We start from the raw sequence: 247,210 nt of genomic DNA on the forward strand, positions 1-247,210 counted from the left end.
CAGATTCTTGGCGCAATATGAAGAAGACAGTTGAGTGGAGCATGCCATCTACTATGTGAGCAAAACCTTCATCGATTATGAGAAGAAATATTCTCAACTAGAGAAGACATGCCTAGATCTGGTTTGGATGTGTCAGAAATTGAAACATTACTTGTTAGCCTCATAAGTTAAGATTCTATCAAAGCTTAATCTTCTCAAGTATATTCTCGAACAACCCTTTCTCAATGGACGGATTGCCAAGTGACAAGTTGTTGATGCAGTATGACTTAGAGTATGTCTCTCAAAAGTCAATTAAAGGTCAGACCATCACCGACCAGGTAGCCGATTTTCCTTTGCCAGAGGATGTAAAAGCCGAGGATGATTTCCCTGATGAGCGCATCCATAATGTCCAGCAGTCTCCAGTTTGAAGTTCATTTTTTGATGGTTCCAAGAATATGGCTGGCATAAGAATCGAGATCTTATTGATCATGCCTGAGAAGAAGATGATTCCTTTTCCCCTCAAACTTGATTTTCAATGCACTCATAACATGACCGAGCATGAAGCTTTAATACAAGGTTTGAGAATTATGTAAGATTTCATTGTTAAGAGAGTGCACGCCTTTGGCGACTCACTGCTCATTATCAGCTATGTCAAAGCTGAATGGCAGGTGAAAGACCATAAGCTACTTTCTTATCATAAGATTGTTCTAGCTCTATTCGACAAATAACTGACGGTTTGGCCAGCCTAGGCTCTATTATGTCCTTCAAAGACAACGAATCATGTCATTCTTTTGAAATTGACAGACTCGATCAACCTGCCTTCATTCCAGTTATGCAAATCAACCAGGCAAAGCAAAAGATAAAGCCTTGGTACCAGATATCAAAAACTTCATTGAAACTGGTGAGCTTCCACTAGAATTGTCAAAGAGGGAGCAACGAACAATTTAACGCATGTCTGCTCGATATTTTCTTCTTGTCAATGTTCTTTACTGTCGTGGGTTCAATGTCGAGTATTCTAGATGCTTGAACGAAGAAAAAGCCAAGAAGGTTGTTCGAGAAGTGCACAAAGGCATTTGTGGTGGCCACATCGGTTATCAGACCCTTGTTAAGTAGATCATTCGAGCAGAGTACTATTGGAAAACTATGCAACAAGACTACTATCATTTTGTGAAGAAGTATGTCTAATTTCAGATACACGCACCTTTCATTCATGCACCAACCACATATTTAAAATCAATTGTATCTCCATGGCCTTTCACCATGTGGGCTTTCGATGTTGTAGGCCCAATTACTTTTTTTGCCTCCAATGGCCACAAATATTTTCTTGCCGCAATAGAGTACTTCACCAAATGGGTTGAGACTGTCACTTTGCATACAGTGGAAGGCCGACATATGGTCTCATTCATCCACAAGAATATCATCTGTCATTTTGGCATACCATATGATATCGTTTCAGATAATGACACTCATTTCAAGAATGAGAGAATGAAGATCTTTTGTTGGAAATTCAGGTTTCATCATCATTTTTCAGCTCTCTATTATCCTCAAGGGAACGGTCAGGCAAAAGCCACCAATAAAATCTTAATCCACATCTTGAAAAGGACCATGGAGACAGGTCGTGATTGGCACGAGAAAATCCATTATACGCTTTGGGCGTATCAACCCACTATTCACACCCCAACCAATGCTACTCCATCAGAGCTCATTTATGGAACCGAGGTGGTGCTACCTCTTTATGTTCAAAAGCTCACACTCAAGTTCGCATCACTTCTAGAGCTACCACTCAATCAGTATCAGCAATAGAGGTTGATACAGCTCGATCTACTCGACGAGAGAAGACTCAAGGCAGCATAGCACGCTCAATCTTATCGTCAGAGGATAGCCAGGCAATATGCCAAGTCAGTCATCGAAAAAAGATTTTGAGTTAATGATCTGGTCTTCAGATCATTAGCTCATCTTAAGCACCGCTCATATGGCAAATGATCACCGAATTGGGAGGGTCCCTACGTAGTAAAGGAAGCATTACCACGCAATTCATATCGTTTAATTAATGCAGATGGGGTAGAATTATCTGATCCTATCAATGCTCGACATTTGAAGAAATTCTATGCTTAGAATGCGGGTTCTATCTTTTGTACTCTTCAATGAATTTCCATCAATGATTAATTATTCTTTCCTTCAATATTCTCCTCCCAGACTACACTGGGGCATCTTTTGTTATGAAAACTTGTCTTTTATTTCAAATACTCTGTATGTAGGCAGGATCAAGTAAATCTTTTCATTATCAAGCAAAGTATTTTATCAAGCATTGTCATTTATTTACCTAATCGGCATGCATTCACATTGATCAACACTCGTTTGTATCGATCGACACCAATTTGTCTTGATCTGAATTCTTTCACATTGATCGACATTCATTTGTATCGATTTGCATCATTTTGCATCGATTCATTTCCCATTCAGGATAAGGGATAAATCCTGAGACCCCGACAATCATTTATGACAATTTCTCATGAAAACGAGTTAAAAAATTTCCCCTCACAACCTTCAAGCACCTTCAGAGCGTCGGTTTGCTTTTTTCAAAATTCAGTGTTTGTGCTGGTACTTTTTCACAATCTAGCGTTCATGATGGTACTTTTTCCAAAACTCAGTGTTCGTGATGGTACCTTTTCAAAATTCAATATTTATACTGGTATGTTATCAAAATCCAATGCTCGTACTGGTTTCTCTTTCAGATCCAATCCACATAATGATTTTGCATCAAGATCCAGGCTCAATGCCAATTTTCAGACCTTCGGGTCAATCATTTTGTCAGGCAGACCTCTGAGTCGCCCATATTTACCAATTACACCTCTAGGTTAATCAATTTTGTTAGGTAGACGTCTGGGTCAACCAATTTTATCAAGTAACCTTCGAGTTACCAATTTTATCAAAATCAATCATTTTCTGACCCACAGGTCATTTTCGCTAATCATGGTCTTCCAAGATCCGACCTTCGTGTCGAACTCGTCTGCCAATTGGTTCAATATCAAATATCAATCATTTTTCTTGCGAATGACCCTTTTTCCAGGGAGAGTTCGAGGGAGCTTATTCCTTTCACATGCAATTAATTTTTGTTCACTGAACGCCTTTTTAGGGAGAGTTTGAAGGGACTCGCGCTTCACGAACAGTTTATAAAACAAATTTTTATTGTCACACAAGGAACCCTTCTTCTAGGGAGAGCTTCGACGGAAGTTCATTCTCCTTGTGACCCCCCCAATATCTTTTGTTAGGCCACTCCATCATCGAGGACCCGCTTTTTCAGGGAGAGTATGATGAACTCGCTCCTCTATGGCAATTCATCGACCTTATCCAATCGGCCACCTTTCCATAAGAGAAGCCTAAAGTTAGGGAGTTTTGACAAAACTTAATTTTTCTTCAAAAGTTCATTTTGCAAACACCTCCTCTTCAGGGAAGAGATAATTATTTTTTATTATCCGTTCAGGTAAGATTCAAGTCTGAGTATCTTCTTTGGGGAAAGGAGAGGAGAATTTAGTCACGAATATGTCAATCAGATGTCAAGCGATTTCTTTTACCAAGGATTTCAAGAATATTTTGCCAATTTGTCATAAAAAAATAGTTGTTGATCACAAACTTTTATAGCACAAAGATTTACCTCAAATTACCTTCAGTATTCTCTTTAAAAGGACAAAACTCTAGCAAAGAAAGAATGAAATTTAAAGTTTTTCTGTTGGTCAACCAAAAGAATGAAAAAAGATCTTCGATATGATCCGTAAAGAAAAATTCAATGATGTTGAAAAGCCATAAGTGAATTGATATTGATCATAGCTATGATACATTTTTAAAGATCATTCTTCTGGTAATAAGGCAGTGGAATTATATCCCGTGCGATAAAAAGAATTCACTCAATTTCAATATTTCTTCAATCAATCGAGCTGCATTAACTATCTGCAAAAGGGATCTTTCAATCATTGTCAAGTTGAAGACTGATGGATGAGTTGGACCCCTAGAGCCAAAGAAGACTCAGATCATTTTCAAGTTGAAGGAGTATGTGACGTGTCCTCCCAAAGAAAGTTTAAACCATCGCCAAGTTGAAGGCTGATGCGATAAATCTCCCCACAACCCCTAAAAGATATTCAATTTATGTTATCATCAAGAGATTTTAATTCAAGAGACCATACTATTAATTCAATTCTTGGGACTAAAGAAGACTCAAATCATCTCCAAGTTAAAGAAGCATGTGACGTGTCCTTCCAGAGAAAATCAGAACACCACCGAGTTGAAGGTTGATGTGATGAAATTCTTGCCAAATCCCAAGAGAGCTCACTTTTCATGTCTTAAAAGAGTGTAAAAGATCATTAAGAGATTTCTCAATAAAAGAGACAATATTATCAATATAATTCCTGGGATCAAAGAAAGCTCCGATCATCTCTGAGTTGAAGGAGGATGTGATGTGTTCTTCTAGGGAAAATCATAACATAGTTGAGTTGAAGGCTGATGTGATGAAATTCTTGACAAACCCCGAGAAAGCTCAATCCCCATGTCTCAAAAGAGTGCAAAAAAATCATCATGGGAAGACCCCGGATATCAAACTGCCAAAACTGCTAAGAATTATCTTTATTCATGTAAAATTCTTTTATCAATATCCTTTCATAAATCGCTTTTACGATACAGAGAACAAGTTTTCTTTCTTTTCATATCAAGGAAATGGATAACTTTCTTGAAGAAACTCAACATCAACAATTTGATTTCGATTCTATATTCTATGAAGTTAGCCTAATTGGAGGTAATACTCTAGGTAGAAGAGAGAATAATTTTCGTACAAATGTGTTTATTTTCAATCATTTGCGAATCAACTATAATTTTTATCATATTGACAATCTTTTTAAGTTATCCCAACATAAAGTGAGAGCTTGATGCCCATTTTGATATATCCTAGCATTGTTGTTCTCCCTCTTTAGGACTTGATAACACAAGTTTTCAAGGTCCTTCCCTTATGTTTTTAATCTGAGCACCTGAGCTCTCAGATTCACACTTCCCTTGGTTCCCTACTGTCTCGCCATTGACAGTTCATTTTTGTTTTCGGTTTGAGGTCGAGCCAACATCTATTTTATTCAGCAAAAGGTCATTTCAAAAGCTATTTAGTCCCAACAATGAGACACCCAAGATCAATCCCTTTTCAAAGCTTTAGTGAACCCCGTTCTCTTCCTTTTGTAAACCCCTCTCAGATTTATTATGCGAAATTCGAAGGTTCCATCATAGTTTCTTCTTTCATGGATTCTGTTTTTTCGTTCAGGTTAAGAGTCAATCCTGAACCTCGTTCTTCCACGAGGTATTTTTCCCCTTTCAGGATAAGGGTTAAACCTGAAACATTTTCGTAAAAAAGTCATCTATCAAAAGCTATTTATTCTCAGTCATGAGGCACCCAAGATCAACTCCCTTTTCCAAAGCTTTTAGGGAATCCCATTTCATTGCCTTCTTTGCAACCCTTCATTGTATGAGGTATTTTTTGTGGTTTTCTCAATCTATTCTCTCGAAGACTCCATTCAAGCCTTCCCATTCAGGTATGGGTCAAGCCTGAGCCTCATTTTGATGAGGTGAATTTTCTTCTCCATTCTCCATTTCATATCTACCACTATCATCTGAATAAATTCTTTTCATACCCAGTCAGATTTTTCTAACTGAGGCATTTTTATAGCCCAAATTTGGTGTGTTTTTCTTTGCCACTAAGCTCGACTTTCAACTGACTTAGTAGCAAAGAGGGGCATCTGTAAATACCCCAAATTTTCCACCTTCGCTCACAAACCCTTTCCTCTTGCTACTGAGATCTGCTTTTTAAATCCTTAAGGGAACCGGTTGGTCGCCATCTGAGTTAGGGCTATTCAGAGCCCAGATTTTATCCCAAATTCAAATATTTTAAAATTCAATCTCCATTTCAGTTATCAATTTTCATCTCTGAGTAGGAATGTTCATATCTTTATTTCTCCCAGGGGCCCGAGACTTCAAATCCCTCATCCAGGGTTTGCATTTTGCCTTATTTCATACCATTTCATATCATTTTGTATCACTTCATTGTATTTCATGTCATTGCATGTCATTCTCGCGATTCAACACTCTTGTTTTTCAAAATCTTCAATCCAGATTTGAGTTTTAAAACCCTCTTTCGAAATCAAACTAAAAAACCTGAGTTTTAGATAGATATTTGTCATTTGTCAACCCCTAGGATCTTATATAACTTTATTTCAAAATATTTTCCTTAAAAACAATCTAGATTCATTTTAAACTCAAATTTTAACTAATCTCAATTCTCGGATGGGACCCATCTAGGTGGTGTCGCTTCTGGATCACTTTCTTCATTTCTCAAATTTTAGTTATCTTAGAGTTTTAGTTGATTTAGGACTCTATCTTTTTACTTTTTAAACCTTTTTCAAAGTTTTATTTTGGTTTTAAATTAGAGGTAACCTTACCTCTTCTCCATTTCTTTCATTTTGGCCAAAATTTTAGAGTTTTAGTCAGACTAGGACTCTATCACAGAGTTTCAGTCAGATTAGGACTTTATCTTTTATTTTTATTTTTACCTGTTTTCAAGAAAATCCTTTAAAATCTTTCAAAAGAAATCAAAATCCTAGAGTTTCAGTTGGACTAGGACTCTATTATAGAGTTTCAGTCAGATTAGGACTCTACCTTCCACTTTTATTTTTATCGGTTTTCAAGAAAATCTTTCGAAAGAAGTCAAAATTTTAGAATTTTAGTCGAATTAGGACTCTGTTTCAGAGTTTTAGTTGGATTAGGACTCTAACTCTGACTTCTTTTTTGAGAAAATCTTTCAAAAAACTTCTTTATTTATCTTTTAAAAAATCAAATTTCAAAATTTTAGGACTCTACCCCCGAGTTTAAGTCGGTTCAGAACTCTACTCTGATTTATTTTTTACTTTTATTTCACTTGTTTTTCAGAAATATACCCAATTCTCAGAGTTCCAGTTGATTTAGAACTTTATTTTAGAGTTTTAGTTAATTAGGACTCTAACCTTGATTTCATCTTTTTTTTTTTTTCGCCAATCTCTGAGAAGATCTTTTAAAAACTCTTTGTTTGTCTTTCAAAACCCAAATTTCAGAGTTTCAAAATTTTAGGACTCTAGTCAGGAGTTTCAGTTGGTTTAAAACTCTAATTTTCTCGATTTTATTCTTTGCTTTTATTTTCATCTGTTTAAAAAACTCTTTTTAACCTTTATTCTAATCTTTTCAAAAACTCAAATGTGGGGCTCATCAAAAACTCAAATGTGGGGCCCATACACCTAGCTCCACATTTGAGAGACTTTCAATTAATCTAGGACTCTAGTTGATTTAGAGATTTGATTTTTTATCTTTTGTTTCAAACTCCTTTTGAAAACCTTGTTTTTAACACGTTTTTTTTAATTTTTAAAATCATTTTTTAGAACTCAAATGGGGCCCACAGTAGGTGGCACCATATTTGAAAGAGTCTAGGTTAGTTCAAGTTTAGTTAGTGTCCTAATTGAAGTAAAAGTTCAAAACATTCATAATCGATTTGAAAACATAACCTTTATTTCCACCTTTTAAAACATTATTTTTAAAAATTAAAATTAGGGCTTTTAAAATCAAATGTGGGCCCACAGTAGGTGGCGCCATATTTGAACTTATTTTAGGCTAACTAGGATTCAATTAGGCTAATTAGGTAGTGTCTTGTTAGGTTAGAACTCCAAGAAAAATCGCCCCCTCCCCCCATGTGAGTCATCCTAATTAATTAAGCAGAGTTTCTAAAAAGCAAAACTCTTAAATAAGAGTTTCACAAAAACTATAAAAAGGGGCTGTAAGAGGGTCGACCTCCTCATCTCTCCTCTTCTTTTTCTTGCTCCATTGAAATAACCTAGATTATCATTTTCTATGTTTATGCCAAAAAAAAGATGAGATTCAATCTCTCTATGGATTGAATCCCTCTTTCAAAGGCCAAATCAAATTTCTAACCATGTTTTCCTTAATTTTTTTATTTTATTTTATCATATTCATGTTTTTTTTACTTATTCAAGTATCAAATCAAAATTTGTTATGTTATTTACAAGTTTTTTTATGATTTTTCATATTTAGATTAGGGTATTTCATGTATTTTATCGGTAATATACGTATCTTGATTCTGGCCACATAGAAAAAATATTATTTCATGTGTGTTTTTCTCTTAATAAAATCTGATTTTTTAAGGGTTGAATCATATATTTCTAAGTGAATTTCAATAAAAAATTTGGATTATTTTGAGTTCTGTAACTTTGCTAAAAAAATAAAAAACCAAACTCTGATTCTTATATCGTGAAAATGCTATATGGAATCAAGGATAGATTGCCAAGGTGATATCTCCCTCATCGAAGATCCAATCGATGATCCGTAAAAAGCAGTGTGTTTGTCAAAATGTCTAGTATATTTTGTGAAAGTTTCAGATTTTTATATGGTCATTTGATATTTTTACTTTGTCAGAAATTAGAATCTGTTTCTCAGAGATCGTTATGCATTGTTTAAGCCTTGGTTCAACTTACGAGGATCGTATCTCCCTAACTGAAGATCGTTTTCCCAATCTGTAAGAAGCCACGAATTTAGCAGAATGTCTAGTTTTATAAGTGTAATTTTTGTAAATTTTGAATTCTGCCTGCTATTTTTATTTCAACTAAAATTATAACTGCCTTTTCTAGATCCGTTACGCGTTCGCCAGAATCAAGCATATATTGCTGGAATGATATCTCCCTAACCAGAGACGATTTTTTTGATCTGTAAAATGTATTATTTTTGTTCAGATGTCTAATTTCTTTATGTAAAATTTTATAGTTTTTCATTACTATTTTGTGCCTAATTCGGGTCTGACACTGTGACAGGTACGTGCCCGCGGGTAAAATCATATGTTATTAATTTTTCATATCAAAATAATGACATATATATATATATATTTTATTTCATTTTAATTTTAGGGTTATTATAAGTATACATGTCAATTTTCATAGATTTTGGAATTTATTTGATGTATTATTTAGTTAAATCATGAACACAGAATACCCACAGAGTCCTGATTCAACCGAAACATGGACAAAATTTGTTTTTTTTATAATATTTCAATCTTTTTATGAAAAGTTTGATATTTTTAGGGTTTGAACATGTTCATAATCATATTAGGGTTCCCTTCACCAGATTTTGCATCGTTTTGAATTTGTTTGATCCCCGAATTAGACAAATTACCAAAATATTTTTTGAAAAACCATAATTTCAACACTGTTTTGCAATAAAGGTCAATTTTTAAGGGTATTTGGCCATTTTCCCCAAAATTCTGAATTTTATAGTATTTTATTTTTATTATTTATTCAATTCTGCATTATTTTTTATTATGTTTATTTCAGGAAAGCATAGAAAAATGCTTATAGCCAGATAAATCCCTCAATTCCAGATAATATTGGATAAATATAGAAGAGCTAACATTTGTCCACTAACAAGTTTGATAATTTTGTAGGAACACTCAATATTGTATTTTTTTATTTCTTTTTTCTCTTTTTTAATCTATTATTGATGTAAATTGTAAATTTGGAATAAGAAGTTACTTTTCTGCTTAGAATAGGGTTGCATTGCATATAGTTTATTTTTAATAATGTCAATGTGTGATGAATAATGATTCATGCATATTCAAATTCACAATGGTCTACACGAATGACACATGCACTTGCTTCTAAGGAGTTAATAAACTCACTTGAGTTCGTATTTGTGGCCATAGTCAGAATACGAATAATATCCAGACTTATCATCATCTTTTAAGCCACAAACACCTACACTCTTAGGCATTTTCAGAAATCATTGCATATTTTCAAAACGTTTCTAACTATTTTCTCTTTTTAGAACCAAATGAGATATATTCAATATGTATTCATGGTCATAGTGAGGAATATATAGCGAATTTATTTTATTTAACTACTATAATGTACAAAAATCCTTTTTATCAGTGATTTTCATTAAAGTTCTTCAAAAAATATTTTTCTCAAATTTCATTCATTCATTTAGGTTTAGACTGCATCATGAAAGGATTTCATAGGGCCACACTCCCATCTTTGTTGAGTTATTTTACAAATTCATCTCAGAAAAATCGATTCTTTCCAAGTTATCCTGATTTTTCTTAAAAATCGATTTTCTCAAAACCCTTGGTTTTTAAAAAAATTTCCAAAGCTCTTTTAAGTTTAGTTCACGATTTTCCAAGTTTGCTTTTCTTCAGAAATGTTTTCCAAGCTTCAATATTTCCCAAGTTCTCCTCAAAATCGATTTTCTCAAAACCTCAAGATTTCTTCAAAAATCAATTTTTCTTTTCTTCAAAAGTATTTTCCCATGTGATTTACGATTTTCAAAGTATCTTCCTTTTCCAAGTATTTCCCAATATTTGAAGCATATATTATGTTTTTCGTCAAAAATTTTGTAAGTCATAGCAAATGCCTAATTCTTTGTGCATTTAGGAATAAAACATTGATTTAGACAAGTTGAGCAAAGCAAAACATTAGATTGATCCTTGGTTCGATTACCTCGGGTTATGGTGTCAGAAACAGTTGAATCTCGTACCGACAGGAGAGTCTCATTCCTCATAATTTTCCCGCATTTTAAAACAGAGACGAGTTATTTTCAAAATCTTTTTCAAAGGTCAGTTTGACTTGCAAAAGTAAAATTTTGCGATAATAATAAATATGTAAGCCTTTTCTGTTTGGGCTTATGGGGGCCTGAATCGTGAAAAATGACTTATGTGCTTTTTGTTACGAGTTAGTTGTAGTGTGTTCTTTAATTTGCATGTTATTATGAATATTCTATTTAGGTCTGATATGATTTGAGAACTAAAAAGTCAAGATATAAATTGAGGGTGAGGTCGCTTTGCTCGGTAAGGGTTTATGGGAGCTCTTATTGGGAAAGTTGGGTTTATGGATTTAATTATGTTTTTATATTTTTTCTAAACTTTTCATAAATTTAATTTTGAATCATATTAGATCTGATATAAATGTTTATGATAGATATAAAGGTGAATTTGATTGCTATGATTATTATGTAGGAATGCCCTGTTTCTGAGGAAAAGACTCCTACATGTATTGTAATTGAGATTTGTGAATCTATTCAATTATGACAGTTTAATTAGGTCATTTTATGATAAACTAATTATGAGCATGTTTGTAAGTGAAAAGCATGTGAAAGATGAATATGAACATATTGATTTTATTGTATATTGGCCATATGTGCGGATTCAGAATGATATATATTTGTGATATTATTGCATGCTTATTCCTGTATATTGGAAATGTTATGATATTGCATGAATAAATTGCTAAATAGCATATTGACATGATTCTTAGTTATGAGAATGCATGTTATACTTTGAGATACAATATTTGTTAAAATGCATGCATGATTGAGAGAAATTCCACAGGGTTGCATGGGCACTTGGTGTGCTTGATAAATTAAGAAATTATGGTTCCAAAAGAAAGAACAATGAGATAACAATGCACTAGCCTATATAGTAGATGCATTTACCTATGACCTAATTAATAAGATAACCCTGAGTAGGATTTCAGGTATGCCTTTACTGAGGTATGCTGAACCAGAATGATCCTTAGTCTACCTTAAAGAGGGTAGGTGATATTAAACTCTCTGGGTCTTTCTTTTTTATTATGCTGTGAGTGACAATGCCTCGATGGTCTCTCAGCCCAAAGAATTTAGGGGTACCAGGACTGTTTTTTATATCCTAGGTAGGCATGTCTTTGGTACTTTTGCAGAAGTGAGTGATCATGATCATTATTGTGACACAAGTCATGCCCCCAAGTAGATTTCTCTCAGAGCAAGCCGCTACCTTTCATGGTCTGACTGCATTCTTGGAAAATACGACTCAGTAGCTACTTAGGAAAACTAAAATACATATCATAACAAACACCCGGATAGTCTAGGCTATTTTGTGTTGGTCTTACACATACCCGATAGGCATTTTATAATCAAGTGGAACATAAAATACTTGTTCACTTTACTTTATTGTACTTTTATTTATGTTCATGTGATTATGGGGATTCATGCATATTAATAGATCTTGATTTCATTTGGAATAATGTTATAGATGTTTGGAATTGTTATATCATATTTATGCATGTTTTTCTTTCTTGAATCATGAATCATGAATGCATGAAGATCTTATGAAATCACGTATCTGCCTTTTTGATAGTTAATGTCGTTCTTTAGTTATTTATGCATATTATGTATCGTATCTTGTATTAGTTGTGTGAATTTTACTGAGACTTTTAAAAGTCTTATGCTTTTGAAATAAAATATTTTCAGGTAATATGTGATCTGTGGAGCGAGTGCAGGATTTTGGAGGGGGATGTGAGGACTGATGATTTCGATGATCCCAAAGACTACTTGTCTTATTTTAATTTCAACAATTATTGATTGTTTCATTGACTATTTATTTGAATAATTACCTTAATGGTTCAATACTTAAATGAGACTATTTCATGTTCAATTGATTTCTCTTATTGGTATGAATTGGAAATGTTTTAAAATGTAATATGTCTGAGAGATTTAACAAAAAATCCAGTTTATTAAATTGATTTTCAAAATCAATATTTTTCATTGTATTTGCTCACACAAGTAATAACTTAAGGATTTTGTCATGTGTACACTTTATTCTCGAATTTTGTTCTACGAAAGTATTAAATGCCAATGCATACATAGATCGACTCCTTAACACTTATTTTGATTAAGGCAATGCCAATGATGAAAGACTTAGTTCTTTTATGTAATGATTCAATCAAATTTGTTGACGGTGGTTCTGTACTAAATCTAGTACTAGGAGGCTAAGACATGCTCGCGCTCAGGCGGGCCGTCTAGTACTTGGTACGGTTGAGACGTGTTCGTTGGTGAGACAATTACATTATTACATTTTGAAAAAGAAAAAGAGAAACATCAATTGGAGAAACACATATATACAAAACAAAATAGGGAGGGGGCTCGACCCCTCCCTGGCGAAAAAAGGCAAAAACAAAAAATAGGGGAGGGAGCCGAGCCCCTCCCGAGCATCCCGTAAGACAGGGAGGGAGCTCAGCCCCTCCCTGGCAGAAAAAAGGGGAGGGGTCCGAGCCCCTTCCGGGCATTCTGTAAGACAAGGAGGGGGCTCGACCCCTCCCTGGCAAAAAAAAGGCAAAAAAAGGGAGGGGGACGAGTCCCTCCCGCGACTCTCGTAAGTCAGGGAGGGGGCTCGACCCCTCCCTGACAAAAAAAAAGAAAAAAAAGGGAGGGGGCCGAGCCCCTTCCGCGACTCCTGTAACACAGGGAGGAGGCTCAACCCCTCCTTGACGAAAAAAACATAGGGAGGGGGCCGAGCCCCTCCCGCGACTCCCGTAACACAGGCAGGGGGGTCATCGACTCCTTTTCGGCAAAAAAATTAATGGTCAGTCTGAGCATCGGGCGTCGGTGAAGGGGGAGGTCAGTGGAAAAAGACAGGGGAGTCGGAGGTTACCTGAGCGTCGGGCATCGGCGAAGGGGGAGGTCAACAGAAAGAGTGGGGGAGGTCAGTGAAGGGGGAGCGTCGAGCGACGGTCAAGGGGCGATGGGTCGGAGGGAGACGAGCGACAGATTGAGGGGCCACAGGAGGCAGGCCAGAGGCGGGCCGGGGGCGACGGGAGGCGGGCCGAGGGGCGACAGAAGGCTGGTCGGGGGGTGACGGGAGGCGGGCCGGGGGGAAATGGGAGGCGGGTAGGGAAGCAACGGGAGGCGAGTTGGGGGTAGACGGGAGGCGGGTCAAGGGTAGATGGGAGGCAGGCCGGGGAAACGCGGCAGAGACAAAACAAAAAAGAGAAAGAAATGAGAAAAAGTAGGGATTTATGGGAAAATTAGCGACGGATTCGCGACGACCAAATTCCGTCGCTAAGTCGTCGCTATTTGGTGATGACTTAGCGTCACAATAGTTCTGCCGCTGATCCATCGCTAAATTACAACAGATATGGCGAAAGAATAAAATCCATCACTAATCCGTCGCAACGTAGCGATGGATTATCGACAAAATATTTTCTGTCGCTAAAATCACAAATAAATGATATTTTAGCGACAAATATCTTTCTCTCGCTACTCCGTTGCCAATTTGAGACGGATTTTGTCCATCGCAAATGTCCGTCGCTAATTAGCATTTTTCTTGTAGTGCAAGATGTTAAAAAAAATCCTGAAATTTTTGAGTTAAAATCTATCGGGCCGTTATAACAATCCCCAATCCTTGAAGTTGGTGCTTTTGCAAATCCCTCCATTTTTTACAAAGATGGGCATCAAGTCAGTCCAAAATAATGGGATAAGTTCAATGAAGTTTTCATGAGAACATCCCTGGGTGATAAACATAGAAAGGAATTTGTTAAAGAACTTCCCATGCATTGAAAAGCATGTGTGTCCCTTGTTTCAAAGCTAACTATTCTTGCAAGGACAACAAATAGTACAAATTTTTCTCTTTTTTTTTCAAGTAACATTTAACTTCAAATTATTTGCTTGAGATTTTTTTTTGCAATAATAATTTCATTTTTTTAATAGGTGAATGGTGGACACTTTATGGTCATGAGGTTCCATCAATGAGAAGAATTGCCATAAGAATATTAAGCCAACCTTGTTGTTCATTTGGACATGAAAGAAACTGAATTACTTTTGAGGTGATTCAAACAAAAAAAAAGTGCACAAAACTAAATATGGATTGACTTAATTGATTTAGTTTCTGTCGACGACATTGAAAATATTGTGGATATTGAAGAAAGAAATTTACTTGATGATTCGCTTATGAAGCTTGAAGAGTATGGAATTAAATTCTACCTGGTTTGATTTATTCCCATCTGAACCACATGGAATATATGATTTTGGTGGATTTTCTTGATTGAACACACAAGACTTGTTCGGATCATCGAATCATTAGTTTTTTTTTTTGAACTATTCAATGAATAAGTGAAGATTAATAGATTATTAGATCTTTGAATTGGTTTCCTTGTAATTTGTTATTTTAGTTCCAGCTTTTTTATTGTTAAATGTGAAGACAAATTTTTTTGCCGATTATTCACTATTTTTTTTTTGTTATGGCGATTAATCATGATTTGCCGGAGGTTGACTGATTTTTTTTTGCCGATGAAGGCAACTTCCCAAGGATGAGTTTGGCTACTATGGTGGCCATGCAATATTTCTTTGATTTTCCATACTTCAAAGAAGCAGCCCATCTCAATTAGAGTACCATGTCATTGCAAATGCCACATCCAATCACTTCTCAAGGAATTGAGGGTCACTCCTAATATTATGTATGCAGCAATCAATGGGTTCTAACATGGGCTTTTGTAATAACAATGAAAAATAAATATTGGTCAAGTTATTACTGCTTTGAATTTATAGATGAGGAGGAAAAATTCAACAACGTGAATAAAAACTTTTCACAAGTTTGTCGGCATCCCATTTTGATTAGTGGTCATCACCACCACTACCACCATATATCAAGTCTGTGCCCCCAACTACGTGGACAAAGACATTATTATCATCAGCAGTGTTGGGAACCTGATTTTACGTGGTTAGGCAAGAGTTGCCTACGCCCACGATCATACTGAAATTTCTTATTCAATTGATAACCACACATCTACAAGAGACAGGTTTGCCTTATTTAAACAGGAGTTTATAAGTGTTACAAGGAGTCTACGATAGTTGTAATTTGATTCTACAATGAGTTTAGGGTAAAATTACAAAATTACCTTCTAAACTTATCCAAAAAATTCACCCATGAGCTAACGTCTCTAAACCCCCACCTTAAAGGTAGGGGGCCGACCCTCCCTCCCGTAACTCCCATCAACTTACTGTGAAGTTGGATCCACGAAAATTAAGGATTTATATTCAGGTAGAAAACAAGCTCCATACTCCTCCAACAATCTCCTAGTTGGAGAATGATTTCCTTTTAATAACCACGTTTGTAACTTTTCTCCTCAAGTAGTTTAGAATCTCAGTGCGACACCTCCAATTATTATCTATGAAGGCCAAGATAAGCTTAGCATACCTTCAACTTCTCAATTATAACATCCTTGGTTAACATGACTGCAATTTTTTTGTTGGTATGGATTTTCTCAAAGATAAATCATCATTCTAGAAGAGAGCATATCAAATGATACCTTATGTTTATATGTTTTGTTTTGTAATGGAACGTTGAATTCTTTGCAAGATAAATTGCACTTTGACTATCACTATGCAATTTAATATCCGCTTGATGCTTACCCAATTCGAATATCAGGTTTCTAAGCCATATCATTTTCTTACATGCTTTTGCCACCGTAATATATGGAGCTTCTGTAGTGGACATGATAACTATCTTTTGAAGCTTTGAAGTACAACTAATTGTTGCACTATCTAAGGTCTATCAAGATCACTAGCAAATTTGAGTTTGCGTACCCTTGAAGCCTAATCTCTGAGCCTTCATACTAGAGTCTCATATTTGTTGTACCTCTCAAATATCTGAGAATCCATTTGACAGTTTCCACTGTGCCTTGCCTGGATTGTTCATAAATCGACTTGACGACTCCCATTGCATGCACAATATCCGACCTTGTACACACCATAGCATATATAAGACTTTCAACAACTGAAGCATATGGTACTTTCTTCATATAGACCTTCTCATCTGAAGTCTTTGCACACTGGTTTTTGTTGAACTTGAAGTGAGCAACCAACAAATTGCTAGAAGGTTTTGCCTTTTTCATGTTGAACCTCTGTAAGATTTCTCAATGTATTGGGCTTATGACCACTTCAGCTTCATGTTTGCTCTGTCCTTGCTTATTCTCATACAAAGAATTTGTTTGGCTAGACCCAAATCTTTCATTGCAAACTCCTTTGACAACTCTCTTTTAATGTTTTGTATTTATTTCATGCTTGATCCTGCAATAGACATATCATTTACATACAATAGTAGTATAATGAAAGAGTTATCAAATTTCTTAAAATATCAACTATGGTCAGCATTGCATCTACTATAACCATGCACAAACATAAATCTATCAAATTTAATATACCATTGTTTGGGAGCTTGCTTCAAACCATACCAATTCTTCTTAAGCCTATACACCAAGTTCTCATTTCTTGGGGCTGTAAAACCATGTGGCTGATGTACATAATTTTTTCCTCTAAATCTTCATGGAGGAATGCAATTTTTACATCTAGCTGCTCAAGATGTAAATCTTTCGAAGCCACCAAACTCAAGAAAAATCTATTTGTAGTTAGCTTGACAATAGGGAAAAAAATCTGAGTATAGTGTATACCTGCTTTTTGTTGAAAACCCTTTACCACCAATTTGACCTTATACCTCTTGGTGCCATCTTGTTCCTCTTTCAGCCTGTAGACTCAATTTGTGAAGAACTTTCTTTCCTTCAGGCACCTAGACCAAATCTCAGGTCTAATTTGATATCAAAGAGTTCATCTCCCTATCCAGGCACCTAGACCAATTTGTGGTGTTATCTACCTACAAAGCTTCTTCAAAACACTCTGGTTCACCATTGCCCGTCATCAGTAAAATGATGTAGGGATGAAGAATAATGACTAAGAGCTTCAATCATTCTAGAGGATCTCCTAGTAGCAATAGGTGTCTTTGGTTCTCTAGGTTCCGCCGTAATAGAGGCATTTGGTTCTGCAGGTGCCACATTAATTTATTTACCTTTTAAAACATTTTTTTCATTTATTTCTTCTAACTCTCTCTCTCTATATTTTTATTTTTTGTTGTTTTTCAAATTTGTATTTGTACATAATGTTTTCATTGAATATGACATCCTTGCTTCTAATGACTTTGTGATTCTCTTTATCCCAAAATCAATACCCAATAAATATACACTTCTTAGACTTAGACATTCAATTTCTTTCTATTTTCAGAATCAATATGAACATACGACATGCAACCAAAAGTCTTTAGGTATGATAGATTTACCTTATTTTCCATCCTATGTCTCCTCTAGCATTGCTCTATTTAGTGGAACTGAAAGCCTCCTATTTATCATTTATGCAACAATGTTTACCACATCTGTCCAAACCTATTTAGGCAACCCAGTGTGCTGCTTCATGTTCCTAGCACACTCTATATTGCAGTTCATGCTCTCGGCTACACGATTATGTTGTGGTGTCCTTGGAATCATCTTCTATTACCTGATTCTATGAGTAATATAGTATTCTTTGAACACTCTACTGCATTGCTCTCTTTCGTTGTTTGATCTCAGACACTTCAATTTCAAATATATTTTATTTTAAATCACAACTTTTCACTTTTTAAAGATATCAAACACATCTGATTTATTTTTCAAAAAATTTTTCCACAACTTTCATGTAACATCATCTATGAAGTTCACAAAGTAAGAAGAACCACCAAATGGGCATACCTAGGTTGGTCCAAAAACATCAGTATGGACCAACTCCAACCTATGTGAACATTGTGGGTCATCTCAACTTTGAGAAGCTTACTCTCTTCTGCTTTTCATAGATGCAGTCTTCACAAAACTCCAAATCCACTTGATTGAGCCCCGAGAGATTTCCCTTGGAATGCATGATCTTCATTCCCTTCTTGCTCATGTGTCCAAGTCTATAGTGCCATAAAGCTAAATCTGTAGCTGACTCTACAATTGAAATAGAACTCGTGGTGCCCTCATTCTGACTGTGGGCTAGTACCATAGCCCCTCTAGTGGTTTTTATGAATCACCTGCAAACACAATAACATAACCTACACTAGCAAGTTATCCCACATATGTGATACTTCTTTTTAGATTGGGCATATATCTCACATATGCAAGCTTCAGAATAAAACCATTGGATATATTTATCAAAACTTCTCATTTACCAACAATATTGTAAGGCTCTCTATCTCTAAGATAAAATGTCCAAAATTTTCTTAGACTTAATTCTTAAGAATGTCTTTCTGTGCAATAGCATGAAAAGAAGTGCCAAAGTCTACAACTCATGATTCAGAGAGTCCATTTAAAGACAAAATTAAGGCATTATTAGTAGAATCATCAGAAATATTTATCAAAGGGTTCACCTTCTGAGTGGTGCTCTTTGTCTAATTTTTATAAGCCCTGCAAAATTTCCTGATATGGCCCTTTTTGTCTCAATGCCGGCAACCATCTCCTTTGTCTTTGATAGATCTAGATTTGCTCCTTTTTTATTTTGATCTTTCATGAATTTTTGATATGTTCTGTGATCGACCCCTACTCTCCATATGTAGAGTTGTCTCTTATGCTTCTCGAGATGATTTTTTTCGGATATCCTCACTTAGCATAACACCTAATCATCATACTTAAGATTTGATGATCCTGAGAAGTTGCTCACGGTCATCACAATCCCGTTCCTGCTTTCTAATATGTAAGATAAGAACAATAATGCACGAATCTCATTATCACAGTTGATGCAGACCAAGTGATGGTATTGAACTCGTTAAGATGTTCGACAATACTTTACTTTGACCATATTCAAATTAAACAACTTTTTCATAAAAAACACCTTATTGGATGCCAACAACTTCTCATACATCTTGGCCAAAGTACTCATGAGACTTGTTGCCATCGTCTCCTTTGAAATAGTAAAGAAAATAGATGCCGTCAAAGAGAGGCATATCATTCTGAGGGCTTTTCGAACAAGGATCTCTCAGTCGTCATCGTTCATGTCATTGACTTTTCCTTCGAGCGACCGATAAAGATCCTTATGATAAAGGCAGTCCTTAATCTGCATCTTTCAGAGTTTGAAGTTCTTCTCGTTGAACTTCTCAATTCTCAGCTTTCTATCTTTCATCACTCTCACTTAAACCACAATCGAACTCTGATACCAGTTGTTGGAAATGACACACTGACAAATTGACAAACAAAAATTGAGAATCAAGAGAAGAAATCAAACAATACACTAGGAATAAAGATTTTACGTGGTTCGACAAGAGTTGCTTACGTCTATGATAGCACTGAATTTTTTTATTCAATTGAGATACCACACATATACAAGGGACTAATTTGCCTTCTTTAAATAGGAGCCTATGAGTATGACAAGGAGTATGCGAGAGTTGTATTTTGATTTTACAAGAAGTTTAGGGTAAAATTATAATACTACATTAATTTTATCCAAAATATTCGCTTCGGGGGTTAACACCCCCAAACCCTCACCTTACGGGCTAAGAGAGACCACCCTGCAACCCCCCCACCCCCACCCACCAACTTACCTTAAAGTTGGATCCATGAAAATTAGTGATTTATATCCAAGTAAGAAACAAGCTTCACACTCCTCCAACATGTAGTATTTCATGATCGAATATACAATAGAAAGCATATCAGAACGATGATATTAATTCAGTAATCTTGACAGTAATTATCCACCAATGGTCACAATAGTTCATGTAACACAACATCCACAGAGTTAAAAAGTATAGAAATATACAAACCACTTGTTATTTTCAAACCTCAAGCTTCTCCACACTCGCACTTCCTCTACCGTTGATCAAAGGGCAGCACATTCACCACTTGGTATCTTAGATCTAAAGAAAAATAAATAAATACCAAAGGATGAAAAACAAAGAAATCACACGATCATCTAAAAGGTTTTCTCCCAACTCCCACGGGCAAAGACATGGTTGAATCGATACTGAGAGCTCCTGGAGAGTGCATGCCCTTACTTGGCACAGACATCCTCCGGGAGTTTGGCTCCTTGATAGTGAAAATGGAACCCTTGTTCCAACTAAGTGAGCTAAATGGGCTCTTGGCTGAAGTGAACACGAGTCTCCGCTTGGTTGGCTCGAGGCCTCGGACCTTATCATTTGACTTGATTTGACCTCTCACCTTTGCCTTGGCCGAAATTGTAGGCACCATATAATTGGGACTAGAAAATGGTGGGCAGCTTGTCAAGCTCTCATCATCCCTCAATGGCGTGGTTGCAACAACTTTGTGATGCCTGTGCCAAGGTGAGACATTAACAGAGGATGGTTTAATTGGATTTCTTGTTTTAATGGCCAAGGGAGACCTTGAAGATCTTGGTGTGGACATATCCAAGATTGGCTCTAAAACGGCCGGCATACGCTTGGAGCTACTGCTTGTACTGGGTCGGACATCAATAGAGAATTTGGGTTTGCCAATGGTTGCTTGGTGTTCAGGTGCGGCTTGAGCCGAGAGCTGTCGCTCGATCCAGTTCCATCCCCATGGGAGCTTAGCTGATCTGAGTTCCATGATCAAGGCTTGAGCAGATTTTGGCATGCCTTTCCATACCTAACCAAAGTGAGGAAACAGTATAAACAACAAATTTTAAAGCCATGCAAATTACTGTAAAACGACCATGTCCTTGTTTGCATAACAAAGATGTGCCTATGGTATCCTTCCTTGGGGTGCGAATAGGTTATATATCTGGCGTGGATTAACATGGAGTCCTTACCAGGATTATAAGCCAACCTGCCCCAAGTGCCCATATATATATATATATATATATATATATATATATGAGTCCATACCCAGCTGAGCTGAATAGACCCAGATGCAGGACAAAGTATACCACACACCTTTCCTCTTTTTGCAATATTGAAGTTTGGCTTGACACAGTACCTGGTGAGAATACGCATAAGCAATGACTCTCTCTCTTTGGATGGTAGCTTCTACTTTGCGTTGCAGCCTTGCGTCAGTCTCCTCTTTTGTCAGAAGGCTATCATCCCAGTCTTCTTGGCCATTAGTTCCAGACTGAAACAGAAACTATTATTGACTCTCTTTTAATGAGTACATGCCGCTAAGGAACGTGTGAATAATGAAACTGTCAATAAAACTATGGCTTTAAATTTAATATATTTCAGTGCGTGTGTGTGTGTGTGTGTGTGAGAGAGAGAGAGAGAGAGAGAGAGAGAGAGAGAGAGAGAGAGAGAACAACTTTAGTTGTAAATTTGGATATGTTGAACTCAGAAAGTTGGGGTTCTCAAATGGTTGGACATGCCAATTGCCAAGCAAACCTGATAAGCATATGGTTTGGGATAAGAAAGCAACTTGAAGACCCCCCAACTGGGTCTAGTTGACCAGCATATATAGGAGATGCCTATCTTCTTGTTTCTTCCCCTTTCTTCCCTTTACGTGAAAAAAGTATTCCACAATGTATGCGTTTCATAAAACAAAATTCTCAAGTCTCTTGAGTTGGACATAATTTCTAAATTCCATGGACCAAACAAGCAGCCAAAAAATTGGGAGGCTCACCATCAGGAGGTCGTTGTCATTCTTTTGGAGTAGGGATTGGCGTTGGAGGAGGTTCTGGCTTTCGAGCATCTGCAATCGCCTGGCATTGATCTGGGTTTGAATCCTAACAAGTTGTTGCATATACCTCAGGGTGCTCGTCGTTTGGCGTTGCACATTTTGGCCCCTTAGCATGCTCTGCAGCCTTATGAGGCCCTTGATGGCACGGAAGCTTCTTCTTGCCTGTCACAATCAACACAGCCTTTAGGAACATGGTTGTACATAAAAATCTTCCAAGCTGGATCATGGTTGGACCTAGACATATCCAGACCTACAAAGCCAATAAAACAAGTGTCTTTTGTTTTCCATCAAATAGTTATGCAATGCTGGGGTCGCCATACTATTGTATTGCACAGAGAAAGCTAGTTATGGTATGATACCAGGTAGCCTCTCAAGGCTGTTTGGATCCTGACGGCCGCAGCATGTTCCCTTGAGGAGACGATATTGTAGTAAGAATTTGGTAGGAGCCGTGCACTCTCTTCAGCAACTATGTGGTGAAAATTTGGTTGGGGTTCCTGCTGCTCTTCAACATTTCTGACATAAGAATTTGGCTGGGGTGCCTTCTGCTCTTCAGCTATTTTGTAATTAACATTTGGTTGGGGTGCCTGAGCATGCTCTTCTATCTTGGCAGTGATGATAGTGGTACTTCTACGTCCTTCGCTGTCCGCTTCTTGCAGTATCTTCTCGATGGTGCTGGGTGCATGCCTTAGCCTTCCAAGCCTCCACCTCTTTTTGCCCTTTGTGCCTTTCTCAGGTGTGCCCTGCACAAACACCATTGATTCACTATGCATGCTCATATATACGAATTGCTAAACACATGCATTTGCACTAATTAAACTCATCAGTAAGGACCCAGCTAGTATAAACCTTTTCTTTGGATAATCCAAGGAAAATACCTTGGCTGGCCTCTGGTTAGTAAAACCCTTAAGGTCCCCCCTTGCCCACCGGAGAGTACACCCAACTTCGACCCGGTTTCGAACTTGTGACATCCTGTCAACTTTGGTGACATTCTCAAGTCGGCCTAGTATAAACTTAAAGGCTAGATCTCAGAAACTAGAAAAGACAAGTCGCGATTCATCAAAAGCTCGTTCGGGGTACTAAATTGCACACAGGAAGCCAAACCATATGTTTCTTGTGAAGGTCATGAGGGAGCACGAATTTAGGTGCTTGACTCAGCCTGACTCCAGTAATCGGACCGATTATACGTAATGATTTACATATATCTATTCCCCAAAAGCAAAATTTAACCTTAGGAACATGCTTAGGATGACCTGTTTACTATGTTTCATGTGCTACTAGAGTTTATTGATTATTCTACCATGATGTAATTGGCCTGTTTATCCTCATTTTCATTAATTGTGCCATCTTGAATATTGAATCTTATGACATGTTGGAGATGATTAAAGCTATAACATAGCAAATTAATGAAGTAAATGAATAATGTTAAACACAACTACACAATTAGGTATCCAACATTTGCTAGCTAGACCTATGCAAAGAAAGCGTACTACAACATCATATGGTTCCAAACCATAATAAATAGGGAAAATTCCATTTAGGGACAAATATTTTGCCCCTAATTCCAAATATGAACTTCACTTTTCTGAAATTTCAAATATGGGTATCACTTTTACTGACAATTGTCAAATAGTGACCATAGGTTGATCCATGATCTTTCAATTAAAACATCCTTTGAAATTGAAAATTTTTCATTGATGCCAATAAGCAAGAAAGGTCAAATATTTTAAACTTGTTGATTATGAAGGTTGTTGTTGTAATTTGACTTATGTTTTAACCTAGGTTAATGGACAATAATAAAGAGAGGCCCATGTTCAACAGTTTCCAGAAAACATAGGCCCATGTCAGGAAATTCAGAAATGTGAAGCTCATTTTTGGAATTAGGACAAAAGGTATGCCTCAAATAGAACCTTCCCTAAAAAATATTCCTTATATATATATATATATATATATATATATATATATATATATATATAGTGAGGCACAGCTAACAATGGAATGCCTGTGGCCATCCTAATGGACGGCCATAAAAAAAATGTGAAATGGGCAAAAAGGCGCTGTTTGAGTGTTTCCCCCTTTAGCAACAGTTTTTTACTGTCACTAAAGGTTCCAGCAAAACTGTGACCTTTAGTGGCGGTTAAACTAAAAATGCAAAAATGCACAAATAGTGTGTTGTAGCATTTTTTGTGATGTCCGTCCATCAAGCACCGATGGACAGCCAGCGCAATTGTGCTACCTGCACACCTAAAGGTTGCACAACTACCACTTTTCAATATATATATATATATATATATATATATATATATATATATATATATATATATATATGTGTGTGTGTGTGTGTGTGTGTTAGCATTGATTATATGTACAAAAATGTAACAAATTTTGTTTTTCATTGTTTTGCTTATTAGTAATTTTACCTCATGGATGTGATCTACATGCTCCATTTAGTGGGGATAATCAACATCTGAAATGCATGATTCTAATATCCTAAAAAGTTTTCTTTAATTAATGGACATAAATGCATCAAATTTTTTCAATTCAAACAAGCATGTTTTCCATTAACAAAACATGATCACACATTCTCTCTTTATATAAATATCACTTTTTAAGGGTATTTTAATCATTTTATTATGGTTGAATTTATCTAATGCTAAACACAACTAGTTTAATGTTAGATTCACCCTATATAAATATACATATATTAGTATCTTGAAAAAGAATTTGTCTTGTTAAAATCCTTCAAAGCCAATTTGAGCTCACACATAGTTAGCTTGTCATGAACTTGAGCTCAAGCTCGGTTTCAGCCTTATACATGAGGCAAACTTGAACAGGCCAGCTAAGCTCGGCTTGTTTACCAGCCCAATTTAAGGCTTCCAACGGATCACTGAGGGTTCAGATTTATTTGGTTGTGATCTATGTCATAGGGACTCGGCAAATTGGGTGTCGCACCCGTGTCGATTCGACGTGGCGCGGGTGCAGCACCCGGTGCGATCAACTTGACCCTGGGTGCGTTGACCGCACCCAGGGTCATTATGTCTAACTTTTGGAATATATATATATATATATATATATATATATATATATATATATATATATATATATATATATATATATATATATATATATATATATATATCCCAAGTTTTTTGAAAGTGCCGCATCCACACCCACACCCATGTGACATAGGTTGTGATTTGGTGGATGGAGCTCATAATTTTAGCTCTTAAACGCTATACAGTTGGTTTTCCACTGTATCCTAACATGAAAATACAGGATTCAAAACCATATTCACCATATATAGCTTCATGAATTAGATATTCTTGTATTCCTGTCTATCCGCATATTGAATCGGATTAGGGCCTAATTTCGAGGATCTCATGCACATGAACAAATTAGATCGTTATTAGCAAAGTAAAAGGAATTAGGGGCTGGCTATAGGTGAGACACACTTCCTTTCTTTTAATTTAAAGTCCAATATGCCTTTCCATTTTTTAGGCTTGGATTACTACTTAATTACAGAGCAGCAGTTTCCACCTAAGCCCCACATTTTTCTATTGCAAAACTAAAGGTGGCTGAAGGCTCGGTTAGATGTAGAAAAACGTACATTGAACACACTTTGAGTGGGAGGCTTCTCTCTGGAGCTAGGAATAAAGACCCTCTTTAACAGAGACAGCCAATTTCCTTTCTTCCCCATTTCTTAGCATCAGTTTTCTTCTCCTCCACCACAACCTGAGCAAGACCTGCAAAGGCAACAATCATCTATCAGTCCTTGGTTTTTGTATTGAGGTTAGATATTGTGGGCACATGTTTCTAATTAATTCAAGACCAGGCTTAACTAATTCTTGAATTCAATATGTATATAAGTGCGGTAACCAATTGTTTCTGCTCCTGAAAAGAGTAATGACCAAAGGTGAAAATTAATTAAGTAGGCGATGAATAGTGAATCTTTTCAAGGCGATTAATAAGTTTAGCTAATTCTTCTAATTCGCTAATGTACGTTTTGCTCATTACAAGAAGGGTTTCAGTTAATTCAGTTCAATTGGAATTAATTGTGCACTTTCAGATCTCAAAACAACTAATCAGGGACAAATTAAAAAGAGATGAGAAAAATGATTAAAATTTTAACTCACCTCAACTTCCAATCGTCGCATGAAATCGCAAACTGCCAAGAGCTTAGTAGCAGCCGACCAGTAACATCAATAAAAAAACACGCGACGAGAGAGAGAGAGAGAGAGAGAGAGAGAGAGAGAGAGAGAACTAACGAGTTTATATGCAACAAAAGTAGCTTCTTTTCTGTGTATGTGCGGGTGTAGAGAGAGAGAGAGAGAGAGAGAACTAACGAGTTTATATGCAACAAAAGTAGCTTCTTTCTGTGTATGTGCGGGTGTAGAGAGAGAGAGAGAGAGAGCACTAACGCGTTTATATTCGTTGTTTCTTCCTTTTCCTTGCTCGGGGCATTTGCATCTGGTTCTGCCTTGCGATGGGAGTCACAGCTTTCTCAGTCTTTTCATATTCTGTTGGGAGTGGTTTTTAACAGTGCTTTCACACAATGATGAGCGATTATGTGCCAACTTGCACTCCCCACGAGCCAACCAGCTTTACTTGCGTACAAAGACTTGTGACACGACGACCCCCTGTAATGCCTTTACAAGTCTATAGGCTGCTATAAACTATTAAATTCCTTGAAGTGGGTTTATTATATATGCAAAAGAGAGAGAGAGATGATGATGATTCATGGTAATTGAGCAGCGGGGTTGCTTTAACCCTAATCCAAATTCCTAAAGGAAAAGAGTAAGACAAGGGTCTTTCAATGGGAAGGAAGGTGAGTAGTTCCACCGTCTTTACCAACCAACTTATTTTTTTTATAGATTAGTTATAACAATGTCAAAGGCAGAGTCCCTATCAAATATATATATATATATATATATATGAAATGTTGAAGACTGAGTTAGCTTCTTGGCTAGTCCGAGCAAAGTCTGACATAATAGGGTTAGGAGGATCTATAGAAGCATCTGACACGTCAAGTATTTCCATTTCTCTTGTACTGTTTTCATTGATTGTTCTGGTGGGGATCTGCCTAACTCAGCTCGCCAATCTTAAAAAATAAAAATAAAAAGTGTGCAAGTCTGTGGGCACATGTGAACTTAATCTGCAAACCATTCCAGCCCAGCTCAAAACCATGAAATCTTTGACCACGTAACCTGACCTATCATTCGTCCATGAAAAAGCAGGTCCAGACGTCCAGTCAAGGGGCATAGAAGGCCTCTTTAGAGCACATGAAAACCAGATTGTTCATCGGCTTGTCTAGTCAAAAATCCAGACTTGGACTTGGATCTGCCTTGAGCCTCCTATCTTGTAGCTTTTCATATGTCAGGTTGAGGCAGGTTGTTGACAATCAAATGAAAAAACCACACGTTGGTGAAACCTATCAAAATTTTGACAAGCTTAGCACCCAGTATGGCTTGCAGTGCCAATGAATTATGGATGCATGGGCTACAATTAGGGGTGTCAACCGGTTAGGCTCGGTTCGGACTCAGATGAAACCAGACCCAGGCCTGATTTGAGATGATGATACTGGGTCTGGATTTGAGTCCAATCAGACCCATCATAAAAGAAGCCATACCCAGATCCTATAAAGATTACATAAACCAGATTTGATCCATACCTGGTAAAAACATATTTTTTATCTTTTTTACATTGAAAATTTGTGGATCTTATTCAGAACTGGGGTCGGGCCGAGTCTTGTATGAAATTTCACAAACCACACTTGGCTTCATAATCGGACCTTGTCTCATTTATTACAAAATCCTGACCCTATAGGGTTTTGTACGGGTCTAGGTGAAACCCGACCCTTTGACACCCCTAACCACAATAACGATATAGGTACCTGTTTTACTGTTTCATTTGAGAAAGATGAATGAACTCAACTACCCCCGTATAACTTCACGGGTTCATGTAGGTCAACCTAGTTAGTTGTATCTGAATAAGACCATCTTAACTGATTGGGATCGTTATACCCAAACCATTTTATATTCAACAGGTATGTCTAAAGCCAATCTGATTGAGACTCAATCTAATTGGATCCAAGTTTACTTGCTTATGATCACATTGATCCAATGAGACACCTCTCCAGCCAATTACGGATGTACAATGAACCGAGCCGGCTCGGGCTCATCTATTCCTTAAATGAGCCGAGCCTGAATAGTAGGCTAAAACTCGGATGAGCTAAGTCCTGAACGATCTGCCGAGCTCGATAAGGCTCAGCATGCCCGAGCTGGACCAGGTATTAGGACCGGACATGATCCGCTTTGCCCCCACTTCACTTACTATTTTTATTTTCGAAAGTGAAAATAGGGTTTCACTTTCGTTCCCTCCTTTCCCTTTTTCGATCTTCCCTTCCCCTCTCCTCCTACAGCCGCTTCCGTCTGAGCTTCGCCGATTGCAAGCTAAGAATTCAAGAGCTTTATCTGTAGTTAGCCGAAGAGCCAGGGTGACTATATCTGCTTCAAGGTGTCAGGTTTTGTAATTCGTGCTACATCCTAATTGTGTTTAGTAGACAATGTTTTAACTCTTAAGGGTCACCTAAGAACGTCTAAGATATTCCTAAGTTACTCACGAGGTGCACACCTCAACATTACCCTAAATCATGCTTCATAGTAGAGTTTCTCATCATGTTTTGTGTGGTCATCTTATACACAACTTTATCTTAATATTCACATCTTGAAGTCAATGCATTATACAATCATCAGTGTATGTGCACTAACCATTTTTTAAACACATGTCTGAACTGTTAAGCACGATAATCCACCATAGATTAATTCACGATACTTACAATGCCTCTCCCAAAGCATAAGCGTGACATTCTCCAAGGTAATACCTACCCTGAGACTCTAAAACTTTACCATCAATTCTCATATAATACGTAAATCTCTTACATGCAATCATGCCATGTCATATTTATATCATAAATCAAGAAATATGCATGATCAAGTTTAAACATCACACTTGAATTTTATAGATTTTTAAGCATGCAAAACAATATTTATTCACAATAAACAAAACTAGTATACTTAAAGCACTTGGAATCATATTGAAAGATGCCTAAAATAGCTAACACGTATTTTAATCAACTAAGGAAGAATTTATAAATATTCACTTACCTGGAATGCTTAAATTCAAATTCTCAATCTCACGCAACCTTTCATCTTAAATCAATGAATACCTTCTTATCATTATTTACAGTCTCATCTTAAAAAAATACCAAAATACCTTTGGATTCCAATACCAAACTTTGACTACATTCTTTCAGAGTTTATCTTTACATACCCTACTAATGAATTCTACTCAAGCAGTAGAATCTAAGGACTCAAGAATCACCTGAATCTTACTTCAGAGTACCAAGTTATGCCTTATTTACCAACTAGGTATACAAAGGGTAAAATAGTTTTTTTACTTTTTGACCAATTATAGCGACATCTATGTCCTCTTTACGCTATGTTACTTTCAGATCCACATTCCTACTAAATTTCAAAAAGAATCACTTAGGTTCTCAACTCAATTCTGATTTGGATTTTGGATCCGATATTTCTTATTCAAATCCGCTCACAATGGTTTGTCTCGATCCTGATTGAGTTGGTCTAATCGAGCCGATCCACGAGAATGATCCGACTTATTCTATTCTAACTGAGTCAACCTCAAACAAAACTTAACTCAATCCGGTAAGGTCAAGTCGGTTCATTGTTTTTCATCGACCCGACTTGGTCGAGTCGGTCTGTCCGCTAGACCTCAAACTCGACTCGGTTTATCTCGATCGAATCGTTCTTTTAAACTTAACTAAGCTTGACTCAGTTTGTTCGAAAAAGTACAGATCTGACTCAGTTTGTAAAACATCTACCTGACTCGGTCTGGTCTAGATCAAGTTGATATTGTTGTTTTTATCCCAGACCTGGCTCGACCTGTCCAGAATGAGCCGATCTATCAATTATAGCATAGACCGGGCTGAGTCTGTCTAGACCGAGCCGGTCTGTCATAACTATAGGCCTCAGATTGAGTCGATAGGTCAAAAATATACAAACCCTGACTCGGTCTGTCCAGATCGAGTCAGTCTGTTAATCATTTAGGCTTGACTTAGTCGTTCTTGACTGAGTCTATCTGCCAAACGATGCAGACCCGACTCAGTCCATCCAGACCGAGTTGGTTTGTGTGATCATATTGGCTTGACTTGGTCTGGGCATGTCCAGACCGAGCCCACCCGGTCTATTTTGACCCGACTCAGTTTGGGTTATCCAAACCGATGGCCGACTCGGTCTACAAAAAATGCAGACTCTGCGGACCGAGTCTGCCAACACCAAGTGTAGCAGTTCTGGCAACCCCTGTTGCTGGACTGCTACGTGGCTCTTCTAGTGGGGGGTGACCCTTTCCCGTTTTTCGGTGACAATAGCAGAAGAAATGCTCTCTGCTACCCCACATTCCAAACAATAACGGAAAGACAGGGTTCTCCTTGTCCCTGTTTCACTAAAACTCACCGACAACAGTGAAGTTGCTGACGATGGGAAGGTGTTACACATTCATCATAATCACAATTTTGATCTGCATTTTTCTTAATCAAATTGAATCCTCTGAATAGTTTTGTTGCTTGTGCATGTATGTTTTGCTTGAATCTTTTTCAGAAATTATAATTTCTCTCACAGATCCCAATTGAATGGGTTTATTGACCATAAAAATGATTTTTAGAGCTTATACATGAGCCAAGCTTGAGCCCTAGTAGCTCGGCCCGTTTTGCTCACGACGAGCTAAACAAGCCTAGCTCAACTTAGCTTGACACGAGCCGCGCATAAACACCATAGTCCAGGCTCACACCAAGCTCGAGTCGAGCCTGAACACCATCTCAAGTGAGCGACTACGGTTAATAACTTATGTTGATCATGAACACAATAATATGACTCAAACACGAACCTATTCAATTAGTTTTGTTTGGATCTAGAATATTTGTTGGTCACCTAACTTATTAGCTATCATGAAAGTTGCTTACCATTTTGATTATTATATTTAGATAACTGCTTTCATGCATGGCTTATGCCTCAAAACCATACTTGGTCCTTGAATCATTAAGTTCACCCTTCGTTACTCGAATAAGGTGACTAAAATGCCCATATTGCTGGTTTGTTTAAAGAGCATATATAAGATGAGATAAAAGTAAGTTGTTTTGTAAAGGGGAAAAATATAGTTTATATATCAAATATATATTGAAAATGTACTCAAATAAAGGAGTCTGTTGAAGGTAATAACCTAAAGGTTGGGATGCTTTTTGTGAATAACTGATAACTTAGACTGTTATTTTATAAATTATCAAACTTTTAATAGATGTAGAATCAGAGGTTGTTGCGGCCACTACCTGCAACCTTAAGATCTATGTTGCAATATGTCTTAATGGTTTGGGAGGTACAAGAAAAATATGGCCAAACGACTAAATCAGGTAAGTCAAAATTGAGATCGGTACGCAAATTGAGAAGGGATTCCAGTATAGATATGAAAGAACTTGGTCTAAGGCTTTTATAGAGACCTAGAGACGTGTGTTGCGGTATGATATATGTGCTAGAAGTCAGAGATGTTAGAGTCGTTGGAGAGGCTGATGAAGTCAAATAGGTAAAACTATACATTCTACCAAATTGACATGGTGAAGTTTTGGTATTTCGGGCTTCAAACGTAGGTGAGGTCTTAGCTAAAGATGTGAACATTTTCAGGGGTTGTGTAGCAGATCTAGGGAGGTCCTAAAGGGATCTACATGTTCAGGTGTGATCATGGTATGTGTAGGAGATTAAAAATGACAAAACAACCCTTAGAACGGGAATGCACTAATCCTTCGCGTGCATTCCTGGTCTAAATGACTTAGGCGACTTTAGGAAATATTAAAGGCTAGTAGTTATAGACACATAAATTTTGATCGAGTCATTTTTTTTGTCATGTGTCTTATACCAAAATCTAGTGCTTTGACCCATTTTAAAGTTGTGTCGGTTTCAACTTCATTTTTGGCCCCTAAAGCGATGTCCTTTTTTTCAAAACAGAAATTAAACTAAAGGATCTCAACTTTTCAATGAGCCAAAAATTAGGTCAATATGACATTAGAGTAGAAAGTTATGTCTAAAGCTAGGTGGTAAAAACCTTTTTTCAAGTAAGACTCACTTTGAGCACATTTTTGCTATCAAAATGATCAAATCTTTTTTTACAAATTAAAGTTGAGAATGTTAGCTTTTTAATGCATAAAAAATCATCTCAAACAGACATCTGAATAGGAAGTTATGATCGAAACAAGTTACTATGTCAAACCTATTTTACTCGATTTCGCTTGTCGTTAGAGTTTTTGTCCTAATTCAAATGCTGATGACAACTAAGTTGGTGTTAGAGTTTTTTTTCTAAGAATTATCGTTAAAGCACTTGTCGTTAGAGCTTTTTTTTTGTCCACAAATTGTTGTTAAAGCTTTTTTTGTGCACAAATTGTCATTAGAGCAAGTTGTTGTTAAAGCAACTTGTTGTCAACGTTTTGTTATCAACCATCATTTTTGTGTGCCTTTGAGATGAGTTTTGTCTTCTCAACCTTCCAAAATTGTATATGAAAAGCCACCCTCTCTCAAAATCCCCTTTGATAAAAACCTCACTCTAAGGTTGTTAACCATTGTCGAATCTCAACCGTTCATTCAAAACAACTCGTCTAGCAACTGTCCACCTAGATGGATCTCAGATACACAAGAAACATAGTCAAATCCGCCTAAAAAACTACAAATAGGGAGGCATCCCCCATTTCAGATCTAGTCTTTGTCTCTCCTAGCACTGTCACTTACCAGAATCCTAGCAGACCCAACCTAGCCTAGCTGACTAACTTAGCTCATTGGCCTAACCGACTAGCTTAGTCTAAACCTCTATTGAGACTTGTCTAGGACCCAAATCCCCAGTCTCACCCTTTTTGGAGCCCGTGCCTAGATGAAGTGTCACTCATGCTCCTCCACGATCGTCAATCACAGAAAGGTCTACCTAAGCCCAAGGTGAGATTTGGTTTTTCATTTTATTCATATTTTTTTATTCCATACATTTTTCCCACTATTGAACTCACCTTTTTTATAGGATTGTGTACGAGGTACGAGCTTTCGCAGCATCATCACTCCAAAAATGAAGATCGAAAATTCTTGGTTAGGTTTATCCTTGCTCAACGGAGGAGGAAAGGCACACTACCTTAAAAAACGACCTACACACTCTCTTAAATTCGAATCCAGTGTTTCAGACTCATTTCAAAACTTTTTTTAATTAAAACCCTTGTTTTTGTTTTAAAAAACAACAGGGATCCACAAAATGATGATTATGGTGGGACTATTTGATTAACTTGAAGATCTGAGTTTTTTTAGAAAATCAGCATTACGAGGTTGGTATTTTGGGTTTTTGTGATTTTCAGATTTTAGATCGACCTCCGATCCAAATCCTGTTTTTCTGTTCTGTCAGACCTTGTCACAATGACAGTCATATCTCTCTGGTTATAAGTCAATTTCTCACGTCTTAGGCTCGTTGGAAAGTAGACGAGTGTGACTATGTTTCACATGTTCAACTTGTCTTCAGATTTTGTGTCTATAGTCTTTGAAAATAGACTCGAACAATGAAGAATAATCATTTTAGTGATTGTTTATCATGGGAAATGCATGCTCTTTGATCTGTATCTCAGCATCTTAGTGTTGAAAATTCATGTTTTTTTGCTCGTTAAAAAACTAAGATTAAGATCTAAGTTTTTCTAGTTTTGAGCCAGAGCTGAAAGTCCCTCTGAGGTTGTTGTTTCTTCGATCCAAAAATTAGGTTATAGTGTTTTTCCTGTTTTGTGAAACAGTTAACAAGTCTATATTTTTGGAGGCTTATCTCTCCAACCGCTCATCAGATCATTGTGATTCTGGTGGCGTTGAAAAGATAAAATACTCCATTGTCTTTTTTATTTTACTATTTTTCCAAATTTTTGGCACTTGTAATAAAAAAATAGGTAGTATCAATTCGAACAGGGGCATCAATTCATGTTCAATACTTGTTTTAGGAGCATTCAAGGGGCCATATCTCGACAACCATTTGTTGATTTCTGGTGTTCCATATGTTGTTGAAAAGATCCTTTAGTTTGCCTTCTTTTCTTTGTTGGGAGTTTTCCGAAATTTTGTCATCTTTAGTGTAAAAAATCAGTAGCAACGTCTGCTGCTATTTTTGGATCTAGAAGATTTTTCAAGAAAAAACCCCTTGGTTGGATCAGAGACATTTTTCTTGGGTTTTGATGCCCCGGTTCCTAAAACCTGTGTTTGCATCCTGATCTTGTGTGTTGTTTGTGGCGTTTGGACTCAAATTTATCTTTCAGATAAGATCTATGTCCAGATCCAAGATCTGATTCACTTTCTTTTCTCACACGAAAAACTCATTTTGAATACAAAACCATGGTGCTTTCTTGTGTGATTTTCTTTCCTTTTCTATTTTTAGGAAGAAACTCTAGGTAGAATAACTTACAAATCCTTGTTAGGGAATCACATGCCACTTGTTTTTTTTTTAGAAAAAATTCAACCCCTGACAAGTTAAGAAATTCATTTTGATTGAGACATTGCTTGTTTCATGATTGTCCTTCCATATTTGTCCTCTCTCTTAGAATTTTGACTGTAGAGCTACTATTTCTTGTTTGGTTTTTCAAAACCCTATCTCGTCTCATATTTTGAATCTTTGGATCACCCGCTAGTACCATAAGCCATCAACTTGGCTATATTGATTATGGACCAAGGAGACCATGAACATGCTCACAATACTAAAAAACCTTAGTTCAGGTATATCACAAAAGGTTCGGTACAGAGAAAGCCCGTCACATTAAATCATATTTGGAGTTACCTCACATGTTCGTGGAGCTTTTGAGGAGATTCAAGAAACATGTTTTCTAAATCTTGATTTGTGTGTTGTTTGATTGATTTGAACTCTTGTTTATTCGTATATTCTAAGTCTTGATTCTACAAAATTATTCTACGAATTCGAACATGAACTCGAACACTAAAATAGGTTAGGGTTCTCGTAACCCTAACCAACCTGAGTTTATGGCCACGATTCCATCAAAAAATACTTGAAAACTGCATCGAGACTCTCAAGAATTACGTTCCTAGAGCTTAGTCAGGTTGGAGCAATGCCATCAATAAGGACTTGCATAAAAAAAATAACGTATTTTCTAGTTAAATTTTTGGGGTTTTTCTAGCAATGCCATCAATAAGGCAAGTTCTGTTTTTCTGACAGGTTTTGGTAAAAAATTCAGTACGCCCAAACGGAGTCACAGAAAAATCCCAAAATTTTAGGGATTAATCTAGACACCTAACACTAAGGGTTTTTGGAGGCAGACTATGTTTTGGTTCAGGGAGACTCAGATTAAAAAATCAGTTTCTCAGAATTGAGAAACCAGTAAATTACAATTTTTTGTGGGTTGAATATAGATATCCTAAGGTAGTCTGAGTCGAATTTTCAGACCTAGAGGTTCTACGGTTTGGGCTGAGCGGCGATGAGAAATTTGACAAAAAACTAGTTTTGTTAGAAAACTGGTTTTGGGCAAAATCAGTTTAGGTAAAGTTCCAGCTTGAAATAGTCTAAGAGAATGGTTTTAACGACTTACAGAGGTTGGGCTAAGTGGGTGAGGGTCTGCTAAAGTGATGGCTCAGCTGGGTAAGGCCAGGGTCAAACAGGTTGGGCTTGAGAGGGTCGAGACCGTCAAGGGTTTGTAGTTGACCGCACCGAACCAAGTAGAGACCAGGCAGCAACTTGGTCCAATGAGTGAAGCAAACCCACTAAGAAACTAAATACCCTGATGTGAGAAGGGACTGACTCTTAGAGAGAGAGACTAGTCAAGGGGTAGGGACTCACTAGAGAGAGAAATAGTGATTCTTGTGAAAGAGAGAAGGGAGAAGAGGGGGGCAAGATCTAGAGAGAGATTGAGAGGCAATGGGATTCAATTCCCTTCATTCATAACCCAATATAAAATGAGACCCTGTATATAAGGCTAAGGTGAGCTTCTTAAAAGCTGCATAACTTACAATAGCAATTTAATACAAAGAACCTAATTCTAGATAGGCCTAGACTAACCTTAGATAGACCTTCTTGGATTCAATATAGAGTCCACTTCTCCAAAATTAGGGCTAGCCCTTGACTTCCTCTTGACCACATTTAGAGAGGGCCTTCAAGAGGGCTACATGAGTTTCATAGAGGCTTAAAGGTTGGCTGGGGCGAGGTGGGTCCCACTTTAACTTCCTTCGCTGTTTTTGGAGGGGAGTCCTTCAGGTGGGTCCCACTTGAGTCAAAGTCTCCATTAAGATGAAGCGTGCATTTTTTTTAGGGTAGTTTTGTAATATTACCCTAAAGTCCTTGTTGTATCTTGCAAACACTAGTAGACCCATCTAAAACTGGTAGACTCCTGTTTAATGAGGTATCCTCATCTATATTAGATATTCAATAAAGAAGCAGGCTCAATGCGGTCGTGTGTGGCTATTTTTTTTTTGTTTTTTCGTGCTTGTTTCTTCGATCCATCGGTAGGTTGAAGCGTCGTTCCCTAACACCCTCCAGGTTTCGGGACGGACCAACTACCTCACACTGTCTAATTAATATCAATAACCAGATACAACTTGAGAAAAATCACAGTTTAGATTATAAATGGAAGAAACGGAAAACTATTCAACCACAAACATTTGGTATTTGGAGTATTAAAAATTTCTCCTGCCTTTTGAACTGTTCACTTAATCAATAAGAACCAGTTTGCACCAAAAGCTTTCAAAAGCACTCGTCTCTCCAATGTCATTGAGTGCTGGGATGGTTAAATCAGTTTCTATTCCTTAGCAGCAGCAATAAATGCAAGACCAGTCCCTGTATTTCCATTAGTTGGCTTCACCAGGATGCTCTGTGACAGTGAAGTGTCATTTCGGAGACAATCATTTTTATCCAATATGTCAGTCATGCTGTAATTATGGGCATACAGCCATTTTCATGAAGTTTCCAATATGACTAGGACACAAGGGAACACGATAGTCAGGCAAAAATGGAGTATCCATGTGACAATAGTAATCAGTTTGGCAGGATTCCTTAATGGAACTCATGCTCAATTTTTTGTCTTTTCATGGGAATGAAGAAATTGGAATGTATTTTTAAAATAACCAGTTGTTGAAAACAGATAATTGAAGTAGGAGCAAGAATACCCCAAAATTTGGAAGCACATTGTAAAAATGAAAATGAATTTCACTAAAATAATTGAACGATGATAATGTTCTATATAGACATTACAAACCCAACATCATGGCAGAGAAAAGACATTAATATCACAAGTTAAATATGCAGACATGTAACCACATGCAACAAAAAATCATTGACCTATCAAAATGAAAAAGAAAAAAAAAAAGAAATAATCAAATGTGGAAAGACAAAACTGAATTATCTTGTAAAGCTAAATCATAAGAACCACAACAACAAAGTGTAAGATGCAACTAAAATTGCTGCAGACATCATCTTTCCTTTTGTTAAATCTTTCTCCCCTTCGTTCAGCATCAGCTAGCTACCATGCTATAATCTATCTTGACAAGATAACAGTGCTGATGAAATATAAAGCATAAGAGACATGTCATTATTCTTCCGTCTGATATTAAGAAAAAATTCAACATAACATTTTATGACAAATTTCCTATCCTTCACATTGCAGCAGGTTCCATTATTTGAAGATTTGTGGCAATATTTGAAACAGATTCCTTGTCTTATATATGCATGCGCCTTCCCTATTTAACTGCTACAACACACTGTATAATGGAAGGCATGATTTTTTTTTCTTCTTTTCCATTTATTGCCACAACTCTCGTATCAAGTTTCATCCTAGGAGCAAGGTAATTATATCCCCTTGTGGATGGAGATAACTCCTAAAACAATTAAACAAGAAATTGTGATGCAAGTAGGCTGTAGATTCAAAACTTGTGTTTTCAGTCCTGTCCTTTAAATGCCATGCATTGTAAAGCTCAACTGTCAATTGATTCAGAAGCAGCTGAACGTTAGTTGCATACAGAGGTTTGTTTCATAGGCCAAAATTTATTGCCAATTTTCCAAGCAGATTGGAGATTTCTGAATTAGCTCAAGCCATGTGGAAACTAGAAATCTTCAGAGAATTCAGGAATATTATCTCGCTGGACTCAACAATTTAGAGCCCTCGCCATTCGACCTATTTTAGTATCAAAGATATGGGTCGATTTGCAAAATCGAAGTCCCATCAATCGGATCCATTAGGGATGTTATGCAAAACGTCTTGGAGTACCCATTGATATCTTTGATACTAAAATAGGTCGAGTGGTGAGGGCTCGAAAATTGTTGAGTCCAGCGAGATAATACTTATTCATTCCTGAATTCTCTGAAGGATTTATAGTTTCCACATGGGCTTGAAGCTAATTCAGAAATCCATTAGGAATGTTATGCAAAACGTACATGGACTTGGACTACCCATACAAACACAAACATCAATGCTCATGATTTTATACAGTTTGGACTCGGAAGACAATTCAATACTTGTAACCAGCTAGAATTGATGTCGCTTAAAGGTTTTAATCCGATCTGGTACACAAGATACTCTCTTTTGATACCCAAAACTCGAAAAAACCACAAAGAATGATGCCCAACTAAAAATATTAATCCCCAGTACTAGGAAGAAAAAAAAGCAAGAGAAGTTATGATTTACTCGTTCTCAATCAAAAGAATGGCCTCCAATGCACATTCGGGTGGGGGGAACGTCTTCAGCTACTCTGATCAGAACTCTATTTCCCCGTCTGGTGCTGCTTCTCTGTAACTAAAAATATTAATCCCCAATACTAGGTAAAAAAGAAGAAGCTCGTTCTCAATCAAAAGAATGGCCTCCAATGCACATTCGGGGTGTGTGTGTTGGGGGGGGGGGTCAGAACCCTCTATTTTCCCGTCAGGTGCTGCTTCTCTGTAACAGCCTTGGCGGCACTGTGAATCTGTGACCATGGCTCTGCTTTGGTCTCTTCGAATCAAAGGGTTTGGCTGAAAACAAGATTCGCCGGATTAAGTCGACATTTTCCCATGCTTCTTTTCTTGAATCAGTTGAATTAAACGGCCAAAGTGCACAGCCTATGCACTAAAATGTTTGGTTCGGGACTCCGTCATTGAGACACGGTATGTGAAGCCAATTTGAGCCCCACATTATGTCCTGCCCCTCGGCGTTCAACGTTAGATAGGTCATCCACATAGAGAGATACAACACACCTTATAATGCAAAAGAAAATAATAAAAACATATATTATTCATCGAATGGCAATATACACACGCACTCGTAGAAAAGAATGAAAGGAATATATGTTTATATATATATTTGTAACGCCTTGCTAGATATAGATCATGCAAAATTGCAAATTCATGCCGCAACCCACCCATGCCACACCAGTACCGCCACAGACCCACCCCTCTCTCAATTCAGTTCCAGCAGCCATAATCTGACTGACCCCAACTTGACATCAATAATCAATTGATACGACATATAGAACCACTCTCTCTCTCTCTCTCTCTTCAAAATCCATCATTTCCAAGCAAGCATACCTACAAAAAGAGTCAATTTTTTCTCACTAGACTTGGAAAGGCCAAGGCCAGTCGCTTATGGAATCCTGAACCTTGGCGCTCCTCCTCATGTCACTCTCCGAGACAGAACTCTGATCAACATAGGCGTGGTAGCGCATCACGAAGGCCAAGCCCAGCACCACCCACTCCATGCAAAATATGAGCACGCAGAGGCCCCCTGCCAGCTTCAGTATCACCTCCGCATCGTCTTCCCTGACGTACGACTTGAGAGCCTGCAGGAAGTCTCCTGTTTGGGTGAAGATGAGAACCGACACCGACCCTTCGAATATGGCCGTCAACACGGTGGACACCATGTGGAAGGTGTACCACCGCGTGTGTGAGGCAGCGGTGGTGGACGACGCGCAACTAAACGCGGCGGCCACGATGGTGCTCACGTGGAGGAGGATGAGGAAGAAGCCGTAGAGCGAAGGGAACAGGCGGAGAGAGAGGGTGAGGAAGACGCAGCTAGCGGCGGTCCCCAGTAGGATGTAGTTGGCTACTAGGAAGAATTTGTGGATCCTCAAAGAGGATTGTGATTGGGTAGTGATGGTGGTGGTGGTGATTGCCACTGATGACAGACCCATATTTTGGGGGTTCAAACTCGCCGGATTCTGGGGGGTTTGTAGGATTCCGATGTCCAAGAAGAAGGGAATTTTGGGCAATGCAACCTAGGAAAACGGAGCTATGAATGATCAAAGAAGTGCTTTTTCCGGCAATGGGAGGAAAATCTGTTTAACAACCTATTGAACAAGAGAGGAGGAAGGGGAATTTAAGGATGCGAGGAGTAACGGTCATATTTGAACTTGTCTCTTAGAGAATATGACCGTTGGAGGAGGCATTAGCTTTTCAAACGGCTAGATTTTTTTTTCTCTTTTGGGGACAGAATTTTCTATTGGGGGGGGTCCACTTCCAAATGAAATCGATTATCTGGAGGCTCTCAATTTTCTAACGTCTTCAGTTTTCTTTTTGTACAAGATTTGGGATTAAATAGTAATTTTTTCCCATCCTTTTTGGCATTGTTCTAATGCTTTACCTCTGCTCTTTGTAAAAGACAACGTCTTTTTTTTGACAAATAAAGACTGTGACTGTGTGAGATCGATCTTAGCTAAACAGAGATATTCCACCGCCTCTACAACCAAGCTTCCTCTTAAGAGGTAGTGAGGAGGATTTAAACGTTAAGAAGGTATTAATAAAAGGGTAGCAATTCCACCCACTTGCGCAAGGTTTAGACCTTAAATGGGTGCATGCTATCCGTTTAGACCTTAAATGGATGCATGTCACCCATTTGACCTTTATGAACTCTTGCAAACGATCCTCCAAACGGTTCTGCTAGGGTCTATATTAGTGGCGGGGCCACATGGGGGCAGGGTGGGGCCCACCCTGACCTTGGAAACTCTAAAGAGAGGCTCAGGTCAGGATGGGCACCACCTGGGCCCAACCCAACAGGGGTCACAAAGTGCCTCTCTCCCCCACCTGACTCTCTCTCTCTCTCTGGCTGTTTGAAGAGTATTTTCCTCCTGTCCATCAGCTATTCCAACGCAGGCGCAGCAGTTCCACCCATCTCTCTCTCTCCCTCTCAAGTCTCAAGCATGCAATCCCATTTTTCTTGTGTTTTTTTTTAGGGTTTAAGACTTTTGGGTTTTTTTTTAATTATTAATTAAGTTTTTTATTTTGTTTTTGCAAATAAAATGAATGCAACATTAATTTATGTGTTTTTTTTATTTTCAATTAACATTAAATATGATATGATTTCATATACTTGATTTTTGTTAGAAACTTAAATGAGTGCATGCTCCCGTTTGGACCTTAAATGGATGCATGCTACCCATTTGGCCTTTATGAATTCATGCAAACGATCCCCTAGACGGTTCTGGTAGGGTGTATATAAACCCTAACGGCCTCAGCTCATTCTATCAGTGAATGTCCTTCGTCTTCTCTTTTTCACTCTCTCTCTCTTTTCTATCATTTTTTCTAGAAGTTGTTGCGTTTGTGTCATTGGTGGTCAGCCTTCTTAGTGCTAGAAGTTGTTGGTATTGAAGTGAGGTTGTATTCAACTCTACTGCACCCAGGTCTCTATGGGGGCAACTGCCACTTTTAAGTGCCATTTGTAACAGCAGGAGCCCATTATAAAACAGCAGGAGCCCACTTTTAAGTGTCATTGCGTGCCTCCAGGCCTTTAATTCTCACTTGTGAAGAAAATTATAACAACAGGAGCCCATTATAAAACAGAAGATAGAGAAAATATGTTTTCAACGGATCTCTAGTCAACCAAATCAAAAGCCTCAACAAGCTGTGACTTTAGTATGACATTAATGGTGCTTAGTATCATAATCCTTGGTTAGCTGGTACTTTGCCTTTTGGGTTCAAAATCATATGGGAAAAGTCCATAGCAAATCTGGATTGAACTAGCTAATTGACTGTTTTTTTTGCATGTTAGATTAGAATATCTATCAGATTTAGATTGGGTTTGTAACACCCTCGATTTTTGAGCTTTATATTTCACACATTTTTTCTCATATTTTTTTTAGTTTTGTGTTTGGTTTTGACGTGTTGGGGTTCTTTGGATCCAGACCCGATCCAAAACCCATGCAAATTGGGCTTGTATGGGTATTTGGAACACATTTGGTTTGGGATTCATATTTGGATCCAAGTGGGTGAGGCATGGTTGTGACTTTGGGGATGGCTCAAGTGTAGTTTGTGTATGAAAGTGACAAAGGGAGGTATTATTTTTGTTAGAGGGGCATAAGGAAAAGTTTGCATGAAAAGATGACAAGGGGGCAACCCACCCCTTTTCTCTCCTTGCCACCTCCTCCTATGCCATCATGCCCCCCTTGCCCTTTTCTTTCACTTCATCTCTCTCTCCCTCATTTTCATACAAGTCTCTCTCTCCCCTTTCATTCCACGAGTAATATTCAAAAATTTTTAATGTTAAATAAATTTTGAAAAATTAAGCTTTTATGAATCCTGAATCAATTCAAATATGATTCTAAGTCTAAAAATCTTGATTTGAATAATTATTGGATCCAAACACTAATCTGAACTCGTATTCGAAATTTTGAGAGATCCAAATATTATCCAAAGGGATATTTTTCAGCAGATCTGAATATTTATCTATGTCCATATTTCAGAAATATATTAGTAAATAAATAAATTGTTAGGGATAAAATAATAATTTGCTACTATAATAGCATATTTAGGTAAATTCTCAAACTACAAAGGGGTAAAAAGATAAATTTTATATTAAAGGTATTTTTAAAAAATTAATACAATTATCAAGGTTAAAATAGTAATTTACCACCCTAGTGGCAAATTCAGGTAAATTCATAAACCACAAAGAGATAAAAAGGTAATTTTCATATCTAAGTGGCAGTGTAGTAGCATGAAATCAGACCGAAGCTATTTTGGCAAAAGAAAATTGAATTTATAGAATTAATAAAATAAATAAATAAATAACTAATAAAAAAAAACCATCGAATTTGATAGTTTTAGTTGATGGTTTTGGAGGTGGCTCCCACCTAAAAGAGGTGAGTCACTCACTCCTTTTCTGGTGGTAACACCTTGCCAGGGAAAGGGTGTCACCCCATCCTCTTCTGGTGGAGACACCTTGCCAGGGAAAGGGTGAGTTACCCTCTCCCGTCTCCCTATTGTGGGGGGGGGGGGGGTATGGGCCCCATGTGGGGGGCGACACCTCCTTTGGGGGATATAAATAATCCCTACTCCTTGTTTTTCTCACTACACCTCACCTCTCTTTCTAACTCCTCTTTTCCTTCTCTCTCTTATTCTCTCTTTTTTTCTCTAACCCTAGCCCATTCTTTCTAGATTTCTAACCCAAACCCTCATCCATTTTTTGGTTCGTTTTGATAGAAATCCCTGCACCCCTTGCCTCTATCGAACTACAATTTTTTATTTCTCGAAGGAGTGCTGACAATTTAGAAATGGCTTTTTGAGTTTGATTAGCGGAGGTTCTGCACAAATCCGATGGTAGTTTTGACATAAAAATGCGAAAGCGCTGCCTAAATTAATTGAAAATCATGATATATATTTTTAAATAGTTTAGAAATCATAGTGAAAATCATTTACAATAAAATTAGATAAAGATATTGGGCGAGTTATAAATCTATCACACCATTCACCATATTAAATTGAATTTAAGAATCACATAATTAATTGATTTCATTCTCATAAATTTGAAAATAAGATCAGAGTCATAAATATTCAAATGACAAATAAATGTTTAAATCCAGAACTCTGTAGAAAAGAAAAGACTTGGCTCTGGTTCCATCGCAATGTCTCACAATTGCAAGGTTTATCTACTGAGTACCTATATGATATATTGGGTCAGACTCAATGAGTCTCCCATAAGAGATACTATTCAATACAGGTAAATCAAAACCAGTATACATGAACATATTATGATAAATTCACATAATTATTCAAGAAATTATCTATTTCAAGTATCTATAACATCACACTGCATAATAAGAATTTTATCAATAAACATAGTTCCAATTTGGCAACCCCCAACTATTTGAATCTTGCTTTTCAAAACTATGCATTTTTGGAATGCTGGATTCTTGCAAGAAAACCTTTTTCTTTTAAAGTTTTTGCGCTTATGCATAAATCCGCGTCTTTTGAAAAGCTCAAGTTTGATACATGGTCAGATAGAATACGCACTTGCGTGTCTTATACGGATGTATCAATGTATGAGTAATATATATATATATATATATATTACATAATGCAAGCATGTTCACATTTCAGTGCGATGACAAAATATAAAGTAAGGCTCGATCTGCGAAACCACACATCGAGCTAAATAAATGCATAAGCAGTGCATGAGGTACAAAACTGTACCTCAGCTAAATAAATACATAAGCAGTGCATGAAGTACGAAACCATACTTCGGCTGAATATATGCATAAGCAATGCATGAAGTATGAAACTATACTCTCGCTAAATAAATGCGTAAGTAGCCTGTGCACGTGATAGCGCGGCGACAAAGTAAATGATATAAGCAATACTCGATATGTGAAACCACATATCGAACTAAATAAATACGTAAACAGAAGCCTATGCATGTAAAAGCACGATGACAAAGTAAATAACATAAAAGAAAGATGACAAAAATCGCAAAATTGCGTCATTGAATTAAATGCGTATATATATATATTTAATTGCATGTTTTAAGATTTGTTCATCCATTGTCCTTTGTGCAACTTTTTCCTACCTCAAAGAATGTCGGATATATTGACATTTTTGGGCATCGGTGATCAGTGGCTCATGCTTCAATGTGCTGGTAAAGTCCATTGTACCGATGGGATGCGCTAAAAGATTCAGTGTATTGCGTAAACGGTTCAAGGGCGATTCTTTATCAAAAAACAAAGAGTTGGCACATGTGAGGGGCTGAAATGAGAAAGAAGAGAGGCCAGGTTTGCGCCCTTGCCCATCGGCTCCAAAAGAAAAAGGAGGGCAGGGCCCATGCCCCTACTCGACAACAGAAAAAGAAAGAAGAGAGAGGGCAGGGGCTGTGCCCCTTTGGTCTGACAGAAAAGAGGAAGGGAGTAGGGGTGCAGCCCATGCTCGCCAGCCTGACAGAAGAAGAGGAAGGGGGTAGGGGCTGCACCCCTGCCCTTAGGCCGGAAAGGGAGGAAGTAGGGGGTGTCGCCCGCTGCCCGCTAGCCAGAAATAAAGAAGGCAGGGGGCGTTCCCCCTTGCCTGTTTGCTTGCCGAAAAAAGGGAGAGGAAACAGGGAGGGCAAGGTGTTGCCCCCGCCCTCTAGCCAGTAAAAGGGTGCAGGGAGGGGGCATTTCCCCTCCCTTGCTAAAAGCCGGCGATGCGCCCTCCTGCTGATGCCCCCATTAGAGAACAGAGAGAGAAGGAGAGGAGCAGGGAGGGAACAACCTTGTGTTTCTACAACTTTGGCTAGTAGCTTGGGTAGTGCACCATAATCTTTTAGGGAGAGTGATTCCTTGACTAAGGGTATCAGACTCTAGTGCCGGCTATTGGTGTCCAACCTGTTGTAAAATGAAAAGTGTATCTCAATGAACCCCCTTGTGAGGCCCAAGGTGTTTATAGTTAGCCATGAAGCTGATGCCCCTTGTGGTGAGTAAGTGCATATCATGTTAAGTAAAAGCAATTTAATGAAATTGTAATAAAACACTTTCCTGGATGGACTTGCAAGGTGGACGCTTGTGTGAGAAGGGTCGACCTTTGCGATGTGTATCATGAGCCTACTTTTGACAATTTGGTCCTTTGCTTCTTGTGTCCTTAGCCTTACGAGATTTTGTGGGTTGTCTTGTGTAGTTTTTGGCCTTTTGGGCTCGACTTACTGCAAGGAACCGTCTTTAGGGGGGCTTAGGTGGATCGACGAGGTGCACTGAGCTCGATGGATCAGAAGCTGCTTTGGGGTTTTTGGGTTTTTGTTTAATGATTCATATTTGTATATATCATTTTGTAAATGATGAACTTGTAAACTCTCTAAACATTTTTGAAATGATATTTAATGAATGAATCACATTTTGTTTAGTGATATGTAATGCTTGTCCCTTATGTCATTGTTAAAGACTTTTGCTGTATTTTACTAAAGAAAATGCAAATGTGTTTTATAAATTAAAAAGATATTTAAAAAAAAAAAACAGGGCCAAATTTTGGGTCACCGTGTCGCGGTCGTGACAGGGTTAGCCATCCAACCTAAATTTTATCGGTGGACACCCTCATAGCTATGTAAGTGTGATCTAATTTTGACTTATGTGGATGGATCCTTTTGGAATTAGATTTGGATTGGATTCATGACCTTCTCAGATGACTTTGGATCATGATAAAATTTAATTCATTCATGAATTTACATGTAAAATACATGATGTCTGCCTAGATCTGATAATGCATGCAAAATTTTGAGTCTGGATGCAATCACACTTCACTTTCTAGTTCTGATTTGGATCCCGATCAACCATGATCTGGATTGTGTTTAGTCAGTTTGCTCTCCTACTTGTGACTCAGCCAGTCCAAATTAATCCCGAATGAATCATACTTGGACCGACAAAGGTGGGACGAGAGAAAAAGATAACCGAGTCACATTCGTGGGACATCAAACATGGGACACTTCCCTGGTTTAACTATTTATAGATTAAGCCCAGCTTATTTTTACATGTATGTTTTTTACCGTAATTAAACGAGCTCCAGTTCTAACCTCTAACCGAGGTGTGGCTATTAAAAATAAGGATGGCAGTGGACACTGGACAGGAGCGGGAGTGCGGGAGACAAGGTTTTCACCCTTGCTCCATCTCATAATGACAAACGTTTTTATGGGCAATTTCTCGTTTTTCAAAAACTCACAAGAAATTTAAAAAAAATCATAAATCTCGCATGTTTTTTGGCAAAATCTTGGCAATGAAAAAAATTCAAAAATATAATTTTAATTTTTTATAAGAAAATATTAATCAAAATTATTTAAAAATAAAAACACATGATTTTTTGGTGATAAATAGCCATTTAAAACATAAATATTGCGTTTAAATCAAGGTATTTATGTTTTTTTCATAAATCTCGCTATATTTTGAAAATCTCGCAAGAAATTGCCGTTTTAAACTTTCAGGCAATTTCTCGTGATATTATCGCGAGATTTTCATAAATCTCGTGATATTTGTCACTATGCGCCATCTTAATTTTTTTTTCAACATCTCTGGCTTATTCTTGTTTCCCCATCCTCGCCCTGTTTTTGGTTTTTATCATGTGTTTCATCCTCATATCAAAATAACTTTATTCTTGAAAAAGAAAAAAAAAAGAAGAGGAACAGTTTAGAGTTAGAAAATATAAGAGTTAGAATATATATATATATATATAAAGATTTTATAATATATAAAAGTATATTAATAGTTGCATTCACCGAGCTCAAAAACGGGTACGGGGCGGGGCAAAAGTAAGTCCGCCTTCATCCCTGCTTTCATGTTTCATCCCGTATTTGATTTACACCTTCATCCTCAGTCCATTAACCATTATGTCTTCCATCCCCGATCCAAACGGGGCGGGTTCGAACGGGTCTTCGCTTTTCCTCAAGTCCACTGCCATCCTTGATTAAAAAGGTTAGGGTTTATGGGGTCCCTCCTCATAAACCCTGACGTTCCCGTCTTCAGCTTGGAGCAAAGGATGAGTTTTCCGGGAGAAGAGCGAATTGTGTCGGAGAGAATAAGAAGGAAACTCGATGAACTCAACCTGGAAGTCCAAAGACAACTCTCTGGGATCAAAGACCACGTCAATTTCACCCTTCAGGTTTGTGGGAGTTTCTTTCTTTCTCTTTACTCTTCTTGCCTTTCTCTCTGGACTGAAGTCCTCTTTTTTTCACTTCCAAATTGCCTTTTCCGAATTGGGTGTATTTCGTTTTCTGTTTCCCTCTTGAGACGCCATATCGTTTCATGTTCCGGACGTTCCGGCTACTTCTATGTAACATGAGTCGGGACCTTCTTTTTTTTTTCCCTATACCAACTATTTGAATTTCTTTATAATGACGTTGCTTTTATGTGGATCGGGTCACAATTTTTCTTCTTCTCTTTATTGGATTTCTTTCTCTAATCTTTAGTTTTTCTGTCTTCCACACTACAATTTGCTTTGGATGAAATGGTATTTGTTTTGTGCTTTCCTGTTCTTTTTGAAGTTCTTCAATTCCAATTTCTGTTCACAAATTGATTAATTTTTTCATCTTCATTATAATATAGTTTTGACGTTCAATCTTCCTCAAGTGCGGAATCCAGTTTTATGTCTATGGCATTCATAATTGTCCTAGGGTTTTCTCTGTTTCTACATCTTTATTTATTTAAATTTTCTTTCCTCTTCTCTGTAAACCTTGCTTAGATTCTGTTTCCTGATGTTGATTTCAGCAAGCATACTTCAAATGCGCCTATGAGTGCTTCGATAGGAGGAGGAGACAAGAAGATATGAACAACTGTGTTGAGAATTGCAGCGTTCCTGTTCTTAAGGCAAATGGCTTGGTTGAGGAAGAGATGGCCAAGTTTCAGGTAGAAATTTGTTTGGGATATGATTTTTACATTGATAGCATTTTATTCACCTTGCACCTTGATTAATTAGTGGTCCTATAAACAAGTTCTCCTTGATACTTAATTGTTTATTTTTGTTCTTTGAAATATTAAAGCTTAATTTTTGGAAGCTGGAACACTTAGAGGGCATGTTTGATGCGTGTAATAGTGAAGCAAAGCTTGTTCTCATGATAGGAGACTCTAGTTCTTCAATACAGTGCAGTAAATTGCAGAGAATGTCATTAACTGAAAGTGTTGAATGCCTGAATTGGAGACAATCTTGTGGCATGTTATGTGACAAATGGTTGTGTTCCTTAGCATGTGCAGAAAGCAAACATATGGAATAAAAGGGTGCAGCTCGATAGGGTCCAATTTATACTACAGTGGATCACACCAACTCCAGTCTCTACCTGATCACCTTACAGAGGCAACCCAACCAAGTCCAACCCAGTTAGGCTGTATTAATGATTCTCAATGGAGTATCAAGGGGCTTCTGGCTGATTGTTCAATCTGGTCTAATCTCAAACTGGAGGTGATCGTCATGACTCAAGCCTGACCAGACGTGGAGTGGACCAAAATCCAACATCATTTAAATTAACACAGGCAAAACAAGGTCCAGTCCAATCCTGTTGAGATTATATCCTCATGTGTCTCCTAATATGATAAAATGTACTCAAAATGATGCCTTCTGCTAGGGTTTCATCATGTTTAGGCTGGTTCTGAATTTAGACTTTGGTATATCAAACTCCAGATGAACCTTAGGTCTGCACACTTTAGTTTAATGGGGAACCCAATAGCAATGCAACATCAAACTCTGTGAAAATCACAAGAAATTCATATTGTAAGCTATGACATCTGAATGTCAATATCATCTGGTATATCAATGTCCAGATCATGGTTGCCGGTTGAGGAAGCGGGAGCGGGAAGCAAGGCACTTTTAAAATTTTAGGAAGCGGGAAGCGTGGGACGACTTAGAAGCGAATCACGAACCGTCTCGGAAGCGAACCGGAAGTGACCTAGGAAGCGAGGGGAAGCAAAAATAAAAAATAAAAAAATGAAAAAAGAAGGAAGCGAGGGGGAAGTGTGGAGGAAGCGTGGGGGAAGTGTGCTTCCCATAAAAGGGAAGTGCGTTTCCCATAAAAGGGAAGTGCGCTTCCCATATAAGGGAAACATGCTTCCTAAAAAAAAGGGACGCTTCCCCGCACATTTCGGAAGCGCGACGTTTCGCACTTCCGAAATGCGTATCGAGAAAGCGTGCTTCCCCTATTGTATAGGTGCTTCCAGTAACTCTGGTCCAGATATTATACTTATGGGAGATGTAAGGTTTGCTTGGATAAAGTAAAAACTGGGGAATATGGTTTCAGATGGTTAAGAAATTTCTGCATAATTTCGGTTCATCTTCAAGGAATTATGAAAGATGAAAACAGAGAAAAAAAGAAGGATTTGGCTGCAGTACAGTCTAAATGAATAGAAGTTAAGATTAGGGGTGCATTTTGGTAATAGGAAAATTGGTGGTGAAAAGAAGTCCTTAGTTATTAGTGAGGGATCCTAGAAATCTGGCATATGAGGATTGCATTGTAGTGGGGACCCACAAGTTCCATGCTATGTCACAAGTATACAGATGCAGGAGCGGGAGCTGATGTGGATTTGCTTGGTACAATTCAATAATTTTCAATAATTAGGACATGGGGACATGTATGTACACACACATAGATGTATCTGTGTGTGTGTGTGTGAAACAACAATTCTAAATCGCTATAATTAGGAACATCAAATAATGAAAGTAAATTGAAATTGAAATGTAATGTAATTGATCACAACTTAAAATAAAACAATTCAACTGAATATGAAATAAGTAAATAAGATCATAAAAGAAAATATATAAAGTTAATGACACAATGTTGACTGTGCCTATGAAGTGTCGTGTTGTGTCCATGAAGTGTCTGAGTGTCGTATTGTGTTGATACGGGATATTCATGCTAAATGAAGTGTCTATGTGACATAGGTTCCATGAAATCTCACTATTGAAAATCCTAAACTTGTCTAGTGCTTGAGCATTTGATGAAACCCTCCTATCATTCCACTCTGTCCCACATTTCATGCTAACATTTGATTTGAGACATGGGCCCCATGAGAATTCTCATTACTGAGAATTCACATATGCATTAGGCCAAGTAGGTGTTAGAATGATGCTGATCTAAGCACAATGTTCATCACTCAAATGAAGTCTAAGACTGACTGACAACCTGTTGTGCTATCAATCAAAAATGGCACGCGTGCTGGATAATGTAGAAGAAACTCAACCATTTAAATGATGTAAGACTTGCCGACTTCTGCAATTGCTAGAAGTTGGAGTATGTTGCTCTCCTATACATCCAACAAGTATATCATATCTTGTCCTACATGCCACACTTCACCTGAGCATCGATGATTCGTCAGTGATCTGCAGACGATGTTTCTGAGGTGGGGCATTTCTTGATATGCATGCACACTTGTTTGTTCGATGTATGCTATAAAACATGAGGCATTGAACGTTCTTTTCTTGGATTTATTCAACATGTAAATGCTTACTTTGAGGACTCTTTCTAAATTAGGAAACCCTTGCAGGACATTGAACATACTCCATGCATCTCCACACTGCCAGCTGTTTTTTTATGCCTAAATCATGTCCTATGTCGCACGGGTACTCCATTTTGGCCCCTTTATTGTGTCTCCTTACATAATAGTACTATTGAAAACTTCATAAAAATGACTGAATCCTCTATTGACAGCCGTATCCATGAGGTCATGGCACATGCATGGGCCACACACACACACACACACCAAAAAAAAAAAATCTTTGTAATTACTACCTAAGTGCAGCTGAGAATTGCTGTAACTTTAACCACTAAACCATGGTTAGATGGTCTCGTTATCTCCGAACGTATTCAATAGTAAATATTAATGAGCTGCAATTTCTTTCATCAAGGGTCAAGTGGAGTTTGAAACTGTTTCACCAATTGGACCAGCATTATGCTGTCAACTCAAAACTTGTCTCTTCTATTTTGATTGGTTTGGCATCTTTTCCTTTTGTTTGTTGTAAGACATTGTGCAGTGAAGTGGGAGCATGTCTGAGAAATGAGTGTGAAATCAATAATGAAACATGCCTGTTTTTTGATCTATGAAGGAATGCTGGGAGTAGGAGGATGATGTTTAAAGATCTTTACGGCTTGGATGCACTCAATACTAATAGACAGTAACATCTTTGTTGGTTCAAGTTTTCGTTACATGGTGAGCACAAGTTTCATCCTTCAACTTCAGAAGCACAACTGAGAGGCCCCGAGTCTAGAATGAAGCTGAACTTTTTTAGCTAAGGAGCTGTGCTAGTTGTATGCATCCTTGATGAAAAATTAGTTTAATGATTAAGCAATGATGATAATGACTTGAGTCATCTGGTTATGGAAGATATGCTAGAAAGAGATATTATATATATATTGTGTGTGTGTATGTGTGTCTTCCTTAATTTGTTTTTTTTTGGTAAGTAGTCTTCCTTTATTTGTGTGTGTAGGAAAAGGTGGTAGCATGATCATCTCTTTCTATAAAGGAGATCTCACTACAAATACTTTTTACATTTAACTTTGTCCTTATTAGACAACTTGATGTAGTGAATCAACAAGGGCATTCCTAAAACCTGCAGATTTGATACCTGAACGCGGAAACAACTAATTACCTAAAAATATCTAGAAAAGCAGGAAATTGAACAAAACAACAACAACAACAACAACAACTACGCCTTCATCCCAAAACAATTGGGGTCGGCGATATGAACCAACAAAGAAAATCATTCTGGGTCTTCCACATGAATCCTTCTCCATTCATTTCTATCCAATGCCATGTCCTTGGTGAGGTTCAAAGCATTCATATCCTTTCCTATCACCTTCATCCATGTCTTCCTAGGCCTACCCCGACCTCTTTTAACTAATATATTTTCCCATTTCTCCATCCTTCTAACTGGAGCATCATTAGGCCTTCGTCGAATATGTCCAAACCACCGTAAACGATTCTCTCTCATCTTATTTTCAATGGGTGCAACGCATACCTTCTTACGTATCTCCTCGTTCCGAATCTTATCTTTTATTGTATTTCCACACATTCATCTCAGCATATGCATCTCAGCTACACTCATTTTTTGAATATGATGTCTCTTGGCAGCCCAACATTCCGTACCATATAGTAAAGTGGGCCTAATAGTCGTCCTATAAAACTTTCCCTTCAACCGCAATGACATTCTACGATCGCACAACACTCCAGTTGCACTCTTCCATTTCATCCACCCAACCTTTATCCTATGATTTACATCTCCATCAATTTCTCCATACTTTTGAATGATAGATCCCAAATATTTGAAAGAATCATCCACCGGTATTTCTTTCTCACCAAGCTTCACTACACTCCCATCTCTATTTCGTTGCTTACTAAACCGATATTCCATATATTCTGTCTTACTCTTACTCAACTTAAAACCTCTTGCTTCTAATGTCTGTCTCCATAATTCTAACTTAGCATTAACCCCAGCTCTAGACTCATCAATCAAAACAATATCATCAGTAAACAACATACACCATGACACATTTTCTTGAATTGATCTCGTAAGCTCATCCATCACTATAGCAAATAGGAAAGGGCTTAAAGCAAATCCTTGATGTAACCCAACTGTTATAGGAAAATTGGTTGTCACCCCTCCATAAGTACAGACATTGGTTACTACTCCTTCGTACATATCTTTAATTATACTAATGTACTTGAGAGAAACACCTTTCTTCATCATTGTCCACCAGAGAACATCCTTGGGTACTCTATCGTATGCCTTCTCCAAATCAATAAAAACCATATGCAAATATTTGTTCATCTCTCTATATCTCTCAATAAGTTGTCTAAGAAGATGCATAGCTTCCATAGTAGATCTTCCAGGCATAAAACCAAATTGATTCTCCGATATCATGACAACCTTCCTCAACCTAGACTCAATCACCCTCTCCCAAAGTTTCATAGTATGACTCATGAGTTTTATACCACGATAGTTTGTGCAATCTTGTATATCACCCTTATTCTTATATAGAGGCACCAAAGTACTCTTCCTCCACTCATTAGGCATCTTATTTGTCCGCCAAATCTTGTTAAAAAGATTTGTCAACCATTCTAAACCTTTCTCTCCCAAGCATTTCCAAGCCTCGATAGGTATACCATCTGGGCCAACTGCCCTTCTTGATTTCATTTTCTTCAAAGCCTCTGCAATTTCTTTCTTTTGAATCTTGCGCATGAAGTCACGATTCATCTCATGAAAAGGAATGGAAAAGTCTCCAAGATCCTGAGCATGACTTTCATTAAATAGCTTATCAAAATAATCTTTCCATCTCTCCTTAATCTCCTCATCTTTTACTAAAACCCTTTGCGTTTCATCTTTGATACATCTAACCATACCCAGATCTCTCGATTTCCTATCTCTCATTTTTGCAATCCTATAAATATCCTTCTCACCCTCTTTGGTATCCAACTTGTCATAAACCTCCTTATATACCTTATCCCTCGCGTTTCGATCTACTTTTTTAGCTTCCTTCTTTGCTATCATATACTTCTCCAAATTCTCATTATCACGACTTTTACTTAGATTTCTATAACACTCTCTTTTAACCTTAATAGCTAATTTGACATTCTCGTTCCATCACGATATATCCTTACCTAGCGGTGCACCGCCTTTAGACTCACCCAATACCTCCTTAGCCACCTTTCTCATGCCACCCGCTATCTTATTCCACATAGATTCTGAATCCTCCTCGAGACACCAATCAACTTCCTTAACTACCCGCTCTACAAACATTCCTTGTTTAGCTCCTTTCAGTGCCCACCACTTAATTCTAGGATCTATCTTATGTCTATCCCTTTTGCGGCATTGTCTAATTCTAAGATCTAAAATTAAGACTCTATGTTGTGTAGCTACACTTTCTCCCGGTATAACCTTACAATCGATGCAACAACCCCTATCTTTCTTTCTAAGTAGGAAAAAATCTATCTGACTCGAATTAACCCCACTTTTAAATGTTACTAGGTGAGACTCCCTCTTCCTAAACCAAGTGTTTGCTAAGATCATATCATAGGACAAACCAAAATCTAAAATCCTTTCTCCACTATCGCTTCTTTCTCCTATACCATAGCCTCCATGAATACTCTCAAATCCATCCCTACTAATGCCTACATGCCCATTAAGGTCACTGCCGATGAAAAGCCTTTCTCCATAAGATATCCCTTGTACTACTTCATCTAAATCTTTCCAAAATTGACGCTTAGTGGAATCATCTAAACCTACTTGAGGTGCATAAACACTAATAATATTAATAATATCCGTACCTAATACTAATTTAATAAGTAAAATCCTATCACCCTTCCTACGAACCTCAACTACATTATCTATAAACTCACGACTCATAACAATCCCTACTCCATTCCTATTCCTATTTATTCCTGTATACCAAATCTTATATCCCCAAGGTTCTATCACTTTTGCTTTCTCACCTACCCATTTGGTCTCTTGTAGACATAAAATATCAATCTTTCTCCTACACATAACATCTACTAACTCTACCAACTTACCAGTTAAAGACCCTATGTTCCAAGTGGCTAACCTAATTTTATGGTCTTGGACTAACTTCTTTACCCCCACCCGTCTAACAAAGTGAGGGAACCCTTGCCTATTTGACACCACACCCGGGCGCCGGTGTGACGCGTCGCTTTCGGGCGACGACCTAGCAACCCTTGCCCATTTATCACTGCCTCTGGGCCTATAGAGTACATTGCGTCGCTCAGTAGGGAACACCCCAACAAAATTCTCATATTGGTTCATATTCATAGGGTATGACTAAGTTTTTATGCTGGCTGTCACAGGCCTACCGCAACCCTCCTCCTTTATCCGGGCTTGGGACCGGCAGTGTATAACTAAACAGTTATACACAGGCGGAGTTAAATTGAACAAAAAAATGCAAGAAATAACTGGAAATAACTGAAAATTCAATAAAACTAGAAATTATCTCAAATTCAACTCTGAATGACAACTAGATCTCTCATCCTTTTGAAGAGGAAGATTTTCCTAATTCTAATAAAAACAAACTGCCTATTAAGATAACCTTATAAAAAAATAAAATCTATCATAAAATTGTGGATCAGATACAAAATTTAAATACAAGAAGATCCAAAATAACAAACAAAAATCCAAAATGCAAATGGATTCTTATGGACCTAGGTTTTCTGTTCCGCTGCTGCATCATTCTTCTTAGGTTGAAGAAGACTTTTCCTGAAGTCTAGATCCTGCTTATGCTTTCTCCAATTTCGCTCTACCTTGTGGGTTATGGGCCCGCAATATGGAACTGGATAACTTTCTTGCTTCAGAATTTGCATGGATCATACGGAGCCTGCTTCAATATGTGCTTGAAAGCCTGTGATGTTTTTCCCAAACCATCCATAGTCCGTTGGATCTCTATACTGATTTGGATAAAATGAGTCAAACAGATCCTGTGTCGGTTTGATCAAGGGTGGAGAAGTCGATAAACCAATGATATGGATCTCTCGCTCTATCATCTCATGCTCCACATACTGCTGGTGACCCACTCCAAACAAGCTTAGGTTTTGGAATGAGTTCAGTTTAGGAAAGTCGGGTTTGGGTTTGAGCTTGAGAGTGGTTTTGGATCATGTGTGGGTCTTGGGTTAGTGTATGGTTTAGATAGGTAGAAGTTTTTTGGTCGTATTGGGTTGAGTTATATAGGTGTAGGAGAATTTCGGGCCCTTTGGGATCAAATTTAAAGAAATTTGGGAAGGATCCGGGTTATAATGGGTCGGTTCTAGCAAGTTGGATCTAAACTAGGTGTAAATGAGTTTGAACATGGAGAGAATTGGTTCTGAATCTCAGAACCAGTTTTCAGTGGTGGTTCAAGCTGACATGGGTGAGGAGAAAGGGTGAGTGACAATGATGCAAGAGCGGAGCAAAGCGAGCCAGGTCTAGGCAGATCTAATTGAAATCCATTTTTTTTATAGTTTGGATATTGTTCTTTGTTTTGGGTCTTGTAATGGGTATTGAATCTATCTAATGGATCCAAACCTAAATTTGGTAATTTATTAGATTAGATTGCTTTCTTAATTTGTGTTTATAGAAATAGGAAACCTAAGCTTATTAGGATTAGATTTTTTTCATCTATAAATAGGTGGAAGATCTATAGGGTTAGGCAGAGTTTTGAGAATTGAGAATTTTGTATTTAATTTTGAGTTTTAAGTCTCAAGTTAATTTCCAGTCATTTTTAATAATTTCTTTCATTTTCTTGTTATTTTACACAGTTTCCTAGAATTTCTTGTTTTTGTAGATAAATTGTAGTGTTGGTTACTCTTTTCCCATAAATTCGATCGCTGATTTACATCAGTTTGAGCCCACATTATTCTCTCTCGTCCTTTTGCTGTGACATGAAGTTTGAGGGAGGGAGGATCCTCTGAAAACCATGGCGGCACGTCTTGATCGTATTGAAGCCAATTTGGTTGATAACATAAAAAAACTTGATTTGATGATCGATGTGTTTTTAAGCTCAAATCAAAAGTTTGATACATGTATAGAGGAGATATTGAACTCCCAAAATCAACATGGAAGGTGCACATCAGAGGCAACGATTGGATCTCATATCTATAATGGTGTAACTGAAATGCATGGTTCCCAAGGGTTGACGAACAACTCGCAACTCGGGAAGTGACTCAAAGCTTGTCTGAAATGATTCTTCCAGAACTGTTTCACTCTTTATGGACCTGCACACTGCCAAAGATCTGCCACCAGCCACATATGACCAACATAATGTCCAACCATTGCCTGGAGTCATTATCGACACACGGATGGGGTGATCTCAAAAACCCTAGCTCTATTGTCCTCTCCATCGTCCCACCACCAAATTCTTCTCCTCTTTCTCCTCTCCACTACCACCATCAGAAGCGCCTGACAGGAAGCATCTTTGGCCGATGGAATGCTGTCTAGTGACTCACCGGCAGAAGCGCCTGACAGGAAGCATCTTTGGCCACCAGCTGGACGTCTTTCCTCATGCCGGAAGGACCTCCACTCAATATCCTTTCTCCCCATCTCCACTTTCCTCCTCTTCTTTTGTTCTTCCTACCGGAAGGCAATTTCCGGTGAAGGAGTCACTGCCGGCCATGTCTGTTCGGCGACGGAACCCTGCCACTGATTGACAGTCCTGCTATTTGGGCCCCAATGAAGTCGGTACTCGGTAGTGGCTGGTGGGCTGAACCCAAACTCTAACCCTTTCCCACCATCATCACCCCCTTCCATCATGAATTTGGGAAGGAGTGTGCAAACTGGTTCATATCTGAACAAATTCACTTTTAACCCCACCTTGGTGTTTTTACTCTAGAATCTTTTCCTCAACCCGATTCAAAACAAAAGAACTGGTTCCTTCCTTATTATCACTCTTTTACCTGGTTATGTATCCAACTTGAGTCCAAAATCCACCTTACTCAATCTAGTTTGACCCAAACACCCTATTAGACCCACTTAGACCTATCCAAACCTTATTTTCAAAACAAATCTTAGAACCAACCTATATTTGGGACTTATCTTACCCATTTGACCCTAGACCTACCATAATCTATTCGGATCCAGTTGACTCTAATTGGATCCAAGAGTATCTTAAGCTAGGTCTTCCTAGTTTGTTCCATGTTTCATATGAAAACCCATTTGCATACTGCACCAACTACCAAAAGATCAGATCGTCCTTCTACAGTTGCTTGGATCTTCTTTGGATTGGATCTCATCTGTGTTAGCGGATCTATATCTTTAAAAGGTTGCAAAAGTTTTTTATTTCCTACGGTTGGAGTGTAATTGAAAGAAGCTAAAGTGAGATCCTGATTTGATGACAAGTCTTGTCCAACCCGGGGAGAATGATGTAGGAGCAGAGCAAAGTGAACCGAGTCTAGCTAGATCCAATCGAATTTTTTATAATTTTGATATTGTCCTTTGTTTTGGGTATTGGATCTATGTAACAGATTCAAGCTTGAATTTGGTAATTTATTATATTAGGTTGCTTTCTTAATTTGTGTTTATCGAAATAGGAAACCTAAGCCTATTAGGATTAAAATTATTTTCATCTATAAATAGGTGGATGATCTACCGGGTTAGGTAGAGTTTTGAGAATTGAGAATTTTTTTCTCTAATTTTCAGTTTTAAGATTCAAGTTAATTTTCAGTTATTTCTAATAATTTCTTGCATTTTCTTATTATTTCTTGCAATTTCCTAGAATTTCTTGTTTTTAGATAAATTGTAGTGTTTGTTACTCTTTTCCCATAAATCTGATCCCAGATTCACCTCACAACCAGAGTGAAAATCCGTATGTATTGTTGTAAATGCTCTGAAAGTGTGCAGGTTCACATGAATTGTCTGTCGGCCTTATCCATATGTACAGTTGCTTTAGGCAAGTTCAGAGTTAGTTTGTGAAGTACTTGAATTGGAAGTCTGCCTTCTGTTGCAAATTGATTCATGTGGGCACGTCCTCATGAGAAATCTCAAGGCTTATTTGTTACATTGCATCTTATAGTCTTTACAATGTTTTACTAAATACATGTCAAGCTATAACTGAACGTCAGTTATAATTGTGAAAATTGATGGTACCTCATTTGACTAGCTTTTTCTATATATCAAGTAATGGTTGTGCTGTGGCAGCAGGGTTCTGACCAATGTGGGTTCTTTTGGTTCACCATTTACTTCATGCAGGATGCTTACATAAAAAGAAATAAACACAAAAAATTGAATGATTCAACATTTATGTAGAAAAGGATGCATGAAAAGACGTATAGTTGAAAATTAAGCACCTACAGCAATCATCTGTAACAGTGCTCTGATATCTAAAGGGGCGATTACTTTTTCAATGAGATCTTCCACCTTATAACTTGATTTTAAAAATGACAATGGTTTATTACATGCTACCTCTGTAGTTAACAAAATAAGTTAAAGCCTAAGCACGCGAGGTATTTAACCTTCCCTCTCTTGCATGCGCTACATCATCACGATCAACAAACCAAAAACAATTAAATAAGTTCTAAATATCACGTGAAATGAACGTTTACTTACCTTTTTTTTTTTTGAAAATTTGAAGAAAGATTTAGCTCACAAAGAGCACACAGCTTCAAAAACCAAAGAAATGTAAAAGCCTACCAAAAACAAGCAAACTCCTCATACTTAAGTTTTGAGAAGAATCACAACCACTTCTATCTATTCTTATCTTTTGTGTGTTACTAGGGGAAGAGAAAAGATGGTTCAGCTTGTCAGGTAAAATCTTTATTTTTTTTGGCCACAATGATCTTGTATAATTTTTATGCAAAATAGTGGTGTAAAATTACTGAGATATTTCATCATGTGCTTGATTGTAATGCCACCCATCCCTTTTTGTTGTGCATCAGTTCATTGACTGGCCGAGTGTTAGTTCATGTTGTCACATAACGTGTTCTCTTCAAGGTTTCACACCCAAGATACATTAAGTGCCTTATGAGACTCAAGAAGGCTTTCCACTCAAGATAGATTACAATACGACTGGTGAGGCACGTGATCCACACAGGCTGAGGGTATTTTAACCCTCGTTACACAAGCCAATAGTGACTTTTTTTTTGTCAGAGCTGAGGTCCCAATTTTAGTCAGATAAACAGAAGTATAAAGCAATGCCATGAACGTGTGTATACCAGGTATCTCTAGAACTAACTTTTGGGGCTTGAGTCTCATAAGGCTAACCACATTTGAATTGGTTGGCTTTGTCTACAATGAAACTTAGCACAAAGGACATCCAGAAGGTTCATCCTGCTTGTGTGCATAGCCAGTCAATGAACTGGTTGAATGTCTTTGGGAATGGAGGGCAAAGGATATGAAAGGCCATCAAGCTGAGACAACTTGGTTTTTGACTTTTGTATGATAGTATCTTTTTCTATAGAATGTCCATTTTGTATATCACGCCTCTCTACATTGAATAGTTTTTTCTGCTTTGTACTATTGGAATTTTGTCACATATTCTTCTCTTACAGGAACGTCTGAGTCGATCTTTAATGGTTTGTCAAGACCGTTTTGAAGCGGCCAAACTTCAGCAGCAGAAAGCTGGAGGTGTCAGTGAGCTTGAGTCATGTGTAGATAAAGCGATTGGAGATAGCATTCAGTTATTGCCACATGTTGTTGATAAATTAAATGCTGCTCTCTCCATTGATAAATGATTGCAGAAATTTATGCCAGTAGCTGTTTTATTGGCAAAATTTTTGTTTGGTGATGGTGCCTGATCTATCCTCATCAAATACTTATGATGTTTCTTTTTCCTGATTTTGTTTGCAATGAAAATTTCATGCACCTCAAGCCAAAATTTTAATTTTTTACAAGGGTGTATCATCATCACGTCTTATCCCATCTATATGGGTTTTTACAAGGATGTTATGAGGGATAGACTGTTTTATTAATATTCTTGTTGTTGTTCCATAAGGAGTAATACCTAGTAAGAATATCTATACTAATGCAAAGATGCTATCCGCTGCATAATTGATCCGTCATTTTTGTTTACACGTACTTACCATAAAGATGCTTCTTTCTTTCTTTCAATTTCATGAAAGCCAACCTACAAAATGTGAAAAAATGCTTTTGGCATCTTCTTGACCAAAACGCTTGGTGATTGCCCCTCTTCGTATAACAAAGCAGAAGAAAGTATAAACCTAGAAAATGGTATGCTATAGTTTGCAGGTTTGTAACCAACTATATCATTAGTTACTGAGGCTCTGTAATGCTTTTATTTATTGTCTGCAAAAAGGAAAACATGTTTTGTTAAGGAGAGTCTTGCCTTTATTGATAATTAAGTGAATGTATCACCAGCTATTTAAAATAGAATGAAGAAAAAAAGGCATATAAGTAATAAGAGATCAGTAATGGTGGTTGGTAATGATGGTAGTGGTGGCAGTTAAGTGGTGGTGGTGAAGAAGAAATGATGGGCGTGATGGCGATGGTGGTAAATAAGTTTTGGTGGTAGTGATAGTAGTGGTGATGGTGAGGGTGGTGGTGGTCCACGGTGGAATGAAAGTAGTATTAAAAAGGTCTTCGTTTTTTCAAAAAAGAGGTGCTTCTCTTTATCTTTATGATTTAAAAATAAAGATAAAAATAAAACAACCAAAGACAAAAATTTGCTATTTAAAATAAATATAAATAGCAGGAAAATATTTATAAAAATATCTAAACAGGGATTTAGTATTTCTCTTTGGGCACAAGTTTGTTCTAGTTTCTATTTTTACTCCAGCGTTATTCCTTTGATCCTGGATTTCCTTTAATGGAATTAGCATTATAGGTTTTTTGATGAAAAATCTGGTGTGTGGTTATGGCACCCTTCCCAAATAAAGCTGCATATGGTCTCCAGATTAGGGAATTAGATGATCAGCAACGGGTGCTTTGCGAGGTTGGTAAGAGCTGTCAGTGCACGTCTCCTTGTGGTGGGACCTTGCAGGTTCAAAACCCAGTGGTGCGTTGAATAACTGGTGGGGGTCTGCCTAACCCCAGCTTGCCTTTAAAAAAAAAAAAGTTACACCTGATCTCCACATTTCAACGGCTTATGTATCCAATGAATAAGCCAACGTGTTTTTTTTCCATATCCATTGCTTAAATCTCAAATCCACCGCTGCCTTATTCTTAATCTCAAATTGATCCTTTCTTTTTGCTCTGTCTAGTCAAACCCATCCTTCTGTCAAGTGTGCTGTTAGTTTAACCATGGTTAACAGATTGCCATAGTTACTTTATCAACGAAATATCTTGTTTAAAATGCACCGGCATGTAGGGGTGGCAATTTCTGACACGCCTCTTAGGCGGGTTCGGGTTGGGCTTAAGCCAATCCGTTTAATAAACGGGTCGACCCGCGTAACCCGTTTATTAAACAGGTCGGGTTCGGGTTCGGGTTGGGGGTATGCCAACCCGCCAACCCGTTTAATAAACGGGTTAGGCAGGTGGGTCAACCCGCCAACCCGTCTGCCCGACCCGCCAACCTGCCTACCTGCCAACCCGATCCGTCAACCCGCGAACCCGACCCGCCAACCTGACCTGCGAACCTGAAAACCCGTTTACCCGACCCAACCCATTTATTAAATGGGTTGGCGGGTCGTGTCGGGTTACCTGTTTATTAAACGGGTCGGGTTCGTGTTTGCCACAGCCAACCCGTTTAATAAACGGGTCAGGTTCGGGTTGAGGTATGCTGACCCGCCAACCCGACCCCCGATTGCCACCCCTACCGGCATGCGACCTACGTACCCTCTCTTTTGAAACCTGATAAACTCAATGACACCCTGATCCCTTGCTGTTGGAAGACAATGCCCTTTGCCAGAAGACCACACCTGATCTCTTGCTCCATTAGTTTTGACAAAAACAATGTGCATTAGGCATTCAAGGGACTTCATCAAGGTACTGCTGTACAAAAGTTCCAACTCCCACCCCCCCTGTTTGGTTTCCTCCTTGTTTGTCTTGGTGGGTAGTATAGCAAGAGAAGAATTTTCTGGAGAGGTCTTGAGCTTTCCGTGTCAATCTCATCTGGTTTGGTTGAGGGGAGTTTGGTGTGTGTGGGTGTCTGAAGGGGAAAGAGGATGGGGAAGATATGAGTTGAGTTGGGGGATCCCCATGGTTAGGTTCTTGCTTGGGATTCTGAGTGGGTGTGGGTCAGTGGCTGGCTGGTGGGGCCGGCTCTATGTTACTCGTTGCAGGTGTTTTAAACTGGGTTTTTTTTTGCCATTTTGGCTTCTTTTTGGCCCTCCTTAGCGACATGCTACTAATCACCTTAACAGGCAGATGTGGCATGTGTTGCAACAATTTCAGCGAATGATAAATATCAATGTGCACTTGAAATTTTGATGTCATGTTAAAAGTAAAAAAATAATTGTATTGTATGTCAAAAATGACACATTTCTTGAAATGCCTTTTACAAATTTTGAAATCTGCCCCCATGTCCAAATTCACAAAAGTCCATCTTCTTTAGGACCATTTTATCCTTCGCACGAGAACCTCCTGAAGTTCACGCGATATAGGCTATCACAAATTCTCACTAAAAGGTAGATTCATACATTTTTTTGCGGACCTTACGATGTTTGTATGACCAAATTTGTGAATGTTCTATAACAAAAACCTGACGAGACATCGCAAACGGCCTATTAAATTTGCATATATAGTATGATGTTTACATGACCAAATTTGTGAACTTCTTGTAATTAAAAACCTTTTGAAACTTTATAAATATTTTACTAAATTCACATATATAGTATGAAGTTCGTATAATCAAATCTGTGAACTTTTTGTTATTAAAACTTCGCAAAACAACTTCACATAACCAAATCTATAAACTTTTTGTAACTGAAACCAATCGAAACTTCACAAATGTTTCACTAAATTCTCATATATAATTTGAAGTTCGCATAGATCCGTGCATATCTCTTTTAAGTAATAGATCATCAAAGAGATCCACAAATATGAGGCCATCTATGCATATAATACATTGTGAAGTTTCATAAAGTTCACTCTCCGAAAAAACTATCACAAATAAGGTACCAACCTCACAAATAAGGTTATTACGAATATGCTCTTTATATGCAAATTTTTCTAATAAATTTGTTTGTCAGAACAAAAAGGGTACTTTACCGTATATTTTATATGTTGATGACATTATTTTGACAGTGAAGCGATTATCAACCCAGTTAGTAAAGAATTTGCTATGAATATCTGAAGTATGTAGATTCGATAAGGGTCAGAAAAGATATGCTCTTCAACTTGTTGACGGTGAACAAATGATTGGTGCACATCTAGTTTCCACTCCTATCATTAGCAATATTAGGGTGACAAAAGGAGAAAAAGAGTTTCATGATCCTACATTGTTTCTAAGTCTGGTAGGGAACTACAATATATGACGTTTACATGACTATATATATCCTCTAATGTAAACTATGTGAGCCAATTCATGCTGAATCCCTAATATTTTCACTTTCAAATGGTTAAAAGAATATTAGGATATCCTTGGATTTTGGCACTCAGATGTTACCGCATTTTTAGCTACAGTCGTATGCTTTTTCAGATGATGCTTGGACAAGATGTCCATTTACTCAGAGGTCTACACGGAGGTATTGCACTTTCCTAGGTGCAAATTGTATTTCGTAGAGTGCCAGAAAGCAAAGTAGAGTTTCTCGTTCCCATGCTGAAGCCTCTGCTGCAACTGAAAAATGTGGTTGACTTTTATATTAAGAGATATTAGGAAGTACCTTGAGAAGCCACCAGAACTATCATGTGCTAATCTTTCAGCTCTTCAAACTTCCATTAAACCAATGTTACAATCTCGCATGAAAACAATCTTTTTTTTATTCAAATAATCAAGTTGCAGATAGACATTACCTCGTGTTGAATTTGAATGGCTGGGGTGCAAGCTTGGACTGTGGATGCAATAGCGTGAATATTTATGAAGATTATAAGCCATTGATTTTAAAGCCTTAAAAAAAATCTAGTTTATACATCAAAATTGGATGGTTCAAGGGTGGGTTCTTATAAAACCAAGCATGTAGATCACATCCTTATAGTTAGATTCAAGAGAAAAAACAAAAAATCCATGAAAATCACGGTTCACACATTAGTTCTCATATTCTAGTGACTCATGTACACACATGCGCGAAAGGTAGCATTGTCGAATCCCCTTTCATCGGACACCAATCGGAAGTGTGCACAGCACGCAAGTGCAGTTGAAAAAACACTTTAGCGACCGTCTTTGACTGCCATTAAAGATCTTGTTTTCCTCAAAGTTCTTTAGCGATGGTCAAGACTTCCGTTAATGGGTTTTAATGCAAAAAAAAAAAAAAATTACGCTATTGATTGCGCGTGATCAGCAATGCAAATTCGTCCTTCTTGTGTTGGGACGATACTCCCTACTATACATATAAACAAATAATATAAGATATCCAAAATTTTGTTTGTGTCTTTTATTAATATTTTGCATTTTGATTCTTCATTTGTCAATGTGACCTGTTCGTAAGGACACATCATTTTCTAGTAATTACCCAAAATAACATTCACCACTCTTAGTCTATTCACGTACCCCATGCTTCAAACCTGAAGTTACAATATGTTTTTTTTTTGATAGGCAAATTGGGATTAGGTGGACCCATACTGGTTCATTAACTCAACAAAAAATGTATGCAATCCCATCAATAGAGGGCGCCAGTCTCGAGGGTGATCCATCAAAGATTTGCATGAACATTGAAAAATGATCGTTTTGCACAACAAAAATGAAACGCTTTCCAAAATAGCCTATACTTTTTGAAAATATGCAAGATGTCCAAATTCACAAATGTCTGAATTTAAAAGGACCATTTTAACTTTCACATGAGAGAATTTTCTAAAGTTTGTGTGATGGTGTGATTTTATTTTGAAATATATTTTTCAATAAAACTAACTGTAAACTATACACCAAATTTTAATAACCGGTTCATACACTAAAGTGGTGAAGTCGAATCCACAGGGAACAAAGTTAGACTATGTATTCTACTCAATTCACACCTCTTTATTATTTTAAAATAAAAAAATTACAAAAACAAATGAGCACAAAGCTTATTACAAATGTCGAGAAGAAATTAAAATTAATACAACCTGATTTAAAAATTGGCCTAAGGCCCTCCTTAACTAAATAAAAATAAAAATAATAAAAATAAAAGCAAATGAAATCAACCACGCGAGGTCCTTGTCATAGTGATGCACGCAAGATGGCCACCATCACCTGCAAGACACTGCAAATACAAAAAGACAAGAAACTTACTTGCACAGGCGTTAGTGCAATCGAACCTAATCTAACCCTTAAATGTAAAATGCAGACCTAAATGTAACCTAAAAACAGACCTAAATAACTCTAAGATGGCAGGACATGACTCTATATGTAGTTTAGACCAACCGGGTGACTAGACCGCACCTTCGGCTAGACTTGGGTCTAGCCGATTAGACCAATTTAGCAATCTGACCAAGTTTGATTTTTTGACGAAAATCAGCATATGATCTGCTGTAAAAAATGTGGTTAGACCTCCAGAATGTTGTTGGGGTCCACCTTACACCTATCCTTAAGTGAAAAGACAATTCTACCCTAAACTGAGCGGGTCGGGTAGACTAGACGCCTAAATGCATGCAAACAAACCAAAGCTAACCTAGTTGGATGCCTGACCAAATCCAACTTGTGTTAGGGAAGACTCTAAACAAACTAAAAGTAATACAAAACAGTAAAAAAATCTGAAAAAAAAAGCTAAAGCGAACTCGGGCCTGCTGACACCCGAGCCCACACATTGAACCTACTTAGAACTATGTTGTTCTGCGACATACCCAAAAAATCAGCCTGCTAAAATCTCTGCCACCGACTGCTCTAAATAGTGGTGACTGTGAAGTTTTAACAGTAGGTTGCTGTGTTTGTCAGCAAACTACAGTCCCAAACTAAGCTTGATTTGACCAAAAATTAAGCATAAAATGACATCAACAATGTCAGTCAGTTAGATTCCTAACAGGATCTCACAAATTGGTTTGTGAGGTCTAAAATTCCATGCTCTGATATAAAAAAAATTCCAAAAAAATCAGATTACAAAATAGACAAAAAGAAATTTAATACAGAAGAAAAAAATAAAAAAAACTCAAAAAATTAAAGGAAATATGCATTGCACAAGATTGACCTAGCAGATCTTGACTATGCCTGGCATCAGGGACGCTCCTCAACTTCCAGATTTTATAAGTCAAAATCCTGTGGTTGGATTCACGCCAAAATTTAGCACAGACCTGTTGGATATGTTATCTGAAACATATCCAAAAATCAGATCGATTGAAGATAGAAAACTGCCTGAATCTGGTCGTTTGCGATCAGATAGGCCTGTTACAGATCTAGAAACCTATTTTCATAATCGGGTGATTTCGACTTGATCCAAAATAGGATTCTTCTAAAAAAAATCATAAAATATTAAGGACAATCTTCTCTAATTAAAATTAATTTTTTAAGAATTTTTAGATTTAAAGAAGGTTGTCGAATTTATACTAGAATAGAGAAAGGGATATACGGTGACAATCCTACATCAATAGCAGGTTCTGTGTGCAACGTTAAAGGGATTAGGCCGACCAACTTCTTCAACTTCGCCTCTGAGGTAGAGAGGGTTAAAGAAGAAGATAAGACAGGGTAGGAAACACGAAGCTTGTTGAATGGATCTGGTACTCAGCCTGGGGCAAAAGAGGAAGAAGGCAGCTGCACAGGGAGGGGTGATTTCTGCATGTGGAAGGATAGGGCTTCTCTCTTTTTGAGAAGCTTTTATTCAGAAGGGGCTTATTTGGTGGATCTGGACCACCACTTTCCCTTCCAAATAAAACGTGAAAGTAGAAAGAGGAGGAAGCTAAGGGGGAAAGAGAGGGGGGGTGGGGACAAGAAAGTTTTGACTTTCTTGTTTTCCTTTTTTTTTTAAACTTTTCTTCTTTTTATTTTTTTTTCAAAATTTTCAAAAGTGGAGGGGACGATTTTGGGATTCACACCCCCTTCTTTCTTCTTTCCTTTCTTGTAATTGAAATGAGGAAGGAAAGGGTTTTGAAAAACTCCCCCTCCCTACACACACACCTTTTCCTTCTTATTTTTTATAAAATTTTGAAAATTGGCAAGTTCTGCTTGCCACCATAGCTCCCTGCAAAAAAAGGAAATCCAATAATTCAAATTTCAGGAAAGTGTGGACTTTATGGATCCCATATCTAATCCACAATGCACCATGGATCTAATCCAAATGGATATGGTTCTTGGGTCATGGGTTAGACCAATTGGATCCCCTGTTGAGATCTAAATCCAAAATTATGCTCCAAAACTCAAAATTATATTTTTGTCCTCAATTCTTTGTTATGTAATTTCCAGTTCTAAGCATGTACAATTATGTCAAAAATCTATACAAATACATGCATTTGAATGCAAAGATATAGCCCTTATCGTGCTTCATCACGCGATATATCGGTACACTTTGTGTATTTCAAACTCTTACTAAAATGTAGATTTATATATTTTTTTGAACTTTAAGAAGTTTTCATAACTAGATCTACAAATTTCTTTTAACTGAAACCAAGAAACTTCACAAATATTTCACTAAATTTGCATATATAGTACGAAATTCACATGACCATATCTGCGAACTTCTTGTAACTAAAACCTGTAGAAACTTCATAATTCACTAAATTTATATATATAATACAAAGTTTGCATAACCAAATCCGTGAACTTTTTGTAACTAAAACATGCTTAACTTCACAAATATTCTACTGATTTCGCATATATCGTATAAATTTCATATATAACTGATGTAACACCCTAATTTTTGAAAGAAAAAATGTTAAGATTTTTTTTTAAAAATTCCCTTTACATGATTTTTAAGAACACATCAAAAACTCTTTTTTTTTCGGTTCAAACCTTGGGCGGGTTACAGTTACCAACACACACTTAAAAGACTAGAATAATTGAATCAAATCATTAATTAAATTACAATAAATCAAATACTAATCTTTCAATATCAGAGTTTATAAGACTAAAGAAAAAAAATAAAGTAAATAAAATCATTCAGTCCCTCTAAAAAGCATAAAGAAATGTGACTCTTTTGATACCACCCTGAGCCTCTTGTCATCACCTTCTAGCTTATTCATTACCTGAAATATTAAAATGTAGGGGCGTTATCCATAACCCCAGTAGAAAAACACCTTACACATAGGCATGAAAAGAATACAAATTCATAAAACATACATATTTTCCAATGTAAATAAATCATAGCATATAAACCTAGCATAATTAATTATCATAACACTAATAATTTAATCATGTAGGATTACACAATAATTCAATCTTACCATCATGTGATGTACTTGCATAATAACATTAGTATTCAATATAATAATCAAACAGATCCATATATGCCAACATATACATGAACTGAAAATTATGCATGACATGCATAAAATTTTATGCCCATATTCAATGAATTATTTAACCATTGGTGAACCTAATCTAATGCATTGTTTTTATTTTCTTTCCTAAATGGTACACACTCAAGACCTAGTACTGACTCAATAATCAGATGAATGTTTATTATGCTATGTATTTTAATTAACCCATCGATTTGAACAACCAAGCCAAACATCCACTGAAATAGTCTTTAACCGAGAGAGAAACCTAACAGTGGTCGAGGAAATTGATTCCTACTCTATAGAGCTTGACTGTCTACCTATGATAAATTGACAGCCCTAGCTCCCTACACCAACGACTGAGGGCCCAAGATGTGTTAATGCCCTCAAAACGTGTCAGTCGATGAGTGTATCTCATACCCTCTCCAAGGTAGGTCACTGAAACAAATGAGCTATTAAGTGTTATTTATATTGGATCCCACTACAACACTGGATGCACTTAGCACCAGGCTCAACAACCCCAAACTCCACTATGGGCAGCTCAACAAACCACGACCTCACAAGGCACAAACCCGTACCTCCTACAGTCACTAAGGTGTCTTAACATAGCTCATTTGAATGCAACTCAAGATACATACTCAACTTAAGGAACATCTAAAAGTATCTCAAGGTACGTACTCACATTAAGGAGTATCCAAATTAAAGTATCTCAAGGTACATACTCAACTTAAAGAATATCCAAGAGTCCAATTAGAGTATGTGTATATGAGCATATTTAATAAAGTCAAACCAGGTATTCACAAGTATCCCATGGGTTTTACCGAACCTGACTCGCATTCGAGCCCCATGTATGCATGCTTCACATGACTTACAATATATCACATGCCACATATTACACTCCACGATGCATGAGACTCATTTCAATTTAGCATGAACCATAAATTTTATATAATAACACTTGCATGATCATGCATACCATTTGGTCTAATTATCATACTTAATCCTCATGTTTACTATGCAGTCTCATATGCCATCATACCCAAATAATTCAAATGCATACATACAATATATTCACAAAAAAATCTATATTAACATATGCATGATTAACATCTTATATCATAATCAAGCACATGATTTTAGAAACATAATTTCAGAAGTCAAGATATTATCTAAAATTAAGAAATGTATAATATCAAAATTTGTATGCCATTCACGGGTTTGACAGACCATCAAAATAAACAAATATAACTCTATAAAAATTCACCATCATGTCAAAGGATACTAACTTTCAAATCCAACTTAGATCTCAAAAAAATAATTTTGTTTGCCCATGAAAATTCATGGACCCGAAACTAATTTTTTGTTTTTGATAGAACATGCCATAATCATGCTTCCCAAAGAATAAGTCACCAGGCCTAATCCGAAAGGGATTTCGTCCTCCCAAAATTTTTAGTGAAAGGTATGCTTGTTAGATTTCAGAATCATTTAAGTTATAAAAAAACTCCATCATATGAATTTTCTAGGTTTTTTGGACCAAACCCTGCCTGAGACAGTTCTAGATCCGAGTTTTTTGCAAAATCTTAAATATTTTATGACTTATGTGAGCCTTCAAGATTTACAAAAAATGAAACATATTTTTATTTTTTTTCAGATCTATTCATATGATGTTACATGTCCAAAAATCAGCCATTAACTCAAAATCAATAATTTATTAGATTTTCTGCAAAATCGACTCTCAAGAATCATTCTGCACACAGGACAAAATTTCTGTCTTGGGTTGTAGAAGCCATAACCCTTACTTTCGTACCACCAATAAGGCCCAATATTTTTTTGAGACACCTCACAGATGTCTGAAAGGTCACCATAAAAGGGTTTAGCTATTGGTGATCCGATTTAAGAGGTATAATTATTTTACTATGATGGATCGGTCAAGAAAATCAAAGAAATATGAAAAATATAATATAAATCATGAGAAAAACAAGAAAACTCAAGCATCAATATGGAATAAAGATTTCTAACCATGCGTCAACTCATGGATAGTATTTAAACATCGTTTATACTTATAAAGAGGCATCATATTATAACATCTGTGATTTTGCTTTAGTTTAACTTTTAAATTTTGTTTAAAATAAGGTTAAATTCAAGCAATATTCGAGAGTTTACATTGACTTAACAATGTTTAGGACTCAAACCAGGGTCCATGAGAGGCTCTTAGGGGTCATGCTCAGCCCAGTGGGGTGCCTGGTATGATTAGGGTAACTCACAGGGGTTTAGGGGTGATACGTGGCTATTTTGGATCTTGGATGAGTTAGGTTTGGATCCAATATGGATTTGGATCTTATGTTTGGATATAAATCTTTAAATTGGTTTCGAATTTGGATCTTTTTGTTTGGTTCTTATATATGACCCAACTAGGTTTTTGGATCTGGATTATTATTGGATTTTGAACCAAGTGGAATCCACTCCAAACTTTAGAGAGTCTTTTAAAACCTTATAAGGCTCTAGAGAGGGTGGGACGCCCCTCCCTAGTAGATCCATGATTTATTAAATTAATTAGTAATTCAGTAAGATTAAAATATTAGTTAATTAAATAAATTACTTAATTAATTAAGAGATTATTTAATATATTTTTAATAGGACTCTTAGGGATCAACCCTAATTAGAATACCATTATGGTTAGAACTCTAAGGAGGAGGACGCCTCCCTCCGTGTTGGGTTTTCTAATATAACAACATAAAAAAGAAGAAGAGAGAGGTCTCTTTCTTATTCTTCTTCTTCTTTCCTATTCTTTCTTCTTCTTCCTCTTCTTTCTTTCTTTTTTCTTGAAGCCTTTTCAGCAGCCATTGAATTTCTTCTAAAGTTTCAAGATGGGAGACAAAGGCCGATCTACGTTCAAGAACCCGATTAAGGTAGGATTCAACCTACACATAGCATAGATCGAATGCAAACACATAAATCGTGCATCTTGCCAATTCTACGGGCTGATCCAGGGTGGATCATATCTAGAATAGGTTTGAAAAAAGTTTTGAAAGTGTTTTTAATTTATTACTATGCTTTAAAACAAATCCACAAAATCATTTTTGGTAAATCTATGCCCAGACGACTAAATTGGGAAATCGGGTAACCCAAAACACATAGTTTTGTATTCCTATATAATTTCAGATGGTTAAATCTTTGTTTCTAGCATAAATGAATATATATATTTACTTTCTTGCATGTGTTTACATTATGAATCATATCTCTGCAAATTTATTTTATGTGTTTCATGGTGTTTTCGCATGCTAGTATCTTAAACTAGTTGTTCTATTTAAAAATTATAATTTATTTTAATAGTTTTAATTCCAAGGTCTATATAATGATCATATGATGTCTCTTTATGATTGTAGATGATGTATCAACATGGAATATTGATTTTTAATCATGCATCAACTCATGGATAGTATCTAAACATCATCTACAGTCATAAAGAGGCGTCATATTGTAACATCTGCGATTTTGCTTTAGTTTAACTTTTAAATTTAGTTTCAAATAAGGTTAAATTCAGGCAATATTCGAGAGTTTATGTTGACCTAATAGTGTTTAAGACTCAAACCAGGGTCCATGAGAGGCTCTGAGGGGTCACGCCCAACCTAGTGTGGTGCCTGGTATGGTTAGGGTAGTTCACAAGGGTTCAAGGGTGACATATGACTATTTTGGTTCTTGGATGAGTTAGGTTTGGATCCAATATGGATTGGGAACTTATGTTTGGATATGAATCTTTAAATTGATTTTGAATTTAGATCTTTTTGTTTGGTTCTTAGATCCGACTTAACTAGGTTTTTGGATTTGGATTGGGTTTTAGATCTGGATTATTATTGGATTTGGACCCAAGTGAGATCCACTCCAGACTTTAGAGAGTCTTTTAAAACCCTAGAAGGCTCTAGAGAGGGTGGGATGCCCCTCCCTAGAAGATTCATGATTGATTAAATTAATTAGTAATTAAGTAAGATTAAAATATTAGTTAATTAAATAAGTTACTTAATTAATTAAAAGATTAGTTAGTATATTTTTAATAGGACTCTTAGGGATCAACTCTAATTAGAATACCATTATGGTTGGAACTCTAAGGAGGGGGACGCCCCCCTCCTTCTTGGGTTTTCTGATATAAAAACATAAAGAAGAAGAAGAGAGAGGTCTCTTCCTATTCTTCTTCTTCTTCTTTCCTATTCTTTCTTCTTCTTCATCTTCTTTCTTTCTTTCTTCTTGGAGCTTTTTTAGCAGCCATTGAAACTCCTCTAAGGTTTCAAAATGGGAGACAAAGGTTGATCTATTTTTAAGAATCTGATTAAGGTAGGATTCAACCTACACGTAGCATAGATCAAATGCAAACACATAAACCGTGCGTCTTGCCGATTCTACTGGCTGATACAGGGTGGATAAGATCTGAATTAGGTTTGAAAAAAAAATTAAAAGTGTTTTTAATTCATTGCCATGCTTTATAACAAATTTACTATAACGTTTTTGGTAAATCTGTGCCCGGATGGCTAAATCGGGTAACCCGAAATGCAAAATTTTGTGTTCCTACATAATTTTAGATGGTTAAATCTTTGTTTCCAGCATGAATGGATGTACATTTGCTTTCTTTCATGTGTTTACATTATGAATCATATCTCTGCAAATTTATTTTATGCGTTTCATGGTGTTTTCGTATGCTAGCATCTTAAACTAGTTATTTTGTGCAAAACTCATGATTTATTTTGATAGTTTTGATTCCAAGGTATGTATAATGATCATACGATGTCTCTTTATGACTGTATATGATATTTAGATACTGTCCATGGGTTGATACATGATTAAAAATTGTTACTCTATGATGATGCATGAGTTTTCTTGGTTTTCTTATGATTTATATTATATTTTTCGTATTTTTTATTGTTCTTGACCGATCCATCATACTAAAATAATTCTACCTCTCAAATTGGATCCTCAATGGCGAAACCCTTTCATGGAGACCTTTCAGACATTTGAGAGGTGTCTTAAAAATTTTTTTGGCTTTGTTGGTGGTACCAAAGTGAGGGTTATGACTGCTACAACCTAAGATAAAAATTTTGTCCTGTGTGGAGAGTGATTCTTGATAGTCGATTTTGCAAAAAATCTAATAAATCAATGATTTCGTGTTATTGGTTGATTTTTTAATGTCATTCACATCATATGAATAGATTTGGAAAAAATAACAAAAAATATGTTTCATTTTTGTAAATCTTGAAGGCTCACATAAATCATAAAAGATTCAAGATTTTGCAGAAAACCTGGATTTAAAACTGTCTCAGATAGGGTCTGGTCCAGAAAACCTAGAAAATTTATATAATGGAGTTTTTCAACAAACTTAGATGATTATAAAAGCTAATAAGCATACCTTTTACCAAAAAATTGGGGAGGACAAAATCCCTCTCTGATTGAGCCTGGTGATTGCTTCTTTGGGAAACAAGATTCTGAAAGGTTCTGTCAAGAACATAAAAACAGTTTCGGGTTCGTGAATTTTCATGGGCAAAAGAATTCATTTTTTTAGATCTACCTGCTCTCAATAAACTGGCCACAAAGTCTTCCAACAACTTCCATACTGCTCTCAATAAACTGGCTGAATGCCTCCTGACTTTCTACTAAGCGCATTCACCACTATGTTACCCTTTCCTGGATGATAAGAGATGTCGAAATTATAGTCCTTGATGAACTCCAACCATATTCGATGCCTCATGTTGAGCTCCTTCTACAAGAACAAACATTTCAGAGTCTTATGATCTGAGAATACCTCAAACTTCTCTCCGTATAAATAGTGGCGCCATATCTTTAGTGCGAAGACAACTGCCACCAACTCTAAATCGTGAATGAGATAATTTCTCTCGTGAATCTTAAGCTATCGAGATGCGTAAGAAATAACCTTGCCATGCTGCATAAAAACACATCCTAATCCAATGCTTGAGGCATTGATATAAACCACAAAACCTTCGCTGCCAGATGGTAAAGCCAAGACTGAGGTTGACGTAAGCTTCCTCTTTAGGGTTTGAAAGTTCTCCTCACACTTGGCATCCCACTCGAACTTGGTTCCCTTCCTTAGAAGTTTCGTCATCGGCATAGCTATCCATGAGAAGTCTTGGATAAAACATCTATAATAGCCCGCTAATCCAAGAAAACTTTGGATGTCACAAACATTCTTTGGCTGCTCCAAATCTAGGATGGCAATCACCTTCCACTTCATTCAAAAACCTTTTAGCGTAAAAATATAAATTTATGGGTATGTTACATTGAAACAACAGTAAAAAAAGACTTAATTACCTTAGCAGGATCTACGAGGCCACTATCGCCTCTCACCATTCTGCTTCTTGAAGCAGTCTCGTGCAAAATGGCTTTTTGTGCCATAATAATAACTTTCGGTAGTCTCATTAGGGCAATTAGGTCCACTGTGTATCCTCTAGCACTTTTGACACCTCAGTATATGCCTCTGCTGAGGCGGATGTTGTCAACCTCTCCCCACCTGTTGCCTCTGCCTCTTGGTTGGAGGAACAAATTTCCTCCCCCCTTGAGGAAATGGCCTACGATGATAGTCTGTCCTCTCAGGCTGTTGTTGCTTGGACGATTCCTTCTTTCCTCTTTCCCACTCTACTGACAAGGTCGTGGCTGCCTTGATCGCATTCACAAATGTTACTCGCATGCTGGTCATGACCCGAGGCTTGAGTCCATCCTTTAGTCCTCTAATAAACTTTGTTACCCTTGCCTCATCATATGTGAAAAGTGTAGGGCAGTACTTCTCCAGACTCCTGAATTTGGTAATATAGTCAACCAAACTCATGTTGCCCTACTCTAAATCTAGGAACTCCTGTTGCTTTCTGATTCTAGCATGCTAAGGGAAGTAAGTCTTTAAAAATGCTCTCCGAAAAGTCTCCCACGGGGTATCAATCATCTCTGCAAATCGTATAGTGTGAGTAGTGTCCCACGACTTTCTAGCATCGCTCTTCAAGTGGTAAGTACCAAAGTCGATCTATCTGTCTTCAAGATAGGCAAAACCCAGAAAGCATGTTCGATCTCTTCAAGCCAGTTCTCTGTAGCTTCGGGATCGGCTTTTCCTGCAAATGTCGGTGACTCCAGTTTCAAGAACTTCTTGTAGGTCACACGTCCTGGGTTTGGGTTCTGATGGACAATCAGTGTGGTTGGAACAGGACGGTTTTGATTTTTAGCTAGTGACTAAATGGCCTGACTGATATTCTGGAGGGTGTTCATAACAAAACCCCTCCGAGTTTGCCAATCGTCACTGGTGTCAGTCTCATTGGGAGCATTCCCATTGGAAGCATTCCCACGATGAGCCATCTACAATGTATATATTGAATACTGCTTAGCATACTATAATCTCAAACATCATTCATTTATATAATTCTCATAATAGTCATAATTGCAAAAAAAATCTCAAAGAAACAAAGTTATTACAGAAACATACTTACAACGATATGACAGATTGCTGAGTGGTTGTGAATTGATGATTTTTAGATCCCAAGCTCTGATAGAAATTGTAACGGCCCAACAAATTTTAACCCCAAAATACCAGATTATATATATTTTTCTAAAATGTAATAATGCAATGGTCTCCTCAACGGACTAGTTCAAACCATGCTAAGTACTAGACGACCTACCTGAGTACAAGGGCGAGTGTATCTTAGCCTTCTAGTACTAGATCTAGTATGAAACCATCGTCAACGAATCTGATTGAACCATTACATAACATGATAATGCATAAAATGCATAGCATATTATCATAAAGTCATGCAATTATATGTACTTTTATAGCTTAAATACCCTTGTTTATGTTGTTTTAGGTGTGAAGAAGCTACAGTTCGAATTTTATCAGAATCAGAGTTAAAATGAGGAAATTAGAGCATTTTTTGAGAAATCGGATCCGTACCGATTCAAAGTGGATCTAGATCTGATCCAAATCATACCAAATGGATATCAAATCTGGTCCAAACATCCTCCAGACCCAAATTCCAAGGTCCACACGTGAATAAATATCCAAAACCCCCTCTTTGAAACGGAATAGGTAGTTTTTAGCAATTTTAAGCAGTTTTAGGTACTAAATTATAAATTGTTCTAAAAAGCCCTTGATTTGGAATTTTGTAAAATATTTTTCTATATATGGGGAACATACAACACTGAGAAAAAAGTCTTATACCTAGGGTTTCATGCCCCTTTTTTAGATCCTCCTTTCCCCTTTCTTCCTCCCTGCCTCTCCCTTATTTCTGCTTCCCTTCTTTATGCTATTTTGCATCTTTGTACCATCCTGTTTTTCACTGTTCCTCCTTTTTCTTTGTTTGTTTTTCGTATTTTGTTGTAGGTACACATGGTTGGAAGCTTGTAAACTCATATTTGGTGCAAACCACCATCTATCTTCATGATCGGTCGACCAATAACTTCTCCCTTTGCAACCGATCAATCTGTTTCTTTCAACACTGATCTCCCACTTTGTTAACTCGGTTTTCAGCCGTGCTGCAAAAAAAGTAGAATCCCAACAATAAAAATACATATATGACGTGAGATCTGAAATGTAAGTCCATTCTTTCCTCTCCCTTTTTATTTTTCAGTTTTTATTTTTGATTTTTTTTAGAAAAAATAAATCTTGGCCATTTTTCTTTTTTATTTTATTTTGGGTTTTTGATATTAGGTATTATTTGTCATTTACAGTCACTCTATGGTGTCTGATCATTTTCTTTTTGGCATTTTGGTAGAGTCTTGAGTCGTCCGGTCAGAAGAACTTAACCGAAAAGGCCCGTCGGGTAAGTTCTGATTTGTAAAAATTGCCAGTATGAATTCATCACATAGTTTATTTTTATATTTGATTTGATTTGATTAATTTTAGGTTAGTTTTAGAGTATATTTGAGTTTTTTTAATTTAAAAATTAAGGTTTTATAAAAATAAATGAGGAAAAAATAGTTTTTATTGATTTTGTTGATTTTCAAGCATAATTTATTGTTTTTCTTCAAATCGTTAGGCATAGATTGATTTATTTTTAGTATTATCATGATTTTTATTAGTTTAGGTTCAGATCTAGGTTAGATTGATTCAGATTTGATCTTTTAATTTTTGGTATCAATTAGATTTAATTTATTTATATTTCTAAAATAGGCAATTTAGGGTTTTTTGGTAGATTTTTTATTCTTTTTATTTATTTTTTGGTAATTAGATCTGAATGTTTCTTGATTATTTTCATTAATAGATTAGTTTGTTATTGATTGAATCATGTTCTTGTTACTTTTCTTGCACGTTAATTAGTTTTTATTAATTCTAATTAGTTTTTATTTAATTACTAGCTTAAATTAGAAATCAGTAGTATAAATCTTTATTTATTTTAATTCTTTTAATGTAGCGGAATAGATTAGAGTTATTTATTATTCTTATTAGTTAGTTAAAATTAATATTTAGTTCCAAAATTTTAATTGTATCAAGTAGATTAGAAAATAGCTATTTTATTGTAATTATCATTTTTAATTAGGTTTAATAGTTTAGCCGAATTAGATAGTTAGTGTTTTTTTATTTTTAATTAGCTCTTTTAATTTCATGTTTATTCTTGTTTTCACGTTAAGTAGATCAAGGTTAATGCAGTTAGATTAATTGAAATTAGATTAGCTTAATTAGAATACTTAGACTAATTAATTCAAAATAAATTATTATAGTCGATTCTTTATTCTTGCATTTATTGTTTCATTAATTAGGTTAGTTTTCATTTAGTTTTCCAGTTTGTTATTTAGTTACATTGTATTTCCATACAACATGATTTATTTGTTAATTAGTTAGTATTTTCTTTATTTACTTAGTTATTCAAGTTGGTTTTAGTCAATTCTTGCTTAATCAGTTAGATAGTTTCTTGCTACTTGTTTCTAGTTTAGTTAGCTTAGTAAACTAGTTTGTTAGGTAGTTAGTATTCTTGTTATTTAGTTGTTAGTTTGTTTGATTCTTGAATACGGTTAGCATGTTTCTTGATTTTTTAAGTAGTTAGTCAAGTTAGTTATTTTTTGTCTGTTAGTTATGAAAATTTTAGTTAGTTCCTTTATTTATTGAATTCATGTTTTTGTCTATTTAGTTTAATTTAGTTAAGTTAGATTAATTATTTCTTAGCCAATAGTTAGTTTTTAATTAATTAGCATAATCGATTGTCTTTATTTGATAATTGTAGTTCATAATTTAGATAATTAGTTGATTAATCTTATTTGTCCCTTTTTAATTTAGTCCCTCTTTATTCTGTAGTTTAGTTAAAATAAATTGTATAGTTTCCTCAATTTTACGTCCCTTTATTTACTTAGTGATTGTATTTTTTTCTTTATTTAATAATTTTTTAGAATAGGATAGGTCCCTTTTTATTTTTATTTTTATTATTACAGGTCCCTACTATGCCAGCATAAGGAGAAGGGTAGGCGGCGGTGGATACAAAAAAAGAGGATTATACAACTCCTTGGATTTTATTTGAGGGCCCGAGTTTAGTTAGAATTTTTATTGTTTTTGTTCCTTTTTTATTTTCAATTAGCTTGTAATTAAAAAATAATTATTTTTTTCTTCTTCAGTTATTAATAAAGTGAATTCAGTGAATTATTTTGCCTAAGTTTTGTTCCCTCAGGAGACGATCTGACTTGCTACTCTACAATGAGTGCAATAGCTGATTTTAAATTATTATTTGGTGCACCGTTCTTGATTTAAAAATATTGTTTTTAAAATCGTCACTAAATTTTTAGCATCGTTGCCAGAGAATGGTGAAAGACAATAGTTCACTTCTTGCTTTATTAATATCTATGTAAGTTAGTTTATATATAGATAGTTAGTATAGGTTTGAACATAGTTAGTACATATAGGTTCACTTTCTTTTATTTAGCATAATTAGATTCTTATATTAGATTAGGTTCATTTGCATACCTGGCACAAGCACCAATATATGCAAGGGCGTAGGACTTTGAGTAACCCTTTGCATCATTTTGTCGAAGATCCTGAGAGAATTATTCATTCTCCTTGAGGTCAAAGAGAAATGGGTGACATGGAACCCGTTGCTCCCTCACGCCCTCTGAGGGACTACTTCATACCCATGGAGTACACTCAGGCGTCCTTCATCAGAAGACCTGTTGTAGGGGCACCACAATATGAGATTAAAGTCAGCGTGATACAGATGCTACCATCCTTTTACGACCTTAGTCACGAAGATCCCTATAAACCTCTAGACGAGTTACTCAAAATATGTTCCACTGTAAAAATCCAAATTTTTGGGGATGAAGCTTTAGAGTTTACCCTTTTTCCATTTTCATTTAAGGACAAGGCCAAGTATTGGTTAAAGTCCTTAAATTTCATAGAAATAGGGTCCTTGGATCAGATGCATAAGTTGTTTCTGAAAAAATACTTTCTCATAGGTTGAACCAACCAATTTAGGCGAGCCATCACTAGCTTCTCAAAGCTAGAGCGTGAGCAATTTTATGAGACCTGAGAGAGAATGATAGATCTCCTTCGAAAGTGTCCCCATCACCAGGTGCCAAGATGGCAATTGGTGTATACCCGGAAGGGCAAACACCGGGTTATCTTTAAATTAGGCCATATGTAACATATATGCAATTACCATTTAAGCTAGTGCATTGCCATCTCCTTGTTCTCTTATGGAACCATAAATTATTTTAATTTCCTCAAGCACACTAAGTGTCCATCAAACCCTGTGGGATTTTTATCATCATGCATATTCAAATACCACATATCAAAGTATAACATGCATTCTCACAATAAGGAATCATGTCAACATGCTACTTAGCCATTAATACATGCAGTATTGCATCATTTCAAATATTTAGATAAAGGCATGCAATAATAACACAAATACATCATTTTGCATCCACATATATGGTCAATATGCAACAACATTAACATGCTCATATTCATCTTTCACATGCTTTGCATTTACAACCATGCTCAAAATTAGTTAACATATAGTCGCATGATTAAACTGCCATAATTAAACAAATTCTCAATTTTAATTGCAATATATATATAGGAGTAATCAATCTCACCATTATCCCTATCAGAAATATTTATATCAGCTCTAACATAATTCAAAAACTGAGTTTATAAAAAGTTTAAAGAAAATGTCAAAACATAATTAAAGACATAGACCTGACTTTCCCGATAAGAGATCTCAAAAACCCTCACCGAGCAAATTGATATGTCTATAATTAATATCTTAACCTTTCAGTTCTCAAGTCATATCAGACCTAAATACAATATCTATGACAGTATGCACATTAAATATCTCATTACAACTGGCCCGTAACAAAAAACACATAAATCTTCTTCCTCGATTCGGGCCCCTATAAGCCCAAACCGATAGGGGCTCATATGTTTTTAATTGCATTCAATTGTACTCATGAATAAACAAGATGAATATACATAACTTAACACCATTCATGTTGTAAAAATATGTAAACAAGTTATATCTCATTTAAGTATGCCTTTAAAACCAATCAGGATAATTTATTTGCAAAGCAATGCTAATTGAGTCACAACTTACGCTTGCAATTTACATAAACTTTTATTTAGATCTTCTCACAAGTCAAATACATTATTTTTGATGCAATACGATTAATAAACACTAATAATGTATAATACATGTTAGAAATATATTAAACCCCTAGATCTCTAACATGTTACTAATCAAATACAAGTATAAGTTTTCAGGATAAATTCGGATCTCTTTTGACCCATTTTTATAAATTTTGTCAAGAATAATAGAGCTCATATAAATTTATGGTATTTTTACCGTGGTTACCTATAATAATACAACCCAATAAACATATCGCAAAAATAATACGTACAGAAATAATTAAAAATCTTTTATGGAACCCTATTCTGACAGAGTTTTGATCCATAATCTGTAATCTTCAATATTTTTATCAGATTAATAGATTTCTTAAAATTTATATACAATATTTTTTATAAAACCCTTTTTACACAGCCTGTTATTATGTGTTAGGATTCACCCAAAATTTTATAAAATATGTGGAGTCTTTTTTCAAAGGCATTTACATCTTTTATCACAGATGGGTCAAAATTATCCTGTAATCAGAGCCAGAAACTAAGGCTCTGTCAAAATGGGCATATCTTCATTAATACAGTTCTAAATGGATGAAACAAGATTCTAAATTCAAGATCAAGATGTGTAGATCATCGTGGTGATTTTGTATAGATTTGTCAGACTGATATTCATAAAGATATCAATTTATTTTCAAAACTGGTCAGGAATAAAATATCAGACAACACAGATCTTGGTTTCTCAGAAAATGTTTTTGTAAAAACCCTTATTTAAGATCATAAACCTTTAGAATCTCATTATTTTTTATTTGATTAGACTTAATATGAGTTAATACATGAATAACACCAAAAAAATCACATTTTGATTGAATCTAATACGTAAATACAATAAAACCCTAATTATGCCTATTTCTTAAAATCATTTTTAGGGAAAAATCACGATTTACCTTTTTCGAACCCAAAAAATATTTTCTTCAACCAAGAAAACATGTATGACAGGTCAAGAACATGATCATATGGTGCTGAAAACAAAATAATCTAATCATGCATGCTCTAAGTGCGTAAAAAGCATCAACTACGTAAATTATACTTGTCAAATGATAGATTTTAAAGGTATGATGAAGGAAACGAGTGATTCAACTCCTATTTCACAACCACCAATCAAATGAGTGCATGTTTAATGGTTGCACAAGAGCTCTCCCAGCCTCGTAGATGTTTTGGAGGAGAGAGAAAACCAAGGAAAACCAAAAAGGAAAAGAAGGAGAGAAAGTAGAAGAGAGAGAAGAAATTTTTTTCTCCAAACTTGTGAGGGGCGTGTGGGAGGGGGTGTTTATATCCCCTTCATAATTATCATTGCTAAATTTGGATCCTCCCTTTCCAAAATCATGTGGAGGGGGAGAGGGGTCTATTCTAGAAGGGCCTTGATCTTCTAGAGTTCTAATTCTTAACCATTTTGATAATTACATTTTTTTTCTTTTTAGAACTCTATTAAGTTTGGCTTTTCAACTTCTAATTCCAGCCATACTATTCATGTGGACTCTTCTAAATGTGTAGAATGTCCTCTACATTTAAAGCTTTAAAATATTTAATTTAAAAGTCTTAATTATCCCTTTTTTATTTTGTTCAATTATATTATGTATATATATTATTTATTTAAAACTAGATAGTAATTGAATCCATTTGGACTCTTAGTTCCAAATGGAGCTCCACATTGGATGTCCCCTGTGAGAGTCCAAAATATATCCCTTGGATCCAAACCAAACTATACCCCAAATCCAACTTGGATCCAAATAGTGATTTTGGATCCAGAACCGAAATTCAAGATCCAAACCATACACATGCATAAAATCTTCATAATTTATCTTTTTGGATTATTCTTGATATATTATTCATATCTTGAGACAGATTCAAAGAAAATCAAGAATTCAAGAATATCAAGAAAGCACTCTTATAGTCATGGTCATATCAATACTTCATCATATATTTATTTTAATTATCAAAAAATTCTCGGGTTTTACATATATGAGTCAGTGCGACATTGAAAGAAGGCAGTGTTTGTTGGATGAGTCCAAGAAGTTGGTTTGTCCCATGTATGCATATGTATGTAGCTGAAACGTGGTGAATCAAGCGTAGAAGTAAGTGGTTGGCAGAGATGGTACATGACATTTTGTCAATAGCAAGTAAAAGTATAAGGTTGTGGCTCAGTTGGCTAAAAGAACATGGGTAAGCTAATGTGCGACGGATTCCTACTAGCTTGTGTGTCAACTCGCAGGTGGAGCATGATGTTTGCTTTATGCATGATAAAGAGTGCACACCTATGTTTATTCGGATGGTGGATTTGTACCTTTGAGTAAGGGAGACTCTATGAGACTTGTATGTTCTCTCCCAAATGCCTGAGCAAGATGATGAATCCATTAAGCAAAAACAACTTCTAATAGGACTGATGAAGTTATGGGTTTGCTTAGTGCCCATCTTGAGTAGAATGCTCATTGATGTTGGTCCCTTATGATTTGGCAGTTGCTGTGGACTAAGAAGAAAACTATGAGACCAATGCTTTTGGAGGAGCAAACCTCTTGATGACATGTAGTGGTGGCCTCTTTCTGCCGATAGAGAGAACCACGTTAGGCTGGAATTGCCCCTTGGATAGGCTGAAAGTGCCTAGACAAGGCCAAAAGCACCCTTGGTTGGGGCAAACAAGGCACCCCAGGGTCATAAGTGCCCCATTATGTGAAGTGTGACAATGAGTTGTCGTGTGAGTGAGGATGACCTGCGGATGTTTGTCCTTTTAAAGTAGCAGAACTCTTTGTGGCATGCATTGGTGACCTCTTGTCTGTTGCAAGAGAGGATCACGAAGGGCTTGGAGTTACCCTTGATGGGGCTGAAAGTGCCCATCCATGAGCAAGATGATGGCAAGCTTGCCGTGTAGGCGAGGATGGTATGCTTCAGTTGGGATTACACTGAGGTTCCACGAGCGAAAAATGCTTGGTTATTTGAGGAAGTAAAGGATCGCTGTCTAAGTGACTTAAGGTGCATCAAGGTATGGGACTTGGCATATTGAAAGTTGCGGCGATGGCAGGTTGAGACCAATAAAGGATGTGCCATGAGTGGCACTGGATAGATCTTTTGGGGGCATGAGACACACCTTAGGCTTGGGGTACCTGGAATATTGAGGACAGTGCAAGGTGAAACTCGGTTGTTGCTCATGATGTTAGAGGGCAACGCGAGGTGAAGCTCAATTGTCACTCATTAAGTTGAGGGCAATGAAAGGTGAAGCTTGGTTGATGCTTACAATAAAGAGTGTTCCCGTGTAAAGTGGATTTTCTAAAGTGAGATACAAGTTAAGGATGAAGAAAAAAACTCAAAGATAAGTACGAAGGAAATCGACAATTTAAAGTGAAGACTTTGTTCTTACCTACACTAATATTGTCGAGGATGACAATGACCTGTGCGAATGTCCCAGACCAAGCTTATTGAAATGTCAGAGGCGCGGTGCTGAGCTCCATTGAGTGAAAAACACATTGGATGTAAGAATAAGCAGTATGCATTGGGTTAATCGATGACATGCAATGGTAGCATGGCATATGATGGGCAACAATATCGTCGTTGGTACATTGGTGTGTGACGACACAGACATAGAAAATTGTTCAGTTAAGCAGTATGCTAGTGGACCAGAGAATGTTTTCTTTAGAGATTTGGTTAAGGACCTCTCTACTTGGATGAGATGTCTCACACGTAGCGTTTGGTGCGCACGAAAGTGCATGTGGGTTAAGGCTAATTCTTTCAGGGGTCACGTTAGGTGATCTCAATCGAGTATGATGACTCGAGGCTAGGTGAGTGAATGCCTAGATGTCGATGAGCAATCTGGGTAGCATTGCTTACTAAGATGTACCAACTATCATCTGGTCGCAAGACTAGAAAATCATATGAATAACCTTCTCATGTCTATTGACATATCTGCAAGGTCTCCCTGTCTAACTCTTTCAAGAGGTCACGTTGCAGCCTGGGAGGTACAATATTGCTGTTGGATTAAGGTTGTGGTCCGGAGGAGTATGAGCATCGCCCCTTCTTGAGAACTTGGATGATGACTCTTTTGTGCATTCATTGATGCACGGTGGCTATGCGTAAAGCCAATGGTTTGGGCTAGGCAGTTATGCATGGGTTAATGCATGAGATCAGACTTCCGCTTAGTAGCTATGCACGGGGTGGTGTGCAGTAACAATGAACGATTCAACATATGAAAAAGAGTTTGTGTGAGGCTTTTGGCCGTTAGGCTGGGCAGTCTGCACGGGCTCGTAGAAAGTTTTATGCCTTGACAGCTCAAATGTTTGATTTTGATGTTATTAATGCAAGTAATGCTGTCCTGTTCAAAAAGCATGGTTAAAACACATCTATATGCCCACTAGAAAAACATAAATAAAATGCATGCTTCAAGGTCCTTCCTGTTTGTGGCAGATCTTGGGAATGAATTTCATTGGCCATCAAAGCATCTATTTTCCAAATTGGAATTGACATTGCTTTTGATATTTTCTTCTCGCTTTAGCAGTTAGCGAGAGTACGATAGCCCATCAGCCTCTAGATTTCAGTGCAAATTAAAGCACCCTTACTAAAAGCATATATTTTGAATACTTAACCGACTACCTTTCTCTTTGTCCAAACTACCTTTTTTCTTCCCATTACCTTTACAGTGACAGGGTAAGGCCATCTCTTTTCCTCTTTCTCAGGGAATCCGTTGAAAAGGATAAGGAAAAAGAGACAAGGACTTCAATTGATAGCTTTCCAAATTTCCATCCTGCCCTTTTACGCCCAAGCAACCAAATTCATGTAAATTTTGCCAATACACACATACACGTAGAGAGAGAGAAAGAGAGAGAGAGAGAGAGAGAGAGAGAGAGCAAAAGTTACTCGGTGAATAAACTTAACGGGTCTAATCCTCAACAGCCATGACCATCCTACTAAGAGGGCTAGGCCCAATCTTCTTCCTTCTCATGGAGTTTCTCTTCCTTATAAACTCAATCTGGTTCCTCCTCCTCTCTTGCATCATTGCCTCTTCGTCGATAACAAATCTTCTCATCATAGAATTGTCAGTCAGAGACTTCCCTCTAAAGATCCTTCTGCTGCTGCTCTGGTTGAAGCTCTCAATGGGAAATCTAGAAATAGGGCCTTGTTCATGTGCACTACCACCAACAGGCAATCTAGGGACAATTCCCTGTTCTTGAGCACCACCAGCGGGCAATCTAGATATGGTGCCCTGTTCATGTGCACCACCAAAGTTCTTAGACAAGGGGTAGCTATTGCTCCTCCTCGGTGGAACGTCTGCTTTGAAAACCTCCGCATATGAAGAGATGGGTGCGCATAGACAGACCCGAGTTAAGGTGGCCGTACTCCTTAATGAGGACGACTTCCTCAGCCTGGGTCTGTTTGGATCTCTCAAACCCTCGACTGTTTTCAATATTGTTTGCCATCGATTGGCAGCCTCCACTGCTCTCTGATACCAAGGCTTCCTACAAAGCATTTACGTCATGGTGCATTCATCATATTCACATCTATGGAATACGTGTGCTTATAAGGAACAGACTGTGGTATCAATCATTTGGTTCTAAGCTTGAAATACTTTCAACATCAGGGGATCAAAAAATGAACATACTGCAGAAATGTTGCATAACTTGTGCACATATTGTTTATGTGCGTGTCCTGCATGCGTTTGTGTACCACCATGTTCCATATTAACACTATGTAAACAAAACTACAGAGATATTTCCTCACCTTGTTTTGGGGTCCTTTGGCTCTTGCATCAATTGAAGGCTGGGAACACCCTTTCGGAGCTCTTGGGGTTGAAATCCTGGATTCTCATGATGGTAGTCTGTTGTTGTGCACCGGTGTTCTGGTTGGTTCATAAAGAGGAAAAGGCTGTATTTCTTTATTTACACCAACTTCAGCACTTCCTTTTCCTTTTGCTTGCTCGGATTCCTTGTGTGTGCCCGAGCGCGCGCGTGAGAGAGAGAGAGAGAGAGAGAGAGAGAGAGAGAGAGAGAGAGAGAGAGAGAGAGAGAGATTTGAATCGTTGAAATCCTGAAAAAGTGGATGCTTTTTTTTCCAGTTACCAAGATATCCCTAGAAAGCTACCTAAATGCTCATAATCATTCTACGGTGAGCGAAGTAACTAGAAAATGTATCTACATGCCATAAAGTGCATGAAACACTCGATTGCTTACTTAAAAGCCAATTTCCTACTGCTAGTCTGATCTGGATCTTCCCTGTCATAAAAGACAGGGATTAATGCTATAAAAAACCTAATATTTCCTGAATCTATGGTATCCTTGCTGGTAGTTGGACATTTGAAGTCCAGGAGATCTCATGATTTCTGCGTCTTAACTTGAAACTAATTAATTAAACAATTTGATGTTCTTATGTGATATTTTATAGGTAACCAGCCATGACATGAGCGTTAGTGGTTAATCATGCTATTCTACCCAGCTAAGGAGGATCGAACGAACCGCCCTGGTTCGACCTAATTCAGTGTCTGACACGATACTACAGTTCTGGGACTATTATTGACTGTGTCTGGACTAGGATTTAAAAAAACTGTTGAAATGTGGCAATTGGATGACGATCAAAGTTTGCGTCCGACAAGGCATTGACTAAGTCAGACTTTGAACTCTTGGCTCAAATCTCAGCTTTCCTTAAAATCCGTGCAAGTGCAACAGGGCTAGTTTCGGTACATAACCATTCTTAAAAAACAAGAAACACAAAAAAAGTAAGGCTGCAGCCAGAAGCAATGCGCGAATGGTGAAGGCTGAAGTGGGTATCCAAGAAATGCTTTCATTCATGAATCATAAAGAAAGATGAAGCAAATAAATGAAAATAGAAGGGTATAAGAAGCAACACAAAAAGCAATCAAAACATGGGTGTTTTTTTCTTCTTTTACTGCAACATTTAGTTTCTCATCCTATCTGTAAGTTCTGTCAAAGACGTAGATGGCACAGACTTTTGACACCATTTCATGTGTTGGCTGAAATCCAAAAAATATGACAAACATGGTCCATTCACAACTCAAAATATGACAAATCTAATAAATTTTTTTTTCCTTAATGGTTTTACTTGTTTTTCATCTGAAAAATTAGGTACCTTTGGACAATCCACTTGTTTAAGTTGTCTAAAAAAAATCAAACATTGTGTGAGTTGTCGCTTGAAATAATCAGGCATCATAAATTTTGACTAAACAAATGAGCAAAACTGTCAAGAAAGCAGTAAATTGATTGTGCTCGTGATATTTTTTTTGTTCGCAATCAGTTATGATATTGTGGTAGTGTTATCTACGTTCTGTCCGTATATTTTTTTAATCAAGAAAAGATAATTCTACACACACACATACTATATATAATTTCTCTAACATGAAAAAAGCACTTTCAATGTGGTTTCACTCATCTGATAAGGGTGACTTATGAGTAGGGTGGGCACTGCCCCGACCCGTTAAGAGAAGCCTGTGGCCTGGCCCATTGGCCCAACGTAAAGCTGCAGGCCGGGTCCGGCCCAGCCCGGCTCAACACATTTATTTTCTTTTATTTCCATAATACAACATGAAAACTTAATTCTTAATTAGTTCAACTAATTAGGTAAATAATAATATCTAACAAATAACAAGTTCCCATGCAACTAATTAGGTAAATAGTAATAGTTATCCAAGTTACTATATAATAGTTAATTTTTAAAAAATTTATATTATTAAAAAATTTAATAAATAACTCAGGCCCCATCGAGCCAGCCAAGGTATGTAATGAGCCAAGTTTCGGCCTGGTAACTAATAGGCCCGAGCCTAAAATCATGGCCCAAACCCGGCCCATGGCGGGCCGGGTCGGTTTAGCCCATCGGGCCACCTGGCCCTTCCCACCCTTATGAGTATTGTGAACGTGAGTGAAATCAGATCTAGATATGACTTCGGATCCAGTCCCAAATCAAGATCTGACAGCTACCAAGACTCCAAGGACCACCAACACAAGGAGTCCTACCTCCACAAGGAGTCCCACAACCTCCTCCATTGTGGATGTTCCAAATGAAGTCCAGATACATCAAATGGATAGAGAACATGTATTTGAGATTCTTAATGAAGTTGAGAAATCTATCAAGAAGGACTATGGTGCTACAAGACTCCTACAAACAAATGACACCAAGTAGAGCAGAAAAACTTCTCGAGATGTTCAACTTAAATGTAATCCTTATCTTAAGGAGATTCAATCTCCTATTCAAATGTAATTTCTAGCTTATTAGAGGAACCTCTCATCTTTGAAAATTGTTAGAGTTAGAGAGAAAATTGGTTCCTTTGTGGACGTAGACCAACACCAGGTCGTACCATGTTAACTCTACCTTATGGGTGTGTGAGCATGTTTTTACTTTAACATGGTATCAGAACCCCGGTGATCTCGTGATCAACTGAAGCTTCTTTCCTGGTTTGTGCATGTACCTCATTTGTGTTGATGTGCTCTTTTGAGAAAACATCATATATGGCTACAAAAAACAACAGTATTGCAAATATTGCAACAGGTATGAGTAACCTTTTTTCCTTCCATCTCCTACGAGTCAGTAACACTTTTTATCTTTTAAACTCTCTACAAACAACTTTCTTTTATGAGAATCTCAATTCATACCTGTGTTGAAAAGTTAAAATCTTATGGGGTTTGTTGATGGAACAAAACTTGGTCCTGATAAATATTTGAGTGTGTCTGGAAAAGAGATAAAAAAAAATCCTAAATACGTTAAGTGCCCACGTATGGATCAACTATTACTCAATTGGATCTTGTCCTCGCTATATGACACTATACATTGTCAGGTAGTTGAGGTCCCCAATGAGAAATCTATCAAGGACTCTGGTGCTACAAGACTTCTACAAGGAGATGACGCAAAATGGAGCAGAAAAACTTCTAGAGACATTCAGCTTAACTGTAATCCTTATCTTAAGGAGACTTAGTCTCCTAATCAAATGAAGTATCTAGCTTATTAAAAGAACCTCTCATCTCTGAAAAACGTTGAAGATTATATATATATATATATATATATATATATATATATATATATATATATATATATATATATATATATAGAGAGAGAGAGAGAGAGAGAGAGAGAGAGAGAGAGAGAGAGAGAGAGAGAGAGAGAGAGAGAGAGAGAGAATTTGTTTCTTTGTGGACGTAGACCAATACCTGATCGAATCATGTTAACCCTACCTCATGGTTCCTTCATGGACACAGACCAATACCTGGTCAAACCACGATAACCCTGCCTCATGCGTGTGTGTGTCATTTTTACTTTAACAAGTATCATTGAGCTAAAGGGATGCCATGAGTTCCTAAGGGTGACTTATGAGTATCATCGAGCTAAAAAATCACAAGTGTGCATCTCTTGTCTCGAGGTTGAAGATAGGTGCACTTCTTGATGGAAAGAAAGAGACCTGGGGTTTTTATTTTTACACTAATGAGCATGCAAGTGAGGTGGTTTTTCTTAATTATTAAAAAAAAAACATCGGGGTGGTAAAAAGGGGTAGTTGCTTGATGATTTGTTGGTGTTTTCTGTCATTAACTAAAGAATGCCAAGTGAACACATTTTTAAAATTAGAAAAGCAAAAAAGATCAAGGGCATGCCAAGTTGAGGCATAATTTATTCGAGTCGAGTCAGATTAAATAAACAAGAGCAACAGAAAATGAAAAGGTGGGGCCTACAAAATTACATAAGGTTTTAGGCATCGTGACCATGATTCCCTTTGGTGGCCATAAATTCCTTGCACGCTGAAAAGCTGGGAGGAAAAGGAGCAGGCCATGATGATTGTTACCTTAGATGATGCTCATGCCAAGATACCCTCCAAGCAAGGAACAGCATTGCACTTCATTGCGTGGTGTGTGGTTGTAACTAGAAAGCAATGAAGACCTGTAGAACCATAATAATGTGGCCGATGTGCCTTGACACGTGTGCACCCACACAAACGAAAAAACTTAAATTTTGAGAAAGAAATATGATTTTTTTTTATCGTTTATAAAATTTAGAAGGTGATTTCTTCTCTATATAATTCAGCTGCATGTATGGCATCATGAGAAACACGATAAAGTTCACGGCATCCAAGAATTAGACATTGGAGAACTCGTATGGTACCTTTGAAATTTCTGCAGAGCCCATAGTTGTGGACATTAATTTCTTTAACTTTGCATGTGTTTCATTTTTGACCAAGCATTACTCCTGCACATTAAATTCTGCGGTTGCCCTATCGACGATTCTAAACGCCCACCAATGATTCGGAAAAATATTTAAGATGTTCATGTTTGGGGCCGTAATTGCCAAAAGCCCATTGAAGACAAAATCAGTTGATCTAGTGTTCAGTGGCCAACTCAACTTTGAACAGTTCCCTCGCTCATCTCTTTAATTTCTGCAGAGGATGCTACAACGTTAAGGAAAGTGAAGAGTTTAACTGTCAAGGAGGGTCTGCAGATTTTTAGAATCGTTCCTATGCTATTTTTCCGAGCTGAGTGATGTTTGGATTCGTGCTCAGTTGATTACCTTGTGAGACGGTAATGACCAACTTATTTGGAGGGCCTCTGTCAACGTGCGAGAAGTTTTGAGAAGCGATATTTGGGAGAAATTCATGAGACAAGGGGATCATCAACATTGGGCAAGATTTGTGTGGGCCAAGCGGGTTCCTCCGAGAGCGTCATGGGTGGTTTATTTGGGTTGCCAATACAAGCTCCTAACTCAAGATCATCTCTAAGGTAAGGTTTTGGTAAGGATGGCAGTGGACCGGGGTGGGGGAGGGGGACAAGGTCTCTACCCCCGCCCGGTTTCAAAATCCAAATCCCCATCCCCGCACGGGGATGAATTTTAACCTCCACCCCGCCTCCATCCCTGTTTCATGTCCTTCATCCCCAGTCCAAACGGGGGCGAGGCGGGGCAGGGCTCCGTTTTCCCTTGGTCTATAGTCATCCCTTGAAGGATTGGAGATGGGGGCGGGGCGGGGAAAAGCAAAAGTCCATCCCGGGGATAGATTTTAACCTTCATTCCTGCCTCCATCCTCGTTTCATGCTCTTCATCCCCGGTCTAAACGGGGCGAGGCGGGGTGGGGCCCCATTGTCCCCCGGTCCACTGCCATCCCTAGGTTTTGGTGTCTCTCTTCCGAAAAGATGTTACCATGTGTTGTAAGTTTGAGAAAACACATTCCCATTCGTTATTTTCATTCAATCTGTCCCAAAAAGTTTGGAAATTTATTTGTTTTAAATTAGGAAAGAGAGAGTTTGTGCAAGAGCTTTAGTGGAGGATGGCTTGTGGGTTAAACAGTGCTGGGATATTGTGTTTCACGTCGCTTGTTAGTAGATATGGAGATCCAAAAATTGTGTGTACCATGAGGGAACGAACGATTCTTCCTGTGGATAGTGCTGCTGAGAAAATATGGAAGCCTTGCTCTGACGTTATGGCTGTTGTGGATTGGCCCGACTAGTGTTGTCAACCAGGTCCATCTATTTACTTTCGTTGGTATTATTTCTGACCCGTTCTGGATGGTTGATCAGACCCCTCTCACTTTCAGATATGCTTATATGGTCGTTAGAGGACTAAATCTGATAACTTTTGTTGTCTATGAACAGAATCATTTTCTCCTCATTGGTGGGCTGAAGAGACCTTATGGTAGGAATCATATAGAAGCTCATGGGAGGGTGGTGTGTGTTCTCCCCGAAACACAAATTGTGTGTTCTTGTGTGTACGGAGTTATATCTTGGGACCCACAATAATTCATATGTCAATGTTGCCCACGATGACTTTATAATAAAATAACATATAAAAAATGTAGATATGCTTTTGACGGAAATGTCCTCCGGTAAGATAGATATGCGTTGGATGAAAATGTACTCCCGCTCCTCGTAAATAGATTTGCATGTTTCGCCTTTGTTTTTAGCTTGTGTTACAACACATGACCGCCTTCTCGTTCCTGCCAGATGAGTTGTGGAGCCTGATTCATAGTTTTTTCCCTTACAACAGAAATTTTTTTTGGGCTTATGTTTGAGACTCGGTTTCTTATGGATCAGACCCAACTTGTTTAGGTTTAGGGTTGTCGCCCTTGCCTTGTATAATTTTTTTTTCTTTCTCTCTTGTAACTGTTGAAAAGAGCAATAAGATTTCTCTTTGAGCGGCCGTGTTTTTTTTTTTTTTCTGTTGAAAAGGGCGATTTATAGTAGAAATCATATAAGAGAGTACCGATTTACAGTAGAAATTAAATCAGAGAGTAGCGATTTACAGTAAAAATCATATCAGAGAGTAGCGATTTATAGTAGAAATCAGATCAGAGAGTAGCGATTTACAGTAGAAATCAGATCAGAGAGTAGCGATTTACAGTAGAAATCTGATTTGTACTGTTAAATCTAGTTAAAGTCATCCAAAGAGTTACCCTTATTATCTTCTACTTCATCTGTTTCCATATCTCAATCATTATCTGCCACCCAAAACTCTCACCCGATAACTTCCAAGGGCAGTACCTAAAGGGTTAAGCTCCCTAGTGCGTTCATCACATGACATGAACTTCCAAAAGCTTTAGACCAATCTAGCATGTGTTACTTCTTATTCTCGATCGATTCGGATATCTCGTATGCAAGTTGCGAGGTTGAAAAAAGTATCAATTTTTATGACTTAGAACTGCAGAAAAATGATGAAGTCATAGTGGAAAACGAGGATTTAAAAATTGATTTGAATCTCGATGAGGCATCTCAATGTGAAGTGGTTGACCCTGAGTTGAGCATCTTCATGAAAGAACCCCTAGAGGAGCCTTTTCGTGAAATCATTGAAGACCCAATATTCGATGAGGAGGATGAAGAGAAACCCTCACCTAAAATTGAGGACGTTCCTATGCGAGAGATCAATGATGAGACTTTACAGCGTTCAATTATCCTTTTTGTTCCTAAATATGAGTTGAATACATTAGATATTTTGCATGTAAAAGTCCCCAAAAAAATTTGGAGTCAACATAAGTTAGAAGTGCTAGAACCTATGAATTTTTGAATTTTCTAAAGCTTTATGTTGCAAAACTTAGGTAAGTCCCCCATCTTACCCGATCAAACTTTTTGAATATATATGGACATTCTTGTTTTGTATTGTCTGGAATTATTAATTTTAAACATACTCATTCTCCTACATATTTTATCTTGTTTGCATTGCATAGTTTATTTTTGTTTCTTGAGAACAAATTCTGCATTGATTTTATTTTAATTTTTTGCAGGGATTATGGAGTTTCGCATGAGAAAAACAAGACTTCAAAGATGAAGCCTTTCGACTCAAGAGGGAATGATGTAGAGCATCCAAATGATCAGAGCATCAAAGACGAGTTGGATGCGAATCCAACTCTCTAGGCTCGATCCGGGATACGGTTTCGAGATGATCCAATCCCATTCAAGACTTGTTAGGTCCAATTGGATCCTCGAAGTTATCTATTTCTATCAATTATTATATTTTATAATATTGATTCTATTTTGGCAAATTGGGAATCATAATTGATATTTCTTTTTATTTATTTATTTATTTATTTATTTTAATTTTAATTTTTAGGGTGCCAGATCCTACGGATCTGGATAGTTCTAGTACCATGTAGGATCTTTTTGTGGCACTAAAGGGTGTACGGGGTAATTAAGTAGTTTTATTTTTATTTTTTATAATTTTGATGTTGGATCCAAAGTAATATGTGTGTAAAGATCCAGTTTGAGTATTGGATCTTGTAACAAGATCTAATACCACTACTTGGATCCATATTGGTACCTTAGAACTGGACCAATATGGACTTGGGTCAATGATATTCAAGCTCCCCTTGACTAGCCACATCAGCCCATCCTCATTGGGTGTGATTGAGGTGTCGCTCAACTGGTCTAATTAATTTAAAAGGGTATTGTGCCATTGGGCCAACTTGAGGTGCAATGAGAGCTTAAACTTATTTGAATTAAGCTCTTTCATTGGCCTCAAGGGAGGCTGCCCTCATTGGTCTCAAGGGAGGTTGCCTCTCATGTGGCCAATGAGAGAACTTGCTCTCTTTGTGCCCCTCAAATTCATATGAGAACAAAAAAGTGAGAGAAGTAGTAGAAGTCACCTGATCTACATTGTGGGACCTTACCTGATACGGCATGTGAATGGCTTTGCATAGGTTCCACCTGTTATGCAACTCATAAGAATATACAAAAAATGCAATGCATACATAATCTGATATCTAACTCATGAAAGAAGAAAACTTTCTAAAAACTACTAAGACTACTAATAATACATCATAAATATAGGTTGCCCTCCATAAAGTGTTAAGTTTTACATCCTCAGCCAGACGAATCTTTGGTGACCCTTCATCATCCATGAGATCAATGGATGCAAAGTCATGCTCAATCGGGAGGTCTGTGGGAAATAGTTTCATCTATGACCTTGCCTACTATGTTTCTTCCAACTCTACCCCTATATACCTTAAGATGACTCTCTAGATTAGTAGGAAGAACGAGATTAGTCTTTACATTAAGGCTATTCTCAAAGGATGGAGAGTCATAAACAGAGCATCTATATGCATCCAACTGTGGATCAGAATGCTGCCCTCTGACGTCTGTCACCTAAAAGCATTCATCATGTCATGTCACTCTATTGGCAGGATCAAAGATATGTAAGCGCAAACACTTGTTGCCAAAAGAAACATCCATCTCTTCAGTATGACAATCGATACGAGCATGGGCAGTGACCAAGAATGGTTTTCCCATAATGATGGCGATCTGGCGAGCGACGTCAGTGCCCTCCATATCCAGAACAAGAAAATCAACAGAAAAGTAAAAGTCATCGACCTTGACTAACACATCTTCCAAGATTCCTCACAGACGCTTGGTAGACCTATCAGCCAACTGCAAGACAGTAGTTGTGGGCTTTAGATCTCCAATCCCAAAGGTGTCATAAAGGAAACTCAGAAATATGTTCACACTTGCCCCAAGATCGAGCAATGCACACTCTATAGTCATGTTCTCTATAACACATGAGATGATCGATATCACAAGATCCTTGAGCTTGGGTGGGGCTTGGTACTGAAATACGAAGCTCACCCTCTCTGTCAAGAAGATCATCTTGGGCAATGACCTCGATTTTCTCTTCTACGTGCAAAGTTCTTTAAAGAACTTCGCATAAGCAGACACTTGTTGGATGACATCAAGCATAAAGAGGTTGATGTGAACCTGCTTGAAAATGTCAAGCATCTTGTGCATGCACACCCCCTGCTTGCAAAAATTGATCAGTTTTTCTAAAGCCTAAGGAAAAGGGGCTCGAGGGATATACGAAGAAGGCACAGGCCGTGGGCTCTGCCTATTCTCCTTGGGCCTGGTGGAGGAGATCAACTGGTCAATAGGCGTGGCAGTGGGCTTGTCAGTCATCTCCTAAGTACGATGAAATGCCTTCCCACTCAGAAGGGTTATAACAGAATTAGCATGCTCTTGGTGGGACTCTGTGAAGTGGAGGTCGTGATACATGGGTTCCTTACCCTTCGGGTTGACAACAGATTGACTAAGGAGGCTTTCCTCGCTTTGCCTGCTCAAGGCCTCAGCCAACTATCACATCTGAGTCTCTAGTTTTGTTATCGATTGTGTGTGGGAACTGAGGTTGGCCTTAATGTCAGAGAAGACCTCAAGAAGTTTCTTCTGAAAAGATAGTTTTGATGTGGGCTCCTAGAGAAAATGCAAGCTAAGCTGGGGAGGGGCCTGTGGGAATGTGGATTGCGGGTAACCTTGTGGGGGGTTACCCGATCTGTATTGTATCTGAGAAGGCAGAAGTCGTGGCTCTTATGGATTGCTCCACGCAAAGTTGAGATGATTTCGTCATCTCGGGTTATAGGTGGGTGCATAAGGATCGTGCTCCGGTCTGGCGAAACCTTAGACAACATTCATTTGCTTCTAAACGAATTCTTGATAGAGTGGTGTTGTCAGACACTCATAAACCAAGTGTGTAGGGCTAGCATATAGCTTGCACACTTTTCCTACTGGATTTAGCGAGGCTGGGTTGGCCAGTAATTAATAAACTTTCTTGGTCAACTGGTTTACTTTGATTTGCAACTCATGTCCAGACCTAACTTTGAAAATCCCTCCCTTCTTAGGACCACTAGGAACAGGTGTAACCTTATCAAGTAGCAAGGGTAGGGCATGATGCATGATATTTTTCCTCAATGTATCAAATAAGGCCCATGCCTCATCCTCGCTCTTGAGCATGAACGTGCTCCCACACGAAGAATCAACCATTTGCCTATTCTTCTTGGTTAGGCCATCATAAAAGTACTACACCAGTTGCCAATGAGGCAGCTGGTGGTGCGAACACTTGCGGATAAGATCTTTTATCCTCTCCCAAGTCTCGTGAAACTGTTCTCCCTTAATCTGAGAAAAGCTGGTGATGACTTTTTTATACTGGTTTATCTTATCAATTGGAAAATACTTCTTGAGAAACTCATATTGCATGTGTTTCCAAGTGGTAATTTGAATTGTATCTAAGGCCTTCAACCAATGCTTGGCTTTGTTTTTGAGGGAGAACGGGAACAACGTCAACCTCAATGCATCATCGCCAAAATTATTGATCCGCACAGTGAAGTAGATCTCGAAGAACTCATCGAGATAACGGTAGGGGACTTCATTGCTCAGGCCATAAAAAGATGGAAGCATTTGGATTATATTGGCCTTTATCTCAAAATGTGAAGCTCCTACAATGGGTCTAGCGATGCAGAAGACAGGAGTATATTCATTAGGAATGAAATACTCCCTCAGAGGACGTGTCAACTATTGATCCTGAGTCATGGGGCCGGATTGATGGGCTCTTCTAATAAGGGACTCGAGGTCCTCAACTATCTCAACAAGCTCGGGGTCAAGCAAATGTCGCCCTTGTATGCATTTGAGGGTAGACCGGTGCAACAACCATCCTAAGTAAAAGGCTTTCTACCTACATAACGTGCAAGTGCGACCAAACCACAACAAACCATAAAGCAGGAAAGAGAAAAATAAAACTAGAAAGCAGAAAATAAACAAACACCACACACTTTCACCCAACAGATATTTTGTAAAAAGTAAGCTATGAGCATGGTACCAATCGTGCGCAGTCACCTCCTAAGAGAAGACTAATAGGTGGCTTATGCAAGAAAGGTAAGCTGGTATCTAGGGTTTGCAAACATCTGATTCTAGAACCTAAGTACTGAAAGAAACTAGCAATCCTAAGCAAAATGAGAACACACAATGTCAATAAAGTGAATACTTGAATTTTAATCATCGTTCTCCGGCAACGGTGCCAAAAATTTGATACAAATTTTTCAATAAAGTATTTTAAAACAATATCTTCAATAAAAATGTTTGTGCAAATTGTGCATCAAATAATAAAAACTGGTTCACACTAGTGGTGAAGTTCAGGTCGAACTCAGGAAACGAGATAAAATACTTTATATTTTACGAAAAACTAAGCTACTCTTTATTGCCTTGAAAACAAAAAGAATTAATTAAATAAATAAACTAAGAGTGTTGTCCCTGCAGAGAGCTTAAATAACCAATTAAATGGTTTTATTACAGACCCAAATGAATAAATAAATGAAATCCTAATCTAAAAATAAGAGAAAAGTCTTTAGTCTCCTTGAGGTTATGCGTGTTTTCTTGAACTTTTGCTCTCTGAGGGCTCTTTGAGGGGCCTGAAGGGCCTTTTGAGGGGACCTTTTAGGGGGCTCAGAGGGCTCTTCAGGGATACTTTCGAGGGCTCACCGCACGTCTAAACGCTTCCCTACAAAAATCAAAAGATAAAATATAAAACAAAACACAAAAACTCACAGAAATCTAATGTTAGTTTCAGCTAAAAATTACAAAAACATGAATTAAACTCTCATGAAATAAACCAACTACATGTAACTAACCACTACACTAAAAGACAAAATAACAAAATAAATTAACTAACTATCAAGAACTAAACTGTACAAACTAATGATTAACTAATTCAAGAAATCAATAAACTAATTAAACCTAAAGATCAAGAAGGCAAACAACTTAACATGGCTACCAAACTAGTTAATTAATCTATCATCAACAAGTTAATAAAAGTTTAACAAGAACTAAAGCAAGAAAATTAACTAATAAACAATGCTAATTGACTAACCATAATCAATTAAAACTAGTTATTAAACTAAATGCAAGAAGGAAAACTAACTAACAACCAAATGACACATAATGGAAGATGTTGTTCAGATTTTAAAACAAAAAAAAAACTAAACTAATCTAAACAATCAAGAACCGTTTAACTAATTTATACTAGCCGGATAACAATGAATAAAAACTAAAAATAGGATATCGACAACTAATTCTTTAACTACTCTAAACTATTTACCAGATTGAAATTAAATTTAACTAAAACTTACATGAATAAACTAAAAACTGAATCTAAACTAAATAATGAATTCTAGAAATAATAAAGAACTGAATTAAATTATCTAGTCTACTTATCAATGAATATAAATAAATACCATAATCGACTGCTATTATTTTGTAAAACCCATAATTTTTTGATACTTTACAAAAAATAATAGTAAATTAAGGCTAAAATATTATTCAAAATTAAGCTAAAAATTTAATTATAATTCAAGTATTAATTGATATTCAGAATAAATCTTGAGTTGAGAATTTATTCTGGATTAGGGTTTGGATTTTTATCGGATCATAATTTGAGTTTTAAATATTAGTCAGGATTCAAACTAAGTTTATATTTAATTTGAAGTCTTATTGAATTTCGATTTCAATTTCAGAAGTTTTATCAATCCGAATTCTGATTCAGAAATTCGAATTCAGATCGAATTTGTATTTAATAAGTATGACTGAGATTAACAATTGCTCCTTCGTTAGTTTTTTTTCCTGCATGATTTCAATTGCAATTCCTGTTGGTTTCTGGTAGAAAATGGTTAAAATTAAATGGCAAAAGTAAGGTTCTAGAAAGTGAAACTTAAATCTTGGGTTAAGTTTGAAGCAAGTTTCTTTTGTCTCATGGGAGTATTCTTAGATGATCATATCATGGGATAGTTGCCAGTTTATCTTGAGATCTTCGAAATATCGTAATATTGTTTTCTTATGTTTCTTTGCATATATGTTGTAATTAGACATATAGGCTTACAATTCCTATCTGTCATGAGATTATGGCTAACCTCTAGCCATTATCGTAGCACTATCTTTAGAAAGAATCAAAATAGAGATCAAACCTGAATTTCCTATAACGTGATTTGGCGGCTGTACTATTCATTCTATGGGTGAAGTAATGACCAAATTCTCTATGAAAATATTAGGGCAAAAACCTCTTCTTAAATATGGCTTGTTTTAGTCGGCCTGTCAAGTGATGAAGCATAGGCAAGATGTTGAGAATTTGGGACTAGTCCTTATGTGCACAACCTTGATTTATGGTAACAGTATTTTTTTTCAATTCTAGGGTAAGAAGCCTTGACCAACATGGTTAAAACATGTACCATGTGTACATTACCGCAATTACCAAATACATGGCCAGCACCATTGCTATATTAATTCTCAGTCTGTGTTTGTGCCATAACTCTTACTGAATCTGCCTCTTCTTCTCAATTTTGAACTGCACTTTCTGTCATGTCCACCTTGATTGGGAGTATTATTTATTAGTAGAAAATGTTGGTTGTTTAGTGCACTCTTTTTTCTCTTTTTGGTATAGGCGTACATGGTGACATGATAGGGGACATAGTTCAGTAGAGGTTGAGTTTTTAACTAAAGAGTCATTTGCCTTCACCTTGGATACTTTACGAGAGTGACAAAGTCCCTTCCACAGTTCAGTGGCACTAAATATTTCAATGACTTCATGCAACAGTCTTATCTAATAACATTGAGTTAATCCAACCTATGGCAACCTAATTTGCATATACAGAACAATTTACCATAAAAAGTATGAATGGAACCATCTTAAAGATTTTCTTCTTTAGGAATATTTTCAATAGGATACGGTGTTCTATCAAGGTGGTTCAGGTGCTTCATGTAACGAATTTAGGGAGCAATCATCCCCTTCCATACAAGAAAATTTTTCGATGTCAGTGTATAACTGAGACTTTATGAAATTCATATTGGATGGTGAAAGATCCAACAACCATGCAGGCAATCTGGAACTCTGCATGTGGTTGATATGAAATCAATGAGTGGCTAGGAGAAAGGAGACATAAAAGCAAAAAAAAAAGAACAACAAAGAAACTGACCTATGTAGACTTACAATGGATATTGCTTAAAGCGTGGGGATAGAGAAAGAGACCATAGATGGTACGAGATTAAATGTAATAGGAGATGATTCATTTGCATATAGTTTCCTCCTTATGAGTAAGCATACCTACTATAGAACTGATATGAATTGCAAGAGGTCAACATCATAAATTGAACAAAAAATGGAGGAGATCTTCTCCTTCAAAGTTCTTATGAGTGAGGGGGGGAACTCTTTTTCCACAAAACAAAAAAAATAGAGTTGGAGAGAGAGGGTGAGCATCAAAAACCGAAATTGAGGTTGCCTCCTTCTTGAGAACATTAAAATGAGTTGTGTCTCCTTCAAGGTCGAATTGAGTGAACTTCTTCAAACTCAATTTTGAGTGAGGCCCTTATTTCTTCAAAATCGAGTTTGGTGATTGATGCCTCCTTCAAAAATCATCCATGGGAGAGTGGCCTTCCTTCTTCACAAGAGGGGATGAGAGAGAGGGAGAGAGAGATTAAGGTTTTTTCCAAAGTGAGAGAACCCCAAATTCAAAAATTGGGAAGGCCTTGAAATGATAGATGATGAGATGTGAGATTGAGGGCTAAAAATAGCCCAAGTTAGTTAGGATTAGGTTTTTCAAAATGAGAAGCAAAGTAGGGGTCAACATTTTGGGAGAGAGAGAGAGAGTAGGCGTGGTGGCTAGGGTTGAGAGGGGTGTGAGAGGCTTCTCCACCTTTCTTCCTTTGGTTACCCTACTTGGGTGGTCCCCACCACACCTTTCCACTAGGAGAGGTCGATCTTGGGGGACAAAGAGGAGAGGAAGCTTCTCCAAGCTTCCCTCCTTTCCACATGTCACTCTCTTGTTGTCTATCCCAAAACCCAAGGGTCGACCCCCACATGGGTCCCCACTTGCATCCAACTCCTCATGATCCAATTAAGATCCAATTGAACATTTTTAAACCTAACCAATATTTTATTTTTTTAATATTAAATTAACTCTAATTACCTTTTAATTGAAATTTAAATATAATGAATAATTAAATTCTAATTAACAAGCAAATGTCAATGTTAATTTAACAATTAAATATTAATTAATTTAAAATCAATAATAATTTAGAAATGCTAATTAAATACAAACTTAATTTTAATTATCCTCTAATTTTTTAATTAATTTCCAAGTTAAATATAACTCCAACTAAATGTTGATTTAGTTAAAATTAGCAATTAAATGTCAAATAAATTTCAAAATCAACAATTGAGTGCCATAATAATACTGAAATAAAATTTAAATATAAATCAAAATTGCAAACCATATTTGAGATAAAATTTTACTTTAATTTATTCAATAACTATGAGAAAATCACAAAAAATTCTTGGATTTTACTAGAAGAATAAGAGAGGGCTGGGGTTTATACATGACCAGTCCAGTCCAACCACCCCCCCCCCCCCCCCCCCCCCCAATAAGGCTTATAAAGGCCTTAAAAGAGGTCCAAACGGCTAGTCTAAGGAGGGCAAAGAAAAAGGATAAAAAGGGTATGGTTTGGTTCTAAAATGGTCTTCCAACAGTCAAGACCATCCAAAAAATGAGTCAAAAGTCAGTGGTCAAAGCAAAGTATAGCTATAGACCATTTGAGCATTAATTGCCCATGCAAAGAGGTTGGTCAAGGTCTAAAAAGGATCCAAAGAAAATAAAATTTGGGTCAAAGTCCATTAATGGATTGGTCAAAGGTTGGTTTTAGTCTTGAGGGTAAAATTCGTCTCAAGTACTAAAAACTAAGGTCAAACAAAACTGAGCTAGGCCGAGATTGAAATATGAATTTAAATCCAAGGTTCAAGATCCAAGATCCAAACTTTATTGGATAAGCCATGGATCCAAGTCTCTTTAGGGCCTTGTCCTGTGAGGTAACACCCTCTATACAAGGACAAGAGTCACTAAACTTGTAGTAAATACAAAACACCCACTAGTAAATGTAAGAAAATGTTTTAAAAACTTAAGATAGTTTTGAACCAAACCCCAACACAGTCACATTGTTCACTCAGAGTTTGCCACTCCACCTGATTGCTCTCCGTCTATCAGCTGCAAAGCCCAACAAAAGATGGAGGGCAGTTTAGTTGCAGCAGTACACGTGTGCAATGTGATTGCACTTGATCTATGGCCCTTTCCGTGCGTGCAACCATAAGTCCCATATAGAGTTAGAAATATCGTGCTATTTTAAAATTTTCATGATTTTATGAATGACAATTTTAAAATCTAATGAAATCTCAAAAACTCAACAACAAATGACCTACTTGGCCATTAAATATCAAGCATTTCCAAAACTGACCACCCAATTTTGATCACTTCCCGCATAGCCAAGACTTTCAATCAGCGGGCCTTCTGTGGATATCTTACCCTTTCAACTGGGTGTACTCCCCGATAGGCAGGGGGGACCTCAAGGGTTTTACCAACTAGAGGCTAGCCAATAGGAGGTTGGGAAAAAAGGGGGTTCCCCTTGGATTATCCAAAAAAAAATCTTAACCTTTCACCCGATTAATAAGCTACCTATCATTAGCCTAAGTAATAGGCTGAGCTACTGTTATAATCGTCTAGTACATTCTAAAAGGAAAAGCAATTTTGTTTTTTATGGCATAAATACCCCTTTTACTTGGCATGCTTCTCTCTCTCTCATGGGCACCCTTACAAGTCAAGGCAACCTCTAAAACATCATGGGCACCGGTTGTTGACAAGGTCGGTCTTAAGCTCCAATCTTGGTGTGCCAGATATTTGTCTCTTACCGGCAGAATTACTTTGATCAGGCATGTTTTGTCAGCGATTCTGGAATTCTTCATGTCGATTTGTGTCATGCCAGTCAACGTTGAGCAACAACTTAAGCGCGTCCTGGCAAATTTTTTGTGGCGAGGTGTAAATGGATCTTATAAGAGGCACTTGGTGGGATGGGACTCCATTATTATGCCAAAGACTATGGTTGGCTTAGGAATTTTTGCTTTACGTAAAAGGAGTGTGGCATTGGCTGTGAAGCAGTGTTGGTTGGCTCATAATTCACATGATGCATGTGCAAACTTTCTTCGGCTGAAATATGGTCTAATCGATTCACTTGTTGTTCGTCAGAGGGCTCGTGGACCATACACATCGCATTTGAGAAAAATGTGGTTTAAGGCATTGTGTTTGTTTCTTGACAGAGATTTGGACGTGGGGGTAGACGGATCTTGGCTTCAATGGGCAGTCTCAATTGTAGGAGTTTTTCAAGTCCACAAGGTCTACCGTTCTCTTTTACCTATAGGTCCGGGCTGGATCCCCAAACATGCTTTATGGGCGAAGGGACTACCTTCGAGGGCCAAGGTATTGGCTTGGTTGATTCTTCATGACCGGATACAAACCCATAACAATATCAAGATGATGGGGTTTCAGTTTCTCAGTTGGTGTGTGCTTTGTCGACAGGTTGAAGAAACCACACATCTTTTTTGGTCGTGTGAAGTGTTTCAGAAATTATTTTCTAAAACTTGGAGGGCTCCATCAGTTGTTGTGCGGGAGGGCTGTTTTGCGTTAGATCTTATCCTCAGCCCTTCTATAATTAGACGCGAAAAGAAGTGGAGGACTATTTGGAGAGTCTGGTTATTTACAGTGTGGTGGTTCATATGGATGGCCAGAAACGATGCTACTTTTCAGGATGTCACGTTCAACCTTAATTGTTTGACTCATAGGGTCTTGGCGGATGTGTATGCTATCTTACGCATATATCTCAAAGACCTGCCTCTGCCTATAACCGATCCTCATCTAGATGTTTGTGGTCCTTGATGAGTTTTCTGTTTTGTGTTCGGGTTTTTCTGTTTTTGTGTAAATGGTGTTTTCATGTAGTGTTGTTGTATTTGTGCTTGTGGGACTCAACACTTTGTTGAGTTTCACTTTTAAGTAATGTTGATCTCTCTCTCTCTCTCTCTCTCTCTCTCTCTCTCTCTCTCTCTCTCTCTCTCTCTCTCCGTGTGTGTGTGTGTGTGATTGACAGGGAGCATGCACCAAATGGTTTTCATGACTATTTGTTTGTTTGTGCGTGTGTGGGGGTTGATCTTACTTTCAACCTTTCATACTAATAATATGACCACAACACCCTCAAAAGCAATTGGCAATTTTATAAAGATTTCATTTTTATTAAGTTAAAAAATAAATGATATTTTTTAAATTAAACTTATAACATATTATGTTACTTTTTGAACGTTGTATTTGATTTTTTCTTTTTATAAAACAAAAGATCTAACCTACCAGTGAAAGTAAGTGCATATTTTTAAAATACATTACTTTTGTAGCTGTTTTCATATTTGGATCGCTTGAATGCTGCTAACGTTATATAAAACATAGAATGTTAGATTAACTTGCTATATAATTGAGCAGAAGTTTTTTTCATATTTTTTAATCATGTTAGATTAACTTGCGATATAATTGAGCAGAAGTTTTTTTTTCATATTTTTAAATCTTTTTTAAATCAGATGCTACATATGTTTTATACGTGCTCTTTATAATGAGTCCAGTTGGGTTGAGTGCTTTGGGGTAGATCTAGAATAAAATTCGTAATGTAGTCGTCATTGGGTTCTGTTTGGAACTGATGTAATTGAATTCCGGTTCTGTGGATCGAGTTCTGCAGGTGGGGTCATGGATCTCATTAAGTCGACATCCAACTTATGAAGAGTTTGTTGAGATGACAAATGGAAGCCAAACATGATCTAGATCTATATTAACAACTAATTAAATTTTTTAACAAATCAAATTGAATTATGTTAATTTAACATAACACTCCAGGTAGAGCCTTATACATCTGGAAACCAAAAACTAAATCTTGTTAGAATAAGTTTCGAAAAATAAATCTAATTAGAAAACTTAAATAGACAACATTAATAATGAGTATAGTCAAATATTCCTTACCTTAAGGACCAAAAAACAATAATAGACAAAGGAAATTTATTAGAAAAATCTAGATCATTAAATAATTATTTTTTCCTTTCATGAGTAGGAAAACACAAATTTGATAATTCAAAAATTAATATACTCATGTATACATTTGATGGCATTAGTGAATACAGAAATCAAAAAATTGAAACGACAATATGATGCCAATAATGAAAAACAAATATAATATAAACTTTATTATAATGTATGAAATATGCACAAAAATATTGAAATAAATTAGATTCTCATGTAATGATACACATTCTGAAAGATGACTCCAAAATAAATAGGGTAAAGTTCTGTGAAAACTTATGGCAACTTGTTAAGCTATTTCAATAATGAAATATCAAGATTTAGATTTTTCACATAAAAGACTTAATAATGCTTGGAATCTTGTGAATCCAATGCAACAAATTTTAGCTAAATGCGAACGGCCTCCCAAAAACTGCGTCCCTTAATACAAGACAACAATGTCAGATTTGTCTTTATAGTATCACAATCCACTTTCTTTGATATTACTTCTAATTTAAAGTTGAACCTGTATTGGAGATTTAAAAAAAAAAGAGAAAAAAGCACACAAAGATGGCAGCTGAACAAGTTCGATCACGGATCGATTGAAAATGACCTTAGGAACAGGTTGATAGGAGTTGTATGTGCATGTCTCCTTATGGTGGGACGTTGCAGGTTCAAAACCCAATGGTACGATGAATAATAACTGGTGGGGGTCTGCCGAACCCCAGCTTGCCTTTCAAAAAAACAAAATGTAAGAGGAGATGCCAGGGGATAGGAAGGAAAAAACTTTTCCATATCTACAACACTCACATCTCTTCCTCTTTCTCCTTAATCTCTCTTTAGGTGAGACACACAATGAGTAAAATAAGGTATATACTCTTTACCAACGTAGGAGACCCTGTTTATATTTAAACACTCATTTCCAAATTAATTTAAGCCATTGATTTTTAAATCTTAGAAAATTAACTTAAAAAACAAAAGAATTACATGACATCACATTAATAACGGATAAAAAGAAAGAAAATGTGGATAAATTTAGATCCGATTAGTCTAAAACCCATATGCATGGGTTTGTTTTAGAAAATAAACAACCAATAAAATCAAATAAATTTTGAAAACAATTTTTATAAATAATTGGCATCATAAACTTAATGGCTAAATCCACAACTCTCATTCCAACCAGAACCATGAGTGGGTATGGATCTTGGATCAGCCAGTACCATGTCGTGATTAATTTAACCACGTTTGACATGGACCAAGGTTCACACTTGATCCGTCCATTCAAGTTGTACTAGAGATTATGAGTATTTCAAGTTATCTACTAGCTTCTTAAGGTCTTAATAAGACTTGAGCTCAAGGAAAAGTCGGTGGCAGGTCTCAAGGCATGAATGAGCCAATGTGCCACGGCTTCTTCAGCAGAAAACTAGTGCATGAGAGGTAACAAGCGGGTGATTAATGGTGCATGCTAAGTACATCAAGAAGGGCCTTTAGCGGTGGTCACGACCGCTACTAAAGAACTTGGTACTCATTGATTTGTGGTCTTAATGGAGATGAGAATATGTGAATGAGATGTAGCTCAATAATGATTGACAAAGCAAACACAGGCGAATAATATGTCAATGCATGCAAACATGCAGGACATTTTATGTAAACATATGGTGAAAGTTTATTCATACTACTCCCTTGTTTCTAGTTGCCGGATTACAGAGACACTTTATGCTATTGGCACATGACAGTGATAAAGGTACTAAGCCCCTAGCATGAATGGAGAAAAAGCCAATCAGAACTACACGATGAAGATGACAAAGAGGGGCTAGTGATCACTCCTGAGCAAGAAGAACCACCTGTTTTCCAACATTTTTCCCTTTGAACATCCCAACAAGAGCAGCAGGAGCATTTTCTAAGCCTTCAACCACGTCTTCTATGTAAACTATCTTCTGCTCTTTGATATATCCGAGTACAAATTCTAGGAAATGTGGGTACAAGTGCTTGTGATCTGGTTCAATAAAACCTTGCATCCGGATACGTTTTGATATGAGAGATAACAGGTTGTGTATGCCATCAGTCTTCTGCAGATTGTACTGGGATATCATTCCACATACAGATATCCGTCCATGGACTCGCATGTTCAACAACACCGAATCAAGCATGGGCCCACCCACATTCTCAAAATAGATGTCAATCCCCTCAGGAAAGTACCTGATTATGGATTACCATGAATCAGAATGCTGAAAACCTAAACAGTTGAGATATGCTAAAGATAATCATTTTCAGTGAAAAGAAAGGGAAAGCATTCTTCCATGTAAGCATGTTTTTGTAGTCACAAGTACACTCGGGGTGTGTTTGATACATGGGACTGAAATTAAATGAAAGTACACTATTACAATGCCAATGAGAGGCTACACAAGTGCACAAATATAAAATGGTCACTAATGGACCAACAACAATCTCACAAAGGAGATGACAAATATCACTTCCACAATAGAACAAAGGCACAAAACCTAAAATAAAAAGAATTTTATATTCTCACAAAAATGCTTCACTAGAGACTCACTTATGCTCAAAAGGAGTCAGTCCAATGACTAGTTGGACTGACAGCCCCCAACAGCTATACATATTTGAAAAAAACAAAAGAAAACAAAAAATAAAAATTACAAAAATTAACATTACATTTCAGTCCCTAATGGACTGTGCTAAAATATTATACATAAAATGACCATAATGCCCCTGATATACATATATTTATAAATATATGTATATCAATGATTACATACTATTTTAACACTCTCTCTCAAACGTACGGTGAGATCACCGAAAGTTTGATAAGAAAATACAAGAATCTTGGTAGAGGAATAGATTTTGTGAAAAAATTTGTAATCTGAAACTCAGACTGAACATAGGGCAAATTAATTGTCTCCTTCAAATATTCTTCACGGACGTAGTGACAATCCTGTTAGAAAATAATACATATGTGTATTTTTATTCTGTAATTTTTCTTTTTTATGTAATCTGTCATCAGCTGAACACTGTCAGCTAATGACAGACTGTGTGCAGCACAGTCTGTCAGCTAATGATAGACTGTGTGCACAGTCTCTGTCTACTAAAAAGACGTTGGGACTGTACACAACGGCTCTAATTAGAGTCGTTGGGTACAGCTCAATGACTCCCTCTCTTTCACCCCTCTATAAATAAGGGCCTCCCAGCCCATTGTAATATTATTCAATAAGGGTTTTTATTCCCTTGTGCTCGTTAATAAAATAGTGCATTTTATGCACTTTCTTGCTTTTGTGGTGTGTAGCATTTGAGTACTACTTTGTGCTAGCCTATGTTTTCTTTTGTTTGAAATATCAAGTTATTGTCTGTAAGGCTCTTTACAAATCCATCTCAATATGTTTTGTTCTTTCATGAAAGGTATGATTGTTGGCAATATATATGACACTTTTGTTGTCGCAGCATAGTTTTGAAGGTACTGAAATATCAACTCTCAAATCTGAAAGTAATGCTCACATCCACACAACTTTTATGGTTGTTGTAGTCATCGCCCTATACTCAGCTTCAGTGAAGGATAAAGACACTTTTTGTTGTTTCTTGCATCGCCAAAAGTCACCTAAAAAGACACAAAAACCATAAGTTGAATGACGGTTATTGGGATCTCCTCTCCAGTCAGAATCACTATAAGCAATAAGATTTAAAGGTGAGGAAGAGGATAAGAATAGCCCTTTAGAAATAGTTTTCTAGATGTATCAAACTATTCTCAACACTGCACTTATGTGAACTGATGTGGGCGCATGCTGAAACTGACTTGCATTGTGTAAAGCATGCACAATGTCGGGTCTAAAAATAAAAAAGTATATTAATGATCTAATAAGTTGCCTATAAGGAGTTGGATCATCTAATAGTACTCCGTCTTCAGCTCTCATTTTTGCATTTATTATCTCAGGCGCATCCGCACACTTTGTGTCAGTGATTCCCGAACGTACAACAATATCTGCTGAAAACTTGATTTGAAATAAGATGTATCCTCTTGGCGAATAAGCTACTTCAATTCTTAGAAAATATCTCAAAAAACCAGTCAGTCATATCAAAATATTTTTTAAGCATAATTTTAATTTTTTCAATTTTCTTTCGATCATTTTTAGTGATGATCATATCATCAACATACAAAATAAGAATAATAAGTGAGGTACTTGTAGATCTTACAAACAAAGCAGTGTCAATGTAACAGGATTTAAAATCAAAGTTCAATACAGTAGTACTAAACTGATTATACCATGCTTTAGGGGCTTGCTTAAGCCCATACAAAGCCTTTTGAAATCGAAGAACCATACCCTTTTCAATAGTCAAACCAGGAGGGGGATCCATATACACTTCTTCATTTAAATTTTCATTTAAGAATGCATTTTTAACATCTAATTAATATATAGGTCATTTTCTAATAGACGGTACTGCAATTAGAGTCCTAACTCTGGTCATACGGGCTACTGGGGCAAATGTCTCCTTATAATCTATTTCATATTCCTAAGATTATCCTTTTACAACTAATCGTGTTTTATATCTTTCTAGGGACCCATCACATTTTGTTTTTATTTTAAAGACCCATCTACACACTAAAGTCTTTTTTTCTTTGCGAAGAGGTTGAATTATCCAAGTATGGGCTTTATGCAGTGCATCTAATTCTCTTTTATGTTTTTAGCTTCATTGTAGTTAGATGGTTCATGATATGAATGGATAGCTAGAAGGCAAGCCCTATAATTTGGAGAGAAAGATTCATATAACACAAATCTAGTTGGAGTCCTATGGATTCGTTCAGATCTTCTAACACTAGTTTCCTCAATATTTGTTGATTGATTATATCTTTCAAAGGCACATGGATGCTCTCTATTATCTCGTCTAGAATATTGTAAAAGATTTTGGGATGGTTCGCTTTCTTCATTAGAGTCATTAATAGACTCGAAATTTCTAGTTTCATTATCAATTTCATTATTTGATTTAGGTAATAAATCAAATAAAAAGGCATACTCGGTTTCCTCCTTGGATTTTTCAAAATCAAATCCATTTTCTTTTTCAAGAAAAGTCACATTTCTAGAAACATAAATCTTGTCATTTGTTTAATCATAGCATTGATAGCATTTTTTTTTTCGGCATATCCAAGAAAATCACATTTTATAGCTTTGGGAGAGAGTTTGTTATATTTTTCAAGAAGCACAAAACACTTACATCCAAATACCCTTACCCTTAGTCTTTTCAAGTCAAGAGAAATTTTAAAAAGTCTTTCAATTGGAGATTTGTCTTTCAAAACTTGATAAGGTATTCTATTTATTAGGCATATTGTGGTGAGTGCAGCTTCGACCCAAAATTGTTTTGGAACATCCTTTGAAATAAGAAAGGTTCTAGCAGTTTTAATAATGTGACGATGCTTTCTTTCGGAAATACCATTTTGTTAAGGAGTCTTTAAACAAAATCGTTGGTGTATAATACCATGAGCTTTTAGATATGATTGAAATTCATTTGAAAGAAACTTTCCCCCTGAGTCGGAGCGGAAGACTTTAATATTTGTTTTAAATTGGTTTTTAACAAGGTTATAAAAAATTTTAAAATACGAAAAAACTCCTGATTTAAGCTTGAGGAAGAAAATCCAAGTATGTCTACTGAAATCATCTATGAATGTAACATAATATGAGCATCCTCCTTTTGACATGACAGAAGCAGGACTCCATACATCTGAATGCACTAATTCAAAATTTTCACTAGATGAAGAGGTTTTTGATCCAAAAGGAATCATTTGCATTTTTTCAAGTATACAGTCTTCACATACAAAATCTTTATCTTTATAAAAATTTTCCAAAAATGAAAAATGAGATAGTTTGGATATACTTGGGTATCCTAATCTTTTATGCCAAATATTTAAATCCATGTATTTGACATAATTACAAAAAGAGTTTTGGGGGTAGATATAAAAAATCCATATAGTAGAGATCTTCTCTTTTATGGCCTTGCCAAATCAGCTTTTCTTACTAGAGATCCTACACCCAATAAGCCTTAGATGAGAAGAAGATTTTCCACCTATTATCGAAAATTTGAGAAACTGAAAAAGGTTTAAAACTTTAAATCTAATTTTGGAATAACCCTTACATTTGGAACAAAAAAGTTTTTTGAAGTGTCTTTGAGATTTCCTATACTTTTAACTTTTAAAGAAGTTGTGAAAGTATCTTCAACAAGATACTATTATCAAGACCTTAATATTCTTGATGACAAGCACGGGCACACATGCACAATAAGCACTCTTAGAACACTTGTGCACAAAAGCACAACTCACTAAATCTCACAAATGCACGAAGGCATAAAAGAATAAAAGCTTTATTGAAGAACACATGGGCTTTGACACAAAGCCTTAAGAAATATAAAGGGGATAACCCCTATTTATAACAACACAAAAGGAGCCTTGGAGGGGCCCCACTCATAGACGTTGGAGCCCCTCCAACGGTCACAAATGTGACCGTTGGAGGGGCCCAACGTCTATTTGAGTGGCCCCCCCAAGGTACCTTTTAGGTACTAATTAAAAAGAAAAAGAAAAAATAGAAGAAAAGAAAGAATAAAAATAATTACAATCACATTCATAAAGTGAATGTGCGTAAAACAATGGAAATGACTAAACTACACATGTGACTAAAATAAGGAAATATATATTTTATATATATAAATGGATAATACACACATATATATATATATCATATATATATATATATATATATATATGTATTATCCTTTATATATGTAAAATATATAAGATTACAAGGTTTCGTAATACAATTTAACACCCCCCCCCCCCGCAAACTTAGGGTAGGATGACCGAAAGTTTGCTAAGGAGGAAATTGAACCGCGGAGCACACAAAGCTTTGGTGAAGAAATCTACTAATTGATATTCTGAAGTTACATAAGGAAGATCTATAACTCCTTTTAGATACGCTTCTCGAACATAGTGACAGTCCATCTCAATGTGTTTAGTCCGCTCATGAAAAGTATGATTTTTGGCAATGTATATTGCACTCTTGTTATCACAGCATAGCTTGGTGAGCCCTTCTATTGTGATCCCCATATCTTCTAATAGTTGATGAATCCATACAATTTTCATGGTAGTAGTTGTCATGGCACGATATTCAACTTCTGTTGAGGATAGAGACACTTTTTGTTGCTTCTTACATCTCCATGAGATCAGTGAGTCTTCTAAAAATACACAAAAACCAGTGGTGGAGTGACGATTATTTGGGTTACCTCCCCAATCAGAGTCAGTATAAGCAATTAACTTTAATTCAGAAGAAGAGGACAAGAATACTCCCTTATTTAGGGTGCCCTTTATGTATCTTACGACCCGCAAGATGGCACTCATGTGGACAAATGTTGGTGCATGTTGGAACTGACTTGCAGTATGAACTGCATGAAAGATATATGGTCTAGTAATACTCAAATACATTAATGATCCCACAAGTTGTCTGTAGGGAGTGGGATCGGATAGAAGAATACTATCATCAATCTTCATTTTGGCTCCTACTATAGCAGAAGTTTCACAAACCTTATCATCTGTAATACATGACCTGTCAATAATCTCAGAGGCAAGCTTAGTTTGAGATAAAAAATACCCTTTATGAGAGTAAGCAAATTCAAAACCCAAAAAATAAGTTAGAAATCCTAAATCAGACATTTCAAATTTATCCTTCAAAATTGTTTTTATGCCTTTAACTCCCTTAGAATAACTTACGGTTATAAGCATATCATCCACATATAAGAGCAGAATGACAATCTATGCATTAGTTTTTCTAACAAATAAGGCAGTGTCAGTGAAACAGGATGAAAAACCATTTTCTAACATTACGGAGTTAAATCTATCATACCAAGTCTTGGGGGCTTGTTTTAAACCATAAAGTGCTTTCTGAAGACGAAACACTTTTCCTTCGGGAGTCTTCATTCCTGGTGGAGCCTTCATATATACCTCTTCATTCATATCACCATTTAAGAAAGCATTTTTAACATCCATTTGATAAATGTTTCATTTGTTGATTGAGGCAACGGTGATGAGACATCGGACAGTGACCATTCGGGCCACAAGGGCAAAAGTTTCTTTATAGTCAATCTTGTATTCTTGACTATATCCCTTTGCTACTAATCGAGCCTTACATCTCTCAAGAGATCCATCGCTCTTAGTTTTAACCTTAAAACCCATCTACATCTTATTGCTTTCTTACCCTTAGGGAGATCTTGGAACTCCCAAGTCTTAGCCCTGTTGAGAGCTGAAAGCTCACATTCTATTGCTTTCAGCCATTCATGATTCTTTCTGGCTTCTTCAAAATTTCTGGGTTATATATAGGAATGAATGGCGCTAAGGCAGGCTCTATGTTTAGGGGTAAAAGAATTATATGAAATAAACCTAGAAGGCATCTTTCTGCTTCTCTCAGTCCTACATAGGTTTTCAGCATTTGTTGAATTGAAACTATTAGGTTCACTGCATTTTTCAATTGCACTCCTAAAATTGTTTCTATCTCTATGGGTATATGTTATGGGATCTCTCAATGATTCTTCGTTACTATGTTGGGAGATAGGGGGATGGGATGAACCATCTTCTTTATCAATGACTTCATTATGATCACTATCATCATCATGTGCTAACATTTCAAATAAAAATGAGTAATTCATATTTTCTTCAAAAGGTTCTCTCCTTTCAAAGCCATTAACATTTTCCAAAAAACTCACATTTTTTGAGACATATAGCTTATTATTCTTAATATCATAATAACGAAACCCTTTTTGGATTTCGAAATACCCGAGAAAAGCGCAGGCAATAGCTTTAGGTGAAAGTTTGTCGTTCTTGTCAGTAAGAACGAAACATTTACAGTCGAAAATTCTCAACCGACTATAGTCGGGTTCTTTGGTATATAATTTTTCAAAAGGCGAGATATTGTTTAAATTTTTAAAAGGTAGCCGATTTATCAGGTAGACAGATGCTAAAGTTGCCTCAGCCCAAAAACCTTTTGGGATGTTTTGAGAAACAAGTAAAGTTCGAGTTGTCTCTATTATATGTCTATGCTTCCTTTCGGCTAATCTATTTTGTTGTGGAGTTTTTGGACATGATCTTTGGTGAAGAATATCATGGCTTTCAAGATAATTTTTTAATTCACTTGAAAGGTATTCTCCACCAGAGTCGATCATAAAAAATTTTAGATTCTCATTAAATTGATTTTTAATCATCATATGATAGGTTTTAAAGGTCGAAAAAACTTCATATTTATGTTTAAGAAAATAAATCCAACAATATCTCGTGAACTCGTCAACAAAAATGACATAATATGCGAAGCCTCCTTTTGATAAAACGAGTGTCGGTCCCCATACATCCGAATAGACAATTTCAAAGGGTCTTGTTGTAAACATAGATCTTTGACAAAAAGGCAATTTTTTCATTTTCCCAAGTATACAGTCGTTACAAGTGAAATCACTTTTACATAGACTTTTAACAAAAGGTAAATGAAAAATGTTTACAATATTTGGGTGTCCAAGTCTCTTATGCCACACATATCCTTTTGTTGGACAACATTACAAAATGGGTGTTTTGGAATTTGAAGGGTATCAACATAGTATAGATCGCCCTTCCTAGAGCCTTCCTCAATCAATCTCCCAGACTGGCAATCCTGTATCCAACATTTGTTAGATGAAAACTTTATATCACACCCATAATCCTAGAGTTGAGAAACGAAAAGCAAATTTAAGTTTAATTTTGGTATAAATCTAATTTTTGGAATAAAGAACCCTTGTTTTTCAAATTTTTCTATTCTTTTAACTTCAAGGGATGTTCCATCCGCAGTTGAAACAAAGGAATGAGAGGAAGTTTTAGAATATTCGAAAAAAGAACTAAAACTTGGGGTCATGTGAAAAGAAGCACCCAAATCCAAAAGCCAAGAGGTCTTACCGGGAGGAGAAGAGTTTGACATGACGGCTCCAGAAATACCCCCTTTTAGAAGAGGTTGAAGTGCATCCACGATTTGTTGCAACGAGAGAGCTCCATTTGAAGATGATGATCACTCTTCATTTTGAGGTTGGGATGTGGTAGCCATGGCTAGTAACTTTTTCCACTTTGGGCAAATAGGCTTGATGTGCCCTGGTTCCTTAGAAAAGTGGCACAAAAGCTTGCTCTAATCCCTCTTCCCTCCTTGACCATGTGGGTTTTGATTCTTGAAGTGAGGAGGCTTGTAGGTCCTTAAGTTGCTCCCCGGTCTTGAGACGACATTAGCTCCCTCATTTTCTTTGTTGTTGGAAGGTGTAGCAAGAACACTTGGGTTGTTTTTGCTTATACCCATATGAGTTTCTTCCCCCCTTAGTTTAGTAATTACATCTTCAAGAGAGGAGGAAGTGAAGGCGGATAAAAGAGAAGACCGAATTTGTTCGAATTCGGGCCTAAGCCCATTCAAAAAATTAAAAAATCTATCTTCTTCCAATTGTTTATGACGGAGCACTATGGCTTATCCGCTCTACTTGGGTTCGAGCATAGCAAGCTCGTCCCAAATAGAAGAGAGTTTGGCAAAATACTCTCTTATCGTCATTTATCCTTGATGAAGAGTTAGCGCCCTCTTTTGGAGGTAATACTTATGAGAAAAGTCCCTAGAGGTGTAAATCTTAAGGTACTCCTATGCTTGAGAAGCCTTCTTAAACTTGATAATATTGGCGTTAATCCTTGTTCCTACGGATGAAAAAAATCATTAGAGGATTTTAAAATTTCTTATTTCCTATTCTTCATGCTTTTTGGTGTAGTCATCAAGAGCCTTGGCTCTTTCTTCGCCTTCAAGGATTTTTATTTTTCCTTCTTCCATCAAGGTTATCTTTAGCTCCGGTTCGGAAATCGAGCCTTGGACATAGCCCCAAAACCTTTTTCCTTTGATATGAGCCTCCATGTTTTCGGCCCAAACATGATAGTTGGATCCACTGAGTTTGAAGCCGAGAGAGAAATGGGAGTCTTTTTCAACCATTAGAGAGAAAAGTCGATGAAAAAGAATACGTACCACAAAGAATTTTTAGACCTTTCTTAATAGAGAAGTCTTCTAAAATATTGGATGAACAAGAGCATCCACTCCAATCTCTAAAAAATTGAGAGCATGCTTTTCGAGGCACCGAAAAGAGGGAGAATCCACACGATTTTTCTTTCTCCAACCGAGCTTTGATACCATGTGAAAGTATCTTCAACAAGATACTATTATCAAGACCTTAATATTCTTGATGACTAGCACGTGCACACTGAAAGAAAGGAGCCTTCAATCTCCACGCTTACCTGCAAGAGAGAAAGAGAGAGAGGGGAGAGAGAGAGAAGGGAGAGAGATTTCAGAAAGAGGTGTTCAGTCGTGTATTGGCTGACCCTTTCATTCTATTTAAAAGTATTAAGTAAAAATAAAACTAGGGTACAGAAATACCCTTTTTAACATGTTAATTTACATTTACACCAATTGGGTCTGGACCCGATCCAATATATAAATGGATCGGGTCAGACATATACACAGTGATGACTTCTTTTCAGCCTCCCTCAAGTTGTGCATGGTGCTGAACCATGTACAACTTGCTTTTCAGAAACCAAAATTTGTCCTTCGTCAACCCTTTAGTGAGAATGTCAGCAACTTGTTCTTCAGTTGGCACATACATAGGCTCAATCTCTTTATCTTCAACCTTTTTTCTAATAAAATGTTGATATATTTCAATGTGCTTTGCTCGACTATGATGGATGGGATTGAAGGACATGTTGATGGCACTTTGATTGTCACACAGCAACAGTGACTGAGCAATCGGTTCTCCCATTTCTGTCAGGAGATGTCTTATCCATGTAGCCTCGGCCGTGGCAGTGGCCATGGATCTGTATTCAGCCTCAGTGCTCGATCTAGCAACCGCCTTTTGTTTTCTACTGCTCCAGGATACCAAGTTTGGCCCAATAAAGCTGCAATAACCGAATACTGATCGTCGTTCGTCTGGATCACCCGCCCAATCAGCATTAACATAAGTGACGATCTCATGGCCCTCATGGCCCCCGCCTGGATCTAATTCCCTTTTCTTGTATACCAGCCCATCACCAATTGTACCCTTCAGGTAACGAAGTATACGTTTGACTGCCTCCATATGTGACATACGAGGTTCATGCATAAACTGGGATACCTGATTAACCGAATATACTATATCAGGTCTAGTAAAAGTCAGATATTGCAACATGCCAACTAAGCTGCGATACTTAGTGAGATCTTCATATATGTCCCCGTCTTTTGAACTCAGTTTCTGATGAATGACACTTGGAGTTGTCAACGGCTTACAATCTGTCATGCCTGCTCTGCTGAGAATGTCCAACGTGTATTTGTGCTGAGTAAGGGTGAGTGTATCATTTCTTTTATCAACTTCTACCCCAAGAAAATATCGCAGCTCTCCCAAATCTTTCATCTTAAATCTCTAATTTAATAACTCCTCCACCTGCTCAATGTGACTTTTACAGTTCCCTGTGATGATGATGTCATCTACATATATTAATAGGAAAGTAGTGACTCCTTGTTCATTGTGAATAAATAATGAGTGATCCAGAAGGGACCGAGAGAAGCCATGTCGTTGTATCTCTAGAGAAAAACTGTCGAACCAGGAACGAGAGGCTTGTTTCAAGCCATAGAGAGCTCTCTTTAACTTGCATACATATTCTTTGGCTTCTCGTTGTGCATATCCAGTGGGTTGTTTCATGTATACTTCCTCTTTTAAATCCCCGTGCAGAAAAGCATTTTTTACATCCAGTTGGCTCAATGACCAACTATATTTAATAGCTAGACCCAACACAATGTGAATGGTCCCCATTTTAACTACATGACTGAAAGTTTCATCAAAGTCTTGGCCTTCCTCTTGTGTAAATCCCTTGGCTACAAGTCTAGCCTTGTACCTTTCAATGCTCCCGTCTGGTTTATACTTTATCTTGTACACCCATTTTGACCCAACAACATTTCTGTTTAGTGGCCTGGGTACAATCTCCCATGTTCCACATTCATGAAGAGCTTCCATTTCTTCATTCATTGCTTCAACCCATCTTCTAGAGCTCGCAGCTTGATAGAACATGAAGGGCTCTTCCTCTTTACTTATGGATGTCAAGAACAACTGAAAATCCAATGAAAATTTTTTATAACTTATCCACCTGTCAAGTGGATGTCGAATCCTTGAGGATCTTCTGATATCCATTGTCTGTGAAGATGGGTCCGTACTCGTACAAGAGACAAATGAGGGCTCTTTTTCTCGCCGGGTGTACACAATACCTTTATACCTTGCTGGCTCCAAGACATGTGGAACAGTTTCTTCCATTTGAGTTTCATTTGCTGATTCCTCATGTGTCTCCTTCTGACTGCAATTTTCTGGACAGTCTACTCTATCATTGGAAAAAAGTTCTGAATTTAACCATGGATAGTATACCTCAATGCTGGGGCTTGAGTTATCAGCATGAAGGGTTGAATTAGCATCCTGAACATCAAAGCTCATCTCATCGAAAATTACATTCCTTGATATCTTGACACGCTTAGTCAGAGGATCATAGCACCTGTACCCTTTGTAGTCTTCTGCATATCCTATAAACCTGCATTTTAAGGCTTTATCTTGGAACTTGTGTCTGAGTGAGCTGTCAATGTGAACATAGCAAACAGACCCAAACACACGTAATGCATGGTAATCAGGTTGTATGCCAAAAAGAGACAAAATTTGGTGACTTATTTTCTAAGATACTCATGGGCAATCGATTTATCACATGGACTGTGGAGTGAAAGGCCTCAGTCCATAATGATACAGGAAGATTGCTCCCGTGCATCATACTCATTGCCGTCTCTATAATATGTCGATGCTTCCTTTCAGCAATCCCATTTTGTTGAGGTGTATGCGGGCAAGACACTCTTCTCTTTATCCCATTATGTTGAAGGAAACCAACAAAGTCATTCGAGGAGAATTCACCTCCTCCATCACACTGAAAATTAAGAATGTTGGTAGAGAAATGATTTTGAACAAAAGAATGAAATCTTTGGAACAATCCAAAAACTTATGATTTGTGCTTCATAAAAAATATCCAAGTATAACGTGAGTAACTATCAATGAAAATAAGATAGTATTTACTGTCAGAAAGAGAAATAATTGGGGCAGGACCCCAGACATCTGAACAAATGACCTCAAATGGCCTTGAAGCTCTTTTATTGATGGAAGCAAATGGTAGGACATGACTCTTACATAAAAGACAACTAGAACACTTTGTATCAACGACCTCTGAACTCAGATTGGACTTAGGAATAAAATTATTCAAGACAAGTTTTTCAATAAAATGACGACCACAATGGCCAAGACGACTATGCCAAAGTCTTGGCTTATTACATTCAGAAATATTGAATATAAAATCAAAATCAAAAAATTGACGCTGGTGAGACTTCAAGGATGAATAGTCAGAATGAACGGAGGAAGGATCTTCTTGAAAGATATACATGTTGCCCCCATCGTTTTCCTTCAGCGAATGTCTTCCTCGTGCAAAGATCCTTGACATAAACAGAAGAGGGAGTAAATTCAACTGAAGCATTGGCATTATCAACAAGTTTTGAGACAGAAACAATGTTCTTTTGAATATTAGGTGCATGGATGACACTTGGAAGTTTAAGAGAAGACTTTGACATTGGTATAATGGCATTTCCAGTATGTGAGATCGAGTGATGAGATCCATCTCCTGTGACTATGCTATTCTTACCAACATAAGGTGTAAGAGTCAAGAGTTTACCTGCATCACCTGTGACATGAGTAGCTGCTCCAGAATCGACATATTTGCTTCATATTCAATCCTGCCAAGGCTGCCAACAGCAACTCCTTTACTTCTTCATCCTTCCTAGCCTCTGCTTGTGGAGCTTTCCCTTTGTTTTGAGGATTAAACCAACAATTTGCTTTAATGTGTCCTTTCTTGTTGCATAGGAAACAAGTGGGAATGGGTCTTTGTCCTTGTATATTGGGTGTCAGAAGTATGCCACGACCTCCATAGGTGTTTCTCCTTGGGCCTCCTTTTCCTCGAAAAGAGCTTCCTCGTCCTCGGCCATAACTCATTCCCATAGCCAGCACATTTTGTGTTCCTGAATTCCCATAAGAATCTTCAGAAGATCCTTTCAGGGTCATCTCATATTGCAATAACTTCGCACGAAGATCTTCAAACTTTGGAAGTTCTGGTAAACATAATAAGGTAGTCGTCATAACATGATAGTCTGACCCCAATCCACTCAAGGTTTGTTGTACTTTATCCTTTTCACTGACAAGACACCCAACAACAGCCAGCTGGTCCGTGATGTCTTTCATTTTGTTCAAGTATTCCATAACAGACATGGAATCTTTCTTCAGCATTTGAAACTCTCGCTTAAGATACATAATTCTTGCCTCAGAAATTTGTGAATACGTCTGAAGTAACTCATCCCACAGTTCCTTGGTTGTACAATCATCAAGAAGAGCAATGAGGACTTCCTGTGAGAGAGTTGAAGTGATGTAGGCCACTAACGATTGATCCCTCCTCATCCAAGCAACATATTCTGGGTTCTTGCGAAGAACAACAGACTGTTCTCCTTTATCGTTCGCCTTTTCTTGTGAGAGGAATTCTGGAGGTGATGGAACAGATCCATCCAGATGACCAGAGAGGTCCTGACTCTTTATAAATGGAATGATCTGTCTTTTCCAGGTTAAGAAATTGAAGTTATTCAATTTTTCAGAGACTAGTTGACCGAGAAAGCTTGAGGACAAACATGACTGTCCATAAGAGGAATCCATTCACAGCAGAGGACTCGGCTAACAGGGTTTTAGGTATATCACAGCCAAGGTTTCGACTGACAGGGCACTCGGCTGTCACTTAGGTATAGATCAGCAGAAATGGGAATCACGCACAGCAGAAAAGAAAAAGAGATACAGCAGTTCCAATATAGAGCAGTTCCAGAACCCACGAAAACAACAGTTTTAGGATCGCGCACAGCAGTTCCAACATGGGAGATACAACAGTTCCAGAACCCACAAAAATAGCAGTTTTAGAATCACGCACAGCAGTTCCAGTCACCCACGAAAACAGTAATTTCAGAATCACGAACTCAGAAATATTTTCACACAGCCGAAATATTTCCAGAAAGGGTCGATTTCCACGAAACAGCAGTTTCGGAATCACGAACTCAGAAATACATTTTTCAGAATCACGAACTCACCGTGAATATTTCCAGAAAGGGTCGATTTAGATTTAGAATCACGAACTCACCGTGAAAAAATTTCAGAAAGAATCGACTGTCACCGTGAAACAGTCACCGTGAAAGGGATCTGTCTTTTACCGAGAAATCGAGCCACCGTGAAACAGTCACCGTGAAATCGAGTCACCGTGAAATCGAGCCACCGTGAATCAAAAGCAGCTCTTCACGCACAATCGTCACGTTGCTCTGATACCATGAAAGAAAGGAGCCTTCAATCTCCACGCTTACCTGCAAGAGAGAAAGAGAGAGAGGGGAGAGAGAGAGAGAGAAGGGAGAGAGATTTCAGAAAGAGGTGTTCAGTCGTGTATCGGCTGACCCTTTCATTCTATTTAAAAGTATTAAGTAAAAATAAAACTAGGGTACAGAAATACCCTTTTTAACATGTTAATTTACATTTACACCAATTGGGTCTGGACCCGATCCAATATATAAATGGATCGGGTCAGACATATACACAGTGATGACTTCTTTTCACAAACATGCACAATAAGCACTCTTAGAACACTTGTGCACAAAAGCACAACTCACTAAATCTCACAAATGCACGAAGGCATAAAAGAATAAAAGCTTTATTGAAGAACACATGGGCTTTGACACAAAGCCTTAAGAAATACAAAGGGGAGAACCCTTATTTATAACAACACAAAAGGAGCCTTGGAGGGGCTCCACTCATAGATGTTGGAGCCCCTCCAACGGTCACAAATGTGACCGTTGGAGGGGCCCAACGTCTATTTGAGTGGGGCCCCCAAGGTACCTTTTAGGTACTAATTAAAAAGAAAAAGAAAAAATAGAAGAAAAGAAAGAATAAAAATAATTACAATCACTCATAAAGTGAATGTGCGTAAAACAGTGGAAATGACTAAACTACCCCTATGACTAAAATAAGGAAATATATATTTTATATATATAAATGGATAATACACACACACACATATATATATATATGTATATATATATATGTATGTATCATATATATATATATATATATATATGTATGTATTATCCTTTATATACGTAAAAGATATAGGATTACAAGGTTTCGTAATACAATTTAACAGAAGTGTCATCGGCAGTTGACACACATGAAAAGTATGAATTGGTGCAATCGGATAGTAAGGATTCATTATATGTCATATGAAAAGAAACTCCTGAATCCAAAATCAAAGTAGACTTATCCGGAGAAGAAGAGGAGATGTCGGTGCCAGATGTAGAAGAAGTGGCTTTAAGAATATGTGAGACGGCCTCCGCTATTTGAGCAATTGTCAAATCATTGAAATTGTTTTCTTTCTTGACATCTTGAGATTCTTCACTTAAGGCGGCTACCTTTTTAAATTTGGGACAATCCGGTCTTATATGTTCAGGTTCCTTACAATGATGACAAATGATTTTGCCCTTGTATCCTCCTCCATTATGCCCTTCTTCATGGTTTTTCCTCTCAAAGTGAGGAGGTTTATATATTTTTACAAAGTTTTCGAGTCTTGCCATGACAAGGACCTCATCATTGGACTTATGCATGCCAAGTCTTATTTCATCTTGGCAAATTTGTGCAAGAGCATCACTTATAGAAGGAGTTGAGGTCCTATGAAGTAAAGAGAACCTAACTTGTTCAAATTCCGGCTGGAGGCCATAAAGGAAAGAGAAAAGATTTTCTATTACAATTTGAGATTTTCTTATTTCAATAGCCGAACCTTCTCATTTAGGTTCTAACATGGCTAATTCACCCCAAATAGGGGATAAAAGCCCATAGAAATCTCTTACGCTTTTGTCTCATTGTTTTGCATTACGTACCTTGTCTTGGAGATAATATAGCCTAACCATATCTTTTTGAATGACGGAATTTTAAGAAGATCAATGAATCGCATGCCTTCTTAAACTTGATGATATTGGTGGCAATCTTAAATTCCATAGTATTCAAAAACCAAGAGAGAATTTGAGCGTTACTCACTTTCAATCTTTCAATTTATCTTGGTATTCTTGTAAAAACATTTATTTTTCTTCTTCGGACAAAACTTTGACTTGATCTCCTTCTTTTCTAATCAATTTAAGTTGGGGTTCATTAGTGGAGCCACTAACAAAACCCATAGTAATTTTTCTTTGACGTGATTCTCCATTATCGTCGCCCACATCAAATAGTTGTTCTCATTTAGGGTGGAATCTCTTTCTCCCATAATGATTGCAAAAATTTGAGTAGGGGAATAAGGATGATGAATACGTTCGTAAAGAGCACCACCACAAGTAAGATCACCAAGAAAGCTTTTTCAAGAACCTTGCTCTGATACCATGAAATGAAACGAAACGAAAGTGCACTATTACAATGCCAAAGAGAGGCTACACAAGTATAAAATGGTCACTAATAGACCAACAACAATCTCACAAAGGAGAAGACAAATATCACTTCCACAATAGAACAAAGGCACAAAGCCTAAAATAAAAAGAGGAATTTTATATTCTCACAAAAATGCTTCTTAAAAGCATGCATTACAAGAGAGAGTGAGGCTCTATTTATAGACCCTCACTTATGCTCAAAAGGGGGCAGTGCAACAGTCGTTGGACTGCCTCTAACGGTCAGAATTATGATCGTTGGGGGCAGTCCAATGACTAGTTGGACTGACAACCCCCAACGGCTATACATATTTGAAAAAAACAAAAGAAACAAAAAATTTAAAATTACATTTCAGTCCATAATGAACTGTGCTAAAATACTATACATAAAATGGCCATAATGCCCCTGATATACGTATATTTATAAATATACGTATATCAGTGATTACATACTATTTTAACAAGGACACACACCGCTGCAGGGACAAAGTGACCCCTACAGCATGCATCCCATGTTTGATACGCTCCAGTCACACCCCTAGGGGTGCAACTGTTGAGTACAGGACAAATGCTGCACATTCGGCCTGGTGCTATGTGACATAGATACTCCATTTTGGCTCCCATTCCATATCCCCCTATATGCTAGTCATATTGAAAACTTCATAAAAATGGCTGTATCCCCATATCTGCAGCCGCATCCATGTGACATAGGTCCGGTGCAATGTTGTTCGGTGTATGAAACAGGCCCTCACGGAACAGTGAAATACCAATACAAGTTTCTCACTGTAAGCATTCTTTTGTGACTGATTTTTTTCCTGCAACTCGCAAGCTTCCTTGTGCTTTATAATTGGAAAGAATTTGTCTTAACTAGCATTCTTTAGTAGAAACTTTCAAATTTAGAGAACATAAATGTGTACATGTGTGCATGCATAGGGTGTTCATGAATGCTAAGGAAAATATGGATTGAGCTAATTTAGAATGAGTTTTGAGTTTAACACAGCAGCTGACTTTCAAATCGTTTCCATGCTTTAGGTACGTGAAGTTTGTCTCACCACTACCAATGTTTACACTTGCTCATCTCAATATCAAATCTAACTGATGTAGAAGTTTTTCACAAAAATACAGGAAAGCATATGAAACATTGATAAGCATGAGTAGTGTAATTACATGTAGCTGGTCACTCTTAAAATAGAAAAAAATTGCAAAGGTGCTTTCAATTTGAGTTTACCTTTTCAAAGCGGCATCCATGTCATGCTCTTCTTTATAGTTAAATCCCTCATTAAACCCAAGTTTATTCTTCAGTAGATCAACCTGAATTTAATTCATGTTTTTAACAAATAAGAAAACAATGATTAAAGAATTGTAGATATGGAAAATCAAGTTCATCTTCTCATAACATGATATACAGTACGTTGTAAATGAACAGAGTTACCTTTTCTTTGCTACCTGCACTTCCAACTACATAGCAATCTGACAACTTGGCAAATTGCCCAACAAGCTGCCCAACTGCCCCTGATGCTGCTGATACATATACATATTCTCCTTTCTTTGGGGAACAAATTTCATAAAGCCCAACATATGCTGTAAGTCCAGGCATACCTAAAATGGCATGCACCATAAATACTGACAATCTTATCATAGACAAGGGATATGTAAGGTCTGTAATCCCAAAAAATAGCAGCGGCAGCCAACTGTTTAGACAAACTCCACGGTCCTGGATCTAGGATGAAAACCATCATTTGGACAGTTAACCTTGGAAACTATCAGACACTTTCTATGGCAGGTCCCAGTACCTGGAGAAATTTGGAGCCACCATTTGTGGGCTCAAGCAATAAATGTATGTATTTACTCATGTGATTCCATGTCTGATATGGTCACACATAATATAAATAACAACAGAGATTACTGGCATTAGCGAAAACCTAGTCAAGTTATAATGGTTAATGTTGACTGTTTCATAATAAGATCAGCTACACCTTATTTGGCCAACCAAGGAGAAAAAATTGACCGTCACTAAGGAGAAATCATCTCAATATTTCATATATATATATATATATATATGAAAGGTTGAGATCAGGTGATATAACTCACCGCCTTCCAAGTTGTGCAAATGTTAGAAGTTGGTTCAATTGATTCAGTACGATGAACCTAGAGAAAAGTTTGGTTGGAATGAACATATAACAGGAATTTTTGGAATTCCTTGGGAATTCCTGATTGGTGCTGAACTCACTATATTACAAAATTGAATTTCTTGTAAACAATCAGCCTAAATTACATCAGGAACATAACAAGCAGCAAGGCTAGCATCCATTGTCAAAAGCAAAACAACATAAAAAATAAGGTTAGCACAAGCAACCAACCAAAAATTTGAATAGGAAATGAAAAAAAAATTAGGTATCATCTGAGAGAAAAAGATTAAAAAAAAAGAGGAAGTGATACCTAGAATGCCTGTGTAGTAGGAAAGTGGGACGCTAGTATCTGTGATTTTGATGAGAGTCTGAGGTGATGATATCAAGCTGTACTCTTCCCATCCAGTGATTCCCCAGACCAAGTCTCCCACCTTGAAATCAGGATGTCCTGAGTCCACTACTTTAGAGACACCATAGCCAGTTATGACCTTGAAAGAAGCAAAAGAGGTATTAGCAGAAGAGAAGCAAAGTAAGACATACGTATGGAAGAGGGGGAAGAAAGAAAACTCCAAATCACAGAACAGGGGGGAAGAAAGAAAGCTCCAAATCACTGTGTAAGGTTCTTGGATTCAATCTCATAGACACAACCACTGTCTCTGAACCGAAGGCTAGAGACATAAACTTAGCGGCCGGAGACAAGTTGTTCGTTTAAATGTCGTGATTGACTCAAGTTGATCTGACGACCACCACAAGCTAAACTATGAGCTTCCCTTATTGATGACAGGGAAAAAAAAGAGAAATGTCACCAATGAAGGTTATAGTGGAATAAAGAAAAGAAGAAAAAGTATCTCTAACTTAGAGGAGGAATGAGTTGAATCAACTCATGCAATCAGAAGAATTCACTGGGTTTTCCCAATCCAAACTGAAAAATCTGCAAACTGGGCATTCCATAATCCCAATTGAATTAGCCAACTATAAATTGATTTTTTAAAGCATATCAAAGAGCCACGAGTAATTTACAAACCGCATATGTAACATTCCTCAAAAATCCAACATTTTTAAAACTTTTCCAAACCCAAATTTTGTGAAAATTTTGAAACCTTTTATTCATTACAAAATTTTACATGATTCCCAAAAGTAATATGTCAACAAGTTCATTTATGGCCACATTTCAACCGTTCCAAATACTAGACGGCCCACCTGAGCGCAAACGCAAGTGTATATTAGCCTTCTAGTATCAGATCCAATATAGAATCATCTATAAATACAACTTAATTGAGGTTATTACTTTAAGAATCCTCACACGTAGAAAAATACGAAAGACGAAATTTATTTAAGGTTTAAAACAATTAAGGAGTTACGTAAAAAATTAAATTTTCAAAGTATAAGCATAACCATTGTATAAGTGAAAGGACAAAATTCAAAAATATTTTCATTCCAAAATATTACAATTATTCAAAACGTAAAGATCCAGACATAAAAAGGTTAAATTGTTACAAGTTTATAACCATAAAAAATTATCTAGGTCCTTAAGGGATTGTAATAGGTAAGAGTGAAGCCTTCAGCCGCGCAACAACCCACACTTCGCTTCAGTCCTCCACAAAGTTATCTATAATGTTGTAAGGCATCAACCACTTGCCCGTAGAAAACCTAAAACTAAACTTGGAGAATACAAATCAAGTTTGTAATGGTACAATCAAAGTGTGATTCCCATCATTAAAAAAATGAGAGTCAAGGGAATCCACATCAAAACATTCAATCACATTTATCATCATTCATTCCATGGCATTCATAATTGTGTAAGTTGTATTCATAAAACTCAAACTCACATTCATTTTTATTCATGGCATTAAACATTACATTCATTCATATTCATGACATGTGTTCACATAAATGAATGAGAATTCATAATTCATAGCATGTTGTAATGTAAAATAAAACACAACAATCTATAAAAATGTAAACTTTCACTTTCTTTATCCTCAAAAAGAGCATACTCATGACTATGATATGCAGTATTTAAATTATTAATTCTCATGTCCATTCTCAGAATATTTATGCACCTTTACATTCAAATATATATAATAGGTCATGCTTTGACCTTTTCTTTGTGTCTCACACATACAAGCACCTCATGTGCAACAAACAAGCTCGAGACTTATATTAACAGGTCAATCACATAACCATAAACATGTCTTTTTCATTCACATATAAAATTCATATGCAATGAATTATACAAACATTAACAGTCTCTACATATTCACATCCATATGTTTATGTATATGATAGCAGTGATTTTAAAAATCTAATTCATTGTTTCTCTTGTTTATTTAAACTCATCTGATACAAAAGATGGTATAGACATCCCGAAACAATCATAGAAGTATTTATTATTTTCTGTATTTTATTTGTCCTCTTATGGCTTAACTGTTTTTTTTAGCGATTCAACCCTGCAATGCAGCAGTTGAAAGAACAGACCCAAAGTCCTAAGTCTTGGCATACACTAAAACAAAATCGCTAGCAAAAAATCGGGCATGCATCCCTAACTCTGCAGAGCTGTGGTACTACCACCTAGGACTCATTGGTAGACCTATCCCTTAATCTCCATGGGACGGCGACAAGAGGCGCCGTCAGCCCTCAAAAACTCAAGATATCCCACGAGGCTTATATCGCTCTTTTCTCTCTCGCAAGGATAAGAGATCGAGACAGACCCAGCCATCTCAGAGAGTCCGACTTCACCGGCACCTCAAATGGACGTATGGTCAGGGTTATCTTTATTATTAAGTCTTAGGTCACAGTCAAGTATCATTATCTCACAGAATAACCCTCTCATGCCCGCATGCATGATATCAATAGTTCATGCCCTCTCACACGACTAAAATAGTTTATGCCATATGCATGACTTAATCTTACATGCTCTCGTGCATGTACATGACATAATTATAATTACTTTCATGCATGATCTTATCATGTCATGATTTATGCTACACATGCTCTCATGTATGATTCATTTCTGACATGCTTTCATGTATGATATCAATTATAACATACCTTACGCATGATTCTTCCACATGTATTTCTTTGCATGAACATGTCATAAATGATTTAAAATTTTTTTCATGCTTAATATATATCGCATCATAATTCAACACACAAACATTATACATGTTAGAACGTATTTATATTCTCAATATGATTCATTTATTTCAAGACATCCATTCAAAATTCATGTTTTATATACGTAACATGCTTTACCAAATTATCATATCATACAAACATTCACGGTAAACATATCAATTACAATTAATCATGCAATACTCATTTCACACAATGCATGGTCAAACATGTACCTACAGCAAATACATTTCATATTCTGCTATCTAAAATCATGACAAGTATGATCTCCGAACTACAACAAGAAAATCACTTTTATTTGCATACATTCAAATCATGCTAAGCATGATCTCCGAACTACAGTCATAACAGTCCTAGATATGCACAACTAGGTGGCTTGTGTGAGCAAAAAGATGTTGCATACAATAAAAATAAATTCGTTGTGCGAGGCATTTGCACCACATACCTGTGAAGATGTCTACGAAGAGACAATACGCATATAAGCATAAATACTTAAAAAGGAAGTGCACGAAGGCACTCTCATAACACTTGAACACAATATGCAAAAAGCGTATAAATAATAAACATGCAATAATGCATGTATTTCATAAAAAGGAAGCAAGTGCTTGAGACTCTCAAGCTTATTTTACAACAAGGGGGAACACCCCTATTTATACAAGAAAGAAGAGGTGCAAGAGGGGGCTCCCCAAAGGAGTCGTTGGGGAGCTCCCAACGGTCACAATTGTGACCGTTGGGGGCTCCCCAACGACTCTATTGGGGAGACCCCCAATGCACCTTTTAGAATATGCAAAAAGGAAAAAATAAAATAAAAAGAATTACAAAAATAAAAGGAAAAAAATACAGCATATTCCAAATGGAATATGCGCAAAATGTAAAAAGACTGAAATACCCTTTTCGGGTAAAAAGAGAAAAATGTATAAATATATATACTTATATATAGAGATACGTATACATATAACATATGTATATGTATCTCTATGTATATAAGTATATATATTTATACTTACAATAATGTTTTTGAGTATACATTTTAACAATACCTACCATAGGTAAACACCCGATTTGCAATTTGCATTAATTTCAATGCGCATGACTTTTTTAACCGCAAACGATACTTAGCAATAAGTATCATTTATTTTCTCATTTTCGTACCTGCAAATCAATTAGCATAGTGCAATATATAAATCTCTAAGCATTTTTTTGACATTACAACTAAACTATTAATTTCATCTAAGCACATTCCATTTGCGAACATAAACTATACATGTGTACGTGCAAAGACCGCATTCGCGATGTGCGTGTTAACATGGTTAACTACGCACATTCAACACATGTGCATGTTTATTATGCAAACTATGAAATTAAAAGCTTATCTATAATATATATAAAACTAATTTCAAAACAAAGTTTCAAACATGCATATCTAGACTTTGAAAACCCTTTTTAAAACCTTATTCGCAAACCACATTCAAAAACAAGGATTCGATCTCATATAGGCATTTCACCGAACACTTGGCGTGCGGCGAAATTCTCAAGGCATACTCAACTTCGAAATTATACATGGTTAACAATGTTAATACACTAAACTAATCATGATAATAACAAAATAAACGAAATTGCCAATTTAATTCTTGCAAAACCATCTAATTAGGCATTTCTAAACTTGATTTGCTAAATTTGCATTACGCTATGATTCTTACGCAACCTAGTACTAAAATACACTAAATTAATACCAAACAACAAGAATTTACATTCTACAAATTTAGTTTAGGAATCCTACCATTGTGATACGAAGAAAAAGTAGCAGGAGTCAAAAACCAAGAAGTTCCATGAGAACTACAATTGATTTGCCACGTAGGCAAAACACTGAATACTTGGTGTGCGACACACAACAACAAGCAAAAACACCTGAACAGGGTCAACTAGGCGTCCTCTCATAGTGGGAGAGTGCTACAATGTTGCACACATAATGAGAAACTTATCGAAATATGTTTTCGCATACAAGCAAAAAAATTTATAATGTAAATCGGTAACTCGATTGGTGAAAACCATGAAACAACATACTAAAAAGTCCAAAACAAGATTGGACAACTGTGTGGAGAAAACAGGAAAAGCACGAAAAAAATATTGGCTAAGAGAAAGATACACTTACTCTCATGGCTGACAAAGTGTTGACAGCAGCCCGGCACGATTCCCAATGCTGGGAATCGGGCATGCAAAATGAGAAAATCTGAAATCACTGAAATCGACAATTAAAGGCTTCGATACGAAAAATAAAACATCATTTGGATCATCGCCAGGAGCATGAAGAATTGATATGCAAACCCGTCCATCAGGATAAACATTTGGATGTTGCATTTCCGATGCAAACCTGACAGATGGAGGACTGTTCGCATAACTAAGTGGGAAGCTCAGTATTGCGTAGAAATGGCCTCCATTACTGGAACCCCCACCCACCCCCCCACCCCCCATCAAGACCGATTGATGAGCATGAACAAATAAACAAGCACCCAAGCAAAAAATCAAACAAGGAACAACTCTTCCTTGCACATCACGAACTCCGATAGCCTATGTCACACGAACTCTTCTAACAGGACACCGCACCCACGTCGCACCCGCACCCAGGCGGGTGTGACACTTGGACATAGCTTCCTTTATGTTAGGTGAAGTCAATCACACCGAGGTTCATTTCTATCCAAAAGTAGATTCAGTTAACCCTAATCAAGTCCATTTTTATCTATATTATTTATATATATATATATAAATATATATATATAAATACATAAATGCACACAAATACACAGTGTTAACTTAAAACTGTTAATATATATATATATATATATATATATATATATATATATCCTTCCCGCACCCCCGCATCCAAGCTTTTTTAAAGTGCCGCATCCGCATCCGCACTGGCACCCGCACCTATGTGACATAGCCGATAGCAAGGTACGCAATATCATCGCAAACAATTTAGAGGGTGGATGAAGAACTTCCAAACTTATTAAGGGAAGCAACCAATTTAACTAAACAAACACTTTGACAATCAAAATTCCCCACCCCAACGGCGATATTCGAGCCGACCCACAGGCGATGTTCACCTAATTTGGCACTTGCAAGGCCATTTGGGTGGCAACTTCCAGCAGACAAGGGTGGCCCGACAGAGGTCGGGTGCCTATGTCGACAAAAGAGGGGGCAGCGAACAGGGTTGGTGTAGGCAAACCCAAAAGAGAAAGATGGAGAGTGACCCGACAGTCGTGGTCAATGGATGGGGTGTCCGATTGGTGGCTGGTGAAAGTGGCTCTTGTTGGTGGTGTCGTCGTGACAGAGTAGCAACACGAGAGAGTGGGGAAAATCGGCGAGAAAAGGGGTTGGCAGTGGTGGTGGATTGTGATTCGACAGAAGGGGAGGACGGGCGATGGTCGGTTGGTGGGAACGTGGCCAGCGCCGGTAGGGAGTGGCAAGAAGCAACTGAAGGAAGGGAGAGGGTTTCGTTGGAGGAGAAGGGGAAAATAGGAATTATAAGAGAGAAGGGGTGTAAAGGTGAGGGCTTTGGAGTGAAAAAGGAAAAGAAGAGTGGGGAGGGTCAGCTGCGTGAAAGAGGTTTCTTCACTAGCAGCAACAATGCCCTAAGCCCAAAGATAAAAAAACAATCCAAACTCGGTTTCAATTTGGGTCCGGTTTGGTCTGGTATTATCCCACTCTAAAAGTCAATAAAAAAATTTAATACGGACCTAAACCTAATTAACGAATACAAATTATTATTATTATTATTATATATTTTAAACAAATATTTGTTTTAAAACAGAATCATAATTAAAAATATAATATAATATTTGTTTAATTGCATGACACCCTTAAAATTAAATGTTTGGATCTAATCTGTACAGAATTCAGGTCTATTTTAAAATCCCCTAATTTTTTTTCAAATTAGTTTCTTACGTTTTATTCGCATTAATTACTCATCTAAATTTAAATAGTTCAAGGTTTTGGTATTTTCTAAAATAGTAATTTATTGATTAGAGCATTTCTCATAAATTATTTTATGACCAAAATACCCTTTTTAAGCAATTTTTCTGAAAATCATTAAAATGTGTCCTCGAGAATACCTAGATGAGTTGTGACTCACTAAAATAATGAATTTTAATAATAATTTAAATGTTTTAAACAATATTTTGTCTGAAATAATACTTGAAATTACTATTTTACCTTTATTAGCCAAAACTAGGTAATTTGGCGTGTATAATACCAATACCTGCAAATAAAAAAAATAAGAATACATCTCTAATTCATCGATAAAGCTGAGTTCTTTATTTATTTATAATCTAAAAAATCTACAAGTTTTACAGCCTATCATCATGAAAAATCTGCAATCGGGCCAATCCACAATCCCACTTCAATTAGCCAACATAACTGATTCTTTAAACCAAACAATAGAGCCACGAGTAATGCACAAATTGCTTTATCATCCATCGACCTTTTAAGCAAAGGCATGCGCCTCATAGATATTACTTAAACGGTCAACCACTATGAAAAAGTAAACCGTTTTCTACGACATCTATTCTCTTCCTGCCCTATCTTTATATAGTAAAAATGTTATTAGGAAAGTAACAAACTTTCAAACCAAATGCATGTAAGAATGAAATACCTTCCCAATAATCATGCAATGGATGTCTTCAAAAGGATCACGATTAATCAACATATTACATAGTTCTCGGTTATGCGGCTCCCTGCAAAAACTTGTTTAAAGATTCTGCTATAATTGAACATCGTGGCATAAGATAGAACACCATCAATTTCATGAAATCCAGTGTTTCCAATACCAACTTGCTCATGTTTGAGCAAGAATTGGTCGCTTTTCACACGGTACCTAAAGCATTCGTTGCCGCTTCATGGTTTAATGAAGAAAAGGTATCAAACTAGCAAGTGGTAGGAGTAGGACCGACCACCTCAACCATCTTTGAGGCACTCGCAGTGGTCATGAAACCCCAACAAACCAGTCACAGCCAATCACCCAATTACATCATCTCATCTGTTAATTATTAAGACCCCATGACCATGAGTACTCTAGTCTACACCGATGCCATTGAGTGGACAAAAGTGCCCAAAAATAAAGCATCTCACACCACCATGAGAAAATTGGCACATTTGAATTACACTGAAGTCGTTCTAAATTCAAACCGCTTATATATTAAAAAAGAAAAAGAAGAGAGAGAGAGAGAGAGAGAGAGAGATTCTCAACCCTATTGAGGAAACCCACAAACAAAAGGGAGGATAACAAAGGCAAAGAAGAAATGGAAGGTTACACCGATTTGGGTGGTGATCAGACTTACGGATCCAGGGGTGAAGGAGAGGGTGTATCCACCGGGTCCTGGAGGGGACATCTTCCCCCGCATGTAGGGATCACAGGATAAGTAGAGGTTCTTGAGCAGGACGGCCTGTGATCCATGGGGAAGCTTGGTCTTGATGGTGGTGCAAGCCAAGACCATGTCCTTCTCTTCAGGGAAACCCCTCACATAGTCCCTGAACAGCACCTGCTTGTTCTTCACCTCTTCCTCCACCATTCTCTCTCTCTCTCTCTCTCTCTCTCTCTCTCTCTCTCTCTCTATATATATATATATATATATATATATATATATATATATATATATATATATATATATATATATATATATATATATATATATATATATCCCTCTCTCCCTCTCCGGCAAAGCCAGCCTCCAAGCTTATAAGTACGTAAATATCTACAATGGTAGGACCAAGCCTTTTTACGTTCGCTAAAATATGCCTACTATCCAGAAAAATAAAAACAAGCGGCCTGGTTTAAGGTGACTTCAATAAGTGAACCATGGGACCCACATGTAGGGATGCACACTGGCCGAGTTCGAACCGAGCGTAGCATGTTCAAGCTCGGCTCGCCCAAGTAAACAAATGTGCAGGCTCGGCTCATGCTGAGTTTCGAGCCGATTCGGCCTCAACAGGCATAGAGAGAGATTGTCTAACAGATTTTGCAAAAAAAATCATCAAGATCGCTGGAGGACTAGCAAGAGGACGAATGAGAAGAATAGAGAGGAAAGGGAAGAAGGTGCAAATCATCTATCATTGGCTCCTATCGCTTTGTCGCGTCTCCTCCTCCCACCTCGAACAGTTCCCTTTCATCCACAAATTGTTCTCCCTAGATTCCCTTCAGACGGCTCCCTTGTCGGTTATAGAACCTTCACGAAGTAATCAGGGCACATAGGAGACGAAGACGGTGACTCTTAGGATCAGAGGTGGAGGGATTTCAACACCGGAAAGGGCAATAGTGACGATGGTGACACTAGTGGTTGAAATAAAATCCCCTCTTGTCTACCAGACTAACGAAGGAGGATTTTGACGGCAACACTGTTGGCTGCCCGGGGATGCCTCATTCTCGTTTGTGATTGTAAAACCCACAAATTTTTGATATTTTACAAAAAAATAACATTGAATTAAAACTAAAATATTAATTGAAATTAAGATGAGAATTAATTTATAACTCAAACATTTATAAAGATTCAGAACAATTTTTTAGTAGAGAATTTATTCTAAATCTAGATTTTGATTTTTAATCAGATTTAATGCGGGTTTAAACTGAACTTAACTAAAATTTTGATTTTAATTTCAATTTCTAAAGTTTTATCAGTTTGGATTTGAACTCAAATTTTAGTAAATATGTTTGAATATTATAATTAGATTTGAGTTTGATTGAAATCTAAATATGACTTAATTTAATGTTAATTGAAGTTTGAAATATACAATATTTTGTGAAGATTGAATTTGAAACCTTTTCTTTTGAATCTAGAAATAATACATGTGATTCTTTAGAATATTTCTAGTAAATCAAATAATAAATTTTACGAGAATAAAATGTAAAATTATAAATTAGTTTAAAATAAAATATAAGAAACATCCTATGAGAAATTAAAGTTAATTTCAGTCAATTTAAGTAAAATTCACATTCAGAATCAAAGTTTTGAAAAAGATAAATTTTAATAAAATAACTAATAAATTTTATCAAAATAAAGTCGAATGGGATTTCATATGAATTTAGGATAACTTGATATGATGCAATATGAATTCAATAAATTTGAATTTAATTTAAAATCTAAGGTACAAAACCATAATAAAATCAAATATTCAAAATGACAATAGGTCCTGCCAACCCTTGTAGAAATCATTTTTGAAATGCATTTTTTAGAAAACGATATTTTTAGAAGAGAAACTTCATAATGATAATTTGACTTAAGTATTGTGCTAGAGGGTTTGCATGATTTAGAAAAAATATTTTAAAATGAGAAAATAACCCCTGCATGCCCAAGGGTTTCATTGACTTTATAAAATTCAAATTTGTTAGAAATTATTTCTGAGAAATTTGAAATAACCCTTAAAGGATAATTGAAAAAATAATAATTTAAATCTATGAGAATTTGAAAATTTATGAATAGAATTTAATTATGTGTAGGCTTAACTTAAATTTTATTTCATGTGAATTTATATTTTTAATTTATAAAAAAATTTATTTGAATTTAATTTGAATTAAATTAGAATTTTATTTTATGGAATAGAATTCAAATAATTAACTAAATTTAATAAAATGGTAGGAGTCCATAGGTAAGTCGTTTCATCTCATGTGGCATCCTAATTTAAACTTTAAATTATAATAAAGAAAAATAAACTTTAAAAACAAGTGAAATTAAAACTTATAAAAAAAATTAAAAGAGGCAAAAAAGTCAAAAAGTTTCCTTTTTCAAAATTGAGCCCCATAATGAAGGGTGCCAACCCTAGAGGAGTCTAGAAAGGTTCACGCAAGGGTTGGACCAATGAAAGAAAAAGGAAAGAAAGAAGAGAGGGAAAAAAAGAAATATCTAGTCAACTTGCTTGCCAAGCAAGCAAGTTAAAAATTATTTCAAAAAGGAAAGGGAGGCCAACCCATGGGGGGTGGACCTATCCCCTTTCTTATGTATATAACTACAACATAATAAATATACTAAGTAATGTATATAGTATATACATCATATACTATGTTTGAAAAAATAATAATAAATAAGAAAAGAGAATTAAAAAAAAAAGAAAAATAAAATGAATTTTGATTTGAAAACTTAGCATAGAGCAGATCAAAGGCTAAGATTAGCCCAATTCCTTAACCTAATCTAAGGTCTATAAAAAAAGGAGGAGGAGCTCACGCCTCCTCCCCATTTGTCCTCCTTTATTTTTTTCCCAAGTCTCTCTCTCCCAATTTCTCTTCTCTTCTCTCTCTTTTTCCTACACCAAGACTTTGGTGTTTCACCCTTGGCTCAGAAAGGGAGGGTTGTATGTGCGCTAAAGGAGCTTTATGAGGTTGTGTGAAGCTGTGGTTTGCGTGGAATGGCTGATTCATGCGAGAAAAACACTTTATGCGCGTTGGATCGAATTTTGCCAAAAGAGGTAGGGGATCTATGCTCTACTTGTGAAATAAAATTCACGGCACGAATTTCATCAACTTTTCATAAGCATGGACCCTAAACCAAGCCTAACACATGTGGGGATGAAAATAGAATGGGTTTCCGAGAGAAAACCCTTTTAAAAAAATAAAACTGTAAAATATCAAAATACTTAGTTTATGCCATGTTTTTTTCGTAAATCTTGATTTAGGTTAGTAGAACATATTAGTATAGACGTTTTGTAAAACTTTGAAGGTTTTCCATAGTCAAAATTCTTAGATATTACGTATTTGGTTTTATTGGGTTTCTTAGAAAAAAAAATTAAATTTAGTGAAAACCATGATATACTTAATTAAGTCCATGCAAAATTTAATTATAATTTATAGAGTATGTGCAAGTTGATATTCTATAATTATTGCATAATTTTTACATTTTTTATTCATAGAAAAAATTTATGTTTTGCTTATTTAATTATATAATTTACCAAAATTATTTTTGAGGAATCAAGCCATGTGTAAGACAGGTCTATTTTTTGGGCCAAACAGCTGAGAAAAATAGATTTGCCCATTATAGATTATGTTAGCCTAGTGTAGTGCTATTTTTATAATTCTTTTTTATTTAATTCATGCAAAAAAATTTAAAAATATGGATTCGGGTGATCTGATTTGGCCATACGCAAATACATATACTCGGTATTACGTATTTTCAACTTGACACACGGCCAGTAAATCGCTCATATCTCACTCATCCAGAGAAGTTTAGATGAGCGATTTATTGCGTTGGAAAGCTAACAAAAATTTACACCTACAATTTTGGCTTCGTTTATGGACTGAGCACTGTTTTGTAATAGTTGGAACATAAAAGTATAGGTTTATAGTAAAATATTTGTAACTTTCTTATATAAATGAATTTTTACGTACAGTTTGCAACTCTAGAAAGCTGACAATTTTTTTTTCAAATTGTGAAAAATTAAGCTATGTTCATAGACTGAATAATTTTTTTGTAAACTCTGTAGCAGTCAGACAGAGTTGGATCTTTCGCAAGTTAGAATTGGTCTAAGTACCAAACCCCAAACACTTACGTAATTTTATTCGTGGATGTGCATACCATTACGAACAATATGCATGTTGTATATGTGTTGTAAAGGTCTGATTGTATGCAGGGAATGTAATAACCACGAATTTTTATGCGTAAATTTGCATAATTTATGTGTTATGGGCCTGGGATCCACCTTTCGGATCTAGGATCCACATGTAAATAATATGATATTTGAAATATATATATAATTTGATAAATTAATAAAAAGACTAATAAAAATATGTAAGGGATCCATTTGGACCCAGCCTATGGATCCACTTCGCAATGGGTAGCGGGTCCAAACTTGTGTGTGTGTGTGTTTTTTGCTGATTCACCTACAAGTATGCATGTGTAAACAAACCCACCTGTAGGTGAATCAACAAAAAGCATATATATATATATATATATATATATATATATATATATATATATATATATATATATATATATATATATATATATAAGTGCCTGTGGGTATGTTTACACATGCATACCTGTAGGTGAATCAACAAAAAACATGCTTTCTTGGCAAGGAATCAGTTTATATTCGAACATCTGAATGAAGGACATGCATACTGGGATTTCTTTTTCTATTTATGCATAAGCATACTCGAGGTTCTGAATTTTTTTCTTCTCTTGGTATGCTGTCAAAAAAACAAGATTAATTAGTTTTGTGAGTATTCGATGGGCTGGCTGTCAGACCAGCTGAGTATTGATCGGCTGGCCAGGTCAGGCTGGGCCAGACCCACCCTGAAGCCGGCTGGGCACCTGACAGTCCAGCCGAGTGGGTCGGATGGAGATGTCGGGTTCTGTCAAGCCCAGTCCAGCCCTCGGCTGGACTGGTGCAGGCCTTGACAGACCTGCCAAGTGGGATATATATATATATATATATATATATATATATATATATATATATATATATATATATATATATATATATATATATGTTTCTTTGTGCGTTTAAAAGTTGCAGACTTTGCAAGGTGCATGTAATTCAATATTTTTATTCATATGTGTTAACTTATATGATCTACTTTAGCATTTTATTATTTCAAGATTTGGGTTCAAATGCACGCGTAGTAAAAAAAAAACAAGAATGTGTATAGTCATGGGATTTAATTTCCAGATTTCGTCAAGTTTGGTTGAAATATCTTTATGCATGCAATAGAATGAAATTTGCACATGCTTGCATTTAGTATGTAATGGGTTACCCGGACTGGTATTGCATAATTGAATTTTCATGTGCATGAAGATAATGAAATTGATATGCTATTACATGTTCATAATGGCATGAGTGTTTGCATGGGCTGATGGGTTTACACTTGGTTTCATGCATGCCAGAGAATGACACTGCACACATGTCTAGGTTGTTCATAATATCCATGTTCATGGTAGTAATGCATAGTCATTTCTTATGCACGTAAAGACCAGAAACCATCATGCCTTGCATGTAGTCAGTGACATGATTCATAAATAGAAGCATGCAATTAACCTCGATATATGTGAACTTGTGCATATGCTTATAAATTTATTGTTTCACACACATCTCGAAAGTTTGCATACACGAATGTGCATTGAAAAGCATGTAAAAAGTAATGCATAGTGGCATGTGATTGAGGATTTTGCTTATGAATGCAGTGATGATTAAATTGGATCATCAGGGGCTGGGTGAGCCTCGAGAACCAGTTGTTCTCTGTTTTAGTTATTTTGATGCATTGCAACAAATCAAAATTGATATTATTGTTTTACCGCACTCTTCTATGTTGTCACGGGTTGTGGTCCCGTGAAAAGCTTAGCATGCTGATGTGCAATCTTATGTTATTGATTCTGCATGTTAATTTGCAAATGTAAAAGAGATGAATTAATAACCAGATAAAAGAAAATAAAGAACAGTGTAATTCATTTTCTCCTTGATGTCCTTGCTTTAGCGTGAGAATCTTGGATGTTGCGGTTTGGGGGAAACCGTGAGGATACAAAAACTTCGTGTGCGTGTTGTTGCCCCTGAACCCGATATTGAGGTTCTTCTCCTGGCCAGAGTTTTAGGGAGAGTTCGCCACTTTTCCTGGGGGTGGTGTGTTTTAACACAACTGTTGTTGTTTTGGTATACCAATAAAGTGGCGCCAGTGGATGTTGTTTTTCATGGTGTCCCCGACTTTGGATGTTGTTTTCCAAGGTTCTGATGGATGGTGTTGTTTCTTGATATCGGTCGAGGGCTAAGTTTAGAACCCGATAATAAAATACAAATTGTGTATTAAGCTACCCCAAAAACCTTACTTGACCGCGGGGACTGTACCCGTTTGGTGTATCCGCGGGCAATGGTAAATTAAAAAGAGGAATTTAAAGATTGTGTGCATTTAATAGGACGTGCATATGGAAAGAGGGGAGCTTAAATGAAAGATAATAAGGGTTTATGCATCGCACATAAATCATGCATATTCTTGCTATGCATTAGTTCATGCATGTTTATCTGTTCACTTGGTTGTTATATGTTGATCATTGCATGATGTTGATTTCTTTTGCATTTAATTGCCTTATTGATTAAGTTTTGATCAATGTTACTTATTTCGTGTTCCCTTATGCTTAATGTTTAGTTTATTTCTGCATGGATGGTTCATTGTCTTATGAATTGCTTATAACAGTATTCCTCAAAAATATTACATGGATCTTATTTATGCTCTTTTTCTTATTTAATTCATTAGGAAAACCTGTACGCAGAATTCTTTGAATTTCTGACCATCTCATTTTATTGGTTTTTCCCAGACACAGGTGATCAGTGAAATTGACTCGCTTCTGAGGGGATACGAGGGTTACATTTGCTTCACTTACGGACAGAGTGACTCTATTTTTGTTTCTTTTAGTTCTTCTTATTTTCTGCGGTTGTTATTTCACTTTTGACATTAAGTATAAGACTCTTATTGATTCATTAATAAAAGAATTTAGTTGGTTGGTTATGGATGATAAATGTAAGTTTATTTGTGGTGTGTGGTTATCCAATTGAAATTGGAACTGTAAGGACCCCTCTCGGAAGTTTTTCGCAACTCTTAGAAAAAAATTTCTGCATTTTTCAAAGGTATGAGTTGGGGGTCATTACAAAGAATGATATGCTCAATGTTGAGGCATGATTGAATGTTTAATTAATGAAAATGTGTTCGCCTATGTGACTATGCACTAAGGGACCGAAGGGTTCGACTTGCGTAGTTTATTGAAGATGTTTCAATGCTATCACTGTTGTATATTTACACATGTCTTTATAATAATGATGATTATGTGAATGTGAATGTGTGGATGTATGCAAGTTATAAATGTTTATCGCATTGCTCATGTATATGCATGTGTGTTTACAAAGCATAAAAATGAATATGGTATCGAATGTAATGCTCTAATATATGCATCTATTGCCCAAAGTAGCTGAATTCTCTTTGAGTAATTTAATCATGATGTTGCATATAAGACATTTAATTTAAATAAGTGAAACATGCAACATTAAAGTAAGGGCTTACAAGGAGAGGGCAAGCGGTACATCTGACTTCGTAAAACTCTGTTTTGAGCACAAAAGATTGTTCATCCCTACCCATGAAGATGAACCCTCTACAATAGACTGTAACGTAGGATAAAGAAACTCATGAGTGGAATTATGATGTATTAGGATGGAGGTGTTGGGAGTCTCTCTCGCTTTTATCGTCATTCACCTAGGACTGGTGAATGGTGTCTAACCAGGCTAAAGTCATCTCAGTATGAAAATATTGTATGTGCCATGGCCCTAATCTAGGTATCTATTGTGTTTGTACCCACGGGGCTAAGAAGTGAAATTTAAATATATATTCATTAGATAGGCATAGCATGCATCATTTAAGAAAGAAAATGTAATTAAATATAAGAATTGGTTCATGCATATGAATGACTTTTGCATTGGTAAGTACATACATTTTTAACTGTTCATGCATTTTACTTGCTTAAGTGAAATAAATTATGCATATTTGATGTTTTTGCAAATAGTATACTTACTTGAATTATTGAGATGCATATTGAATTATTTTAGATTTAATTTGATTCATTTTGAAAAGTTAGATGCAATTTCTACTTTCGTATTTCCGCTTTACTTGTTTAGTATATCTCTACCCGACTGAGACGTTATGTGTCTGACTCTTTGGTTTTAATGTTTTTCAGAAAGTGAGTAGGACTTACATGTGATAGCAGAAGGTTGTGATAGGGACCGAACCATACCTTTTTTACACCTCTGATGTTTTCGATTGAGAATCTGATATTTATTTTTTTTTATTTGTAATTGGATAATTGTAATTAATTATGGACGATTATGGACATTTAACTTAATTGATAAATATTTGAATTTTGAATTTCATAGTTGTATGGTTATGAATGTATATGAGAAGTAGCACACCAAGTTTTAGTCTCTATAAATTTTTTCCATTGCTATTTTGTTAAAGGATTTAAAAGTATTTCAAAAAAAAAAATCATCAATTTTTAGAATTTAAAAATTTGGGTGTTACAGACCTCCTCCTATGTGGATGCCACCCACCAGCTTGTTGGTAGATGGTGAGATGATGAGGACTTTGCGGCGAAGATCGAGAGGGAGAACTAGCGGAGCAAGGAGTACCTAAACAGTTGGGAGGAAAGGATGAAGAAGATTAGAGTTTTGATGAAGCAGGTGAGGGAGCTTTCACAAACTTAGTTCTAGTGGGTTACTAAACGCTAGCGTTTGAACACAAGCTGCCCCCCTAGAGCTTAGTCTAGTTGGAACAGGACCATATATTAGTCCCAGCATCATTCATTTAAAAAAATACTCTGAAAATTAAGTTATAAATCAAGGGCGTTACAATAGAATTACATAAGTAAACCAGATAGACATATGACATACTGATGTTTAATATGTAGGCCTACTGAGTCAATGTGATTATGTCATTACTTTTGAATACTTTGTTGTAAATTTATGTCATAAAATTATAATGTGCAACATGATTTAATGCACAATATAATGTTTTGATATGCAACATGATGTTATAATATAGTGCATGATATTATAATATTATTATAATGTGTTATAAGACATAAAAAATATGCATGTGAATGCTCATAAGTGAGGAAGCGATTTAAAAGAACTAATGTGGTACCATAAGTGCACAAATATGCTTTGTGGCATGTTGTTGAGCAACATGTGGGCCTATTGAGGTTGTTTGCTAGTGCAATCATTTAAAAATATATATATTGAATGCAAGTTTAAATTTTGTCATGATGCATATGATGAATGACACATGCTTGCACATATTGACACATGATGGGTATCATGATGTATCTGAACTGAAAGATTGCCCAACCAAATGTTGCGTGAGATAATATGCATGTTTGAGTTGGATATAGAGTTCTTGTGCCATGATTGCATGCTATTGATATTGTGGATCCAAAATCGCTTTGTGAAAAGAATGTATAAAAATTAAAGATGTAAAAAGATATCTAAAGTGTGTGCTAATATTTTTCTCTTTGGTTTTTCTCTCATGATATTGGGATCCTTGGATGGATGTCATGGGGAAAGTGTGGTATAAAATATTGTAGTGTTCTTTTTCTTAAGAGCCTAATAATGTGGCTCACATCCTCAACCATGGTAGTAGAAGACTTTTCCACCATTGTGACCCAGGGTTGGTGTGGTGCTTCAGTTGATAGTGTATTGGTATACCAAGACTTGGTTATAGTGAGGATGCCCAATGATACCAAGAATTGTCTAGGGTGAAAATACAAGATGACTATAAGGATTTGGCTAGGGTGAGGATGCCCAATAATGCCAAGTAGAGGCCAGGGTGAGGATGTCCAATAATGCCACATAGTGGCCAACTATATTGATGATGTCCTACATCGCCCTAAGGAACATGTGCAATTAATAAAATACAAATTGTATGTGGGTGAAAATATCTCTGGTATTGCTTTGTACTTGGGTGTTTACGTACCCACCGAGGTTTTAAGAGAAAACTTAAATTGATTGCAAGTAACATGTTCATGCATTCAAAAGTAAGTGGTAATATGAAAGATAAAAGCCACATAATTCATTATGCATTGGTTCATGTATCACGTTTGATTACAAGCATATATGAATGCTTTATATACATTAATATTCTCAAGGCAGATATTTGTTTGATTTATATCCTTAATAATTCACATGCTTAATCATGGATATGTATTTATTTTATAGTATATTGCATAAATTCAATTGCTATAGTTATTCCACTGATTACATGCGATTGTTATTTGTTATATATATATATATATATGTTATAAAAGAATATAGGATCACATGTATACTTGGTTTTGTATATACATGCATTATTATTGTGTTCTTACTGAGACTTGATGAGTTTGACCCCTATATTATACATATTTAGATGATGAGTGAATGAGTTGAGCGATGGCGAGATGATACGGGTGGTGCCAAGAACCAACTATTTAGATTCTGTATTTGTTTGAAAAATAGTCTATGATAATTAAGACTTTTAAAATTATTTGACAATGTTACGAGGCTTAGAGGCCAAAGTTTCTAAATAGTTCATTTAAATGATGAATGGTTTAAATTGTATTGTTTTTTTATATCTTGGATTCATGATTTGGACTTGAACTCGAGTCCAATATAAGAATTGGATTCAATCCAATGCCAAATTGAAATATATGTAACCCACCCGAAATTTTAACCAGAACCAAAGTAAATGTTTTCAATGTATTTTTGTTTCTGATAAAGGGTTCTTGTCCTTAGTTGTCTCTTTCACGAACTTATTTCTAGTGAGCTAATATATGTTGGCAGACTCTCTAGTGCTTAATTCGTTTAGAGCATTGTTATCGATAAAGCCTTACATTATTCATTCACTTTAAAAAAAAATTAAGTATTTTTGGGTTACAATTTTTTAGTGTTACACAAAATCAAAGTATAATGTTGAACAAGTGAATGTAACTGTTGAGTTCTATAATGGTGAACTTGATGGAGTCAGTTATAGTGATCATGCTACTGTGATAAAATATGCTAGATGTGCCCAGTTGGGTGAAATTTTTTAATTGAGTTATGCTACTTTTAAATCCGTTTGCAGCAATATGGTCATTGAAAAACAACCTTACTGTAAATTTTTATTTTGAAAGGGGGGCCTGATTGTGATTGTCATATTGAACTCTAGGTTACTGCAGAATGCTACATAGGCATCTATTTTGGACCGCCCAAAGATAAGGGTTAGTAAGCATGATGTGGCAAAGTCCATTAAGAAAAGGTAAAAATTAAACAGAGAAGTCCAGGAAGCGATAACTTGTGTAACACTATCTTGAACAATCCGTAAATCACCAATCCCAAACGCCTGGTTTTCTTCACATAAGTACTCCAGACTCTCTCTCTCTCTCTCTCTCAAGTAGCACTAAATCGATACATACCTGCTCAAAGTCTAGTTATTAAATGTCCAAATTCATAGATGCTTCACCTTTGCTCTCGAGAGGATGCAGTGATGCATGCAGACTTGCCCTAGTGCCCTCTTCTCAACGATTTCATGGCATACGGAGAAGGCATACTAATTAGCTATATAACAAGAAAGAAGAACGCAATAGACCTTAGGAAACTCGTTCATCGCTAAATTTTTCTTATCAGTTTCAACTTCTGAAAAGCAAAAATAAGGAAACCAGGTCACCACAAAGTTCTTGCAATTTCGATTTTATTTGATATAAAAAATCACCTCGGGGTTCTCAGCTTGAACCGAGTTGCCAAGCCAAACGGTTTGAGACGGTGAATTTGCCAACCATTGCACAATGCTCAGACTTGCCTCGTACTTGGGAATATATCCACTAGACTTCATAAGAAGGGAACCCACGAATGGATATAGAACATTCCCTAGAATAATCGTATCCCTGTTCATTCCTGTCCACAGTTGATGGCTTTTTCATCTTAAGATCATGCTACTGCTATTATCCAATGCAAGATCTTGGGGTAGTGCACATCGGCCACCCGGACTCTCAGCTCAGATGACAACTGCACAGAACCTTGCGCTTTGTTTGGGAACTGGGAGTTGGAGGGATTTTATGAATTTGGAAAAGGGGAAGGCATATTCCTTCTTCGCATCAGCGGCTACCGCCACTAGGAGGTGATAATTACCCACCAGGGTTTTTCGGTGCAAGTAAACAGAGACCATCTTACCTCTTCCTCATTTTCATAACTTCCTTTCTCAAGGTTAGTCAACTCCAATCTCAGTTACCAGCTCCCAAAGCCGTAACGCGCGCTTGTAGCCAGCAAAGAGGGCCAAATTGAGGATAAAGGCTGCCTACACGGAGTCACTCAGATACACGGGAGAAATTCAAACCAATTCTAGTCACAACTACCCAAATGAAACCCACCGGGAAGGAATCAGGAGCGGCTCAAATTCAAGTCGATTATAACAAGTCCTTATCCCCGCAAGCACATGAAGCAAAACCTATAAGTTTGGGAATGGTAAACATATCAAAACGTTGAACCAATAATAACCAACCAAAACAATTAAGCTAATCCACTTTTTTTTTCATTCTTAGCATAGCCAACGAAACCATTTTTTTCTTTTGATAATCCGAATTTTCTTGCATACATATCCTTTTACATACGAAAAAAAACACCCACATTTATCTAATTTGTACATCAAATACGAGAAATGCATTCTCTTGTCCCCCTTTAAGACCACCACAAAAACCCCTCAGAACCCAAAAATCATGACATAGAATAAAGTCACTGACCAATCAAAAGGGACTCGCTAATATGTATTGAAAGCCTTCTAAAACCATGTTATCTAACACACACACACACACACACACACACACACAAGCCATGAGGTTCCTCCTTGGGTCTGAAATCAGATTGTGTAACCAAATGTGCGAAATATATCGATTATCATTCAATAGTAGCAGCCAGTGGTTTTCCACGACCCATTGTAAAGCCTCGTGTTCCATCTGGCATCCTTGGCCCAAGTAGATGCTTTGTGGATGTAGCCTGCTCATTCTGGATATGGCTGGTGTTCGAAGGTGGTGTGCCAACAGGGTGACTCCCACGGTTATGGTACTGAGCATTGCCTCGTCCTCGGCCTTTGCCTCGACCCCGACCTTTACCTCTTTTTCCACCACTTTCCTTGTCATTGTGAGCTTCATCCCCCTGCTCAGAATAAAGAGGAAAGACAGGTACGATTTAATTAGGAACATGTAACGGAAATCTTATCAACAAAGAGCCAACTGAAACGCAATGTCAATCTATCATCTGGGTTCAGTGGAAAACAATACCAAACACTGCTGTATTAATTAAGGATAGCTGCAAGAAAATCAGAAGTGGCATATGCTCTAATTCACTACCAAGTTAGAACAACTGCAATGGGATAGTGACCAGTGGTTGAATGTAGAGACAAACCATTACTGCTAGTGTCGTAAAGCATCTTTGAGAGACCCTCTGACATTCGAGGGAACTGATGAAAAGCTAAAAGTCTTTCAGAAAGTACCATCACAACTTCCTACATCCCAATGCTCCACTAGTTTCACTTTCAAATACAATTTTGAATAAAATAAGAGGTAAGCAATCGATTCCCTTATTCAAGAGAGAGGAGCCACTCATTCTATGTACCACACCACCTGCATTATGAAAACTACAAGTTTGCTTTATAATGAAAACTACTACCCGTATAATCTAGGCCAAAAGCATTGAAATGCAATCACCTGTACTCAAGTACGTTGGTGGCAATAAACATTGAAAAAGGATAATGAAAAGAGTAATAAATCTATTGATGAAGAAAATCCCCTGGAAAAAAATTAAAACGAAAAGAAAAGGGGAACCAGAATCAACAGGCAACTTTACCAAAACTAGTTTCACCCATTTTCCTAATTCAAAAGTTAAAGAAAAATTTTGCACAATCGGCTGCATGAAATCACAGAAACAGGATGTTTTGGTTATAACTGAACAAGATATCAATGTATCACTACTATACACTATTTTGATTTTTATATGGTCTTTCTAGAAAAGATTGTTGAAATGGAAGAATGTGCAGCAGTTTCTATACAAAATCTACAGAGTTAGGCTTGAAATGTCCCACACTACTCTAAAGTATTTTGCCCATCACAAGGCTATAGTTGTTCCAGAAAATATTGCATCTTACATATGAGATGCAAGAATGTTACAGCAGTTTCTATAAAAAATCTACAGAGAACAATTTCACATTTTAAATGCCCTATTTGTCCTAATATACTTGTAATTTACTTTAGCTAAGCACTTTTCAAATTTTTAGATAAATCAATTGGTTGAAACATTAAGAACCATGGACCTGGACCACCATATTGAACTCACAAATCACAACATTGAACCATGACTCAACCCAAGACCAAGATAAACTTGTCTCACCTATTGACAATATTGGAATGAAGATAAACAAAACCTCTTTCTTTTTTTCCTATTCAAGTTTTTTTTTCTAGGGTGCCAACTCAGTTCGAGATTCTTGCAACTACTCCCTCTCTTTCTTTTGCATTACATGGTTAAATCCTCAACTTTTACCAAATAATGAGTATTCGTTGACCAAATGCTTCACAGTTCAATAAATTTTGATTTTCAGAACTGCAGTAACCAACAAGTAGGCTGAGTGGAAATTACCATCTGGTCTATCTGATGTTCAAGAGGTTGAGATTGATCATCCAGATGCTTTTCATCAGATTCCTGCTCAGCTGTTAAGAGATCCTCCTCTGCATTGCTATATTCATTGTCATGTGCTATCTTTCTGCCACGAGTGGGGGGCAAAGGTTTCACCTGCATTTTGAGAAAAAGAATAAACAAACAAAAAAATACTTGTATTATGGCATATGCAAGTACAAACCCCAAAAAGAAGCAAAATAGTGGAAGGAAGCACTTGAGAAACATCATATCATACATATGAGCATCATGAATGTGAAAACAACATTTCAAATGAGATGTCAGCATGGGCATGGACACAATATAAGACCAAGTGTTAAACCTCAGTCTAGATAAAATTAGGAAAAAAGAAGAAAAAATAGAACAAATAAAATATGACTTGCATTGGGAATGCAAATGAGTTATAACAGCCATCACAAGTAGGACTGGATTCTAGACCTAGTACACAAATTGGATTCTTCAGAATTTCTAGTCACTGATTGTAGGCTTCAAAATAAACAAATAAAACTCTCTCAATGCCTCTCCCCCCAAACAAAAAACAAGAAGAAAAGAAAGGTGCAAGCCAATGGCTTTTTGATGTGTACAACAGGCAAGAAAAACTGCCATCGTCACAACATCAATTAGCAAGTTACCGTGCGCTTGAGCAGCATCCGCACCCTGAGGCCACATCTCCAGTTCCGCTCATCATTTAGCTCAGTAACCTTTACAATTATGGAAGATTGGATTGGAGTTTGTTAGACACAAGTGAAATGCACATTAATCTTGAAAATTACCACTCTGGTACTAGGTTAAGGATAACTTACTGCTTTCTCCGCTTGTTCAACAGTTGCAAACTCCACAAAAGCGTGCAGCTTCAATTGAAATAAACTATGAGAGAGAGAAAGAGAGAGAGAAAGAGAGAGAGAGAGAGAGACCTTATTGCTAACAAGAGTACCCATTTTTGGGGATCTAGTTTGCACGGCAGCAGTACCATTGGAATGCTGAGGATGACAAATGCGAACGCTCTTCACACTGCCAATGCAACAAATAAGAAAGGGAAATGACCAACCAAACAATGTTCAAATCTGTGGTTCAGCTTTCTTTTTTTTCTGTTCCCTTCATAAATTAATTCACTAATCAACTCAAAGCATAGTGGAAAAAATCTAGCTACAAGTTCTTAATCAGAAAACTCCAATGAATCAACCATAGATTTTGTTAATTTGAGGTTAAGTCTAAGGCCATAGATATAGATGGCAATATGTAAAGGCAGATTCACAAACAACACCATTTAGTTCAATAAGAATCTCAAGCCATAATAAAAATGAACAAATGTGATTCTTGCCTTACCTTCCAACAACAGAGAAAATCTTCTCAAGATTCGGGTGAGAATGATCTTCAGGCAAATTTTCAACAACAACAGTGCGTGACTGCACAAATAAAAATAAGAAAATGAGAAAAGAGGGATTATGGACATGACCAGAAAGAACCTTAGTAGGCAGGCTTTATTATAGACAGAGTGTTAAAGTTGTATATATCAAGGTTGTAAGGGTCATACCGTAATCTATACGGTCAGGCCATAGTGTAAAATATCATAAAGTTTTAATAAAAATTTCAAAAAAATCAGAAAAACTTGAAAAAAATCATAACACATGAAACAATGATGAATTTCACAAAATACAACCATAAAATCACATCACATATGAACAATTTATGGCTGCATAAGACATCATCAAAAAATGATGATTTGCATAAGATAAAACAATAAAATTAAATATCAAAACAATTATGTGCTATGAATGGCATGCATAAGACACTAAACATTAAATAATCAAGATAATATGCTATAAATGGCAAGATAATATACATATTAAATAACGAATCTAAGCCAATAAGTAACAAGATTCATAATAATGTGTGTTTACATAAACAAAAAAAAAACACTTTTTTTAATGCTTACAAAATTTACATAACTAATTTTTTAAAATTTCATACAAAAATGAATTAGATAACGTCAAACATTGAGTATCATCAACATCATCTTATTTTTTTTTTGGAAAAAATCTCTAAATCACTCTTAAGCTCTTTAGGGATCAATATGAACTAGCCCCAAGAGGCCTTATATGTTTTCGAAAAAAAATTGAAATAAGTGCATTTAAAGTACATTTATAGCATATCTTAAGATGCGCCACGTATCATAGTGTATCATAAGATACATGGGCGTATAGTTGTTAAGATTAATGTATCATTTATATATATGTATATATCTGTATATATAATAATATATTATATATATAATATAATAAATATATAATATATATGTTGGGGGCTAAGTCAAACTAGCTTTGACTTGCTCCCAACAGATAGAATTCTAGCCACGTAACATAGTGTATCATAAGATACATGGGCGTATAGTTGTTAAGATTAATGTGTCATTTTTATATATATGTATATATAATAATATATTACATATATAATATAATAAATATATAATATATATGTTGGGGGCCAAGTCAAACTAGCTTTGACTTGCTCCCAACAGATAGAATTCTAGCTGGTGGGAGCTCTCTCGCTCTTTAATGAGAGATGACTCCCTCTCTCTTTAATATTGCTTCTCTCCTCTCCTCTATTGTTTTTTCACCATTCCTTCTCTCTTTCAACTCCATAAATTGGGATGTGTAAGGATTGAGAGAGTGATGGGTAGTATTATGCTTGTGTGTTATTTTTTAGCGTATTTGTAGTGAGGATTGAATGTAATTTTCTTTTTGTGTTTTTAATGTCCATTATGAATAGAGTTATTCATTTACCAATGCAATTTTCTTTTTGTATTTTTAATGTTCATTATGAATAGAGTTGTTAATTCACAATTTCATGTGTGTCTTTTAAGCTCTTAAGTTTGTGTCTAAATGTATAATATGTTGATTCTTAGAGTTCATGGAGTGCATTGAAATCCGTATCATTTTGTGACATGGTATCAGAGAAAGGCATCATGGTCTTGGAAAATATTTGTATTAATGAATGGAATGGATTCAAGGACTTCACACTTCAATATGTATCTTTGGCTTTTCAATTTTCATATGTATGGTAAGTATTTTTTAAAAAGGAGTTATGTTAAAAATAAATATTTTTGAAGTATGTAGAAATTATTGTGTTTTGATATATGAAATATATGTCTTACATTATGGATGTGTAGTGAAAAATTATATTTTGCAAATATATGTGAGCTTTTGCACACTCATTTTATTGAAAAAAATTCATTGTGGGCCTTATGATGTATATCCCCTTTGTGGAATTTGTGAGTGTGTTCTTTAGAACAGCTTTATTGTTATCCACTCAAGTTGAATATTGGTGGACTCTTGGTTTGTGATTGAACACTTTTGTTGTTATCCACCCAAGTTGAATATGTGGCTTCTTAAAATATTATGTGTTTTGCAAAATACTAAAATTCATATTTGAATGTCTCTTAACGTATGTATGAACTATCTTTGAAAATTTTAATATATTGTGATGTAATCAAGCATGATCTTTTATTGTGATCTATTTCTAAGGAGTTCTTTCTATCATCATTTGAATATGGTATTTCATATGTGTTTGAGCAATATTGCTCTATTAAGTAAGATTATTTTCAAATGGCATGTGTTGCATTAAGGCTTTTTTAGGTATATGCCGCATAAGAATGACTTGTTATCATATAATAAATGTGTATCTTAGTGGTTTCTCTCTTGCGTATTGATATTTTATATCAAACTTCTTAGAGAGTGTTACATTGTGAGAAGAATCTCTTGTTTGATGTGATCATATATATATATATATATATACACACACACACATGTGTGTGTGTGTGTGAATCTTTATAGCTCTTTGAGAATTTTCATATGTTTGTCTTCAGTTGCCTTATAGTAGACCTATGATTTAGCTCTAACTTCTTAAGATCATATGTGTTCTTGTCTCTTTAATGAGATGTATTGACCTTTTGTATCTTATGTGCCTAGTGCACTTGTTTCTTGATTGGTGGATTTATGATCTTTTGAAGGATTCTTAAACTTACATTGAGATCTTTTGAAGGATTCTCAAACTTACATTGGGATCTTTCGAAGGATTCTCAAACTTCATAATTTCGCCGTCTCTATATAGAGTGCTTATATTGGGCATGACTCGGTATTTGCTTATTCAAGTTTGTAAAAAAAAAAAGATAAGCCATCATGTATTGCATATAATTGCATCAATTAACATATTGTACATATGATTGCACTACATTTCATACTAAGGTTTTCATCTAACCTTATTGGATTGATTTGAAACTTGTTTTTTCAAATCAGTTATTTGATATAAACTCACCTATTTGGAAATTAATTTATGTGAGTATTTATTGACTTATTATGGCATTGATTTTTGTTTATAGAATTTTATATGATGCATCATTTCTCTTGGCATTGTTATTCTTTGATCAGATGTTTGTTGGGGTGAGTTGTGTGCACCTCATTTTATGTCAGTTTAGATTGTCAACTTATGGTTTGGCTCTAACTGACAGTTGTTTGATCCTTAGATCTGAGTGTGTTGTATCACTCATTTTTTTAACCAATGTTATTATTATGGATGCTTATAATTTTGTTTATCTGTGATGGCTATCTATTTTTGAAATCATAGTGTTTCAAAAGATTGTTAAAATTGATATTGTTATTGGTAACGTTAGTGTGCTTCCATTACAAGCTTTCTCATAGTAATGATACAAATACGATACGTACTCGTATCGCAATATGAGTGTATATTGTATCGAAATTCCTCATAGTAATGATATGTATCGTACAATACGGTGTGATACGTACAACATTGGTATATATAGGTTTATATACATAACTATATATACCTACATAATATGTATGTATGTATATATACATACAAATATGTATATCTATTTTTTATATTGTTGTAATAGGTAATACACATTAGGGATATGTTTATCATTTCACTTTTATATAATAGGTTGTACCCATTAAGGGCACTTTAGTCTTTTTATACTTTTTATGCTTTTTATTTTTATATTTTTGTCATTTTATTTCCAACAAAGGGCCCTAAGAGCCATTGAGATGCTCCAAATGGCTCTATGTGCCTTCTCTTGTCTATATAAAGGAGATTACTACCCTTCTTGTAGTGTGCTTGTCTCAAGCATTGTATGTGTGTGATCGTTGCAAAAAAAAATCCCTTTTCCTTTTCCTTTTGAGGGAAAAAAAAGAAAGAAAAGGAAACTTTTTGCAAGGTCTCACTTGACCTTTTGAAAAAGATGTTTTGAAATTACTCGCCTCCGTTTTGAAATTTTGCAAAAAAATAGAGAGACGGGATTCGTTCGTCGGTACGAGGTTCAACCGTTCATGGCGCCTTTATCAGGGGTAATCGAACCAAGGATCGAATCAATGCCTTTTGCTTTGTCTAAATTTTGACTAAGACATTATTCTAAAATCCTAAATGCATATTGAATCATGCTTGTGCTATGATGTATGCTTTTGAAAATATTTCAGAAATTTGGATTTTCCAAGTGATTTTGAAAATGTTCAAAAATTGAACTTAATTTAAAAAGATTGAAATTTGAATCCAAAAACTTGGAATTGAAGTGAATTTGAGATTGAAAAGAAAATTTAGAAATTTGAAAAAAAAATTAAATTAAAAAAAAAATTGAAACTGAAATCAAAAGTTGAAATTGCAAGAAGTTGAAATAAACTTGTGAGATTTCAGAGTTTAAAATTTGGAATTTTAAATCTGAATTAAAATGAACATTTGAAATTAAAAATAGATTTGGAAAAGAGTGGAATTGGAAGATAAAAGACTGAATTTGGAACTTTGAAGTTTGATGAATCAGAGTTTGAAAATAAGACTTTGAATTTGATCTTGAAATTCGATTTGATGTTTGAAATCAGAATTAAACTTGGAATTTGGATTGGAATCTCAAAGTGAATTTCAAAAATTTGGTTTAGAATTTAAGTGGAGAAAATGAAATTCAGAATCTTTGAAATTAAACTTGAAATGAAAAATAGAACTCGAATTTTGGAATTTCGAAAAGAATAAAGATCTGAAAATGAAATTCAAAGTTAAAATGTGAAATTCGAAGATGTGAAGTTCATAAATAAGAATCGAAAATTGGAATTTGGAATAAGATTTAAAGAAATGAGTGGAATTAAAGATGAAATAAAGAAAATGAAGAGAAATCTAAATTTATAAATGGAAATCGAAAATGGCTTTTGAATTTAGAAATGAAAATTGTTTTTGTTTTTGGAGGTTTATTTTGAAATGTTAAAATGTAAACTGTAATATATATATATATATTATTACTTGACTGTGCAAATAGTTGTTGGATTGTAGTCCAACAACTATAATAAATGATGTTGGACTATAGTCTAACAGCTATAATAATAAATGTTGTTGGACTGCTATATTAAGAGACGTTGGAATCCAACGTCTCTTTTGGAGAGCTCAAAATGGGCTCTCCTCTTTCTTCCACTTTTTTGTATATATAGGGGTGAACCCCTTCAATGTAAAGCACCATGCTTCTTAAGCATTTTGTTCATGAATAAAGTATTATTTATTTTTCAAGTGTTCTTCCTTTTATACCCTTTCAAGGGTTATGCTTGTAGTGTCTCCAATAGACACTTGTTTGTGAGTTATTTGTGCATTTGTTGAAGACCACCATTTCATTACATGGTATCAGAGCTACGAAATCCTTAGATCTTGAAGTGCTTCCGCCTCAATTTCCGTGCCACATTTACAAAAGATGCTTCATCACCTTGTTCTTGGCTCAAGAAGATTTGTTTGAAGAAAGGCGAACTTGTGCTACAAAAAATTTTGGTTTTGTATCCTCTCTTATTCCTTTGTCTACTCTTTTTCTTTTCTTTTTATTTTTCTCTCTCTCCTCCTATTTATTCCTCTCTTACCCTTGTAAAAGATGGATGACAATGATAAGATCACCATCATTCCTATGAAGCTAAATGATACTAACTATGTAATGTGGGCTTCGATTATGAAGCACCACATTTGGGGAAAAGGTTTATGGGGTATAGTGGATGGTTCCGATTTGGAACCTAAACTATCTCTTACCAAGAAAGAGGGTGATAAAGAGGTTCCTCTAACGGAAGAAGAGAAGAGTAAGGCGTTAGCCACTTATGAAAAGAAATGGAAAGAATGGAGGATAGGGCATGCAAAAATTATGTCATGGCTCATCAATAGCATAGACATTAAAAAATGCTCTAGTCTAGCTAAGTTTGAGCATACCGATAAGGCTTGGGAATACCTCAAAAACATGTATTCCCTTAAAGATATTGCACATGTATGCAATTTACAAGATAAAGTTCGGACAATGACTCAAAAAGATAAAACTATTCGAGAATATTATAATGAGTTGTCCGAACTTTGGGAAGAGTTGACTCTTCTTGAGCCCAAATGGCATTGTGCCGAAGACATCGAGCTTCGCCAAAAGCAACTCGATATGGAACATTTATATCAATTTGTGAATGGTCTAAGGCCGGAGTTTGAATCCACCAAATCGGCCCTTTTACATCGTGGAAAAATTCCTTCTATTGTTGATACTATAGAAGAGCTCATTATGGAGGAAAATAGACTTAGAAAAAGTACTCCAAAAGTTGATGATGACTCCATTTTAGCTGTATCTAGACCGGGAAATCATACTCGTACTTACAAGCCGCCTCATTTTGGAAGGCAAAACAGCGACTTTGATAAAAGAAAAGTTATTTGTCATCATTGTCATGAACCGGGGCACTATAGGCCTCAATGTCCAAAGTTAAAAAGAAGAGAAGAAAAAAGAAGTGCATCTGTTGAATCTGAGTCAAAAGATCAAGATGCACCAGTGTCTATGACTCAACTGATGGAAATCCTTCAACCTCTTCTCAAAGGGGTATCCTCCTCAACCGAAAACTCAACTGGAGCGGCAATTGCATCTTTCTCCGGTCCAAGTAACTTTCCTTGGCTTTTAGATTCTGGTGCTTCTTTTCATATGACCCCAAATGTTAATAGTCTATCCGAATGTCTTAAAAATAACTCAAGTGTGTCAAAAGTTTTTACAACCGATGGCACATCTCTTGAAGTAAAAGGAATAGTGTTAAAATGTAAAACTGTACATATATGTATATATAATAATATTATATTATTATATATATATAAATACATTTTTAATTTCTTTCTTTTCTGTATTTTTTTTCCTTTATTTTTATTTTTTGTCTTTATGTCATCTAGTTCAGTTTGAACTAGAATGACTGTTGCTAGTCAAGTCCTGTCCAGACTTGACTAGCAATAGAGCTGTTGGACTGACACAGTCCAACAGCTCTTAATAGAGCTGTTGGACTGACACATTCCAACAGCTCTAAATAGAGCTGTTGGACTGTGCCCAACAGCTCTATTGAGTCCTCTTTCAGCTGTGTATATAAAGGGGTGCAGCCCCTCTTGTATTTTACTCCAATGCTTCTTAAGCAATTGGTTTTTCATATCAATAAAGAATACATTTTTATTTTTATTTTGTTTTCAGTTATACCCTTTTTAAGGGTTATGCTTTAGTGTCATTCTTGACACTTGCTCTTGTTAATCAAAGCTCGTGTTTCGAAGATCCCCATTTCATTTCATGGTATCAGAGCCGCGGAAGTACTAAATCTTGAGGAAAAGCTGCCTCAGTTTCCGTGCCCGTTTGCAAAAGTGTTCGCCACTTGAAGAGAAGTGTTTTATCACTTCATTGGAGAAGATTTCACATCTTGTTGTATTGTTTTTTTTTTTCTTTCTTTCTCATTTTCCTTCTTGTTTCTCTTCTATCCCTATTCTTTCTCTCCTTGTAATCGATGGATGACAATGATAAAGTCACCATCATGCCTATGAAACTAAGCGATACGAACTATGTAACATGGGCTTCAATCATGAAGCACCATATATGGGGAAAAGGCTTATGGGGGATTGTGGATGGTTCCGATTCGGAACCTAAGCTATCTCTTACTAAAAAGGAGGGAGATAAAGAGGTCCCTCTATCGGAAGAAGAGAAAATCAAGGCTATTGCCTCATACGAGAAGAAATGGAAAGAATGGAGAATATCTCATGCGAAGATAATGTCATGGCTTATCAATAGCGTTGACATTAAAAAATGCTCAAGTCTTGCCAAATTTGATCATGCCGATAAGGCATGGGAATACCTTAAGAATATGTATTCCCTTAAAGATATTGCACACGTGTGCAACCTCCAAGAAAAAGTTCGAATGATGACACAAGGAGACAAAACTATTCGTGAATATTACAATGGGTTGTCCGAACTTTGGGAAGAACTTTCCCTTTTAGAACCAAAGTGGCATTGTGCCGAAGACATCGAGCTTCGTCAGAAACAACTCGATGCCGAACATTTTTACCAGTTTATCACTGGATTAAGGCCGGAATTTGAAACCACTAAATCGGCCCTACTTCACCGGGGAAAAATTCCTTCTATTGTTGAAACTATTGAAGAATTAACAATGGAAGAAAATCGTCTCCGGAAAGGTTCTTTAAAAATTGAAGATGATTCCGTTTTAGCCGTGTCTAGACCAGGGAATCATGTTCGATCATATAGGCCTCCTCACTTTAACCGACAAAATGGTGACTATGATAAGAAGAAAGTTATTTGTCATCACTGTCATGAACCGGGACACTACAGGCCACAATGTCCCAAACTTAAGGAGCTGAGAGAAAAAAGAGCTGCAATTGCTGGATCGGAGCCTAAAGATCAGGATGCACCAGTTTCCCTGGCCCAACTAATGGAGATCCTTCAGCCTCTCATCAAAGGTGCCTCTTCCTCATCTGAAGCTTCAACCGGCGCAGCAGCCTCATCTTTTTCTGATTTAGGTAAAATTTCTTGGCTTCTTGACTCTGGTGCATCTTTTCATATGACCCCAAATAATCAAAGTCTATCCAAATGTGTTAAAAATAAAACAAGTGTGTCAAAGGTCTTTACTGCTGATGGGACTTCTCTTGAAATAGAAGGAATAGGAGATTTTGAAAAAATTTATAAAACAAAAAAATTTTTTATTCCAGAAATTAGACATGTTCCCAAATTAAATTTAAATCTTTTATCTGTATCTCAAATTTCTGATTATGGGTGTAATATTTCTTTTTCTTCTCATGGTTGTTGGGTACAGGATCGCCAGTCAGGCAAGCTGATTGGGGAAGGCCATAGAGAAGGAGGACTCTATTACATGGATTTTTTGGAAATGCCGAAGAAAGCTTTTTGTTATAATATTCAAAAAATAGAGTTGGAACTGTGGCATAAGAGACTTGGTCACCCACATATAGCCAAAATCCAACATTTTCCAAATCTAGGGAAATCTTGTAACTCTGAATCATTTGATTGTAAAGATTGTATTCTCGGCAAAATGAAAAGATTACCATTTCAGAACAGAACCTTTTTCTCTTCAAGACCACTTGAATTAATACACTCGGATGTTTGGGGTCCTGCACCAGTAATTTCTAAAGGAGGATTTGTTTACTATGTTATTTTTGTCGATGATTTCTCCCGACATACGTGGATGTACTTTCTCAAACATAAGTCTGAAGTATTTTCATACTTTCAAACTTTTCATAATATGGTTAAAAACAAATTTCAAAATGATATTACTATTTTTCGCACAGATTCAGGGGGAGAGTTTTTATCCACAGATTTTCAAAATTATCTTAAATTGCATGGCATCACACATCAAAGATCTTGTCCTTATACACCTCAACAAAATGGACTGGCAGAACGAAAACATCGCCATATTATAGAAACCACTAGAACTTTATTAATAGCAAATCAAGTCCCTAAAGACTTTTGGGCAGAAGCTGCCTTAACTGCCACCTATCTCATTAATAGGATGCCATCTTCTTCGTTACAAAATATCACTCCCATTGAAAAACTTATGAACATTTCTCCAGACTACTCTAGATTAAGAATATTTGGGTGCAAATGTTTCATATTTACTGACAAAAATGATAAACTTTCCCCTCGTGCGATTCCCTGTGCCTTTTTAGGATATGCTGAAAACCAGAAAGGTTATAAATGTTTTGACTTCAAAAATAATAAACTATATGTGCCTAGAAATGTTTCCTTTCTTGAAAAGGAGAGCTTCTTTGATTTTAGAAAATTAAAAGACGTCACTGAGTACTCCTTTTTGCTAGATCTAACATCAACATCTGATGAATATGACCTTGATTGTAACTTTGATGATGATCCAAGAATTATTGATCTAAATGTTGAAAATGAAGAAGTTCATAGAGATACTAGTATTCAATATTCCAGGCGACAAGAGTCTAATACTCCATGTGCACTTGAGAAATATTCTAACATTCCAACTAGACAATCATCCTGAATCTCGAGGCCTCCAGAAAAGTTTGTATCATACGAGTCTTTCTCACCCACATATAGGGCAGTTATTGCATTAATTCACTCATATGAAGAACCATCCACATATTTTCAAGCAAAAAATGATATCAAATGGATAGAAGCCATGAAAGTTGAATTAGATGCACTTGAAAAGGCTTCTACATGGAATATTCAAGATCTTCCTCCAGGGAAGAAAACTATAGGATGTCGAAGGGTTTATAAAATTAAAACCAAGAGTGATGGTACTCTTGAAAGATATAAAGCCCGTTTAGTAGCCAAAGGTTATGCCCAAGAATATGGGATTGATTATGAAGAAACCTTTGCTCCGGTGGCTCGTATGACTACTGTCCGAACCTTAATTGCCTTAGCTTCTATCAAAAAATGGTCTATTTTTCAAATGGATGTCAAAAATGCTTTTTTAAATGGAAAGCTAGTTGAAGAAGTATATATGGAACCCCCTCCTGGTCTAAGTATTCCTAAGGGTAAAGTCCTTCGCTTAGAAAAAGCTCTTTATGGACTTAAAGAAGCACCAAAAGCTTGGTATGATAGGTTTAGTCGTGTTATGATTGATATTGGTTTTCAATTCTGTTTAACTGACACTGCTTTGTTTATTAAGAATTCTGATGCAGGGATCATTGTGCTTCTTCTCTATGTGGATGATATGATCATCACCGGAAGCGATAAACAAGGAGTTGAAACAATCAAAACACTTCTTAAATCTCATTTTGAAATGACTGATTTGGGCTTGTTGAGATATTTTTTAGGCATTGAAGTTGCTTATTCTCCTAGAGGATATTTATTATCTCAGACTAAATTTGCTTTTGATATTGTTTTCAGGTCTGGTATTACTGATGATAAGAAAGTTGACACTCCAGAAGTTGTTAATGTTAAAATGAAGATTGATGATGGAGAACTTCTTACAGACCCTACTCCTTACAGACAGCTTGTCGGGGCACTTTCCTATCTATCCATTACCAGACCAGATATAGCACATGCTGTTCATACAGCAAGTCAATTTCAACATGCTCCTACTTCTGTTCATATGGGAGCAGTCATGCGTATTATCAGATACATCAAGTCCTCTCTTTCACGAGGACTTTTCTTATCTTCCTCCTCTTCTCTTGATTTAATTGCATATACTGATGCTGATTGGGGAGGTGATCCCAATAACAGACACTCAACCACTGGCTTTTGTGTCTTTTTAGGGGAATCATTAATCTCGTGGAGGTGTAAAAAGCAGCAGAAGGTATCTCTCTCATCCACCGAAGCTGAATACAGAGCCATGGCAACCACGACCATGGAAGTAGTTTGGCTCCGACGACTGCTTGCTGACATGGGAGTTGAAGCAACAAAGGCTTCACAAATGTGTTGTGACAACAAAAGTGCGATCTACATTGCCAGTAACAGAACATTCCACGAACGCACCAAACACATCGAAATGGATTGTCACTACGTCAGAGAGGAATATTTACACGGGATAATTGATCTGCCATATGTCACTTCAGAATATCAGTTAGCAGACCTCTTTACAAAGCCTCTCGCTGCTCCCCGATTTCACTTTCTCTTAGACAAACTTTCGCTCATTGTACCGTAAGTTTGAGGGGGAGTGTTAAAATGTAAAACTGTACATATATGTATATATAATAATATTATATTATTATATATATATATAAATACATTTTTAATTTCTTTCTTTTCTGTATTTTTTTCCTTTATTTTTATTTTTTGTCTTTATGTCATCTAGTTCAGTTTGAACTAGAATGACTGTTGCTAGTCAAGTCCTGTCCAGACTTGACTAGCAATAGAGCTGTTGGACTGACACAGTCCAACAGCTCTTAATAGAGCTGTTGGACTGACACATTCCAACAGCTCTAAATAGAGTTGTTGGACTGTGCCCAACAGCTCTATTGAGTCCTCTTTCAGCTGTGTATATAAAGGGGTGCAGCCCCTCTTGTATTTTACTCCAATGCTTCTTAAGCAATTGGTTTTTCATATCAATAAAGAATACATTTTTATTTTTATTTTGTTTCCAGTTATACCCTTTTTAAGGGTTATGCTTTAGTGTCATTCTTGACACTTGCTCTTGTTAATCAAAGCTCGTGTTTCGAAGATCCCCATTTCATTTCAAATAGGACGTTTTGAAAATCTTCAAAAATCCAAAAGATTTTTTATCCCAGAAGTTAGATATATCCCTAAACTTAATTTGAATCTCTTATCTGTCTCGCAAATATCTGATTATGGATGTAATATTTCCTTCTCTTCTCATGGTTGTTGGGTACAGGATCGCCAGTCAGGAAAGCTGATTGGGGAAGGCCATAGAGAAGGAGGACTTTATAACATGGACTTTTTGGAATTACCCAAGAATGCATTTTGTTATAATATTCAGAAATTAGAATTGGATTTATGGCACAAAAGGCTTGGCCATCCTCATATGTCTAAAATTCAATATTTTCCAAGTTTGGAAAAATTTTGTAATTCTGAAAATTTTTCTTGTAAAGACTGCATTCTTGGCAAAATGAAAAGGTTACCATTTCTTAGTAGAACTTTTGTTTCCTCACGACCACTTGAGTTAATACATTCGGATGTTTGGGGCCCCGCACCAGTTATTTCCAAAGGTGGTTATACATATTATGTCATTTTTGTTGATGACTTTTCTAGACATACTTGGATTTATTTTCTTAAACATAAATCTGATGTCTTTGCTAACTTCCAAATATTTCATAAAATGATTAAAAATAAGTTTCAAAATGATATTTCTGTTTTTCGCACTGATTCAGGGGGAGAATTTATGTCCAACGAATTCAAAGACTATCTCAATTTACATGGTATTACACATCAAAGATCATGTCCACACACTCCACAACAGAATGGCCTAGCCGAACGCAAACATCGGCACATTATGGAAACTACTAGGACATTGCTAATTGCAAATCAAGTTCCAAAAAGTTTTTGGGCTGAAGCGATCCTAACTGCCACCTACCTCATTAATAGGATGTCATCTTCCTCATTAAAGAATACAACTCTAATAGAAAAACTTGTTAATTTAACTCCAGATTATTCTAGATTAAGAGTCTTTGGATGCAAATGTTTTGTTTTCACCAACAGAAATGACAAACTCTCTCCTCGTGCAATCCCATGTGCCTTTTTAGGATATGTTGATAATAAAAAAGGCTACAGGTGTTTCGATTTTCAAAATGACAAATTATATGTGTCAAGAAATGTATCTTTTTTGGAAAAAGAAAGCTTCTTTGAATTTGAAAAATCCAAGGATGTCACTGAATACTTGTTTTTAATTGATCCAACTTCAAAATCCAATGAATGTGATGTTGGATGTGACCTTGACAATGATCAAAGTCCTATTGTTGTTGAAAATGATGATAATGAAGAGCAAATCCATAGGGATGTTAGTCTACAATATTCAAGACGTAGAGAGCAAAATCTTCCATGTGCATTACAAAAATACTCTGAAGTCTCACCTAGAAGAACGTCTAGAATCTCTAAACCTCCAGAAAAATTTGTGTCTTATGAATCTTTTTCACCCACGTATAGGGCCGCCATTGCATTAATACAATCATATGTTGAACCATCATCCTATTCTCAAGCAAAAAATCATATAGAATGGATAGAAGCCATGAAAATAGAATTGGATGCACTAGAAAAGGCCAATACTTAGACGATACAAGATATTCCTCCGGGTAAGAAACCTATAGGTTGTAGGTGGGTATACAAAGTTAAAACCAAAAGTGATGGGACCCTGGAAAGATATAAGGCCCGTTTAGTAGCAAAAGGATATGCCCAAGAGTATGGCATCGATTATGAAGAAACATTTGCTCCTGTGGCCCGTATGACCATTGTTAGAACTTTAATAGCCTTAGCCTCCATTAGAACATGGCCTATCTTTCAATTAGATGTCAAAAATGCTTTCCTGAATGGGAATCTCGTTGAAGAAGTATACATGGAAGCCCCACCTGGTATTAGTATCCCTAAAGGTAAAGCTCTTCGTCTAGAAAAAGCTCTTTATGGTCTTAAACAGGCTCCAAAAGCCTGGTATGACCGATTTAGTCATGTTATGCTTGATATTGGTTTTCAACCTTGTTTAACTGACACTGCTTTGTTTGTTAAGAAATCTGATGCAGGCATCATTATTCTTCTTCTCTATGTAAACGATATAATAATCACTGGAGGCGACAAACAGGGAGTTGCAAATATCAAATCTCTTCTTAAAACTCACTTTGAAATGACTGACTTAGGTTTATTAAGATATTTTTTAGGCATTGAAGTTGCTTATTCCCCTTGGGGTATTTGATATCTCAATCTAAATTTGCTTTTGATATCGTTTCCAGGTCTGGCATTACAGATGATAAGAAAGTAGACACTCCAGAAGTTTTCAATGTTAAAATGAAAATTGATGATGGAGAACTTCTTGATGATCCTACTCCTTATAGACAGCTTGTTGGAGCTCTTTCTTATCTTTCCATTACTAGGCCAGATATAACTCATGCGGTTCATACAGTCAGTCAGTTTCAGCATGCTCCCACCTCCGTGCACATGGGAGCGATTTTGAGTATTATTAGATACTTAAAATCCTCTCTTTCACGAGGACTCTTCTTGTCTGCTTCATCTTCATTAAATTTAATTGCATATACTGATGCTGACTGGGGAGGTGATCCCAATAATAGACACTCAACTACTGGTTTTTGTGTGTTCTTAGGTGAAACCTTAATTTCGTGGAGGTGCAAGAAGCAGCAAAAAGTCTCTCTTTCCTCCACCGAAGCTGAATACAGAGCCATGGCAACCACCACTATGGAGGTTGTTTGGCTCAGACGATTGCTAGCACATATGGGAGCTAAAGCAACGCAAGCTTCAAAGATGTGTTGTGACAACAAAAGTGCGATCTACATTGCAAGCAACCGGACATTCCATGAGCGTACTAAACACATTGAGATGGACTGTCACTATGTCAGAGAAGAATACTTACATGGAACCATTGATCTGCCATATGTTACATCAGAATATCAATTAGCAAACTTCTTCACCAAGCCTCTCGCTGCTCCCAGATTTCACTTCTTCTTAGACAAACTTTCGCTCATTGTACCGTAAGTTTGAGGGGGAGTGTTAAAATGTAAACTGTAATATATATATATTATTTAATATTATTATATTTCCTTTTATTATTTTATTTTTCTATTTTTCTTTATTTTCTTTTTTAGCATCTAGTTCAATAGAAACTAGTTCAATAGTTGTTGGACTGTAGTCCAACAACTATAATTAATGTTGTTGGACTATAGTCCAACAGCTATAATAATAAATGTTGTTGGACTGTAGTCCAACAGCTATATTAAGAGACGTTGGAATCCAACGTCTCTTTTGGAGAGCTCAAAATGAGCTCTTCTCTCTCTTCCACTTTTTTGTATATATAGGGGTGAACCCCTTCAATGTAAAGCACCATGCTTCTTAAGCATTTTGTTCATGAATAAAGTATTATTTATTTTTCAAGTGTTCTTCCTTTTATACCCTTTCAAGGGTTATGCTTGTAGTGTCTCCAATAGACACTTGTTTGTGAGTTATTTGTGCATTTGTTGAAGACCACCATTTCATTACATGAAAATCACTTGGAATTTTTGAAAATAACTTGAAATAACTTAAAAAAGATGAAAAATAATGATATGATTCTTATAAAGAAAGATTTTATTTGAAAAAGCAAATTTAATTATTTAATAGAATTAAAACAAGATTAAATTTTAATGTATTCATGACTATGGTCACAAACATATTCTAATTTAATCTTTATTTAAATTTTAATAAAGAATAAAATAAATTTCTGTGCCTTTATAGGATTTAAAATTAAATTAAATTTTAATATATTCATGACTATAGCAACAAATATATCTCAAATTAATTTATACTTTAAATTCTGATAGAGAAAGAAAATGAAATCAATTTTTAGAAAATATGATGTTTTTCAAAAAGGACCTAAAGTGTAGGTCAAATTTTATTCCATAAAAGATAAAAACCCTAAGTATTGTTCGCAATTTGACTATTATCATAAATGTGAATCATTTACTTAGGGTTATTTACTTCTTATTAGAATGGTGCACGTGTCATTCGTGTTATACCATAATGCTTTTTGAAGAATAAAATAAAATGAAATGCCACAAAAAATTACGAGAATTTAAAATGCAATTATATGCTCATACATTCTAATCTAAACAGAAAAGTAGAAATTTTTATTAATATAAAATTATTATAATCTTAAATTGAAATTTCTTAATCTAGAAAAAGAATTCAGGGTCTTTCATGCTTCCCTGCAAACACGAGATAGCACAAGACAACAGAAGTGCAAAATATAGAAAGAAATTGAAAATGCTATGTTAAAACTAACATATATATGATTATGCCTATGTTGCAATGGAAATGCATATGCATATGTTAATATGTTAAGATGCAATGCCTATGTATAAATGGAATGTATACGTATTTGCCTAAGTGCAATGCTTATGTTTACGAAAAAATGCATTTGCCTGCAATGCTTATACTAATGAATAAATGCATATGCATTTGCCTAAGTGCAATGCTTTATGCTAATAAATAAATGCATATGCATTTGCCTAAGTGCAATGCCTATACTTATGAAGAAATGCATATGTATATGCAAGATTTAAGCTAACACACACATGCAAGAACACTTGCAGGAAACACTGGCAATAAACACTTGCAGGAACAAGAAAATTATTGTCAGTGGATACACTCCCAAGCAAGGCTCAGATGTTGCTTTGAAAAGATGATAAAGGATCCGACCTTGAAAGAGATGGAGGAGATGACAGTGGCTGAAATGAATTTGGGGAATCCAAACCAGGTAGTCTTTCTTCCCCAATGAGATCATTCAGCATATATGTATTTGCTAAAGTGATATGAGCACTTAGTGCAGCACCAGACAAGCAAGAAAAACCGCTATTCCTTCTGATGGGATTTGGGATTTTAGTCCCTATGTTCTCAAGCTCATCAAAATTCATAGAGGTATCTCTAGAATAAATGTTGCATTGGTAAACTAACACAGATTTCAGCCGATGGCTGAAAAGTTTCCTCAAAACCTAACATCTTCTCAGATCAAGAAGGATGAAACAGAAGGTGAAATGCATATGATGATGCTACAGCAAATGTAAAATGCAAACCAGGATGAAACAAAAAATGAAGTGATGATGATACAAACTTAGCGAATAAAAGCATGACAGATAAAGAGCACATGGTTGCAGGAAATTTTGATGATACAATGCTAGATGAAGAGGGTGTTATGCTGTGCAACAAATCATTGTAGGCACTACTTGATGCAATAAAATGTAGATGTATAAACTGAAATTAATACAATGAAATATATATACACAGGAAATGTAACAGTAAAATTCAGCAGAACCAAACAATGCATATGGTAATGATGAAGATGAAATGATATATACTAAAATTGAAATGCAAATGCTGAAATGCATATGAAAATGCAAATGCATATGCATATTTTGAAATGGAATGCATATGCGTCGGTTAAAGCTGACAATGCATATGGTTGTGGGGAAGTGCAATGTATATGCTGAACCGAAATGGAGTGCATATGTAAAAATGAAATGCAATGTGCAGGAGTCACAAGTGATGATCATCATGTATTTGCAGAAAATATACAGGAATCACAAGATTGACAATATATAGTTGCAGGAATTACAAGATGAACAGTGTATAGTTGCGGGAAATATGCAGGAATCACAAGAAGAACAGCAAAATTCTGTTTGAGCTTCCAAAAATGTTTTTTTTTGTTTTTTTTTATCGTATCAGTGACATAAGCTGAAATGTCAGCCTTTCGCAAACAATTGCACAATTAGTCCACAGGTGACTCTAGGAATGCCTTTGAGAACCTTAATCATATGCTGCTAGTTTGGCGTCTGTGGAACTTCTCTTATATATACACAAGAGCAATGTCAAAGACTTCGGTGCAGAAACCTGGGAATCTGCAAGTATCATCAAATTTACATTTTCCCTATATGACAACATATTTTCCACTATCGCCTTTAATTCTTTACATTCTGATGGAAGCCAAAATTCCAACCCCAAGTTGATCTATATGCTGGTGGTGTCAAACAGATGATTAGCATGGCTAGATTGTTGAATTACAGTGGACTGTCTAGCTAACAATTGTACAATACATAAGCTCTCAGTCACCTTGGCTTAGAGAAAGGTATTCCTATCATACACGCAAGGTACACAGAATTCAATCAAACTAAGAATTGATGATTCCTTTTTGCCAATCAGACCTTATATGTTCAAGACTGTGAAGATCATTGCTACTTGTTAAGCAGTTGCCGTTGCTACTATTCTTTCCATCAAATGATGTGGCAAATGTAAAATGTGATGCACTAAAGGAATGTTTGTAGAGCAGGTAGTTAAGGAAGTTGATTGGTGTCTCGAGGAGGATTCAGAATCAATGTGGAATAAGATAGCGGGTGGTATGAGAAAAGTAGCTAAGGAGGTATTGGGTGAGTCTAAAGGCGGTGCACCACTAGGTAAGGATACATCATGGTAGAACGAGGATGTCAAATTAGCTATTAAGGTTAAAAGAGAGTGTTATAGAAATCTAAGTAAGAGTCGTGATAATGAGAATTTGGAGAAGTATATGATAGCAAAGAAGGAAGCTAAAAAAGTTGTTCGAAACGCGAGGGCTAAGGTATATAAGGAGGTTTATGACAAGTTGGATACCAAAGAAGGCGAGAAGGATATTTATAGGCTTGCAAAGATGAGAGATAGGAAATCGAAGGATTTGGGTATGGTTAGATGTATCAAAGATGAAACACAAAGGGTTTTAGTCAAAGATGAGGAGATTAAGGAGAGATGGAAAGATTATTTTGATAAGCTATTTAATGATAGTCATGCTCAAGATCTTGGAGACTTTTCCATTCCTTTTCATGAGATAAATCGTGACTTTATGCGCAAGATTCAAAAGAAAGAAATTGCAGAGGCTTTGAAGAAAATGAAATCAAGAAGGGCAGTTGGCCCAGATGGTATACCTATCGAGGCTTGGAAATGCTTGGGAGAGAAAGGTTTAGAATGGTTGACAAATCTTTTTAACTTGATTTGGCGAACAAATAAGATGCCTAATGAGTGGAGGAAGAGTACTTTGGTGCCTTTATATAAGAATAAGGGTGATATACAAGATTGCACAAACTATCGTGGTATAAAACTCATGAGTCATACTATGAAACTTTGGGAGAGGGTGATTGAGTCTAGGTTGAGGAAGGTTGTCATGATATCGGAGAATCAATTTGGTTTTATGCCTGGAAGATCAACTATGGAAGCTATACATCTTCTTAGACAACTTATTGAAAGATATAGAGAGAGGAACAAAGATTTGCATATGGTTTTTATTGATTTAGAGAAGGCATACGATAGAGTACCTAGGGACGTTCTCTGGTGGACAATGATGAAGAAAGGTGTTTCTCTCAAGTACATTAGTATAATTAAAGATATGTATGAAGGAGTAGTAACCAATGTCCGCACTTGTGGAGGGGTGACAACCAATTTTCCGATAACGGTTGGGTTACATCAAGGATCTGCTTTAAGCCCTTTCCTATTTGCGATAGTGATGGATGAGCTTACGAGATCAATTCAAGAAAATGTACCGTGGTGTATGTTGTTTGCTGATGATATTGTTTTGATTGATGAGTCTAGAGCTGGGGTTAATGCTAAGTTAGAATTATGGAGACAGACATTGGAAGCTAGAGGTTTTAAGTTGAGTAAGAGTAAGACTGAATATATGGAATGTCGGTTTAGTAAGCAACGAAGTAGTGATGGGAGTGTAGTGAAGCTTGGTGAGCAAGATATACCGGTGAATGATTATTTCAAATATTTGGGATCCATCATTCAAAAGTATGGAGAAATTGATGGAGATGTAAATCATAGGATAAAGGTTGGGTGGATGAAATGGAAAAGTGCTACTGGAGTGCTGTGCGATCGTAGAATGCCATTGCGATTGAAGGGAAAGTTTTATAGGACGACTATTAGACCCGCTTTACTATATGGTACGGAATGTTGGGCTGCCAAGAGACATCATATTCAAAAAATGAGTGTAGCTGAGATGCGGATGCTTAGATGGATGTGTGGAAATACAATAAAAGATAAGATTCGGAACGAAGAGATACGTAAGAAGGTAGGTGTTGCACCCATTGAAAATAAGATGCGAGAGAATCGTTTACGGTGGTTTGGACATATTCGGCGAAGGCCTAATGATGCTCCAGTTAGAAGGTTGGAGAAATGGGAAAATATATTAGTTAAAAGAGGTCGGGGTAGGCCTAGGAAGACTTGGATGGAGATGATAGGAAAGGATATGAATGCTTTGAACCTCACCGAGGACATGGCGTTGGATAGAAATGATTGGAGGAAAAGGATTCATGTGGAAGACCCAAAATGAATTTCTTTTTTGGTTCATGTCGCTGACCCCAATTGTTTTGGGATGAAGGCGTAGTTGTTGTTGTTGTTGTTGTTGTTGTAGGAGTATGCATTGATGTGCAGGATGACAGCACCACTTCAAACCTGATACAACTAGGGACAGAAGATGATATGATATGCAATGTATGATGAATGCCAAAGGAAAGGGATGAAACACATGATGGGAAATGTAATCAACAGAAACACATAGATGCACAAAATTGAGCAGGAAATGTGATGCTAAATGAAAGTGAGGAAATCCCATGAATCAGAAGAAAAATAAACAGTGAAACAAAAGGAATGAACAGGAATTGCAGGGTCATTGCAGATTACCACATGATGAGGGAGATGCTGCACCTGGAATAGTGGAAATTGGGAATGCCATGAGGAGATGCAAAGATGCAAATACTAAAGGGAAATCAAATATGCACAATGGCTAATGATCTAAAACGAAATCTGCATAATGGCAAAATTAAAATTCAAAGATAAATCGATGAAACATGGCTATGCTTCAGAAGTGCAGCAGTCCAAACATTTCAACGATTAGCGAATTGAAATGATCCGGAAACTGTGATCTGATGCATATATAAAAAAAAAGAAACGATTGAAATGATGCAAATTCTTAGATCTGATTTCTCTATTGCAGAGGTAATGAATGATGTGATGCCCTGAACAGGGGACGACATGAGATGATGATGAGGATGAGGAAGTGAAATCTAATGAATGAACGATGCAGGATGATGATGAAGTTGATGAAAATGCAATGAATGAGTGATACGGGTTTGCCATCAGATGTAGAGAATCAAATACGTGAACAAACAACGATAATGTAACAAGGATTTAAGGAAGAAAAGGAAGCTAACAATAAAAGAAAAGGTCAACATCCTATGGAAAAATGCAAATCGATGCTGCTATAGGCAGATTGATGTTGCATATGATGCTTCAGTGGAGAAGGAACGCCGATACTACGAAAAATCGAAAAGAAAGAAGAAGAGGCAAATTCACAGAAAAACAAAGAGGGAGAGGGGATGATTCTCATCGTGGCTTGCCAGAGCTTGAGAGAAGAGAAGCGATTCCTCTGTATGCACTTCTGTTGGACTGATCTCCTTCAGTCAATCAAGAAAAAAAAAACAGAGGAAAAAGGGTAGAGAGGGGGAAAAGGAAGAAGGAGAAGAATAGAGTCAGGGGAGAAGGAAGGGAAAAGGAAAGAGGGACAAGAGCTTCTTGCCAGGCTCGATGGTCTCTCCCCCTCCCCTTCGATGGTTGTTATATAGGAGGAGGCCGTTACACCCTTTTTCAAAAATGGCCCCTCAAGCTTTTAAAATTTTTCAAGAAAAAAGTTTTAATTACGAGAATTTTCAAAACCCTAAAGCTTACTTTTCTGAATTTACATCCCCTTTGTATTTTTTTGAAAAAAAACCTAAAATATAAGAGAAATGCAGGGAATTTATCCAGATGGAGTTTTTAAAGGATTTTATAAAATATTTGCTTTGAAATTTGAAGATTGAGGGTTTGTGAAATAACAGAGTTAATTTTAAAAATTTGAGTTTCAAAATGGATCTAGATCCGAGATTTTTGAGTAAATATCGAGTTTGGATCTCGAACTAAAGAAAAATGAAAAGAGTGGATCCAAATGGAGATTGGATCTGGACAAAACACCTGGGCCATACAGAGAATTGATTTTGGATTTTTAGATTTTGAATTGAAAACAGGAGAATTGGGCTCAGAATTGGATTTGGATATCCAATTTGGATTCGAGATTGGGTCAAATATAGAAAATGAAATTGGGCTTCGGACCTTCAACCAGAGAGTGAATCCGATAAATAATTAGAAATTGACACAATTGCTCTTCTGACTAACTCAGAAGGTGGGTCCTAGGGGCAAAAAGGAAAATTTTAAAATTTTGAAAAAATTGGAGTGTTCACAATGTGCAATATATTTTTTTAGTTTTATGTGTTGTTTTTTCCCATTAGTGGCTTTGTGGATTTGATTATTGTATTGACCCATAAGTGGCCCTTTGCTTGTGCACACTATTGTATGTTTGTAAGCCCAAAAGAGGCAGCAATTTGTGCACTTTTCCATTTTATTGCGGAGAGAAATGGAGGTGGATGGTTAACAGCAATAACCTGCAAGTCCTCAATCTCAGCATCTGAAAGTTGATGCACACGCTTAACTTTCTTTCCATCTTCACTGACCACCTGCACCTCATAGAAGAAGCTTCAGCTTAAAAGACTGAAATAAAAATGAGCCAATTTGCAACACAGTAGAGAATGAGGAACTTACAAGAATAGATGATGTTCTCAGCGCATCAGCAAGCATGAGATGACTGTTGACAAGAGCTTTTATTTTTTTAAAAGACGCAATAACTGACATAGGCACTGCAAAATCAATACAACAAAAATTAATCACTGCGCTAAGCAGAACAGACAAAGCAAGCAACCATGACTCATGCCTCTAATTGCATCAATTGGCGTTTTGCAGGCATTAAGATGCAGAAGTGCTATAATGTAATGTTTTTGGCACATATGCTAGACATAGGATTCACATGCAAGAGTCATGGCTTTTCATTGCAATATTTGCCACATAAGACCTCTTTCACACCTTTTTACAACAAAGGAGCTCAGATTTCTTCAGTTTGCAAAGCGGGTCCTCTCACAGCCAGATATGATGGAACAGTGGTTCCCTTAAGCCATTTTAGTAAAAATGTCTAAAATACCCATTGAGAAAGAAGGTCATTGTTGTAATGAAACAACAAGGGGCAAAAACACAACAGCCACTTAGGGGCTCAGAGGAACACACAACACTAAAAAAATATAACCATTATTTCATTCATAATGCACACAAAAGGAATAGCTTTACAAGGGGTCTAAGCCCCATGATTATAAGCAAAAAGGGGAGTTAGAGGCTCCCCAAAATATAGTTGTTGGGGCTCCTCCAACAGCTATATTGTTGTTATATTGACAAGGACAGAAATGCCCTTGACAATATAACATATTACAATATTAAATAAAAACAGCCCCCTATTGGGTGACACCTATTACAGGAAATTACATTGGTCAAAAGACTAAAATACCCCTGAAGGGTAATACATATTACAATTATGTCACACACATATATCTATATATATATACAACCCCTCTCAAACTCACGGAATGACAACCGAGAGTTTGCCAAGAAGAAAGTGGAATATGGGAGATACTAACGCCTTAGCGAAGAAGTCCACCAGTTGATACTCAAATGTAGGGGTGGCAATTTCTGACAGGACCCGCCAACCCGCCTCTTAGGCGGGTTCGGGTTGGGCTTAAGCCAACCCGTTTAATAAACAGGTCGACCCGTGTAACCCGCTTATTAAACAGGTCGGGTTCGGGTTGGGGGTATGCCAACCCGCCAACCCGGCTGACCCGTTTAATAAACGGGTTAGGCGAGTGGGTCAACCCGCCAACCCGTCTGCCCGACCCGTCAACCCGCCAACCCGTCTGCCCGACCCGTCAACCCGCCAACCCGTCTACCCGTCAACCCGACCTGCCTACCTGACAACCCGATCCGTCAACCCGCCAACCTGAAAACCCGTTTACCCGACCCAACCCATTTATTAAATGGGTTGGCGGGTCGTGTCGGGTTACCCGTTTATTAAACGGGTCGGGTTCGTGTTTGCCACAGCCGACCCGTTTAATAAACGGGTCGGGTTCGGGTTGAGGTATGCTGACACGCCAACCCGACCCGATTGCCACCCCTACTCAAATGGTATATATGGTAGAGTGATGGTTTTCTTCAAGAACTCTTCATGGACATAATGGCAATCCATTTTGATATGTTTTGTTCGCTCATGAAATGTATGGTTACTCCCGATATAAACATCGCTTTTGTTATCGCAACCACAAAAATTCAGAAGTCGCAGTTGCCATTGCACGATACCAGGCTTCTGTGGAAGACATGGATACCTTCTATTATTTTTTGCATCTCCATGATATCAAAGATCACCTACAAAAATACAAAAACCAGTAATTGAGCGACGATCATTTACATCTCTTCCCCAATCAGAATCAGTATATGCAAATACATCTAATAGGGAAGAAGACAATAAAAACAAACCATGATTGATAGAATTTTTAGCATAACTAATATTTTCATTACAACATTCATATGTATGATAGTGGGAGAATGTTGAAATTGACTAGCAATATGAATAGCATGAGAAATATTAGGATTAATAATAGAAAGGTAAGTTAAGGCGCCAATCATTTGGCGATATGGAGTTGGATATTTCAAAGGTTCTCCATCATCTTTTTTTATTTTTGCATTGATGACCTTTGGCATGTCCACTCTCTTTTTATCTATAAGACCCGACCTTTCAATTATCTCAATTGCATACTTAGTCTAAGACTAAAAATACCCTCAAGTGAGTAAGCAACTTCTATCCGAAAAAAAATATCAGAGAAAGTCAACACATGTCGTATCAAAGTGTTTTTTGAGAACATCCTTCATATGACTAACTCTTTGTTTATCACCTCCTGTGATAATCATATCGTCCACGTAGAGGAGTAAAATAACTATACTTGTGTTGAAGGACTTAACAAACAAGGTAGTATTATATTAGTATAACAGGATTTAAATTCTAGTTGAACCATCACATTACTAAAACGAGCATAACAAGTATTAGGAGCTTGTTTTAGACCATGCAAAGCCTTTTGTAAACAAAGAACTTTTCCACGTGCCAAACCTAACCTGAGTGGAGATTCCATATAAACTTTTTTATTAAGAGTTTAATTTAAAAAGGCATTTTTAACATCCATTTGAAAGATAGACTATTGTCTAATAGATGTGATAGTGATGAGAGTTCGAACTGTGGTCATCCTAGCTATTGGGGCAAAAGTTCTCATAATCTATCGCATATTCTTAACTATACTCTTTGGTGATTAGCTTACCTTTGTATCTTTCTAACGTCCCTTAACTTTTGGTTTTAATTTTATAAACCCATCTACATCCTATGGTTTTCTTTCTTATAGGTAATGATTTAATCTCCCAAGTTTTAGCTTTTTTCTAAGGCCTTTATTTCATTATTCATGGCCTCAATCCATTCATGATGTTTTTTGCTTCCATATAGGAGGAGGGTTTGACATATGAGTGTATGGCAATAAATAAAGTTCTATAGTGAGGTTCAAACGACTCATAGGATACAAACCTATTAGGTGCTTGGGATATTCTCGTAGATCTTCTAACACTAGATTGATTTATGTCTTGACTTTGGATATACCTTTCTAATGCACATGGTGGTTAGCCTTGTATATGACAAGAGTATGTTTAAAGTTTATTGTGAGGTTTAACAATAGTCCTATCACCTTCATGTGCATCATGAGTGTTACCATCGACACTCATGCATATCATGAATATCATTACTTTCATTTACATCAATATTATTACTTTCATTAATAGTATTATGCTCATGGATTAAATCATTGTGAGGTTCAACAATAGTCATATCACCTTCATGTGCATCATGAGTGTTACCATCGACACACATCTTTTGATTCAAATTGTCCATGTAGTAGAGGTCACATCTTCTATGGCCTCGCCAGATCGACTTTTTGGATTGGAGATCATGTACCAATCAATCATTAGATGAAAAAATGACCTTACATCATGGTCGGTAATTTGAGAAACGGATAAAAGGTCGAGGTTAAGTTTGGGTACTACTTTAATATTTGGGACATAAAAATTTTGATTTTTAAAAGAATTTTGTAAAGTACCCAAGCTTTTATTTTTCAAAGATGTTTCATTGGTGCTTGAAACATAAGAATCATTGCAGTTTTTGGATAGTACGGACTCATTAGGTGTAACACCCCAAAATCCCAAACTTATAAATTTTAGAAAAAAATTGAAAGTCTGCAATCAATCATTTTTCAAAGTTTAAAATGGTAGTTCAGCGAAAAACAAATTTTAAAAGAACAAGTCAAGGGACCTTGGGCGCATTACAAGCTAACCTTACCTTTACACAGAGATTTTTGGATCTTCATATAATCATTGAAACCACATAGCTTTAAACAAGTTTTGATAAATAAATTTTATTTAAAAGAGGTGTTGCAAAAAAAGAGCCCTTATAAAAATTACAAAAAAAGGACGTGTCCAGGAGCGAAACAGCAGAGAGAATGAGTTCTTGATGTCATCACGTCATCACCTGCCGCATCAACCTAATCATCACCTCTATCTCATAAAATGGGTCAGACTTATGAAAACCTAATAGGTGCATGTATATCAAAAGCTAGAACAAGACTAACATATGTGTTATTCCTTTCGCAATGTGCAGTTTCAGAATAAGTAAAAATGAGCAGGTTAATCTTGTTTCGATAATTACTGACATGTAGGTGTGTACCATGTATAGAATAAATGTAGAAACAGCTGAGAGTATCTGGGGGTTTATTATTTTATGTATTTTGATACTCTAGACAACTAAGTGAGTCCTAAGGGGATGACCTATTGACCGAAAAAAAATTTCCTAGAGGCATAAGCGACAGGGGAAGCATTCAAACTTCTGCAGAAGTCAATAGGATCTACCACCTAAGATAACATTTTGTAGTCCAATCCCCTAACTCTGATGACCGAAAACACCGAGTCATTGCTACTCGAGGAGCATAGTTGTTAACAACTTGTCCATCAGAGTTTTTGTACCTTCACATCATCTCTCTTGACAGAACCAAAGAGATGAATGTGTATGTCAAATCTTATTTTAACTGACGACCCATTCTACAAGATCTGGTCTTTTAAACCAAATCGAGCGAACATTTCATTTATATGATTTCCCTTACCCAGGTGTATGCCGCAGTTTGAGGTAATAATAAACCTCTAGTTCATTCATCGTTGTAATAGCATGTTGTGCATGTCTAACAATACCAAAACGATGGAGACGATGCGAGATTCCTCAAAAGAAAACCCCAACCACAACAATATCCCACGCCTTAGGTCGGGACCGGTTTGGAAAGGGGATTTAAAGGAACTTTTCAATCCCAGAAGGTTTGTCCCGTAAGTATGAATGTGACATCATTGGTCCAAGTATGCAAGGGAGTCTTACCATAACTTGGGGTAAGCTATGTATGAAACTGATGGGTGTTGCGAATATGCAACCATAAAATATTTGTCTTATCAAGACATCGAGGAAATGCGAGCTTGAAATCTCACTTGGGGATTCTTTCAATAAAATCGAATAAAGGTGAGGATGCGTAAATCTATGTATTTAAATATATATATATATATATGCTAACGCAATTTAAAGCAGGCAAGAGTGCATAAAATTACATTCCTCGTTAAAAACATAAGCTTGTGCACATTTCAACGCGACGGCAAAGTAAATGACATAAAGCAGGGCTCGATGTGTGAAACCACAAATTGAGCTAAATAAATTGCGTAAGCAGTAGCCTGTGCAGATTACAACGTGGCAGCAAAATAAATGACATAAAGCAGGGCCCGATGTGTGAAACCACACATCGAGCTAAATAAATTGCAGAAAACTAAAGCTTGTGCATATTACAGTGCGACGACAAAGTAAATGACATAAAGAAAGACCCGATGTGTGAAACCACATATCGAGCTAAATAAATTGTAGAAAGTTGTAACATGTGCACATTATAGCGCGATGACAAAGTAAATGACATAATTTAAAAGTGCACAAGAATACGCAAAACTGCATCCTTGAGTTAAAAGCATATATATATATATAGCGTAGATATAATATGTATATTTTTTAGAAGTGTTCTGACATTGTTCTCGCATGCAACTTTCCCCTATCTCGGAGATGGTTTGAATCTCTGACGATTCTAAATGTAGGTTCTTAAAGGCGTGTGTCTCACCTATTGTGTTGTTATTTAGCAAGGTTGTCAAACTAGGAAGCAAAAGCTGAAAATGATACGAGAAGCGAAGCATTTTAAATTTTATAGGAAGCGGGAAGCGAAGTATCAATTTAAAAGCAAAATATTAAAAAAATGAAGCAATATGGTAATTGAATAGGAATCGAACAAGAAACAAATAAAAACTAAAATAAAATTGATCATTCTTATATTTCGTGATTTTTCAGTAAAAGAGTTAAATTTTTGTTAAAATCTAACAATGATGGTTACTAATTTAAAGAAAGTACATGGAAAGTGAGTGAAAGCGTGAGAGAAAATACATGAAAAACATGAAAAGAAACGTCAGAAAAGCATACAGGAAGCATAGACCATGTGTGTGGGAAGCATAGAAGAAGCATGGGAGAATCGAGATTCTCATGAAGTTTCGGAAGCGAGTATCGCGCTTCCGAAGAGAGTTTCCAGGAAGCGAGCTTCCTACCTACCTAAGAAGCATATCGTAACTCTGATATGGAGCGCTAAAACAAAAAAAATTTATCATTCTGCAAAAAGAATGATGTTAAAATCTTGTATTAGTGGACAAGGGGGTTGAACCTGAACCCAGCTTGAGCCGACCGGACTGAGTCGGGCTCGGTACAAGAAGTCGAGTTGGCTTCACTAGCAAGCCGAGCTGGGCGGAACGAGGCATAAAAAGTTGGTTTGGTTCGGCAAGGAATCAAGTTGATATTTGGTGCACACGAGTCGGCCCAAGGTATCAGACCAACCTAGGCTGCGCTCGATGCTAGACGAGTTTTGCTCAGCTCGACCATGCTAGTGACAACAACAGCACTAGGAGCTAGCGCAGCAAGAAAAGGGGGCAGAGAGATAGAGGGCTTAGCTATTACGCCGAGTCGAGTCTAGCCCCCAAACAAGAGGGAACCGAGATGGGCTCGATAGATAGGCCCAGGTAGGAGGGCAGTGCCCTCCTGCCAAAAAAAATGAGACATGCAGGGGGGTGACACCCTCCTGCTAGAAGAATCAAAACAAGCAGGAGGGCGGTGCCCTCCTGTCGGTAAAATCTAAACAGGTAGGAGGGTGACAGCCTCTTGCCGAAAGAATAGAAATAGGCAGGAGGGCGGCATCATCCTGATGAAGAAATCATAACAGTCATGAGGGTGGCGCCCTCCTGCCTGAGAAAACAAAACATGCAGGAGGGTGCCGCCCTCCTACTGGAGAAATCGCAACAAGCAAGAGGGTGGTGCCCTCCTGCCGACGAAATCAAGAGAGAGAGCAGAGACTTACAGGAGAGAGAGCTTCCCGACGAAGGGAGAAATGCAGAGGATAAGAGGGAGACTCTCGGCGAGAGTGGTTCTGACGAGGGGAGAGGGTGAGTAATGAGGGAGAGAGAGAGAGAGATGGGGTGGGGAGAGAGCATTGGGCTTTGCTTTTAAAAAGAAACCCCCCTGTGGGGGGTTTAAATAGAGTAACTGGTGGGGGGGGGGGGGGGGATATCGACATCCAACCTGGATCCAATCTCAAATTAAATTTTGTTTTTAAGAACCCATAAAAATTAACGGATTTTACATTATGAGTCATATAGAAAGAAGCACCGGAATCAAAGAGTTCTTATCGAAGTTCACGCATGTTGATACGGTCGCACCAAAGAGAGAGGAAGATTGACCCTTGATTAGTGGTTGAAAGACTTCCATGAGTTGAGCAAATAAAACATTCTTGGAGCCTTCATCTACACCACCTCTTTCACTTGATCCCATAGAGGCCGTTTTCTTTTCATTTCTCCCTTTTGGGCAAAATGGCTTGATGTGACCTAGCTCTTTGCAAAAGTGGCATATTATCTTATCACCTTTTTTGTATTAACACTCATTTGGATTTCCTTCGTAGTCATTTAAGCAACTTCCATAGTCATTTTGGCCTTTTCCAAAGTGAGGAGGCCTATATGTTGTGGTGTGATTTTCAGGTCATGACATAGCAAGTTTTGATTCTTTGGTAGGAGAGGATTTTTTTAATCTATTATCTTCCATAGTTAGTTCTTCTAAAGTTTCCACTATGAAAGCCGACAATTCGGAGAAGCTCTAACGACAATTCACCAGTGGCTAACAACAACCTAACTAGTTGTTAGAGACTGAGAACCTGTTTTGACCATAACTTTTGATTCTGATGTCAGATTGATTTGATTTTTGGTTTGTTGGAAAGTTGAGTCTCCTCTTTAACTTTTCTTCTAGTCAAAACTCTAAAAGAGATTGCTTTGAAGGCCAAAAATCACTTTGAAGGTATCATGCTTTGGTGAAATGGTGAAATTTTGGATGGAAAACATCTCAGTCAAAAATTAGGTGCCTACACCAATGCCCAGGATCCATACAACACTACCAGAACCCTCTTGGGGTCAACCAGCAGAGTCTGGATCCCAAGTTGATGATGTGGCACATGGCTTCTCTAATGGCAGACAACTCACAAATCCAAAGTCCTAGTCAAGAGCAGGAGAAGCATGACATGCGTCAAGCCCAAAAGTCATGACAATTAAAGAGTAAGGTCCACCTAAGGGGGCATGTAATCCTAGAGAGACCTAATGGGACGTCCCCTAGGTGATAGATTTAATTATTGTCAATTAAGTTTGGTTAATTTTGGATGAGTCTTTTATTTGGATTGTTCTTGTGAGGAGTCTTTAGCTAAGTAGGAGTTTTAGCTTAGTTGGTAATTTTACTTTTATAAATAGAAGTGGTTTTGTGCAATTAGGACTCAGCCCAAGCACAATTTATATAAGGAGGCTTTGTTGAAGCTTATTGACATTGAATATTTAATTGAGTTTAGAAGTGTTCTGTGTTGATTTGTTTTTTCTCGGAGCTCTATCAAGTGGACAATGACACTTAGGCTCTAAGAGAGCAAATTCATCACAAAGGAGAGAAAGAGCATTATATATTCTCTTATGCTCGTATCTCCTTGGGTCATTGTTCTTTCTTTCTTTTGGAGATTACATACATGAGTTGCATACTTTAGAGAATACATGTCTTGAAGATATTGTCAAGCATCACTAGCAAATTCAAACTTTGCTAAGCTAGAACATTTTTTTATTTCAACACTATTAATGAGTCATCCCATGATTTTGGAATGACTCATCCTTCGCTCCTTCCATCTCTTTTCATAGTCAACAATGGTGTTATTCATCTCTTCTCTTTGAAGTGCAATTTGTCATTTTCACTTTTATGAGTGTGAGCTTTGGTTCTTTCTCAAATCCATCAACCGAACCCCATAGATCATTTTCCCAAATCTTGTGCTTTACTATGGATGCCCACATCACATAGTTTGTGTCAGTGAGTCACACAGGTATGGTGACAACCACTTTTCATTCATCCTGCATAAATACAAGTGTAAGGAAATGAGGATCTTCCACGAAAGCACAAATGCTTGTAATAGGTGTCTATTGAAGACACTTCAATCATAACCCACAAAAGGCTATAAATGAGAGAACTCAAAAGAGAAAATAATAAATTTTATTTCATTCACATAAAATTCTTAAAAAACATTGTTACCAAGAAGAGGAGTCACCCCTGTTTATACACAATGAGAGAGAGAAAGGAGCTTTAGAGAAATCATAGTCATTTAAACTAGTCCACCGACTCTAAATTGTAGTCGTTGGACTAGCTCCAATGGCCATAACAACTAGTCAAGATCTAGTTGGATCTTGACTAGTTTTGAGTCTAGTTCAAATTGAACTAGACAAAAATAAAAATACAAAAAATAAGAAAAGAATAAATAAATTAATTAATATAAAATATTATATATTATATTATTATATTATATATAATTACATTTATGTGTACAGTTTTTAACACTCCCCTCAAACTTATGATACCATGAGCGAAAGTTTGTGTAAGAGAAAATAATAGCTAGTAGTGAGAAGTTTGGTGAAGAAATTCGCTAATTGGTATTCTAATGTAACATAAGGCAAATCAATGGTTCCATATAGATACTCATCTCTGACATAGTGACAATCCATTTCAATATGTTTGGTGTGTTCATGAAATGTTCGATTGCTGACAATATAGATCGCACTCTTGTTATCACAGCACATGCGCAAAGCTTTTGTCACTTCAACTCCCATGTCAACCAGCAGTCTTCTGAGTCAAACTACCTCCATTGTTGTGGTCATAGCTCGGTATTCAGCTTCGGTGGACGAAAGAGAGACCTTCTATTGCTTTTTCACCGCCACAAAATCAAGGATTCACCTAAGAAAACATAAAATCAGTGGTTGATTGCATGTTATTGAGATCACCTCCTAAGTCAATATAAACAATTAAATCTAATGAAGATGAAGTAGACAAGAAGATGACTCGTGAAAGGGAAGACTTAATGTATTTAACAATACGCAAAATTGCTCCCATGTGAACAAAAATGAGAGTGTGTTGAAACTGACTAGTTGTCTTTACAGCGTGTGCTACATCATGTTTAGTAATGAAAAGATAGGAAAAGGATCCAATAAGTTGTCTGTAAGGAGTGGGATCATCAAGAGGTTCTCCATTATCGATTCTCATTTTGGTGTTGACAACTTCTGGAGTATCCACTCTCTTATCATCTGTAATTTCATACCTTGAAACAATATCAAAAGAAAATTTAAATTGAGATAATAAATAACTAAGAGGGGAATAAGCAACTTTAATTCTTAAAAAATATCTCAATAAACCTAAATCAGTCATTTCAAAATGATTTTTAAGGAACTTTTTAATGTTTTCAACTCCATGTTTGTATCCTTCGGTGATGATCACATCCACATAAAAAGGAAGAATAATAATCCCTACATCAGAAATCTTAATAAACAAAGCAGTGTCAGTCAGACAAGTTCTAAATCCAATATCAAGCACAATATGACTAAACTTGTCATACCAGGTTTTTGTTGTCTATTTAAGACCATAAAGAGCTTTTTCAAAACGAAGAGTCTTACCCAGTGTTATCAAAAACGTGCCTCAAGAAGCAAAAAGCGTGCCTCGCCTCAAGGCGAGGGCCTTTGTGCCTTGAGGCGCAGGTATAAAGCGTAAAAGCATGGAGGCGTACGCCTCATCGCCTTGAGGCGTACGCCTCGAGGCGAGGCGTACGCCTCGAGGCGAGGCGCGCCTCACGGTGAGGCATGCACGCCTCATTTTGTTGGTCAAATGAGGGTCAAAGCCCTTATTTGACCAACATTAAAATGTTACCCCGACCCTAATAAGGGTCGGGGGCCCTAATTTGGTTGTTGCAGCCCCTCTCTATCTCACCTGTCTCTCCCTCTCCCGCATCCCCTCTCTCTCACAGTCTCTCCCTCTCTCTCTCGCAGCCCCTCTCTCTCGCAGCCCCTCTCTCTCGTCTCTCCCTTCTCGACCTCGTCCTTCTCGCCGAAAGCAGCCGCGACGCCGACAAAATCGTGGAAGATGCAGAGGAAGATTGCAAATGCTCACGTCTGTTCAAGCTTTTCCGACAATTCGTGGCCCGGACTACCCAAGAGATTATCGAGACCCAACTCATCCCAATCCTACAGTGATCCGCCTTCTCGGGATCGACCATCGATTTCCAAGATGTGCTTCTCAGGTTCACTTTTGATAGCACCTGTACTGCTGTTTTCAGTGAAAGCCTTCACTGTCTTTCCAGTGGATTCCCAACGGTGCCGTTTGTGAAAGCCTTCACTTTTGATAGCACCTGTATGTGTTACCGGCAAGCTGGTGGCAAATACTCCGCCGGTTAAATCTTTAGAAAGAGAAGCAACTCTCTGAATGAATTCGTTGTGCGTTAGATCAAACTCCGGAAAGAGTACGGATTCGGAGGCAGTGATCGGTTATCAATTTATGCAGAAAAGTCCGACGAAGTGATGCTGTCAAGAGATGCTGCCATGATTTTTTGGTTTTTTGATTGCCGATCACGATACCTCAGGAAATGCTCTAAGCTGGTTTTTCTGGAACCTCTCAAGTTACCCCCTGCCTTTCTTTTGGGGTCGATCGACAGGGGGGCGGTGCCCCCTGTCGTCGCCTCTCGTCGGCAGGGGGTTCCCCCCCTCTACTTTTCTCTCTTGGTCGACTGACAGGGGGGCGGAGCCCCTGTCGTCGCCTTTCGTTGTGAGTAGGCAGATTGCTGTAGTGAGGCAGTTATTGCAAGTATTTAATCTTTACTTTGTTTGTGTTTCCTTTTATGCTTCTACCACCAAATCAACGTCTGGATTAGAGATGGTTTTGGTTATAATTGCTTCGTTTTCCACTGGCTTGAAATTTTCAATGCTACACAGTGAATTCATTGAGAGACATTCTTGATTTTTGACTTTCACAAGCTACCAACATGTCCTCTAATATGTCAAGGGTTTTATGATAAGCAAAATCAGCTGGAGATGGGGGCTTGTCCTGTTACTGAACGAGTTGAGTAGGATATGGTATTTTATGTATGGTGCCATCAGGCTAGATTCGAACTACATGAGTCAGATGCACTCATCCAGTTGGATCTGGATCTAGGTCAGACCATTATACAATTCTGCTCAGGACAATCCACCTGTATACAATCCATTCTCTTCCCCCTTCTTTTAATTCATTGTTGAAAATCCTGGCTCAACTTGGGATTGGGCTCCTGTCCACATTGGCTGATTTGCTAGTGCTAAAAGAGTTAGTAAATGAGTTACTTTTACATGTTAATCTCATATTTTTCTGTATTTATTTGAGATTTTTTATTTTGTGTTGGTTGGTGCTTCATCAATAAAGCATTTCTTATTTATTTATAATTTTAGTTAATTTTTATTGCTTTTTTAAGTTCAATTTTTTTTTGAGGCTTACGCTTTGCGCCGCGAGGCTTACGCCTCGCCTCAGATTTTGGTGGAGCGCCTCGCTACGCCTCAACGCTTTTCACAACACTGGTCTTACCCTTAGGAATACTTATACCAGGTTGTGCTTTCATATAAATTTCTTCAAGTAGGTTTTCATTAAGAAAAGCATTTTTGACATCCATATGAAATATGGGTCATTTTTTAATAGATGCGCAAAAGTTTCTTCATAGTCGATGTCATACTCTTGAAAATACCCCTTGGCCACTAATTCAACTTTATATCTTTCAAGAGCTCCATTACTCTTGGTTTTAATCTTATAAACCTACCTACAGCCTTCTTGTGGAATGTCTTGAATGATCCAAGTGTTAGCCCTTTCTAATGCTTCTAATTTTGCCTTCCTAACTTCTACTCATTCTATATGGTTTTTGGCTTGAGTATAGGATGAAGGTTCTATGTTCGAGTGTATTAATGTAATAAATGCCTTATATGTTGGTGAAAAGATTACGTAGGACACAAATTTATTGAGAAGTTTAGAGACTCTAGATGACCTTCTGGATTGTGCTTCTGAATATTTTTCCACTGTACATGGAAGATTGAATTCTCTATGTCTTGAGTATTGTAAACTGGTGTCCCTATGGGTTTTCTCTTCATTAATAACATTATGTTCAGAATCAACAATACATTTGACCATCGTCTAGGTCGTATTCATAGTCGCATCCATCAAATTTCGAAGTCAAATCTATCAAAAACGAATATTAAATTACTTTTTTGGTCTTTTCAAAATAAAAAAACTTCCTTTTTCCAAGAAGAATACATTTCTTGATACATACAGTTTTCCATTTTTAAAATCAAAACACATATAGCCTTTTTTATTATCTGCATAACCTAAGAAGGCACAAGGAATGGCATGGGGGGAGAGTTTATCATTTTTGTTGGTGAAGACAAAACATTTGCATCAAAAACTCTCAATCTGGAGTAATCAGAAGATAATTTGACAGTTTTTAAAATAGAGTTATATTTTTCAAAGAAGAAGATGGCATTTGGTTAATGAGATAGGTAGCAGTTAGGGTTCGTTCAGCCCAAAACTCTTTTAGAATTTAGTTTGCTATCAATAAAGTCCTAGTGGTTTCCATAATGTGTCAGTGTTTTCATTCGGCCAAACCATTTTGTTGTGGTGTGTAGACAAGATCTTTGATGTGTGATACCGTGTAAATTGAGATAATCTTTAAATTCTTTTGACAAAAATTTCTTCCCTAAATCAATGCGAAAAATGAAAATATCATTTTGAAATTTATTTTAAGTCATTTTGTGAAATATTTGAAAATGCAAAAAGACCTCTGATTTATGCTTAAGTAGATCCAAGTATGCCTAGAGAAGTCATCAACAAAAGTTACATAATATGTGTATCCGCCTTTTGATATGACTGGTGTGAGATTCCAAACGTATGAATGTATTAACTCAAGTGGTCTAGATGAAATAAAAGTTCTATCATGAAATGGTAATCTCTTCATTTTACCAAGAATACAATCTTTACAAGCAAATTTTTTATAATTACAAAATTTTTCTAAACTTGGAAAGTGTTGGATTTTGGATATATGAGGATGGCCAAGTCTTTCTAGCCATAGATCCAAATCCAATTTCTGAACATTATAACAAAAGGCATATTTTGGGTAACTCCCAAAAATCCATATAGTAGAGTCATTCTCTATGGCCTTCCCCAAGTGATCATATACCTAACAACCATGAGAAGAGAAGGAGATGTTACACCTGGAAATATATCTAACTTTTGGAATAAAGAATTTTTTAGAGTTTTAAAGATTTTCAAAATTTTCTATTCCTTTTATTTCAAGAGATGTATCATCAACTATGAAAACAGCTGACACACTTGAGTTATTGTTAAGACATTCGAACAAACTATTGATATTTGGAGTCATATAAAAGGAAGCACAAAAGTTGAGTAGGCAAGGAAAGTTACCGAATTCGGAGAAGAATGAGACAACTCCTCAGGTTGAGGCTTCAGTTGAGGAAGATGCTCATTTGAAAAGAGGTTGAAGGATTTCCATTAATTGTGCCATAGACATGGGTGCATCTTGATTGGCTTGATCTTTTGATTCTTGTGATGGACCAACGGATGCAACTATTCTTTCTTTTCTTTTCTTTTCTTTTCTTCAATTTAGGACATTGAAGCCTATAGTGCCCCAGTTCATGACAAGGGTGAGAAATGACTTTCCTTTTGTCATAATCATTACCTTATCTACAAAAATGAGGCGGCTTATAAGTGTGCATATAATTTTTCGATCAAGATACGGCAAGAACGGAATCCTCTTCATTTTTTGGAGTATTCTTTTTCAGGCTATTTCCCTCCATAGTTAATTCTTCAATAGTATCAACAATAGAGAAAACTTTTCCTCTATATAGAAGGGTCGATTTGGTTGTTTCAAATTCCAGCCTTAAACTATTTACAAATTGGTAAAATTGTTTCATATCTAGTTGTTTTTGGCGAAGCTCGATATCTTCGGGACAATGTCACTTTGGCTCAAGAAGAGACAACTCTTCCCAAAGCTCAGACAATTCATTATAATATTCTCTAATACTTTTGTCTTTTGGGGTCAAAGTTCGAACCTTATCTTGCATATTGCACACATGCGCAATGTCTTTAAGGGAATACATATTTCTAAGATACTCTCAAGCCTTATTGGCATGCTCGAATTTCGCAAGACTAGAGCATTTATTGATGTCTAGGTGGCTAATGCCTTTTCTCTTCTTCTGTAAGAGATACATCTTTCTCATTTTCAATTTTTGAGAGAATTAGTTTTGGTTTTGAATCGAAACCAATACTATTCCCCAGAACCCTTTTCCCTAAATGTAATGCTTCGTGATTGAAGCCCATGTCACATAATTGATATCATTTAGTTTTACGGGCATGAAGGTGACTATCATTTTCATCCATTCTTACAAGGGTGAAGAAGAGAGATGATGAGAGAAAAAAAGAAAAAAGAAAAATATGAGAAAAGAGGAGAGGACAAGAGCATAATCACGATCTTTGTGTAGTCAACGATCCTCCAACGTCTTCTTTCTTCAACTATGATGACACAAAAAGCATTTGAATCACGAACAAGAAGATAAATTAACTTTTGCTAGATGCACAGAAAACGAGGTGGCAACTATCCAAGATCTATAAGCTTTCAAGCTCTTATACCATGTAAGCAAATGATGATCTACCACAAAAGCACAAATGCTTGTAATAGGTGTCTAGTGAAGATACTTCAATCATAACCCACAAAAGGGCATAAATGAGAGAACTCAAAAGATAAAATAATAAACTTTATTTTGTTCACATGAAATTCTTAAAAAGCATTGTTACCAAGGAGAGGGGAGACAATAAGAGAGGGAGAGAGAGGAGCTTTAGAAAAAATCATAGTCGTTGGAGCTAGTCCAACGACTAATTGTAGCCATTGGACTAGCTCTAATGGCTATAACAACTAGTCAAGATCTAGTTGGATCTTGACTAGTTTTGAATCTAGTTCAAATTGAACTAGACAAAAAGAAGAAAAAATAAATAAATAAATAAATATAAAATATTATATATTTCATTATTATATTATATATAATTACATTTAATGTATACACTTTTTAACAACAAGAAGAGAAAGATAGAAAAATAGAAAGGAAGAAGGAAAATATGAAAGCGGAAAACTCTTGGACACCACGAGTCCACGATCATATAATCTCACGTCCACACGAGCAAGCTTTACCATGAACAAGGTCGCAATGGCTCACAAAGTGCTCTCCACACACCTCAAACAAGAGGTCAATACAAAGCCCACACAAGGGGCAAAAACACAACAGCCACTTAGGGGCTTAGAGGAATAGACAGCACTAAAAAATTATAATCCTTATTTCATTCACAATGCACACAAAATGCATAGCTTTACAAGAGATCTAAGCCCCATATTTATAGACGAAATGGGGAGTGATAGGCTCCCTAAAATATAGTTGTTGGGGCTTTCCAATGGCTAGAAATTTAGTCATTGGGAGTGCCAACAGCTATATTGTTGTTATATTGTCAAGGACAGAAATGCCCTTGACAATATAACATATTACAATATTAAATAAAAACAGCCCCTATTGGGCGACACCTATTACAGAAAATTACATTGGTCAAAAGACCAAAATACCTCTGGAGGGTAATACATATTACACACACACACACACACACACACATATATATATATATATATATATATATATATACACATACATACATACAACCCATATTCTAACAATCATTTCCTTTTCTTTTAACCTTTTAGCTTGCAGACATAATAAGAATCAACCACCAACAGGGGAACCTTCTTCCTCAAGTGTGTCACAACAAGAGTCGTCCACCCTAGGGAAGGAGACTGTCCTCCCTCTTGCAACATACATGTTCTGGAATCATGCCAATCTGATTCCACTTCTGTCACCAATTCACACTCATGTTTGGCAATATGAACAGCTTGAGGTATGCTTCGTTTAACACTAATGGTGCTCTCTCTCTCTCTCTCTCTCTCTCTCTCTCTCTCTCTCTCTCTCTCTCTCTCTCATGGTGGAAGGAGGTTCAGAGTAGCTTGGAACACCCACTCACTGAAGAAGATGCTAGAGTGGGAGAAGACACTCCAGAGGTGGGTTTTTTGCTTTCTGACGGTTTTGATGATTTCTTTGCCAGGGAATTCATGGAGTTCCATGATCTGGCAGCCAGCTTCAAAACTCATCTTCCATTCATGGCCTTCATCAAATGAAGCCACCAACTGGCTGCAGATTGAGCACCCTACCAACTACAGTTGAAGCATTGCTTTTCCGGAAAGCAATGTCTTTCTTTTTTCCTATTAGTATTTTAGACTTTTTTATTAATAGTGATTGCAGAAAACTGCTCTTCGACCAAATCAAGCTGTCAGAAGTCCTTGTTAGCAAGATTGTGAAACTTGAGCTCTTTTCATATAAAAAGGTTTGAAAGAGGTCTGATTTTGCAAAATGCACAAACTATAGGCCTTCTACTGCAAAAAAAACCCTTTCAAAGTTTATATCCTTTTTTCCTGAGAACAGAATGCAGTAAAGGCAAAACAAATTGCAAGCAATGCCATGAACTCCTAAGCTGACAGCATGAAGGTGAAAACAAGAGAAAAGGAGCACCCACAAAATAAAGAAAAAGGATAAAGTTGTTCCTTAATCATTCTCTCATAGGAAAAGAAACGGTACAATGAGAGATTTTCTCCCTGAGGAAAAGTTTTACACATGGAGTAACAAAAAGTAAACTTTTGATCAGCCACACAAAGGCTATCACATAGCATTCCAAGCATCTCTCTGTGTGCTAGTTGTCTACCATCTTGAACTCTGGAACCTATGGGTGGAAGCTATACAAGAAAAGCAGAACATGAATATCTAAAAATGAGCCCTCTTTACAAACTCATCCCACAAGATTGAGTCAACACCAACTTATATCTCCAGTGGACTAAGACTGACAAGCAAACAGTAGCTTTTTCTTTCTCAAAGCATCAACATCGCACATACACACCTAAAATGACATTCAAATACATGAACTATTACCAGAAAAAGTAGATGAATGGAACTCATCTAATGAAGTACATCCAGATCCAGCACCTATGATACCATATCCTAGACGCTACTATATTATGATATCTGAAGACATGAACTATCAACCAAATTAGTAAAGGGAACTCAATTAATGAAGTACAACACAGATCCAGCAGCTAATAATTTGTTCTACATGTCAACATAAGGGGAAGGACTAACACCAATATATAGCTCAGTTCTTGCACGAAACCAGCCAGCCTCCTTCAATTGCTACACTTTTACATAAAGATCTGAAAATCACCCACTCCGCCAGAAAAAGACTGCAAAAACTAACTGGAGAAGCTACTGGCACCACTCAATTGGCCAGGTTGGAAATGCAGTCTCACTCTTGCAAAAGAGCAGGAAATTTTCTAAATGTCCCCACAGTAAATAATACAGAAGCAACAAACTACAAGAGGAAAAATACCTAGCAGCCGCGTGCTGGCATTTGTCAATGTCCTTAATGTCAGTATTCTACCCATGCCACAAAGTGTGCACAGAGTGACTCACCCCTTCCTATACAAGGAAGTGATGGTCTTTTTTTCCCTATAAAGCCACTCGACTGAAGAAACCTATGTTCATAGATTTTATTCTTCAACAGACAAAAAATCTGACATTCAGACTTGAGATGTCTTCCGGGGCATCAGATCCATAATTGCTACCCATCATGATTGTCACATCCCCAGACTGACACCTGAACACCCAAAATCACACATTTGGAGATTAGTTTAAACCAGTCAGCTGTATTGTTAAAGGTAATTTCTTGGCAAGGGTATTTCTCGGAGAGATTTTCAAAAGTTGATAAATCTCAAGAGTTTAAAATTTTGAAGAAAAGAAAAATAACAACGAAAAATCTAAGAAAATAATAAGTTTTGCATTATTTTCTGCCAAAAAATATAAAGAAATATGTTTTAAAGGTTTTAAAATATAAAAAAAACAAAAAATAGGAAATTGAAACTTAAAAAAAAAGAGTTTTCCAAAAAATATCATGATATTATCGCGATAATATCACGATATTTTGTCTTCTGGTGATATTTTGAAAATATCATGAGATATTGCCTTTAATATCGGTATTTCTCGCAATATTTTCAAAATATCACCGATATGGGTGAAAGTGGTTTAAACCACTTCCAAATTTTCATATTCATGAAATATTGGCTCACATCAGTGACCAAATTTGACACAAAAATCTCTCTTCGAATTTCTGATCCTCTGAGCATCTTGTTCCAAATTTGGGCCATTAATTTAAAAAAATGTAGAGTTCTGCATGACAACAACACTTTAAACCATGAAGATCCTGTACACATGCCTATTTGACATTGACGATCCTAATAGGACCTCTCCAGCAAAGGCAGCCACCGTACAGTCAACAGCTACTAATTCCAAATTTAAAAGCATTTTTACAACAAAATATTTTCCTACAAGTGAGAATGAAGCCCCTACATATTTGAAGCAGCCGCTTCACATGCTTAGCCCGTACAAGCTAAGTGGCAGTCATTCAGGGGACAAGTACTATACGCTGAATGAACTGCATCTGTCCAGAAACAAGTATCTGTCACTACAAGTCCAAGCACTTTCAGTTATCCAACTAAGAATTATCTAAAGTTCATAGAACACCTTGCATGCAAGTACAGCCAAGAATGTGGAAAAGGAACTTAGGCAACTTTACAAGACATCTAGAGATTTCTTTACAAGATACCTCAGAATGCAAATTGCAAGTAGCAGAAATAGATATTTCTTCATTGCATCAGGCTTGCTGCACTAATTTCTAATACATGCTCTCTATCAAGCAACTATGGCATACGTTGAAAATTAGACTCCATGATTGAAATGATACTAAACTATAGCAAATTGATCTGAGAAAGGCTTTATATGTTTAATAACATAAACCTATTTAACAAGTTTCAGAAAAACCTTTTATAATTCTTCCAAGATGAAGAAGTGAAATGGCCTAATTTCAGATAAGGAACCACAGAGACATACCATAACCTTCTGGATCTTTGCTGATGAATCTTATCATATGGTCATTAGTAGCTAGGTTTGAATCACTGAAGTAGTATTCCACCTGCGGTGTTTAAACTAGAGTTATATTTGGAAGTAGAATGGAAACAATTCAGGTTGCTAATTAAAGGAGACATGGCTTAAAACTGTATGCGCTCTAGACAACCATATCCAAAAAGTGCATCAAGTCGACAATACAAACAGCACTAGAGATAAATGACACCATTTCCATGATCCATGAAAAAGAGATAAAAGGTAACATCATCTTCCACAACCAAATTACTTGCAAAGAGGATCTTGCCTCAAACAAGTCAAATTAGCACCACCAATCCTACTAGGGGTCAGTTCACAGTCCATAAAATCATAAAAAACATGAAATAAGTGAAAAATGTCAGGCAAACAAAAGATAACAAAAACCTACTTTCTCATTAAATTCCAACAACAACAAGAAATTAGCTTGCAAAGAGGACCATGAAATTGGGGGAAGAATGTCAAAAAGCAGGTCAATAAGTTCTATGCAGATTGCTGTGGTGCATGCACCTGTTTGCCCACACAGGCACAAATTGACATGGACATACATGGCACAACATAGTACTGAAATCCTAAGCAAAGGAACATCATGTCCTGATATGTGACAATTTGAGTCCTAAAATTTCAATACTATGACCCAAGACCCAAATATGAAAGCAAGATTTTGCTAAGGACGTAAGTTCCTAAACCCTGGGGAAACTACTTGCTTTATCGTTAGATCATATCATTGTCACCTGTATCCTTCAAGATAATTTCTGGGCAAGGTTTTTTCTCGGAGAGATTTTCAATAAGTGGTTTTTCTTGGGAGTTGTAAAATTTTAAAAAATAAAAAAATAAAAAAAATAATAAGAAAGATAAGAAAACAATAGGTTTTGTATCATTTTTCTTTTAAAATATAAGGAAATAAGTTTGAACAATTTTTTAAAATACAGAAAGATACAAAAATACTAAAATTGGGCTTAAAATATATAAAAATAAATTTTTTTCCAAAAATAGCATGATAATATCATGGTAGTATTTTGTTGACATTATCAGCTGACCTGAAATTGTTGACAATATCATGATATTTTCAAAATATCAACAATATCAGTGACACTGGATCGGATCCACCACAAGAGTTCCTCAAATAATTAACACATTATCCACTTTTCTGACAATGAATGAGTAGAACATCTCTTTTTTAAGCAAGCAACTCCTATTGATTGGCATAGAAAGCAGATAACAAGCTACCAACTCAACCATTAAGCTGGCCTAGGTATTATTCCAACCAATCTTCCTTTGTTGACCAGTTCTTAATCTTGTTAAGGCTAGTCCTCTGTACCCATGTCTACTTTCAGTATGGGTATTAACTGTATATTAAAAGAGGGGTGTTATGATAACCATATCACTGAAAATATAGGACATACTTGTATGAATATCCTTCAAGGATTGAACTGGATTCATCAATCAGCATTCAGGAACCTTCCCATACATTTAAACTGTGTCATTGCTTCCTTGCTGTTTTATAGTTTCTTTTGCTGCTTATGCTTTACTTTTCTCTCATTTTTCTTTTGGCCTTGCATCTGTCATGCTTTGGTTAGTACAGGACAGACATTGTTTTACAATAGAAATCACCGTTTCCAAATAATTGTCTACTTCTTGCTTTTGAGCATCTTAGGACAAGAGATGTCAAATGCTTTAAGGTGGTATGGTCCATGCGATAGCAGGCCAGACTGAGGTCAAAAGCAATTGAAAGAAGGGCCAATACCATAGCATATGTGAAACAATCACCTTGTTATAACATAAATAACACATACTGGCCTGCTGAACTCCCCTCCTCTTCGAGTTGGGCTGGTGCGGATTTAATGTATGGATACCAACCAACTGAAGATCTTTGCACAAGGCTCAAAACTCCAAATGATTCTTTAGGTAAATGGTTGCACCCCTGGCATCATAATTCATAAGAGACAGGTAAAAGGATAAGGTTGTAAAAGCTCCCAATTTTTTGCGCCTCCACATGTCTGAATCCTCTTCAGCCATTAGTTTGCAGCCAGCCAACTTACTCATCATGTCAATCCAATCCTCAAAATCTCGGATATTGAAGGACCTTCTGAATTGAAAGCACCACCCTTCACAAGGGTGCCAGCGTTCAGCGACCGTGGCATCTATATTTTTGGCCATACAATAGAGCCTTGGGCGCATCTAAACCAACAGTAATGTATTGTACCAATCATCCTTATAAAATCTTGGATCATTTCCAAGTCCTAGCTTAATATCCAGCATTGATGTAAACTCTTGGGTCATTGTTAACCAATCTTTCCACATCAATGATCCCCTCTCCCATTTACTTGAAGCAGCTCAGGTCCAAAGCCTATTATTTATATCATATTTCGCCCTTTGGAGCTGCGACTAAGGTCCATCTTCACCACCACTTACCCATCAATGCAATGCTTAGCGGGCGTAGCTTTCCATTACCCAACCCTTTGAGCTCCAAAGGCATGGTCATGTGATCCCAAAACACAAGTATTGCCACCTCCAAAATTAGATGTCCTCCAAATCTCTCATTAGTTTGCTCAACATTTTCAACACTTCATGATTTTGAAAACAAAAAACAAGAATGAAAGAATATAGGAAATAACAACCACTCCAACCTACACCTTTTTCAAAGGCACTCCCCTTACTGCAATCTTTGGTGAGGAACATCCCAACATACAGTAACAACAGGTGCCCATGAGCACAACAGAACATGATCTCAACTATTCTACTGATGGACGAATCAACATTAAAGCTGCGGAACATGCACTCCCCCTCGTCAATCCAACAACCCTATTTTTCCTTAAGATTTCTTTGCTAATGGTGGATAACTTAAGAAACCCCAAATTAAGCATTAAACATCTCCCACACCACCAGTCTCCAATCCTGGCTGGTATGGTCCTTCAGCCCATCTTTTTGTTTATGGTTTTGTTAGTTGACTTATGGTGTTCCTATGATTTCCACTTTTGACTTTCATACAATGATTGTAATCAGGAGGAAAATCATGGTTAGTGTTAGGATCAAGAATTATAAGGGAAATAAGTGAATTGTTCTTGAAATATCATTTCCTTATTGGTTTAATCCAATGTTTGAAAACTCACTGAGTGGACTCGGTGATTCGGCTCGGCCTCCAACCTAGTCAAAAAATTGTCTAACTCAAAATTGCACAAAACTCACCTTGACTCGGATTTGACTCACTCGAGTTTCAAGTCAAGCAAGACTCACGCAAGTTTTGTGTATTTTTTCCATCAAAAACTCGGCCGAGTTTTTTCTAAGACTTGGTTGACTTAGATGAGTGTTGAGTCATAAGTTGGCAGGCCATGTAATGGCATGACCAAAATAACTTTTTTTGGTCTTTTTGTAATCTTTATTAGGGTTAAGGAAACCTGATAGAGTTTCTCTGTCTCTCTACCACAAAGAGGGAGAGCTCTGGTGCATGATGGAGGAGGTGAGGAGCATCCAACGTAGGAAAAAAAATCCAACGAGCTTTCCAGCAACATCTTGAGCAAAGGGGAGGCTGCACTTCGAGGTAAGTTCTTTCTTTTTTGGTATTCCGGTGAGATACTTGTCAGGAACAGAGGTCTCTCTCTCTCTCTCTCTCTCTCTCTCTCTCTCTCTCTCTCTCTCTCTCTCTTGAGAGTCAATGCACATTTTGGGTGTTTTTCACCTTATTGTGTACCATGTCTGTGTGTGCATTGTGTGAATTTTTTTTATTTTTTTCATTTTGTTGTAAATAATATAAATCTACAATATGATATTTATGCAATTTTGTTTGTCTTTGTGTGCAATCACTGCAATGTGCACACAGATAACTGAAAGGAAACAACCAAATCAACAAAGTGGACACTCAAAGAGTTCCACCAAAGCACCAAAAGAACATACACAAACCACAAAATGGGCTCACACACCAAATCCACCTAAGGTGATTAATAATTAAAAAAATATTATTTTATTGATGGTGGAATAATGCAAGAAGCATACATAATGGTGGGCCTTTGCCCCATATTTATATACAAGGAAAGAGGGTCAAAAGAGAGTCGTTGGGGGTCCAACTGAAATGAAATAGCAGAAGTTATAAAAACAATGCCACTAAGGGCTTAAACAAGATCACACTCACGATGTGCACATGCACAAGTCCACTAAGGGACAACACAATAGCCAACAAAAGGCAAACACAAGAGTAAAAAATATAGGACCTTACAGAGTAAGTACTTGAGTAAAAGCATAAAAAATAGGGGGGATCACACCCTTATTTATGCATGAGAAAAGGATAATAGAGAGAGAACATTGGGGGCTCCCAAGAGATTAGTTGGGAGCCCACAACGGTCAGATTCCTGACCATTGGGAGCCCCAACGACTCTATGGTCAAAAAGACCATAGAGCCCCTATGACTCTAATTTACAAAAACAGAAAAATAAAAATAACTGAAAAGAACAAAATTGTTTTTAATAAACAGTTTTATTACAAAGAAGAAATAACTAAAATGACCCTATAGGGCATTTAACTATTACAAGATTAATAACTATATATATGTATATATAGGTATATGCATACATGTATACATATATTTTAACACCTATGACTCTAAATAGAGCTGTTGGGACCCCAATGGTTCTCTATTGACTAGTCAACATATGTTGACTAGTTCTATTTTAAACAAAAAGAAAACGTAATCTTAACCCTAGTTACTATCCAGTTACAAGCGAATATATATATATATATATATATATAATATATTTACATTTTTAGCACTCCCTCTCAAACTTACGGTTGGATAACCGAAAGTTTGTCCAAGAAAAAATAAAATCTAAAAGCAATGAGAGTAGGGATGGCAGTGGGGCGGGGCGGGGGACAAGGTTTCCACCCCCGCCCCGCCTCAAAATTTTATCCTCCACCCCCGCCTCCATCCCCGTTTCATACCCTTCATCCCCGGTCCAAACGGGGATGAGGCGGGGCGGGGCGGGGCGGGGATATTGCGGGGAAAAGTGGTCGGGGCGGGGTTGGGGCGGGGATCGTGGCGGGGACGGGGCGGGGCGGAGAAAAGTGCACGTCCACCCCCGCCCCACCTCCGCGGCGGGGATGAATTTTATCCTCCACCCCCGCCTCCATCCCTGTTTCATACCCTTCATCCCCGGTCCAAACGGGGCGAGGCGGGGCAGGGCCTCGCTTTCCCCCGGTCCACTGCCATCCCTAAATGAGAGGTTTGGTAAAGAAATTTGTCAATTGATATTTTGAAGTAACATAGGGAAGATCGATAGTGTCATATAGGTATTTCTCTCATACATAATAACAGTCCATCTCAATGTGTTTGGTTTGTTTGTAGAAGGTCCAATTGTCGGCAATATAGATAGAACTTTTATTGTTGCAGGACAGTCATGATGCTCCTTTACTTTGAACGCCCATGTCAGCGAAGAATCTCTTTAGCCAGACCACCTCCATAGTGGTTGTAACCATGGCTCGATATTCTTCTTCGGTTGGAGAGAGAGAGAGAAACATTTTGTTGCTTCTTACACCTCCATGAAATTAACGAGTAGCCTAAAAACACACAAAAACCAATGGTTGAGTGTCGATTATTTGGATCACCTCCCCAATCAATATCAGTATAAGAAATTAAATCTAAGGATGAAAAAGTATACAAGAAAAGTCATCGAAAAGTAGAAGTTTTGATATATCTATAATACGCAAAATTGCTCTCATATGAATAGTGGTGGGAGTACGTTGAAACTGGCTTACTGTGTGAACTGCATATACAATGTCAGGTCTCATAATTGAGAGATATGACAATGCCCCGATAAATTATTTATATAGTGTAGGATTTTTAAGTGGTTCCCTATCATCAATCTTCATTTTGATATTAACAACTTCGAGAGTGTCAACCTTCTTATCATCTGAGATACCTGACCTGACAACAATATCTAAAGCAAACTTAGATTGAGACAGCAAATATTCTCTAGATGAATAACTTTTATACCAAGAAAATATTTTAAAAACCCCAAATCAATCATTTTAAAGTGTCTTTTGAAAAGCTTTTTAATGTGTTCAACTCCCTGTCTATCACGTCCTATGATGATCATATCGTCCACGTAGAGGAGAAGGATAATAATATCTGCATCAAAAACCTTAATAAACAAAGTAGTGTCAGTCAAACAAGATTGAAATCCAACATCAAGCATAATTTGACTAAACCTATCATACTAATCTCTTGGTGCTTATTTAAGGTCATACAGGGTCTTATCTAAACGAAGAGCCTTTCTTTTAAGAATAATTATACTAGGTGATGCTTTCATATAGACTTTTTCAATCATTTTTTTTATTAAGAAACGCATTTTTAACATCCATTTGATATATAGGTCATTTCTTCAGAGATGCAAGGGCTACTAAGGTTCTAACTTTGATCATCCTAGTAATTGGGGCAAAGGTTTCCTCATATAATATATTAGATACTCTTGAGAATATCCCTTGGCAACTAACCTAGCTTTATACCTTTTAAAAATTCCATCACTCTTAATTTTTATCTTATATACCCATCGACAACCTATGGGTTTCTTTTCTAGGAGAATATCTTGATATCTTGGATAGTCCAAGTATTCACCTTTTCTAAGACATCTGATTTTACTCTTATGGCTTCTACCCATTCAGGATGTTCATTCTCTTCAGCATAGTTTGAGGGTTCCACATAGGAATGTACCAACGCAATGTAAGCTTAATAATTAGGTACTAGTATATTTTTCAAGGGCACATGGGTGTTCAAAATTACTACGCCTAGAATATTGGATACAGTTTTGATCTCGAGGTTGTTCTTCACTTATCGCATTATCACGAGATTCTTCTTCGCTTACTATATCATTTATGATTTCCTGATTTTCATCTAAATCAGCATCACAATTACCAAAATTTTGAATTAGATCCAACAAAAAAGAATATTCAGTTGCTTCCTTAGGATTTTCAAATTCAAAAAAAATATTTTTCTAAGAGACATTTCTTAAAACATACAATTTTTTTATTTTTAAAATCAAAACATCTATAGCTTTTTTTGTTATTTGTATATCCCATAAAAGACACAATGAATAGCATGAGGAGAAAGTTTATCATTTTTATCAGTGAAAACAAAGCATTTGCACCCAAAAACTCATCTAGAATAATCAATGATAAGTTTTAAAAGTTTTTCAACTAGTGATATATTTTTCAAGGAGACAGATGGCATTCTGTTAATGAGATAAATTGTAGTTAATGTGGCTTGAACCCAAAATTTTTTAGGTACTTGGTTTGAAATAAGCAAAGTTTATGTGGTTTCTATGATATGCCCATGTTTTCTTTCAGCCAAACTATTTTGTTACGAAGTGTAGGGACAAGATTTTTTATGTGTAATGTCATTTGATTATAGGTAATCTTTAAATCATTTTGATAAAAATTCTTCCTCTGACTCTGTGCAAAAGATGGAGAGATCACTTTGAAATCTATTTTTTATCAAATTGTGAAATCTTTGGAAATATAAAAAAACTTCTGATTTGTGTTTAAAGAAATAAATCCACGTGTCTAGTAAAATCATCAATAAAAACTACATAATATGCAAACCCACACTTAGATATAAGGGGTGTTGGGCCCCAAACATCCGAATGTACTAACTCAAGCGATCACATATAAACAAAAGTTCTTTCTTGGAAAGTTCATTTTGCCAAAAATCCAATCTTCACATATAAATTTTCAAGATTAAAAAGTGTTTCCATATTTGGAAAGTGTTGGATCTTGGATATATTAGGATGGCCAAGTCTTTTGTGCCATAAATCTAAATTCAGTTTTTGAACATTACAACAAAAGGTATTCTTGGGTATTGTCGAAAAATCCATGTAGTATAAACCTCCTTCTCTATGGCCTTCCCAATCAACTTCCCTGACTGGTAATCCTGCACTCAACAACCAATAGAAAAGAAGGAAACATTATACCCATGGTCAGATAATTGAGATACAGATAAAAGATTTAGATTTAATTTGAGAATATATCTATTTTTTAGAATATAAAATATTTTTAAAAGATCTTATTCATTTTATCTCAAGAGATGTCTCATCGCCAGTAAATATATTTGACCCGCTTGAGTTACGATATTGGGATAAAACATCAACATTTGGTGTCATATGAAATGAGGCACCTGAGTCAAGAAGCAAAAGAGATTTATCGAGGTCAGAGATGCCAATAGAAGAGACTGCAACTCCGATTGATGAAGCTCCTTTGAGTAGAAGTTGAAGAGCTTCTACAAGTTAAGTCAAGGACATGCTCCCAATGGTTGATTCTTGTGTAGTTTTAAATTCACTTGACTCTTGTGTAACCGAGGCAACCTTCTTCTCATAGAGTCTCTTCAATTTACAACAATGTCTTGACATGTTTCGATTCATGACAATAATAGCAAATAATTTTTTTCTTCTCAAAATCATCGCCTTGTTTTCCATAGTGATCATTGTTTAGTCTCTCATAATGTGATGGTTTGTAAGCATGGACATGGTTTCTCGGCCTAGATACGGCTAGGACCGAGCCATCATCATTTTTAGATGTTTTCTCTTTTAGTTTATTTTCCTTTATACTTAGCTCTTCAATGGTATCTTCAATAGAGGGGATTTTTCCCCTACGAAGAAGAGACGATTTAGTAGACTCAAACTTCGGTCATAGACCATCGATGAATCGATAGAAATGCTCAGCATCAATGTCTTTGGTGGAGTTCTATGTCTTCGGGACAATTTCATCTACGCTCAAGAAGAGTCAACTCATTCCAAAAATCGGACAACTCACTAAAGTATTTTCTAATACTTTTTTTCCTTGAGTCATAGTACGTATTTTATATTGCAAATTGCATGCGTGGCAATATCTTTAAGAGATGACATTTTCTTAAGATAGTCATATGCTTTATTTGCATGTTCAAAATTAGCTAGACTCGAGCACTTTTTGATATCATCTCTACTAATGAGCCAAAACATAATCTTGGTCTGCCCCATTCTCCATTCTTTTCATTTTATCTCATAAGTAAACATAGCATTGGTTTCTCCTTCTATCTTAGCAAGAATTAGCTTGGGTCCCAAATCGGACCCATCCACTAATCCCCATAACCCTTTGCCTCATATGAGGTATTTTATGGTTGAAGCCCATGTTATATAGTTTGTGTTGTTAAGGTTGATTAGTTTTATGGTGACATTATCATTGCCATCCATGTTTATAAGGGCTAAAGAGAATAGAATGAAGATAGAAGGGAGAAAAATATGATATAGAGAAAAAAAACAAAGAAGATCACGAGCACTCTACCACCAAGAGAGCACCTCCAATGAAGAGCACGAAGTGAGCACCACAAACTTTTTTTCTTGAAGCACCATCATAATCTTACAAGCACTTAAATGGATTTTGCAAAAGAGGCTTTAATTCTTCCAAATTTTGAGTAGCATACTTCCCAATTCACCAAAAAAATCAGATTGATCTCCAAGTGATGCAGAGCAACCAGATGATCAGAACATTGAAGACGAGTTGGATCTTAATCCAACTCTCCCAAACAGATCAGAGCAACGTCACACAAGATGATCCAATCCCATTCAGGACTTTTCTGGTCCAATTGGATCCTCGATGTAACTCGTGTCCAACGATATTTCTATTTTGATGTTTTAATTTCATTTTGGTAAGCTTGGAATCATGCTAGACATTTCTTTTTATTTAATTTTTAATTTTTTTAGGTGCCGAATTCTACGAATCCGGATAGTTCTAGTGTCATGTAGAATCTTTTTGTGGCACTAGAGAGTGAATGGGTTACAGAGTAGTTTTCTTTTTTTATGAATTTTTGTTCCAAGTGTTTTTGTGCAGGATCCGATTTATAACGAGTTTAGGACTTGCCCAAGATCCAAACCCGTTAGATCCTATGTGGCGCCCCTTTTAGAGGACAATTTTAGTCCTCATTTGAACTCAGTCTTGACTTTGTAAGTCTTATGGCTGTTGAAGTGTGTTTAATTGCTAATTTCAAAAGAAGACATTTCATTGGCCTTGGGGGTGGTAGCCTTGGGGAGGTCTCCCCTCCATTATGATGAGCTTCTTTAGGGTTTAAGAACTCAAGAGGGGAGGTCAACCAGTGGGAGTTGCTTTTGGTTTTGAGAAAGAAAAAATTTGGAAAAGAATGAGAATATACTAGACATGGTGGCCGCTGGTTCAACAAGGAAGAAGGCCTTGTGTTTTGTAAAGCTGACTGTGAATAAGCTATGTTGCTGCAGAAGATTTGGGTTTTTGTTGGCTGCAAGCAGATAAATTTTTCTGCACACTTGCATCTAGTATTTCTGCTATTGTATGACTTTGTCGATATTCTACTGGCAACTTGTTGTTCAGAACTGTATCTGATTTGTTTAACAAGTTGTTGATGTGGTGTTTGTGTTGAAATTGAAATTCTTCACTTGTTAAATTACTTGTTGAAGTTCCTCTTGCTAAGTCTAAGATTTTCGTTTCTGAGATTCGGTTATTGTTGTTTAGTCAGATTCGTATGGACAAGCTCTCTGTTCGGTAATTTGCTTTGTTCTCCCAAACGGCTGAACAGAAAATTGCAAACTTTAGCTTGTTGGAAAGCTAGCGTCCGACCCTATATCTTTCATGTTGAGCATTTTGACTAAATCTGCTTTGTGAGGCATCTAAAAATTCTGGCAAGTTTATCCTGTTAACCGTGATTCGTAACAGAGTTTAGTATTCGAGTTATAGTTTTCTCAATATTTATTTGTTTGTTGATCTGTTTGATGTTTTGAAAAGATAACATCTATATTAACAACTTTCATGTTTTGAGGATTTGATGAATCGAACGTTTGTTGTCTCAAAAGTTACTTGTTTTCTACATGCTTAAATTCTTGTTATTCATCTCGTATAGTTTGGAACAGAAAATACATCAACGTATTTTGAACATAACCTTCAGTATATTAATCCAAAAATTATAAATTTTGGTTTGTTGGAGAGATAACAAATTTTTGCATAACTTACTTGTTTAGAGTTTTCTCAAACTCCATCGTCAGATGGTCCAAAAACCCTTCCAAAGTTCGGTTGGACAACCAGCGACTAGTCTGTCTGGTCCAGAAAACTATTCATAAGTCGGACAACACAGATCTGATTTCTGTGTTCTTAGATCTGTTGGAAAGGTGTGCTTGTTGTGCATCTTTTCCGTGTTTGCACCAACGGTTGAAACATAGTGCCCCTGCCTCTAATTGCAGATCATTTGAGCTCTGTTCGGACTCTACCGTTAAAACATTAAGCTTCCGCGCGTAGAGATTCATTTGGATCTCGGATTGTGGATTGACTTCGTCGCCGATTCCACATCAAAACCCCCGCTTCCGCATCACCATACCATGAAAGGAAACAAGGTCCTCCAAAGATGTTCACCAAATCAACAAAGTCGACACTCACAGAGTTCCATCAAAGCACCAAAAGAACATACACAAGCCACAAAATGGGCTCATGCACCAAATCCACCCAAGGTGGTTAACAAAATAATAAAAAAATAATATTTTATTGATGGTGGAATAATGCAAGAAGCATACATAATGGTGGAGTTTTGCCCCATATTTATACACAAGGAAAGAGGGTCCAGAGAGAGTCATTGGGGGTCTAACGGCTCTAAATAGAGTCGTTGAGACCCCAACGGTTCTCTATTGTTGACTAGTTCTATTTCAAACAAAAAGAAAACCTAAACATAACCTTAGTGACTATCTAGTTACATATGAATATATATACATATAAATATATATGTGTATATTTACATTTTTAACACTAACTGCTAAGTGCTAAATTATATGCTGCATGTTTTTTTATTTTTTTCTAAAACTTGGCATGTAGAAGATGGGAGACACATCAGAGGTCAACATGACAAAGGATAGAGATCCTGGTTGGGACCATGGAGTGCTTATTGACAAGAAAAGGAAGAGAGTTATGTGTTCTTATTGCCAAAAGGAGATGTCTGGTGGAATAAATAGGTTAAAACAACACCTATCATATGTGAAAGGAGAGGTTTTTCATTGTATAGAAGTCCCAAAGGAAATTAAAGAGGGGATGTATGAAAATCTGCAGGGTATATGTTGTCACAGCACGTTCTTAATGCTCCTTTGATCCGAACACCTATATCTGAGCCAGATCACCTCCATAGTGGTTGTCACCATGACTCAATAATATGCTTCAATCGAACAGAAAAAAACCTTTTGTTGTTTTTTACACCACCATGAAATCAATGATTCACCCAAGAACACACAAAAACCTGTAGTGGAGTATCGGTTATTGGGATCACATCCCCAGACAACATCAGTATAAGCAGTTAAATCTAATAATGAAGAAGAATACAAGAAAATTCCTCATTAAATAGAGAGGTCTTAATATATCTAATAATAGACAAAACTGCTCTCATAGAAACTGAAGTGGGAGCATGCTGAAACTGGCTTAATGTATGAACAAGTGCTATATATCAGGTCTCATAATTGAAAGATAAGAAAGTGTCATGATAAGTTGCTTGTACGGCATCAGATTTTCAAGTGGTTCTCCGTCATCAATTTTCATCTTAGTATTGACAACTTCAGGAATGTCAGACTTCTTATCATCTAAGATTTCAGTGAAATTGGCTTGTTGTGTTAACAGCATGTGCTATATATATCAGGTCTCGTAATTGAAAGATAAGTGCCCTGATAAGCTGTTTGTAAGGCATCAAATTTTTAAGTGGTTTTTCATCATCAATTTTCATCTTAGTATTGACAACTTCAGGAGTATCAGCCTTCTTATCATTTGAGATTTCAGACCTGGCAACAATATCTAGAGCAAATTTAGATTGAGTCAAAGAATAAGCTACTTCAATTCTAAGAAAAAAAATTTAAGAAACTTTCAATCATTTTAAAATGCTTTTTAAGAAGTTTTTAATGTGCAACTCTTTGTTTGTCCCCTCCAATGATAATCACGTTGTCCACATAGAGGAGAAGAATAATCATACTTGCATCAGAAATCTTAACAAAAAAAGTTGTGTTAGTCAGACAAGATTGAAAGCCAATATCAAGCATAACTTGACTAAACTTGTCATACCATGCCTTCAGTGCTTGTTTAAGACCATAAATAGCTTTATTTAAATAAAGAGTTTTTCTTCTAAGAATAGTTATAGCAGGTGGTGCTTTCATATAAACTTCTTGAGCTAAATTCTCATTAAGAAATGAATTCTTAATATCCATATGATATATGGATCTTCTCACAGAGGTCAGGGCTACTAAGGTTCTAACTGTGGTCATCCTATCAACTAGGGCAAAAGTTTCTTCATAATCTATTTCATACTCTTAAGAATATCTCTTGACAACTAATTTGGCTTTGTATCTTTCAAGAGTTTCATCACTTTAAATTTTTACTTTATACACCCATCTACAACCTATAGGTTTTTTTTCTAGGGGAATGTCTTGAATGGTCCAAGTATTTGCTCTTTCTAAAGCGTTTAGCTCTACCTGCATGGTTTCTACTCATTCAGAATATTCTTTTACTTGAGTTGTTTGAGCATAGGTTGAGGGTTCTCTAGATGACCTTCTAGTTTGTATTTTTATTTGGTTTTCATTATTAGTATATCTTTCAAGTGCACATGGACGTTTAGAATCACTACGCCTGAAATATTATATACAACTTTGATCCTTATAGGACTGCTCTTCTCTAATCTCATTATCACGAAATTGTTCTTTACTCACTATATCATCTCTAAGTTCTTGATCTTCATCGAGATCAACATCACAATCATCATATTTTGGAATTATATCCAACAAAAAGGAATACTCGGTTATTTCCTTAGATTTTTCAATTTAAAAAAACTTTTCTTTTCTAAGAAAGATGCATTTCTTGAAACATATAGCTTTTTATTTCTAAAATCAAAGCATCTATAGCCTTTTTGGTTATTTGCATATCTCAGAAAGATACAAAGAATAGGAAAGGGGTAAAAGTTTATCATTCTTATAATTAAAAACAAAACATTTACACCCAAAAACTCTCAATCTGAAATAATCAAGAATTAGTTTGAAAAGTTTTTCAATCAGTGACACATTTGTCAAAGAAGAGGATGGCATTCTGTTAATGAGATAAACCACAATCAATGTGGCTTCAGCTCAAAAATCTTTAGGTATTTGATTTGCGATAAGCAAGGTTTATGTTATTTCTATAATATGCATATGTTTTCTTTCATCTAAATCATTTTGTTGTGGAGTATAAAGACAAGACTTTTGACATGTGATACCAATTAAATCTATGTAATCTTTAAAGATAGAAATATCATCTTTGAATTTATTTTTGACCAAATTAAGAAATATTTGAAGATGTAAGAAAATTCAGATTTGTGTTTAAGGAAATATATCCAAGTATGTCTAGTAAAATCATCAATAAAAATTACATAATACGCAAATCCACCCTTAGATATGACAGGCGATGGGCCCCAAATATCCAAATGTATTAACTCAAGCGGTCAAAAAGAAACAAAGGTTTTTTTTAAATGGTAGTATCTTCATTTTGCCAAAATTACAATCTTTGCATGGAAAGTTTTCAGAATTACAAAAGTTTTCTATCCTTGGAAAATACTGAATTTTAGATCCATTAAGATGACTAAACCTTTTAGGTCATAAATTCAAAAGATCCACAACAAGATTCACCAAATCACCAAAGTGGGCACAAAAAGAACCATAAAATGGGTTTGCTCACAAAATCCACAAAGTGGCAACCAAAAGAGGCTCACAATCTAAAAAAATAATATTTTATTGAGAACAAACTCATGCAAGAAGCATTGCATAGAAGAGGGAAATCATCCCTCCAATGACTATTTAGAGTCGTTGGGCCAGCCCCAACGTTTTTTGTTGACTAGTCAACCTTGTGTTGACTAGTTCAAAAGAAACCAAAAAGAAAAAAATAAAACTATCCTAGTTATATTACAATATATATAGAGAGAGATAATACATTCATATATGTATATATTTATATATGTACATAATGCACACACATACATATATACAATGTATATATATACAATATTAACAATCATTGAGGTACAATTATGCTTCTCAACGCTCCTTAACATTTTTTATAAATGCTAAATTTGGTAATCACTTTAGAATTGTTGAATATCTGAAGTTTAATGCTTCTTGTTCTTATTTTTTGTTTTGCTCATTGGTCTTCATGGTTAATCATAAACTTTGTCACACAAGATGCAGTTTTAAGTAGCTTAGTTGTTTGGTTCGTATAATTACATGGGTAAATATAGCTTAGTTGCAACTTAAAATTATGTTATTTGTTTTATTTCTTGATTTTATGAGCATTCATGCCATTTTGTAGCTTGCTTGCTATTTATATGATAATTAATGCATCATTTTTATATAAAATTAAAAGTGTTCAGTCATGAGTCAACCCTAGATGAGTCTGAGTCCTGATTCACTAGATTTTTAAACATTGGTTTATTTTGTGGTGGGCATGCCTAAATTATGATGGGTTGATGAAACGGGATTTAGAATTTATTATTTTCTTGCTGGAACTGATGAGGTGTGGATGGAGGTGCGTTTAGATAACCTGTTCGAAATCTAGAGCAGCCAAAGTGGCAGTTTTCACCTTAGAGATGGGATTGACTCAAGTTTCAATTAATAAAACTGAAAGTGAAACCACAATATCAAGTGGATTTTATATATTGATGGTTGTGATTTAGAAGGATTGTGCAGGAATATGACCATCAAATAGTAAGTGTCTGGGAAACCCAAGCCAGGAACTTTTATTGGTCTCCTTGAATGCAGTTTATGGTGGGCTGTGAATTGTTGCCAATTGAGGAATGGTTCAATGACAAACATGGCTGACACACAGCAGAAACAAGGATAAATGTGGATTCCCTATTTTAAGAGTTGTGGATTTTGAATAGAATGACACATAATTGAGTTTATGGAACAATTCTGATAGCTGAACTCATCCTCAATTGTTGGAAAATCCGATAAATCAGGTGAATAGATAGGAAGCACGCATTATCCCTTCTTTTAATGGTACGCTTGATTCGATGGTGATCACTAGGTTATTCATTGAGAGCATGGGAAACATTTAAAGAGACTCAAACCATAACTCCAATGAAATTATGGTATGCTTATGCTGAAGAATGTTAAGAAATCTTGGTCATGGAAAATGGATATCGTGCAGAAGGGAGAAGAAAATATGAATAAACATGGCAGAAAGAGGGAAAGAGATGGGTTGTAAACGTTTTTTCTTTTTCTAAAAAGAGGATGAATTGTTCAGTTGAAGGGTAATATCATCATTTTTAAGACCCTTAGGCCAATACCTAAACTTTTACAGAAATGCAGAACCACTATCTAACAAGACTTAGCCAAGGACTATGTTGATTAACCATAGAAAAATTTGGTATGCTCTTAAATCTTAGGACTTTTCAGGTATGAAATTGACTTGTAAAAAAATAGTAGTATGTTTTTGGAAATAAACCGATAACAGAACATTAAATACCCCCAAGAGATACTACAAGCTAATTGACATAGCTACTTTGATTGGCTCATAAGTTCCCTGTACTATATAGGCCACAATTCTGTTAAGCATTGATATTAACCCAATGCCATATCTTTCAATCAAGCTTGCAAAAGCTAAATCGCTTTTTCCTACTTAATCAGATCGACACTACTCACTACCATCTTGTAACTTTTTGTCCAAATTGTTTTGTATCCATAATCTCAAGTCCCTTATGTTAACAATTCCAAACGAAGGAGCACAAAAGTGTGATATTATCACATTTAATTTTGACCAACCTTCGTGGTTGTTGCAAGCAGCCCAAACTTTCAAATAAATTTTTTCCTGACCTAGAGTTCTCTCAATAAGAGCATTATTTTTTCATATTATACTATCTAGTTTGGACACCAAACGTACTTCAGACGAAACTTGGCTCAATTAATATAGGACGGACACATTGGTCCCATCAAAATTAACTTAGTGAAACTAATGGAGGATTTGGAACTTTTAGGGTGTATGCACACTCAGTTCCAGTACCAATAGCTCTGACACAGTTGTATGTAGCAACAAAGCTTGGCCATTGGGAGTATACGCAAATCAATAGAACATCATCTCCCATCAATACTGGAAACCAATGGTTTAGCCACGTGCATTTTCAGGAAGCCAACCTGTGTAAGATGGTGGGAGAAATTAAATATCTCCAACCAAAATCAAATTAAAATCTTAAGAGACGAGCAATATCACTAGTAAAATAGTTGGCCACCAATAAAACTATCTGTAATCCCAAAGACAGAAAAGATAATGAACCAAACATTACAAATCTAATCAGCTCAGGAATAAAGCCAAGATGACACCAACCAATGTTGTAAAAATCATATTGTATCACATGATACAATATGATTTATTGGCGTATCAACCCCCATGCAGTATGGTAAACCACTAAAAAGCGTTGATGAATCATATACTTAACATTACAATACATGTATTGTTTGCATTTTTCAAACAAATACAAAAAGAATCAAGGAGACTCCATAGGAGTTGCTATGACTCCATTAGCAATATAAAAAAATAGGTGCAAGAAGAGTCTGATTTCATGGAAACTGATCTTAAGAACAAGGAAAAAATTATCCAAAGCTTGAACCAGAGGACAAGGAGGGAGTGGATGACTTGAATTGAGGATAATTCTTCATTTCGATAATGTTTTTGCCGTGATTGGTGAAACTAAGTAGAGTTGAAGGATCTTTTTATTTATTTTATTTTGTTATTTGATTGATGGATTGTTGAGTGTTGACTTCAATGTTCAGACTCTTGTTGATGACAATGTACTATACGATTTTGTTTTCTTCGTTTTTACTTGTTGGACACTATTATTTAACACGTTCTAGTAGTACACATCAGCTACTGGAAGCTTCTTAGGTAAGTGGGAAGCATGCTTCCCAAAAACACTCTTTGGAAGTGCGATACTCCTCACTTCCGAAACTTCATGGGAATCTCGATTCTTTCACACTTCTTCTATGCTTCCCACATGTTTTGTCCATGCTTCCCTACAAGCTTCTTATATGATTCTCTCATGTTTCTTTTAAAGACTTTGATGCAGCGAGGAAGCCGACACCTTCACGTAAAGATTACCGACGCTACTACACTTTGAAACAGGGAGGGAACCGATGCTGTCACGCGATGGGTTGACGTGATCCTGATCTTCCAACGCACAGTCAGTCGTGCAGCCACGAGTATTCAAAGAAAACGTGAAAAACCAGAAAATCAGATCAATCGTCCGATCAATATTTTATTATGAGATCGGTAAGACTACACTGACTATGACAGGTAACGAGCAAAAACGAAACTTGCTACTGGAATGAATAGCAAAACAAAGTGAAGACAAGAGGAAATGAAAAAAAATAAAAACTGCAGGAAAAACCAAATTAGCAAAGAAGGTTGTTGAAACTTCAAAACTGTTGCACGCAACCCTAGGGGAGGGTTTTTAAAGACTGCTGGTGGACCCCGGTCGCGGGTCCGGTCTGGGACCTGAGTCGTTTTCAAGTTGTTGTTGGGCCTGTGCTTGTTTGGAATAGGTAGGTAGGGGTACATCATCCCTGCGTCTTGGTGTCGTGATCTGGATTGGATCCACTACTTGGGTCTGATCCTTGATCCCATCGTGCAGGTCTGGTCCCCTCCCTGGGTCAGACGGTATGGATCTAGGTCGATCCTGCTCTGCATCATTCTCCCCTGGTTGGGAAGAAGTCGACTCTGACGACTTGTTGTCTCCACAGTAAGCATATAGATCAGATACATTGAAGATAGGCGAAATGTGTCAATCTTCAGGCAGTTCAAGGAGGTAGGCACTTGGACCCAATCGTCGAAGAATCTTGAAAGAACCACACTTCTTAAGACTCAATTTACCATAAGTACCCACTGAAAAACGCTCAGGGCGCAGGTAAACCCATACTAACTGACCAACTTGAAACTGGACATCTCGACGACCTTGGTCTACGAAAGTTTTGCAACCTTCGTAGCTCTCAACAAGTTTGGCTCGGACCTGTCTGTGGATATCACGCATGTACTCAACGGCATCAAATGTGTCTGGGGCTGGGTTCGGAAGACTAGACACAGGTGCTAGATCTACTACATGGGTTGGTGACTGCTCGTAGACTACTTGAAAAGGAGACTTGCCCGTGGACCGGTTGATGGAGTTGTTATATGCGAACTCAGCTTGCGGCAAGACTAGGTCCCATGTTTTGACATTCTCCCCAACTAGACTCCTTAGCAAGTTCCCTAGGGTGCGGTTCACAACTTCGGTTTGTGGGTGGTATGCACTGTTGAACTTGAGCTTGGTTTTCAATAAGGCCCATAACGATTTTCAAAAATGGCTCATAAAGCGCGTGTCACGATCTGAGGTGGTCGTGTGGGGCAATCCATGAAAATGAGCCACGTCCTTGAAGTAGTAAGAGGCTACTAATGAGGCGTCGGTGGTTCGCTTACACGGAACAAAGATAGCCATCTTGGAAAATCGATCAACCACAACTAAGATGGAATCAAAATGACGCGAGGTTCTGGGAAGACCCACAATAAAATCCATGGACACATGCTCCCAAGGCCGCTCAGGGATAGGCAACGAAATATATAAGCCACTATTCTGACGTCGACCATTGGACACTTGACACACTCGACAACATCTTTGCGCATTTTGGGCCAAAAGTATCGTTCACATAACAACGCGAACGTCTTATCATGTCCAAAATGCCCAGCTAGTCCCCCTTCATGTAACTTGAAAATCAATTGGAGTCTAAGAGAAAATGCAAGCACACATAACTTATTACCTCAAAAAAGGTAACCATTATGGATACTAAATCGTGGGTCAGTTGTGCTATCAAGAGAGAGGCACCCTTCCCAGACCTGCTAAAAATCAGGGTCCGTCGGGTACAGCTCATTGCACTGCTTCAAACCCAATGACCTGCACTGACCTAGCCATCAAAAAGCTATTCTTCCTGCTAAGTGTGTCAGCTACCTTGTTTAGAGTACCTGATTGATGGCGAATAGTGAATGTGTATTCTTGCAAGAAACTGACCCACTTGGCATGACGAGCACTCAATTTCTTTTGACTATTCAAATACTTTAATGCCTCATGATCCGTGTACAAGACAAACTCCTTATAAATGAGGTAATGCCTTCAATAACGAAGGGTTTGTACCACGGCATAAAACTCGACGTCATAAGTGGAGTACTGGCACCTAGCTTGAGTCAGAGGCATCGCACTCAACTTTAAAGACTGCGCTAAAATCAGGAAAGGCTAAGACGGGGGCACTACTCATTTTCTCTTTGATGAGAGTGAAGGCCTTTCCTGCGGCAGACGTCCAATGGAAACTAGTCCCCTTTAGGCACTCTGTGATAGGGGTCATGAGGGTGCTGAAGTTTCTCACAAAATGACGGTAGAAAGTGGCTAACCCGTGGAAACTCCGGATCTCTCCTATAGTCTTTGGGGTAGGCCAATCTACAATTGCACGGACTTTGGCGGGATCCGCCTTAACTCCATCAGACGACACAATAAAACCCAAAAATACGACACTTGACGTCATAAACTGACACTTCTTGGCATTGACATACAATTTTTCCTTCCTTAAAATCTCATGCAAATGATTCAAATGATCAGACAGAGACGAGCTATAAATCAAAATATCATCAAAATACACAACGACAAACTTCCCAATACAAGGATGCAACACTTGGGTCATCATATTCATAAAAGTACTCTGCCATTTGATAACCCAAATGGCATGACTAACCACTCATACAATTCATCACGTATCTTGAATGTCGTCTTCCACTCATCCCCCTCCCAGATACGAATTTGGTGGTACCCACTTTTTAAATCAATTTTAGAGAAAATAGAGTCACCAGCCAACATGTCGAACATATCATCCAAACGAGGAATGGGAAAACGGTATTTGACAGTTATGCGATTGATCGCTCTATTGTCGACACACATGCGCATGGACTCATCTTTCTTAGGAGTCAGCAGGGCGGGCACTGCGCAAGGGCTCACACTCTCACGAATAAAACCCTTTTCCAGTAACTCTTGAACCTGCCTCAACAACTCAACATGCTCGAATGGGTTCATGTGATACGCGAGGAGGTTAGGTAAACTCGACCCCGGGACAAAATCAATGGCATGTTGTACCACCCTCATCGAAGGTAGACCATCGAGATGGTCGTCTGGCATAATATCGTGAAACTCCTCAATAAGGGGCGCGATGTCCGCGGGATCGGCCAACGACGTACTCATAGTCGGCTTAGCCACCAGGGCATAACAATAACCATCCTCCTTACAATGGCTCAAGAAAGTCTAATATGATAGGCCCGCGAACCGAGGAACTCGCTCAGGCTTATCCACAATGGGAAAACCGATCTCCTTGATAGAGAGAAGGATTATTTTATGACCCTTAAAAATAAATGAATACGTGTTCCTACGACCATCATGAATGGTCTTGCGATCAAACTACCAAGGACCTCCCAAAAGAATGTGACACGCACTCATAGGGGCTACATCACACCACACATCATTGTAGTAATGCACCCCCATGGAAAACCGAACTAGACAACGTTGGGTGATAAGAACCTCGTTTCTTCTTTTGAACCATGTCATCTTGTACGGTTGAGACAATTTTTCCGTTTTCAGGTTCAAGGTGGACACGACACTCTCGGACACCATATTCTCACGCGTCCCAGTATCAATTATAACATCACATGCATGCCCCTCGCAGTTGCACCGGGTTCTAAAAATGTTATTCTGCAACCATTTTGCAGGGGTCGACTCTCGGGGTGCGGTCAAAACATGACGGATAGATAACAAATTTTTGACGTTGTCGTCGACCTCTACGACTTCCCTCTCGTCATCCTCTCTAACCAACGACTCACCCTCACTCTCACTATCAGACGCTGACTCAACAATACCCTCTGACGAAATGGGCATTCTTGCTCACGGTGGGGCACTTGGACGCGACATGTCCCAACTCCTGACACCTAAAACAACAGATGGTAGACTCGCTAGGCTTGGCCTTGGATCTGGTATGGTATGCGGGTCCGGATTGGTCGGGTTTGCTAGGGTCTACTCGAGGGGTGGACTTTATATCTTCCTTCCTAGGAGAGTTCGCTCCCCTGTTGGGAAACTCGATTGGGGTTGACTGGACTGGTCACTGCGGGAGACTCTATAATCCTGCCTCCTTTTCAGTTTTTCCTCCACATTCATGGGATAACTGGTTGCCTAATCTAATGACTCGACTATGACTAGGGGTGGCAATTTCTGACACGACCCGCCAACCCGCCTCTTAGGCGGGTTCGGGTTGGGCTTAAGCCAACCCGTTTAATAAACGGGTCGACCCGCGTAACCCGTTTATTAAACAGGTCGGGTTCGGGTTGGGGGTATGCCAACCCGCCAACCCGGCTGACCCGTTTAATAAACGGGTTAGGCGGGTGGGTCAACCCGCCAACCCGTCTGCCAACCCGCCAACCCGACCCGCCAACCTGCCTACCTGCCAACCCGATCCGTCAACCCGCCAACCCGACCAGCGAACTTGACCCGCGAACCTGAAAACCCGTTTACCCGACCCAACCCATTTATTAAATGGGTTGGCGGGTCGTGTCTGTTAGAAAATGACATATATATGTATATACTTGAATATATATATATATATATATATATATATATATATATATATATATTTATATATATATATATATATATTTATATATATACATACTTTTCGTAATACAAGAGTATGTATATGTATATATATATGTATATAACTATATATTTAAAGTATATACTTATATTCTTGTAATACTTTTTTATTTATTTATTTTTGTAATTTTATTTCTTTCTTATTTTTTGTCTTTTTGTCAAACAGTCATAATTGACTAGAGCTGTTGGACTCTCAAAACAGTCAACAGCCTTTTTGTCAGGTTCTGTCAAACAGTCAAAATGTTGACTGTTTGAATAGAGCTGTTGGGCTACTCCCAACGGCTCTAATTAGAGCTGTTGGGAGTAGCCCAACAACTATCCCAACAGCTATTTTAATAGCTCCTCTCATGTAACCTCTCTATAAATAAGGGCATGCTGCCCATTGTAATTTATATACAAAGGTAGAGAGTTTTACCTCTTACATATTCAGATTCAAGTGCATTTATGCACTATTCTTATGTTTGTGCTGTGGAGCATTTTGTATGCTATTTTGGTTTACCATATTCGGTGAATGTATGTTTTGTCAAGTTGTTTGTAGACTTGATTGTGTGAAAGACTCTTTACATGGTATCAGAGCTTGGTGTATGATCAACCGTGCATTGGTGAGCTGCCTCGTAAAGTGTGCCTTCTTTCTTTCATGATTGGTGGTTCCTTTTTTTCTTTGGATTCATCATGGGTGAATTTTTTCCGCACAATACAAGCAACTCCAACTTCATTCCGCCATTCAAACTTGAAGGAAGCAACTATAACATTTGGGCGGGACACTTGGAGACATTCATCAAGGGTCAAGGTTTGTGGGGATTTGTAAGAGGTACTATTCTTGAACCCACTCCCAAAATTACATTAGGTGAAAATGACGTTGAGACTAGTCTTGAAGAAAAAAACAAAGCCATGGAAGAATACTACAAAAAATTAGATGAATGGGAAATGAAAAATGCCAAAATTCTTTCATGGATGCTTAGTGGAGTTGAGACAAAAATTGCCTCAAACCTTTTGTGTTACAAAAAGGCAAATGAAGCATGGGAATATCTTAGAGGTATGTTTACCGAAAAAGATATGCTCACAAGTATTATCTCTAAGAAAAAGTTAGAAACATTAAACAAGGAGATAAGAATATAAGAGATTGTTTTATGGAGTTATCTTCCATTTGGACCCAACTTGCCCAATTTGAACCCAAATGGGAAGGAAAGTGTATAGAAATGCAGAGAGTTCAAGTTGAAGAAGAGAGACTTCGCTTTTCTCTATGGTTTGAGACCCGAGTTTGAACAAACAAGGGCCTCCTTGCTATCATCTTCATCACCTCCTCCTATTCATGAGATTCTCACTAAACTTAGTGGAGAAGAGACTAGGCTAAACATGAGTAAAAATGTTAGTGTGCTTGCTACTTCTAGCAATGGTCAAGAAGAGTATTGCGCACTTGCCGCATCAAAACCAGGACACTATATCAAGCCATATAAACCTCCTCATTTTAATAAGAATCGAGGAGAATCAAAAATCATTTGCCATAATTGTAATGAGCCCGGTCATATTAGGCCTCAATGTCCTAGATACAAATATAGGCCTCAAGAAAAGCGTGTTGCGACTGCACCATCAAAACAAGATGAAGATACTTTGAATCTTAAAGACCTCACCAAATCATTATCTCAACTGACGGAGGCATTACAACCACTGCTTAAAGGATCTACCTCAGGAGCGGCCATTGCAACCTCTTCTACTCCTGGTATGTGCTCTTGGCTTCTTGATTCAGGAGCTTCTTTTCATATGACCCCACATAGATCTATACTATCCGAATGTCAACCTAATTCAAATGCATCATTTGTTTCCACTGCCGATGGTACTGCCTTGGAAATAGAGGGTGTTGGAATTTTTAAAAATGATTTGTCAAAACATAACAACTTTTATATTCCGAAAATAAGACTTATACCAAAACTTCATCTTAATCTACTTTCTGTTTCTTAAATCTCGGATCATGGATGTGATGTCATTTTCTCATCAAGTAAATGTTGGGTGCAGGATCGCCAGTCCGGGAAATTGATTGGGGAAGGTTCTAGGCAAGGAGATCTCTATTATATGGATTTTCTTTGTATTCCAAAGGAATCATTTTGCAACACTGCCCAAACAAAAGACATACGAACTTGGCATCATAGACTTGGGCATCCAAATATAAGAAAATTAAATTTTGTACCTATTACCAAGAATCTTTGTAAAGATAATTTTGAATGCAAAGAATGTTTACTTGGTAAAATGACAGTCTTGCCTTATGGTCAAAGAACTTTTTACTCGTCAATGCCTTTTGAATTAGTTCATTCGGATGTATGGGGTCCTACTCCTGTAGCCTCTAAAGGCGGATTCTCCTACTATGTTGTGTTTATTGATGACTTCACTAGATATTGTTGGATTTACTTTCTTAAGTATAAATCAGATGTATTTGCAACCTTCAAAACATTCCATAACATGATTAAAAATCAATTTGAAAGTAAACTCAAAATTCTCAGAACTGACTCTGGAGGAGAATACTTGCCAAATGAGTTTAAACAATTTTTAGAAAATGAAGGAATTTTACATCAAAGATCATGTCCTAGAACCCCACAACAAAATGGAGTTTCAGAAAGGAAACACAGACATATTATGGAAACTACAAGAACTCTTCTTATTGCTAAAAAATGTTCCAAAAAATCTTTGGGCTGAAGCTGCATTAACCTCAGTATTTCTTATAAATAGGATGCCTTCCAAAACTTTATCTAATGAAATTCCTTTTGAAAAATTATTCAAATATCAACCTGACTATCAAAGACTGAGAATCTTTGGTTGCAAATGTTATGTTTTGAATGATAAAGGAGATAAACTATCTTCTAAAGCTATTTCCTGTGCGTTCATTGGTTATTCAGAAACATAAAAAGGATTTAAATGTTATGATACCAAAAATGATAAACTTCTCATTTCAAGGAATGTTAATTTTGTTGAAAATGAAAGTGGATTTGAAGAAAACATGTCAGAAGACATAAACTCCGATTATTCTTTCTTGTTCAAACTATTGTCTAATGATGAAAATATTTATGTAGAACCTCTTATTGAAAATAGAACAATAGTTGAACCAATAGTATACACTAGAAGAAATCGAAATGCATTCAATGAAGGTGTAAATCAAAGTAATCATGAAGCATCAGAAATTCCTTCAGAACAAACCACTATTCGTAGATCAGAACGAACCTCAAGAATCCCACCTCAAGAATCCCAAATAAATTTGTGTCTTATGATTCATTCTCTCCTAAACATAGAGCATGTCTTATAGCTATCCACTCATATTTTGAACCCTCATGTTACAATGAAGCAAAAAATTTACCTGAATGGATAAAAGCTATGCACATAGAATTAGAAGCTCTTAAAGATGCTAATACTTGGGAAATTCTGGATTTACCTATAGGAAAAAAGACAATAGGTTGTAGATGGGTTTTTAAAGTAAAAACCAAAAGTGATGGATCCTTGAAAAGGCATAAAGCCAGATTAGTTGCCAAAGGATATTCTCAAGAATACGGAGTAGATTACGAAGAAACTTTTGCTCCTGTTGCCAGGATGACCACTGTTCGAATGCTTGTAGCTATTTCAGCTATTAAAAATTGAAATATATTTCAAATGGATGTTAAAAATGCATTTTTAAATGAGAATCTCAATGAGGAAGTATATATGGATATTCCACCTGGATTAATAATTCCTTCAGGTAAAGTGCTTAAATTAAAAAAGGCATTATATGGCCTCAAACAAGCACCTAAAGCTTGGTTTGATACTTTTAACAATGTTATTACAAGGTATGGTTTTAAACCATGCTATACTGATACAGCTTTGTTTATCAAGAACTCTTCTGCTAGTATTATAATTTTACTTTTATATGTTGATGATATGTTAATTACAGGTAGTGACAAGGAGGGAATCAAGAAAGTAAAACAATTTTTGAAAAATTCTTTTGAAATGACAGATCTTGGGTTTCTAACATACTTTCTTGGTATAGAAGTTTCATACTCTAACCGAGGATACATATTGTCACAAACAAAGTTTGCTTCAGATATTATTGACAGGTCAGGACTTTCAGATGATAAAGTTATTGATACTCCAGAGATTGTTGGAATGAAAATGCGAGCCGATGATGGAGTTCCTTTGGACAATTCAACTCCCTTCAGACAACTAGTGGGATCTCTTATGTATTTAAGTATTACAAGACCAGACATAGCCCATGATGTACATATAGCCAGTCAATTTCAACATGCTCCAACATCAGCTCATATGAGTGCAGTCATGAGAATTATTAAATACATCAGAGACACTATAAATAAGGGAGTCTTTCTGTCCTCTTCTTCCTCCTTAGATCTTATTGCATATTCTGATGCTGATTGGGGAGGAGATCCAAATAACAGGCGCTCAACAACTAGTTTTTGTATATTTCTAGGTGAATCTTTGATTTCATGGAGGTGCAAGAAACAACAAAAGGTGTCATTATCATCTACAGAAGCTGAATATAGAGCAATGGCAACTACTACTATGAAAGTCGTGTGGCTCAAACAACTGATTTCAGATATGGGGATTCACCTTCAGAATCCTACAAGATTGTGCTGTGACAATAAGAGTTCGATATACATTGCTCGAAATCATACATTTCATGAAAGAACTAAGCATATAGAGATGGATTGTCATTTTGTTCGTGAAGAATATTTGAAGAAGACTATTGATTTTCCCTATGTGACATCAGAATATCAACTTGCTGACTTCTTCACCAAAGCACTATGCTCACCAAGATTCAACTTTTTACTTGACAAACTTTTGGTGATTTCACCATAAGTTTGAGGGAGACTGTTAGAAAATGACATATATATGTATATACTTGAATATATATATATATATATATTTATATATATATATATACATACTTTTCGTAATACAAGAGTATGTATATGTATATATATATATATGTATATAACTATATATTTAAAGTATATACTTATATTCTTGTAATACTTTTTTATTTATTTATTTTTGTAATTTTATTTCTTTCTTATTTTTTGTCTTTTTGTCAAACAGTCATAATTGACTAGAGCTGTTGGACTGTCAAAACAGCCAACAGCCCTTTTGTCAGGCTCTGTCAAACAGTCAAAATGTTGACTGTTTGAATAGAGTTGTTGGGCTACTCCCAACGGCTCTAATTAGAGCTGTTGGGAGTAGCCCAACAGCTATCCCAACAGCTATTTTAATAGCTCCTCTCATGTAACCTCTCTATAAATAAGGGCATGCTGCCCATTGTAATTTATATACAAAGGTAGAGGGTTTTACCTCTTACATATTCAGATTCAAGTGCATTTATGCACTATTCTTATGTTTGTGTTGTGGAGCATTTTGTATGCTATTTTGGTTTACCATATTGGGTGAATGTATGTTTTGTCAAGTTGTTTGTAGACTTGATTGTGTGAAAGACTCTTTACAGTGTCGGGTTACCCGTTTATTAAACGGGCCGGGTTCGTGTTTGCCACAGCCGACCCGTTTAATAAACGGGTCGGGTTCGGGTTGAGGTATGCTGACACGCCAACCCGCCAACCCGTCAACCCGACCCGATTGCCACCCCTAACTATGACACAACTGAAATCGTCAGAAATAGCATGACGGAGACCAAAAATATACCTCGTGACCTGCTGGCAGGTGGTCTCCTCGATCTGCACTCGTAGGGATAGACGATGAAACTCAGCAGTGTACTCTGTCACAGTACGGGTGCCTTGACGCAGGGCCAGGTACTCCTTGTAGGCTCTCTCGGCATGGTCTGACGGAACGAATTTAGACAGAATCAACATCTGCATCTCCTCCCATGTTTGTATGCGCTCTAGTCTATGTCGCTCTCTCGACCTCTGCAGCTCAACCCACCATGTCTGTGTTAGGCCCCTCAACCGGGTGGACGCTAGAGAGACACGACGGTACTCAACTACAGTGTGGTAGTCGAAGAAAACTGTACGCCATAGACCCAGTCGAAGAACTGCTCTGCATCAAATCATTCTGCGAACTCCGGAAGGTCCCCGTAGGTGGAGGGGTGCTCACTGTTGACGAGTCTCCACCATTCTTGTAGGATACTCGTTCCAGAAAGCGTCATCATCCAATACTACTTCATCACTATCTTCACGGTACTGCTCGCCCGGAGGCTGGTGCTAACGAACTCCCATGATGTGTGGTCGACGCTCAGGTCGCGCCGGGTCCGGTTGAATCTGCATGGCGGCTGCTGGAAACTGCCTCGGTCTGGCTCGCCCGTGAATGGGAACCATCTGCGGCCGACGTTGAGGCACCGGTATGACAGGGGTCCTGCTAAAGGTAGAAGGGTTGGTCGGGTCTCGGGCTCTAGGTTGGTAGGAACAGGATAATATGGGTTTGGGTTATGGGTTGGGTTAGGGTAGAGGTAGTGAGTCGGGTATGGTACTGAGTTTTGGATCAAGGATGGGTTAATTGATTGGGTCTGGTATGGGTATTGGGTTTGGTTGGTGTAATACTGGGATGATTCACCCGATTTGATCCGGATCGGATCAAGTCCTAAACTATTCGTCGGACCCAAGATGGGATGGGTAGGATCACGGATCGAGTTGTGGTGTGAGAAGGCCTGGTTTGAACTCGACCCTTGATCCGTAACAAAATGGGTCTGGTTTTGACCTGGCTCAAATTCAAAATGTGCCTCCGTCCAAGTCCGATATAGGTTTGGGTCAGCATTGGATCCATTTTGGGGCTCAAAAGTAGGGGGTTGGGTCTGATTCGGGGCAAACCGCGAACCAAACCCAATTGGGTAGGTCGGGTAAGGGGCTTCGAAACTCGGACCCACTCCCGAGGACCCAAAGGATGATTCCCGAGACCCAGGACTGGGTCCCGCTGTCGCAAAGTCTGGTCCAGACCCTCTCGGGTTCGGACCCATCCACAAGGGTCCCCCTGCTCCTGCTCGCGGGTTTGCTGCCATATGGCCTCCACGCACGGGGTCTGGGGGAAAGCGAGCTGCTTCCCGAGTCGGGCTGACGCACCTGGGCTTGCTGCAAGGCCCAGCATGACGTTGGGGTCCTGCAGACCAGGCCCGGTCTGCAACACAGCCACAAGGACTCGCGACCAGGGTTGTTGCACAGCCGAGAGATGGGGGGTCCTACTGTGATCCCCTGGTTCAACTGGAGGGTACCGGTTGTGTGAGTCACAGCCGCTGCCGGATCTGGATGGCGAGGGGGTATCAGATGCGAGTCAATGGCGCGGACAGGCTGAGGATGCATACCACTTTAATGTAGCGGCTGGCCTGTTTCCGCGTATATGGCATTCGCACGATCCGCTGCGCCGTCAACCAGATCAGCTCTCGGCCTTGGTATTGAAGTTGTGTGTTGTTCCACCGGTGACTCAAGGGTGATGATCCATCCTTCGATTCCGTCTAGGCGTTTTGACATGCTGGCCACGTCCCTGCTGACGGGCAGCATGCTTTCTTGGATCTTGGTCATCATTTCAACCATCTGCAACATTGAATCCTCGTTGTCGGTTTCTTCCCACTCTTTTTCGTTGCTAGGATCGTTCCTCGCCTCTTGAGCCATGTCGTTGACGCTCTTATACCACTTTGATGCAGCAAGGAAGCTGACACCTTCACGCAAAGGTTACCGACGCTGCTACTCTTTGAAACAGGGAGGGAACCGATGTTGTCACGCGATGGGTTGACGTAATGTTGGTCTTCCAACGCACAGTCAGTCATGCAGCCACGAGTATTCAAAGGAAACGTGAAACTAGAAAATCTGATCAATATTTTATTGAGATCAGTAAGACTATAATGACTATGACAGGTAACAGGCAAAAGCGAAACTAGCGACTGGAATGAATAGAAAAACAAAGTGAAGACAAGAGGAAATGAAAAAAAAAAATATAGGAGTAAAGAAGGCTGTTGAAACTTCAAAATTGCTGCACGCAACCCTAGGGGAGGGTTTTTAAAGACTGCTGGTGGACCCAAGTCGCAGGTCCGGTCTGGGACCCGAGTTGTTTTCAAGTTGTTGTTGGGCCTGTGTTGTCCGGGCCTGTGCTCGTATGGAATAGGTACGCAGGGGTACATCATCCCTGCGTCTTGGTGCTGTGATCTGGATCGGATCCACTACTTGGGTCCGATCCTCGATCCCATCATGCAGGTCCGATCCCCTCCCTGGGTCAGACGGTATGGATCTGGGTCAATCCTGCTCTGCATCAGTTTTTCAGCTTCCACTCACTTTCCATGTGCTTTCTCTAAGTTGGTAACCATCAGTGTTATATTTTAACAAAAATTTAATTCTTACACTAAAAAAATCATGAAATGAAATATGAGAAATTTTTATTTTAGTTTTTATTTGCTTCTTGTTTGATTTCTATTGAGTTCTCATATTGCTTCCTTGTTTATTCCTATTTCATTTTTAAATTGATTTCTCGTTTCTTGCTTCCTATAAATTTTAAAATGTCTTATGTATCACTTTTGCTTCCAGTAACGTTTCTCGCTTCTGCTTTCTAGTATGGCAATCGTTGTATACATCCAGGTTTATTTGTTGCTTTAATAGTTTTAATGCTTAAAAATGGTTTTTATTGAAATTTTTGTTTTTTAATTTTTTTGATTTTTTCAAAACTTCTCAATTTTTTGGGTTTTTTTTATTTTATCTTTTTAGTAGTGTATCTTAAAATAGGATGCAATGCAATACCCATTTTAGACCCTTCTAAATGCCCTTCTATACGATTTTTACAACATTATTCTGGAAGTCTATTAGCCCTTGATTGAAAATTTATTGCAACAAGAACGCATCCTACTTTGAAAACTACAATAAACAGAGAGAAATGGAGGTGGTTCATTTTCCTCAAACTTAATTTTTGAGTTATTGCATGCAATATAGAAGGTCAAAATGCTTATCATATCACAGCCCTCAACCAAGTTCAACCATATCTATTACCATTTAGGGTACCATACCATCAATATATGCTTGCCCATCCACATCACTCCCAAAAGACACCCAATGGGACAAACACATATTCCAAGAAATCGGAAAGGACTTCCATCACAAGCCATGACTTTCTGAATAGAACCAAAGTAAATTTGCCACACTCTGGTCAGCCTTCATCATACATGCAACATAGCTACAAATTTTAAAACGATCCACTAAAACATCTTGCAAAAGTTACAAACTATCACATCCAGCACTTAGTGTACCTTCTTCTAATAATGCTGCAGTACAGAATCAGCAAACAAGAAGCACATTTCAAACATGATTCAAATGAAAGAATTTGGATTTTTTTGTGATGTTTTTTCTACTAATGGTGTGTTTTCTTGGCCCTATGAGGGATTCTCGTGATAATCATTCGCTCATGACATCAGAATAACTCATGGGAGAATTCTCATGGGAATCAAAGTCACGAGCTCCACCTCATGTCAATTTTTGTGCACAGCTCCATATTCACATGTTCACAATGGCCTGAGAAAACGGGGACAGTGAGAATCATTATCTCACAAAAGCGAGAATTTTTTTCTCACAAGGGCCAAGTGAACATGTCCTAAATCTTGGCCACATTACAGCTCATCAAAATACTACATTCACAAGATAATGATGTTACTAAAGGGGCAAAAAAATAGCTATTGGAAGTTATTCATAAACAGTGCAGCAGCAGTAGAGTAGACATGTAGAAGACACCGGTCAACCATCTCTCCTGAACAGGCGAGAAGTGCGCCAAATGACCATAACCAGGTTTCGTATTTGCTTTTTTTCTTTCTTTTTTAAATTAAGATAATGATAACAAGGTACCAAGGAGAATTACGTAACGGGACTACGAAATCTCCCTCCTCCGTAAACGTGCATTTACTTGGTTTAATAGACCCACCGCATTAATGTCCCTAACGCTTTATCTTTTACTTGTTCTATTCTGTCTGGACGACTATATGACGGCTTTCGTTTTGTTTACTTCTTACGTAAGCCTTTAATTTACGATCATTTCCAGCCTTTTCGAATAAATCAATATTCATTATCACGTGCAACCGGTCTGTAATTTCCCTTAACAATCAAAAGAAGAACAACTTCACACAACAATTAAAAACTAATGAACATGAAAAGAAAGGGAGAAAAAGAGGAAACATCTCTATAACTAACCTGTTTCACGATCCTCTGAGTAAGCTCCTCCGTCAATCCATCCCGTGAAACGGGCTCCACAACGACCGGTGCTGCCATCTCGTGACCTCCTCCTCCAGAAGCATACCCAAAAAACTGTGGAGGTCCATGACCCGTATGCACCGGCGAATTCTGCATCGGGTAGATCTGCACGGGGTGCATTTGCGGGATAACCCTAACCATCCGGGGGATCGGCTGCGGCTGAGGCAAGAAGGTGCCCCCGCAATTCAAAGGCGATGTCCCGGACGATGCCCGGGGCACAAACTCAGGCGCCTCAGCATTGAGCTTCTTCAGCGATGAGTTCCGCGATAGCGAAGCGGGATCCGGCGGGATCTGCTCCAGGGTGGGAGGATCATCGATCTCGTGATCTCCAGCGCGGATGCGATCGGGGGAGCATGATCCCGGCGAAGAATGAGGGACAGAAGGAGGAGGAGGCTCTCGTTCTCCTCCTTCGGGAAGGACGCTTGGGGTTGGGGTTAGGGTTAGGGTATGATCATCGGCGTTTTCATGCGCCATCGTTCGCCTTTTTATTTTATTGAACTTTTCTTTTCTGCTCTTGCTAGGGTTTCTGAGGGAAGGGGAGGGCGGAGGGTGGAAACGGAGGGGTGCGAGCTCAACGAGCAGCGGAGAAGCGGAATTCTCAGTCGGAAGAGCGAGCGGATACGACTATTTATAGTCGGCGTCCTTCTGAGAGGAAAGCCGCCGACTTCATTGTTCTCCTTTGCACTTGGTCCTCCTTGTTCCCCATAAATTACTGATATATGCCATTTTGAATCTTCAAAATAGTGACTTCACTAATGAGTATGACGAATAAGTTCCCCAAAGTTTGTGCTGCCAACAGTAGAAGAACGAGAAGTGTTTCCAGAAACAATCCTTTTCTTTTTTAAAATGTTAAAAACCAGCTTCCGTGGTATTTGGCTTACCGCCATGATTTGTTTATCTATTGTCCCCTTCAGCCACGATAAATATTTGAAGCAGGTTATATGTTCCCCCCACCCGGAACACGCATCTGGGTCCTATCCCCGAACACGTATATAAGGGCATGGGGCTCGTATCCTCATGTGTGTTGGCTTACAGGAAAACTCCACTTACATGTGGGAAAAACTATTCAAAAAACTTGTGAGAAACTTTTAAAAATAAATGGAAAACTCATTGCTTATTGAGTGAGAAACTTGTTTCACATGGCATGCAAAACTTACTTTTTTGTATTTTTAAATAAATTTTTGTAATAAAATTTTGAGATATATGTTAATGTACTGCATTGGATGGAGAAACTTCAGCATTTAATATAAGTACATTTTTTTTTTGTTTTTTATTGTATCTAAATCTATGTTGCATTTAAATACTTTATTTATGATATTTAACATTTTATTAAATATAAGCAGATTATGCACTCATTTGTATAATATATAAGCAACTTTATAATAGTTTTATAGTTGTCATCAATGTAATCATATATTTTATAAAAATAATTTATTACATTTTTTTATTTATCATAATATTTGCAAAGAAGTAAAGTTTGTATAAATTTATACTGATGTTTACACTTTTGCTATATATATAATCTAACATTAAACTAGTTGTGTTTAATATTAGATGAATTTAACCTTATTAAAATAATTAAAATATCTTTCAAAAATGATATTTTTTAAAATTAATAGTTATTTTTTGTGTATTATGATCTTTTGAACTTGGAGGGAATTAAAAAGTCAAATACCTTTTCTAAAAAAGTAACTTTATAAAGCTATCAAAGTTACTTTTTGACCTTGAAAAGTAACCTTATATTTTTAAAAATGTTATTATTTTAAGGATATTTTAGTTATTTCTACAAGGTTGAATCCATTTAATATTAAGAATTGTTTTAATGTTAAATTAACCTATATATATATATAGAGAGAGAGAGAGAGTAATGTGTAGTTGCTTAATCCTTAGCCGTTTAACAAAAAATACATGTACGCTGGATGTTTGATCTTTAGATCCAACGAGTAGCATCAAGTATATAGAAACCTGCCCCCTTCCTCTCCCTCTTGTTTCCCACACTCTCTCCCCTCTCCCACATGTGTCGTAATTGAAACCTCCCTCTCCCACCTGTGTTGTCATCGAAACATTACAGGTTGTCAGACACAGCACGTTGGACGTCACACTGTCGTCGAAACCTCATATGTATGCTTTCTACCTCCCACCCTCTCTCAAAACTCTTGAGGCCTCTCTAGCTCCCACCCTTTTTTTCCATCTCTTAAAAACAATCTTTGGGATCGAAGATTGTTAGAGAAGGAGAAAGTTGGGTTTGTTGTTGTGCAACATTGATGATAAAGATGGTGGTTTTGGGGATGACCATGTGGGGAGACACCCAAATTTGTTATAAGTGTTTACTTCCTTGGACAACAAACCATTTATTTTGTTATAAAACACCCTCTTTGTACCCATAAAGTTGGTGCTTTGGGGGAGCCTAAATAGTAAAAATCATTGATCTTGAAGACAAACACCTTATAACTGTTTTTAGTTGTAAGATCAAAAAAAAAAATAGAATTTTAAATGAGAATTTCTATGATCAATGAAAAAATTATTATTTTTCCATCAAATTGGCATGTGTGACTGTGATCATCGCAAAAAAATTTCTCTCTTGGTATTTCTCTCTCTTCCTTCTCTTTTTCTTTCCAACCTCTATTTCCTCCTTTTTGAGGGGAGAAAATAAAAGACAGAAAAGAAGATATAAGAGAAAAGTAAGAAAAGAGAGAGAAACTCTTTTGTAGGGTCTCACTTGACCTTAATTTGAAAATATTTAAGAAAATAATTCACTTTTTTTAAAAATATTGCGGGAAAACTGGGAGACGGGATTCGCTCGTCGGTACGAGGTTCGACCGTTCCTGGCGCCTTTACCAGGGGTAATTGAACCAATGATCGAATTTATGCCTCTTTGCTTTGCTAAAAGATTTATCTAAGAATTTATCCTAAGTCTAAAATTCACAAAGAATCACGCTTGTGCAATGCAAAGATGTATGCTATTTTTAAAAAAATGATTTGGAAAACTCCAAGTGTTTCTAAGATGAATTTGATAATAGAGTGAATGAATGGTTTCTAGCTTAGAACTTGAGATAGATCTTAGATAGATGTTTGAAGTTCTAAGTCCTTGAAATAATCAAAGTTTGGAAAAATAAATCTAGACTTTGAAAAGAATGAATTGATGTTTTCGAGATAAAAATGAGAAGAAAGGAAGTTTCAAAATCAGAAATGGATTTTGAATTAGAATTTTGAATCCGGATGAATGTTTGAAATGGAATTGAATTTCCAGTTTTTGAAATCAGAATGAGATTTAAGAAATCCAAATAGAATTGGGTTTAAGAGAAATGGAATTGGTTTTTGGAATTTGGAAATCAAGATAGACTTGGATTTGAATTCAGGAATGGAATTTGGATTTGAAATCTGAGATCCAAAGTGAAGTTGAATTTCCAAGACCCTAGATGGGATTGGATATGAAGTCTAAGATCCAAACTGAAGTTGATTTTTAGGAATCCTAAACGGAATTGGATTCGAAGTCTGAAATCCAAAATTGAAGTTGAATTCTGGAACCCTAAATGGAATTGGATCTGAATTCTGAGGTCCAATATGGAATTAGATATGGAATCTGGATCCAAAGTGGAATTGGATTCTGGATCCTAAAATAGAATTGGATCTGACATCTGAGATCCAAAGTGGAATTGGATTCTGGATCCTAAAATGGAATTGGATCTGACATGTGAGGTCCAAAGTGGAACTGGATTCTGGATCCTAAAATGGATTGGGTTCTAACTTTGGATTTGGATTTTTAAAAGTCCAAATGGGACTTTTGAAGATGGATCGGGGTTTTGAAAACCCAGATTGAATTTAAAACTTAGAAAAATGCTTGAATTTTGAGATTCAGAATCAATCTCAAAATTGGATTTTGAATTTGAAGATAAGAAAAATAAACTTGATTTTTTAATTTGAAATCAGAATAATAAGAAACTTCAAAGTTTAAATTGAACTTTGAAATTGAATTTGAGATATTGAATCGAATTTGAATTTGAATTTTGAATCTTGAAAAATGAACTTGGAATTTCAAAGTTGATTTGAACTTTTGGATTTGATTTAGAATTTAAAATTTCGATATACAAATGAATTTCAAAATCAATTTGGACTTTGAATTTGAAGTGAATTAGAAATTTGAATTTTGAATATAAGATGATTTTGAAATTTCAGAGTCAATTTGGACTTTGAAATTGAATTTTTGATTCTTGAAATGAGATAGAATTGAATTTGAATCTATAAATAAGATTTGATCTGAAGAAAAAGAACCACTTAGAATTTTGAAAAGGGAATTTTGAAAATATGATGCAATTCTATCCTAAATGATGAATGATTTTAAAGAATTTGAAATTGGATTTTGAAAATCATATTTCATTCTTTAAATGAATGTAAATAAGATTAATCATGTAATACACTCCTCACTATGGTCATTGAATGTATTATATAATAATCACATTTAATTCAGGTGAAGAATCAAACATATTTTGGTGCTTTTATAGAATTTAGAATGAAATTAACTCTCAATATATCATGACTATGGCCATTGATATATGTATTGAGATAATTTTAAGTTAAACCCTAATAAAAGAGAAAAATATTTAAAGAAAATATGATGAATTTTGAAAGGGATCTAATGCAGATCCAGTGTTATTCCATAAAAGATGAAAGTCCTAAGTCTTGTTCACATCCTGACTATGGCCATTAATGTAAATCATCAACTTAGGATTAATCACCTTTTATGAAATGATACATGTGTCATTTGTGTTTCCCCATTGTGAGATTTTGAAAAATAAAGGCAAAAAGCATGAAAACAAGCAATTTATGACATTTACAATGCTCATTTATTCTATCTAAAAGCTGGAAATGTAAATTCTCATTAAGAGCTAACTTATTACAACATTTACAATCTTCAAGTAATGACATTTTCCCCATATTTTCTGCAAAATTCAAGTTTTGACAAGGTAAAAGGGATATAGAGACAAATATCATATTGGACTTAAAAGGGTAAATGATGGAATGCTAATTCCTACGTTTCAAACTAATGAAATTCTAATGTGCCATGAATGAGGAAACCTATGTATTTACAAGATGGAACGAATACCTATAATGCTTATGTAATATGTTATGACAGAACGCAAATGTAGGGGTAATATACATATGATGTACAAGGGGTTGATATGTATATGGATTTTGAACCATGATGAGCATATACAGTGATATAAGATACCTAAGTGCAAGGGTTAAATGCATGTAAGTAGTGATGTTTGGAAGACTATGATTCATACTTATGCAAGAGTTTTATTGTGGAAACAATGGGAATCACAGCAACTGGAGAAATGACAATAATTCTTGGAATTGTTGTGAAAAACGCAAAACTCAGTGGTTCTTTGAGCTGCTGTGTATCTCAAGGAATCATAGCAACTCATTGAGTTGCTGTGAAAAGACGAGTCACAACATATAGTGACCCATAACAGTTATACTGGAGAGATAGAATGGGAGATGACACTAAAGTTAGCTATAATGATGTGGTGGGTGTTTGTAGCATGATGAAGGGTATGTGCAGGAATATGAAGGTACGACTAATGTATAAGTGCAATAAATGTGTAATGAAGGAATATACATGAGACATTAAGGGGATGTCCTGAATTAATTAGAACATATATACCATCTAGGTGGAGATGCAATGTGCCAAACTGCTCGGAGAGTGAATACTGTCCTATGTGCCCAATATCCTAAACTAATGGTAAGATGGGACGCTAAATAGGGTGCAATGTGTAGTAGGTTGGATGCGGTGATAGACGAATAGTAATGATATCGTAGGTGTGAGTGAAGTGTGTCAGGCTGTAGAGGGATGTGATAATGGACAGCATCAGTGAGTGCACAGTGATAAAGTGAATGGTGTAAAGTGGAGTGTTGATGGTAAAGATGGGAGTAACGCCAGATGTAGCTAGTTGTGAGGCAGAAAGTGAAGTGAGGGCTGTGTTAATGGAATATGTATTATACCGAAACGTCATTGAATATTACACTAAAAAGAAAAAAAATGATATATGCCGAGTGCTTTGTGGTGACAAGGTGATGACAGAGGTGATGCAATAGGTAAATGGCATTGTACAAGGAAATGAGGGAAGATATATAATGAAAATGAAACTGAGAACAACTCTTTAAAGGTGTTAGTAACACAAAATATGCAGAAAACACCGGTAACACCATGAAACTTGATGAAATGCAATAAAGAAAAACATACTAGATCAAAAAGAAGGAAGAAAAGAGAGAAAGGAAATAAAACCTACAATCAATTGGATATTCATGAGAAGTTCTTAATATTGATATTCTAATAAAGAAAGTGTTTCACCCATACCTGTTCCTTAACGTTGAATCAATCATAAATTTTCAACGAAGATGGGGATGAGAGCCCCAAACATTTTAGATCCCTCAACCGATCTGGAGTTCGCAGGGTAATATTAAATTCGATGATGACATGAGGTCTGTGTTGGTGCGCTTCAAAGAAATTCTTTCTTCTACTAAAAGAAGTAAAATCCCTTTGCTTGCTGTAAAATGCGCATGGGGCAAATCAGTTTTTGATCCACTGTGGCTTGCAATATAGTTGCATTGAACAATGTCAAGGGACAACTATATAGGTATCGTTCAGCCTGGTTTTGCTGCAATCACGCTTTCCTGCAACTGTCTCCTTTGAGAATGGGTTAGATCAAGCAGAGTGGAGATTTAAATATCCTGGATATTCCATAAAACACATAAAGCCTATAGAGTTTCTTTGCAGTACAAGTTTAACCTGTAATGGTCTGTAGAAAACTCAAACCTGATATAAAAACAGTAATTCAGCAATGGAGCTCAGATATATTAAACTTAGCAACTTATTATTCATGACAAGTGGATATTGTAAAAATCCTCGATTGAGATTTTAACAATAGTTCTCATATGATCGGTTAGTCTATTTTATCACAAACCTTTACAAAATGAAACTCATGCTAATGGGTCAATTTGATAGCCAATTACGATAACCATTGCCAGATACTATTGACCATAACTCGCAGATGGAGTTAATCAACAAATAACATTGGTGGCTCGGTGAGGTGATCGGAATGAGCGCCCACGCAAGCCTCCATTCAATACACAAATTACAAAGTGAGGGGAACGGTAAAAAAGAATATACAATGTAAATTACTTGATGAATTAATAAACTAAGTAACAGGTTGAAATGCACAATGCAGGATATGAAATGCAAAAAAATGTGAGGGTGTAGCAGGTGCATAAGTGTTGTGCAACAGCTGCTAATGAAGGATTATGAAATATTGCTACAATATGGTAGCAACAAGGTGAGAGGTACACCTGACTTATGAAATTCGCCCAGCAAAATAATAAACTCAGCCTTACATGTGAAAAATCCAGACAGGTAGCAAAAAAACATGGCTTCAGTTGTTCCCCTGCACTAATTTGAAGGTACTTCATTAATTTTCCCATGCCTAGAGAACTTCTGTATACAGTGAGGACACCCTCCACCAATACCGAGACCAATTTATCATCCAATTCAGCATGAAACATGATATCAGTTGGAGACCTTTATGTTCTTCAATGTTCTGGGAAATCCTGCTCTCTTGATTACCAATGCTAAGACCAGGGTTAATGGGCAACAAATCACGTCATCCTCCAAATTGTTTGGGTCATCCTCCAAAGGCACGAACATCTCATTTTATTTAAGAGCCAAGGTTATTTGGTCAGCCATTGTTTCTGGGTTCACATCAGAATTATAGAAGGATACACATGATGCGTGACACATGATATTAGTGGGTTATTAACCGTGAGAAATTCAGATACGTGGGTGATCAGAACAAACATGGCATATGACAATTGATGGATGATCAAAATATGGATTAATTATTAAAATGGAACATAAAACAGGATGTAAAAAAAAATGGTGATAACCTCTTCAGATTACCCATTATAAAAGAAACACAACTTCCGAAAACGCAAATTACTAAAGATAGACTAACAATCTTAAATCACAGTTTAGAGGAAGTTAACCTTAGGAAATACAGATCACTTGAATGAATTGAACCGCAAATCGCAAAAAAAAAATATAATGAGCATGGCAGAGAGCAATGGTTGGAATACCACAAAAAAAATACGGATATGAGGAACTGCAAACAGAAGGTTGCACTTGAAATAATGTAAATAAACCTCTACCCTTATGTAAACTACTGAGAAGATTTGACAAAGTAATTCATGGAGCAGAAAAGTAAGTATGGGAATTAGAGAATTTTGTTGTTATAGCACTTAGTGGATCGATCCTGCTACAGGCAGGTCGATCCCACTAAAGGTGTGTTAAAAGAAAGAGAAAAGAGACGAAGAAGGACCAAATCAAAGAAAAATAATAACGTAAAGAGGTATTTTACAGAAAATCATAAATGGAAGAGGAATTCTTGCCTCTTTTTTGCAAAGGTTCTGAAGGAGGGGAGCTCGACCATGGGATTCCCTTCAAGAAAAATGAAGAAGAAGGCGCAATGGGAATCTTGTAGTTGACTTTCTTGCTTTTGGCAAGGTATTGAAAGAGGGAGCTGGGACTCCTTCGGTAGAGCCAGAAAGGAAGCCTGTTGGCTTCTCTTGTTTGCAGGATTTTTAGAGCTTGAAGAAGGAGATCGAGGAAGAAGAAGGAAGGAAAAAGCGAGAAGAAGAAGCTGGGGTAGGGTGATAACGGATGAGGATCGGGAGCCCTGCGTGCCTCCTTTTAAGGAAGGAGAGGAATGTTCGAGAGGGAGAAGAGATCGGTTGGAGATGGGCGGAGGAGGAAGAGGGCAAAGGCAGATGGAGGGAAATCGGGAGCGGGAAGAGTTTTTTCCAAAGGGGGTTGTGAAGGCTGAGAGAGAGGGGCGATGCAGGATGTTTCGAGAAGGAGAGCGAGCCTCCGTAACCCTAGAGAAAAACAAATTTTTCGTTAAGAAGGTTTTTATCAAAGGTGATAAAAAAAATTCAAAGGCTGGTTCTTTTCAAAAGTTTTTTGCAAAAACTGGTTTTAGTTAAAAAGATTGTTTTTCAAAAAGAGTTTTTCAAAAACCGATTTTTGTTTCTTATATATATATATATATATATCTTTCTTTGTATTTTCCATTTTTTTGGTACTTTTTTTTTTTAAATAAAATCATGAAACTGGGGAGAAATAAAGGGTTTTAAATTTTTTTTTACAATTTTTGAGAAATATTTACAAAAGAAAGGTTTTCTGAAAATTCGAGGCTATTTTGGGGAAATTTCTTTAAAAAATGGGTTTGGATCCAAGTTTTCAGAAGATATTCGAGTTTTTGAACCTCGGTTTGAGGAATATAATGTGATGGATCCAAACAGATACCGAACAAACCGTCTGAGCCTTTCAAAAGGTAATTTTGAAAATTTGATTTAAGAATTGGATGACAAAGCTCAGATTTGGATTCTGACATCGGATTCGGATCCAAAATCAAATCAGATATATAAAATGAATTTAATTTCAGTAAAATTTTAGATTTAAAAAATGACTCAATTACTCAGAAAATGGAATCAGAGGCAAAAAGGGATTTTTTGAATTTTTTGGAAAATTTGGGGTGTTCATAGTGACTTTACTATGTTTAACTACCATTTTTTTGTTTATTTTTTGTATAGTTGATGATTGTTGATTAACTGCTAGGTAAATTAAAGGTTTTTATTTATTGTCAACTCGGTAATTAAAATTAATACTTGGGTTGATTTATTTTATTAAGGTGTTAACTACACTATTAAAGCATAATTATTTATGCTAGGGATTTAAGGTAGCAGTTAGAAAATAATTTATACCAAGTGATGAATAAATAAAAATATTTATCATTATTGGTTTAGATTGAACCCAATTGGGTTTGGATCAAATTGAGAATCCAATGAGAGTTTACTTAGTGTTAAGAGATTAAAAAATACAAAAAATTTAACCAAGGAAATTGTTTTAAAATATTTTAAATTTGAGCTTTGGGTTTGGGTTGGATCCAATCCAAATTTGGAACCCTCCCCCATGCCATGCGCATGAGAGGGAGGTGGGTCCTTGGAATCCATTGGGAAGAGGAGGGGCCCACGTGATAGGGACACTTCACATCAAGGTTGTTAAATGTGATGAGGCGAAGCGAGGCATTGAGCCTATAATGAAGCGAGGTGTAAGCCTCGAGGCATTGAAGCGTAAGCTCATGGTCAAAATAATAAAATATATAATATTTATAAAATAATGAAAATTTAAATAAGAACTACGAGCAAGTCTTAAATAATTTGAGCAAGTGGAAATGATCTTGCCAGTTCTTCCCCCTTCTAAGAAGTCCATTTTCTACTTCCAAAAAAAAAAGGAAAAAAAGAATGTGTTCATTGGAGCTTATAATTGAATTTTATTAGAGCCATAAATTCCAACAAATGGAGGACTAGATACAAAATTTTAGCTCTGACTAACTTTTGATCTGAATTGAGATCCACTATGCCTATTGTCCAATGAGAACCCAAGTTTAACCTATGCCTGTCGACATCCCTAACTTCCCCATCTTTGTTTGGTTGTGGACCTGTGGTCCAAGGAGAGGGGATCAAGTGACACGGCACTTAAGCACTCTCTGGATCTCCTCTCTTGGTCCAAGCATGCATGAATAGTGGAATGGAGCCCCATATGCACATGGTTTTGTCAGATTTGTAGCCACGGTGGGTGCACAAATGTGCTGAAGCAAGGAAAATAACCACCATGTTCACCCAATCACGCCCAACTCAAAGGAAGAGAACAAGTCTGACAAGCAACCTGGCAGTCCATGGAGTCATAGATCATCTCCTGGCAGTCCAAAAGAGCCAGTTTGGTCCTATTGTCCTTGACGGTTCCGTTGAGCTTTTCGAGCAGACCGTAGACATTCGAGAGCTCTCAAAAGGTGACTTGGAGTGAGACCTGGAAGAGGTGCTTCAGATCTGTGGTTCTCAGATCTGCAACAAAGGAGTGACTGGCGATGCAGGAGCTGGGGTACAAGGTGACAAAGCGTGCATCCTTGATCGTTTCGTTCTGGCTAAAGACGCTTGTCGTTGCCGGCGAATCCGAAGAGTCCTTACTCTGGGAGATCAATGTGTCGGCGACGGTTGCGACGACGATGAGAATCAGAATGATGGAGGATGCGACGATGATGGTGATCTGTTTCCTGGTTTTTCTCCTGTGTTGCAGCCTCTCCTGTTGTTGGTTCACCCTGTCATAGCCCTTGAACGAGTTGATGCGTATGCCTTAGAAGCGAAGCACGCGCTTCGAGCCTGCAAATGCCTCCCTACAGCGTCTCGGTTCCTTGAGCGCTTCGCCTCTGAGGTGTATGCTTCAGGTACTGAGGCATTCGCCTCTAACAACACTGCTTCACATTTCCTTTCTCCCAAGAGATCTCCCCTCATATGAATTCCCAGGTGGCTCTAAAAAGAGATCCCCCCTTTAACATTTTCTGTGGCTCAAAAATGAAAACAAGCTAAAAGTTTTTTAAAAAAGTGACCCTTTCACATTTTCAAAGATGAAGTATTAATTTTTATCTAAATGAATATTCAATGTTAGTTACGGTTCTCATAAATGTTAAATGCTTATGTGGTGTAAATATATGTTGATTCATTAAAATCGTTTGTTCATGTGGGATTAGATATTATCATTATATAAAAAACAATTTGTATAAATGCATTTCATAAGTGATGATGTTCTACCAAAAAATTGGTTTTTCATATGTGATTAAGTATTATCATTTTATGAAAAATAGTTTGCATATCCTAGATGCATTACATAAGTGATGATGTCTTTCACAAAAATCGGTTCTTCAAAAAAATAAATCAGTTTTCCATGTGTGATTAGATATTATCATTTTATGAAAAATAGTTTGCATATTCTAGATACATTTTATAAATGATGATGTCTTTTAAAAAAACGGTTCTTCAAAAAAATAAAAAGCTCATTCATATGTGATTACATATTATCTTCTTATGAAAAATAGTTTGCATATTCTAGATAATTTTATAAGTGATGATGTCTTTCACAAAAATCATTTTTTCAAAAAAAATAAAACGGTTTGTTCATGTGTGATTAGATATTATCTTCTTATGAAAAATAGTTTGCATATTCTAGATGCATTTCATAAGTGATGATGTCCTTCACAATAACCGGTTATTAAAAAAAAGAGAAATGGTTTTCATGTGGGATTGCATGTTGTCATTCTATGAAAAATATTTGTTTGCAAGTTGGTTCTATAAAAGAAAATATATTGGTACTTTACTTCAAATTTGGACCATCTCTTGATGTTTAAAAACAATTATATCAATTGTTTTAAATATAGATTTAAAAAAGAGAGAAGCTAAAAAATATGTGTATATATTTAGATAACAAAATATATACATATATATATATATACATATATATATATACATATATATATATATATATATACATATATATATATATATATATATATATATTCAGATTCGAGGATGAACCATGTGTGGGACTCAAATATTAAATTGAGCGAGTGTTCTAGAATCTGAAACGTGAAAGAAAGTTTCAAATATATATATATATATATGTACATGTATGCGTGTGTGTGCAATATGCATATGCATATGTGTTTGGATATGTATGTGCATGTGTGCAATATTCATATGCACACATGTGTGTGTTCAGAGTGGAACCATGTGTGTTCAAATCTGAACCAAGTCAAACACATAGCTTTGAAAAGAAAAATAATAACTAAACACATATTTAAAAGTATATATATATATATATATATATATATATATATATATATATATATATATATATATATATATATATATATATATTAGCAATATATGTAACAGCCCGACAAATTTCAAACAAAAAATATCATGATTTTTTTAAGTAACATGTTATTGATTTACTTTTTTTCTAATATGTAATAATGCAATGGTCTAACCAACGGACACATTTCAACCATACCAAGTACTAGACAACCTGTCTGTACGCAAATACAAGCCTATGTAAATACCCTAATTTTTTCAGGTTTATTTCGAATATCCCCTTTCACTATAGTACAGTGTAGGAGTCTAATCCCTAAGTCCATTCCAGTTTAGGTGTCATTTCTCCTCATTTTACCAAAAAAATTTATCATTTCACCCTTAGGTAACCTTAGGCCCTTGTCAGTTAGACCCAACCCAACTCATTTTAAGCTTAAAGGAGTTAGAATGGCAATCATTTCTAGCTCCTCTGAGATCATGATGAGTAGACTATGTTCATTTCAACTAAATTTGGTTTATTTCACATAAAATGAGCTCATTTCTAGCTCAAATTCAAGTCAATTGTTATAGAGTCAATCAATTCTCGCAAATCCTATTCCTTTGTGTTTAACTTGAGCTTATCAGGAGTTCAAGTGGTGGAGTTTCAGTTTGAATTTGTTTTTCACATTCTTGGAGTTCATTTTAGCTCAATTCAGCTCATTTTAGCTAGAATTGAGCTAACCATAACTAAGATTTAGCTCGTTTAAGCGCCAAAATTAGTTAATCTTACTACAAGTGATTTTGATTTTAGCTCACACTCAGTACACTCTCGTCACTTACTTCACTCTACAGTGAATGTCTAATCATTTCGCTGAGAATTATCTATTTTCAATCATCGGATCTGAGAATGTAGTCGAGTCAATGTCTTTTTAGTTCATCTGAGTTTAGAAACCATAGAATCCAGTTCAAACCTCACTTTCCAAGTGTCACTCTTCACCCTACAAGGCAAAAACATTTTTGATCTTGGTCATTTCTACTCAGAGTAGCAATTCAACCAATTTCTAGTCTAGACTCGGATCAATTTATGTTATCTGATATTTTGTCTGTATCCAAGATCCAACCCAAGCTTCTATTTGGATATTTAATATCAGATATAATCCAGTATTGGATCTGATATTCATTTTATATTCTGAACATGGAAATTTTATCCAATTCACTTTGTTATTTATATCCAAAGTCCAATTTGTTTTCTGAACCTGGATTATCTCATCCGATATTCAGGTTCCAATCATTTATTATCCAGGGTTCGCTCTTCAACTCTCATCCAATAACCAGAATCCATTTCCACTTTCCGATTTATGATCCATTTTCATGTCTCATCCATAATTCAGGATTCATCCCCCTTCCTTAAATACGGATCATATCCATTATCCCAAATCCAAATTCCTTTGTCATTTCAAGGTTTTAGATCTAGACTTAGATTCAATTTTAGTTCAAGATCTAGGTTCAAAATCCACATTTTAAAAATTATTTTAACTTGGACCTAGTGCTTTCAAATTCCAAGGTTCGATATTTTGAAATGGTTTGTTGTCATGCCAAATATGGATCCAAATCCATCAGTCGATTTGGATCTTGGATCCTGAACGGATCTTAGATCCAATCCAACCTAGATGGGGCCCACCTACGTGGCGCCACATCTAGGATCTTCCAATTCAAGGTTTCCTTTTTACATTTTAATTGCACTTTGATAGGTATTTTGCACCTTTTAATTTCCATTTTGATTTTCAACATTTCTTTTATGTTAAAATTTCATTTAGGCTTAAAATAAAAAAACCAAAAATAATTCAAGATGGACCCCACTAGGGAGGTTGACCTCTCTATTTCTCTTTTAATTTATTTTATTTTTATTCTTCTTTTTTTCCAAGACACTCAAACTTTCTAAAAAAATTCTTTCCTCTTTCTTCTTTCTCCTTCCTTTCTTCCCTTCTTTCTTTCTTTCCATTATTCTTTTCTCTACAACATTATAAATAGCGCAAAGAGGCTGGACGTCCAGCCCATGCCAAGCCCAAGCTCTCCCTTAGTCCTTCTTCCTTCTTGACTTTTTTTCTCTCCCTTTTCTTTTTCTTTTCTTCTTCTTTCCTCCTTTCCATAGTGCCACCACCCGCTTCTTCTATTTTCTTCTTCTTTTTATTCCATCTTCGAGTGGCAACACAATGAAGTCGTTCATGTAACGACCCCAACTCATGCTCCTTGAAAATGCAGTTTTTTTTTTAAACAAGGTGTGAAAATATTTCTAGAGATCCGGGGCCTTTACAGTTTCACTCACCGCTGGATAACCACACACCACAATAGAGCTTACACTTTTCATCCATACCAAACCAACCATTTATTCATTTATTGAAATACTGATAAATATGCCTAGCGACACTTGCATAAATGAATTATTCAGAGTGCAATATCAATTAAATGAGCAGAAAAGGAAACAAAAGTAGAGCCATGATGTTCATATGTGATCTATCTAGCAAGTGCATGACACCCGTGACTTTCCCAGACACCAGTCGCTTCATTGATTTCCTGCTCCTGCGAAAAACTAAAAAAAGTGGGGGTCGGAAATCCGAAGAATTCTGCGTATATATCCCTCTTACAAAAATAAGTAAGCATAAAGAACACATGTACAATTTTATGCAATTTTCTTTGAGGAAAACAATTATGACAATTACTGAATTCAATTTAAGCATCCCTGCAACATCTATTAAGTAACTAAAAACCTTAATCAACAAAAGGTATTCAATTTGAGTAAGCAAAGAATTCTACATGCATTAAAGATTAACCAGCATTCATCCAACAACATATAACCTTTAAGAGAAAAGTAAATTATGATGTCCTAATGCATAACAAGGTTATGCATGATTTATGTGTAATGTATGAACATCTATTTGTCTTTCATTTAAGTTTTCTTTTCCATATGCATGCCTTATTAAATGCATATAATTTAAGTTTCTCTTTTTAATTATCATCGCCCACGGATACACCTTACGGGTAAGATCCCCGATGTCAAGTTAGGTTCTCAGGGTAGCTTAACACACAATTTGTATCTTATTATTGGGTTCCAACTTAGCCCTCAACTGAATCACCTTCAAACATTAGACCTCCACATCTAATGTTAGGGACACAAGAGACACCCCACGCCCACAAGTGTCACTTCCTTGGTACCATAAACAATCATAACTGTGACAAACACACCACCCCCAGGTAAAGTGACGGACTCTCTCTAAAATCGTGGTCAGGAGAAGAAACCTCAATATTGGGTTCAGAGGACCAAAATTAAGCACACAGAGTTTTTGTATCCTCACAGTCTCCCCAAGATCGGATCTCCATTTTCCAGATGGAAGATCCCAGAACATAATTTACACTGTTCTTATTTCTTATATTTTTATTAAAGTCAATTCTTTAAGTTTGCAATATTATATGCAAAAGTAAAGTGAAAACCTGCATCCTCCCCTGCGGGGACCCTTACGGGACTCCAGCCCGTGAAGACAACATGAAGCAGTGTAGTAGTGTGACACACCAACTTGTGTGGTTTAAGTGATGCAATTAAACATATAAGAAAACAACCAAATCCACGACTCTCTAGGCCGATAATGATCCATTAGGCCATCGATGCATCACACAACAAGCCAAAGTGATTTGTTATATAACATCAAACTATTGTGCCAAATGTACGTACACCCATACAAAACAAAGTCAATCATAAGTATGTAATTTCTCACCTCACATGCATTTTTTTTGTCATGTGTATTTCCTACATCCATACACTTGTATCCATGTCAAGGCATACTCCTTGTGGGTGTGGGTGCACGTGAAAAAAATTGTTTCTTATGCATGTCCATGGTAAGTGAAGCCTCAATCGGTTAGCATCTGCATACTTATAGGAAAACAATGATTCTAAGTAACATAACAGATATTAAAAGGAGGACATGTCTCTTATCTTAGACATAGTACAACAAGGGTCACAAGAACTAATGGAACAAGAACCAAACAATACCAACTTAGAATATTCCATTTTGGTAGCGAAAGATCATGCTATCAACATAAATAGATAAATTTAGTCAGCTGCAACCTCCTTTGCTTGGATGCGCACAGGAAACCATACACATGAATGTAGAAACATATCCTTGTAAAGGTTATGCAAAGCACAATTCCTCCATGTTTGATAGAACAGATTGTTATCAAGAACTTGCACAAACAACAGGTTACTCTCATTCTTTTGGTTTATCTGAACTTATAATGTTCAGCCAAAAAGAACAAGTACCGGTTTTCCCTCTGGAGCTTCACATGCTAGCATCCCTAAGGTTCCCCACCTTCGCTATCAGAAGAAGTGAAGTCATCCCCATGAATGCCAAATTTCATATAAGATAGTAGGGGACTTAACAGTTGGAAACAAAGAGTTATAAATTTGCAGAATGAATTATAATAACATTACTAGTAAAAATAACAGAGGCTATAAAAAGATTAAAAATGAGGACATATAACAAATCAAGTAAGACAAGAAACTTAAAGACATACTCGATCGGACCTTTGCTCTCGGCAAGCATCTTGCTTTTTCTTTATAATTTATGCAATATACATATAGCCACAAAGCAGATCCATGTCGTAACCAAATCCTAACTTGAATTGGGCAATACTAACTTCAGTTTAGCCCCAAAGGCTAAATTTAAACTTTTTTTGTAAGGTACTACCAACACCTAGCCGACAGTCTGGGTTCTGACCCAATCTAGCTGAATGAGTCGGTTGGGCCTGTCAAGGCACAACAGAGCGCAGGCTGAGCCTGCGCATCCCCTGCCTCTGGCAGCCAACCTATGCCTGAGATCACAAACCCCTTTTTTTTGGCATGACTCAGCCACCTAATCGGTTGAGCCTGCCGTGAAATCGATCCACCCTATCCTCTATCTATTTCCCAGGGTTTCCATCTAAAGAAACACAACACAAAATTGAATCGGGTTCGATTTCTCATTCGTTTTCAAAAGATGGTACCCGTACCTCTGTTCGGCGTTAGATGGCTGTTGCAACCGCGTGTGGATGATCCCGTCGACCCCGATTGCACACTGTGAGGGTTGATATCATCGCCTCCGATGATCCTGCCATCGAACAAGGGGCTGCGTCCCCTTCACGTCGCACGCACGCATGAGAGAGAGAGAGAGAGAGAGAGAGAGAGATTCAAGATCCCCTATTTGAAGAAAGGGAACCCCTAAAAAGGAAGGAGGGGATAGGTCCCCCCCCGCCCCCTCCTTTTCCATTCAGCAGCCTCGCACGACCCCGCCCCCTGCTTCCATCGTGTTAGGGTTCTTTTAAAACCCTAACCGCCTCCTCCCCTTTGTTTTTATCGGGCAGACACATCTTTTTTTTTTGTTACACAGGGCGCTGCCCAGATCCAACCCCGGGACCCGGTAACCGACCCCGAGTTGGGTTTGCGTCTTTACCCTTTTATATGGATCCACAAGTTAGATCCAGATGGATCTAACTATGGATCCTCGTATTAAGTTTATATATATATTATTTGTTTTAAATATTTATTATTAATATTATTATTATTAATTTTAGTATAAACGTGGATATAAAGACCACTTTATGGGTCCTATATCCGAAATGTGGATATATGGCCCAATTTGCATACTTCAAAAAATTTTATTTTATAAATAATAGCTAAAGATCACGGTTTTACAGTTCAAGTGTAGGTAAATCCTTATTCTCTTGCTTTCTTTCATGTATTTTTTTATTTTAGTTATTACTTTTTGCTTCAACCATAAAAAGATGGAGATCCGGC

At 36.8% G+C, this 247,210-nt stretch overlaps 6 protein-coding genes across 7 annotated transcripts; 1 reads left to right on the top strand and 5 right to left on the bottom strand.

The window, feature by feature from the left end:
* Positions 1-20,304: 20,304 nt before the first annotated feature.
* Positions 20,305-26,008, bottom strand: IQD13 (IQ-domain 13). The gene is made up of 5 exons (XM_090004589.1): positions 25,873-26,008; positions 22,628-23,008; positions 22,212-22,430; positions 21,579-21,710; positions 20,305-21,248 (listed from the first exon to the last, which is right to left on the bottom strand). The coding sequence occupies exons 1-5, from the start codon at positions 25,960-25,962 to the stop codon at positions 20,577-20,579; spliced, it is 1,494 nt and encodes a 497-aa protein (XP_089860715.1). The 5' UTR covers positions 25,963-26,008; the 3' UTR covers positions 20,305-20,576.
* A 13,550-nt stretch (positions 26,009-39,558) lies between these two features.
* LOC149840918 (uncharacterized) lies at positions 39,559-40,480 on the bottom strand. The gene has a single exon (XM_090005162.1). The coding sequence runs from the start codon at positions 40,478-40,480 to the stop codon at positions 39,905-39,907; it is 576 nt and encodes a 191-aa protein (XP_089861288.1). The 3' UTR covers positions 39,559-39,904.
* Positions 40,481-47,987: 7,507 nt separating this feature from the next.
* Positions 47,988-61,586, top strand: LOC149840919 (DUF842-domain containing protein). The gene is made up of 3 exons (XM_090005163.1): positions 47,988-48,164; positions 48,770-48,907; positions 61,007-61,586. The coding sequence occupies exons 1-3, from the start codon at positions 47,988-47,990 to the stop codon at positions 61,187-61,189; spliced, it is 498 nt and encodes a 165-aa protein (XP_089861289.1). The 3' UTR covers positions 61,190-61,586.
* Positions 61,587-87,406: 25,820 nt separating this feature from the next.
* Positions 87,407-88,376, bottom strand: LOC149840920 (Serine/Threonine-kinase). The gene is made up of 2 exons (XM_090005164.1): positions 88,246-88,376; positions 87,407-87,983 (listed from the first exon to the last, which is right to left on the bottom strand). Exons 1-2 carry the CDS (start codon positions 88,374-88,376, stop codon positions 87,407-87,409), a joined length of 708 nt encoding a protein of 235 aa, XP_089861290.1.
* A 20,882-nt stretch (positions 88,377-109,258) lies between these two features.
* Positions 109,259-137,136, bottom strand: LOC149840921 (2-alkenal reductase (NADP(+)-dependent)-like). The gene is made up of 5 exons (XM_090003460.1): positions 136,841-137,136; positions 128,680-128,857; positions 127,673-127,839; positions 127,469-127,551; positions 109,259-109,843 (listed from the first exon to the last, which is right to left on the bottom strand). Exons 1-5 carry the CDS (start codon positions 137,069-137,071, stop codon positions 109,465-109,467), a joined length of 1,038 nt encoding a protein of 345 aa, XP_089859586.1. The 5' UTR covers positions 137,072-137,136; the 3' UTR covers positions 109,259-109,464.
* A 12,624-nt stretch (positions 137,137-149,760) lies between these two features.
* Positions 149,761-229,335, bottom strand: LOC149840922 (la-related protein 6B-like). 2 transcript variants are annotated; one of them, XM_090003461.1, is made up of 10 exons: positions 228,589-229,335; positions 195,691-195,772; positions 175,777-175,871; positions 175,620-175,691; positions 153,012-153,091; positions 152,600-152,696; positions 152,489-152,536; positions 152,318-152,386; positions 151,650-151,802; positions 149,761-150,173 (listed from the first exon to the last, which is right to left on the bottom strand). In XM_090003461.1, exons 1-10 carry the CDS (start codon positions 229,120-229,122, stop codon positions 149,916-149,918), a joined length of 1,488 nt encoding a protein of 495 aa, XP_089859587.1. In that variant the 5' UTR covers positions 229,123-229,335; the 3' UTR covers positions 149,761-149,915. The 2 variants fall into 2 exon arrangements, with proteins under 2 accessions (XP_089859587.1, XP_089859588.1); XM_090003462.1 differs by lacking the exon at positions 152,489-152,536.
* Positions 229,336-247,210: the final 17,875 nt, after the last annotated feature.

This window comes from Nuphar pumila, chromosome 4, assembly GCF_984573655.1.
Source record: "Nuphar pumila chromosome 4, dmNupPumi1.hap1.1, whole genome shotgun sequence".
NCBI lineage: Eukaryota > Viridiplantae > Streptophyta > Magnoliopsida > Nymphaeales > Nymphaeaceae > Nuphar > Nuphar pumila.

What these genes read in the sequence shown, in the direction of transcription:
- IQD13 (XM_090004589.1), bottom strand. Translation starts at nt 25,962, where the DNA reads ATGGGGAAGAAAGGAAATTGGCTGTCTCTGTTAAAGAGGGTCTTTATT. An exon ending in CCACTCAAAGTGTGTTCAAT is followed by an intron (nt 23,009 to 25,872) that starts GTACGTTTTTCT and finishes GTGTTTGTGCAG; the next exon opens with GGCACACCTGAGAAAGGCAC. An exon ending in ATGACAACGACCTCCTGATG is followed by an intron (nt 21,711 to 22,211) that starts GTGAGCCTCCCA and finishes TTTCTGTTTCAG; the next exon opens with TCTGGAACTAATGGCCAAGA.
- LOC149840918 (XM_090005162.1), bottom strand. Translation starts at nt 40,480, where the DNA reads ATGGGTCTGTCATCAGTGGCAATCACCACCACCACCATCACTACCCAA.
- LOC149840919 (XM_090005163.1), top strand. Translation starts at nt 47,988, where the DNA reads ATGGGGTCCCTCCTCATAAACCCTGACGTTCCCGTCTTCAGCTTGGAG. An exon ending in ACGTCAATTTCACCCTTCAG is followed by an intron (nt 48,165 to 48,769) that starts GTTTGTGGGAGT and finishes TGTTGATTTCAG; the next exon opens with CAAGCATACTTCAAATGCGC. An exon ending in AAGAGATGGCCAAGTTTCAG is followed by an intron (nt 48,908 to 61,006) that starts GTAGAAATTTGT and finishes CTTCTCTTACAG; the next exon opens with GAACGTCTGAGTCGATCTTT.
- LOC149840920 (XM_090005164.1), bottom strand. Translation starts at nt 88,376, where the DNA reads ATGAACCAACCAGAACACCGGTGCACAACAACAGACTACCATCATGAG. An exon ending in CCAAAGGACCCCAAAACAAG is followed by an intron (nt 87,984 to 88,245) that starts GTGAGGAAATAT and finishes AATGCTTTGTAG; the next exon opens with GAAGCCTTGGTATCAGAGAG.
- LOC149840921 (XM_090003460.1), bottom strand. Translation starts at nt 137,071, where the DNA reads ATGGTGGAGGAAGAGGTGAAGAACAAGCAGGTGCTGTTCAGGGACTAT. An exon ending in GTGCAGGTAGCAAAGAAAAG is followed by an intron (nt 127,552 to 127,672) that starts GTAACTCTGTTC and finishes AATTAAATTCAG; the next exon opens with GTTGATCTACTGAAGAATAA. An exon ending in ATGGATGCCGCTTTGAAAAG is followed by an intron (nt 109,844 to 127,468) that starts GTAAACTCAAAT and finishes ATCCATAATCAG; the next exon opens with GTACTTTCCTGAGGGGATTG.
- LOC149840922 (XM_090003461.1), bottom strand. Translation starts at nt 229,122, where the DNA reads ATGGCGCATGAAAACGCCGATGATCATACCCTAACCCTAACCCCAACC. An exon ending in TTGAACAAGCGGAGAAAGCA is followed by an intron (nt 152,387 to 152,488) that starts GTAAGTTATCCT and finishes ATAATTGTAAAG; the next exon opens with GTTACTGAGCTAAATGATGA. An exon ending in AACATCAGATAGACCAGATG is followed by an intron (nt 150,174 to 151,649) that starts GTAATTTCCACT and finishes TATTCTGAGCAG; the next exon opens with GGGGATGAAGCTCACAATGA.